This window comes from Oreochromis aureus, linkage group 7, assembly GCF_013358895.1.
Source record: "Oreochromis aureus strain Israel breed Guangdong linkage group 7, ZZ_aureus, whole genome shotgun sequence".
Taxonomy (NCBI): Eukaryota; Metazoa; Chordata; class Actinopteri; order Cichliformes; family Cichlidae; genus Oreochromis; species Oreochromis aureus.
In genome coordinates, this window is record NC_052948.1 from 51999318 (window position 1) to 52286783 (window position 287466).

The 287466-nt window shown below is 38.9% G+C and overlaps 6 protein-coding genes across 11 annotated transcripts; 4 read left to right on the plus strand and 2 right to left on the minus strand.

The window, feature by feature from the left end:
• Nucleotides 1-34031: 34031 nt before the first annotated feature.
• On the plus strand, nucleotides 34032-205557 carry LOC116310464 (netrin receptor UNC5D-like). 2 transcript variants are annotated; one of them, XM_039614396.1, is made up of 19 exons: nucleotides 34032-34332; nucleotides 77440-77526; nucleotides 135939-136145; nucleotides 156847-156990; nucleotides 157204-157307; nucleotides 170434-170614; nucleotides 171852-172019; nucleotides 173700-173864; nucleotides 174174-174206; nucleotides 177232-177417; nucleotides 182653-182802; nucleotides 183706-183924; nucleotides 184722-184806; nucleotides 190228-190399; nucleotides 193205-193435; nucleotides 197600-197749; nucleotides 198993-199157; nucleotides 199389-199567; nucleotides 203554-205557. In XM_039614396.1, exons 1-19 carry the CDS (start codon nucleotides 34248-34250, stop codon nucleotides 203750-203752), a joined length of 2910 nt encoding a protein of 969 aa, XP_039470330.1. In that variant the 5' UTR covers nucleotides 34032-34247; the 3' UTR covers nucleotides 203753-205557. The 2 variants fall into 2 exon arrangements, with proteins under 2 accessions (XP_039470330.1, XP_039470331.1); XM_039614397.1 differs by lacking the exon at nucleotides 77440-77526.
• A 15102-nt stretch (nucleotides 205558-220659) lies between these two features.
• Nucleotides 220660-242185, plus strand: tnfrsfa (tumor necrosis factor receptor superfamily, member a). The gene is made up of 10 exons (XM_031727277.2): nucleotides 220660-220963; nucleotides 231432-231615; nucleotides 233128-233259; nucleotides 237258-237369; nucleotides 237491-237621; nucleotides 237721-237819; nucleotides 237908-237954; nucleotides 238847-239122; nucleotides 239217-239253; nucleotides 239827-242185. The coding sequence occupies exons 1-10, from the start codon at nucleotides 220931-220933 to the stop codon at nucleotides 240126-240128; spliced, it is 1353 nt and encodes a 450-aa protein (XP_031583137.1). The 5' UTR covers nucleotides 220660-220930; the 3' UTR covers nucleotides 240129-242185.
• Nucleotides 242186-242620: 435 nt separating this feature from the next.
• LOC120441144 lies at nucleotides 242621-247488 on the minus strand. The gene is made up of 2 exons (XM_039615037.1): nucleotides 246380-247488; nucleotides 242621-245101 (listed from the first exon to the last, which is right to left on the minus strand). Exons 1-2 carry the CDS (start codon nucleotides 247451-247453, stop codon nucleotides 244745-244747), a joined length of 1431 nt encoding a protein of 476 aa, XP_039470971.1. The 5' UTR covers nucleotides 247454-247488; the 3' UTR covers nucleotides 242621-244744.
• Nucleotides 247489-258102: 10614 nt separating this feature from the next.
• On the plus strand, nucleotides 258103-268301 carry trappc13 (trafficking protein particle complex 13). Its single transcript, XM_031727275.2, has 13 exons — nucleotides 258103-258231; nucleotides 259913-259981; nucleotides 263717-263816; nucleotides 263910-263994; nucleotides 264076-264203; nucleotides 264302-264374; nucleotides 264698-264742; nucleotides 265066-265083; nucleotides 266952-267085; nucleotides 267165-267363; nucleotides 267465-267565; nucleotides 267684-267831; nucleotides 267918-268301. Exons 1-13 carry the CDS (start codon nucleotides 258186-258188, stop codon nucleotides 268023-268025), a joined length of 1254 nt encoding a protein of 417 aa, XP_031583135.1. The 5' UTR covers nucleotides 258103-258185; the 3' UTR covers nucleotides 268026-268301.
• Nucleotides 268302-270993: 2692 nt separating this feature from the next.
• sgtb (small glutamine-rich tetratricopeptide repeat (TPR)-containing, beta) lies at nucleotides 270994-279899 on the minus strand. 3 transcript variants are annotated; one of them, XM_031727242.2, is made up of 12 exons: nucleotides 279834-279899; nucleotides 277736-277848; nucleotides 277320-277423; nucleotides 277106-277181; nucleotides 275340-275439; nucleotides 275005-275109; nucleotides 274766-274904; nucleotides 274589-274651; nucleotides 274151-274188; nucleotides 273973-274056; nucleotides 271980-272100; nucleotides 270994-271814 (listed from the first exon to the last, which is right to left on the minus strand). In XM_031727242.2, exons 2-11 carry the CDS (start codon nucleotides 277833-277835, stop codon nucleotides 271989-271991), a joined length of 921 nt encoding a protein of 306 aa, XP_031583102.1. In that variant the 5' UTR covers nucleotides 277836-277848; nucleotides 279834-279899; the 3' UTR covers nucleotides 270994-271814; nucleotides 271980-271988. The 3 variants fall into 3 exon arrangements, with proteins under 3 accessions (XP_031583102.1, XP_031583103.1, XP_039470089.1); XM_031727243.2 differs by having other exon boundaries at nucleotides 270994-271840; XM_039614155.1 differs by lacking the exon at nucleotides 275005-275109.
• On the plus strand, nucleotides 279880-286326 carry nln (neurolysin (metallopeptidase M3 family)). Of its 3 annotated transcripts, XM_039614154.1 has the most exons (14): nucleotides 279911-280130; nucleotides 280368-280497; nucleotides 280629-280879; nucleotides 281639-281787; nucleotides 282183-282287; nucleotides 282505-282607; nucleotides 282698-282858; nucleotides 283531-283666; nucleotides 284529-284895; nucleotides 285033-285234; nucleotides 285323-285509; nucleotides 285593-285721; nucleotides 285933-286069; nucleotides 286160-286326. In XM_039614154.1, exons 3-14 carry the CDS (start codon nucleotides 280651-280653, stop codon nucleotides 286307-286309), a joined length of 2055 nt encoding a protein of 684 aa, XP_039470088.1. In that variant the 5' UTR covers nucleotides 279911-280130; nucleotides 280368-280497; nucleotides 280629-280650; the 3' UTR covers nucleotides 286310-286326. The 3 variants fall into 3 exon arrangements, with proteins under 3 accessions (XP_031583101.1, XP_039470088.1, XP_039470087.1); XM_031727241.2 differs by lacking the exon at nucleotides 280368-280497 and having other exon boundaries at nucleotides 279880-280007; XM_039614153.1 differs by lacking the exon at nucleotides 280368-280497.
• The last annotated feature ends 1140 nt before the right edge of the window (nucleotides 286327-287466 follow it).

The window sequence follows — 287466 nt, forward strand, 5'->3', positions numbered from 1 at the left end:
ACCAGTCTGGCTGGCCAGATTAACAATGACACCTGTTGGCTAACAGGTGTCATTGTTAATCTGGCCATTATTAATCTGTTCCCCCAATGATCCACAATGGAAACTGTGCTACTGCTGGCCTAAGACAAGGGAAGCGAAGAAGTGAAAGGAATGTTTGGGAGCAGTGCAAGAGAACAAAAGCCAGAGGGGAGAGTAGGGACTTTAAATGTAGTCACTAATATGGTGATAGATGTCGCTCATATGATCGCGAGATGGAAAGAAGATATATTGTGCGTGCAAGAGGTCAAGTTGAAAAGAAGCAAGGCCAGTAGGTGGATTCAAGACAGTTTGACCATAGTGTAGAGAAGAAGCAAAATGGAATAGTGGTAAACTTGAAGAAACAGCCTGTCATTTGTGTAGTAGAGGTGAAAAGGGAGTGTCAGATAGAATCATGAGTTTGATGCTGGAAAAACGGGGGTGTGATGTTGAATGCTGGCATTGCATATGCCTCAAAAGTTAGATGACAGAATTCTAGAGCAATTTTGATTAAGTAGTAGAAAGTATTCCTAAGGGGTAAAGAGTGGTACTTGGAAAGGTCTTCAAGGATAATATAGGTAAAGGGAACAGAGGATAAGGAGGTGATAGTGGATCTTGCAGGAAGAATGGAAATGGCTTTAGTGAATACATACTTCAAAAACTGAGGAACATAGGATCACAGGCTGAAAGAGATAGGAGACTGCAAGGCAGTGGTGGGGGAAAATACAGCTAGGAAGCATCAGATAGTAGTGTGTCAGATGACTTTGGAAATAAAAAAGGATTAAATGATGGAAGCTGAAGATGGAAGAACATTGTGCAGTATTCCATGAGGAGTTGAGACTGACTCTAGGTGGTAGGGAGTGGTTACCAGATGATTGTGAAAGTACAGCTGAAGTGGTGAAAGAGAGAAGGTATCTGATGTATCCTCTGGACACAGGAAAGAAGACAAGGAGATCTGAGGGTGCAAAGAGGAGTCACACTAAAGTATTCAAAGGAAGAGGTTAGCAAAGAAAAAGTGAGATAGCTAGGGGAGATTAAGAAAGTAGACAGGAGTATTGGGAAGCTTGGTGTATAGTAAAGAAAGAGGTGGACAAATCAAAGGAGAAGGTTTACAGTGATTTGTATGTGAGGTCAGGCAATAAAGAAGTAGAAATGAACTTCTATACTATCAATGGGTTAGACAGAGAGATCAAGATAGAAAGGATGTGCAGCAGATTAAGGAGAGTCTGTTTAGAAGATGAATGGGTTGTTCAACACTTGCACAGGACTGGTAATCCATGAAGAACAACTGAAACTCTGTATTTACAAAATGTACTATATTTCCTGCCCATTATTACATACTCACAGTACTCAGTGTGCCTTAGATGAGATCAAAGCCACAAGAGGCAAGACTTTGTCGTTATTTCACTGTTGACCAACATGGCAGACGTGAAAGGTCAAGGGAGAACTAAAGTTACAATAAGCTTATCTAGTCTTGCCTGAAGTCGTTTGAGTATAGTAAAAATTATTCATATATTACTGACTGAAAGGTGTTCACAATATCCTTCCCCTCAAGAGTCATCCTGTTAATATAATCTATTAAATTAAAAAGGAAGAAAAAATGGGTCAGTGGCAAGACTAATAACAGACCCTATACGATTCACAGGGTATCAACAGTTTTCATAAGAAAACGAAAAGAACATATGTGGTCTTGATGAAAATTACACATCAAGGACAGGGAGTAGATTAATTAGCGCTCACATCAAAGGCTGGATTCTTGCAGGAAAGCTTCACATGATCACATGGGTGACTCATGGTGGTTCTTAGCACATATCATATATCAACTGTATCCTTTTTTTTCTTCTACTGACACCCTTTTCACCACCGCTCACGAAAGCCTTAATGTTTATCACAGCAGAAAACCAGTACGTCCTATTGCACTCGCTACTGCCCGGATTTGATGGAATTCCAAAAATGCCAGCAGCAGCTTTGTGTTTACATTACAGGGTGACATATACGGGACAGTATACAGCTTTGATGAACAGAAGTGATTTCTGCATCAAAGATCAATCAGATGAAATTCAATTTTCCTTATATTGCTTTGGTTGCCGCAAAATGTTATGTAAGCTAGCAAAAATATAACCGTGTGTGGCCTCACTAGGTGTCAGCTCAGCAGCAATTTGCTTTTTTTTCTTTCTTTACTTCAGAATGCGGAGGGATAAAACTGAAGTGATGAAGGAGAAGCATGCAAGACTACACAGCTTTAAGTCAAGCTCTGGTTTCAATAAAGTATGCATATATATGTTCCTCCCTGCTGTTTTGAAATAATATATGCACTCCCCTGTGCTGAGGGCGGTCATTTATTATACTGTAGCTTCCACAGTGCTTATGAACAATTTCATTAATGTATCCAATATTCAGCTAGCAGTCATCAATATAAAAAGGCTGAATTAATCTTACTGTGTCTCTCACATTGACTGATTGCCTTGTCTTCTATACACTAAGTGAATTAATTATGTAGTCTCATGTCAGCTTATGAGCACCTGAGATGAGAAAAGGAATTAGGAAAACCGATGAAAAGATGTGTAGTACAGTTCATTAGAGACAAATCATCCAATGATTCAGACTTTATGATTAATATGCATGCTGATGAACATAGCAATATTAAAGAATGTAAAATTCAATTTCAGGACCTCTGGTGTGTGCTGCTTGAATACCAACTAATGACGATCAAACATTTAGTTGGCAGGATCAGGCTAGTGCAGGTTTTCAGCATATGTGTACACGTATCCCTGCGCTCGTTGAAATTCATGACGGTGTTAAAGCCCCTGGATTTAATTAAACCAATTCAGGCGCAGTGGCAAACTGCATTGGTTAATGCAGTGCTGTGGAACAAGCAAAGGCAAACTGGGAGGTCACAACAGCAGGGACTGCATTGCTACGAAAACAATAATAAAAACATAGTTGGAGCAGTGGCCAAGTGACAAGATGATAGGAGATGAAATTTAAGGCCAGCAAATCACTGAGGAGCAATCTCTGCATGAAAAGTAACTCACTTAGTCATTTTCTATAAATATACATCACTGCTTGTGGTGCAATTCACAGTAAAAAAAATCAATGTGCATATGTCTGTCTCTCCCAGTGAAACATTCAAATGTCTGTCACACTAACCGTACACAGGGTTGATAAGGCGACTAATTACTAAAGCTAGCGCCAAGCAGGAATGTAACTAATTTTTTAAAAATTTATTTATTTATTTTTTTCCCGCCTGTCCCGTTTGGTTCTTTTGCCATCAGAATTATTGTCTAAAGGCAAAGAAAGATGCCCAACGGATTTACTTTACCAAATGGACCATCCCGGCCTTGCTGTATTGGTCTATTTGATTCACCTTTGTTTTTATTGTTTATTTTATATTATTTTCACTTGCTACACACGGGACAGACTTGACTGGGGAAAAGAAAAGGGAGAAAGAAAGAAAGAGGGAAAGAAAAACAGCTGGGAAGAGGAACGCTGATAAAGGGCAAAAACCAAAAACCAACAAAACAAACAGACAAAAAATACATATATCAGTCACTTGGATCACCTGTTGAGAAAGAAAAAAGAGAAAACAACCAAAAAAAAGAGCAATATAATAAACAACATCATTGCGATGATCTATGTGAATATAACAGTAAATACTAAATATTGAATATTATTGTGCAGCACCTAAGATCGACAGCGCACAGTGTGGTTTGAGGTAGGAGCCAAAAAGGGTGTAGTTTGTGTGTGTGAGCACCCGTGTGTACACCTGTGAGCATGAGCGCGCTTGTATTTAAAAGGTTCCTTCGTGTAATGATCTGCTAGAGGGTGTGGGGAGCCATAACCCCGTCCTCCAGGGCATGAAGCAGGTATGGAGGAGATCCAGGCTCCAGACATCCAGAGGCCCTCAGAGCACAAGAGACCAAGGAAGACCAACGGAGGGGCAACCGTGCCACTATCCCGGAAAGAGCTGAGGAGAGCCCCAGATGAGGGGTCACTCAGCAGCTGCGGAGCAGAAGCCAGGGGGGGTTGCAGTGACGTGCCCGTGAGCTCCGCCGGCAGCCAGCTGTGCCAGAGTGACCGAGCCCCAGGCCGAGAGGCCGAGGGCACCCCACCCCCCCAAAGGGGCCCGAGCGAGCCCCAGGCTCCAGGCCCCAACAAACAGCCACCAGGAGTGAGCCGGTGCGTACCCGGGTGCCCATCCCAGGACACCAAGAACCACCAACGCACCGATGTCTGAGGGCATCTGCCACTGGCAGGGGGAGTGGTGGGGGGAGATAGGCCTCCATACCTTGGAGGGCCTGAGATGTCCCTAGAGAGGTGGCGTCTGATACCCGACCTAACATATAGACACAGACAAACAGGCTCGCACAGATACAAACACCCATTCCCACCCTCATGCTCTCATATGCAAATACTCAGCACTCACCCAACGTGGAGACAGACATAAATAGACACTGTACACACAATCACACTCCCCAAGCGTACTCTATACCCCAGGTCTAGGTACCCTTGCCGCTAGAGGGGGAAACTGCACCCAGACCCAAGTAGTGTTACCCTCTCCCCTGGGGTGGAGAGAAGCAGACTGCCCTGACTCTGCAGCAGCAGGGAGGCCCCACATTCCAGACCCCAATCGGACGGCCAACTCCTCCTCCCAGCCCCCCCGCCCCAACAGGCAACAGAGAACGGAGGTGTGTGAAGACTCCAAACCTCCCTCCCCCCGCTCATATGTAGTGTTGATGCATGTGTGTTCTAAGGTGCATTTAAAACCCAGGAGGGCATGGAGCTACCTGCCAGAGAGCAGCAGGTAAGCGCATAGCCCCTCCTGATAGCCCTCAATGTATATGTGTATTTAAAATTGAGAGGTGGGCAACGGCGCCAGGGGTGAGGTTGTACACCCTGATGGTCTTCTGGATGCCGTGTAGCGTGCCCACCCCCAAGATCCTATATGTATGTGTTATGAGAGTGTGAGTAATGTGAATGTCTAAGTTGTGGGATAAAACTGAGGCACAGGCAGCCAGAAGGGGACAGAGGGGGGGATGCCTCCCCTGCACCCTGGTGACACACCTTTACCCCAAGGCCCTGGATGTGTGGGTGATTGTGGTGGAGCGGGAAGAGGGAGGCAGCTGGAGATGGGGAGGGAAGGAAGGGAAGGGCAAGGGAATGTAACTATTTTGATAACGCAGTCAACAAATTAAGCAACTTACTGGATTACTGTTAGACTATCTTACAAAAAATCTTTAAAACTGAAAAGAAGTAAGGCAGAAGAATCGTCTACAGGCAGTAGTTTCTCAGGTTTGACTTCAAGCACGATTTCTTAAAAATTGGAAGCATTTTCACCCCTGGTGAACAAGCTTCATGCTGCACCGGATCAGGCTGCTTAGAGCTATGTGCAGTGGTATGACTGGTAGATGAGTAGCGGTGCAAATTCGCATAAGGGAACCAATCCAACAACCTTCACACCAGCACTACGGTATTATTAGTTGCAGAGAGACAATTTTCTTCTTTCTTTTTTTACTTTTATTTTTTAGATTTATTTTTGGGACATTGCACTGCACAACACAGGGGAGAATCAAACCCAGGCCCCTGTGGAAGCCTTTTGGCACATGGGTCACCTGCTCAACCTGGTGAGCTATAACAGTTGGCCTCTTTTATAAAGCGAATAAATCAGTGCAAGATGTCAGGAGATTGGACGGGTCCTGCTGATGATTTCATCCTTTGGAAGATTAGTTGTTGGTGTCCTTTTTTTGATTCCTTAAATTTTCCCACACAGATTTGTCTCATTTTCACTCTTCATTCATTCTTCAAGTTTTGTACGGTGGCCCTGAGAGGTCAAACACAAAAATTGCTGCAAAAGCAACCAAAACACAACAGAAGTTAAATAAAATAGTTCAACATACAAAATCACAAAATCAAAAAATAACACTAATGTGACTGGAGAACTGCGTAAGTGACAGGAACTGAAACATGCAAAGGATTGCGCTTAAGAGAAGTGGAGGATTTGTTTGTGTTGTGTTTGAGAACCGATGCAAGGTAATGTGTGCTGTAATCACATAACTCATATAATACTGTAGATACATGTTTGATGTTCAGTCATGCTATTGTCTCCCCTAAATCACATTCACTGTGTTTCGTGAGCTTTTTATATCCAACCTTTGTTGGATTTTGCACCGTTTTTCTATTTGCTGCTTTTTTCTGACATTGCAGTTCGTTTGATCTCTCAGAGCCACCGTAGTTTAGGGCCTAAAGATCACTGGTTTGGGTTTAGGAAAAGACTGTGCTGTCAATAGCACAAGCTGACTAGAAATCCACCAACACTTATTATTGGGATTGCAGTTATATTTTTAGAAAGCTAACTGCTACCCAGAGGCCAGCTGCACTGCTGTGAGAAACTAAAGCCAGGTAATGGTCTCAGTTAATCCAGAAACATGTCTCCTCCATGAAATTCTATGGCATTAACCATCAGCAGCCAATCATGCCATTACTTGCTGTTCACGTTCATCGGGGCCTCGAAGCACTGTAGCAGTCAAGTGCTGTAGCTTATATCAGCCACTGCACAGTAGCGTACTGATGCAATTTGCTATAATTGCCAATGACATAATCTGACACAAAGTATAGCTCCAAACCATCTCAACAGATGTTTCACTAGTGCACCTTTTGGTCCTTTGAGCAAAGCATTCCTCACTTACCACTGAAACCTGCCAAGTTTATCTGATGACAGAAGGTAATGGCAGGGCGAACAGGGAGTCATTAGAGAAGGTAAAGGCAGTGCACTGTGGAGTGTTTTGGGGTTAAATAATAATGTCTAAAACTTGTAACAATCCCCAAAGGCTTTAAGCCTAACGTGCACTTGCTGCATGAAAGTCTGAGTAAAGTACAGTTTTTTACCCTCAGGTTGCCCCTTGACTTTTAAAAAGTTGTCCTCATTTAGGAACACGTAGGAAAAAAGATTCTCTTTCACTCGCTCCCACTATCTTGAGTGGAAAACTTTAACTCACCCACATATCTTACCTTGGGAAGCAGGCAATCTTCCATGTATCTACAATTATCTTTCAAGCCTGTGGCATTCCTGTCTGCATACCATTATGATTCAATTATGACTAGACTGTAGCTTGTTTACTGTTCTCATTATGTACTTATTTAGGCTATAGCTTATGTGAGTTTGAAGTATTTTACTTCTTTATTCATTTAAACTCTGTCTAATGTCTACAAGATTACACATATATTATAATAAGTCTAGAGTTTTATGTACATCTGAGATCACTGAGTTGCAGTTGGGTATTTTTTACACCCATAATTTTACTCTTATTGAGAAATGGAATCCACTGTCCTGCTTTTAAAAAAAATAATCTGCCACAGAGAAGGCCTTCGTTTTTCATTTTAAACATCCAAGCTTTTCATGTGCAGTTTTTGTGACCTATAATGCTATTGGGTCAATTAAAAGCATGACATACAAAAATAAAAGCTGTAAGATTATGTTTTTATTAGATGCCAAATCCTTCAAATACATTAAAATAACTGCTTCAAAATCATTTTGATGGTACACTGACTCTTCCATTCCCATTCCAGCTTCTGCTCTGGCAGTATATAAGCTGGGTGAGTGGGTACAATCTCCCGGGAAAGGTGCATTGCCAAGGACGCTGAGAATGGAGCTTGGCAAGATACAAGGCCAAGCAGCAGGGGACTGGCTGAATGACCTCTGAATGCAGAGTCAAGAGGGAGCAATATGCAAGGAAGCAGGAAAGAACAAGCCCGCATACTATTACAGTGACATGCAAACGATTGTACACTTACACTACATTTTACACTACACGTAAAATTTCTGGGAATAGCTGAGAGAGTAAAAGATGGAGTAATCTTAAAGGGGACATATTTCTTTTGAAATGTATTTTAAGCAATATTACTTGGGCATTTGCACATTATACAGCCTCATAATAACAGAACAGCAGTGGTTTGGGCATCCTACACCCCCTTTTTCAAGTACAATTTGTAAATGCTCTTTAAACAACTGAGAAAATTCAGTTGTCTTTTAGGGGATTTTCACCCATTCTCTCTGCAAAAAGCGTTTTAGCTCCTGTGAGATTCTCAGGCTGTCATGCATGCACTGTTCTTTTGAAGAGCACCCACAGATTTTCAGTTTAGGTCAGGGGACTGTAACGGCCAACTCAAAAAAATTCCCCCCCCCCAAATTTTTTGCTTTCAGAATTTGCCGTAATTTAATTGACTCTATTCTTCCCTCTAACACTGAAATACTCTGTATGCCACTGAAATACAAACGCAAAGTATACAGCTTGACAGTTGGAGAGGGTCTTACATTTCATCCCTCTAAACATGGCTTTGCACATTGCGAGTAAAGTTTCACTACATAAGGGCCAGACCTCTGCAACATCTCCCTCCAGCTTTTTCGATGTACCATTCTAGTAATCCCAGTGTTGTCTTTAAAAGTTTTCACAAGCTTAAATTAACCTCCACCGTTTCTGTCAAGTGCCACTGATGGACTCTTTCATGGACATCAGGTGATTTCATTTTCAGAGTGATGGGTATCTTCTTAAAATATCCCATGGCTGTTCGTTGTTAGGACAAGCTTTGAGAAATCAGTTGATTTATAAAGATTGAAATCTGCACTGTGTACTTTTATACTAACACAAATGTTTACTTTTAACACAAGTGTTGAGTAAAATTTGCAGTAATGTAAAAGTACTTCTACTTCAGTTACATGAAGTTTGGGATCTCTGTTTTTGCCAAAAGGTTTGTTGTGATAGGTTGCTACATTCTTCAAAACTATGCCATTGTTTATGACATGCCTGAATGACTTAGTGTGCATGGCTTGAACTCACGAAACCGGTTTGACGCTGTGCGGTTGACCGGTTTAGCCACCCAATAATATAGATTGGCTGACGGCACAAGTACTGGATGCTATTTCATGCATTAATTTATGCACTTACTGTAGGTATTACAATTTTGCTGCAATATTATTTTTAAAATATATACATGTAGTAATGTGGCCCTCACTGGACCTGGTAGCAGCACTGGTTTCCAGTGTCATGTATTGATTTAAAGTGAGCACCAATTCAATTTTTCCATTACAGCTGGTGCCCAACAAAGACTGATGAAAGTTAGATCTGCTGAGGCAACAGGGAGCGGTCTCTGTGCTGACTGATCATTATCTCTTGTCCTTAGCCTGAGCTTCAGCTCTGTGGGTCACTTCTCCTACTAGCAGCTGGCTTATCATCCATCTTGGACTCAGCTACTTTTCTAATAGCATTACAAGCAAACAGCGATAAAGTCATATGTTGCTGCAGCACTGCAAGTGATGATGAAATGGTGTTGTTAGCTGAATTGATAAATTGATATATTTTGGATTTAAATGATAGAAAAAGTGGAAGTTTTAATTTGAGATTGAGTGCTTACAGTAGCTGGTAAAGCAGATGTTCCACTGCTCACAGGACAGCTGGTTCCTTTCCCAGCTCCTCCATAAAGTACATCAGGAGAGGAAGTTTATCACTTAACCCCATCAGTTAAGTGTTAAGTAACATGGAGACCAATGCAGCATTTGATGCAGCCAACTTTATAGAGCCCACGGGACATGTGGAAGAACCTTAGCAGAACATTTGCTATCTTAATTTGTTTAATATAATACTAAAGTGTAAGTATTTCTTAATTAGCCTGAGGAGGCACCACACACCACTGATACTACTGAGCCATTTAAGCCTTTTGATCTGCAGTGTATAGTGCTGGACAGAGAAAGGCTTTTTTGAAGAAATTTATTATGTTTTATTTGATTTGATTTCATTTTATTTTTGGTTAGCAATAGAATTTCTAAGCTGATCACATTTATGTTCCAGTAGGCAGATTAAGCATACAGTAATAGACTAACCTTTTATGCCAAATTATGCCATCACCACAGCCAGGTGGCATGTTTCCATTTTTTGACATTAAAATGCTAAAAAATACACTATTTACATTTTGCACTGCTTTTTCATAGATTCCAATTCTCATATAAATGACATGTATGTATTTTCCCGATGTGCTGAACTATAGCCCAACTTTCCTGAATTAGCAGAAGCGCTAAAAATGCCACCGATCATTAGAGAGCACTTGGTTTCTAGGTTATCCTCCCTTCTGTGTCATCAGTCTTCATGTTAGTTACTTGTCTTCTGATTACTTCCTGTTTTACTCCCTAGTTAGTTTTCTAAAACTTCCTGCTTTCTCTCCTTTGTGATTGTCTGCCTTGCCTACTTGTTTTCACGTCGATCTTATTTCCACCTGTACCTAATCCCCAATCACCCCTATGTGTTTTGAAATATCCCTGGGTTTCCCCTAGTTATCAGTTTATTCTCCCGTTATTCTTTGTGCATATATTTTTACTTCATATTCTGTTTTACTTTCCCTATTTACATATTGTGTACCTTTGATTCGTTTTGCTTGCATGGTCATTGATGGCTCACCTTTTGATCATTAAATATGCCTCTCAGTCCTGCCTTTGGGTCCTCTCTCCAATATTCGTGTAATTTAGAAATTACTCAGATTTTGCTAAATCTAGCTCTGCTTAGTCTGTTTGGTGATGGAAAAGTGCCGCAGTCTAAACTCTAATTTCATTTCATTTCAATTAATGCAGTCTCAATTCAGTTGTCATACAATGGTTCATGCTTGCTAAGCAAACAGATTTTTTTAAAAGATATTTGTTAAAAAGTGAAAAAACTGAAGCATAATATTAATTCAGATCCTTTAGTTGGTCCTTGGTTGAAGCACCTTGGCAGCAATCCCAGATTTGCCTGTCCTTGCCTTGACAGGATGAGGTTTGCACACATGAACAACTACATATCTTCTGTTAAATTAGATGAGGACAATTATTGAAAAGCCATTTCAGGGTCTCTCCAGAGATGTTTGCTTCCTGTAAGGGCCCTGGATGTGCCACTCATGGACACTCTCAGAGTTGTTTCTTCGCCATTGTCTAGGCTATTTTCTTAGAAAATTATTGTTTCTCAAAGTATAAGTCTCCTCTAGGTCTGTTTAGTTTTCCCAGCCAATTGCAAACCTGTTTTCATGGGTTATATGAGTTTCATGGGAGGAGATTCCATACTGTATGAGTGTCGAGTTCTGCAGTGATGTTCTAGTGAAAGTGTCTTGTGTCTTCACATAGGATCTTCGGTTCTTAGTTACATCTTTTAACAAGATCCCTGATGATCAGATTAAGTAGGCAGGTAGCTGTTAGGAGTCCGGATTTGTTTTGTATTTTTAAACTCCTTCTTCTGTCTTAGTGTTCTTGGGATCCTTTAGTGCAGCAGAAGATTTCTATGTAATTTTCCAGGTTAGTCACTGAGGAGCATCTTGTGGAAAAACCCTAAACTTGCTTTATTTCTCATGGCTGCAGGGGGGAAATGTTCAGTTGAAAAAAGTAAGTCCGGCTTTATAATTCAATTCAATTTTATTTTATTTATATAGCGCCAAATCACAACAACAGTTGCCTCAAGGCGCTTTATATTGTAAGGTAGACCCTACAATAATACAAGTCTTTATAAAAGCCTGTGTGAAAATGATCCAACTTCTAACTTCAGTAATGGCTTCAGTATATGGAGTGTGTGGTCTCTAATGCTAAACTCACCCAAATCCAATGCTAAATGTGAGGCTTCAAAATACTAATACCAAATGTTGTTGTGGCTATGCAAGCCTTTTTGTACAGTCTGCACTTCAACTTCACTGCTGTGTTTAGTCTTATATACACTCTCAGGTGTCAGATTTCATATAGACAAATAACAGCCTTACCAAATGTTCCTGGGCTTTATTCTTAAAGTGGTCATTGCATACACAAATCAGTGTTCAAAAGAGATATCTGACTTCCAATGCAGAGGTTGGGACCTATAAAAACCAAACTTGATGCAAAAACATGTGGACCTAAATTGAAACCCTAAGAAATGTGCATGAACCTTTTGGAGACAAATGAAATGGGAAAAGAAAATGGTGAGGTAGTGAACTGGATCAAGACTCGTTGAGGAATCTACATAAAACAGTCCCTCAACTCATCCATTAAATTTCACTTTATATTATTTTGTATTATTTAAAGATTCTTTTTATAAAGATTTCAACCAGCAGTGGTATTTGGGCATCTTCTAGTACCCACAAACTACTCTTAAAGTGTCTTTCAATTGTAAAACATCGCAAATCTCAAATCAAATTCTGCATTTCATCCCTGCTGTCTCATCATCCCATTTCACACTCTCAGCGGGCTACAGTGGTAGCTTCTATTCAGCTTTTGTGAGTAAAATAGCAGCAGTGAATACTAGTGTGCTGTCAGGCAAAAAAAAATTACATTTTGGTTTTGCTTTGTCATTAGGTGGGATTCAGTGCTGATTGACATGGAGAAAACACATTTAAACCATTTCCAATATAAGGCTTTAATGTCACAAAGTGTGGGCAAAAAAGCCTACGACTGCATGGCAAGTAGATGGCAAGTACACCCTGTACAGACTCAGGATACTAGAGTTACATGTCAGTCCAAGTTAAATCTTTGGTACTTCTTCTGATACTTCACTACGGTGCATAGATTAAAGTCAGTGACAGGTGATAGCTGCTGATTATTTTCTCATGCAGGGCAACAGACATGAAATACAATGATGGATCTTCAGGGCTGGTGTGTAGTAAGCAATCAAAACACTCCTATACTGCAGCTATAAAGGGAAAGCGTTCATGCTTAAAGTGTAAACCCAGTGCATTTGCTGACACACAAACACACTCCCTCTGTCAAGCTTAAATCAAGTCTTCAAGGAGGTTGCAGACCTGAAATAAATAGAATTCACCAGAAGCGCTTTGCTCCAATTCTCATACAAGTCCCTTTTGGTACTCTACCTTTTTAAATCTTAGCTACCCCGTGTAGAGGGCATTGACTTCCATGACAGTAAGTTGTTACTGTGGCTCATGAGGGCAGTACCAACATTAATATTGAGGCTTCTGTTGGATCTGTTTATCAGCTTTGTGAATAGATCTAATAATCTGGCATCACCTTTGAATGGAGGAAAACAATAAAACAATCAATTAAGAGTTAGAATCAGCAAAATCCATGGGAAATCTAGACAAGTTAATAGTTCAATAAGTTTCATAAAATACCCTAGACTGTTGATTTGGAACTAATAATTAAGTAACTGCAATCAAAGGTACATCTCAGTAGTCAGTGATGTTGAAGGATTTGAAAGTTCTGGATAGCACAGGTTGGCAGGATTCACACCTAAGCAACAATAATTACACCATGATATATATATGATAATTTATTTACAAAAGTAATGAGGAAAAATTTAATTCAATTCAATTTTATTTATATAGCGCCAAATCACAACAACAGTCCCCTCAAGGCGCTTCATATTGTAAGGTAGACCCTACAATAATACATACAGAGAAAAACCCAACAATCATATGAGCCCCAGTGATCAAGCACTTTGGCGACAGTGGGAAGGAAAAACTCCATTTCAACAGGAAGAAACCTCCAGCAGAGCCAGGCTTAGGGAGAGGCGGCCATCTGCTGCTTCAGACATCCTGTTGAAGGGAGCCAGAGATTAATAACAGGTATGATTAAATGCAGAGAGGTCTATTAACACATAGTGAGTGAGAAAGGTGACTGAAGAAGAAATACTCAATGCATCATGGGAATCCCCCAGCAGCCAACACCTATTGCAGCATAACTAAGGGAGGATTCAGGGTCACCTGATACAGCCATAACTATATGCTTTATCAAAAAGGAAAGTTTTAAGCCTAATCATAAAAGTAGAGATAGAGATGGATAGAGATAGAGAAGAGGGGCCTGAAAACTGAAGGCTCTCCCTCCCATTCTACTTTTAGATACTCTAGGAACAAGTAAGCCTGCAGTGCGAGAGCGAAGTGCTCTAATGGGGTGATATGGTACTATAAGGTCATTAAGATAAGATGGGGCCTGATTATTTAAGAACTTGTATGCGAGGAGCAGGATTTTGAATTCAATTCTGGATTTAACAGGGAGCCAATGAAGGGAAGCCAAAACAGGAGAAATATCCTCTCTCTTTCTAGTCCCTGTCAGTACCCTTGCTCCAGCATTTTGGATTAACTGAAAGCTTTTCAGGGAGCTTTAAGACATCCGGACATAAGACAATAATGAATTACAGTAGTCCGGCCAAAAAGTAATAAATGCATGAACTATAAAAAACACAAAGATCCAATTAAGACTATTTAACTAACAAAGAGAAGACTATATGTGTGAAGGAGATGGAGATTGTCTGCCGTAGGAATGTGTGTGCCCCTTTGTTCTTCCACATGTAGTTGGCTGGAAACAAAGAGCTTTCAATTTCCTCACCTTGTCCGGTGTTGTTTAAGTAAAGTAAAAGTAAGTAAAAGGTACATATGGTGCCAAGCTAACAACACTTCAAGTCGGTTTTCCAGTTGTTGATCAGAGTAGAATGGTTTAGTCCAAACAGGGAAGTGTGGTGGTCCAATTCATTTGCTGTCTTTTGACTTCCACACAAAGGGAAAAGTGTGGTTTCCTCAGTCCTATGTTAACCAAGTTAGCATTTGGTGCTAAACATCTCACAACAACACCAGCTAACATGATGACGTTAGCTGCTGTTGCTAACGTAATCTTTTAACTTGGTTCAAGTCACGGGAACATAGGATGGCTGTGGCTCAGGTGGTAGAGGTGTCTACCAATTGGAAGGTAAGTGGTTCAGTCGTCTGACTCCTTTCCATGTTAGATTAGATCAATGTTAGGTTAATGTTAGAAGTGCTTAGCTTCTGTATAAAAGCACTATCAATGTGTGATTCGGTGAATGAAGCTTAGTAGAACATAGAAAACATTTTGGGTGATCAAATGGAGTAGGAATGCATCATAAACATACCAGTCCCTTTTTTTGGTTAGTGGTGTCTACCAGCTAACCAGGAAATCTTTCACAGAATGTCACATCACTATAGTTAGAAGGTTTCTTTTGTGTGTATCTGCTTGCAGAGCACACAGAGGTGAGCCTGGAGGTCAGAACAGTGAAGAGCAGCCTTCTCACCTCTTAGGTGAAAGTGGAAGGAGAAAAGAATGGAGAAATGGACGGAGAATGGAGAAAAGAATCAAACAGGGTAATGGTACGTGTAGTAATAGTAAGTGTCCCATTACAAATCTAAATACAAAGTGAACTTTTACTTCTTAGTTTGGAGGCTGGGTTTACAGCACACTGTCACCTCGAAAGTCAGAGCATTCCCACTGACTGAACAATCCAACATGTAAACACAATGAGAACTTTAATCTGCACTGTCAGTACTATGTATTTGTAATTCACTAGATAAGCCATATGCAGCACACTGACCAAGCTCTGTCTATGAATGTGCGGCAGCAGCAGTAGTTTTGAGCTAAAAATAACCCCAAAACAAAACAAGCCTTGTGCTGTAGTGCTCTGCTTTTGTTGTACTTTACTTAGGTGCAAAAATAATTATATATACACACCGTCTTAAGCCAATGAGGTGGGGCATCTGGAATGTTGCTGGTCCTTGTGTGTTGAAAGAGATGGAAAGGTTTTGGCACTGATCAGAATACCTCCTCTGTGCATTCTTTTGACGTTTACTGAACACAACCAGCTGGGAGAACACCTTGGGGCAGATCCAGAAACAGCTATACATCTGGAAGCTTCTCAGGATCCTCCAGAGAAAAACACACTATCGCGACTAAATGGAAAAGGATGGATGAATAGATGGATGAATACACTTAGCTGTTGAATAACCGTGACACATACCAAAAAAAACCCCCTAATTTGTCAAAACATGTCATGAATACTACAGTATATTACAGAAGCTGGTAAATATCCATACACTGAAATGTCTGAATGAGTAAATTCAGCTTGTAAATAGAGTTGTTCACAAACAGTACTGCAAATGACGTGCACTTAATCCAACCTGCCAAAAGTTTCTCACTTCAAGGAAATACTAACAGGATCTGGCAAAAAGTCGTGTAGTCTCTGTCAACAAGTCAAAGAAACATAATGATAAGGAGTGATTAGGGATTTGCTTCCACTGCTGTATGAACAGTATGTCAGCATTGTTTTGATCATACCTTTTCTTGCTCTGACTAAGTAGAAAAGTAACTGATAGAGGCAAACACTTTGAAAACTACACATGCCGCTTCCTCTCCTTTCTCCATCTGTCTCTCACACACACACAGTACAATGTTCACTCCGGAGTATATGCAAGCCACAGGAGCAAGCCCCATTTTTAAGGTGGAATGCCAGTCGATGTGAGCAGATCCATCAGTGTTCGTCTCCCACTGAGATACGGAGATGATGGATGGATCTAATGGATTGATTTAAGACTCAGCTCCCCGTACTGGCTCACTGTATAACTGAGTGAATGCGAGAGCAAATAACTTCAGCTGGTGGGGAATGCATTTATACCGTGCACTTCCTCAACAGCTCATCCAGCTCAGTTCATCCATCACTCCGGCTGATTGTCATGTTAGGCTTTCTCAAGGTTATTCTGTATGCATTATTATTTCTTAATAAGGAGGTGGTTTGACACCAGCATTACTAGATCACTTTGTTTATGTTTACTTTAATACCAAAAAGATTATTTTTTACCCTGGGCCTTCTTGGAGTGACTGATTAGGAAGCTATACATTATGTCAGTTGGGATTATATTACAGATTGGATTCTGACATACTGTAATTACCTGTTACCTGACAATAAAATTACATTCAAATTAAGGAGCATATTAAATTTTTTTGATTTATTTTTAGGTAAAACAAATAACTATTTGTCATTAGTTTCATAAATCATACAGCAGATAATCCCATACAGTTTACTGTAGTAAAAAGTAGCAGTGCTTTGTCATTCACCAAACTAAAGAATCTATAATATATTCATTTTTGCTAGCATTTTAATACAATTTTGTTTATTCATGTATGAGCACTTCTTCACACTTTGCAGAGAGCGAGTTTAATAATGAATATTTCTGTAGCTGACGTTTCATTTATATGTGTGTTCAGAGTTTCATGCTGTGAATTATTCCATTTAAGATTTTCTGTGAACGTCTACCTTTGCCTGCCTGGTTTTTGTTTCTTTCTATTAAAGGGAAAATGACACATAGAAATCAAAAACAATGTGTCACCTGCATCATTCAGCTGCTAATTTGTGGATCTGGTGGTTTAGACTCTGATAAAGCTTTTATAAATCCAGACAGCCTTGCTTTTGTTCTGCATATTTCCAGTCTGCTGAGAAAATGTGGCATCATTGTCTGTGTATAACCAACTCCAGTCGAAAAAATAAAAGACTTTTGAGACATCTAGAAGACTCAATGAATTAAACATACAGGTGCTCAGCTGGAAGCATGTGGATCAAGCCAAGTGTGTTTATGAACAGAAATTTATGTTAATTACTCCTTAGACATGTGACAATTTGGTGAGAAAATTAAAGGAGCTTCATTATCACAGTAGAGTATGTCAAGTAAAAGATAATAGACATCTTAGTTTTATTCTCTTTACTCCTTAATTCCTTTTTTCCCCCTGTTTTTCAACAAGCACACACAGAAGACTACTGTGCTGCACATCATTACAGAAAGGAAGTGAATCATTATGATTCAGTGTTATTTGCACACAGAGCCACATGTCCCATGGCCATCGGGAGTCAAAGAGATTAACACTGGTTGGGAAAATCTGGAAATGTGCAAACAAACAACTGTGAGCCCTAGATCCACAAGATATGTTGCATCTGGGCCCACTCCCAATGTCCACACGCGTAGCTTCAAGGACTTTGATGAGCATTCCTGCTGAGACACTGTGATGGCTTAGTCTTGTCCTTTTGTCAAACTGTGAAGTGCACAGCTTGCTGACAGACTTTTTGAGGCACGCTTTACATGTGCATTTCTGTAGACTTTGCCTGAGGAAATTACCCACATTGGAGAGCAGTGTCAAACAAAGGGTTACATGCATGCAACCAAAAGCATTTACAACTATTTTTTGTTGTTTTAAACCTACCCAAATAAGCATGGAGGGAGCAACCAGCCCTGAGGTAACAGAAAAAAAGATATTTGCAAGAAATAGAAAAAGCTTTATTAAACACAGCTTCTCCTTGAACATATAGACTGAGAGACTTAACTAGCACAAAGCCTGTTTTGGAGCCATCAACTTGCTTTCCCATTCATAGTCATACCACTTCAGGCCATAGCACAGTAAATGCCCCTTTTAGGTGACGTCTGTTAAGCCTGTGGAGGTTTAGTCATTAGGGCTAAAGGTGCCTACAGAGTGACTCATTATAAAAGCAGGAGGACACATCATAAAAACAAGGCCTCTGCTTACACAACTCAGCTAGATATTTCCTTTTTGATGGAATCTCAAACACATTGTTTGGCATGTTTTTACCTCCACCTTTCTTTTGCCCTTATTCACAGAAGCATAATTGTTGCTTAGGTAAGTAAACATTTCACTCTGCATTCAGTTTGTAGATGTAGAGTCTGTCAGTAGTCACACCACACTTGGAGATGGCTTTAAATTTGACACCATCAGAAATTTTTCCCTGCATGCTGCAGTTGCTAGCGCTGACCTCTCTGGGACATAGGACCATGATCAAAGGTATCCCCACTATCAGAGTCACAACCCGCCATGATAACGCTGGTCTATTGCCCGCTGCTATACAGTGTATCTGCCTCTAGGGTGGGTACTGGTTGGGGGCCCTCATACTAGTCTAGATATTTTCCTCAATTCTCATTTGCTTTCAAGCAGACCACAGGACTGCATGTGATTCTAATTTGCTGAAAACTAAACTTTTGTTTCATAAACCTATCAGGGAATTGCTGCTCATCATCTGAAGAGTAATTTATACCTTCAACCAAGAAGATATGTTTCATAACCATCCAGGTAGTCGCTATGTTGCAATTACAGCTGTGCAAACCTTATAAAATCACATGCATACAGTTGGAGAATACACATGCTTAAAGTAATTAAAGTAGCAAACCTGTTTCAGCTTATGAAGTGTCATTTTGAAATGTAATTCATTTAAGAGTGCTAATGCCTAGCTTTTATACTGCAGTTTTTTTTTGGCCTTTCATTACCCAGCTATGAATGTTGATAATTTGCATTACTGTATTGTTGAAAGACATACAAATACGATATGAAGGATCTCTTAGCAGGCAAGGGTAAGAAAGTCTCTACTGCGGTCTAATATATAAGTGACTCTAAAGGACATGAGCGATTAGATTAAATAGAAAAAATAATAATTTGCAGGCTGTAAAATCAAGACAAAAAGACTAAAAGGCAAAACAAAAAACTTGTGCCTTTAAATTTGCACATGTTGTTGGTGAATTTTATTATATAGGTCAAAAAATAACTAGGTTTTGTGTAATAACCACCAGTCTGAGAAACAACAGTTTTATTACCATTGGCTTTATATTCATATTAATGGTAAAGGCAGCTGCATCACTGTGGCTGTGACATGAGGCTTTGAAAGAGTACAGACCAGACTTGAACATCACTGCTGTGCTGATATATTCTTGTTCAGTCTTAAATTGCCACCTTCATCTCTGCATTACTGAATACTTCTTTGTAAAACCTATCACCCACTGTCATTGTTGGCCAACATAACCATTACTTCAAATCTCAACATGTGCTCAAAACAAATGGCCTTACATTTATCTCTCCAGGGATAGTGCGTCTAACAAGGGCAGAGGCTTTTTGTTACTCTCTGGTATTTTCACACAGATCCGCTTCTCTTGTCATACAGTGACACCTGTGTTATACCGCAGCATGTTTTCAAGCAGCATTTTGCCCTTCTTTTAAGTGAGAAAGGCTGACTGATTGGGTAGGACAGATGACTATTCAAGTTTAGGCTAGAGCCAATCCCAATCCTTCCTCTGGTTTTCCACTCAAGGTCGATGGTGGAACAAGGGTAAAGGGTGTCATTCGGCCTCCCAGAGGTACAATTCACAGTGGCAGACAAGCAAAACACCTGAGCTGTCAAGCACCAATTTAAGACCTTGCAATGTACTTGCCTTACTTTTTCACAACTTTTTACAACTCAGGAATGATTGTTACAAACTGCTGGTTGGAAAGCCATTTTTTAAATTATGACTCTTTGACATCAACAAAAAAAGGGCAAAGACAAGAAGTATGCATACTTCAGTGATTCACCCTGTGATTTTGAAGAGTCAGAGGCTCTTTGTGAATAGCACGTTCTTTGTTGTAAGTACTGATGGTAGAAATGATAAGTCAACAAGCTATACAGTCACATGTTCATCTGACTTTAAGGGAGTGAAGCATACCATGATGAATATTTTGTTCTTTGATAATTTACTGCCACCATTTATAGATTTTCCATTTCAAAAACAGAATCTTACATGCTGACACACATATTAAATCATAACTGCACACAATTTATTGTGCTTGTTTTGAAATGAGAGGAAATTGAAAGCTTTGTGGTTAAGAAGGAAAAACAGATAATTGGTCTCAGAGGATGTGATACATAATCTGAACTTTGTTCTGAGTATCATTATGCTGTTTCAACATGTACACTGCCAGTAGCACAGTTGGCAGTTTTCCCAGATTTTTTAAACTACTTTAATAGCACTTCAGCTAACAAAGTTAAACTTAAAACTACCCAAATCTAACAATGTGCATCAAAGTACATCAATGTTCAAAGTACAAAAAATATTAAAATATAGCAGTTTTCTTTAATATAGATGCAAGTTTTGCCATATACATGCACAGGTGTACTTCCATTATTACATTATTATCTTAAACAAACTAAAGTAGTTTAAAATAGCCTTTCATTACTGAGATGTATTTGAACTCAGTGAGCACAGGTATATAGAAGAGGTATATAAGGTATATAGATTTAATTAAAGTCCTAACTTTAATACCACTTGAAAGAAAACCCATGTATTGCACAATATTAAATATAAATATATAAAGTACTATGTTTCACTTACTGCATTATAGCCTTACATTAACCTGTATTATCACCATCCAGCCACAGGGGGGACACAATTCAGTTTACTCCTAGCACTGGTCTGAAGTCCAGATAAATTGGAAGGGTTTCGCCAGGAAAGACATTCTTCAAAAGGTCTGTGGCAAATCAGATATGAGGATCATCAAGAATGAGATTTCCATATCAGTTCAGTGGAGCCCCTGGGTTAACAATGACTGGGCCAGTGCTGTTAACCAGCAGGGTGCTGGTGGAAACTATGCTGATGTTGGGTAGAGACAAATGAGTTAACATTCTTGGATGTAGCGAAGGACGACATGCAGTGTGTGGCAAAAGAGGATTGGAACAGTATGAGATGGAGGCAGATGATTCACTGTAGCGACTCCTCAAAGAAATGGTCAAACAGAAGAACAAAGACGAGACCTGCATTAATAACCACACATTTTAAATATTTGTACTTATATGGATAGACTATATTGATATATTTCGTAAGACTGCTCCTAAGGACAGAAAATCATTGATTATAAGATTTGGACATGATTCACGTTCTGGTTTAAACCTCTTCTATTTACTCTTCTCTTGCTTCCTGTGAACCTTGACAGACACTTGACAGAGAAAAAAAAATCTGGCTCTGGAGCCTACCTATATTGCAAGCATGCTGATTGGCTGTAGCTCTAAACCCTGGGGCAATATTGCACCAATCACCAAAGACAGTTTGTCTTCACCTTTGCATGAATGTCAGAAGCTTCAGGGCAAGATTACTGGAGGGGCTTTGCGGGAATTCAGTTAGTCAATTTGATTTCCATAAAACATAAGAAGCAACATATCTCTGCAGTCTGACTTGAGCAGATTTTTTTTTCCCAATCACATCCTGGTGTGAGAAGCATTACTCTGTTGAGAGAACGTGGTTTTTCTCTCACAGTGGGCTTGACATACTGTGCACTTTGAATTTTCTGAATGCAGACTTTTAAGGCAAATAGAAATTAAGCTATATTCGTCTCATTTAGAGGTGATCTTACAGTGAAACAAACTAAGAGATTTTGTACATTTTTCAGGCATCGTAGCTTTTGGAGTGAGAATTTCAACATGTTTGTGGCTGAATTGCTTATTCATGACTAATTTCAATCTTTATTAATTCAGTATTTTTTATAGGAGATCTGCATCAAAATGATAGGGTGCTTTGATCGATAAGGTAATTTGCACGATTAATGAAAAAAAGACTTAGCTGTTTTTCATTACTAGTATTTGAATCATTTCTTCAAAAATCACATCTAATTCAATGATATATTAATAATAATACAATAAGATATAAGATCAACATGTAAGATTAAATATCCCCAGTTTATTCTGACAAATTCGTCTACAAAACGGACAAATTACACTTCAGCAGTACTAAATGTGTCAAAATCAGGGTTTGGTTCATGTAAACCAACACTACCAGGGCCATTACTTTGTTATAAAATTATATGGGAGTGTGGTGGTCTACATATTGATAAATATTACATATGATATCCAGCTTGTACTTGATTACCCTCGTTGCATTTCTCTCTTTTCTTTCTATTAGACCTACATTCATAAAATGTAAAGCCTCATTCCAGAAGCAGTTTATGGCTAAAACTGCAATATATTAGCATATATACTCTATAATGATGTACTGCTTCACTCGGCACTCAAATATAGTTGAAAAGCAAGGAAGAGAAAGACCTTGAAATTGACTATATCACTGTGCCCTTGTGTGTCAAGAATCTCTAAGTATCAACAGTAGAAATTGTTGCTTGAGAGCACAGTGCAATCCCGATCTCCACCCTAAGGTCTAATCACTGAACCCTCACAGACTTAATGGAAGTCACAGCTGTGTGTGACTTCACAAAGGCTCAAAATTGTATAACAAAGGGAGGAATGGGACACAATATTGTCATATCACAATACACATTACTTGGAAACGGTGAATTACCGTTAGGGAAAAAAAGAAAGAAAAGAATGTCTCAGGAGCCGGAGTCTTTTTGTACAGTTGTGCAATTTCTGAGGACAAACACTGCATAATGAAAATTTCTAGAAAATTGTTCTTGTTTTTTTAAGAGATATCTTTCCTGGACATAGCAGGCACTTACAGTTCTGTAAGTTCTGTAAGTATTTGGACAGTGACATAGTTTTCTAATTTTGCACTTGTACATTACAACAGTGTATCCTAAATTAAGTATTCAAGAAGTGATCGGAGAGGAGCTTTTCAACTTTACTTCAAGGTTTAACAAAAGGAGTGCATTAACTGTTTTAGTATTATGGCTATTTTTATACATAGTCCCCCATTTTCAATTGACAGAAAATCAGTTTCATGGTTGAGTGAGACCTGTTTCCTCATTATTCTGTGAAAAATTAAGCAGATAAAAGATCTGGAATTGATTCCAAGTGGCGAATTTGCATTTGGCAGCTTTTCACTACAATATCTTTAAAAAGAGGGTTAAAGAGATGTTAATGTAACTAAAGGAGGTCACCAAAGCCTGAAACACTGAAATAAATCATCACTTTATATGATTCTTGGAAAGACGGAATGCAATGCCCAGATCAGCAACACAAGAAAGCCCAGAAAACCACGGAAGACAATCGAAGTAGATAATTGCTCTGAGCATATCATTGTTAAAATCTACAATCAAATCGATGCCTTTGTGTTTACAGCAAGAAGCAAATCTGTGTTTAGAAGACTAGGATAATCTTTTCCAGAAATTATCTAAAAGAGTCTGCACAATTTTGGAAAACGTATCTTGAAACTAAGGTCAACTTGTACCAGAATTAAGAGACGACAGCTCATAATATGAACATATCATTGGTCAGGTACGGTGGAGATAATGTTATGGCATAGGCATGTCTGTAGCAGTAAGTATACAGGGCTAAATGCTCTGCTCAGATTCAACCAAATGCTGCTTTACTGTATCACACTGCAAATGGATAGTCATTAAAAGCAAACTGCAAAAGCCACTCAGTAGTTTCTCAAGGCAAAGAAATGGGATATTCTCCAATCTTTAAGTCAGTCACCTGATCTCAAACCAACAGAGCATGTTTTTTATTTACTGAAGACAAAACCAGCAGAGAGACCCAGAATCACTGAAGGAGACTGCACTAAAGGCCTAGCAGACCATCTTAAGGGAGGAAACATAGTACTTGGTGATGTCCATGGGTTCTAGACTTCAGGCAGCCACTGGCTGCAAAGGATTTTCATCCCGTTATTAGCCATGTACAAAAAAGCTGTGAATTCCTCCAATACTTATAACCCCATTATGTCATCATTCAAAAAACATAGGTGCCTAACTGTGTCTGGATTTCATACAGTTGCATGGTGCATTTCATAACACACGGAATTCACAGAAGCTACTGGCAATAAAAATCCAGTTTTTAGTCAGATTCTCACATATACCAATTAATTAATTCAGTCCTGTCCTGGACCTAAGATCCAGCCAAAGGCGGATGATTAGCAGGGGGAGGAAGAGACCTTCAGTCTTATCCCTCTTTGTCCTTTTGCACAGAGAATCTCCAAGTATCAACAAGAAAAAATTGTTGCCTGAGAGCTTGTCCCAGGGGTCTGATTAACTCCATGGACCCCTGGTACTGCTACTGGAATGGCTCTCTAAAGTTTGAGCCACAGCTTGAGGGCAGTGACTCTTTGTTGTCTCTGGTGTGTCCTGCTTCCTTTACCACACACAGCCACAAACACAGACACTCATGCACACAGAAGACACGAGTCTGCTCCTTGTGCACATGAATCCTGCCTTTTAGTAAGTGGCATGTAGCTACTTGTTTATGCTTAAAAGGAGAACAAAGGTTTGTACCCTTTAAACTCAGTGGAAGAACACAATCTTTATTTTTATTTAACTCATTTTCTAAACAAGACCTGAATGACCACATAGATTGTTTATCCCATAATACCTACAGGACTGATTCCTAAACTACCATCCTACCATTCACAGGAAATAGGTTCAGGGAGACATTAGCATCAAAAAGAGTGTGAAAGTGAAATAAACATTGTCATAAACTCATAAGCCAAATGCGTTTTTGTTTTTCCTTCTGATTACTGCACGTCCTCTTGATGTTAAACGCATTGAAGTTTTTTGTCTTGCCAAAAAAACCAAAAAAAAAAAACAGGCAGCTGAACTGGTCCACTGTGGAGAGTTTATTTTACGTACATATATTTCCACATTTGCATATAATATTGTGTATGAGAAGGAAGAGCTACACAGTGATGAGGAATACCGTGCAGATATCCATCTTCAGGAAGCAGATTAAGCCCTTGTCAAAGTGTGCTGTTTGCAGTTGAGGAAGAAAAATCCTTGACATCTTAATGACCTTTGTGATGTTACACTACATCCAATTAAGTATGACACATGCATACTGTATGAAATCCCAATACATCTAAACAGACCACCAGAAGTCTTCATGATTTAAATTAGAGTTTAAAAAGAAATGTGTGCAGCTGTAACTGCAGCAATTGTTACTTCACTTCCTCTATTGCCATGGTGATAATTGCTATAGCCATGAAAGGACCACTGCAACAATTAACATTAAACAGTCTGGCACATGGCCTGCACAGTGACCTAAATAATAAACATAAAATAGAGTTATCCTCTTTATCACACCAAGGGCCTTATAGCAAATGGGTTTATAAATATATATACACTTTTGAAAAAGTAACTTTTGTTATGTATTTTCATAATACTGTTGGTATTTTACAAAGTGCAGACCGGCTGCTTCATATATTTATTTATAGTATGCCAGCCTCTTAAGTTAACAGTAGCTATCTGTTTGGCCTTGATAGCTTGCCACATAGCTGGTAGATGATGTTGCATCTTATTGTGAAGGGTTTTGACTAGATGTTCTAGCAGTTTAGCATCAACCAGCACTTAGGTCACATTTAGCTATGGGCAGGGGCAAAAAAAACTTTGGGAGTTTTTGTTCTTCCAATGAACAATGTTTGATTTTTGTCTTTGTCTCAACTGTGACGTAGGGGTAGGCAACACACACACACACACACACACACACACACACACACACACTCGTTTTCACATGTTAGTGAAGACATTAAATTGACACAATACTTTTCCTAGCCCCTTACCCTGACTTTAACCATTACCCTAAACCTAACCATAATCTAATTGTAACCCTAACCTGAAAACCACATTTTGAGCCTCAAAAATGACTTCAGATTTGTGAGGCATGGCATTTGGTCCCCACAAGTATAGTGGCATCCCAATTATTTGGTCCTCACAAAGATGTTTAAACAACACACACACACACACACACGCACACACACACACACACACACACACACACACACACACACACGGTCCCAAGCGTGCATCCTCACCTGATGCCCAAATGATTCTATATATTGTTTTTGTTATTGTCATTCTCTAAATCCCTGTATAGCTCTGGTTCACCTGTACCTTGTGCTCTCACTTGGTTAACCTAAAAATAGATCAGTGCTAATTGCATGAGTTGTTTTTGAAAAAAAAAAAAAAAGGTTGTTACCTGTGTTAATTCCATTGATTCCATATGGTTGTGAGTTACACATTCTGCTAACATGCAAAAGATCCCTTTTTCAGTTCTGGGTGGAGGCTCAAAACCCTTGGGGGTTGCATCAGGAAGGGCATCCATGGTAAAATCTGCCAAATCAAACATGTGGAGCTACCTGCTGTGAATAAGGTGGCAGCTGAAAGTAGCTTTCTTAACTGTGTTAAATCCATCCTGCCTCCTCCTTGCCATTAATTTCAAAGCTTTGCTTTTTGGTTGCCAGGGTGATGAGTTTCAAGTGCTGCTGAAACAAAAGTTCCTATTGAAATATATTATCTGCAAACTGGTCATAAAATAATGTGAATTCTTCTCCCAGTAGATGTGAACAAACATATTGCTTTTATCACAGCATTTCACATTTTTCTGCAGGCTGTCCTACATGTGCTGCATATGGACTGGGACAAATTTGTTTTCGGTGTTTGTTTGTTTTACTTTTGTCGAGTTGTTCATTATGCTTTGTTTTGGATAATATATTAAAAAGCCACCTTAGAGAGAAGTGATGCCAGTATCTTGACAGGGATTTGATTCAGCAACCAGCAGCTTACCAGCTTCCCCTCACTCAAGTTGTTCAACTAATATTTCTTGCTGCCCACACTAATATAAGAGGTTAAAACCAGCCTCACCAAGCAATTTTTATTCCATCCAAGCTTTAAATTAGTCTTAAGAATATTGCAAAGAGAAAGATAACCACTTTTAATCATCATGTTTCTGTCATTTACATTTATATAGCATGGGTGTAAAGAGCCTGCCTATGTAACCCAAAATGGCAATAGTTTCCTCAAACTTGGAGACCCTTTTTTTAAAGAAAAATAACGATTTACATAGCGATGTAAATATTTGTCACTAATAAAATAACCCAGACATTTTTGTTTATCCTAAAGGGTGAGTATAGGGATAGAAATTTGTTTTGATGAGACAGCAAACGACAATGCGCAGCAGGTTACTGTGACTGCCGTGTCCTTCGAAACACAAAGAGATTATGAAGAAGACACGGTAGAAACATTTAACCAATACGTCCTTGCTTCTTTTTGCAGCACTGGCCTTCAGGCAAAAAAACTTGAAAAATAAAACAAACTACACAAAGCCGCTGAGTGGGAGGATTAACTTTAAGAAAGTTTTGTTCTCATTTTTGTTGCAAATAAGCTGTAGGTGCAAAGGGTGTCAGCTATGCAACACTAATGCAGACTTTAAAAGTTATATTTTTCAAAACTTAATGTGGACAGAACAGAACAGAACTGTTTACCGGACTGATAAAAATAATATAAGTAATAATAGTTTTTATTGTTCTCTGCGTTCATATATGTGGACACTCACTGAGCACTTTTATTAGCAACATCTGTGAAATATAATGTAATGAACGAAGCTTGTGTTTTTTTTATTAACATACAAATAAAATAATACTGTGATTGCTGTGAAGGGCTACACTTTGGGCCAAACACTTTATGTTGACCAATAAATTTTTATATCTGCCTTTTTGAGACATGTGAGATACTTTCATATTTCTTCATTATGTTAAGAAAAAAACAAGCATCAGCTAGTTTATTTTAATTGCAATATACTACTTGTTGTTTTTTTATTTTTTGTGTTTTTTTTTAAATAAATAAACATGCTGGCCATATTAGATCTTCTACATTTTACACACAGTGGCACATAAGACAGAAAAAGAAGGCTCATTTTAGCCTTCCTGTGCCACAGGAGCTGAAACGGACTGAGTTCTGCAGGAAATTTACGTCATATCTTATGAAGTAACTAAAAACCTTCCACATAACTGGACATGAACCTCACGAGAAAATTACATGTCAGGTCAATGCAATGAAAGATAAAGTGTAGGGTCAAGAGGGGTTACAGTTACACCGTAAGTTAGGACATACAAGTCTAGATCAAGCTTTAGCAATGATATCTTAGGTGTTAGAAACTTTATTAAGACTAATCTTTCTCTAGTTTCAAGAAGACTAATTATGACGCCGTAATCCTCTAATGCAAATGGCATCTACACACTTTTGCTGTATGGCTGTGTTGTCAACTCATCAGTCAAGTCAGGAAAAATCAACATGGTATAATAATAAAGATGAATGATAACACTGAATTTCTCTTAGCCTAGCTTTCTGAAAAGGCTTCATAGTTTTTAAACTGGCTTCTTAAGCAATAATGATAATCGACACAAACATTAGTCTACAGATCTGCCACTAGGCTGTAATCTGTGAGTCTATGAACTGATCCATAGCTTAAAAAGTGGAAAATCCTTAAAGTGCAAATTTGTCATAACAAACATAACGTATCAGTTATTTTGTGAATGCAAAAATAACACAAATGATACTTCTAGAGCATGAAATTCACACATCACTGCCACATATCAAGGGTACTTTGATTATGCAAAAATGTCTTCTTGATTCCTTCACTTGCATCTCTTCCAATCAATGACATCATGTAGACGTTCAAACTAACAGACCTTTTTTTCTATACGCTTACACGCTTATTGTTGTGATTTTCACCATCAATTAATATTTCTTGTGAATCTTCTAATTTATATAAGGATTAGTGTTATCTGTCATGATTTTCTGGGTACATAGTAAACCATCACATAGTTCTGTAAAAATTGTGGACTAACACTGACTTGACTTAATAAGCTCCTGCAGAAGGCTCCTCTCTTCTTGCTCCGCGTCTCCTCAAAGTGTAATTAAGGAACTGGAAAATCCTTCATAGCACAGAGGGAACAATTTCCGGGTCGCAGGAGGAGAGAAGACGAGAGGAAGCATCAGTTAGACTAATGAAAAGCACCCAGAGTCTTTTAGTTAGTCGAGTGATTAAAGTGGTAGGTTCAATTTTAAACGCCCTAAAAAATGTCAATGCAGCCTCATGTTTGCCCACTGCCCAAACGGGGCTTTATGAGCATGCACTTGTGCCTGGGACTGTATCTGGATATAAGGGGATCTGGTACCTGTCTAATTTTCTGATATTGTACATAAATGCTTCTCTCTCACTAATGAGGGGAAACCATAAGAAAATCCCTTAAAAAAAACTCAGTTGTTTTGGCTTTACATTAGATTGCATTGTTTAGCATCTATATTTGCAATATGCTGTTGATATATATTGTTCAGTATATGGATAAGTAATTCACCTTAAGATGCAACTTGCTTTTCCACTCAAATGAAATATTCAATAATTCTGTCTTTGATTGAGCAAAATGCCCTACAAACATTTAGCACTAAACAAAAAAGGACAAAATGTATTTAGTGTAACCGTTCACCATATGAGTGATTTGTTCAATAAATAATGCTATGCTTTTATCTCGGCTTTTTCATTATAGACCGTAGTGACTGATTTATGAATACTAAGCGCTGTTTTGTTGAATTGGATAGAAAAACAGACCAAATACTTTGGTTTTCTCCCTTGGCTTTTGTAACATAATTGAACCTTTTAGCCATCCACGTCCTTATAGCCTCTAAACAACAAAAGGCAGTGGTGAATTGAAAAGTCAAGGCTATTATTTCAGTATTGGCTCACACATTGTACAGCGTGGTTCAAGCAGAGCTGTTGAGCCTCAGGAATGTCGGACATGTAGGGTTATGACTGAAGGTTGAAAGCATTTCTCTACAGACACTCCTGCTCAAAGACTGAACAAAGCACCTTCAACCATTTCTTACAGTGGTATACCTCTGCAGAAGTGAGGAAGAAATGCCCCACCAAGAAAACAATGTGCTTCCAAGATACAGGTCTTCCATGAAACAAATATTCCACTCAGCGAGACAATGTGCTTAAAGGCTATAAATGCTCTGACCAGAACACCCAGGCAAAACACAGTGAGGGCTTTCTTAATACAAACTGAATTTAATATGCAGAAGACCTAGTTATGACCTTATGGATATTTATCTCTTATTGTATTTGCAGAATGGTGCAACACTAAACATTATCTTATTATTTGTAGGTACTTTAAGACTATGGAGTTTACTAATGAAAGCGTCCACTTTTGCATTTTCTTATATAATTTAAGAAGACTTAGAGAGCACAACTCTAAAGGGCTACTCTAAAACTTTGATGTTTCATGGTGTCAGCATTGGTAATATGGAAATCTAGTGTAGTATAATAACCTTTTTGTGTCTTCGTGAAGTCAAATAATTTTTTACTCAAACAAAGAAACTGTGTATCTCCCCCATGACTAATATATTGCTTTAAAGTTTGGAATTGATCCAATGGAAACAAAAGCTTTTTCCTCATTCTTATAACCCTGACCTTTGACCTATGACCTTTAAGCATTGCATACTAAAATGCTGCATTTTATTGTCTTTACCCAAATGACTGGAGCAGAAATCTCAGAAATCTTTGGCTTCTACAAGCTGTAAAAACTTGAGATTTTAAGATATATTCATGCAGTGTGTGATTTTGCAAAACTGTATGGTACCACTGTGATGTCATCGGGTGTTGCATTGGAAAAAAGGAAAGAGTATGTTCTACAGCTCTCTCCATACGCTTTCATTTGTCATATTACTCAATATGGTTTCTAAAAAATCTTTTTCATGGTCAAATTTGACCTTGGACCCCCAAGGCCTGGTTCAGTATATTGTTGTGTAGTTTGAACCAATCCATTACAAAATGTGGCCAGTATAAAGTTTTTACTGATTTTCACATTTGCCGTGGACTTTGACCCTCACCCAATTTTCACCTAAATTAAATCAGCTCGAGCTGTTATTGGTATCAGACAAAATTTTAAAATTATATCTTGAAAACTGTGGATGCTGTGTAACAAACAGACAGACAAGCAAACTGGACAGATTACATACTGCCGATCCTCAGGGGGAGAATAATATTTACTTGATTTATAGTAAGCTCTTGTAATTCTGTAATAATTACTAATTGTAGCAATAATGTTGCATAATTGGGTCATTTTCACAAGAACAGAAGTATTTTGTATGACTTTACAAGTTAACAATATAAGTAAAACATATGTCTTATTTTCCTTTTTCTGTTAGAACAAAACTGGAATGTTTTGGTAAAAAATTATGAGTTTTATGAGTTTTACAAATGAATTTTAAGAAGTACTTTATTTTATTTTTGTAACACACTTTGAAGCAGGGTAACAGATGCCTTAATTGCAAAGTGCAAATCAAACAGCGCCAAATTGTAACTAACCCGAGGACAACTGTTTGAATCTGCCCGATTTGTACACTGAAATTTTCTTTTTTTTAAAAAAGAAAGTTAAAACAGCATCTTTTCATCATGGAAGACAGTTTGATTATTTATTGAGTTTTTTTAGTCACTTTGTTATGAGCTATTAATTGTTTTTGATAGTGGGACACGTATCTGTACTACACAGAAACTGTCCATATCTATAGCTTTTGGATATCTCTTGGTTCGCAATAGACAAAAGCTGTTGTTTTAGTAGTCACAAAATGCCACCCAAAATAATATTACCCACAAAGAGCATTGAGCTTTCTTTATTTCCTATGAACACTTTAGGGACAATATAGCACAGTTCAAAGCCTTATAGAGCTGTCAAGGGACATCTAGTTATGTTATTATTTTATTGTCAATCACCAACAAGCTTCTTAGGACATGTAGACACATCAGTTATGAGTGTAGTAAAAAGATCTTAGCACTTCTGTCATCTCTCAGTGAGTAATTACAACAACATATTATATGGAAGCGTTACAGTGCAGCAAGTCAGTGTGTCATTTTACAACAGCTGTTTTCAAAACTGTAAACCAGACATATCCATTCAGTGAGAGCATTTCTATTGTCTGTGTTTTCTTTTTTCTCTTTCTTTTTTTTCTTGGGCTTTCTGGTGACTCAGTACTCTTAAAGCCACATCAAATATTTAATGCACAGTTTATAGCTCTTTATATTATCAAGTAGTTAACCTTGCATGAATGTCTGACCTCTGGCTATGACTTGGGGAAATCAGCCACTACATTTTGGTTCAATAGGGTAACAGCCGAGGTCGACCTGTGGTGATTTAAATAAAAAACAGATGCACAGTTTGAATGAGAGATCCCAGCATTTGCTACAAATTGAAAATGATATTGCGAAACAGAATATTTTAGACTTTTTTTAAGTGATTAGAAGGCTGCCATCATCTCATGACATTTCAAATGCAGTTGACAATAGACAGGCTCATCACCATATCCTCACAGTATTCTCAGTAAACGCCAGCAGTAGTTTACGAATGTGGGTTTTTATATAATCCTGTATTTAGACACAAATTTAAGGCAACTTAATAAATGAATATTAACTTTTGATTACTTTATACTTCTACTTCAGTACTTTTCTTATGGATTTATTGCACTTTAGTACTCTTACGCCATTAAATTAATCTTACATACAACTTCAAGACATACTTCTCAGTTAAATATTCTTTGAAGATGTATCAAATCATTATGGACTGATATCAGTTAAACTACCCAACTGCATATAATGTAGAGTGATGAAAAGTAGCTATGCATACTGCCCGAGAATTGTAATTGAGAAGTTCTGAGGCACTTTACTGTTTTAATTTCATGCTACTTTATACTTCTGCAGAACCATTTCAATGAGAAATGGCCTACATTGTTCTCCACTACATTTATCTGACAGCTATAATGACTTACTTTACAAATTCAAATTTCAAAAACCTTTAATGAGAATATCTATCCAATAGCAAGAATTATCTTCACCTCGGCCAACTATACCATTAAAATCCTATTTAAATGCTAATGTTTCTGTAATTGTATAAAGCAAAAACAATACAACTCTGACAAAAGCCAATTAGTCGGTACTTCTATATTTATTGTAGAATTTGCTGATGATATGCACTTTCACTTAAGTAGTGTTTAATTCGAGATCCATAGTTGGAGTATTTTCTTAGAGAACAGCACTACTTTTGCTTACAAATGGATCAGAGTATTTCCATTACAACCATATCCCAGCTGAATGGCTACTTACAGTACGGATGAAGGCTTCAGTAATAGTGCAATATCAAAAGCAATGCTTTGCAAATATTCTCTGAAAATTAGAGCGGGTATATTATTTACATTACTTAAATATTTCGCGCTCCATTCCACATGTAATTTTGAAAAGTGAGAACTATCACTCCAATAGAACTTGGGTGGAATGAGAGTAAAGTGAGAAAACGCCCACTTAATTGACAATAGAACACCAATTAGAAGCCATATGGTCATATGTAAACGGCAGTAATTAGAAAAATCGTAATTTTCCAGACAATGCCATTGGCAAGAGCTGCAATACACCGGTGTCGATTTTAATGACCACACTGTCGTCCGGAACTACAGGTTTGAATGCCTCTGGAAACGTCAGAAACAGGACAGAGGTAATTGGTCATTACATCTGGTCAATACAGGCGCGAGCACAAACAACTGTCTGTGCGCACGTGCACACACGCACACATTTTGTCAAGCCCTAACAGGTCCACCGGGGTTTCAACAAGAACTCGCACTCACTTTTTATCTCTCTCTCCCTCTCTCTCTCTCTCTCTCTCCCTCTCTCGCGCTCTGAAACAGCGAAAGCTGTTGGCTCGCGCGCGCTCAGTCTAATTATTCCACTCTCGCGCAGCTGAGTGGCGAGTGCTGAAAGCTCCGCACCGCTTTCCATCTCTTCCTTCCGCACTGCGATTCCGTTAGGAGACGGTCCTCTTTGGCGGACACGTACTAGCCCACCTGGACAGAGGTTTTCATCAGGACACGGAAACGTGTTAAAAGGAGTCTCGTGCAAACGACAAATGCACGAGACCCGAGGCCGGTGCCCCCAGACCCGACGGGGAGGGAGACAAGCAGAGCAGTGATGGGACAGTTTTCGGGAGGATGCTACCTGAGTTTTTTCATCTTTGTGCTTCTTGGTTCGCAGGTGCCGACCACATTAGCGAGAGGTAAGCTCATCACCAAGACACTTTTTGAAGAGCTCAGTGCTTTTGAGGGCGTCTCAGTCCTCCCGAATAAACTCAATAAAAAGGTGTGTGCCCCGACAGACTGTGTTTCCGACGCTGACTCTACTTGTATAGGATTTTTTTAAGTAATCTTTTTTCATGTCCAGGTAGTGTTAGCAATTTATGTTTGCTTGACAAACAAACAAAAAATAAAGCTGCAGACACCTTTATAAATATCATCAATTCAAATTAAATTACAACAAGTTTTTTCTTCTTTTTTGTCGTGCGCAACAGACTGGCTAAGATTTGTTTATAAATGCTGCTTTAATAGGTTTAACGTCAGTTTCTTCTAGTGCAACAAAATGCTTATTACTAATCTAAATCTGCTTCTTTAAGGATATTCTCTCTGGAGTATACAGATAAAATGACTGGGTTCTGGTTGACTTTGATTTCGGCGTGTTTTTTGTTTATTTTATTTATATTTTTAATGTTAAGCCCATCTCATTTACACAAAGTCAGTATTGTGATGGACCAGTTATAAGTGGTTTAATAACAATTAATAACAATGACTTAATTCAATGGCAGTGACTTTTACCTCAAGAACACCGACTCATATCCTTTAGAACGGCACAGTCCTGTCCTGTCACTCATTTTCTTACTGCTTACTTTTCTTCTTCTGAGGCTTCTCAAAAAAGCTTACCATTCATTCATTCTTTCTGTTGCTCATGATGACACTCACTGTGAATGAAAGCAGACTGTAATAAAACTGCTCACACTTTAAATACTGATTATATCGTCTATAATATACAAACGTGCTGTTTAGTGACTAAATTATGCACAAGGTATGGTATAAATGACACATTATTCACATTTCAAGTGGGCTTTCTAGCAATTATATGCTTTTGAATATATTAACATTGGTGCCCATGTGCACCATTGTTGGTTGCTGGGTGATTATATGGTAATGGAGCAAACTAGTGAAACATGCTTTGATTGTAGTTTTCCACTCCTTCTATGCTTTGCCGTACTGAAACAGAGAGCCAGGACAATGTTTAACATTATTTGTAAATGCCCGCAGCAGTCGAGAAATTCTACTGCTGGTAAGGGGCAATGCCACTTGCAGAACTTCAGTGTATCATAAAAAAGAACAGCTAGCAATATGAAGAATTATGGCATTTTGTTTAATTATGATTGCTGGTGAGATGAGAGAGATGTGGGGGTGGGGGGGTTATGTTTCGCAATGTGCAAATTGTGATGTCATGTTGATAGCATACTGGTAAAACTGGAGAAGCTGATAGCATGGTGGTCTTCCTCATTTTTCTTGCTTTACTTTAAACAATGAAATACCTCCCCCCCTTCACCAAACTTGCTAATAGACTGAGATGATTGTTTGATGGCTGTGCACGCACATGCATATCTTCTGACAGTAGCTGCTTTTTGTTCGAATGTTGACAGGCATACAAAAAAAAAAGTGTAAAAGGCTCATTATTTGTGCGCATACAAGGTAACTGGGAAAAAATACTGTACTTCAAAAACCCAATTTGGGGCTAGCTCTAGCCATTTTTATGTCCACTCTTCTGCAACTGGATGACCAGAGGGTTGGGTTTTTTTTTTAACCTTATGAGGTTGCAAGTAGACTCCTGCAAAAAGCTGTAAAGAACAGACACAGCTTCAGCTCCTTTGAACATTTTGTCAATCTAGATTACATGTGTTTTTGGTGTTTCCCCTACATAAGACAGGCCTGTCTTTTATGACATTATATCACATGAAAGTAAACATCTGAATTTATCAGTTATTTGTCACTACCAGATTCAGAATGTCTGATCATCAGTAAGCTGGTTACTCATGATGTGACGTGTTCTATTTAGCCAGCAGACTTGAATGTTCATTGACTTAATGATAATACAGAAAACTGTTTTACTTAACTGACAACACCGATGAAACCTGTGGTTATGCACATGTTATATACTGTCTTTGGTCAGAGAATAGATAATCAGAAAATCTTTTTTGCTTCCGCCAAATCCATCCTGACCTATTGACATCCATTTAGTTCATATGGTAGCGTAACAAAGGATGCATTTGCAATTCAATTAGTTAACTAGCCCCAAGGTTTTTATTTTTGCATCCCAAGTTTTGAAATCAGCTTCAACTTGGAAATTTACATAGCATAAATATTATATTAAGCCAAAGTATCTTAAGGGCAACTTTGCATGTAAGGATCAGGGGGTTTTGCCGTTCTTTTAAAGTAAAGTAGGTTTAAACTAAGGCGGAAATGTGTTTGAGATAACCTTTCAAGACTGACCGTAAATTGTATTTATACGACCAGCTACCATGGCTACATTTCCATGTGAAGCGCTACATGATTTTTCAAAGGCTTGACCTAATATGCTTGGATAGAAAAACAATAATAATGTTAGTGCATGAAAGGAAAATGTGCTTGTGTCTGCCCTACACATTTTTTATAGGCTGCATGGACGTATTTTGTAATACATCTTTCGGATTTGAAATGGCTTTCACTTGGGCTTTAAAAATATTTATATCATACAATAATATTGATGTCTGCAGTCAAATACTTTATGCAGACATGAAATTAAGTGCTATGGAAAGGTAATCTCCATACACACACACACACACACACACACACACAACTGGCTAAATAATGTAAAAGCAAGATTACTTTGCACAAGATAAAATATAAATGACACGTTACTCACACGTGTTGACACAAAATTTCACTTCCATTGCCACATACATGTAGAGAGTCCCCTATAAATAGATATTATTTATCAGTTAGATGCCAAGTTAAAACACGGTCATCCAAATGCATTCAACGATGGGATAAATCGCTTGTATTCAACAAGCAATTTTATTCTTAATGTACTGAGAACACCAAGTGACAACAAAAAAGACCTTAACCCAAAAAGGGAACCTTGCAGTCAGTGCCTACAGGGGGATTCAGCGAGGAAATGCTGCTGATAAAATGTTGAGCAGCACCAGTGAACATTACAGACGTGTTCAGTGTTTCTCCTAGGTTGACTGCTTTGGGGGACAGGTGGGCCGTGGGTATGATAACCCCCACAAAGCTTCTTTAACCTTATCAAGTCTAATTGAGGAAAACACTTCTGACAGCTAGTAAGGAAGACAAAGGGTGAGCTGAGCAGGGTCGCACAAAGATACTATCAAAAACAATTCTAGCAGTGCCAAACAACACCACTTCAACAAGAGGTTCAGTGGTCAAGTGCCAAGGAAGGCTGGTTCTGTGGCTTGATATCCACCTCCACTGATGATCAGATGGATTTCAGGTGTGGGTGATTCAGGCGCTCAGAGAGGGGCGTAGCAGACAGGCGTGAAATATAATAAGCGAGAGATCTCTTTTAAAAAGAGGCCAGAAGAAAGTCAGTGGCCATAACAAGCTTATTCCCCTGTGAATAAGAGCTCTATTGTTGTCTAAGAAGAATTAATATCATATCTGTGCCACATGGCTGCAGTGGGTTGGAGTGGGTTCTTCATTATGATGAACATGGACACTCTACATATATATTTCTATACTCTAGATGCATCGGATATATTTGCGGCTGAAAATTGCTCCCCAACAAAAACAGCATCAATTTGTTAAAGAAAAATCACGTAAATATGACAGATTTACAGAGTGGATTGATTCATTAACTGCTGTGCCTGGCAGCCTGATGATTTAAAAACATAAAAGAACATACAATAGGATATATAAACACATACAAATAGTATAACAATGACACATACTATGGCATATAAAAGCATTAAAGAAAGGATAGAAAACCACCTAAACACAGCCAATTAGCAAACCATTGGCATAGCAATTACTTTAGGCTATAGCATAATGCATTTTATGCTATAGCTATTAATAATGAAGTAGCCTAGTTTTAAATGACGGGTTCACGATTGTCAAATCTTTATGCATAACATCTGAATTTATGCATAAAGATTTTTTTTTTTACTGTCACACCAGTGGGCGAGTCAAAATTTTAAGGTGTATTTATTGCACCTGATGTTTCATCAGTTCCTCCATAATAATCCATAATCATGACTTTTAAGTCATAGCATTTATTTTTTGTCTCTGTTGCTTTTTCTAACTTCATTGCTGTTTTAGTTATAGTTTTATTTGCCATAATTTTCTTATGCATAGAATAACATCAGTAGGCTAATAAAATATTAAGTTGCACTAGCTAGGTTAATGATTGTGGCTTTTGTATTTAAAACCTGGCTTACAGTACACTGGTGAAAAAGGCCAGTGCTACTTCTGCTTTAGCTTTCTGCCCACTATATTAGCAGTGGTCAACTTCTCCTGACAGGTGATTTACTCAGGTGCAACTGAAGTCATAAGACAGGTAGCTTTAGCAGTACTGTCTACTGACAGCCTTTCCCCTCCTTTTTTCTGTGGTCAGTCATGTGGTGTGATGGGTATGTATGGTTTGCTATACAAATGAAACTGATCCATTTCCCCCTTGTTAACCTCTTTGCTGTCAATCAATTTGCTTTAATCTGTAATGCTCTGATAATCCTACCACCTGTACAAATACACTGGTTTTCTCTGTGACAGAAGTGCTTTTAAATTATTATTTTAGGGCACACATACATACAGTAAAACAGTCTATTCATAGCTTTTTGTGTAGGTGTATAGTTTACAGTTTATTGCAATAAAAACTTATCCCTGTCTGGACTTGCCTCACAGCCCATCAGTGGGCACACCATTTGGCAACAACTCATTTCAGTTTTTCAGAAGAAAAGTTTCTGTTAGTCTCAATTTTGAGTCAAAATTCCCATGTTACTGTAAACGTATTATTTAGGCTAACATTCAAATATTAAATCCCCTCTATTACTAATAATTGGTAATGGCACCTCTACTTTTTTACTAATACTGCTAGTATTGTGATTTTGCCTTCACAAAATTAAATGAACATGATTGAAAGATTTTGAAAACGCATTCTCTGCCAGTAGAACACAAAGCAATCAAGTGCTCCCTAAAATCACTGCCTAATAACCATGTCTACATGTGCCAATCACAGCTGTTCCCTGCACCACTCAGCGAGAACTTTCCTGAGTGCCCTTGACCGCACTGATATACTACAGACCATCAAAACAAAAATCAGCTGTCTGTCACAGGGGAAGGCAAAGAGCTTGTCTCTAGAAGCAGGTCATCATCAGTTCTTTAGAAAGACTTCAAATTTAGGGAAGTGATGTTCACCAAGAACAACTCATATGCAAAGAATGCTGTAGCGCTGTGTGCACCGTAAACCATCACAACAAACTTATTCAGCTATCTGAAAACACATAACAACTTGCAATATGATGACTGCATGAAAGCAAAGAAAAACATTACAGTGGTTGCTAACATAAATTGTATAACTCAGAATGAGCCTGTAAAGCAGATCAGTGTATTCATCCAGCTCACAAAGACACACTGAAATCACCACAGGAATCACATTCAATTTGGCTAAATATATTTGTTCAAATAACATACTGGACAAAAGATATGCTATGCCCTCACGCATAATTTTTTCCACTGTGGCAAAACCTGTGCTTTATGCAAAAAGCAGGGAAAATAGAGAGGGATCTCACAGCTGTTGAGGACTGGTCTTCATTTCATTCACATCCATCATTCAAAACATAAAGACTTTCATTCTATGTTTTGCTTCTAGGAAGCGCATTTAGGTCAGGTTCATAAGCACTTTTTTCTGCAAAGATTAATTAACAGGAATGTAGCACAATGTAAAAGTGAAAGCAGAGTCTTGTTGATTTCATTTTGTGTTTTGGTACCTTTTTTATATGAGACTTTTCTTCTGAAAGATGCACTGAATTTAGGTGAATAGTGAGGACCAGTTTTATTTTGATGCAAACATTTGTGCATTTGGAGAAATGTAGAACAGCATGAATGTGAAAGCAGAGTTATGTTTATGGGACTCTGCAATAAAATGTTGATGTCACCAAAATCAATTATGTATCAGTGACAAATGATCGTGATCTCAATATTCATCTGAATAATTGTGATAGTCCTTTTGGGCATATTCATGCACCCCTGTGTATTATTTTTAAAATTCAGTCAGTATTTTTATTCCAGGAATATTATTTAGTTTGTCATTTAACATCTGTTTTCAGTGAACTATTAATTTTATATATTCAGATTGCCGCCAAAAACAGCAACAGTAAATAGCAATTACTCCATCTCTGAAAAATAAATGTCATTTTATGTAACTTCTACCTAATGTATTTCTTAAAAAAAGACTACAATAAGTATTGTTGATAACACTGATGATGATAAGTATTGTATCAAAGCTGTAAAATGCCACTATCTTGATGCCACTTTTAGTTCAGTCAGTTTGTATTTGCATTTAAAGTCTTTCAATTCTCTTAGTCTCTTAACAAAGCAGAAGAACAGAGAGCGATACCAGCCTAGCTGAGCTTGTGAATTCATATCACTGCATACAGTGAGAGAAGACCATCATTTGCATGGCAGTACTGTCCATAGATTTTTGCTGAAGGGCTGTGAAAAGTGGCTACATCTAGTAACAGAGTCGTTTAGTTGGCAACAGTGATGGGATCTGAAGCGTGATGATGGATTCTGTGGGGGAGAGGGATGTTAGGTGTACAAGCTGGCACAGTCTGCATTGAAAAAAAAGACTGAATTCCAAAAGTGAAAAATGAATATCTACCTGACAAATGAAAACTGGAATAGTCGACAATTGTGTTACAAGCCTATTTTGTTTAGGCTAACATGTAGCTCAGACAAAATTTAAGTAATCAAAGAACCTGATAATTCCAGAGGGTTCACAAACCTTTGCTTGTAACTGTATGACAAGATAAGCCATTAAAACTAAAACAAACAGCAGACAGGCAGGTTTCTGTGAAAGGCATGACCTAAGGATGTGAATGAATTGGACAAGATTCAGCAGCTTCTTTTAAAACATCTCTCAACATCTCAGGTCCAAATGGGCTATATTAGGTAGGGTCGTAAATGTGCATTGCACCGTAACTTGTCAAGCCAAAGCAAGACTAATCAGGTTGGTTGGATAACTACAGTACTGTTGTAACCGTGAGTGAGGTTTGGTACAGTTGACCATGCAACTTGTGCTACTAAAAATGCATCTGGGCTTGAGCATGGAGTAAGTGAAAAACTTAAGAGAGAAACAGAGATACAGAGAGGGAGGGGAATTGGAATGGGGAGGTGGATAAAGGGCAATGGAGTCATCTCTGCCATGTTTAATTTATTGCAAAAATGACTGCCAGAATCTTGCTCAAGCTCTGGCTTTAACGTAACTGACATTACACATGATATGAATTCACGAGCCCAGCTGGGCTAGCATCCACTGTTGTTTTTATTCTGCTGGAGATCGCATGGTGGTCATATTCCCAGTTTCACTACTGCATTATTTAAGGGGAACCCATTTCTCTCCCCAACCTATCAACCCCGTCTTCTGTCATTTATTCTCCACATTCCGAAAGAGCTGAGCTCATGCAGTCAAAGAGCCAAAAGAAATATTCTCTACAGGGAATATAGAAAGCTGCAAAATCAAATATGTGGAAATATTGACCGTGTTCTGGCTGCTTGGACAAAGCCCTAACTGTAAGATAGCTATTCTTTTTTTATGGGATACTGGGATTTTGAACACTTTTAGATATTATATTCCCTGCAGATCTTTGATTGGAACAGAGTCCTTTTTGTTGGCTAAAAAAGCAAACAAAACAAAACAAAACAAAAAAACAATAAAAAGCATTATATTATAAACTTGCTGTTGTAACATTATGTATCTATTCAATTCAACCTTGGTTGTGTAGAGCTCTTCCCTCTGCGTTAGTACTGTAGAGTACGATTTTTAAGACCATTAATTGTCTCAGCAAAGATTTCAATTTATAGTTTGGGATTTTTTTTTCTTTTAAACACACAAAAAATGAACAGATTTCCCTGATATTTGTTATGTGTAGTTGTTTATTTACTCATTTAGTTTATGCTCTGCCCTACACACTGAAAAAAAGGGATTGGCCAGCTCTTGGATTTATGTAAGCAACTTGCGTGTATTTAACACAATTGCCTCATACTTTAAAGTTAAGTGTAACTATATAGTGTAGAAACTACATGATATGCAGAGAGGCTAGATTAAATTGTTCATATCATGTTCGACTGAAGTAAGTCAATAACTTTCAGTCTCGTACACTTTGGATCGTGGTTTCAGGAAGGCATCCATCTCAGTCAAATCGAGTAAATTGGGTGGTTGTTACATTAAAAAAGTCTAACTTGTAATTTAAACACAATAATATCATGTTTCTATAAACGTAATTAAATCATGAAGGATCTGTATGAAATCCAACAACTTGTTCTTGTTGAGATGATACAATCTAGTAAGAGTGGTTAGTTGCTGAACTCATGAAATTCACAAGATCGCACGAGATGTCAAACTGCAGGAAAATCACTGGAGTTATAAGAGGCAGACAACTACACACACACCACGTGTATGCTGTCGCTATTTATTGTGGTTTAACCTGTCAAGGACAAAAACGTACAAAAAAATTCTGCATCAAGCCTTGAAATCATAGCTTTCCTACTTTTGTTAAGTCTGGATTGTTGGCATGGTGGTTAGTGCTGTTGCTTCACAGTAAGAAGGTCCTGGGTTCAAATCCACAGTCTGGCTAGTTTGCACTGGTTTCTCTCTGGGTATTCTGGTTTCTTCCCACAGTTAAAAGTCATGCAGTTGTTAGAGTTAGGTTAATTGGTGATTCTAAATTACCTGTCAATGTAAGTGCAAATGGTTGTTTGTGATAGACTTATGAGTTGTCCAGGGTGTACCCAGCCTTGTAACCTATCACTTCAGGGTTATTTCCCTGCTCCCCTGCAACCAGGAGGATGGTAGTTGTTTAGATCCATTCAATTTTTATGGTAACCAGACTCTAGACTTTGTTGAACATTATATAATATGAAGAGAACATGTAGTATTTAAGTGACCAAGTAGTATTGGGGTAAAAGTTATTGAATAGTGTTGAAATAAAATGACAAAATTGTGAAGGATTAAATATTCCAAGAGCTCAACTTACTTCATCTAAACATGTTTCAATCGCGTTTTATGAACACAAAATGCACATGTTTATTGAATATGAAAAAGTTGTGTTGATTGAACTCAATTGTTTAAGTTTCTGCCAAAGCAAAACATTTGTGTGCAACCGATGTCCACTATTGAATCAAGTAAATCCAACATGGCCTTTTTTTCAGTGTACTTCGATCAGCTGCTAGTTGTGTTTATGGTTCACCAAATGTGTGTTTCCAACAGGAAAGTTGCAGAATGCTCTCTGCTGGACAGACGGGACAGACAGACTGGACAGATTACAAATGTCGCTACAGAGCAATTGCTTTACAGTTAATGTCAGATGATAATATTTGCTTGGCTATATATTGGTTGAGGTCTACTTAAGTGTCTGGCCGGCTTTTTGTGAGCTTATATATTTTTATAATCGTTATTTATTAAACAGTATTGTTACATATGTTATTCAGTGACCAGAGAGGTTTAGGAATAAAGAACTATGGACAAAAACAAAAACAGGAACCAATAGCCACAGAGATCCCGAGAAGAACAAATGAATCCCTATTAATTTTAATCTAGAGTGACACCCCAAATTTTTCTGGAATATTTGCCATATTTTTTCTTTATACTGTTTTAACATATTATGGTTTATAAATTTGACAGCATGAAAAGCATTTTTGTATATTTTTATTTACATTTTGTACAGCTTCTCAGTATTGTTGGTGTAATAGTAAAAAGAGAGGACAGATTATAGACTAAAAAATAGATTTGTAAAAGTCAGCCAAATCACTATTTAGCCATTAAACCAGATAAACCCAGTACTGACAGGTACTGACAGGTGTTGAATCATCAAGCATAGCTTATACAGCTTGTGTTTTTCCATAAACCCACTGCATTATGCCCATATGCATGTTCTATGTGCTCACATGTGGGAAGAAAAACATGGTGCCAAATATTGCTATTTCACTTCCCTCCTGCAGGTTTGCCCTCAGCCTTGTATCCACAACCTTTACACTTACTCTTCGATAAAAGCGCGGATTGCTTCCTTGTGTTTTGAAATAATACTGAAAAGGAGGCCTTGGAGATAACTGCCCATCCACAATGCACCATTGAATGTCTCACTGTTTAACTCAAGGGCACTGGCACAAATGTTAGATTCATACCATACACCATTCACTTCAATGCCAAACACTCTCTCTTAACCTCTCTTTCTCTTTCTCTCTCTTGTAGCTCACAGTTTATACCTATGGGTAGCACTGTTGTTTCCTCTAAAGTGCTTGTGTTTTTGTAAATACCCAGACCCTTCATCGTTTTCTTGTTGTCCACTCCTCCCTTGCAATTCCTTTCGGTGTAATTTAGTTTCAGTTGTTTATAGCTGTGACAAATGTTTTGGTTCTGCTATCATTTCTCAACTCACCTGACTGAAGGAGGAAGGAGCCAGGACTGCAGAGGTAACATAAGAGAGCAGAGCATGTAAGATGAAAAAAGCAGAGGGAGAGAGAAACACAGACAGGAGGTTTACAGTGCAGAATATCTGAGTATCTCATGTTATCAGTAACTGCCACATCAGTTTGTCAGTAACACCGAGCGCCTATCTCTGCTCTCCATGATAAATTAATTTCAAGCATAATCAGAAGCAAATACATATTTAATGACTTGGTAGTAAAGTACTGGTATAGTGTGTGTTTACAGAATGTCTGTTTGGTATGTGTACATGTTTTTTTACATGCAGAAGTCATCATGATTTTAACCATCACATCAGCAGTTTTTGAAAGGCACCCCAGTCTAAAAAGGACCCTCACCATAGACCATCATATTATGAATGACATTACTGACTGATGTGAAACATACTGGAAACGTATCCAAAAAAAAGGAAATTGTAGGAATAGAGATAAAGCTGCGGATCAGAACCAATTAAGGTTCCTTTGTTCCTCACAAAAGATATCTTGCCTGCCATTATATTAAATGGTTGTTCTTTAGACCAGTATGTTTGTCTTTTTTTGTTGGTGGTGGGGTGTGGGGGAGGTTGCGTAATGCACAACTGAACCACAGTTATGCACTTGCGTAGACAAAAATCAAAGTTTGCGAGACGAAAGACAGTTCATCTCAAATGCCATGCTTTTTCCAAACTGATGGCATTTAAGATGAACTTTGTTTAAATGTTCTGGATCTTGTTTTTGTTTTGTCTTTGTCCCTTCTCTTTTATGAACACAGTACTTTTTGAAAAGTTGGTTGACTGTTGCGAGACAGACTGGTTCATCCACATTTCTTATGTCTAGTATTCCCTTTTTGAATTCATATGCATCCTCAAGGGCCATTTGGTGCTTTTGTGAGTGTCACAGAAACAGGATGGAGTTTAAGAGTCCCTCTGAGCATATGAAGCTGACATAATACCTCTCTGAAGTCATGTGTGACTGTATGTTTTAAAACCAACAAAGCTCTGTCATTGATAAAATGAAACGCAAAGCCGGATGACAACTGCCTTTGTGCCTTTATGTTTTTCCTTTCTGGAGACAAAAGAGAAGATTATGAAACACTCTTTGACAATTGCTAATCTAAAACATATAAAATATAAAGTTAAACCGAAAATTATAGTGAACTGTGCAAACAGACTGTCTCATCAGTCAAAAAAACAAACAATGAAAAGCAACTACAACTCAAAATCACAGCTTATTGCTATGATAACCTATAATTGGTAACTTCTGTTCCCAAAATAGTAAGAGACAATTATTTCTCAAGCAAAGTAAGTTTTTGAACAACTCTAACTCTGTTTCCCAGAGCAATAATAACAATATTAGTGTAGTAGCGAGATTTAGGAAACACATGTATGCATGTGTCAAATAAATAAACACAAAACAAAATAAATGAAGCTTCTGATTAATGTGATGGCTCTTGATCCTCAAATGTGTTTTTGATGGAGCTCCTGGAGAACATCTCTCTATGGAAAAAAGCCCTTTTTTGGTTCAAACTTGCCCCTAACATTAGTCACTTGAGACTGTTTCTATACATTTGTCTTTTTCTTTCTTTTTTTTTCTTTTTTGAACATATTGTGTTCCATCCATCCATATATTCAAGACAGATCCACCACTGCTATCATGTATTGAATATTTCATTTCAATGTGCTGAAGTGCAGTTGGGGTGCAGTTCATCTTTGGACATGCGTTGGGTCAGAAGATGTTATTGGTTCAGACAGGAGGCACACAAACTGCTATTCAATTCAATTCAGTTTTATTTATATAGTGCCAAATCACAACAGCAGTTGCCTCAAGCCAATTTGGATTGTAAGGTAAAGACCCTACAATAATACAGAGAAACCCTAAGCAGAGGATGTAGAGGAGATATTTAAAACAACACTGTGCCTCATTGCATCTGCTTTTTATTTAACTGTTTATCTTGGCTTACTGTTTTGTTTTTATTTATTTATAGCAATAAAAAGCAGGTTTATCCACAGCTTCGGTGATTATAAGTTCAGAGTTCACTAAACTGTCTGTGACGTTCATGTCTCTCTATCCTCTTAGACTCTTACAGCTGTGCTGGCTGTGGGATAGTCAAGATAATTGACGTTGGCAGTCATCTAGGACAGAACATTTTGGTTGTATGCGTTTGGATAATATTACAGTAACAGCATTACTGTTTAAAAAAATAACAAAAAATAAATAAATAAAGACACAAAACCCCTTTCATTCACAAGCTTGATTTGAAGCATGTAACCAATACATGCGTTGAGGTAATTAGTCAAAAAAAGTAATGAATTACATATTACTTGCTGTTTTTCTTAAAAGTAACACTCTACGTTACTTAATTACTCACTGGAAAATGTAATTTGTTACACAACTGGTTGCATTCCTCTTGCATCACTCTGTAACTCTGTAAAATGACCTGAAATGTAATGCCACATAATTACTTTTTAACAATATAAACTTGAGGCAACAGGCCCACACGCTGACATTTCCCTATCCTAAAAAGGACATAAGATCTTTTTTAGGACACATATAAACGCAAAACCAACAACACAAAGCAGTTGAAAATGTGTCCATGGAGACTTCAAAGCAATGTAAGAAGAAATAAATACAGATAAAGCTGTAGATAAAAGATATAATATCTGATTGTCAGGCTTAGAATACACTTAACTATAACATCACTCTTCTTTGCTAGCTTTGTGTTAGCGTTCTGTGCAGATGTCTACATAAAGCCAAAACTATTGTTTCTGTTCTGGATGCAATTTTGCACTTTACCATGGCAATCCTGTCTTGTCTTGCAATACAAATAAAGGTAATGTCCATCTCCAGTTCGCACCACCATTTTCCTCTTCCATGCAGACATACTGAAATCAGCATATTGTAGCAAAAAGCTCAAGAAGAAAAATGCATTGTTTATCTTTTTTTTATTCTATCTGCCTGACGTGCAGATAGCATGTTATTATCTGCACTTCAGGCAGATAATCTGATGTTATTACTTGTGCAATCTTTGTAACACAAGTAATAACATATTTTAACTGTAATATGATTACTGAGTTTAGTACAGTAATGTGTTGCATTACAATACTTCAATACAGAAAAATGTAATGCGAATACAGTAAAGTTCTTCGAATGGATTATACCCAACAGTGAGCATACACATCATCAGCACTACTCAAACAAACTTCAGACCAAGTAAGGGGACTCCTCATAGCCCTTTTCTTATGAAAAAAAAGAACTAGCTTTCTTTGCAGTCATTGCAAGATTCATGCTCTGTGTGTTTAAGTTACCACAATGTAGTGTTGTGTTGAGTGTGACTCTTTATTAAATGTGTCTTAAAACGGTTACCTTCAAGATCCATTTGACTATCACCAACCAGTGCTTGTGGAAATTCATTGTTTATTCATTACTGAATAACTAAACATAGAAACAGGATAAGTAAAGACATGCATAACTGCATTTGCTCTTGTGTTTCATAGATATAAAGCAGGAGGCATGCAAACATGAGCTGCTAGATAAAAATGTAAATCTATATAAACCGGTGAGGAACCCAGTCAAAGGAAAAATTGAAGTATAGTTTAATCAGAATAGTCACACATGTAAAACTAATAAGGGGAAGCATCAGCCAAAGGATATATAACTGTATACGGGATCTTGAAATTAGTCCTAGTCTTACCATGGGCTCTAAAATCATTTACGCTAGCACTGTCTTAGAAGAATAGAATAGAATAGGCTTTTATTGTCATTGTACATGTACAACGAAATTATGGACCATAAACCTCATCTGTCGTGGGGTAAAATGGCACTCTTTATGCTCTTTATCCACTCCTCTTTCAACCATCAGCGTTCAAAGTAGCACTTGTGTTGGTGTTGTTCTGTGAACAAGAGTCTTGCTCTTATTTTCTTGATAATTATTGTTTTCACAACATACCGTGGACAAATAGCATTACAGTAACATAGTCTTTGTAGTGAATTCATAGCAACATGACCTGCTGCGGTCATATTGAATATGTTATGTTTAGAATTAATTTAAACGAGAAATTTTGTGCTTGTGCTGTTTGATTATTATTTAAATGGAAAGTCATTAAGAATTTTTAAACAAAATGTGAATTCTTTACATTGGTGAATGACTTGAACTACTTAAATGTTCATTCATACATAAAGGGTGTGTGTTTTCCTCTGCGCCGTGAATGTGGTTGCAAGGTTATGCATGTGTAACTTTGATGAGGTTCCCCTTCAGCCAAGGACTCCCCTTTGTCATTAAGACAGATAACGTCTATTCTGTGCATCGATGTGGTTACATCCGTTTAAAAGCTACTTTTGTTTCAGCTCACAGACAGCAGAATCAATAAATGGCGTTACCAGTTTCTGCTTCATTTCACCTTAGCTGGTTTAGACCAACTTAACCCCAACGCTGAAGACAAAACAGAATCTATAGTATGAAGCCACAGTGCCTTTATATAGCATTTAGTATAAAGCATCTCTGATTAAATAATTATTATTAATTTAAGACCAAGTCACAGCATTTCCCTGAAGACACCAAGAACATCTTATTGTATGCCTTCACCTATAAATACCCACAGTCCTCCCCAAAGTATGAAAAAAATAACCTTATTATCCTACAATTCCTTAGAATAATGGATGCTGTTGTTTCCTGATATCCTCCACAGTATAGCTTGGTGATGGACACACATCATCCCACGGCACTCACTTCCATATTTAAACTGTTTTGCATCATCTGAGAGGAATAAAGGCCTTGTCAGTCACAGTTTGTCCAACAGAGGTTTGCTTAAATAAAGATTTTTCAATAACCTATTGGAAAACTTAAAAAATATATGTCATCACATTTATTGTGTTGTCCACATTAAATGTGGTGATTCAGGTGTTTTGTAAAGTTGATGTATATTCAATAACGCCTCTTTGTGTTTGCATATATTACTTTTATTACACAGCAACTTTGTTGTCAAAAGTCACACTAGAAATAGATGTGAAAGCCTCCGTCTTAGGAGGTGAGATATCTACAGTGTTTCTGCTGAATGACTCTTGGAATTGTCAGCCTGTCATGGTCTTCAGCCTGTGCATACACATGTACTGACAACAGCCATATTCAAAGCACTGAATTGTAGAAGCATTCGAAATTGAAATGTCAGGTTGAAACCGACATGCCGCGAATTAGAATGGGGGAAATGGAAAAGACGAGCTATTGTGCAGTAGCATCTTGTCTTGATATTTTTTCTGTGCATTGTGTTTACTGACTGTAGCCAATACTTAGAGACTACAGTGGATAAAAACTGCATTTTTCAACAGAAAACAGTCGAGCTTGTCTTCTGTGGAGTGCTATAATGAGAGTCCAGCAATGACCACATTCTCCCACTTGTTATCTTGAGATTTGCTAATGTCTAGGTATACTTCTCTTTTCCTGTGTATGTGTGTGTTGCATAGCTGTAATCCAAAACAAGGCCTGATAAAATGAGGGAATAAAACCCAATTACCAAGTAGGCAGTCCTGAGTCATCTCCCATTTGTTCCAACTATTGTCTTCTCTACTACTCTTTATCTCGATTTGTATGGTTTACTCAAAGACCAGACCAGCTGATTGTAATCTTAGGTGAAAAGAAACGAGATAAAAAAGAAATTCTGAAGAAACTGAAGTGCGAATGAGCTAATCGATGCCAAGCAGCTTGCACACAGGGAATCTCTTTTTCTTTAGTGTAATCTTCCAGCGTGATTGTGAAGTTTGTGTGCGCCAAGCTTCTGAGGGGACCAATTAAGGAACGACGGGGCAGGAGTCTGAACTGCTGGCTCTCCTAATAGCCTACAGGCTGGAGTGGTCCTGATCCATAGTCAGTCGATAACACAAGCCTCCCTAGTCTCAACCAATGAATGCCAACAATCAGATTCAATACAGCAAAGAAAAATAAAAGCCAGAATGTGAATGTGACAAAACTTTCCTTTTCTTCCCTTTTGGCACCACAAGATGTAAGATGTTTTGCACAGTAAACCCAGGTCATGGTTGAAAAAAAACTGAGCCGAAAAGATATTTGAACCCCCAAGCAAGTGTGAGACAGACCACAGAATGATTTTGACCTTTAGAAAAGATCCTACAATCTAAGATCTTTTTAAGCTTTAAGCTCATCATCTGAGTGCAAGTGTATGTGTATGTGTATTCTTTTAGGTTGGATTTGGTCTGTTTCTTCGCTGCCAGCTGAGTACTGTGTTTGTTGTATCCCGCACATAGTGGAGTAATATGCTCCTGACATTCAGCTCTCTCTGCTGACCTACAAGGTATATGATAACCTACAGGAACAGTGGGTTTGTTTTCAAGGCTAATGGAGAACACTCCCAAGACGGAACAGAAGCGGGTGATGTTATAGCCCATCTCAAAGGGATTTTGTTCACTCTTTGCAATTTCACCTAGATGGTATACAGCCCATAATCTAATGTGACTGCTTTAATCTAATCGATAACCATAGCTATCCTTTACCACATTATAGTAACAAAGTAGACTTTGAATTACTGCACTAAGTGGGTTCCTTTGTGTTGAGCTGGATGATATGTGCAGACTTGGGTAACCCAATTGCACTGTGATAAATATAATGCATTTAATAATACATTTAAACTCCTTGGAAGATCGGGGCAAGCATTTTGCCTGTATACTGGTATAGAGATATCTGAAAAGTTCTCACTACAAATGAAATCATAACCAATATACTGGTACGTCTGGTATATGGCCCAGCAGTCAATATAATGTAATATAGTATATTATAGACACACACAGAGATATTACCTGGTTGGGCTGCCCAGGTACAGCCACCCATATATACAGCAACTCATCTGTGGAACCATCTGTGATTGATTTGTTAGTGGACAATCGCTTTGCTTTTTTGTTTTTCTTGGAAAGTTGACTTATTGCTAACCAGCTAGCGCCAACCATCTTGGTCTTATGTATTCCCTGTTGGCCGACTCAGTAACTCCGGCCTCTGTTGTGGTTTAATTCAGTTGCTTCTCCAAAAAGGATCTTGTTCCAAGGTTGGGCATACTCCAAATCAGCTCTTGGACTGCACAATATAATATAATATAATATAATATAATATAATATAATATAATATGATATAATATAATATAATATAATATAATATAATATAATATAATATAATATAATATAATATAATATAATATACACTTAGAAGTGTAACTTTCATTATGCTTGTGAAAAACCCTGCTTTGACATCCTGTCATATCATATTATTTCCACTGTTCTCTTTTCAACCTGACAGATAAAGGCATTTTTTGCTTGTCCATTGTTCTTTCTATTGTGTTGTTTCATTAACGCCGCCCATTAGCTGCTTCTGGGATGGACAGAAATGCATATTTTACAAGACAACCTTGTTGTTGGTGTTAAGGCTGTGCAGTACTGTAATGCCCAGGAATCCTTCTCTTTGTGCTTTATATGCTTTATTCTAATTCTTCATTGAAGCAAGATAAATTGCATTGCTAAATGCTGTAACTGAATATATTTTGTACTCATTCTCACATTGTATTTCCTATAACCTAATACTACATGTCCATTGACATATTAAATTAACATTAATATAAAATGAATATATTTACATAGGATTAAAGTATTGATTATATTTTATGGTTCATCTAGTAAACTGTAGGAAGCCGAGAGACGGGTGGAGGTTGCTGGCCTAATGTGGCTATAGGTGTCATGGATTTCAAAAGCATTTGCACCTCATTCCTCCAATTCAAAGGTGGAGTCAGTTTTGCTTGAGAAGCTAACTAGGAAAAAAAAGAGTGAATTGATATTACTGATATTAAGAGTTGTCTAATTTCTATAGAAAATAGTAAGGAAAAGTGTTTCACTGCTTTATTAACTCTTTAAGCATAAACGTACACTGGACCATCCTTTATGGAAGAAAAGGAGATATTTCTGCCCCGCAGTTTATAGTGACACACTATCATACTGTTCATGAAAGTAAATGATAACAAATGAACATAACTGGTGGTGCAGATAATGTAAATACTAATATTAAGTTTTGAGTTTCATGCCATAACTTGATAATATGCACTCCACCTTCAATAATAACCAAGTTAAACCCACAGGTGAACAATGAACATTACAGTGCTTATCATGGAGTTGTTGCCTTTGGTGAAGAACATAAAAAAACAGTCTAAATCAGCTTTATGAGCTATATTAAAATATTAAAACTCAGTTTGCATAATTATGTCCGTTGGTGTATTGCAAGGCTTTAGGATTTTCATTGAAAAAATTGACTTTAGTCACAGAAACCTTAACAAAGGCAGGACTTACAGTGGCTCAGCTCTTTGGCAGGAAGCAAATATAAGAGTGAACAGTGGGAGCAAGTAGTCTCAGTGTGGCAAAGATTTCATTTCACAAACTAATATATTAATTTTGTCTTTAAAAAAACTAGCTGTGGTTAAAAATGTGTTATTTTCACTATTTTCACAGTTTAGAGAACATTGTAGTTTCACCACAGCAGAAACAAGTCAACAACATCCCCTGTCACATTATTAGTTGTATCTAGATCTGTGGCACTTAGATTCTGTGAGCACTGCAGTTCACTTTTCTTTATGAGCACTCACCTCATGACATTTTCCATCGAGGTCAAGGACCACTGAAGAGGAAAAGAAGTAGAGGCCATTCTTTGGACTGCAAAGTTTTGTAATACTTTTTATTCACATGTTTGCTCCTAGATACGCTTCTACTGCAGGTCTACTTTTAGTCTCGAATGTGTGGAAATGTTAATGTTTAAATGGTGAATGGTGAATGGTGAATGGTAAATGGCAAAAAGAAGAAAGGAGTGATGATGTTAATATTTAAGCTGTTAGGATTTAGCAACTGCCAAATACTAACTATATTAAAATGGGACATCTAAGTGAGTTCCTATTGAGAGACTCATTCTTTTTGTATTATTCTTTTTTTGTAGTCTCTCCTGTCGGGCAGCTTTTGCAATCAGAATTATGATCTGAATGCACTGTTGTGCCAAACACATTTTGCTTTTCCAAGGTCAGCTCTATAAATTCTCTATAGGCTCCTCTTGTTCAGGGGTTATCAGTTTATTTCTTCATTTCTGTTTGTGTTATTTAAAGTTATTACACTATATGTGTTATACAGCATTACAATGCCTAAGGCAGGACAGGCGGGAAAGAGAAAAAGGGGGGGGCATGTAATAAAAGGACAGAGTACAAATAGAAATGCATAATGTATCGCCAACTACTCCACAGGTAAGAAAAACATACAAAACCTGGAACACAAAAATTTGAATCTAGCACCGCACACATCACAATCTTCTTGTGGTGTGTTTGTGCGTGTCTGTGTCTGTGTGCGCGTGAGTATGAGTGTGAGAAACAGACAGAGCGAGAGTGTCAAGTGTAAGTGTGTCTTTGTCACGAAATGTACTTAAAAATGAGGGTGGGAAGCTGCATAATGCCCCCTAGGAGCCAGAGGCAGACAGAGATGGACCCAGGAGAACCGGGCCATTCACAGCTCCCCAAGAGTACTGGAGACCTAAGGCCACACATCTCTACACAAATCATCCCAACAGGAGAAGGAAAGAGGCCTTAGATGGGGTGCCTACAGCCAAGAGGTGGGAGTCCCAGAGGACCAGCGCCAACAGGCAGCCAACCCCACTAGAGGTCATCCTCCCTGGTGCGAGCCAAGATCAGGGTACGAGGGCTGCCGACACCCTGTATGAAGGGGGTGGTAGGGACCGCAGGGGCCAAGGCTCAGGAAGCCCCAGACCCAGGCCCAGCTATGCATACACACACACACACACACACATTCACCATTCGCTCACTCAATCACACAAACCTAGCCAACCAGTAATGACACACAGAGACACGTAAGTTAGAAAGACCCTTTCTAAGTCGCTATTACAGTGGTCACTTGGCACTTTCAGGCATAAATTATGAACCAGTTCCATCCAAATTCTCTACATGGGTGTTCACCAAAATGTGCCCCTTAGAGTTTTCTGACCCACTGCTCCTGTCATACAAGAATGACTAAATTGAAGCAAATAAACATTGTGTTACATATACTTTTTCTACTGGGAGAGCACTGTCATTTTTTAAAAAAGGCCTGTCATATAGAAATAATAGTATTCGAACAAATCACCGGTGCTTCCATTTTTCTAGTTACCACAGTCTTCTTGGAATAATAACGTTGCAGACACAAATTGTCACCCAAGACCCAAGACAAGACATCTTTGTGTTCGGTCCTTTTACAGTCCTTTATTTTCAGTGCTTTTTCTTTCTACTTAACATCCTATTGCAGATAACTGAATTTAAGTTTTTTGCCTTTTTGTTGTTAGAGAGAACCGTTTAAAATGCATTTCTGCTAAAAAATTAACATTACTTTAAAGCAGATTAATAAGCCACCAGCAGTGCTGGGTAGTGTATGTTAGCATAAACAAAATGAACTGAAACAATCATCATTATGTTTTTCAGAAAAAAATACCCTTCTTCATCATCATTATCATCATCATCATCATCATTTTTTCCCTAGATGATAAACTGGCGCTTGCAAATTGAAACTTTTACATATGAAGTCAACATGCCTGGAACTGCCGTGTTTTCCCTGTCTGCCTTCATATCTCTGCAGTTCAAACAGATATTGCATAACACGTGGTGTTCAACATCAAATTTGTCATTTTTTTCACACATAGCTAAAGCTGCTGTATTGGTGGGGTTATCCTCCAGCTTTGAACTACAGTACAGTGTAGCTGGTGATTATCAACCCAGATGGGAAATCAGTCAGTTTCTGAACTAACTGACTCTTTCCTCATTGTTCTTCCTCAATTGAGGACAGGCTTTACTGTTGAATTATGAGAGAAGCATTGGTATTAAGCAACAAAGAACAGAGCCAAGGCAGTCATTAGACATTCTTCTTCATCACTGGCCACACATGGCATTGTTTGTGCCTTGACAGTTTTATTACCTATAAAACTTGATGTACTTTTTCAAAGATAATGAACAAATTTTGCCAGACTTCAGTATTTTAGTGCCCATATCCACTGAGTGTACTAAGGATTAGTCATTAAATATATTTGGAAAACCTTTGACATTGGCTTAATATCATGGCACTGGAGATGTAAATGTTGCTCAAGCAACCTCTGGATGACCAGTTTCAATCATAAGGTGATTACATAAGTTGACTGGTGGTATTCAGCCTGTCTCCAAGTAATTGTGGCCCAACTCAGACTGACAGGAAGCACTCACAGGACAGTAGGCGAATGTTTGGTGTTGAATTTCTTTGAGGTTCTGGCCAAAAGAAATTTAGAAATTCCTACAATATTCCTAATTTTAAAATAACTATTTAAATTTATTAGTTAATTCAAATGGCTTTTTAATGTGAATTTATGTATTATGTAGGTTAAATCTAACCCTCATTCACCAGGTTTAGTTGCAAAACAAGTTGTCTGCCAATTGAAAGGATGGTGGGTGGATCCCCAACTTCTCTATTCTGCTTTTTGAAGTGTTGAGTAAAATACTGAGCCCTAAGTTGCCGCTGATGTATCCTTCAGTGTGTGAATGTTAAGCATAGAAAAGCATTTGTATGAATGTGTGAATGGTTGAATGAGGTTTCTGGTAAGAAAACGCCTTGAGTGCTCAAATAGAGTAGAAAAGTGCTATATCAGTACCAGTCCATTTAGCAAAGACACTCAGCTTGAGGTTTCACGGTGAAACTAGTAACCAGTGGGTTAAATCATTGTAGCTATTTTCTCTTTTATTTACAGTCTGTGGTGGCAAGCTGAAAGAAGGGCTCATACTGACACAGAAATGTTTTAATGGTAATTTAAAAGGAAACAACGAACTGTTAAAGGTCTGCAGTCAGTGGTCCTGGCAGCCAGCATCCAAAAGCTAATAGAAACCTGTTACGGATAAGAGGAACAGGTGTGAAGCAGGTGGCTGAATTTGATTTGACTGTCATGGTGGGAAAACAGAATAGGGGCAGTGAGAGGGCAGGTGACAAATGTGAGTTGTGTGTGCATCAGTGTGATACATTTTTGAATAGGACACACTCCTGTGCACACCTATCTCCCAGAATGCAGTTTATCAATAGGAATTTGTCTGCAAATCAAGAGACCGTTAACTCTAATAAGCCAAATTGACTCTGCTTCCGCTTGTGTTTGCAGATCTACTATAAGCAAATCTAAAACTGGAGGACCTTAAGCCTCATACAATTCCATATATGTATCTTAAAGCCAATAATAAAGCTGCTAAATAGTGTTTGGTTAAATTTTCACACTAGAATTCACTCCACTAATTCATCAGATATGACTTATTAAACACCTTCAAAAAACAGAAAAAGAAGAAATACGAGTGTGAAGGTGCAACACTGCGACATTTTTGTAGATGATCACTAGGCAGTGCTCCTCCCATTGTTACCTCTTTTGTGCTTCATCTCCCAGACCCAGTCCTGGGTCTGGGAGATGAAGACATACATTATATGATTTTTAGAGTCACATAAATGCATGCTCAAAAGCTTTGATCTCCCTGCTTTGTTTTCTTCTCCCTCCCCCTCCTCTACAGGTAGTGGAGCATTAACCTTTAGCCAATGCTTCTAAAATGAGGGCTGGGGCAAAGGGAGTCTGGTACCCTAACAGTACGCTCCCAATCTCCAAAATCTCTGCTTTTTACCCCTGTGACTTTTCCTTATTCATGCAAAATTGAGGGCTCAGCAAAGGTAGTAAGCTTTGATCAAGTTAGCCTCTCTCATATAGCTTACACAAGTGCAAAAAAACTGTGTGAGCACATCAGAGAATGTGTAACCTGAAAGCCAAGTTAGAGAAACGTGATCAGGGGCATCTAATGAAGTCCAGCTGTTTGACTTTATACAGTGTTTTCTGAATGTTTGACTTCTCAAAGTTTAATTTCTTTTAAAATTATGAATTGCTAAGTAAAATAAATGCTTACAGTCTTGTGATAAGTTTTTTCCCTTTGCATTCCAGATGGTTTAATTAAGCAAGACAAACTGTGTTTTCTGAACAGTTTTTTTCTGAATCTGAGCTGTAGACTTCTAACTACTGTAGCTTGGGATAGGGAAAGTGTCGTGCCTTTGTGATTTTAACCCTGAGGCATCCTTTGTCGTTGTTGAAACTGATATATGTAATAGGCTGTTTTATCTAGCTATGCTTTACAGTTCCATCTCCTTCTATGATTTTATGCCTAAAGGATGCACTGATCCAGCATTTTTTTCTCTGGACACCAATTCCAACTAATCTCAATAAAAACTTGGGAGGCTTTAAATAGAAACATAACTTATAGTATTAACTATAAGTGGGGTTTTCTACACATTTTAATGTCATTGGAAACCGTGAGGTTCTGAAAGCAGTCAAATGCACTTCAGTTGCTAAAACCATTTTTTTCTGATTTGAAGTCATCTGCACTTTATCTTTTTGTTCTGTTGGAGATGTGGAACTGGTGCTATAGAAAAAGGAAAAGCAATTTTGTGTAAATGTATGTTTTTGTTGTGGAATTGTTTAATCTGTGTATCATTAACATTATAAATGGGGAAAATAAATGAAAACTTGTACTTCTAGAGATGCATTGATTTTAATATTCTTGGCTGCTTCTAATTTCAGATTTTTTTCCTGCCTGTTTGTCTCTCTACAGAGAGATAGAATCTCCAAACTATCAGGTTGTACTATGCCACTGTACTGTGATACTGGAGTTCAGTTGTATTGTATTCTACTTGCCAGAAGAGGCCATATGCTATTTAATGACAAGTAGCTCTGTTCAGTTTTAGGACTGGTGTCCCATTGCGAGGTAATTGTTTCTGTAACCCAGATGAACCACCGCAGTATTAAATGTAGCAAAAGTCTGGTTTGGAATAGAAGTGAAATAAGGGGGATTGCAACTATATCATGGGCAGATGATGATCAGTCAATATTTTTTCTGACATACAAAGAGTGTAATGAAATTAAGCTCATGACCCATCTGTATTTTCTGATACATTTTCTTTCTTTGTGTGCCTATTTATGACACAAATTGAAAACTGATGGCCAGTGAGTATGACAGCTCAGTCTAACCTTTGGAGAAAGGCTAAGAATAAACACTTCAATAAACTGTTTTTGATGGCTGGTAGCTGTTGTTACCTGGACATTCAGACACTGTACTGTTGTGGAAAGGTCACCTGTCCCAAACATATGGATAATTGGGCCTAAAATACCACCTGGCATGTTTTCTTCTCACAAGGTGTCCTGTATTCTTTCAACCTTTACAGACATCCTATTATACCTTGTACCATATGGAAAGGCATTCATGTTCTGTCAATCCACACAAGACATAGTTCAATTCATGTATGTCAAGTTTAGCGGATCATTTCCCAGAAATTCTCAGGGTAAAGTATTTGATGATAGATTAAGGCCGTTTCCGTCATGTCTTTTTATGGACTATAATTGTTGGTGATGAGCAAGATGTGGTGCTGATCCAAGTTTCAGTTAATGACGTGCTTCTTCAGAAGCCAGCAACACTTCATGCCTCCAGCCCACATTTTTTTTTTTATCAGTGATTAACATAAAAAAATATCAGAGTTTAATTTAAGTGAAATAAAGGTCTTTTTATATATATATTCTCTATGAAAATCATATTAATTCACATTCATTTCACTCTCAACCCACAGTAACTCTATGCCCCATGACTTGAATGTATTGAATGTATGTAGGTTTGAATGTTTTATTACAATATAAAGTGTGTCTAGGCGAGTGTTGTTGTGATTTGGCAGTATATAAATAAAATTGAATTGAATTGAATTAAATTGCTGCACTATAATTTTACAAAGGCTGAGTTACATGGTTAAGTTACTTTTTTGGGTTATGCTGTTACACTTTTACTTAAAAGTTAAAGAAAAAACTACTGAGACTACATTTGTTCTTACATCTAAGTTGTTATGCCATGTCACTGTGATTGCACTGTAATGCTGCTCCTGCTGGCAGCCTGTGGAAATAGATTCACACTTTGAATTAGGTAGTCTGTCATAAATGACAGTAGCTCAGTGGAAAACAAGGATTAAAAATGGCCTTCATTTTGTTTGAATTGCTTTCTGCAAGCTGTAGTCATCAATAAAACATTCAGTATTGTCTTTTCTATCATGATCTCAAATTTTCTTGAAATATCAAGATTAAATTTTGAGGCAATATTTTCAACACCTACTTTGGATTGCTGCTTAGTTTCAGACAGTTTAACAAAAAATCTTAGCCCTGTATGATGACTGTGAGAGCAGATATATCTATTATGTAATCACATTGCTTTAGTTGTGAGCACAACCCCATCCACCCCATCGAATATTAGGTGTAATTTAATTTTAATGCAGACTATAGAGGTGGCTTGGAAACTCTAAGATTAATAAATTGGTCCACTGCAAATTTTTGTGAAAAAAATAATTTTTCAAAACTCACAAGGGTTTAATTTCAGATGACACAGGATACAAAAGAATGTCATCAAGTAGAGAAGAAATGTAAGTTGTAATAGAATAATTATACAATGACTGAATGTGTCTGAGAGATGGCATCACATGCTGTGTTTTTTGTACTTATTAGAGTCAGTTCTGAGAAAACTTCCTTTTACTTCAAAGTCAGGACATTAGTGGGGGGTTCTTCTGTTTGTAAAGTGAATGATTTCCTTTTGGCCATCATATTTGAGTCATAGTGGTCTCCAAACATAGCAACAGATGTGGCCTTGGAAGCAGAGCTTGAACAGAAGGTTATATACTTCTTCCCTACGTTCAGTGTGTGTGTGTGTGTGTGTGTGTGTGTGTGTGTGTGTGTGTGTGTGTGTGTGTGTGTGTTTGATCAATACTTGATTACAAACTTATGATGTCCTTTGATATTTTGGACCAAGCCACAATACAGGACTGTTTGTTACTTGCTCAAAAACACATTTTTGTAGCCCAGAGGTAGCCAATTACAGTTGCCTTGTTCAACCACAAGCACACAACTGTACACTGCAGTGACAGTATTGTCCAACTGACATGGGCAAATACATGTGTGTGACATGATAGCGTCGTGAAGTTAGAAATTAGGAAAATATGTGATGTGTGTTTGTCTCATTTTCTCTCAGCAGGCAAATTCACAAATTGCAGTTCATCTATTTCTTTGTTGTTCTTTTTTTTACTTTTTGTAATTATTATTATTGTCTGCTCATCCTCATTTACAACAAAGCTTTTGAGTTCCACCACTTTTGATGTTATTCACTTGTGTGGAGGTGGGAAATTGCTATTCACTCAGAAATGCCATCACCAAGGGGAGTTGTCAAGCTCTGATCTGCAGCAAGGGCATACATCGATCTGACCTGTGCATGATGGTCCCCCTGGACTAACCACATGCAACCCCGCTTCCCACTGCTAGCTGATGGGTGTGGGAGACCACGAGGTGCCCTCTTCCGCTCATCTTGCCGTTCTTCGGTTTTCCAACTCGTGTGCTTTTTGTCTTAGTGTTGCAAGGATGAGTAAGGGCTCTGTCCTGGAGGCATTTTACGCCCAGCCCTCTGTGCTTCTCTGCTTGTTCTTTCTGCCTGCTTCTCTGGAGCTGTTCTTTTTTTAAAAACTCAAGTGTCAAAGTTCTCATCTTTCCTCTCTAGGCAGGTTTGCACTTTGTCTTAATTTGGGCAGTGTTGTTTTCATCCTACCATTTTAGGAAGTGCAGAAAGCAAAGAGCAGCTTTGTAGATTTCTGTGCCCCACACCTACACTACAGAACTACTAATTCTTGTTGTTTGAAGTCTGGTCTGTTGGTTATAGCTGTTAGATGATCTTGTGGATAAAGACAGAGGATGAAGTTTGTATGTAGTTTTCTATCAGCAGACTGGAATTAAAGCGATTAAAGTAGTTGGTCACTGTTCTTAGATAGTAGATGCTCACATTTCATTAATATCCTGGCACTGTCAGTGGTTCCGTGGCATTTAAAACATGCTGATTGAGAGTTTAATTATGTTCTCATCATAAAGTTGGCATAGGAAAAGGCCTGTAAAACAAAGTCTCTGTGAACTTAAGCAGTAGAGGACTTTAGTGAGAGAAATCATGGTGAGTAACTGCACTATAGCATCTTGGAATATAGGGAAATAAAAGTCATGCGGTGTAAGAGTCAGAAAATGCTTTGTGGTTTTGCTGCAGCACTGGGTTGCTTTCTGTTCAAGGAGATGTTTTTACAGGTGATTGCTGTTTTGTGTGTGCTATGTGTATGATATCTGTATTCGTGTGCAGAGGATGTAGGGCTGTCAAGGACTGGTAATGAATAGTTGATAAGTACCGCACAGCTGGCTGAAACTGTCAAAATCCCTACTGTGCTGTTGTCCACACTAAAAGTTGAGTCCTGTCATCCTGTTGGTCCCTTCTGACTACAAATATGAAGGGGTTTACCCATATCAGGAATTTCACTCACAATTTAACAATTTAACTTAAATTCTTTTCTAAATCCACTTCTAACATTTTATCTAACAGTCTAACTTAAATGTCTCTAAGTATATGTTTTAATTATAAGTTTTCTGTCAGTATAAAACAAAGCCACAATTTTTCCTCCTACTTTTGAAGACCTTTACTACTGTTACCTAACCTTTTACAAAGACGATCTTATAATAAACACATCTGTTCTGAGTTTTCTATTTAACCTGTGTGTGAGACCCAAGTTACACAAGCCTAGAGACCAGCTGGTGACCTCTTGGCAATTACCAGTCGCTAGAGAAAAATTAGCTGGTTGTGAAAGGCAACTGATTGCTAAACCCCAGTCAAACACTCACTAACTAACCAGTGAGCTGCAGTGAAACTTGGCAAAGTGGGATGCAAAACCTAACGACAAGAGGAATCACAAGGAGGTTTTTGGTTCGGCACCTTTTTTGCAACTGACTTCACCCAGCAACAGCCAGCAGCCTCCGGCAGTTTTTTTGCCTAATGACCAGAGGTTGACTCTGGTTTGCGAATTCGTCTCTCGGCCTGTTTACTGAAACCATAAATATTGCTTCATATTAACATAAAAAACCCACCACAAACAATTTTAAGCATCTGCCAAATTTCCGTATTTATAGTTTACCTTTAAATAGAGAATTGGGAGGAGTCAAATCAAAGACATTCATTTAATGAGTACAATAGAAATCAAATATCATTAATTATTAATTATGATAATTAAGGGGTTAATCGATACCAAAGCTGTGGTACATTTAGGCTTAAATGGTATAATTCTGATCCTTATCTCTTAGTGTTGCCACTGTTCTTTGTTGCTTTTACGGTAGATGAATGAGAATATCTTGTAATTACAGTTAATCAGAATAGGGGAAATGCCAAGTCTTAAAATGGAATGAAAATTCAATAACCCCGTTGTTTAACCATTAGTTCTGCTCCAGAAAATCTCTAAGAGTTCATTTAAGTGATTAATTACGACAACAAGAAAATGTTCAGCCTTGGAAAACACTGGCTTGCAGTAATTATTTTGCACAAGCTCAAGAAAAACTCATTCGGTCACAAACTCATTTGGTTAAATCTGCTTATCTTTACTACTTACACAGTTGATGATTGGTTAAAACCTTTTCTTACGTGGCTTCTTATTAAGCCTACATAGAACTTCTTTCATGTTTAAACTCTCACAAAATGCTGATTACAGCAGACACACTTTATGAGCAGGAAATGTTGCTTTCGTTTCATTTTTCACTAATCTTGTTCATGAGTCTTGAGTGCTTCCAATAAAATCCATGCCATGGTGACAGAATTTCTCCAGAAATGCTTTGCAAAATGCAAGCAAGAGCATGCCAAGTCCTCTGATCTTCAGCTCATTGAATTTAATATCATTTAAACATGTCACAGTATTTTAGGGTATCCTCTATGTTTTCTTATTGGAATGTGCTTGTATTAAACAGTTTTTTTTACGCTTTTAATTACTTTATTCTCAGATGTGTTCCTCTGTGTGTTTATTCTCTCAACAGTATTTACAACCACAACTGTCAGAACCAGGAAAACTTAACAGGTTATATTTTAACAGTGCTGCAAGTATTAAAATTTGGCCTTCACTATCACATCACATCATATCACATTAACCTTCCTTGGCCTTTACCCTTGTTGTTCAACCACCCCTTAAACAGCGAAAACATCATAAACTAGATGGGTTTTTGTGTTATGTTAATGCTTTTTTGTTCTTCCTGTGCCCAAGGGGGTGTCGTGGCCTTTCATCTGCATCACCACAAACTCCACCATCTATGAGTTGGACTCTCATATCTGTCAACTTGAAATGCATATTTTTTAATAAATCCATTCGCCCACATTGGTCATACCTTTGAACTAGTGGAGATATTATGCTGATACCAGCTGCACTTATGCATGCTGGAAAGTTTTAGAAATTGATTTTTTATTTTCTTTAACTTTAAGTCAAAGTGAGGTTAAGTCAAAGAATACTGAAACCTGCAATGCTTAGTAACTTTCTTGGATCTGGAGCTAGGCATGCTAGCAGCTGGTAGAGGGTTTAATTAGGCTTTTAAGTAACTAATGCATAAGGATGAAAACTGTGATGAAATGTCTTGACACAATCGTTAACGAATAAAAACAAAATTAAATATTCTGGAGATGAGCTCCATTCAGAATACCAACTAAATTGTGTAAAAAAGGCGGGACCAAATGAAGTGATCCAATCAGAAGTCTTCTTGTGGCATAAGGTTGATCTGCCCCCGACAAACAGGATGAGAAAGGGGAGCTCCCATGTTCCCTGCTCTCATGAAAACCTGTCAGCGCTTTGGAGGAAGAGAAGAATAGACAAATGGACACATTTCACATTTGATATCAAGGAAAGTAAGAGGCTTTGTAAACCCTGTGGAGCAAACAAAAAAACTTTTACACTGAATCAGATTCAGATTTAGTCTAAAGTATTTAGCCTGAAATCTAAAAATTAGATCCTAACTCATATTAATCTTAAACAGACTCTCTCAAATGCTTCGTTTTTACATTCATTAAATATTATCCTTAAAAAGTCTGTAAACAAAAAGCAAAGAAATCACTGCAATTAAACAGCAATAAATATTATCATATCTTAAATTTCGTAAAAAAAAACAAAAAACAAACAAACCTCAAAAAGCTTGAAGGCACCAGATCTATGGCAATGAGAGTAATAGCTTTAAATTGGTGTTTGGGGTACTGTAAATTCTAATCTCATAAGTTTAAAATGTGATATTAAGCAATTCTTAGCAATGAGAACCTTGTTGTTGTGTTAGTAAAGATGAAACACAGTTCATAATTAACTCATATAGAACTAACAGGCTCAATAAGCAGACCATTCAACCAGAACCCGACAAGCCATGAATTGCCCACAATTGCTCAGCACGTTTAAAGAAAAAAAAAGTTTAAATCTTTGCTATAAAAATAGATACAGTGTTTCCACAGTTTTTAGAGAAAGATAAATATTTCTGCAGACAACAAACATGTCTTTAGTACTTTGTGAGTGGATATTTCTTTTTGGCTTCATATCTAGTGCTAAAGTGCAGTAGATGTGCCACTTTTGTGAAGCTAAAGTGGAATGAAGTTATTGCATTAATGGAGTTTCAGTTATATTTTAAGTTGAAGAAAGATGTTAGATATCAAAGTGTTTGGAGGTAAAATCAGTTCCGTAAGAGAGGAATAAGTGCTCAGGTGTTTGAGGTTTTATACACACTTCCTTGATAATTGGCGTGTCAGTACAGAAAGAAAAAAACATGAAACACACATTTGAGTCTGTTTCTCTACCATCCATCAGTGAGAAGAGGGAGGCAAAGCTTCAAAAGGTAATTACATTTTGATATCAAAGAACAGGAAGCACTTAAAGCTTAAAGCCCAAAAACATCTAGTCCGACCTATTCCTCCTTTTTTTTTCAGAGGACGGGGGTGTAATGGTTCTTTTTCATTTCTTGTGCGTGCTTGTCTCTCTGTACGTATTCATGTGTTCACTGCGGGTCAGGAAACAGCACTGTTTATTTGTGTTTGCATATTGTTTGTTGACTTGTCTTTGACAGGAGTCTTTACGCTTCACAGAACAAAGGCAATGTTTTCAATTATAGCGAATTTCATTTGGATGATGCATTGTCATGGCTACCGACTTAGACAGGTGCTGTTAGTTATAAAACGTATGCGTCTCTTTTCGGGTCTGAGATTGCAGCAGTAGGGAGGAAGCGGGGCTTCTTAGAGGGTTTCAATGGCCTCGGGGACAACTGTAGCACTCGGTGTATTTTATTCATTACACATTAGAAAAACCATCAGTAGTGTGTCCTCCAGGGAGTGTTTTGTTCAGGGCTGCTATGGCCTTCACTGTATGTCTAGCACTTCCATCTGAATAGTAAAGTAGTGAGAGTAAATAATCATGTTAGAGTAATTGTGATTCACCAATTCACAGAAGAAAAAATAATCTAAAATGGAAACTAACATTCAGGGCTTGAGATAATGCTAATGATGGTGGGAATGTAGACTGTGCAGTATTGATGATTGACTGTAATGATAATGATTAAAGGCATTGATGACACCAATGCTAATGGTGATGTTCCACAGGCTATGATGGGGCTGATGGGACAGGTGCTTGAGGTCGGAGGGGCTCATTCACATTTCCAGCCTGACCATATATGTATATAATTATTTATATGTCCATCATTTCAGAGGTAAGACAAAGACTTCAAAATTAGATCATAATTGTGTCCTATATTTGACCACAGGGCCCCAGTACCCTTCGCTGGTAGGAGCGCAGTTTGAGTGGTGTCAGGGGTAATCAAGCATTCTATTTTCCCACTCTCATCACTTACTGAAAGTGGGCCGCCATCTCCCTAACTGGACCTAGCAGACACACTGCAGCCTGTACAATTATCGAGCCATTGCACGAGGTCACTTACGCGATCAGCGGCAGTTGAAGACAGTTCTTATGTAAGGGTCTACATGCAGAATTTAGCAACTGACAAGAGGTTAACGTGAAGCTGTTGTTGCAGCCTGGCATGTTAATGTGCGTGTCGTGTGCTTAACTAATTATTAATTTTTCAGCATGTTATCGAATCAATAAAGCATGAGAGACAATTTCAATGGTTGCTTTAACTTCTGAACAAAATCAGTAGCTTTGTTTGGAATATGAAATGACACATACAGGGTAAAATGGGGTTTCATTCAGTGTTGCGTGTTTAATACCTTACAGACACAGTGTCTGGGTTTGGATAAGGACTCAGAGCTGAATAAGACGGTGAAATCGGTTTATCACAGCACCAGAAGAGCAGAGTCAAGAATTCTCCAGACGTGTCATTTTAGCTTCAGCTGCCCTCTCTCTTTCATCGGGTTCTGTTCTCTTGCTTTCTTTTATTGTCCTCAACAAACCTTAAAACTGCTCCATAAATTCCTCGAGGTTCTGCATGCCTTTCTTGTTAAAGGGAACATGTTCAATAATTAAATAAATAAAGCAGGCTTAATGTTTTATGAATGTAGACGTGCATACGCTTTCTTGCTGTAAGGCCTTGTTAAAATGTGAGCATGCTTGCTTACTTATCAGGTGAGCTGATTAGTGTAGCTATATAATATGCAGTTGTGTGTTTTCTTTGCTACATCTTGTGTTGTCCGTGAGCTTGTGCTGTGTGTCAGTCCAAGTTTCCAGGCTTTGTGCTGCATGTTTTCTTGTCATGACACTGTTTTTTTTCCCCCTGTGTTCCCTGCCTTGTGATATTATGTTTTCATCCAGCTGCTATTCCCTTACAGTATATTGAGTCATCCATGATTCTCCAGAAGTGCAGAAGTGTGTTGTGTGCCAACTGTGCATCGTGACCTTGCTAAGGTGCAAAGAATCTCAACTCAATCAATGCTATTAATTAATCACACATCCTTGTAGTCTGCAATTCTGGAGAAAGGTAGTGGGTAAATACTTATAAGCACCCTTATATACTACTGTACCTGATGGGTAGGCAATAGGCTGAGGTTTTAAGGTGGAAATATATTAACATATTCTTTGGCCCCTCAACCAACCTAGTGCTTAATGTCTGTCGCTGCGCTTTAATCCCATTTCTGTTGGTCTGCCATTTTTTTCTGATGAGGAAATATTGAGTGGAGAACCACAAACCCCAGGGTTGTGTCTCAGCAGCCTGCCGATGTGCTTGAACTGTGAAAAGGAGAGAGGGGGAGGAAGGAGAACAGAAGCAGGGGGTGGTGATGGTGTTGTGGTAAAGGTGGGAGAGGGGGCATAGAGTTCTCTTGCAGGTGGAATTGTTTTCTATCTGCTGAACTGGAAAACATTTCAGAGAAAATATGTGGGAGGTTTTGTAGAGGAGTGCCAAACTGCTGTGGTGAATAGCAAAGCTTGAAAATACAGCTCTTAAATGAAACATACTTTACCTTTTTACTTTTACCTTTTATTGTGATCGCAATGAGCAAAGTGAACATACAGTAGTGACGCTGTTTTCATGACATATTCACATAGTACAGATTTTTTTTCTCTACTTGCAAAAACATTTGAATGAAAAGTAAAAAAGGGTGATTTTGTTGATCCAAGTCTCAAGAAAACCTGTTACTATGTTGCCATGTTTAACTGTGATCATCTAAACGTCTTCCCTTAGGGAAAAACCCTGCGAACTTCATACCTCCTAGGAATTTTTCTTTTCTTTCCATTTGCATTGCCAATGTTAGTATTTCTTAACATCAGCTCCAACACTGGCAATCTCTCCAACAGAGATTGCCTTGATTTGATCATGACAAAGAGGTGGAAAGGCAGGGTAACAGACAGAAAACCTTATTAAGCCATACATAAATGAACGTGGAAAAGGGATTTGCTATGTTTTGTTTAGTGCTGTCCACTGAGTGTAACACTGTCATACTATTTTACTGTTACACCAGATATGACATAGACAACTTTTCACATATGGTCATGTGATTCTGTATCACATTGTGTTTTCTCCATTACATAAACACAGCTAATGTTCACACAGATATTTTTTAACATGCTGGATGGCCAGACTGCAGTAATATATTCCTGTATTTAGATCCATCTCTGTATACGCAGAAGACTGAAATCTTTTTCTTGTGTCATTGAGTACTTACCTTTGAGCTAAAGAAAAAGGAGGTTTCTGAAACTTCAAGAGTCTCTAATTTCTGTAGTGCAAATATAAAAGAAGGAAGTTCTGCCTCTGAGAATCTGAGAAGAACTTTGGTTCCTGCAATTCCAAAATCCAGAATTTTTTCCACAGTCCATCAGTGTAGAACATGATAGCTAAATAACTGGAATTGTGATAGCATCAGTAGATATTCCGATTAGTCAGATGGTTTCAAGAGAGAGAAAAAAATAGAGTGATTAAAATAATGTAAACTCCAAAAAAAAAAAACAACATTTGCTACCACAAAGATGAAAACTGAACACTGAAGTGCCAAGTAGCTGTTTGGCACTTCAGTGTTCTCAGGTGAGCTATATAGCACTTCTATTCAAAACCCCACAGTCGCTGTTACACTGAAGAGCAGCTTTGATAATGCAGATAAAATAAAGCTTATAGTAACTTGCAAGTGTGTAAAGTCTTTGGTGTGTTTACTTGTCCTTTTTCTTTTTGTTCTGTCACCATCGCTTTCACCTCACAGTTTTAAATGCTGTCTCTCATCACCCCGCCCTTCTCTGTTTGTTTTATGTTTTTTTCTCATGTTGGAAGTATTTCTCTTTTATGCTCTGTTTGTCTCTTCAAATGTTTTAATGCGACATATCTGTGGTAATTATAGCACTTTTTAAAAGCAAGAAATAAGGTGCCTTTATTCAAGGAAAGGATGAGATGAAGTTGTGACATTGGCCTGCTGAAACTGTAGATTCTCTTAGCACATTACGGAGTATTTTTTGCTTTGTTTCTGATGTTTTGTAATGAATATAAGTGATATGTTAAAGATTGAAATGTTGACATTCCAGACGTAATTTATGGAGGACCAGAAGAGCCACGCGCATCGAAATAAAAATTTCTGTTCTTTAATAATGAATTGTAGAATAAATTCTGCAATTGTAAATTCATTTTTGAATTCCAATTTAATAAACTGCATTTCAAAATCCTTTTTCCAATTGCATTTCAAAATCCTTTTTCCAATTGCACTTTAATAAACTGCATTTTAAAATCCTTTTTTCAGTTGCACTTTAATAAACTGCAGTTCAAAATCCTTTTTCCACTTGCAATTTAATAAATTGCAGTTCAAAATCCTTTTTCCACTTGCAATTTAATAAACTGCAGTTCAAAATCCTTTTTCCACCTGCAATTTAATAAACTGCAGTTCAAAATCCCTTTTCCACTTGCAATTTAATAAACTGCAGTTCAAAATCCTTTTTCCACTTGCAATTTAATAAACTGCAGTTCATAATCCTTTTTCCACTTGCAATTTAATAAACTGCAGTTCAAAATCCTTTTTTCCACTTGCAATTTAATAAACTGCAGTTCAAAATCCCTTTTCCACCTGCAATTTAATAAACTGCAGTTCAAAATCCATTTCCCTTTCCTGTTCGCTCCTGGATTAGCTGCTGGATTAGCTCCTGGATTAGCTGCTGGATTAGCTCTTCGATTAACAACTTGCTGGAGGCTATTCAAATTAGCCACACCGTGGGATGTAAGGAGCTCTCTGATTGGTTGGTCAGACACAGGCTGTCTGCCAGCCTGGATTTTTCTAGCTCATAGCTTCTCCCTGCTACGAAGCGTGTGTGCTTGTACAAAGGCCGTTCAGCGTCGGGATTTACACTCGGCTCGACACGGATATGTGAAGAATGAAGGGAGCCTGCAGCGAAACGGAGAGCCAACCTCTGACTGAGTGCCCGTTTACTCAGTCTGACCACCTGTTGAAGGTAAGGTGCTAACGTGGCTAACGCTAGCATCACCGCACGTAGCCCCGTTATTTTAAGATCATCTTAGCTAATGAAAGTTTTACGTCGCAGCTGTACGAGCTCGCTACGTGTTTTGTAAGCTGCTGTGCTCTTCACAAATAAAGCTGGAAGCAGCTCAGACTGTTAGAACCAGCACTGAGGCCTGTTACATTTATACAGTGTTAGAGCAATGGCTGTAACCTACAGCCTTTAAACTAGCGATTACAATGCTGACAGTAAACTCGTCAGTCCAGATGTTACCACATTACTCTATGGTACTTAGAGTTAAAACAAACGAGACAGGCTGATTAAAATAACAGCTGTCAGTTCTCTCATTCCTTATATCAAGACTGGAGATGACACTACTGTGATCAGTTCATTTAATATGTGAGTGCACAGATTCATTCTCAACTGGACATAAATGATGATCAAAGGTTGTGTATATATGATGAATTCATCAAATCCCAGCCTCTAACACAGTGCGCTGAATCTCAGCTTTGAATGTCCAGTATATTCTAATCAGTGCAATGTAAGCATTCACTGAACCTACAGTATCTACACCTGTGTGGCAAATGTGTGGTAAAGATACAGATAATGAAATTGAATTATTAATACAATATACATCATGAAAAATGAAAGCTGAAATTGATTCAGTTTAGTACTTTTCTCTGTATGCTCTGTGATTATAAAGGCCTTAAATTCTGTGATATATACTGTAAATGATTTTCACAGAGGTCTTAAAGTACTTAAATCACTGCTGATAGTCTGGTTGTTTATATTTTCACATGTTTTTGTGTCTGTAAGGCTGTTTGATGACGATTTGGACTCCTCTGGGAGATGAGGACACACCCACATCTGTTCCATACTGCAGCCATTGATGGTGTTACAGCTCTGAGTCAGCTTTGGGCCATCAGACGCACACACTGGAAAACCAGCACCTGGACTTCATGCAGGAGAGACGGCCTCAGTGATGATGGACTCTGCATCCTCTACTTTACCTCTAATCTCTTTCTTCTTTAACACACAATTAAAATCACTCCAAAAGAGTGTAAACTTACTGAGGAAGTCTCTAACTTGTACACATTTGTACTTTTACTTGTTTTATGAGTTATTTTTAAGAAGAGTAAAGTTATTCACATAAAGTTGTTATTCTTCTGTATTTATTCTTTTGTATCATGTACTACAGTCATACTGAACTTTACAGACCTGGTGAATTGGAGAAAACAAAGATCACACACACACACACACACACATTTTTTATATATATATCTATCTATCTATAGATAGATATCTATCTATCTATCTATCTATCTCATTCAGCTTCAGCAGTATTTCTATTCATCTTATGAATTCCAGTCTAATGTCAATTCACTGAGTTCAGTTTTGGTCTTAAACTCCAGAGAATACCACCTGGTTCAACAATCTTTTTATCTGATTATTGGCAAAATGTTTTCTTCTGAAAGAAGAAAACATTTTGGGTTCAATTTCAGCCTCAGGCAAAATTGAGCCCAAAGAAACAAAGTTTAGTTCCTCTTGATTTTCCATGGAAAATTGTTTTATCACTCATCCAGATGACTTCTCCAGTGTCACGGATGAGTGATGAATGTATCTCCCACTGGAAACCATTGTGTCCAGTTAAAGTCAGTCGACTTTCTTTTAAGGAGAGTTGTTAGATGCTGTGCTCATGAGGACAATGGGTTTTAACTTGCAGCACAACACAAAGCTGCCATATTGGATCAATGAAGAAAACACTTAATTGAGCAGAATTAAGTCAAAATGTAATATCCTCATATGATGACACATCACACATGACCCAGCATTGTTCTAAGAATGCAAACTTCCTTATTGGACGTTTCCACAGCTGCCAGAAAGGGACAGATTTCTGGCTGGTCTTAATGAGTGGTCGTTGCTCTCTCGTTTTCTCTGGAATTGCTGCACAGAGGATGTAACACCCATGATAAGCGCTGAGGTTTGTGTCCTTGTCAGAAATCAGCAATACTCAGCTTCCAGGTAAGGAAAAGTGGAACCAGAAGATATTCAAATGCATCTCTCCGCAGCTGCTGATGAATTCTACGAAAAACAAAGTTAGTTAAAAACATTTGCAGGTGAATCACCACTGATTCATCAGTGACATCCATTTACTCAAAAATTACTGACAAGTGGATAACTAGGATATATATATATATATAGATATATATAGATATATATATATATATATATATATATATATATATGTATGTATGTATATGTACACACACACACACACATACACATAATTTCAAAAATGTCCTGTACAAAATGGAACTGTATATGACAAATGTGGTGTGGTGCTTGTGGAATTTTCAACAAGGACCCTACAAAACTTTACAGTACTCATGCTGCCAAACATTTGACAGCTAGGTGTGCAGTAGGGCTGGGTATCGTCACTGATTTCTAGAATCGATTCATTTCCGATTCACAAGGTCCCAATTCAATTCGATTTGAATCTGGGAAATTTTGACAGTCAGAAATATTATAATTCAGATCAGTACATTGACATATTTTTGTATCTATAAAAAGGAAGCTGACACACGCAAGACTATCAAAGGTGTGAGCGTCACAGCAGATTCCTTTGTGTCAAAGTAGCTGAAGATAAAACAGAAAAACATGAAGGTGGATTTCCTGGCCTGAGATTTTATAAAAATATGCATCTGCAGTACATCAAAAACGAAAGAAAACCATTAATCAAAATATGAACGTTACCTCTGACGTTACAGCGGTTTTATTAGAGACACGGCTAAGCGTTTTGCATTTCGCATAATTTTAAAAAGTTTAAATTTGTTCAGTATTGAACGGCAGAAATTAGGTTTTCTTTTCGGAAGTATGTAAAACGAAAAAAAAAAAAAAAAAAAACAGCGGCCGACAGCGCTGTAAACAACAGTAGAGTTGCGCATAACAAGCAAGCAAATAATGCAGAAAACAGTACAGAGAGAGAGAGAGAGCTGTGCATGAAGTGTGATTTTATCGTGGGTGAAGCAAAACAGTAAAAGTCAGAGGAAATTCATGACGATGTTTACGTGAAGCGTAGTTTGGATCTTCTTTTGCTGCTGGTTCGGTCAATATTGTTTGGAGAGAGATAAAACTAACAGCTTTAGAATCAGCGCAAAAATGACGTGAACACAAAGTGCTACCCACCGAAATATCAGAATCAGCGAGCTGTCGGCTTTCGGCACCGACCGTGTCCGTGCAGTTGTTGTGCCAGAAAGTGATTGCCGTCGCGCGCAGACGCTTAAAGCTGCAGCGCCCGTCGGGTGAGAAAGGCGACATCTCACTTTTTCTGATCCGCGGGTCGCGCTGTGTGTTTACGTCCTTGTGCAGAATCCGTGTACCTGCTCTCATTTACTGTCTTAGCTTTTTGGTGGTTGTTGAAATTTTGTGAGGTTTCACCTGAGATTCTGGCGTTTCGGGCAAAATAAATTTATATTAAAAAATCGATTCAGGATTTTAATGAATCGATTTCACGTTATCCAAGCCAGAATCGATTTTAATCGATGAATCGATTATTAAAACCCACCCCTAGTGTGCAGTTCCTGCTTTAAATGCATTCAAAATCTAAGTGATAAGAGGCCAGAAATGTTTGAACTCGCTTATGAACCTACATCACCGAGGCCGTCTCTCCTGCATGAAGTACAGGCACTGGTTTTCCAGTGTGTGCGTCTGATGGCCCAAAGCTGACTCAGAGCTGTAACACCATCAATGGCTGCAGTATGGAACAGATGTGGGTGTGTCCTCATCTCCCAGAGGAGTCCAAATCGTCATCAAACAGCCTTACAGACACAAAAACATGTGAAAATATAAACAACCAGACTATCAGCAGTGATTTAAGTACTTTAAGACCTCTGTGAAAATCATTTACAGTATATATCACAGAATTTAAGGCCTTTATAATCACAGAGCATACAGAGAAAAGTACTAAACTGAATCAATTTCAGCTTTCATTTTTCATGATGTATATTGTATTAATAATTCAATTTCATTATCTGTATCTTTACCACACATTTGCCACACAGGTGTAGATACTGTAGGTTCAGTGAATGCTTACATTGCACTGATTAGAATATACTGGACATTCAAAGCTGAGATTCAGCGCACTGTGTTAGAGGCTGGGATTTGATGAATTCATCATATATACACAACCTTTGATCATCATTTATGTCCAGTTGAGAATGAATCTGTGCACTCACATATTAAATGAACTGATCACAGTAGTGTCATCTCCAGTCTTGATATAAGGAATGAGAGAACTGACAGCTGTTATTTTAATCAGCCTGTCTCGTTTGTTTTAACTCTAAGTACCATAGAGTAATGTGGTAACATCTGGACTGACGAGTTTACTGTCAGCATTGTAATCGCTAGTTTAAAGGCTGTAGGTTACAGCCATTGCTCTAACACTGTATAAATGTAACAGGCCTCAGTGCTGGTTCTAACAGTCTGAGCTGCTTCCAGCTTTATTTGTGAAGAGCACAGCAGCTTACAAAACACGTAGCGAGCTCGTACAGCTGCGACGTAAAACTTTCATTAGCTAAGATGATCTTAAAATAACGGGCTACGTGCGGTGATGCTAGCGTTAGCCACGTTAGCACCTTACCTTCAACAGGTGGTCAGACTGAGTAAACGGGCACTCAGTCAGAGGTTGGCTCTCCGTTTCGCTGCAGGGTCCCTTCATTCTTCACATATCCGTGTCGAGCCGAGTGTAAATCCCGACGCTGAACGGCCTTTTGTACAAGCACACACGCCCGTAGCAGGGAGAAGCTATGAGCTAGAAAATCCAGGCTGGCAGACAGCCTGTGTCTGACCAACCAATCAGAGAGCTCCTTACATCCCACGGTGTGGCTAATTTGAATAGCCTCCAGCAAGTTGTTAATCGAAGAGCTAATCCAGCAGCTAATCCAGGAGCTAATCCAGCAGCTAATCCAGGAGCGAACAGGAAAGGGAAATGGATTTTGAACTGCAGTTTATTAAATTGCAGGTGGAAAAGGGATTTTGAACTGCAGTTTATTAAATTGCAAGTGGAAAAAGGATTTTGAACTGCAGTTTATTAAATTGCAAGTGGAAAAAGGATTATGAACTGCAGTTTATTAAATTGCAAGTGGAAAAAGGATTTTGAACTGCAGTTTATTAAATTGCAAGTGGAAAAGGGATTTTGAACTGCAGTTTATTAAATTGCAGGTGGAAAAAGGATTTTGAACTGCAGTTTATTAAACTGCAAGTGGAAAAAGGATTTTGAACTGCAATTTATTAAATTGCAAGTGGAAAAAGGATTTTGAACTGCAGTTTATTAAAGTGCAACTGAAAAAAGGATTTTAAAATGCAGTTTATTAAAGTGCAATTGGAAAAAGGATTTTGAAATGCAATTGGAAAAAGGATTTTGAAATGCAGTTTATTAAATTGGAATTCAAAAATGAATTTACAATTGCAGAATTTATTCTACAATTCATTATTAAAGCACAGAAATTTTTATTTCGATGCGCGTGGCTCTTCTGGTCCTCCATAGTAATTAGCCTCCATCACTGTTACGTGTGACATAATGCAAAGAGAGTATCAAAGAGTAAAGGTCAATAAGTGTTTAACTGACTTGTAATTTTCTCAGTCGCCCTGTACTCCCCTAATAAATTGTTTAGGTGGCACATTAAAAGTCCTGTAATTCTGCCAGGTTTATGTGTAAACAATTACTGCATTCAATTATTGAGTCGGTGTATGTAATAACCTCTGTCATCAGTCCGCTTACACCAGCTTGTAATTCTTCAAGCTTTATGTGGTTAATAGAAGAGTATCCACAATACCGAATGTAAACGGCCTACCACAAGACTGCCACGGTAAACTCGTGTTGCTGCCCTTGGACAGAGTCACCTCCAGCAATGCGACTGGTGTGCTGTGCTTCCCTACGTTATTTGTATAAACAGCTATTGATCCTATAGGAGGGACTGGCACAAGTCAGCAACTTTATCAGGAGCTAAAAAGAAATGAAATTACACTTTTGATGGATGCTCCTGTCATAGAGAAAGAAAAACAAATGCCTGCAGCATCATAGGTCCTGCTATCTTTTCCAAGCAAGGACTGTGCAGGTAAACCAAACTATACTGTAAGTTAATGTAAAAGCCCTTAGATCTGTCACAGTTATTATTATTCATATACATGAATAATAATAACTGTCTCTGACACTCGTAGAGGTTGCTAATTTGTTTCTTTTTGGTGGTTGCACCTTCGCATTCCTTTAATGTTGCCTTGTTAACTCTCGACTCGGTGATCGAAATGTAATTCCCCAGAGCAGCACTGGCTTGAGCAGTAGCCCTTAGAATGAGAGTGCTAATGAGAGCCCAGCAAGCTCTTTCATAATGAAACATCTTTGAGGCCAATTGTCCATCACTAATAATCATATGGTAATAACCACTGCAATAACCTGCACTGGGGAACAGAGTTACAGTCGTTTACTCTTTAAAGTGCACTCTCCTCTTCAGTAAGAAAAAAAAGAGGGAGAAAGGCAGTGATAAAAGTTAAAACGGCAGAAAAAGACAGTAATGAAGAGTGCAGGAGTTTTATAAGAAGGAAAATATGTAGGTGGAATGCAATTAGGCAAGAGCTGGGAAGGAAAGTGCAAGAGAGAAAAAAGCAACAGAGCAAGAGGTGACTGTTTCTAACATATGATTAATAAAGACGTACATGTGACGATGTTAGCATGAATAACTGATCAGTTGCCATCTTACGGACAGCGTTTAGGTGTTAACAAATGCGCCGTTCATCACAATTTTCTTCCTCATTTACATCTGATGCAGGTTATGAGGACTGCATTAGCGCCACCACCGGGACTGGCAAACTGGAGAACATAATGGAATCTAAATTTAATCCATCCAAAATCACAAGTAAGGAAGCAGTAATGTGAGAAAGAGGCACAGAGCCATTTTGAATGCCACTTTAGGTTTGTTCATGCTTTGTTCAAGTTTCTTTCTCTTTTTTTGTCTTTTTAAGTGTCACAGATTTGTAGTGCAGGTATATTAGTATGTTTTCTTGCCTGTCTTTAAACCCTTAAGAGCAAATTATGTCTTCAAATACTGATCAAAGTCATAGAGACATTGCATCACTAGAGCCACTCTAAAAGAATGAATATGCAGCCACGGAGTGAATATCATTAATTTTTGGAAAATTAAAAATATCAAGGGCAAGGACATCCGAGGCGTTTTATAACTCCATCTCCATGGTTACAAGGACAAGCTGTGTGACTGGTTTTGAACAGAATACACATCACTCTGATATCTGCTATGACATTATATTTTCCCATTACTTTTTCAGCAGGGTGAAATTACACAGGGGAATAAATGGGGAAATTATATAAGGTTTTTTTTTTCACAGTAACTTTTCTGCTGGTCAAAACACAATACAGCTGAAACAGTATAAATGAATACCTTAGAGAAATGTGGTGGAAGTTGGCACATTAATGGTATAATTGCAGCTCAGTGGAGAAGCCTAATGCTGTGGGTTTCCAGAAAAGCTATTATCTGTGTGATGCCATGGAGTGAGGGAAGGTCTGCAGTGATGGGTCAATAAGAGAAAGAAGAGATGAGCCAAGATAAACAATAATGCCACAGCTCTGTCTGCGCCGGCATCGGTCACACCGGCCTTACATGTGCAGCCCAACACAAATATACACACATACTTGCAGACAAATAAACATACGAATGCTGACCCAGTGGACCGTGACAGACTGCTGCTGAGGCTAAGCACAGTAAATAGAAATGGCTCAACGCCCAGTGAACCCAAGCCTTACAATGAAACGCAAAATGTTATACAACAGGGACATGCAGGGGTTTTTTCTAAGAAAGGTTTTTCATTTTATTTAGGTTCTGTTAATCTATGATTAATTACCAATTCTGTTTGGGTTCCCATGTTCCCTGTTTCTCATGAAAAGATGAGAAAATGTCTTGAGAGAAAGAGACTAGACATATTGACACATTTCACATTTGATGTCAAGGAATATAAGACACTTTGTAAACAGTGTGGAGTAACTCTCATCGGGAAAAACACAGCAACTTTTACTATAATCTTATGATATTTAGTAACATACTAACTAACAACAAACTAACATAATTTAACATGGATGTTGAACAACTGACAACTGACGTTTTAGTCAAAAGACTGACTAAATGCTTTATGATGCATTTAGAAGTACTACAGGTAAAAAACACATATTTACAGTAGGGCAGAATGAAAAAGGGACCTTTAATGACACAGTATGATATTACAGTAATCCATGGAGAAACAATTATCTCTAGGAGATATTTTAAACCTACTGCAGACCAGCCCTCAATTAGCAGCTTGTCAAATTAAATCAAATTATGATGAACCAAAAGAGTGCTATTTAACTTTTAACCTTGAGTTAAAAATAATGAACACATTACGTAGGTCCAAACTGAGAAAGATAGTGGAAGTGATTTGTACTTCTGCAGGTTACATTACTGTAATTTACATTTATCAGTGATTCACAAATTCTAAATGTTCCTGCCTCTCAGGAGTTACTTCCTAATGTAAATGTTCTTGACCAGAATTATCTAGAAACGATGCTAAAAAGCTACTTTTTACCTGTATTTGTTGTGCCAGCTGTTCTGACCATAGCTGCACTGATCTGCTAAGTGTGTGTATAAAGCTCCATTTCCGACCATATTCTTTTTTGCTTGTTTTTTATGCCAAACAGAGCTAAAGTCAGATTCTTTTTCTTCCACCATATATTGAGCCCAGACATATTTTTCCTGGATTGATGGATTCAGTTCTGAAAAAAGTGAACAATAAGACTTTCGATTGTAGGAAATTTTGCTTTGGCCACAAATAACAGGGGAAGCGGTTATAAGAACAAAATACAAAAGCGAAAATAAATGTATTGAAGTGAATGAATTGGTTTGATAGAGTGTATTAAGAAAATTGAGGACTATGTCAACACATAATTGGATCCCCTTTTTGTGTGTACACACATTCCCTGAATGCAGACAGAAATGTGGGGTGCATAAATAATGGTGGCAAGGTGTATAGCTTGAGTCATTAGCATTCTCATATATCAAAGCAGGATTTTAATAAAATCCTTAATGGAAAACTAAGTGAATCATTTGTTCAGATGTGTTTGTGGCTTTGCTTTTATTTCTAAAGCTGTAACGCTACATCCTCTATTAAAACTGAATTTTGAATAACTGGTAGCAGCCACTACCAAATCACATTTTGAAAATGGTCCCACAAACTAATAGTGAATCTTGACCAGCAAAACATTACCCACTGGGTTAGTGAAACTCTTAAACTAGCCATTAAACGAGGAGTAAACATCATGTAGCACCTGGAAACAACGCTGCCTGACCTTGAAATATGAGTGTTTTCAGCTCATCATCTCTGGGCAAAGGCATCCACCACATCATTAAAATCCAGTGCTTAGACAAAATCTGATTCAATAGTCACCACTGGTGAGGAGCGAGGAGCCCTGAGGGTCATTTTCCTCATTTCGCTCTTACTTTCTCACCTGTTGTCCCGAGTATGTGACCCTTTTAACACATACACACTGGATAAGCTGTTCAGTTTTCCAATAAATTTCATTCACAGTACGTCTGAAAATGATGTAAATTCAAATGGTTTGTTATGTGAAAGATGCCGGCGTAGTGCCAAATTGGTAGAGAAAAAACACCTCATGCTACGCAGCTTTTTGTCTTTGCTCATTGTTCTGGATTTACAGCTGGCACATTTACTACAGATCACTCATTCTCATCAGCTCAGACGTTTTTAGAGGAAAGCCCGCTCCATGCCTGACACAAACGATGGATAAGGAAGTTAAAAATGCTTGCTTTTTTCCAAGAATTGTTGGACAGACAGATAAACAAAAACAACAAAGATTCCACCAGCTAAAAGCGTGAGTGTTGAACAGAAATTCCAATCTCAGTTTATTCTAATGTACATTGGTTTGTGTTAAAAATCTAAGGAAATCATTTATTTTGTCAGCATCAGGCAGTTTCACCTTGAAACATGATAATATTTGTTGTAGTCAGTTTGTTTGCTGGCAGCTTTTAGTCTTGAGTTGATGGGATTTTAAAAAGGAAAATTTGTCCGTCCTTGGGGAGTTTGCCTATGTGTGCTTGTTGGCTCGATTTCAGCGCATCTGTGCCGATGAGCTTAAGCCATGGCAAGGCGTCTTTCCTCCATCTATATGTCCGTCCACAGTTCACAAGAATCCCTACTGGTCAGATTTTATTGAAACGTGCGCGCAATGATCACCTAATAGGTCTTTACCCAGGCGGTGCTCAAGGTCAGGGTCACATTTGTTGTTTTACTGGCAATAACCTGTGAATTGTGATGGATTGTGAGCAAGATGAGCTACTACATCACGGGTGTCATTTTTTTATGATTGTAAAGGTAAATGCATTTTCAGTTTTACTAAAAAGGTGTGAGGAAAAAGAAAAGTAAACAGTCTTGTCTCTTTTTATAATCAGACCACATTCTTTTAGGCGAAACAACAGAAAAGTCTGGTGATGTAGTTAGCATGATTGTTGTACCAGTGCAGTATCATTTGTAACCTCTGACATATATATTGTAAACACAGTTAAGGATAATATTTTGGACAACACAAACAAGAATATTGGCAGCCACATATTTGGGATTTAACCACTTCATTCATTCGTTTATCTATAAGTTAGAAACTTATTCACTTATTCACATGTTACCAGCTTTTTCATTGACTTCAATGACTTTGAAGGTTGGAATTTGCTTATCTGTATTTTGTTTAACATTCCATAATTTGCATAGATCCCTATCACACTTGTGCATCTCATTGAGGGATGTTTATATTGTCCCTTGAATATCATTAAAGTTCTCTGTGCAGTTCTCCAAGACCAGTAAGTCATTTCCATATTAAAGAACATGATGCAGTAAGTATATTTCAAGGTAAAAAATAGACAAGGTTAAAAACGCAAGGCAACAAAATGGCCAAATTAACTCCAAGTACATGTACATGAATATTGATGATTTTCCTCGATACATTAAATTATATTGATTAACTAATGTTTGTTTGGCTAGATTAACAGAATACAAGATGATAACACAACAAAGAACGATTTGTACTCCTTAAAAATGGTTTAGGGTGAAGCTTACTGTACTGCATCTAACACCGCAGGCAGAACAGCCAATAATAAACATTAGTAGTAAATAAATCTGCTTTTAACTGTTATTCATGGTAAGGCCATCTTAATTACAAACACTAGCTAAATTGGTGAATTAGAGGAATTAGATCCCCTGGGATCTGCAGTGTAGTGGCAAATAGCATCAGTTTATCAATGCAGGGTTATTTAAAGGCCCTCTGGCATGCTTTTATCACAAATGTCTTTGTTGCAGCAAATGTCTTTGCTGCAACCGTCTCTGGAAACGTACACTCCCACTTCTGCTATATTACGTATTTCTGCATGCAAATAAACACACTTCACACTGCAGCAGAGTTTATTACTTCACTCCTATCTGCAGCCTGGTTTTGTATAACTGAGTTTCTATGTGTGAAAAACCGCACATGCAGCACACACAAACACACATATACACATGCTTAGTACAAAGGGGTCCTAGCCACGTTGGCTGCGCACCCTAAATGAATGTAACAAGCATCTTTAGTTGACCAGCTCATTATGGTGTGATAATTGGCTCGGGACCATCAGACTGTGAGATGATGGGCTCCAATCTTGTTAGTTTGGTGCATGTGTGCAAGTGTAATATAGAGTGAATTGTAGTGTGCTTCTGTTTACAACAATGCCTCTGCCTGTTCCCCTGGGTAAACTAACCAACTTCACAGAACATAACAATAATGATTCAATTATGTCTCGTAAGTCGTGGTAATATATTTAATGGACATCAAAGGCTTCCCACAGACTTTCAAATCTTGGTTTCACATGATGATGTCCATCTGATTTCAACTTTGAAAGAAGTCCTTGTTTTTCTAACTTACAGGATGTTATTGTACTCGACCGGAAAATTGCATGCATATTCAACTGGTCTTGCATACCAGCTGTATACTTTAATCATGTGACTAAATAATAGATAACGTTACGCTGGTAGGAGCTTGGCCAAATCACTATAGCTTCTCTATCCTACTAGATTTCTAGAGCACTTTACCAGTAGTTATTGATGCCTTCCTCTCAACAATTATGAGCTAATATCAGCCTTGATGAGGAAAACCAGTCTGAGCAAAATGCTTGAGACATATTAAAATATTGATGACACCAATATGGATGTGATAAAGTTTGTTTGATTATCGCATTAATTTTGAGTGGTGCGTCCTTAACCTGAACTGATTACTCACAAGTGTGCATCAGTCTTTCCTGTAATTATCCCTCTCAGCAATAAATGATGCATTAAATTAATCTTTTTTTTGAAGTGTCAGTTATCAAAACTTTGTGCAAAATTTTAAAAATAATTTCTTCATTAACAATCAATTAAAGTGCGAATAAACACTTCCATTCACAATGATTTTAGAATAACAAACTACATCTGAGTGTAATTATCAGCAGAACATGCCATCTTTTTTAAGCCTGCCCCCCATAGCTACTTACACATTTATTTAATTCTGTCTAGCAAAATATCTGAATGAAAAGCATCTTTATGGTCTTCCAGCTGGTGTCTTTTTCTTATTAAACTCTCTTTGTTGAGTTGGACTATATCTTACTGATGGAATGATATTAGTAATTTTACGGGACAAAGGAGAAAAAGATGAACTAAGAATTAAAGTCAGAACAAGATTGAAAAGGAGAGGCACGAGGTTAAAGAGTAAGGGGAAGGAGGTAGTTTCAAAGAAATGAATCAGGGGTCTTGACGGTGACAGGGGCCCTAAGGCTGCGTGACACCTGGCATCTTTCATCTCCAGCCATGTCACGTCTCCCTGCCACAGTCCTCAAGCTAAGGATGCTGCAGCTATGCAATGGTATAGAAATGACAATGTGCAGCAAAGAAAGAAATTAAACAAAACCAGAGGCCTCAACATGGGCTGCATGTGGGGAGAAACTGGAAAGCAGACGTTTTGCCTCAGATCTATCCATATCACTGATGCAAAGACGACCCCCAAATCCATTACAAGCCAATTATATGTGCTGGGCCAGGGCTGGGGCTGGGCACTCACTCGTGAACTGCAGTGCTTAATCCACAAAGAGGAACTAATAGGAAATTTGAAAATAGAATCCACACTTGAGTAACTTTGGAGGGATTTGGTTGGATTAATGAACTGTCAGACTCACTGTCAACATGCTGGGGAGTGCAATCCTTTACCAGCCTTTGCTAGTCCGTTTCTAGTCTCAGTCTTTCTAGTTTCTCTCTGCTCTCTCTAACACAGCAAGTGTTTAAACTGACATGTTCTCTTCCTCATGAGCAGGATGCCAGAAGAAATAAAAATGGCTCTTGTACCACCTGTGCTTAATCTGTCTGTGCTAATGTCTCTGTGCTTTTAACTGTAGATCTCATCTGTTATATCCACACACACACACAAATAGGGCAGAATACTGTTCCCTCATGAGTGAAGAGCCTAAATGAGTTTCCCCTCCTGGAGCAAAGGCAGCATCTGCTTTAGTCCGAGGGGACACATACTACAATCACCAGAGCTACCAGTCACCACTTAAAGATAGCACAAGAGGAGAGGAAAAGAGGGCTGAAACCAAGAGGAAGAGAGGTTAAAGCGACAAAGAGTGGCTCACAAACAGAAGGGAAAAACACTTAGAAGGAGTGAAGGAGAGCTATACAATTGAGCCAGTATGAGATCAATGGTAAGGATCCTCAGCGAAAAGCCTGAAACAGGGATACATATTCAAAGAAATCCAATCCATGTTGTGGCTGTCCCATTGTTTTCAAGAGACTTGACAGGAAAGATAGATGACTACACCATTCGTGGCATCTAGCAGTTCATGTCATTGTAGAAAATTAAAGGATAGATCCATCAGTGCATGATCTGGCCACAAACACAAGCACAATAACAAAGAAAATTGCTTTTTGATGAGCCTGTTTATAACAGATCAAACAGGAAGCACAGCAGCACAGTGAGTCATTTGGTTACCCCGAGGCATGAATGTCTGAACATGTTGTAGACCTTTGCCTGTGGGACTATTTGTTGAAGCAGACATTTTTAGATACACAAAAAAAGAATCGTGCCACTAAACTGGATACATAGACCAAAATGGTGAGCGGGAATGTCCAGAACATGTCATGTTCAAAGGCACTAATGAAATCCTTGTCTATTTTAATTCTGCTTGATTCAGCTACTGCTTTTGACACCACTAACCATGTCATCCCCCTGATAATTGAAGTCGGTTGATGTTTTTCACATTGTTACTAGATGGTTTTTGTCATACTGTAAAGGACCTCTAAAGGGTCCATAGTTGGAATTTTTGAGCAGCAATTGAAATCTATTTGTAGCTGATTATTTTCATATTTTTAATTTGAGTGAATATAAGTGTCAGAAATCATACTAATGTTACATTTATGTGAGAGCTGGGCTTGTCTGGCAGGTGAACTATATGGTTCCTTGTATTGAGATTGGTTTCAGCACAGAAAGCTGGGACAATAAGTAGCATAGCTGCAAGTGGTTGCAACAAAACAACAGCAGTAGATGAATGTTGCATGGTTTGTTTTAGTATTGGAGCTGTCCAGCTGACTGAGAAGAACAGAGTGGAACTCGTAGAGAAAACACCTCTTAAAGAAACAGAAAATACATTAGCTGTGATGGTAGTCCTTGCCCTTGGGAGCAAACCACGGTAATGCTGCAAACAAAAGCCCATTCACTTTATAGCTTTCTTGCCAACATCATTCACTGTGATACGTCACATACACCAGATAAAATGAAAGGAACAGCCAATGACAACCACAACAAGCGCAGCAGCACTTTACTGCTTGGCATGGTAGTGCTGTTTTGTAATACATTTTTGATATTAGCAAAAAAAAATATTTTTCAGTCAAGCTATCATTACCACTACCATAAATACATTTCAGGGGTTTTTTTTCACTTCATGGCTATTTTTGCTTTAGTCTTAAATGAGCTTTGGAGTCGGGTCAGGAAGGGCACCAGAGTAAAACTCTGCCAAATCAAACATGCAGAGCGAACTGCTGTGGTGACCCCTTGTGGCAAGAGAACAGCTAAAAAGTTTCTTTTTCTTCTTCTCCTTCTTCTTCTTCTCCTGGCATCTGTCACTCTTCTCATTTACAGTTTCTCTCTTCTCCAACATTGAAACTCCCACTCAGACTCCGTAGTAACTTTTCCATCCTACTCCTGTTCTTCATCTTCTACCACTTCTGTTTTTCTTCAGGTCAGTTTGGTGCGTGAGTGGGTGTGGAGATAGCACTTTTGCTCTCTACTCAGTGTTGTACTTGATTACCTTGCATCATCTGTCTGTACTATAGGGAATAGAGTATGGCTTCTATCCAGTTTGACTGACAGTTTATCTGTAAGTAGAGAAAAGGGCCACGGCAGAAGCAATGAGTTTTGGTGTGTGTGTGTTTTGTGTATTTTACACATGTTGGATCATTGCTCTATTAAAGCAATAAGATATTTGTAGTGATAATCTGCCAAGAGAGACAAGACACAAAGCCCACTACTTCCACACTTGGTCCTACATCCTTGTCTTTAATATTGATTTTTTCTTAGACGTGATACATGTTTTTCCATTTACTTGTCAAATTTTATGTTCACAGACCCAATACTGATCTAATAAAAGACAGTCTAAGATCCATTCTTGCTATTCGCCACCAGCTAACAGAAATGTATTGGCCTATTCCTGTTGGAACTATAGAGCAGTGCAGCAGTCTAAAACACAGCAGCCTTGGGCATTTTGTTTGCATTTGTATGTGCGGGTGGGAGAGATGTTATGGCACTGGAGGTGATGTGTGTATTTTGTGTGGGTGAGAGCTTGTGACAGCATTGAGTGACTCCTTTTTCACCTGTTAACAAAGACAAGTTGCTAAAGTTTTACATCAAAACAAAGTTAAATATGAAAGAGCACCACCTCTCAAATGCAGCAGACAAATGAAACTGCACTTAAGTCAATAACATAGCCTTTAAAAGCCTGCCTCTTTGCCCCGGGGAGCTTTGTATGTGTTGGCACTTACAGCCTGAATGTATATACTCTGCCGGGATCACATGAGGAGGAAATGAGGCCGGTATCGACAATGAGTTGACATTGGAAAAGCTAACAAGCCATTTGTTGTTGGTATTAGTCCAATACACAATAAAGTCATGGACTGCAAATAAAAGATGGACATGGCTGTCCACTGTGACGTGAATCATTGATTGCAAGAGAATTCCAACCAAATATGTCAGAGCAGTCGTTCTTTTTGCATATAAAACTGGAGAAGTTAGACATGTCCCAGAATGCTTTTTCCTTCCACTAACAGGTTTACAATAATCAAGTAAAAGCAACACTCAAGAAAAAACATAATCCAGACACCCAGCGCTTACAAGTAGAGATGGCACGATACCACTTTTTTATGTCCGATACCGATACCGATATCATAAATTTGGATATCTGCCGATACCGATATGAATCCGATATTGTGTGTTTTTTAATCAATAAAACTGTTTTTTTTAATATCTTGCTGCATTTTGTATAAGTTCATACTCAAGTTTAAATAAACAACAACACTAAAGCTATTCTGTTATACCTGTGTGTAAAAAAAAAATACACTGCACCCAAAATATTTCATAGTTCACCAACACTGATCAATCTAATAAACCTTACCTAACTTAAAACCTAACTTAAACCTACTCCATCCTCCCTATTCTGGTATTTTAAAGAGTACTTAGCAGAAATATTAAGCAACCTAACTAATAGGGTTGCAAACTCCCAGCAAAAAAAAAAAAAAAAAATAGGAACCACCCCCACCCCTCCACCTCATGATGCTTAATTGATGTAATCAACTTTAATTTGATGCAGGGTGAAAAAAAATACACAGAAACAAATTATTTTTCAAGAATAATTAAATAGATTCAACATCTTTCTTCAACAGAATTGCAGAATTCACAGATGGTATCTTCCCAAAGGAAAAAGTACTATAGCTTACTAGGGTATATTAGACTTAACAGTTACTATATACAGTAATGGACTTCTATACATTTTACATCAGATTAAAACTTTGGGTGTAAGATTCAGATAATTATTTATTAAAAGCTAGACATTTTAAATGAGAATAAGAAAGAAAAGTATGTCTTTGTGCCCCTTTTCCCTGTTCATGCCCCTATCGGCCCCCTGGCTAAACTTTGCTAGATCCGCCCCTGCACAGTTACCAGCCGTCAGCTACATAGAAAAGGATCCTGGTGTAGAAAGTAATATTAAATAAATTCTAACAACAGCTTATCAAGCTTAAACGTGCTGCTGTTGTTCAGCCGCTGGTTTCCTCTTTCTGGCGCGAAGTGGGCCAAAAACAAAGAAGAGAGAGGGACTCGCAACAGAAAAGCCGATCAGCTGATCATTAAGCAGTTTCACGATTGAAGTAGCGGCAGGAAGGTGAGGGAGAGAGAGAGAGAGAGTCGCTCCATATATCGGTTGTTAAGCTTAACACGGGAACGCTTTACAAACATTCAGAGATGAACTTACACACTTGCTTTACTTCTCTCTGGGATAACTTCCTCGGAGATGAAATGCTGGTTTGGTAGCGAGGCTACAAATACACACAGCCGCTCTATCACATGAGGCATACTGCTGCAACGTGCTACGGTTATGAGCCGAGTTACGCCGTGTTGCAAGTTTTGTGAGGTGCTTTTTTGATATTTAATGGATCGGATTATATTTTTTATTTTTCGCCGATATCCGATCCAGTAATTTAGGTCAGTATCGGACCGATACCGATACGTAATATCGGATCGGTCCATCTCTACTTACAAGTCAAGAGTATTTGTCATCACATTCTCAGCATGAACTTCACATGCAGGCCTGTAAACAGTTCTTGGTAGATTTAGAACTTTGACTGCATTATTGGAACTTTTTTGGGAAGTTTATTTTGATGCACATGTTGTCTTTTTGCAAAAAGGATTGCATATAGTTATGACGTCTATATCTAGAAAAATATGTGTAAAAATGTAGATTTTATCACACTTTATAGCAGTTTATTTCATTACTGTGGACTTACTGCATATATATTATTAAATATTAAATATTAAAATGTAGTATATATAATGGTTTTTAAAAAACATGGCAGTACAGCATGAAAAAATGTGTTAAGTTGGATTTTTAAACACGACAGTCTTTGAGTTTGACCTGCTTGTGCACCCAGCCTTAAGTGGCCTCTCAAGGAACTGCATTTTTGACGTTAATGTTTATATTTCAGCCCGGGAGATTGCCTCTTGGATGAAACATGATTGATAAAGTCGTTTCTGTTCTCGTGCAGAAGCCAGCCGTTTGAATATATTTAATCTTAATATATAAATACAGTTTAAGAAGAAAAAGAAAAGATGGAGTAGTAGCTGTCACAAGTGGAATTCGTTCAATGTGATTGAATTTTTAACAAAACATTCATTTTCTGTCTGTAAATATGAAAAAATAATAAAATTCAGAATAACAATAACTTAAATGAGTAACTAAGAAGCAGTTTGAGAAGTATCCGTCACTTGGATTCAGTCGTATTCAAAGGAGGATGCAGTGTCCCACTCACACTGAAGATTCCTGACGTTGCTCCAAAAAGAGATAAATATGAAATATGAGAGCTTTCAGTACTGCTTAGGCCTGCAAAATAAGTCAATTAGTCACGGCAGGCAGCAGTCAAATGGAGATTCTGCATGATGGTCTTAACGAGGGCCGCATAGGACAAGCGTCCGACAGCTCGTTAAATTAATCCTTTGGGTCTGCTGCAAGTGGAATGAGGCATGTGTCTGTGTGACCTGCTTATGTCCTCCACATTACATTACACAAAAACGTACACACACAGACACACACTCACACAACAGAGTCTGAGCTCCAAATGGACTGGAGAAAATATTTCTGATCAAAGTTTCTTTCTGGCCCCATGGTTGCTCAGATTACATGAAAAACCCTGCCAGCGGGGAACTCGGGAGTCTCTCTCTCGCTCTCTTACTCACTCTGTCGCTTTTCCTCAGTCAGTTTTTTTCTTTCTGTGTTGTTCTATTTTTCCTTTTCTCTGACTCATTACATCCTATAAACATAGCCCCCTGCAACACAAGCGCTCTCAGTATGTGGGATCTAATGACTATGTTATGTGACAGCTTGATTCAGGAAGTCTGTGTTTTCCTGTGTGGTTTACGTATGATTCACAAACTAGACTAGCAAAGTTTGAGTTTTTGCACCGTGTTTAAGTAAATATGTATGCGTGTGCACTATACATGTATGTGACAGAAACAGATAAACTTGGAGTATTTCCCTTTGTTTATTCCCTCCCTTGCCTCTTTATTCCCAGCGTTCTCTGGTCAACAAAACATTTTCCAGCTCCACAACACACCTCCGTCATCTCACGCGATTCCCTTCCCATTCCACTTCATGAATAGCAAATCCACTGATACACTCTGTATTGCAGAATGGACATTCAGTTAACCTGGTCAGCAAATGGCTTTGTCCTATCCATCTCAATCTATTCAGCATTGCAGCCTTTGGTCACCCAACTGAAACATAACCAAAACAGACTCTGGCTTATGTTTGTCATTCTGTGTATGAGCAGAATGTGAGACTCTTTCTTATCCTTGGGTGCATCAGCTAGCAATTTACTCCCCACTTCTTATTTCCCAACCTCAACAGAGTCCAATAAATTGCCCTAGGGAACTATTCTTGACCCCTTGTGTTTTCTGCTTTTCAAGGTACATCTGCCTAAATCACTGTTTCACCCTCTCTGACACCTGTGTCTATGTGGCACAATTCAGATATGCCTCATAAAGTTATCACAAAACAGCTTTGATAACCTCCATACAAGCCCACACACACGGACACATTGTATACTTCACCCTGCAGATGATAACGGTATAGACATTACTGAAGTGATTTAAAGTCAGGAATTGCATTAAAAGATGTTATTAGAGAATGTTATTGGCAAATTGTGAAAGGACGCTATAATGCAGAGTAGAGTGAGAGTGAGAATAGCTTCACAGTAAATGTAGAGGATGAAGATGTGAGACAGGCTATTGAGGCTAGCTCGCAACCATCATTTGTTTTACCCCGGGTCCAAAGATTATCTGGTTGAGTGATAGAGGTGGCCTTGATCAGCTCTCTCCCCACGCACGGCCGTATATCAGATGTCACACTGCTGCAAAACCATCAACCCTTCACTGGCCTGGGATGCACATATTTACCATGGTAAATGGCACGCCTTCTCAGTAAACACTCCTCTTTTTCACCAACCATCAGCATGCAGGAATTGATGGTGCATCGCTCACTGTACATTCTCTGTAATTGCTCACTTCCACATATGCAGGGCAAAAAATGATCTGGACTAGTTTCTTGAGTGAAACTTTCTAAAGGCAAAGATGGTTTTGAAGGCTCTTGGTGCTTTTTCCCCCCTTTTCTTTGTGCTTTTGATTATAGCACACACTCATTAGGCTGACAGCATTTGAATTGTACGAATCTATCAAGTCGATCAGAATTAGCTGCAGGTCCTTTTTTGTAAAAAGAAGTACAGGCTTGTCATGATAGAGAGGATGAATGAGTTCACTGAGCAGAGAATGGACCTAGAAAGCTGATTGCAAGGACTGAACGGAGAGGGGGAAATATGTTCACCCATTAATTAATCTAATAGTTTTCATGGGACAAAGACAGCATATCTCTGCTGACTGCATAACGAGAGCCTGGAACAAAGTCATTCACTGCATCTCATTTAAAATTATGTGAGTGTGGGCTAAAGACCAGGAGACGAGGCAGCTCATAAAAAAGAAAGCCTTTACCATACATATTTCTCTTGCTGTTTATTTAATAGAATATTCATTAAATCCTTTACTGCTAAATCCAAAAGAATATATATACACACACATGTATATGCTCTTTTGGCTGTAGAAATGAAAGATGTTCTTTTCTCTGAGAAAGATTTTATTCTGCAGGGTTCAAAACATTAATCAGTTATGAGCGTGTCACATTGGAAATCAACAAATTAATTTTTAGCTGTTTTGATTGGTTGATGTAGCAGTGTGAAAGTGGTACCGGGATTTGATTGGAGAATTGAGGTGATATCACAGCTCACTGGTGCAAAACGTTCTGGGAAACAGCCTAGATTTTATTGAATTTTAATTCAATGGATCTATGGTCCGTATGATACAAGGGGAATGGGAGCAGGAGGCCTTCTGGGCATCGTAATTTACCTTACCCATTTTCCAGAGATTTCATATGATATCAATTTAATCTTCAGCATTTTATTTCACACATAGCGTACAGAGCCACAGGCACACATAGGTGAGAAGATTTTATTTCAGGTGTTGTTTTGCTTGTCTATAGACCATTTCTATAACCATTGTATGAAGTTGAATCGTATGCATTTAACACTAAAATGGAAAGGACGGCACTTCAAATAATGCTCGACAGGCTAAAGGTCTTGAGGGATATTTGATCATTATAACTTATTCAGCTTTTCTGCACATTCACACATGCTAGCTTTAGGTAGGCTGTTGGACCAAGGTAATTATCTCACCCACAGATCATGTGGTATTTTATAAGTGGGCAGAATATTTATTTAACATCGCTGGTGGTGAGAAGTATTTAATTAATTAGGCTATTAAATATGTTGACTTTTGGCATCAGAAGTCAGCCTTTGTGTTTCAGAATGTATGGTGAAGGCCATTAGTGGTACTGCACTGTATAAGGCATGTGAATCGGTTAAAAAAGAAGTTCATTACGAGTACTAACAAGAAGGTCACTCTGAGAGTGCAGTCCTCCACCAAGGCTAATGCGCTATCTCGTAGTTTATTTAATGGAATGAGATCCAGATCTGCACTAAATTTATTGGGAACAGCAAACCAGCAAGTGGTGCTGAAAACATACCTCTGTCTAGTATAATTTATGAATCTAAAAAAGGGGAAGGCACGCTAAAATGGGAACAGATTAAAATATGACATGACATAAATAAGAGAGAAAATTTAACAAACAAAACAAAAGAACACATGACAGCTTTCTGACCTGAATATGGGACCTAGGAGAGAAAACTTGCTCTCTCTCAGTCATTATATTCCCTGAGCTACTGCATCGCTTTCATGAACCAGCACACACCTTATCATCCCCTCAGAAGACATGAAAGATGTCGTTTAGGGATTAGAGGTGGAGTCATTTTGTTTACTAATAAAATCAGAATCTAGAGTCATTACTGTAGATTTCTTAGCATTTGACTATAAGAAATAATAATCATTTTGAAGTTTTTTTTTTAAAGTAAGAAAGTCAGCATTCTGTCATTTACATCAACCACAAGAAATGATTATTAGCTAAATACAATACATTATATTTACATGACAGTGACCGATGTCAGAACTGAAAATACTCCACAGGAGCAGTACACAAGTGGAAAAGTAAAGCCTATAATAAGATTCTTTCACTACAATAATGGACAAACCCATGAGAGAAAATAAAGCCGCTAACAGGTAAATTATTACTTATGCAAAAAGCAATTATAAATATAAGTAGTTGTGTTAAACATGTTAGCCGAATGCAGCTATTGACACTTTGAAATTTAGGAAGTGGGTAAAAGAATACACACAAAAAAGGAAAAGACTCCATGACTGTAGCTAAAAGAAATTCATTCAACAATAATGTTGTAAAAGTAAAAGTCGTTATCAGTGTTTGTCTTGGCAAATATTTGCAAATAATCACTAACTTATAAATGTAGACAGGTTGCCAGAATGTAGCAATCAACCAAAGTCTGCAATGCTGGTTGCCAATTGGTTTTATTCTGATTATATTCATGGTTTGTTCATAAACATTCATCCTGTATTTGAATGTCATGGTAATTTGGGCCTTTTTATTTTTTTATTTGAACTGCTATTTTGGGTGGCATGATTCCACAACATATATCTTCAATGACTAAAACAAGAATTTGAATTTATATTTCTTATATTTCAAGTATACATACAGACTCACATATATCTTATAATCTTATAAAGTGCTGAAGATTCTACAATATCTTTTAACTTGATGAGGCTGAAGGTTGTTAATTTTTTATTAGTAACCATTATCAACTACAACTGTTAAAATTTTCCAGCACAAAAAGGATTTTTTTGACAGCACTAATTACTAAATACTCAGAACAATGTTGCCCTCGGATGAGAGGAAATAAGTTAGGAAGTTCAGGAACAATCCAGGAACTGCCAAGGCTTAAGCAAGCTGAGACCTGTAAACTGCAGGAACTCCACTGTCACTGTTCACAGTGAAGCAGTAAACCAACCAACTTCAACTCTACCAATTCTGCCAAGAGGAGTGGTCAAATATCCAGCCAGAATTATGCTAAAAGCTTGTTGATGGGTACCAAAAGCCCTTGGATGAGGTGCAACTTGCTAAGGGACTTATTGGAGGGGTTCTGTTTGAGTATTGGATAAAATAGTAAATATATAGTGTTTTTTTTACTCCACTTGAGCACTCAAGTGCTCTATAGAACATCACCCATTCATGTCCATTCACAGAAGGCACTTTTTTCTACACCCAAGTGATTTCTATCTAACATTCACACACATTCATGCTATATTAAACACATTGGAGAGCAGCTTAGGATACTGCTTTCCAATGCATTAGGATACTTAGGGATGCAGACTGGAGCATCCAGGATTTGACCCACAACATTTCGACTTTTGGACCCAGTTCTTGTTTTGGAAAGTCATTAAAGATGTGTGATATGCAATTATTCCACAATGTGAAAAGAAAACTTCAAAGAAATCATTAAAAGTCCAAAATTCTGTCCTATATTAAGGAGGCCCTGAAAAATTTTTCCTTGGATGAGGGTGTCTAGTGATAATGGCTGAAACACCCGATGAATCCAAGCTCCACCACTGACGATGTGTCCCAAATTTTAATATGATAATTTCGATCACATCTCTAATCCCTAAACCTAACCAAGGAAAAATGGCAGATTAGCTTGGGTAAAAGAACGAAAGTTGAGGCACACAACGATGTGTGCCGCCGGTAAAGTTTCTGGGCTGCTTTTCCTCATAACAGCCATCCCCTAAGATTTTCTCAATTTAAAGCAATGCATTGTCAGGGATTGTAACATCTGGTCCTTTTACTGAATAAGTCTGTAACTATTTATGGAAGAATTTCTGAATTCCTGTGAGGTTCTGGCTGGATTGTGAATGGAAATAGTAAATGGGAATTTCTGTGTATGTAGATGGAAGCAGATTTGCAATAAACAGCAACATTTTCATAGATTTATTACAGTTAATCACAATAATATCACAAACTGAACAATTGCCAACTTGACTCCATTCAGTTGCAAACTAATAGCAGACTGACTCCATTTCATTGCTGTTTTATATTGACATATCAATGTCACTTTGAAGATGGCAACTGGCTGTGAGTGGTTGCAGACCCTGTTCCTGTCTTTGAAGCAACCATTTTAACAGCTAGTTTACTGCACATGGTAGAAATAATTTAGGTTGTACTGCAGTCTCCAGCCAATGTTTTCCCTTGTGTAACTGACTGTAACATGAAAGTTTTGTGTTTTGGTGCAGTTAGGTTTATGGCTTTGAGATTTGCCCCCTTTTCTTTTTATCAAGTAAAAAAAGATTTTCCAGTCCTCAGAGAAAATCTGAAAATGCCCTCAGTTATGTTTCTGCTTACAGGTTGTCTCTTGACCAGATTAGCTGAATTACACTAAGTATTCTAAGAAATGCACTTAAAACTTGAAAGTATATTGAAAAGATTAATAATAGCAATATTGTTAAAAAATTGTTAAATTATGTTCCATTTAATTTCTGCGGATGCTTTAATCTAGATTTTCTAAGAAAGTGCCGACAGGGGCAGGTGGCAAACTCTCATTAGTGGTGTGGTTTAAACTTTTGAATTGCATTAAATTCCTTTTAATGTGCTTGGTTTTTAAAGTCTGTGCTTGTAAATATTTTTGCCAAGACATGGCATTCTGACTGAAAATGTAATCACGCTGAAACAGATTTGCAGCTTTATAACTCTGATGAGCTTGGTTTCCCACAAGTTTGAGAAACGATCGCATTGTACTCTATAGTATGTGCTCAAGAGCAACCAGTCTTTAACGAAAAAGAGAAAACAGCGTGACTTGAAATAATCAGCGAGTGAGTTGCTGGAACTATGGAGGCCCATTACTCGCAGTGTTTATATTATTTTATTTTTATTTAATTATTAAGAAATAAGTTAGAAACTTCATTGAAATTAGATAAAAAGAGAGGCAACAGAACACACTGCAGGGCATTTCATAAAACATGAACATATTTCCATAGTACACAAAATGCTACCTTTTCCCAAACAAATTATTATATCAAATGAACTTATTGCGTTATTTTAGCTTGTGATTGTTGAAAAGCTGCTTCAGCCAACCAAACTGTTCTTTCCCACCAAGAAGCCATAAGGAAATCCTGTAGTCCAGTTGAAAACGGTGAAACTAGACAGTTACATTTATCTCGACTCCGACTGTGCCTCTGTCTGTTTAGTGGTAGCTTTATATGGACACCTGATACAGGAGCTCTTACTGCTCTGGACAGTGCTCAAAGGGACTTGGGCCCCAAAGCTTTTCCGAAGAGGAATGACAAACCTAAGGTGGCGAGTTGAAAGTCAATCCATCAGCCTGAATGAATCTCCAGTAGCACGGCTGTGGACAGGGAAGATAAAATAGAAAAAAACATTATTGTAACATTGGATTGAGGGCAGTTCAGGGAGAGCTCCACTTCCAAGCATTTAACTTCAACTAGGCAGGGTTCCTTGGCAACAGGGATTAGTCACAATGCTCTGTTTAGGTGAAGATATGATATGATGTTTTATGGATAAATTGTACTCTATCATTTGCAAAGGAGAAGATTACAAAACCTTTAACATAAGAAGAAAAAAATATTCTGTGAAATCCATTAATACCAGTGAAATTACTGTTTTTAGTGAGTTACTTTGTAGGTTGTGGAATCAGTTTGTGAGAAGTTAACTCTGGTGGACAGACCCATGGATTCACACTGGTGACAAGTTGTCTTGACAGCAATGACCTTTGAGGAAATGTATTACAAAAGCTGATACCTTGTGGACAAGGTTGATTATTAGTCTTTATGAATTTTTAATCCATGAAGATTTCATAATTGTAAAATGTTCCTGAACCCTTAAAGAGTGATAAACCCTCCACTATAGCATGTCTGGCTAAAAAAAACCCCAAAAATCTGAGACTGTGCTTCTCATGTTGCCTCTGCAATATTTACCTTTCTTTGTATTCGTTGTTGCAGTCTTTCATCAACTGTTGAGTGGTGTGCTCTGCCACATAAGCTGATAAATGCTCCACTTTGTTCACGAGCTAGTAGCTAACTGTCCCCATTGCTGATCAGATAGTGAGCTTTTAGAGCTTTTTTCCCCAACTTCAACTACAGCTAAAAGCAACACACTGGAGAGGGAGACACAGAGAGACAACACTGAGCTAAAACGATACACTACAAAGCTTTATAAAGACGGATGTGGGGGGCTGCATAATTTAACTGATAATTCTTTTTTAAGTTCATCAACATAAGCACAGTGTAATATTCTTTTATAACGTAATTTTATGCATCATTGGTATAAAATATTTATTATTGATGGCTTTAATTTCAGAAGCAAGTAAAAGCCATGAAATTAAGAGGAGCTGTGTTATTGTCTGTGCACTTTTCTCCTATGACCTTGCCATGACTCTTGTGAAAAAAGAAACAAACTAAAGGCCCCAACAGTTCAACATTTTGTGTGTGTGTGTGTGTGTGTGTGTGTGTGTGTGTGTGTGTGTGTGTGTGTGTGTGTCTTGAGGAATATCTTAGCTGTGAGGTGAGACTTACTGTTTAGGCTGTATTTTGTTTGCTCATCCATCGACTTTCTATTCATACTTATCCTTTTAAGGCTTGTGCGGAGTTTGGGTTGGAAACTAAAACCGCATCCACCAGTCAATAGTCAGGAAATACCCTGAACCCTGAGAACATAGCTGCACTCTGTTCCTTAGAGAAAAGTAAAGTCTTTCGTTCACCTATCATCTGAATCAGTGATCACTAAGAAATGTTTCCCTTATCTTCAAAAAGGAATTGTAATGAAATGTCTTCAAATCTGAACCTGTTTGAGGTAATATTAATAGTATATGTAATTACATTTTGTTCTCCATCTGTGTATTCTCAGTTATTTATTTTTGCCTTTGCAGCATCGCATTGAGACCCCTCTGAATATTCTAACACAGCAAGCACTTGATAATCTAGACAGGTGTGGGCTGATCCTTTAGTAAACCAGGAGGTAATTACACTATTTGCCGTATCGACAGACTAACCAACAGTGATTTTACTCACACAGTCTTGGAAAAAGAAACAGAGAAAGCCACATTATATCCCAGTCTAACCATGGGAGTCTCCAAGGAGGGGGGTGGATTTCAGCAGAGAAGGAAAGAGTGAACACAGTATAAAGGGAGCTGCTGAAAAGACCAAGAAAGGAAGTTGGAGTGTTGCATAGTGAGCCAGTGGAAAATGGAAGCGTGTGGGAGAAAGAGAGGGAGTGAGTGAGAGGTAATGAATAGCAAATCAGCTCCTTTATAAAACTCCTGCTTTCACTGTTCAATCAGAGTACCCCGGATTGGCAATTTTCCTCCGGCACAATAGAGCAGGCCCAAGAGGGCCCTGGCCCCAGTTCAGAGAGGGAGAGAGAGAGAGGGAGAGACAGAAGTAAGACCTTGCCAGTAACCGGCCCTACCAGCCAGTCTTCTGTCAAGTTTAGCAAAAACAGCACAGACAACAGGAGGTATTCAGTAGCGACTTGCCCTTTGACTCGTCTTTTCTCATACACATTTCTTCTGTTCATTGATGTATGAGGGTCGTGAAAGTGAACCTGTGAAGGTGCGGCAGCTCCTCTTCCTCGCTACAGTTCATTTGCATAGAGGAACTCCCCGTTTCCTCCTGTGATGCAAAATAGCCTCGGGGGTAGAGAGAAAAGGGAGAAAGATGCAAAGTGACTGACAGTAGTTCACATTGTGCACACTGCTGGGTCAATGCTCCTTTTGCATTTTTTCCACTGCTTGGAGCTTTCTGTGTATGTGCACACACTTTTCCCGTCCTTAATCATTCTGCTTGGATGAGACGTGCTTTAGTTCAGGGGCAGCAGCTCACCTTTGATATGAAAATTCTGAAATCAGGATTATAAGTTAGGATGTGTTTCATTTGTTTTTCACACCCAAGCAGTAATTCAGTTAAAAGACAGTTTGTCCCCAAACTAGAGTTAGGCATCTTTTTTCTCTGGCCTGCAGTGCTATTCATCCATCTAGATTGTTTGGGGTGAATTGTCTGGTTTTGCAGATATTGGCTCTTGTCTCTTAAATAAAGTGGAACCAGATGGCAATCATTTTATATTGCTCAAATTGCTACAAAAATTACATTTGGAAAAGTAATCATTAGTGTCTGTTACCAGAAATTATGGCCCAGTTATTGGGCAGTTTCATTTTACTATTTGCCTTCCCCAGCCAAAAGAAGTGGGCAGCTAGCTAACATTACAGCTGAGCTAATGGGGGGGATGCTATTAGTGTTTACATCCAGTAACAATGTTACTAGTGTGACTGTTGTGATGGATGGAGATGGGTATGAGTACATGCATGGTTCTGCAGAATGATATGGTTGGAAGGTGTAGTTTGGCAGAAAGAAAATAGTTCCTTCCTGAAATTGCTCACAACAAGTTTGGTGGATTTTTTTTTTTTTATTTTTTTTTTTGAGTAACTTGGTTACAATTTCTGGAAGCAGACATTTCTACTGAAATATCTTTTTTGGGGGGCGATTAGACTGCAACAAGGCAGTAGCCATTTAGTTCCATTATATTCAAGAGAAGGCAGACGTCTCTACAGTGGTTATCCAAAAAAACACCAAAATAATTGAGACAGATAAATAGCGCTGAAGGCCAGAGGACATTTTCTGAAGTTCTGATGATCCTGTGACATTGGTAGTATATTTCTACACTGAGCAATTTACGGAGTGAAGCAGCTGTCTTAGTTTAAGACAACTGTTATTGTATGACATGCCAACTGAAATTAGAAAAGAACTGCTCATTAAAAGTGAACTGAGCTTGAAAGAAAAAAGCCACACACAACTAATTTAGTCCAGCATAATAAGACACTTGATCATACCGTTTGAGCATTTACTCCGTTAATTTAGTCGGGCATAGCTTTGACTCCTTTAAACTGTGGCGGTTACATAAAAGAGCGGAAAACAAAAACATCCTAATTGCCTCTATAAAGTAAGATGAAGTGCTCCACAGCAGGCCAAGCAGTTGAATGGTTTTGTTAAGTCAGCACAAACTGAAATCAACAACAAACGCATACATTCATACGCACACAAGCGCTGACTAGCTGACATTATGTACATCCTCTCACCTGCATAAAAATATGGTTGCGCACATTTCAGGGCTTACAGCATGCTTTGTATGACAAGCTGGGTGGAAGGCGTTAGTTGCTACTCGCAGGAGGAACAATTACTCGGGACAGTGGTAGGAGTGAATCCAGATTTACTTGGCAGAGGCATGTGGAAATCTGCTGCCAGTGTACACAACTCATACCTGCCCTGTGTCACTCTAGGCCACCCGGCCCCTGAAACAGCAACATCTCCTCCCCCTGCATTAAGTCCCTTACAGCTGGCAAGCAATGTAGAGACAAGGCTTAGCACAGAAATCTAATACTGGCATAGGCACAGCATTGGAAAGGCAGAATTACTAGAAGAGCAAGTTGGAATAAAGAAAGGAGTTCAATATTCTTAAGTTTGCAGACAAGACTGTCATTGACAGTCTCTTCTAAGCATCCTCTTCATCGCCTTGTAGTAGAGCACCACAAAGTGCAAAACAGAGTGGTGTAAGTTATTCTTCTTGGACACTAAATCTAGTAGTGGTTCTGGATTTTAAGAAGAGTCCCATGACTGTCTCTGCTGTGGTGAAAAATGATGAGGATGATGCGTTTATGCATCAGTATAAATACCTTGGCACTGTAACTGATTATAAGCTGACCTATGAGCTTCAGGTAGATGCTGTCTGAAGAAAAATTCACTGGTGCATGTACTTTAACCACAGGCCTCGCAGTTTTTCAACACCAAGAATGTTTTATGTCTGTTTTGTTGAATCTATTCTTACATTATCTTTTGTCGGCTGGTATGGGTCACTGAACCAAAAAAAAAAAAAAAAAAATACAAGTATAGTCACAGTGTGCAGCAAAATGATAGGTGTTACACTGAATGACCTTTCTCACATGTTTAAGGTCAGGACTAAAAATCTCCGACTGTTCTGGCTGATCCTCGCCACCCTTTGTCAAAGGATTTTAAGTTGCTTCTGTCTGGATGCAGATACTGTATGCACGAGAAATAGACTCAAAAACTCATTTGTTCCAGATGTCATTGGTCTTTTGAATAACTTACTATATTTTTAATGTTGCTTTTTTTTTTTTTATTGGCTATTTATCAAATTTTCCTTAATGGGTGTGTGATTTTTGCTGACTATACAACAGATTGCCTCTTGGGGATAATAAAGATATGCTTGATCTTCAATCCTTGATCAGCGGGGGTAACAAAACATAGTAGATGCTGTTGTGGTGTAACTGTGAGGTCAATATTTATCAGTTTCTTCATTTTTTATGGCTCAGCACCGACGTAACCGGAAAAGTTGTATTTCATGTTTATTAAATATAGCCAGGTGATTCAAGAATTTTCTCTGCTTTAACTTGTTTCAAGGTTTTCTCTTACAAAAAATTGGCCTGGCTCTGCATGTCTTATTTTATGTTGTACCCCATCTAAGGCAAGGCTTTTATTCTATTACTGAACACTCAGAGAAGGAGTGCTTCTGACATCTGTTTTTCCTTGTTGGTTATTTAGCTATGGTTATTTTTTCGGCTCTGAGGTACTGACCTAGAGCCTGGGGAAGCGCTTGTTTTCTAATACAGCTGATACAGACAGGAAAAGATTATTAAAGACATGTTAGAGAAATTGTTTGCCATCATCAGTGCATTAGTTTCATTTCCCTGAAGTGTTCACATTTTTTTTATTGACTCGAGCATCATGATTTCTGCAGTTGTTTGTCACATATTGTATGGGTTAAACAGGACCAAAGGGGAATTTCAGAAAGCAAGTGAGGCAGCTGTGTTTTTATGTCTACCTGTTGTTCCTGACTTTTATATTCTAAATATACTTACCTGTATGTAATGTAGGATTTTGTTGGGCTCTTATTTGTAGCAAGTAACAAAAATCCTATATTAATTCCTTAACTAAATGACTGGTACAAAATCCAGTTGAAATTTTTTTTAAAATATTTTAAAAACATAATAAAGGTTAAAAAAAAGAAAGAAAAAAAAGCTTCTTTTCTCTGGAGTACCTACTTGGACAAACTCACGATGGTTCAACAACGTTCAAAAACAAATGTGACATTGTAAGACTGCATGCCATTGATTGGCTGGTTAGTGGCATTGTGCGATGAGTCATGAGAGCATCTCGTTCACAAAAATCAAAACTACCATTTTTGAAACCTGGCAACAACAGAAATGACTACAAACAACAACGCAGTGGTCTCTGAGTCTGACAAAAAGCTACAGACGGAGCAGCAGGTATATTCTTGCCTTGACATCCACCTTTGTTGTAGCATTCATGTCGCATACTAGTTATGTCATGGGATGCTCAGTCGTGTTGCTATGGCAACGGCCATGTACATTAGATGGTGGTCAATTGTAATGAAAAAACAGTCGATCTGACTCGAGTTGTGGTGAGCCATGGCGAGTGCGAGTAGATACTACTGAAAAGGGCTATACAGTTAAGGCAACAGGCACCATCCATTATTATGATGTTTCATTTTTGTTAAGTCACTTCCTGCGTGGTGTAGTGGTTAACACATTTGCTTGGAAAGCAAAGGTTACTGTTTCAGTTCTAGCCAGAGGTACAAATCCACTTTCAGGGTTGCATCAGGCAGGGCATCAAGTTGCTTTGTTCTTGTCATGTTTTTAAATCACTCTCTTTGGTTTTATTGTTTCCCATGTCCTGATATTTAAGCCAGTATATATTTGGATATATTTGGATTCTGCCTTTGGTTCCCTCACTGCCTCCTTTTACATTTATAACCGCCGAATGATTTTGGATTAAATATTTGGATTATTGAACTTTCATTCTGTTCTGCATGTCTCCTGTGTTTGGGTCCTCCACCTGTGGAACCCTCACAACAATTATATGATTGCAAAATTAATTGCAAATAGTAATAATGATATTAAAATGTGGAACTAGGCTTGCACCTTGAGGCGACTTGTTATAATTTGGCACTATGTAAATAAAATTAAATTGAGTTTTATTGAAATGAATTGATGCTGCTTACAGGGAAAACAGTAGTTGGATCCAGTGGTGATCTCAAGCCACTTGTCAGGAATGATAAAAGCCCACCAGAGTCAGCCAACTGATAACTGCTGTTCAGTTTAATCATTATAGGGATCCCAAATAAATGGTGCATATGATGGGAATTATGCTCCCATGAGAGGATGCTGATGGGGAATTTTCAGAGGGGCTATTGTTTATATGTAAACATAACAATTACAGTTCATCAGTTTTTGTGACTGGTATTCTGGATATTGTGCATGTATACTGTCTTAAAACCCCTTATTTAGGTAGGCGTGTGGACCAAAGAACAAAAGGTAAGACAAGAAGTTGTAGATTTCTATTGAGGTGAGATGTTTGGAGTAAATCTTTGTATCTGAGGTGACGCTGAGAGGTCAAACACAACTTCCATTGTGTTTTGTGTGCTTTTGCAGCATTTTTCTATTTGCTAGTGTTTTCTTAAATTGTGTTTGACCTCTCAGGGGCACCATATATATCCTTAATAGAAATACATTGTCAGGCTTTATATAATAATTTTTAAGTCAATGTTAGGGATCTGCATTTTAAACTGCCTAAAGCGCAAATTAATTATATGAGTTGTTTTGTTTTGTTTTTTAAATATTGATTAATCATTAGGTTTGATGTCTGTGTTTTCTTGTAATACCAACAGTTAAAAATGCACAGAGTATTTTTGTTACGCCAAGAACAAGTTCAACACTTGAGAATGTAAATTTGCATGATAATCACCTTAAATGATAAGCTATATGTTTTTTTTATTTCACTCATCTGACAAATCTTCAGCAATAGTTTATATTTGTTTATATATTATTATATTCATTGTCACTTTTTTATGTTTGTAACAATTATACCCTTTCTAAACATCCTGTAGCTTTATTATGTCCTATGTCTCGTCTTCATCTGCTCATGTTGCTTACTTCTTAATTCGAAGTGGTGGGACTTTATTCATTGGTTTCTTTTATGTGCAGAGCATCCTCATTGATTTATTGACCACATGTTTGGCCACATGTAGTTGTCCTCTTTCTGCTATCAGCGGGCCCCATATGGATCCCTTCAGGATGGACACACAGATGGACACAGTGGGGCTCCAGAGCCAGCCTGGCTGACACACCAGCCTCCTGTTTCCTAATGCCCCTCACAGAATGGCAACACATCACAGAGTCACATCAGGAAGACTTTTGATTTATCCATTAGCAATGAAATTATTAAAATGCAAATGTTCCTTAGCCTCATATTTGCTCTGGTTGTGTATTTTTCAGATTAATTAATGCCCAGTGCTAGTTTATTCAGCTAGCAGTCATCCATAGAAAGTAGTGCTTTCTATATGATGATGTTACACAACAACCATTTGAAAAGATATACATTAGAGTTCAGTATGATTATCATTCACATACATGCACAGCTGTATAAGACACAACACTATAGGAAAAGATCCTCGTAGTTTCTATTATTTAACATACATGTATTCAATAAAATAAGTCCACAACAAGATTTTGTGCCCTCCAGTGAGGGTGGTAAAGGGAATTATCAAGCCCTCGTGATTTTGTATTGCACGGTGGCGCTGAAAAATTAAAAAGATACAAGATTAGAAAAGTAGAAAATATATTAAACTTTCAGCTCTTGTGTGGTGATAATAACCAAGGGGATCCAATTCCATCTCAAACAGACTGTTTGAAGATCAAAGCCTTGACTTTATCTCCCAAATAGTTGAAAGCGACCAGAAAAAGGGCAGGGAAGGCCATTGCTCTCCCTATATTCTTTTCCAGGCCTTATGTACCACATACAGTAGCTTATGCTGTTATGCTGGACAGTAATTATATGACTGATTCAGATGTGAATGTATAGAATATCATTCTCCAGTACAAATTTTAGATTTTGAAAAAAAAAGAAACTCTTAAAGAAACAATTTAGCTCAGCTTGGATCTTCTTTACCTACATTAATGATCTACAGTAGATAATATTCTTTCATTAGTTTAAGAGAAATGTAGCTTTCAACTAGCTCTGGCTTATATTACAATTTAAGTCAATTTTACATGTAATCACAAATCATGTTGTAAGTCATGTCTTCAGGACATGCTCAGAGGCAGCAGTAAATTATAAAACATCCCAAACCTATGAAGTTCTGAATATTAAATTAATTTCTACCTAATCTCCAGAACTCAGAAAATGGTACTTTGGGCTGCTCTATAGTCATCGTTTTAATTCTGGGCTGGTATGATTGAAAGCGTGAGTATGTTATATGTAGATAGAGTATGTAGATATTAATAAACACTACAATAGCTCAGAATAACAGCTTTAATTACAGTGGCAATATTTGCAGTGAAAACAACTATACACCTTTCTATTTTTAAAGTGTAATGTATTATCAAAATTTTATGTCAGTGCCATATTGAATATAGTAGACTGGTTTGAGTGTATGTGTGTTCACATTTGTTCATTATGCAGCATACCTTTCCTGTGTTTCAGTAAGAGTCAAATTTATTGTTTGTTTGAGGTGCAAAAGCACTGGAGATTAATTTTGCGAAGGGTCGTGCAACCTTAATCATTTATTTATTTTCATTGCCTGAGGCTCATAATATTCATCAGCATTTTGATGTATAGGTGTATTCATTTACTTCCATTTTAATTGTGGGGAGGCCAGACATTTATGAATATTTTGTGTGCAATTAACATGCCTTACAGTGTTGATGAAACGTTTCACTAAATTACAGGGGTGAGATCATATTTTAATTATCTCCCAGTGTATTCGAACAATGCTGTGAAAAAGTGTGTTCAGAGTTATGGCCATATTCAGTTCATTATTCAAAAAATAAAAGTAAACGAGCCCAGAATATTGTATTTGTCCTCTTCTCACTCTGTAAACATCTGGGCTCTGAGGACGACTATCAAATTCACTTTCCAAATCAACAGCTCCCTTGATCGCCGGTCTTACTGGTGCGAAGAAGCAATAGCTCGATCTAAAAAATTATGACCTCTAGTTAGAGACATTGTCCCTGGTGAATACTATAACAAGGCCAACATTTGGCACTGGAACCGAGCATTTCCCCAGTGGGAAGGCGAGAGGGATCAGACCTCTGGATGTCAGGATAATTGGCAGAGGCACCTGGATCATACAGCAGGAATAACAGACTGACATTCATTACCTTTAATAGTATTTCCTCCTTCACTCTGTCACATCTCCTTTTCTCCTTTTCTCACCATCACACACATTCACTCTTTTTTTCCATTTTGTTTGTGTCTTTGCCCTCATCAGCCCTCCCACCGTCATCCCGTGGGTCACCATGCAATGCCTCTTTGCCATTGTTATCCTTGGCACCTGAGAGATAAAGTCACTCCTGATGACTGATGACCACAGGTCCATGCAGAGATGAGCAGCAGTTTGTAATGATACAGATACCCTCAAGGCTGTATCTGTACAGCCATGTCAGGTCACAGGCTGGATCAGCAGCAGCGTTATGAAGTACATCGTAAAAGTCCTTGTAAATAAAGCAAGTGTTCTTTCAAGCAACACTCACAGAGCAGAAGTTGAAAGAGACAAGTTCTTAATATGAATAAATGGGAGTTTCATCAACCTTTAACCTGAACACAGCAGAGGACTACCTAACCGATATTTGAGGGGCTTTTTTTAATGATTCTGCAGTGACTGGAGCAGATAATGACCAGCTGTGGGCATCACTCTCTCAGCTACTAAGGGACCTCATTGGCACACTAAACAACCTCATTATGACACTTTACAGATGCCATCTTGGCCACTTGTGAGGCTTTTCTGTTGGCCTCTCACAATCCCCTGGTCCTGACAGTGCGGCCACGGTCCGGCTTTAGTTGGGGACCTCTGGGCTTCTGGGCCGGGGAGACATGAGGTCGACAGCCAAGCTTAGACAGTAAGCGAGCTGCAGCTCATTGTGCATTAATTATTCTGCATCTCTCTTTTAACTTTCCACTCCCTCAGGTTGTTTACAGAGTAAAGTGAGATGTGAAATCCTGCCATAAATTGACTTGAAAATAACAGATTATCCAAAGAATTATGTATATAAAAGTACACCCTCACACTTGTAAAAGAATTACAAAAGCAGTTCCCCTGTCTTGTGAACAAGATGCAGTGTAAACAGTGGTTCTTAGCCAAAGGCACTGCTGTGATCATTTGTACAGCAAGATGTTTAAACCATTGGTGTACAGTAGGATATTGATTTGACCATTCAAACCATCTTTCTGCAGGGTTTAAGATGTACTGTGTCTAGAGGTTAGTCAAGTGTAAGTGCAGCTACATATGTCAAACCACACAGCTCAACTTCTAACACCACTCAGAGGAAGGAAAATCATCCAAAGGGCAAGTTATACAGTACAACACATTTCATAACAAGTGAACTCATCTCTGCTTTGCATGGAATTATATAGATGTAGAGGAAGTGTCTAAGGAATTAAAACTAGAATATAACAAAAGACTGGGAAAAACACATTCCTGAATGCTGAAGCAAATCAAAAATGAACAGTACTAACAAATATATTTTAAAAGAAAGATATATACTGGACTTTCAGGAATGACCGAAAAACTAAATTTTAGGGAGTAAAACAATTCTATTATTGACTTATTAGCCTGTATTCTGTACATAAGTATATACATATATAAAATTCTGACATTGTACTGAAAAGGAAAGTGATGGGGCCATTGTTTATTAATATTGCAGTAATGTTTTTCATAAACTACTTTGCATGAAAGCACTGGCAGACGCTCTAATGCAGTTTTGCCAGATGCTGCCTGCATTGTACCATTACTCACAAGGTATCCTTTGGCGGTGGTCCTTGACACACTGGCCACAGCATTGTTGGCCACTGAGAGATAATAGTCCCATTAGAGACCTGCAAACTCTGCGTTAGGAGGTTGTGGTGATTTGTGCAGGTTCATTCTCTGATCTATTTCACTTTAACTCGCTTTTTACCTTGCAAAATAATTAGTAGTTAGGATTAGGGACTAAAACTACTTTAATAGGTTTGGGAAAAGATCATGGAACCCTGCAAATTGAAGACATTACATGCTGGGAGTAACAGACCCTTGTTTGTCACAAACCACCATCAAGGGACATTTTTGTGCATTAGTATGGCACCCAACTTTGACAAAACAGCATTATCTGACACCCTGGAGTTGTACCTGCACTGATGGACAAACTATGCTAGGACACCATATTGTAATAACCTCCAGCATCTTTATAATCCCTAAAAGTACCGGTGCATATTGGATAGCACTAATATTGACTACTTTATTTGAAGGTACGGATTTCGCTATCAGGTTTTCTTCAATTTTAAGTCTAATTAGGTGGAGATAAAAGAAAAATTCTTAAGGGAACCTATAGCATCTGCTGTGAAGAGCTATACTAGACATGTAAAGATCTAATCTTTTAATGCTCTTATATTATAAGCTGAACATATCATCAAAAAGGTAATTTAAGGTATGAGTCGACCTTTGTTACATGATAGACAGATAGAAAGTTAATGAATGTTAAAGAAACCTGGCATGTTTATGCAGGACTGGATTGTAATAATAATTATTATTAGCTGAACATAAACTGATTTCAGTTGAATTTTCACACTGGTGATTGCCAAGTGGAGATGACATTGCTTCTGTAGCTCCAGTATTACCACTTAACTGAATCAGCATTCATTGCTTATATGCATTTATTCCTTGCCAGATTCTTAGTTAGATCCTATGTGTTTCAAATTGCTAAAGATAACATATACATGCCCTCCTCCTAATTTGTAGTATTCACAGGGAACACCCTAAAATATTTCCATGGAGATTGGCTTATAGCACACAGCCTGAGTTTTAGTTCACAGAAATTCCTTTTTCTGTAGATTAGCAAATGATGTTTCTGCTGCTAGTCTTTTTTCTTCCAGTAACAGCCTTAGAGTTTTTGCAAATGATAGCTTGTTGACGAAAAAGTTTTTAAGGCACAAGCAGCAAAATATTCAATATTCAAAACATAAACACCAGCATTAAGCGAGGTCAAAGCAACACTATAATTACTGCCACTTGACAAATAACTAGAACGCACTGCTTCTGTTCTGTGTGTGATTGCTTCTTCTTTACTTTGGGCTATTCAGTTTCAACCTTGGTATTAACGTGATATTGGAAAGCTCCTCTACAATGTAAAGTGTTTTCCTGCAACTTCATTAGTCACAGCAGACAGATGCATTAATCCTGGCAGTTAATGAACTGCCTCGTTCTGTTACTCAGACTTGATTACATGTAAAAAATGTGCTAGGTTTCATCGTCACTGTAGTAATAGCGGGGATGCTTGCAGATGTTAGTCATTTCAGATTTGTTAATTGGTCAGAACACAAAATTCTGATTCAATTTAAAGAGTATAATTTTTCTTTATAATGTTTCCAATAATAAGATCCTTGCTATGTCTGCATTATGTACTGTACCACTAAGATCAGATCAGCATCACACTGCAAAGTAATTATGCAATCACAATGAAAATACTTGAAGGTTCAGGTTGTAACCTTGCAATCTGCAGAGATATTTTTAGGAGCTGGGACACACACAAAACAATTTTCTCTGACATTTTCAAGCAATCAAACTGTTACTCATCTTCTTGACAAACCATATCGACACATCAGGAATTCACTTTGGTGATACAATTAGAAATTATGCATACATTTGCATAAATGTTTCCATAAAATCCTTTTGTTTTGTGCTTTCCCTCCAGTGAATGATGGCCTATATTCCTCTACTGATTGCAATCTAAACCTACTGCAACAGCAAGAATATTAATGGATAAGCTGTAATTCAGTTAGGTCTTGATTTGTAAGCACTCGATGTGGTTGAACTCTAATACCGGCGTTAACTGACAAAGTTATTGACAGCATTATTCAAATGTCAATATGTTTTGAAAACTGTATCAGTGTGGCCATTAACCACCTTTCTGTTTCTTCCTAATGCTGTCTGACAGTGTTAGGAAGAGAAATCTTTCTGCTATTATCCTTCTAGAATTCACAGTTTTTGTGTGTTAATCTGAGTTTTATGCATTAGTAGTTTCATCTCAGTAGGTATGCAGTGATGTTGATGCTGTACCATGCTGTTTGTCTGCAACATGCAACCTGTGATGATCAAAAGCTTCATCAAAACAGCTCTCTGTTGCAGATCAGCTGCATCACAGTCAGAATGTGCATTACAGAGTGTACATTGTGAAACTCTAAACCGTTCAGATAATTGGATTCCTCACAGTCTATTTCTAAATACACTATACTGTTCAAAGAAACACTCTTCAGGCAGAACCATTAAACTAAAATTACAGCAATTCTTATGGAGTCAGAAACATACAAGTGGAGCATGACAGCTGTCTTTGATTAGCTTAGACTCTACTGTTACTCGGTGGCCATCCTTATCTACTGTGAAACATATTTGCAACTCTCAAAATCTTCGTCTTTGGGCTGCTGCGATATCTGTCTCCATCTCAGCCTATTCTAGCATCCTCTTCTGTCACACCAATCCTCTGGATGTCCTCCTCCATCACCTGTCCCTGTGGTCTTACACTTTTCGTCCTGTCTGGCAGCGCCATATTTGTCATCCGTTGTCCAGTATCTCCACTATCCCTCCTCTGCACATGTTCAAACCATCACAGCCTTGGCTTTCTCTCTAAGACACTCGTGAGCTGTCCCTCTGATGTACTCATTTCTAATTCTGTCTGTGCTGGTCACTACTTCTCATGCACACATGTATTCTGTCTTACTTCTAATGACTTTCACTCCTCTTCTCTCCAGTGCATACCTCTATCTCTCTAGGTTGTCTTCTACCTGCTCCTTACTCACACCACAGATCGCAGTGTCTTTTGCAAACATCATACCACATGCATACTCCTACACGACGTCATCTCTCAACCTGTCCATCAAAAGTACAAACAAGAAGGGGATCAGAGCTGGCCCCTGATTTAATCACACCCCCACCTTAAATCCTTCTGTCACTCTACACCTCACCGCTGTCTTGCTGTCTTCATACACGCCCTGCGCCACCCTCACATATTTCTCTGCCACTACTTCGTCATGCAGTACCGCAGTCCCGCTCTTGGCATCCTATCCCATGCTTTTTTTGAAACTCTCAGAATACTTGAATACATTTTTAGACAGCTTTGATGGCACAATGCAATCAAGCTGTGCCACAAACTGCAGTTTTGAAATATCCGCTTGGTCCAATAAAATCCTCACAGGGCCCCGTGTTAAACTGGCAAACTATACAGCAGAATTAAGGTTTGTGACTCTATAGCTAATTTCCAACTGCATAAAAATTGCACGGTGTGGGGGTGGGGGTTTAATAACTTAACCACTTAATTTTTACTGAGGCTTAAAGTTATGCAAGATTAAGGATTTGGCTGCTTTGAATGAAAACTGGCTACAGACACAGGCAGTTACAGCTGCTAGCTAACTGCTAGACATCACGTCCATTAATTCCAGTCACTGAACTGTAGCAGACAACTCTGCTCGTGCTATTGTTGGTACTTTTTGAATGTTTCTTATTATTATTATTTTTATTGTTGTCATCTGGCAAATACTATGCTTTGCTCTGTGTATAATTTCACTAACATATCATCCAGAAAGTCTGTGCTCTAGTTTTGTTGTGTGAATTGTTATGTGAATAACAACTATCATTAATATACAATCTGCGGTTACAAAAGTTGTTATTCTTTCAACGTTAATGTAACTCTCTATGGTTTTTTATTATGTTTGGAAATTTCTGAAATGTGAATTATATGACACCAAGAGTCACACTTAAACACCAAGGCTGCCTTGCAGTTTTCCATTCAAACATATGGATTTAGGTAAATATTGTTAGCTTTGTCCATAAAGAGAGATTGCACAATAACAGCAGGGAAGGTGCAAAAGGAAATGGAGCATGCTTTTTGCTGAATGAATTGTAACATTAACTTTCATATGGAAAATTGTCAACATTAAAGACACAGCTAGAAATTTTAGCATCTGTTGGCATCAGCTTGACAAAAGCCACACTGCTAGTTTAATATGTACTGCAGCAAGTCTGGCTCTTAGTGTCACTTACCTGCATGCCAGATACAATTTGTAAGGTTTTTAATTGGATATGTGGAAAACGAGTACATTTATAATGTAATAATACTTGAGATTTGTGCAAGTTTTATTGCACATATTGCTACCTGTAAGTTCAAGATGTTCTTACAGTGTAATAACATGCGTGACCTATATAAGATTAAGCGCTGCTTACTGATCACGTCAGCCTAGTTAATAGTCAGGAATAGGAGGAGGGGGTGGAGCTTTTGTGACAACATTGTCTCAATTAAGCCAGCCAGCCAGCTAAAACATGCTTTGTATATTAAAGACGTGGCTTTATGAATACATTTTAATGGACAAGGCACTGGCAGCGTCATTAGAGAAGTCCAGTGACACACGTGACCTCGGGTGTGGAAAAACAACGAGGCTCCCAGAGGAGAACATCAGGCCAGGGAAACAGTGTCAGAGGAGAATTATGATGAAGGGATACTGATGCACTTGAAGTGTTTTTGTTCTAGAGGCTTGTAATTACAGCCAAGAGAGCCAGGGAATAATTATGTAAGCTCTATCAGTGAATGAGGGGTAGGTGGAGAAAATGAAAATCAGAGATATCATCAACCTCTCAAAGAGGAGGGACGAAAGAAAAGTGGAACATTACTACATTTTCTTCCTGTGTTCAAAATAAAAAAGAAAGAGAGCAAAGACAATTCTTTCTTCTCTCTCTCTCTCTTTGAGCTGTTCTGATACTTTCCTCTCCTTTTGTCTCCTTCTCTGACATTTTTTTTCCTCCTCGACTCTTTGACTTTTCTATCATTTGCACTCTCCACACTGGTCTGTCCGCCTTTCCCTCCCTCCTTCCTCTCTGAGAGTGTTCCAGACTACTCAGGGCAATTACAATTTAAAATGACAAAATGGAGATCATCATCATGTCACAAGATCAAGTGAAATGAAATGGCCCATGGAAAAAGCTGACGTATGCTAGTGTGCAGCCCTGTGTGTGTGTGCGCGCACTCAAATGTGTGTATGATGCAGTGTACTGTGCTTGTTTGCTCTGCTGTACTTCTAACAGTGTATGACATCTGCCTAGTACAGTGCATTTGTATCAGAGTTTCTGAGTGAATCGCCCTCAGATGCAGTCAGAGCTAATGTAGTGTAACAGAAGGAGGGTCGTCCTGGTCTGCTCATTTTCCCATCACCATTACTCCCAACTATTCACTTGCACTCTTGATCGGAGCTGCATTCCTCTCGCGGTGAAGTCAGCATTTTTTGTAAGCCAGTAAAATACATATAAATCCTGCATGCACTGCTCCTTGATAGTCGTGATCCCTAAGCGGGATTTTATTCTGCGTCTCACCACACTTTGACTCTCTTCACAGGCTTTTGAGGAGGGAAGAGAATTGGAGCTAGTCATAAAAACATACACTCCAGTGGCTTCTGTGTGTTCTGTGAGCTGCTGAATTAGTTTTTCCTTTCTCTGCTTCCTGTAACAGATGGTCTTATAAACTTTAACACGACTTATGGAGAGAAAAAGATACACTAGAAGGACTTTAAATTCAGTTCTGCTGTTATTCAAAAACACACTTTTACATCCTAATGCTCTTCCAATATTGTGTGTGTGTTTTAAAATATGTTTCCCCCGCTTGGTACTAAATGTGGCATTAAAACCTGAGGCTTGTGCATTGAGCACTCAAACCTCCAGGTTGACCATACTGAGCTATAGCTCTCCAAGCGGAGTAACCTGTATTCAGTGCTACATATCTTTTTCCTCAGCTTTAATTACACTATAGTCAGACAAGTCATAGCGGCAGCCTCCCCCTCCAGTTGCTGTGCTGATCAATAAGTGGACTGACTCCAAAGCCATTGCTTCGTGTAAGGTATACTACCAGGAAAGTGGTAAAGAAAAGCAGAAATATGAGAAAATTATCTCATTGCTTTGCTGCTGTGCACACATGCAACGTATTCAACTGATCATCTCTTTATCAGTGAATTTATTTTATCATTTCAAAAGCTAATTTGATTCTTTACGCTCATTTTAAACTTCTGGTTAAAGAGGTACTTTTCTTTGCTTTTTGTTTGCAACAAATTAGCACAAAAGAGTGTTTTTCCCTTGTTTTCCTCTTGAGCATTCGCAGGGTGTATTGTTTGGTAAATGTACATGCTGTTTGTCTAAATGCAAAGCTCAGGCAGACAGGATGAATACAGCCTTGCTCATCTTTAAAAGTGCCTCTTTTTTCCTTTTTCTTTTTTTTTTTTTGTATAGCTTTTCAAAAAAAATGTATTTCTGATATTCAGATATAAACAGAGCCACTCTGGGGATGATGCTGAAATGAACACAGTGGCAGAGTGCACCATTACTGTACCAAGTGCTAAGACAGAAAAAGAGGGAGAGAAGCAGGGGGTAAAGTGGGAGAGGGAGGGATATGAAGCGAGGGACACAGTGCTTGGATGGGTAGAGTGGAAGATTTGTGTAGACAGAGAGCAATATGGAAGAAGATGATTGAGAAAGATGGACAGGGAAGATGAGAGAGAGAAAAAGAGGGTGGATGATTTAGAGACAGCAGGAGAGAGCAAGAAAGAAATAGGGCCAAAAAGCAGTGAAAGGAATGGAGAAAAGCTAAGGACCGGTGACAGGAATAGTATAGCGGAGGTGTCATCGTCAAGGGTGTCTAAGTAAGATGCCATAAAACACTCCCTTATTCTGCGTACTGTCACAGCATACCGGCTGAAACCCACAAATAGAGGTGTGAGACACGCACACCAAGACTCAGACACTAAAGGCGCACTAATGCATTAACATCTCGCTTGGGTTTATTTGCCAACATTTTTTCTTTGGGTTTGCCGCGTATTACAGGGATACTGGTTCCCCTTCATATTTTCTTTTGGAGCAGGAGTGGCAGAAACAAAATAACCATTGAAGAAATTTATGTAAACAGGAGTTTTCTTTCGTGGCTAATTTTTCAGCCAATAAGAAGTGAGCATATGAAAAAATGTATCTGACTGAAAAGTGTATTCCCCATCAGTTGCAACTTGTTGCTGGCAGTCACTGTGAAATCAGTTGAAGTCCCTTTTTTGCTAGCTTAGCAAATCTCTGTGATTTCCTAGTAAATACTGGTTGCTGGGGGGAAATGTGCATTCCACAACTGGTTGGCAACTGTTTGCTTGCAGATGCTAGCATTAAATTTTTCACACAGTCAAACTTCTCCCTGTGATTGCTCTGGTCACTAGCAAACATTTGCAAACTACTCAGAAAGTGGTAGTAAAACTGTGAGAAGTGTGATGTGAAACAGAGAACGTTAGCATTTGGCATTAAAGTTGTGCCTTTTGAAATATTTGTTGCAGAAGCAAAGCTGCTTTTACTCTTTGCATTTGGTGTCGCACTTTCTCAAGTTTCACTGCAGCCTGAGAGTTAATGGTAAGTCTTTGCAAACAAATCAGCATCTTCCATGCAAACTATGGCCAAACGTGGCAAATTGCTAGCGATCAAAGTTGGTGGACTGCCCTCTTTGCGAACAGTTTCGGCTGGCAACTGCCAGTAACTAAATCCCAAGCGGTCGGGGAATTCACATTTTTGCCCAGACCTGACGGTTTGTGTGCAATTTTATGCACAGTGCAAGTGATACACAGCAACAACAAAAACAGTACACAGTTATTAAAGAATGTTATTAAAGGTTTTAAACAAACCTAAACATACTTAAAACACTTTAAACCTGCATGTTATCGTCCACAGGTCTGACTGTTGTCTGAGTGCTTTCTTAGTTTTAGACTAGGTAGTTAGTCTCCTGTTTAATCAAACAGGAATATCCCTATTAAATAGTCTCTAGGTACATCTTAGCTTTTCTTTGCTGCTACCTACATAATATAGTAGTCATTTATGCTAAGTGAAGTCATTAATTTGCTGCTTGTGCTCTGTTGCTTTTCCAATATTTTCTCATAAATTAGGGCCACTAATTGGATAATTATGCTGTATTTTCTTTACCGACAATCAAGACTAATATTTTTCGCTATCATCTTTTTCACTGTGAACTCGTCTTTGAAACCACAGAAGATAATAAGTAAACACAAAAGAATGAGTGAAGTACCCTCAAACACTTTAATGTAATATGCATAATACATACAGAATGGCAGATGCCTGTACTTTCTTATTAGTGAGTCAGTTTCATACTTACTCCTGCCTTTTGGCCAGAAGTTATAATCAAATATACATAACTTCTTTCTTTGTTCAGACTTTTTTTCCCTACATAACTAAGGAATGTCTGATCCCTGGAAGACTTAGTGCCCAACTCTTGTCTTTCTGGCCACTGAAAGATAGGACGGCAGATACACTGTGGTTCAGGAGCTGTTACAATTAAAGCTAAACAGTGTTGACTAGATCATGCCTATGTGTCTACAAAACCAGAAATGCTTTAGACAAATCATGCCATGCAAATCGACCTTTTGCAAAAGGCAGATTAATTATATCTAAACTGCCACTGCATGTAACAGATGACACCATCTGCACATCAGTACAGTGCAGGCTCAGACACACCTACCATCATTGGTAAGGTTATACTAATGAAGATATTGCAGAGGAGTATGAGCAGGTGGTGAACAGGAGCCAAAGAAGGGTCAGTAAGGCAGCTGAAGTGACACTCAGCTCAGGGTTTCTAATTGCTGTGTTTGAGCTGAGAGGAAACATGGGGATATGACATGTTCCCACTTTGTTTGTTGCAGTAAAGGGACCCTATTAATGAAAGCCCCTGTGTGTGGGGGGGTGGGTGGGTGTGTTGTGCTGCTGTCATTGCCAGATGTTGTTATTTGTTAATGAGAACTGTAGAAAATCTGTTTTGCAGGTAGCATTCGCTGAATGTGCTGATGGATATTTCTTATTATTGTACAGTGACCCACACATAACACACTTGTGATAAATGACACCTTAGTGCCTCAGTATAAACTGAGATTGGCTGTCATTATAGTGTAATTGGTTGTGAGGGTAATGTCCACACAAGGGGTGAGAGAAATATTTATGTTGATGCTGTCGTACTTGGCATGCAGGTGGCAGCACACACGGCACCCAATTTTTGTGTGTATTCTGTGCATGCATCTAAATATTAGTTCCTGTGGCACTGCAATGTGACATCAGACAGATGTTGAACTAGGGACACTCAGGAGTTAAAGCCCAGATAATGTCCTATTTTGTTCTCACATGCTTCTCTAAAGGGTAAATTGTAAAAGTTCAGGGCTGTTGTGCATCTGTGAAAACACAAATAGTTTCCTGAAGTGTCTCCAACATGTGTTTACCGATACTACTGTGAATTTGAAAAGCTGCTATAGGTCCCTAAGACTTTTTCAAATCATTTCAGTACTCTTTTAAACAGTCAGCATTCCTCACTTGCTGATATCAGGATTTCAAGAACAACCCATTAAGCAGCTGTTCAATTGATTCCCATTAGAAAGAAATGGCCAACAGCAAAAGCAAGAGCAATTTTCACCAACATTGAAACCTCAGCTTTGGCAATTACTCTGCTACTGCAACAGGGGTGCTGTGTTCACTGACAAGGAAGGTACATGACTCTTAGATCTTTTCAAAGAAGTTGCGATTCATCTTTTGGACATTAATAAACTGAGAATCCTTGTTAGGAGGATGAAACTTGCTGACACTTGTAGGCTTTCAACAGCAGACAGACCAGAGAGAATATAAAAGTACATGTAGGTGAGCTAAGAAACCAATCAGTCATCGAGATTTCTCTTTTAAACAGTGTGGTTAATATTCCCCCAGAAGTGCATGCATCTTTCTCTGCTACATGCTAAAATTTCATGCAAAGTACAAGAGGATAGGGGTGGGGGGTGAGGCATGGGGGGGATTGGGTCATTCATACACCACACAACTTCAGGATAGCTGCTTAATTTTAAAAGACACACACACCATGCATGAAAACTCTCTCTTATTGCAACAGAAGCCTCATTCAGTAGCTAAACTAAAATAATGTTCTCAGCCATGAAACACATCCAACTTTCACAACAATGTGAACAAAAGTTTAAGTGACCGCACCCTGTGGTCAAACTTTGTTCCAATTTTTGCCCGTTGATGGCCCGTAATTTTTTCAGCATCATAAACCAACACAAAGAAAACAGCTTTTAATCACAATGCACCACCTCAGGGACATTTTGCATGCTATGTTAGTACATTTTAAGTTGTTTTGTTTTTGTTAATCTCGTTTCTTGTCACGCTTTTTACATTGAAAAAATCAAGGTAAATCAGTTACAGTTACACTGTGTCTGCATACACACATGCACACACTAGTGTGACACTTGCGACATGACCCCTGCTCTCTCCCTAACAAGGTTTCGATCAAACTACTTTAGGAGATATTAAAATATTCACCAAAAAAAGAGCAAAACCAGTTTCGTGTAGTGAAACTAATTTGGATCATCTCACCCCATCTCGTTGGGGTCTTCCTTTCACTGCTGCACATTTTGAACTTCTGAAGATCTGCCATGTGTCCTCTCTCTTTTGACTCCAGAACAATTTAGTCACTAAACTGGCAGTCCAGCAAGCAGAAGGTGGAGTTGGTAAGTGGATTGCTGGAGCCCTAAAGCTGATTTTGCTGATAGATGTTCGGACCTGACCGGAAGGCCTGACCTCTGGGGCAAACTGTAAATTAGATTTTTTTTTTTTTTTCATCCAGCACAGACTGTGGTGCTGTGTCGCCTGTTTGTCATCTCTCCACCACCATCAGCAAAGGAATCACTCGATATACAGATATTATGAACTCTATGACAGTGAGTGTGCCGCATCTCCTGGGACCAGTTGAAGTTGTGGATGGCATGACAGCATTAAGGCAGAGAGGCGGAGAGGAGAATGGAGACAAAAGAGGAGGCCTGTTTGGGATGTGAGTGATAGATGGCACGGTCAGGGAAATGGTCTGGAAGAGAATGCTGCGTCAAGCAGTCAACTGGCCAGGCATCGATTTAATCTTGTGCACTCTCCTGATTTGACCGCGTTACAGCGAGATTGAAAAGCCTAAGTGGATGTGGGGCTCTGTTCACTCACCTGAGCACACAACACTGATAAGAGCACAATGAAGCTAGAAGCAGGCTGAAACACTGGCCGAAAAACAATGGGGGTAGAACATCACAAGACACAGGGTAAGACAGTTGTTTCAGGCCTGCTAACAAGCAGCTAAATCCACTAGAGGGGCCGCTCTATCGATTTATACCAGGGTTGGAGAAGTCACAAAGCTTATGCAATTGGATCTTGCGTATCCAATGGATTTTGACTCAGATATCTACAGAGATCCCTCTGGCTCAAAGACTATTGATTGGGCTAAAAAGATTTTATCTAATGAATATTCTAAATGGTGTGCTAACCGTGAAGCATGTGTGTTTTGAATAGGTTTGATGGATTCTAATAAAGCATGAGGACTATCCTGTGGTCTAATGTTTATGTATAGCAGAGGGAAATTGATATTGATCCCACAACCATCCATGGTTTCTGTGCTACATGGTGCTGCTTCTTTGATCTTTGCTGACCCTCTGCAGCCTGCAGTATAGGCGTTCAAATGTCACAAATCTTTAATTTAAAAAGAAGTTGTTCGCGAATAGCATTAAATGTAAATGATCACATTTTGACATTTAGTCTACTCACATTGCATTGTGGGATCAGTCGATGTTCAGGATTAGTTGTAATCTTGGGTATTTGGTGAACACATTCATTAATGGAGAAATGTGTCAACTGTGGACACTTTCGCTGACTTATGTAGTTTTGGAAAATACATGAACATGCGCACATGCGTTCTGCCCCAGTCACTCCGCTCAATAAACCAGGCAACGGTTCTTCTTCACCTCTCCTCTCTGCCTGCACATTATGCACTGGTGCACATGCAAGTAGGCATGCAGATACACACTTGACAAGCTGCATAAGCAGGAACCTCACAGGTCGACACACTGTGGACCTCTCGCATGTTTTTAAGATTAAGTGGCAGCCTCACCTTGACCCCTCGTGACCTCACTGTTGTTATGGATGCCATTGCTGCACCCTGGGATCCCATTAAATGAATTGTCTGGGACAATCAAAACAATATTAATTTTAGTGCTGTGGTCATAACAGGCTTGTATTTTCATGTAGATAATGACTGCCACATTTAATCATGATTGCTTATTGATCTGCTCAGTATCCTCAGAGCATTTCACATCAATCCTATAAGCAAACAAAACCATTCCTCAGTAATCACATGGTGTAAAGTTATATAACTGCGACATTAGATGCATGACCAAAACCAGCATTTCCTGGCATCTATAAGAAATCCCTGTTTGCAAGTTATTTGTTTCTCAATGCTAAATTGGGTGTTGCTTGCGATCAGCAAAGATTTGCATGCTTATATGGCATTATTTAAGCATTGCTTACACATGATTTATAAGGGGAACGGTACACAGTTGCACCTTCAGCAAAACTGCTTGTATTCATATAGCTACAAACACATGAGGGAGCTGACCAGTAGATTCAACCCCATTTTTTTTCCTGCTGTCCACTGACCAGAATACCAGAGCAACTGGGAGCCTTTTGCCTTTTGTTTTGCCCAAAGGCAACACAGCTGACAGCACAGTATCAAGCCAAAGTGTGTAACACACAGGTCCATAGAGGAAATATATAGGTGGCATGTCTTAACTCACCAAGGTGTGAAGAACCAAGTTTCCTCCAAGAAATCAAAGAGAAATCCAAAGTGGTTTTTCTTGGAGTGGTTTTTCTGACACTGGCTTTGAGTCAGGCGAAAAATGGTTAAGAGGCAACAGAAAACTGCTTTCTCACCAGTTTTAGGCAAACCATGACCAAAACTCCAAACTTTAGCCTGTAGCTGCAGCCACAATGAGCTGTTCTGAGTTGCCAGTAGTTCATACAGGGTGCTCAGAGCTCCGTAGACATTTTACTGTCATCATTACTGTCAACATTGCAATTAATGAAAGAAGACATTTTACAATGTCAACAATTAACAGCATTTATTTTTTTAATTCAGTGGGAACGAGCTATTCAACTGTGTAGTGTATATATCAGCAGTGCACTTATAGTAGAAAAACAGGAGCTCTATAGCTGATACATGTGAAAATATATGAGCTAGCAAACCTGTTAGCTAGCTAGCAAAAATGTTAAAAAAGCAAAAGCTAAATTGCTGCCTCAAGGATCACGTGGAGGTCAAATTCATCCTTGTGAGGACAACGAGATAAAAATAGAATCGAGGCCTCTTTTTTCGTTTTGTTTATTGTGTGGATACCTCGCCAATGTTCGTGAATAGAGAGAGTACCCTTTAAAAGTAATAAGGTAATTAGCATTCAATCGTTATTTCGCTACTGCATGCTTTGGCATGATATTAGGTTGTAACAGATTCATTAATGAGGCCTTTCTGTATGTGTGTGTGATAAAGAAACCAAGATGTGGTGATTTTGACTGAAGGCTAAAAGCTCCTGGTTATCAGTGTATCAGAACTGAATCCTTACTGCCTCTGACGGCTGGTTGTTGCAGTGGGTTTATAGTTGCTATAACCTGTTAATTAAAGTCTAAATAAGAGATAGCCTTCTGCCCAAGGTAGTGGTAGATGTTATTTCCACAATATTCATCTGGACAGCTGATGGCGCAGCAACCTCCTTATGGCCGCTTTAGAATTTCAGCTGGCTTTACTCAGCATTCCCTTTTGTGAATCTCACACATTGTTATGCTGAGATAGCAAGCCCAGTGTATAGTTTGTGCTCAGCGAGGTAGCCTGCAATACCTGAGACACTGAGCAATGAATGTGCCTTCTTATTTTTTGTTTGTCATGTGTATTTGTATGGTGTGCACAGATAATCAGGTTACATAAGGTGGAATCTGGGACACTATGTGCAGAGGATATGCCACAAGGTGCTGAGCGTGCCCTGCTCCCTTGCTCACTTGCTCATTTGCTTGGTTATTCGAAGTGAAGCATCATTTGTGTGAAAACAGCAAAGAGATTATGTTGACATACTTTTGCCATGTCCAGCTAAGCTTGACAAATTTGGGTATTCAGCCTTAAAAGATTTCAGTTCTTGTTGGGGTTTTTTCAACTTTTTCTCTGTTTCTTTAAAAATTCATTAGGAGTCTTTGGCACATTACACTGAGGTCCTTAAGTTACTTGGAAGCAAAGCAGGAAATAGTTCATTTGGCATGTGTTACACAATGAAGCAGGCCTTTTCAGCTGCTTTGGCTTTCAAAAAACAAATAAATCCTGTCACTGGATAAGCTTGTTATGGTATTTTTTGTGCATCTGAATGTGACTTATAATATTAAAAAATCAGTAGATCACATGCCCGGCAGCTGTCTGTATACTGTATGATTTGAATACATCCCTTGTTGAATTTCCCTTGTTTATTATTCATGTTACCTTGATCACATGAATGCCATTTACTGAAGAGCTTTTTGGCTGAATCACATATTTGCCATCCACACAGACTGCATTACTGGGGCAGTTAAAAGTAATGTTTGAAGGCCTCCACTGGGACATAAAATGCAGGCCAGAATGGACTCCAATGCAGTGCTTTGAACCACTGGTCCTGGCTCACAAAAGAAAATCAGAGACAAGGTGAGAGAACAACGCTTGGTAAGAGAAGGGTTGCAGGATAACATTACTTCCTTTCCTGAATTTTTAAGGGGCCATCAGAGATCTTTCCTTTTGATATATGCAAGGACTCTGGCTGACATGGAAAAGCACTGTACAGATGTTTGATTGTTATAAATTTTAAATATGAAGAAATCAGTGACTACTTTGGGTTTCTTGGGTCTCTCTCTCTGCTGTTGTCATAGATTCTTTTGCCTTTTATTTTTCAATTTTGCCGTACGTTTGGGATTAACACCAAAAGTAAGCAGTTATGGACTGTGGGTATGTCTTCTCAATTCTCCAGCAGGAAAAGTAAAGAGAAGCAAATTTCACTGAATGATTCAGGCTGATAATCAATATGACAGGAAGACTGTTTTTCCTGAGATACATGAACATTACAGTAACATATCACAGTACTAAAGGATCCAGTTTTGGCATTGTTTTGACTTAAAAAAAAATGTCTTTTAGTTGCAAACCAGGCACCAGTACCAGTATTTCACTGTAGCTTAAAATGATAAAATCAAACAATAAAATGAAAACAATACTATCACCAATCCAATAGAAATGTTTTAATTTATGATACTGATTCTGTGTAATGAAGTCCTGTCAGATAGTGGCGAGCAATATGGTGCAGTTTGGTGCAGATTTTCATGTTTCTGTCAGGATGAACTGTAATGATTTATTACTTAATTAATGCTAAATGAACTCAGAATTTTATGCCCTAAATCTTTAAAACTAATTTAGAGTCCAAAACATTAATTTGTGTTAAGTAGCAACTGACAAATGTAAGCATGCCGACAAAGTAAATAAATGTTAGGTTATAATCGTCATTACTTTAATACAATGACATTTGAAATGAGCCTATTTAGAACCACACAGAAAGAAGAAAAAAAGCTTTAAAAAAGCTGCGGTCCATTAACCACCTTGTACTTTATGACAGGCTAATCAATGATAATAAGAAATAAGTGCAGCAAATAACTTAAAAAAAATCTGAGTGTAATTTTTCCAGTCTCAAAAATTTAAAATGGAAGAAAAAAATTGTAAGCCTTGGCTCACATGTGGCCACATGGCAATAATTTATTGATAAATTTGTTCAATATTGAAGTACCACCACTCTCATTTGTGGTCAGCATTAAAGCTCTCAGGAAGACATGAACAAAAAAATGTGTGAAAAAGAGCACGAGCGGGTCAGTAGCTGGGGTTTGACTTATTTATCGTGCCCTCTTACGAAGTACACTCACATTAGAGTGAGCTGTCAGGTTGCCGGTATGAATGCAGCCGAGATTGTATATGCCACACGGTGCCACACAATGCCTTTAATTATGTCCCCGTCTCTTCCCTGTCAGAAAAGACAAAATGGATCAGAGGCCATATGGGAAAAAGTAAGTAAGCAATTATCTTCTTTTGTCTGCTATTGCTGTCAGTCAGTGGAGGCTTGGATTCTAAACGACACCAATGCAAAAGCGGAACATGAGCACTGATAGATGATGTAATAATAGTGCTGCACACAACATTTTAATAAAGACACTCCATATCTCCATTTGTCATTTCTCAAAAGTGACTTGATTTGTCTTGTGATAAGAGCAAACTAAGACATTCAAGTCATCTAGTAATCTGGAGGCTTTCATATATTCCTCCAGAGGTGCAGTTAATTAAATCAGGTGTGCGGCTGTAGAAGAATAGGCATTACAAAAGCTCATGCCATGAGCAAAGGCTTGCTGATCTCGCAGCAAGCAAGTAATTTTCCACACAACAGAGAACAGTTGGTCATCTTGGCTTTGCAGCTTGTTGATTGCAACTTCTCATGTAACACCTCACTTTAGTTTCACCTGATTGTTTCAGTACTCCATCTCTCCCTTCCTCCTACTGTAGGTAGAAAATGGGAATACTGCATGAGAATTTATTTGCTGAATAAAAATGTATTAGTAGTTTGCTACTGCTGAGCAAGAATTGTATCAAAACAATTACTCGTTCATTGCAACTCTTACTTCAAATAATCTATTCCATACAAGGGAAATAAATGGGATGTATAATTTACCTCTTGTGCTCATTTCCATGTGTATGATTCATAATTTTAAAAAAATTAAATAAAATAAAGATCCATTTTTCAGCCCATCAGTTCATCCTCTATCCAGAAAAGGAAAAAAAAAAGTTCCTGTATCTTGAAGGACCCCATTGTTAAAAGACTTCTGATTGGCTGCCTCTCATCTGGTTCCCAAGAGAACAGTGTCCATATGTGTGCCTGATATTAGTTGGACATGATGCCAGTGATTATGTCACAGTTTCTAGGACAGAGGCTTGTTTGTTGTTTGGTGAGCAAATTTAAAGTGAAATACTTGAGGCCAACAAAATATTAAATTAAAATGGTCACATATCAAGACACCATAATGAGTAAATTGGAACTGTCCATCACTGAGGCCCAGTCATTAGAAGTTTTAAAAAGTCAAGTCACAACTCTGACTCGATTTTCTAGGATTATCCCTGCACTCTGTGCAGATACAAGTCTGGAGCTTATTTGTTATATTTTTAGTTTACACTTCTCATTTCTTTGGTGGAATAAAAAGCCTTCTAGTGGGATCCTTGATATACAGAATATGAAAGGCATATGAGAATGTGTGTGGCATTTATTTGGATAGGTTTGTTCCCCCTTCCTATATTAATCTGTATATAAGCAAAATTTTATAGAGAAATTGTTGATGGGATGAAGATTGGAGACTTTTTTTTTTGTCAGTTTGACATCCAGGTAACCCACTTTTGCTTCAGCCTGTTTACTCTTTGATTATCGGGAGAGCTGAGGGAAGCACTATCTCCCGCCTGCCAAAATCAGCCTGGCAAGCTGTCACAACAGCAATGAAGACACATATACCACCTGGGTGTTTGTAGGTGACACACATTCATGCAAAACTGCAACTGTACGCACACATGCACTGCTTTGTTATGTTGAAGTGCACATAGTTTTGTTTTGACAACAAACTATTCCTGTGGTGCTTTAAGAAAAACATTATATGTCTGAAGGTATTAAGAAATCATAACAGCAAAAAGCAGGCCACAGTTTCTATACAAACGTTCCAAATTTCCTGAAACTGCTTTGAAATGCCTCCCATCTAGATATTAATATCCTGGAAAACTTTATTAACTTTCATAATTTTAAAAAACAATAATTGTGTGCACAGGTGTGAATTTATTTTAGATTTTCTCTAATCCAAACAGAGTCAAAAGTGTCATGGGTTTGCAGGAGGAGGACTCAAATGCAGACTCTTTATGCAGGAGAATAAACTGGAAAGGCACCTTTATTTATACTGGTAGAAAAGTCCAAACTCCAAGTAACAAGGTCCTTGCAGGGATCTTATAGTTCAGGCAAGGAAGACACAAGCAGCAAATACAGGATGCTGTGAGAACGACTGGGGGGAATACACAACTATATATACACAAGAGGGGAATTAGGGGAAGTGAACACAGCTACAGGACATGAACAGAATCTAGGTAATGAGTCAAGCAGGAAATAAAACTAAATACAAAGCACAAGAGGCAAAGGCTTACCACAATAAAGTGAGAACATAGACGGGGGACAAAGACTTAACAAGACAGGAAAGGACACTTGAGAGGCTCCACTAAGCTGACACACAAGGAAGCAAATACAAACCAGTAGTCATGATATAAACAGAACCCAGAATACAAAAGTATCTGGTTAATCTCTGTTATTAATCTCTGTCTCTCTTCCACAGCATGTCTTTCATCCTGTTTTCCTTCTTTCACCCCAACCGGTCGCAGCAGATGGCCGCCCCTCCCTGAGCCTGGTTCTGCCGGAGGTTTCTTCCTGTTAAAGGAGTTTTCCTTCCCACTGTCGCCAAAGTGCTTGCTCATAGGGGGTCATATGATTGTTGGGTTTTTCTCTGTATTTATTATTGTGCTATCTACTGTACAATATAAAGCGCCTTGAGGCGACTTTTGTTGTGATTTGGCGCTATATAAATAAAATTGAATTGAATTGAATTGAAAAAGTGACCGTTCCTGATGTTTAATGTTAGCCTGCTTTATCCTGTCCAAAACCAAGTTTGAAGTGTGTTTGGGATCATCGTCCTGTGGGAACAGTCCAATTTTCAACCATCTAGCTGTTGATTTGAGGTGAATACAAAGAATTTGGAAGTAGTCCTCCATCTTCATAATTCAGTCCACTTTTTGCAGTGTACTAGGACCACTGGCAGCAAAACAGGTCCAGAGCATGATGCCACCAACACCATGCTTGACACCTTGTACAGTGTTCTGTGTTCGTTACTACTCCTAACATACCTCTTATCCTGGTTACAATTAGCCTAGTTTTTGTCTCGTCTGACCATAAAACTTTTCTCTAGAAAGCATTTAGCTTTTCGATGTGGGCAGCTGCAAATTTCAGTCAACTTTGAAGGTGTTGATTTTGGAGCTTCTTTATTGCCCAATAAGATTTGACTTGTCAAGTTAAAAGACACTGTAGCACCTTCAGCACTATCATATTTGAGTCTGTCAGGATAGAAAGTAAATTCTAACTTGTGAGCTTGTTGTTTAAAGTCATTAAACTCAAGTGCACCACTACAAACACCTGACCAGTCACTCACTAACATATGTGGGAAAAATCTTCATTGGGATGAGTAGTGCTTTCCCCCTCCTTTATGTTTCACCATCCAGGCGTCCAACCCCCTACTGCTACAGTTGGGCTGTTGTCCAAAAGATAAGAGTTTGGTCATACTGAGCAGCTCCCATGTGAGAGTGTGAAGCAGGGTATTGCTGATAAAGAGGAACACACATTTTCTCTTGCTTTGTTCATGTAAACGTGAATTGAATGAGCTCAGAAATACTAGCACCTAAAAGAAGTAAAAAGAAGTGGTCTTCAGAGGCTAAAGTAGTCAATAACAGTAAAGAGTCAACATTTGTCTGTTGTTGTTTTGATTGGACAACATCTGACATGCGTGTCTTTGTCAGTGCTTCAGTTGCACAGAGCACATTATCTGAGTGTGTGTATGTGTGAGAGCGTTGTGTCCTAAGATGACAGATGAGAGGTTTGCATCAATATTTGAACAAAGCGCTCTGGCATCTCTTTCGGCTGAGGCCATGCTGTTTTTAAGACTCTGAGAGGCAGAGCAGAAACGTATTGCTTGTGTGACTCACAGTGCAAAGAAATTACAAGTTGGAGAGTAGATTTAGAGCTCCGAGCATTACTGCAGTCTGACTGAAGTCACTGTGAGACTTGCCTGGGGATAGAGAGGAGAAGAACTCTAGGGAGGAAACAGAAGTGTGACTTAAAATAATGGTATAAAATCCATCTATTATCTGTGGACCAGCGTTGTTAATCAAACTTTAGTTTGGCAAGTTATTGCCCAAGCTATCGATGGGTTGTGCATAGTGGAGTCTGTTTTGGGGCATAGCATTTGTGTGCATCCTGCTGGCGTGCATAACACATTGGGTTTAACAGTTCATTACCTGTCATCTTGTCAGCGGGACACCTCTTGCTAGAGGCTGATGGGTTTTGATGTGGTTGAATCACAGGTACTAAACATAATCAAAATTTCACATGTTCCCACCTTTTGCGCCTCATTTGCCATTGTACCAGGAGATCAAGAAATAGAGAGATATCGTTCCATATCTATCTTTCTCCTGTGGCATACTTGTCATTCAAAAATCTCTGCAGACAGAGATTTTTGAGTGGGAGTGGGGGGGTGTTTATTGCAAAGGTTGCAATTATGCAGTCAGCTGTAGTTGGCTGAGGAACATAAAACTGCATTTTAGTTCAGACTCATGGTTTATGTGCATTTCCTGAAAATGCTAAACGTATTTTTTTTTTGTCTTCCTCCTGTACACTCGGTTGATCTCAGCAGATGCTCCCCCAGTGCTTCTCACTATCTTCAACACCCACCTATCATCTGCTTCGCCAATCTCCTTCCACCCCCATCTCCTCTGCTAGCTTCACCTCTGATCCTCAAACTAGACCATCCATCTGCTGCACTGATTTGCGTCAATAGTGCCTATGAAGACACCTCACACTGGGCATATATAATTAATGCAGTGTTGACCATTGCCAAGCTGTATTTATTCATGTATTTACACAGACACATTAGCCTGAAAGTCAGTGTTTACACAAAGGCACATAGCAGCAAATCCACAAATTTGTCTCTGGTTCACCAAGAAACTTTGCACCTTATTTTTTCAAACTGTGACTGAAATGTCAGCACGGTGAAATAATTAACAAATAATTATGCCACTGACCCTTAATTAACAAATTTAGAATTAATTAGTATGTTTTTTTGTTAACCCGTGTACATGCAGCTGCTTCTACTTATTTCATACTGAAACCTCTCGTGTGAGTTAATGCCATTTCCTGTGTTTCTCTCCAGTTTGTTGTGTCATTTATTTGGTTTCCCAGGCTAATTAAAAGAGAACTGGAGATGCAAGATATGTTTTAGTTGTAATTATGTTACCAATGATCCATCTACAGAACATTAAATGAGGTCCAGTTACTCATATGTAAGAATAATACAAAACGTGAGACGTGCTGTAAAATATTTTAGGCTTCGAATATTGGACAACACATTAAGGGAATGTTGCGTTTTATTAAAGCCATACATTCTCCTCCTTTCTTTGTTTTTCTCCCTTTGTTTCCTGCAAACGCCCACACAGTCAAACACATTTTTCTCGTCTTCGCTCTGTTGTCGTGCTTATAATCTCTGTACTGAATGGTATACGCTGGAGAATTGTTTTTGGTGCCTTACACCTGTTGGAAGTTTGAAATCAGAGGTCACACATGTGCCTCTGTGACAGAAAGCAATCTAATTCAATTCGCTTCAGTGAACATTATGCATGAAACAAGAGACCCAGGAGCCACAAAAGGGACACAAGTGAGTAAATGTGCATTTAAAAAAAAGCTTCAAAGTGTAGAGAGTGGTGATGTGGTGACAGTAACTGCAAATGCAAGTTCTTTTTCATCCATTATGACTCTTTCAAACTGAAGTAAGCATGCTTTGTGTGAATGAAGGAACACAAATTATCAAACCGATCTGTGTGACTCTTCATGCCTTGCTGTATATTCAGTTCCTCTCACTACAGCAGGAGTAAAAAGTACTTGTTGCAGCAAGCAACTTTTCAGGGTGACCAAAATTAAGGCAACCAGCTTTAACATAATTATAACCTTGTTAGACCAGAAAAATAATAGAGCCAGAGTTGATGTATTCACTGTCCAATAATAGGGGCTATATTAGCTATTGGTATCAGTATTTACAACAGCGAATAAATAAAAAGTAAAGTAAAGAAGAGGCAGGAAAAACTCCTCTCAACCATGTTATGAGTGCTGATGTTGCACTTTGCAATTTCCCTGTTGGCAACATGCATGTTTGTTACGCCACAGACTTAACAACCAGGTGATCCAAGCAGACATGGGCAGAGCGTAAACAAGTAACTAAACAAGTAGACATGAATGTTTTGTGTGTCTGAAAAACAAAACAATAATTAAATGACCAACATATAAGAATGTCGGATTTTTTAAATCATCACAATTGTTGATATCAGTCTTTAAATTTTTATATCAGTGGTGCCCAAAACCGTACTGCAAAGACAGCAATGATCAGTTAACCCAGAAGAAAATATTTACTGCTGTAAAATTTCAAGTACATTTTTCAGTTGGGGAATTAATCATTTGGTCCTCTGCTAAATTTGTATGTTTGATCGTTTACAAAGAAATTAAGAATATCTAACTTTTATTGTAGTTTTATTTTAATGCAGAGAGGAAAAAAGAAAAAACACATTACATTATTAATTATATTATGTACAGTGTCAAGACAGGTTTCTGCACTTTTTTGATTTAATGGAATTGATAACTCATGCTCTGATTTTCCCCTAAGTCACAATTTTAGATAAGCACCATCTGATTTAACTAACAACATGCAAACTTTCTCTTCTTTATTGAAAACACTTTGTTGAAAGCAATCACTCACAGCGCATGCTGGATAACAGTATATTGTAAAGCCACCTATACAGCAACAAGCTTCAGCTCAATAATGAGGAGAAATATTGTGCCATTCCTCCTAATTGTGTCATAGACTTGCATTAAGATCAAGACTCCTAATTTTTTGTGTTGGGTTTGTATGTTCATAAAGTGTTACAACCACTTCCTGTTAAGAGCGGGGCTTTAGGTTCTGAAGGCAAGTGGCTCCTTAACAAAGAGGATCCTTCTGCAATCAGTTCTGCCAGGAAATGGAATATACTTGCCATTTGTGAGCCATTCACAGGCTTTGTGTGGAATGTGGGTTGTGTCATTTTGTGTGACATTGCCTTTTTAGATATTTTCCCCTATGTGGATCATGGCAAGCCTTTTTGCACTAGCTGCTGGGTGAGAAGAAGTCTTGTTATTAACTTTTCGTTTCCATATTAATAGCTCGCTATGAAGGCTGTGACCAAAAAGAGTATCGTTTCCCCTCTTTCGTGATATTTTGATATAGAGACATGGGTTATTGCATCAGTGAATCCCCGGGAGCCAAAACTGAAGAGTAAGTAAGTAAAGGTCAAAAAGGCTCTGCTTAAATCGCCCAATGTCAGTAGCATGCAGGTAGAAGCAGACAACACAGACAAAGACCAGACAAACAAATATCAGATTCAGGCAAAGGTCACAATAAAGTGGGCACAAACTAGCCTAGCTCAGTGGGATGCTATAAGCCTACTGAAGACAATCTGGAAAATGAATACAGTACTGCAAAAAAACTGATATCTTTAAACTGATGATAAAGGAATGAGCACCAGATGTGAAGGGAGGCTGGAAGGTCAAGTGATGCAGATGGTGGGGATATCAAGGTAACTGTAGGGTGAGGAGAAGTTTAAAGGTTTGGCATAGAGACACAAGAGGCTACTGGCAGGCAAAACAGCAGAAGAAGTGCACACGTAACATCTGGGTCATGATCTGTAGTCTGAACTCTAAGGTCGGGGTGGAAGTCAATGTAATGTCTGAGTTTGATCAATTTCCATCCATCCATTTTCATCAGTTTATCGAAGTCAGGTCACCGTGGCAGCAGGCTATGGAAGGTATTTCAGATGTCCTTTTTCCCAGCAACATGTTGGGCATTGACAGGCCAGACAAGATACAAAAGCTCTCCAGTGAGCTCTGGGGTCTTTCCCAGTTTGGCTCACCCAGAAAACCTTTCAAAGGGAGCTGTCCTAGAGGCATCTTGATCAGGTGCCAAGAATTTGATAGGCATAAAACAAGAAACAGCAGGAAGAGGACATGTTGTTGGAGCCCTGTGTTTGTGCTGGCACAGTCAGAGTACCTACATGATCTTCAGCAGTTTGTGTGTCAAGATGTCAGTTTTCCATAGCTTCAGCTGGTGTTTGACATGGATACAGGAGAGGGATGGGACATTTGAGTGTGCTGAATGTAGAGGAGAATTTGGCAAACATCAGCTTGTCTTTCTGAATCACAGCTGTCATCTTTCTCTTTGGGAAACAGTCTACCACCCAAAAGATTTACCGAATTAGTCCAGTCAGCGAGCGGTTTCTCCCCCTCATTTCCTTTAGACAGCAAAAGCGAGGAATATATTGAACTGACAAAAGAGACCACACATTGCTTGTAATTTTGCATATGAGGAGATGGCATGTTAAATTGAAACATTAACAGGTGTCCTTTAAAGATGCCTTAGAGCTAATGTCATATTAGCAGACTGTTATGGTACAAAAGTTTGTTTGCTTGTGATGCTGATAGAGAGGCAGGGAGAGGAAAAGAAAAAGAGGGTGTTTAATAGAGCCATCACTCAGCCCTTTGGCAGTGATATCTTGTTTTCCTCTCAGAGTGGGCTAGATGTATCGGTGCCCCTTATGTGTTATTGCCAGGCGAAGGCATTGGTTGTAGATCACCGTGAAAACTGAGAAAGCACAAGGTGCAACGGTTCCCTGAATGACAGCGACGAGAAAAATTGATGGGAGAAGATTCAGCCTGTCCTGTGAACATGCAGATGAACCAGTATAAAATCTGGCCACAAACTGAAAGAGTGCATGTTGTTAGAATGTTAAAAAGTATAACGTAATTTGAGCCAAATTGCAGAATACTTACAGGAAGTAATGTGTACATACCTCAAGCCAAGCCTGATTTTATGTATGTGTGTATGTATGGACTGGACTAAAAGTTACTTCACCTTGCTTTGATTTTACAACCACTACCAGTTCAGTACTGATCGATGTAAGGTGTGTAGTAGGGTTGTATTGCTCAGACCTATCAAAAATATATTTAGGGCCAGCTCCATGTAAAGAAATGCTATAAAACTTTAAATCCTATAGCTTACTGGCAGTGAGTGTAAAGATTTAGGAGCTGGGGTGATGTAGGTTTTTCTAAAACTTAGTTTTCAAGTTTCTTTGGCTGTGTTTATAAGATGAAACAATGCTGATTTTGTTATTACTTTTGCACGACAGTAAGGTTTAAGGTGAGATAAGACACCCAGGATTTTAAAAATCTTTAGAAATTTTATGAGATTTATTGTTAATGTGGTCAATGCATTTGGATAACACATTACAAACAGAAGGGAACCGAGGACTTCTCCTTGAGGAACACCTCAGGTTGCGGGCGTACATTTTAGAGACTGTACCATGATCTACAAGCACTTAAACTAATGTCTTCCCTAAAACAACGTTAACAAGCAAAGAAGCATCCTACAGCATAGGCTTTGCTTGATGTTTGTGATATATGATCAGTAGTTTCAAGAGCAAGTAACATAATCTTGTTGCCTAAACACTTAAGTCCTTATGTTTCTAATTATACACCGAAATTACCCAGCATTTTAAATCAGACCAGTTTCTTTTCCTGTATCTGTCTTATTATGTCTGCTGAAATATGTTCCAAACAGCTGAATAAAACCTGAAAATCTGAACAGACTACTTAGTGAAATAAACCCTGTAATGCTTTGCTAAAACTTTACTAATGCAGATGTTGATGGTACAGGTAATAATAGCAGAGGCATTAAACTGCCATGTTGGTAAGCATTAGTATAATACCTGATCTATTACCAGAAGAGTCATTACTCTGAGTGCTGTTGCTTTATTTGACAGCGATTTGTTTGTGTATTCTTGCTCCCATCTATCATTTTCTGGATGCGCTCTCACGTCTATGTTTTGCATCTATCCAAACACAAACATGCCATGTCAATGTGCCGTTCGCAAAACAAATTGGAGCACTCTGTACAAGAAAAGCTTGCCTGCGGCTAGTCATTTTGAAATTAAAAGCATGTCTCTTTGTTCAGCTTCAATTCCAGGAATGAGGGAGAGAATGTGAATGCGAATGTGTCGCACGGTGGGGAGAACACCAGGCAAGTACTGTGATTTTCACAGCCAAGGAATCACACAGACACTTTTTATCTATTTCCCTCGATCAGGAGACATCCGGCAGGAAAGGTAGGAGGATTAGATTAGCTAGAGAGAGGAAGGGAAAAGGGGAGAGTGGGTTCTCTAATCCTGATGGGATTTTTCAGAGGTACACCCATCACTATGGAGTGCAGTGTGCAGTGGGGAGTTGGTATCAGGAGGGGAGGTGTGCGGGACGGTTTGCCTCACTAAACCCTTCACACTTGCATGAAAGAGGTTCCAGCAAACTAGGGGATTAGTCAGAGTGTAATTACACTTGTGGGCCTCAGAAGTAGCAAAACGTGTGCCGACTGGAACACATCTCAGACGGGCAAAGGAAGAAGGGAGTTATGCCTGTTAATGTGTTGCCAGTGTCTGTTCAGTGAATTCTTAAACTGAATTAGCTGTCTTTAGTGAACACCAACAAGTGACTACAAAGCTGCTTTTATAGGGCTATCATTGATCTTCCTTATCAACATTAGGATGTCTGTATTTTGATCAATTTCAGTGAGATATTTATTGGAGTAATTACACTTAAACTTTTTTATAATAGCTATTTTTACTTTGTGGGAGTGCTGTCCATAAATTCAGTTTGCTCATTGAAAATAGTGTCTCATCACTCAAATTCTAACTGGTTGTGAAGTAGTGTTTACATTTCATGTTTAGCACTCTAGCAGGTTTACCTCATATCTCAGTTATCCCGAGAAATTCCCGAAAAATTGTCATTCTTCACTTTCTAGCGAAGCTGTTTCGCTGCTGCTGTTTTTTGTTACCATATTTTTAAAAAACTAAAAGAAAATAATATATATGTTGAGTCAACTATTGATGCTAGCTGAAGCTCATTTACTAGGTGTTGACACTCTCTTGTTGTTTTTGCACAACTGTGCACCGACTTAATGTGACTGAGGTAGTAAAGACCATAAGTTGGGCTGGTTGCAGAAGTCCAGAGGAAGAGGATGAAATGAGGGGAATGCAGAGAGACAGCTAAGTTGGCTTTATATGATAAATGGATTTATATAGCACCTTTCTATTCAATTTTGAGCACTCAGAGCACTTTGTACTACATTCACCCAAACACAATCACTTTTTCTACACCCAAGCACTATTATCTAAAATTCACATTGTAGATACTTGGGGTTCAGTGTCTGGCCCAACGATGCTTCAAACACTGACTATGCAAACTGGGAATCAAGACCCTGACCTTATGATTATTATTACTATTATCATTATTATATGACGCACTCTACCACCTGAGTAATAGCCAATATTATGGAAATACTGCATACTCTAATTAATAATGATATATTATTGTTTAGTAGGTGATGTGGCCAAACAAGTAGCCAAGGTAGAGTTTTCCCTGGACATTTTAAGGAAAAGTAACATAACTGATTAGCATTTTACTTTAACAATAACTCAAGTAAATTAGTTCAGACTACAAGTAAACCTTGTGTCTGCACAACATTTCTGCATAGTTAACAGAAAAACGTTTTCTACCTGGGATGTTGCATTTAGGGTCAAGTCATTTGTTTACATTTGGGTCGCACGTCACCAGCTGCTAGTATCTCCAGGTTTGCAGACAGGTTGTGGTCGACGATGTGTCTTTGCCTGAAGTGGTGAAGCAAGTTTGTTTTGACCTTTAGTGGGAAAGGTTTTATTGTATTTTTTGCACAGCACTGTGCTTTGTTAAAATTATTGAAGTAGCTCTTTTTATATGTACTACAATGTCACTGGATGCTCCCACTTGTGTGTCAGCTCTTGCTGCAAAATATGCCTGAATTAGTCTTGTTATACGTGCACTAGGGAGCGCAGGCGCTCGGGGTTGCTATGACAATGATAAGGTATGATCGCACATGATCTTGCATTATTGTTTCATCAGTCTGAATTTCGTTCTGATTTAATTCTTTAGGTCAACGAGGTGAAGCCCTCCAGCATGGACAATCTGGGACCCTGCCTCACTTCCTGGAGGAGCCTGTTGATGCCTACATTGTCAAAAGTAATCCCATCAAGCTCCGGTGTCAAGCTCGGCCTGCGCTCCAGATCTTCTTCAAGTGCAATGGTGATTGGGTCCACCAGAGCCAGCACACGTCTCAAGAGCACACTGATCTCACAACAGGTACGGAAACTTTTTTTTTTTAACATATGTAACTTCCTTGATACAGTCATGCAGTTGAATGTGTAGGATATGTGTATAGCGAACATTGATTAATTAAAAGAGTTGTATACACACATGATGTGCAAATGTACACATAAAACTCAATTCCGTCCTCCCTGTCAAACCGTATCTGGCATTTTACATTATGTGAATATCACTCATATCGCAGGCAGCAAGCACTGAAAGTCTCAAGCAGGAACTTTGCTAATGGGGCTTTGTGACAATGCCTACGGCTACATCCAACCCTGTAAATGTATTTGCCTCACTTTTACAGACTACACTCTGTGTCACATTTGATCTGAGCAGAAATGACAACTGTTAGAGCATGAAACGCATCAACTTGTTCAATTTTGGGATTAGACTTTGAACACTGAATGGTGTCTTTTACTGATGCAACTTACTGAAATCCAGTTGTTGTTTTAACTTCAAAATAAATCCATTCAGACCACAGAGGCATTTTTCCCTCTTTTCTAATACTCTTGTCAGTTTTTGTTGCATCATCTCACGATGGGTATAAATATCTCATGATTGCACTTGTGTTTGTACAGCGAATTTAGCAGTAAAACAAAAACTAAATTATACTTCCTTTTTTCCTCATAATGTGCTTGTGTTGTAATTAACTTTTTACAAGCGTATCTTGCGAGCAGCTCCTGTTTTTATTTCAATAACCGTTAGTTTTATTTGTGGTCTTGTATCCATTTGTTCAGAAGACACATAATCACCTGTACTCAAAAATTAAAACTGTGAAAAAAAAAATGTATTAGTGCATTGCGTGATGGTTGATGCTTCACTTAACACACAATAGCATGCAGTAACTCCTCTCACAGCTAACAACGGACCTCTAAACTTTTACTGCCTCTATTCTGGATTCATAGCTCTGCTCCCATCTGGCTTCTTATCACCACTCATATCCGTCTCCAGTGGGACGGTCATAAGGAAAGGGATGTACAGAAGGCAAAGGGTTTCCAGAGACAGAATAGTATCTCCTCAAGTAAAATAGTTTTTCCTGACCTGGACTGTGTCAGGATGTTCTAAACGCTGCCTGCTGGAAGATGTATTGTAATAGTTTATTTGGAACTTTTGAGCAACTTTTGCAAAACAGAGGCACAACACAGAAAAACTCAAGTTTTCCATGTACATCTGCATTTAGATGAATTGTTAAACTCACTAAGTTTTTTTATGCTATTCTGAGGACTGTTTTCTGCCCTCCAACTGTTGTTATAGCACCAAAGATGTGGTGACAGTAAAGATAAGAAGCTCTTGTAAAGTAATTTAATAAAATATTTAATCAAACATATACACATATGTATCTATATATAGAGAAACTGGTAGAAACCACCCCCATAAAGTGACAGCTTGATCCTCCTACAAGTAGGATTTATATTTTGTTTATTACACTCTGCTGTTTTTCTCAGCTCTGAGGAGGTTTATTTGATTGTTATTATACTACACACAGCGTGATCAAGAAACTGACCTGACAGCCCATTGTTCATCAGCGGTGCTAGTTTCAGTCATTGCGCAAAAGTACTGTTTATAAGGCTGGGGAAATCTGCAGTGAGCTGAGACTGAAGAAGTCACTTGGATGAGTGACGAAAACGTTTCTCCCACTGAAAACTGTCGTAAACTTTTGAGCTTAAGTCTCTGTCTCCGCGTTTGTGTCTACACTTGGGTCCTCCGTTCCTGCCTGCCTACACACAGCCGGACCATGCATCAAGACATACTACACACTGGCTTTTGAGTCTGGTCTTATTGTTACACTACAACTCCACACTTCTATTTTGAAGCCAAGTTCTGTTTGTTTGTTTTTGTTTTGCTTTTTTCCTAAAAACCAAATTATATTTCCCTTTTTCCTCATAAAGTGCTTAAACTATGTTGCAACAGGAGTTTCGAAATGGGTTAAATATACTTGAGAAACATAGAAGGTGGAAAATATGGATCTAGCCACGGTGATGTCAACAGCTGCTTTGGGAAGTCTGTTTTATTTTCTTTGTCACCACCTTGGTAGTATAACTTTATAAATATCTGAGAACTGGGAGAGAAGACAGCATTGCAGCTAGGACTGTTTCCTGTGACGGTCGCGAGAGAGCATTTACGCAGTTTCTCTGTCAGTTTAGGCACCTTGCTGCGTATTGGTTCATTTCAGCTAAGAAAACCATTTTTAGAGATGTCATGCTCGGGAGCTACAAGGGGTCCATCATCATCCTCATTTCAGGGTCTGCTTACACGTGAGGACACAGGAGATTGACAGATGGATTGGTGCAGTGTTTGCAGTAATGTAACAGGTGTTGTGGTCTGTTAGGATGAAGAGAGAACTGAACGTGAAAGTGAAGTCAACATTCTCACCCGCACTTACGGCCACTAGCTGTGGGTAGTGTCCAAAAAAATGAAACTGTGGATTCACGCAGCACAAATGATCTCCGTCTGAAGAGTGGGAGGGTGAGGTGCTCAGTATTTGGTGAGGGGCTCATGTCAAATGGACCCAGTTTTTGTGGCTCAGGCATCAACCATAGGCAGAAAATGGATAGATGGCATAAATAGCCGTAATGTTTCAGTTGGATATTTCCATATTTTATACTGTCTGTGTTTGGAAGCCAGATTCAAGTGGGCATTTCAGGAAGTGCTGTTTTTAGTAATTCTGTGACATTTTTTTAGACCCAGAGCTTGCTGGTTGATCTGAACACTGAAGGACATAAGGGCAAAGTCAGTGACAAGCTGATGAATGTAGAGGAGTTTATAGTGACTAGAGGGCCTCAGAGTCACTAAACACACACATGTGGCACATATTCAGGAAGACAAAACAGTTCCTAAAAAAATATTTGCTCGCTTCTTGACGTTAAGAAAAGCACAGTGAGTGATATTCCCTCCTCTTATCTGTGTAAACAAACACATGCGTGTAAACAAACACACATGTTCTTCTTTGAAGAACATGTTACAGATCCTGACTGATAGCTAGACATCTGTCCTCTGCTGCATATTTCAACATCTAACCCATGCCACAGTTATTTCATTACTGATGGATTGTATATGACCCTATGCCTGTTCAGAAACAATAAATACTAGCCTATTAAGTTCATTCAGGCATGTTAGTCCATACTGAACTAGTATTAAACTCTGAGGTAGATACACAAGTGAAAACAGTGAAAAGTAATTAGAGAGCAGAAATGATCTGAGGTTAATTTTATTCATTATAAGTGTCTGTTATTGATACTTTCTTTGGTCAATGCACTCTAATGGTAAATTGTTCATTTTCATGATTATAAAGTAATCTGCTTACCTTACTGTAGTGATTGTAGTGTATATATGTCTGTATGTATTATATCTCAGCGACACTTTGCACAAACATTATCACATATACAGCGATTATTAATACTATATGGTTTGAAAAACACTTATTATAAATTCTTTTGATTGAGAAAATGCAATGTTACATTCTACATTTGCATGTTTCACGTGTCACATTCAACATATGTCATTTGTGCCCAACTTATTATATATTCATAACATAGTGCAGAGTGTTTTATCATGGACAATTACAGTGGTTCATGTAAAATGTATGGTAATTTAAAAAGTTGGCATAAGGGTAAATGGATTGTTTCATGTAAGTAATCTTAAAGTTTTTTAAAAAGTTTATATTTTCTATAAAGAAGTTCTTGCTTTTTGAAACAAGGGATCAGCATTTCTGTGTTGAAAAATAGCTCACTGTAAAATGATCTGCCATAGCTACCAGATTGATTGAGTTTAAAATAATTCAGCTCTGTACTTCATGTTTAAATCCAATTATTCAATGTGTGGCCCTTAATTTATCTTAGCCAGTGTGTCCCTCTAGGAGAAAAAAAAAGAAAAGTTTCCCGCTCGCACACTAGCAACTGAATACTGGATTTACTGGATGGGCAGAAACATAACACTAAATACATCCTACTTGTCAGAATGTCTCAAAAGGATTTTGTATTCGTTAAGAGGAAATTTGTCTCATTGACCATCTCAGTGCACAACCATGTTACCAGACACTGCAGAGAGAAACTGAAAATAAATGGAGCAGTTTGTTGTGGAGCCGGGGAGAACAAGCATGAAGCTGTGACCCTCTGGCATTACGTTAAGTGTCTACAAACTCATAAAGCTACTTGATTGGATGATGGCTGAAATAGTACAGAACAAAATGTTTCAACATTAATGCCAGTATCATTAGATTTTAAAAAACACTGGACCTGGACATTTCTGACAGCCCACACTTGGATGTGACTGCATACTCTGACACTCTCTCTTTGAAAGCAGTAAATCGCTTCAAATCTTGAAATTATCATTTCTTAACATATCATTTGTGCACTGTGGAGATGTTCTTTCAAGCGCAGCATAATTTTTTCCCCTATACCATTTTTTTCAGACATCACCCCATTCCATATTTATTTGTTTTGTTCAGTTAAATTGTAACGAGCTTTTGCAACTAAAATGGAAAAAATAATAGCCAGCAGCATTATTACCCATCACTTTGTGGCTCTCTAATACCCTACAGTACTTTTAAGTGAATTTCTTTTTTTTGCATTGAGGAAAAATAATATGCCTTTTCCACTTGCATTCTTTGATCTTTTTTATATAAAAGCACAATTTGCAAGCAAAATAGAAAAACTATTCATTATTGCTACGGGGTGAGAGAAAATAAGACTGCATCTTAATCATTTAGTTTAGCAACTTAGTACCAGGTTTACTTTTCAGAAGTAACCTTTTCTTTCTATGACAAAGAAAGGATAAAAAGAAACATTACATTTTTTGTCTGAGTTTAAGTCAAAAAGGTATTTTATTCATGTATTATGATTTTCTGGCATTCTGATGAGGATGATTATGTACGTATTATTTATGACTCTACGTATTAGCCTATTTCCTAAGCTCAATCAAAGAATGATTCACAATAAACGCTTAAAAAATTAACTGTGCTCAAAATGCTGATTTAAATCATTTGGGTACATGTAAATTCTATGTAGGTACCATGTGAAATTTACTGTTAGTACCAAGCACATTTTTCATTAATGATTAACTATTTGGATTAATAAACCTTTAAGTTTAAATACCTCAGCTGAATTTTACTCAGAATCATGTTTACTGACGATGAAAAGCATGTTTTTGAATCCAGAAATGCCCAACTTTTTTTATACATTACATACTTGGTTCAGGCTCCTTTGTCACAAATTACTGCCTGAGAGTGGACTGGCATGGAGATGATCAGCTTGCGGCACTGCTGAGGTGTTATTGAAGCCCAGCTTGCTTTGATGGAGGACTTTGGCTCTTCTCTATTTTTGGGTCGGGTGTTTCTCATTTTTCTTCCTATATATTGAACATTACCTGTCAATTACTGAGCCGTCCTCTTTGTTTATATGAGAATCTACCTTAAAGCTATTGCTCACAGAGCCCTTAGCATGGCTAAGACACTCAGACTGTACATCACACTGACTCTCAGGGGGGTGAAATGACAGCTTCTCTTTCACAGACACTTTTTCACTCACATATGCTGCATGCTTGGAAAGTAATGTGTGTTTTCTTCTTCTCGGGTCTCAGCAGATGGTCACTCTTACTGAGCCTGGTTCTGTCTGAGGTTTCTTCCTCTTTAAAATTGTGTTTTCCTTCCCACTGCGAAACAGTTAAGTACTATAAGGTCTTGGCCTTACTATGTATGTCATCATTGCTGTGTAAATACAATAGACTTGATCTGATTTATATTTAAGCTTTTTCCCCTTCTCTCACGTTAATTTATTTTGATGACTTCTGCTCTTTTTCTCACTTTTCTGTCTTACTTGGTTACTAAACACATCTAAGCTCTAATGCATGCATGTAATAAGACAGTATGACCTGCTGAAACCCCAAGCTGTTTGGTTACCATAGTGATATGTGGCTTTGCTTCTTGGTCGTGCTTTAGTACTGAGACTTCATAAACACAGAGGATTTCTTTCAACCCGACCAGAGATTTAGTGGGCCTTTTCGAACAGCATCCATTACCAGCCATATCTATGTTACACACAGACAGAGCTGAGCCAACGAACCCCATGTTGAGAAAATGAGCATCTTGCCTTAGACACTGGCTCTCCATCCAGCTTCATCTGTAGGAGGCAGGTGAACAGCTATATCTCTGGACAAGCTATTATAGTCTGACTCAGGTGGTAGAATGGCCACTGGGTTCAGCAGAGAGCAGGGTGCTGTAGCTATTAAAGCAGTAAGCTGTGAATTAAATGGAGACAGACTCAGCAACACATGCCATAACACTGTCTGTCCAGGGGGTTTAAGGCACAGGATGGAGACTGCATCTTTCCAGAGGCAGGTAACTCAGCAAGGCAGATATACATTTACCAATGTGTTGTTCTGTTTTTCTCAGATTTAGCCTTATATATGTCCCTCCCAGGAGGCAACGCTGTAAAAAGGAAAAGAAATGTAGATGTGTAAAGTGGTGGCTTTGGCTCAGGAACTAGAGGAGGTTGAGTGGAGATAAGATACTGAACCTCGAATTGTGGTATGTGAGTGAGTGATAGATAAAACCACCGTATGCCTATGGGTGTGTAAATTTGACTTACAGTGTGAAAGTACTTTGAATGGACAGTAAGATTAGAAGAGCGCTGTACAAATGTGAGTCCATCAACAGCTTAAGTGCCATAAGCAGAGCATTGATGAATCATGATTTTCACAACTTTCAAGATGTGTAGCACGGTAAAATATTTTGAACAGCATGTAATGGCTAAATATGTGTTTTATACCTCTAATTCATATCCTCTGGGAGCTAATCGGGACTCAGCTTAAACTTTAACACCAAAACTACTGAAGTTTTTGTATTTATTCCAGGATGCCGCTGTGTATGTAACTGAACTCATACCACTTCTCTGAGACAGCACTGAGCAGCAGGGTCACTGTCTTGCTTAACTTGAGGTTATGTATTTTCTTCTTGACAAAGTGTGTCTACAGAAAGATAGAAGTGCCTTTTTATTGGCATTTACTACATGGTACACACCCAAAGTGTTGAAAGAGTTAAAGGTATAATTTCTTGTTTTCTGAAGAATCAAACCAGACAGTGTTGTCATGTCACTGAGATATATAGTGTAGGTTGTAGAACCTCTAATGAATGTCCATTTGTTATCATTATCCATGAATAATAACGTTGTTGTGCTATTCAAACCATTAAGTGGGCAATGGTGCGCTGTCACCCTGAAATATATTTCCTCTATCAATACAGAAATGTTTGCTGAGATAAATGATGACACTGAATGCTGAGTATCCAAGCACTGTGGAAACCATTTGAGGTTTCTGTTGCAGTTTTATAGGTTTTCTTGCATTTGAGTGAGGTGTTTTTTGATTGTATAGGTTAAACTTTGGGAATGAGTGCTTTGCAACTGACTATGTTTTATTCACTTTACTGTGCAAACGTCTCGAGCCACCAGTAGTCTATTTCTGAAAGTTTTTCTTTGGACATTCTTTGCTTTTTCACTCAGACTTTGTATATTACTTGCTTCAAATTAACTTTTACTTATTTGGTAAGCTCCTTAACATTGACCTAGGAATCATTCAAGCACACTGAATCCTTAAAAATTTGAAAAAAATGGACAACTCGAGGACAAAAGATAAAGGGTTCAGGCCTGAAAAACTATCTACAGCAGATCAAAAGTATCTGAAATAATGCTCTTAAGAAAATAATCCAGCAAAGACCTAGCACAGGACCTTCAGTTTATCTATCTACTGTTCACCGAAGTTTCAAGAGAAATGGTGGCTGCCATTCTTAACAAAAAGAAAATAGGGTGAAAAGGCTGAAGTCTGCCAATTACACAGGAACTGAATTGAAGTGTCAACATGTTTAATGGAGTGATGAATCCAAATCTGAAATTTCTGGTTCAAATATGTGTCAATATGTAGAGAGGAGGTCAGGAGAGAGGTATAAACAGTGAGTGCCAACAGCTACCTTTAAAACATGGTGAAGGCTTTATCATGGTTGCATTTCAGACACTGGTGTTGAGGATTCTTCAAAAGTACCATCGTTATTTTGACCAACTATGTAATACCATCTGGAAAGCACCTAACTGGAAATTGCTTCATTTTTTTTAGCATAGAAAGAATTCCAAACCCGCTGCCAATGTAGTAGAAGCCTGGATAGAAAAATACACACAATGAAGACTATCGGTCATGAATTGGCCTTCCTAGAGCCTGACCTCAACATTATTGAAGCAGTGTGGGATCACCTTGACAGAGAACAGAGCAAAATGCAGCCAACATCCAAACATGTCCTTTAAAAAAGCCTGGAGAACTATTCCTGAGAACTGCTGAAAGACATGAAAGAAAAGCTTGCCTAAGAGAGTTCAGGCTGTGCTGAGGTGGTCATAGTAAACATTAACTTTTGACCTTGGTGTTCAAGCTTGTTTTACCTAATATGCTGTATTTCCATTTAAATCTACACATGCTACAAATTGCTGCACCTAAGGCGTGGCTCGAGATTTTTGCACAGCACTGTACAAAATGCAACAGAATCTAAGATATTTGCAAATATAAAACAAAATGAGGCAGCTGTATATATGGAGGGGAGGGGGGGAACGCTGAAGCTATCTTGCTGCTGTGCACCTGCAGTTTAGAGGTGCTGGAAGATGGCCTTTTGTTACAGAGTCAGGCTAGCTGTTCATGAGCAGCATCAGTCTTATTTTTTTGCTCTCAACACAAATGTGAATTACTCCTAACCCCCAAATTTCAAGCTCTCCCATTTAGATACAGTTTTTTGAGCTGTTACAAAAATCAAAGTTTCTTGCGTGACGCCAGGCACTGTTGGATGAAGGGAAGATGCTTTGGATGGGCTAACCAAAATCATGAATCAGTGAGGGAAGAGCTAAAGCAGACAACAAGATGGAGGGCTGTGGGGACAAACATTAAACTTCTCCGACAGTCTCATTACTGCTCTCATACCTTTTGAATAGATCTGGCAATCAGAGTGGCGTTTTGAAAACAACTCACTAAAAAAAGAGTTTCTCCAAGCAGGAAAATAATGTTGTCTGAATAATGCAGAGTTTGACGTGAATGTAATAAGGCAAAACAATCCACAGCTGAAAACAGATGGTGTGGCATTCAATAACAAATAGTGGAGATGTGTGATATAGCCCAGTTAGATTTTCTAGTGATCTGCTGTACTTAAACTAATGTTTGGGCTGTACATTAACTATAGAAATCAAAAAACACAATAGGAATAATTTATTTATGCCATTACTACATTTGGCTGAAGGAAAAACTTTTTTTTTTGCATTTTTATCACATAAAAGCTAAAATGCTTTTCAAAAATTGAAAGTGAAACACGACTTTTGCCAGACAAAAAAGGAGGCCATGACACATGGGAATATTGCCTGCTGGTAATCTGGTGTTTTCAGATAGGGGGGGGGGGCAAGAAGAGAATTAATGGTCATGAGAGCAGTGTGAACTTTTAATCATGTCTGATTTTTTTTTTTTCTTTTTTAACCCTAAACTGCTTGTGTCCGTTGCAGCCACAGGACATCACATACACTGGCACAACAACAAAGATCTAATTGAGCAGTCTGATGTGCGCAGAAGTCTGTGTGGTTATTCTGCAGCAGCCTACTTCTGTTTGCACATGATTTAATCAATGTAAACACAGTGAATCATTGCACACAATGGCTCTGCCCAGTGCTCTACTTTTCAAATTAGAGGCTGCAGATTTATCACCAAGCTGTCCTGCTTCCTTTAGACAGGCATGTTTAATTAAAGTAACTAAAGGAAAAGGTTGTCGTATTTCTTTTAGTATAAAGCACCTGTAGATGCTTAGTATCACCTATTAATTTCCAACTCCCTGTTGAATTTTCTTTTCTGAACTTTCGTCTCCTCATTTGTAAATGCTAACTCAAATGTATTATTTTAATTTTAGCGTTATTCCTGGAGTCGTGGCTCATTGGGAACTGACAGAACCTGGTTCTTTTCTGCATGTGTTCCCAGCATGCCTATGATCCAGCTTTCACCAAAATACCAACACTTTGCTTTTGTGCAACCTCATTTGAATGAAACTACAACTACTCTCTGTGCCTCTCCTCACACATTTGTGCCAAACACACTATGCAGGAAATGAAAATACCAAAGAGAAAAACACCAACATTTAAAAGTGCTACTTGTGGCCTGTAATAAAAAGTAAGCTGTTGGTGAGGTATCCAAAGGGAGGATGCTTTACTTTATAACAAACACAAAGCAGAAAATGACCACTCGGTTGACTCATAATTGGCAGGACAGTAAAAATAATGTGTCACTTACTTGGCATCTGCATCCAGTCAAAGGCATGAGAGTGAAATATGTAATTGCAGTCACAGAGTCCAAGTCAGCAGCCCACAAGGAATAAGAGACAACCAAAATCTCCTTCTTTGAGGCTAAACTGCAGTATTATTTTTTTCTCTCCCTATCAGAGAAAAGAATTTTCTTGATTTTTATTTGCCTTCTAGGCAGGTTCTTGTTCAGTTATTGTAAAAATCTCAAACAATTACATTAATGATATCACAAGTGGTTAAAAAGGCGCATAATTTTTACTTGACTGACTTACCCCTAGAGGGCAAAACGTTCCAACATACTGAACAGGCCGTAGAACTACAGCCCAGACGTGTCCATTTTCTGTCTGTCTTCAGCCACAAATATTTAGATCGCCACTCAGAAGTGGCAAGTGTTGGGCAACGCATACAATCCATTCTGCTGCTGCTGTTTCTGTATTTTAATAAGTAAAAAGAGTCCCTGACATTCATATATATTTCATCTGGATGAGCCAGAAATTCTGTCTGGGAACAAGATACTCTGAATATTCAAAATATTCTGTTGTCAAATAAAAGGTTGTAGCTAATTAATTAATGCTAATAAGCTACCTAAGATCAATTATGAGTCAGTAGTTTAATCTTTTAGGCATTTTTGAGGGCTTAAGAAGCAAAACACTTTGTTCAGAGGTACAAAAGTAATTGGACAAAGTAACACCATTCATGTAAATCGTTTGCAGGCAATGACTCCCTGAAGTCAGGAACCCATGGACATCACCAGATGCTTTTTGCTGCCTTGAGATGAGAATTTACTGCTGACACTTTCAGTTGCTGCTTGTTTGTGGGTCTCTCTGCCTTTATTTTTGTCTTCTGTTCCTGAAAAGCAGGTTCTTTATAGGTGAGATCAGGTGACTTACTTTGCAGTATGGTGTGAATCTTTATCCATTTGGGATCCTGTCAGTTTTGCAGCATTTGGTTAAATATGAGCAGAGTACAGCCTGTTTGTTTTTGATTCACAGGACAAATTCATACTCCTACTTCTGTCAGCAGTTTTATTAATAAACATTTGTGTCCCAGTTCCATTGGTAACCATACATCCACCATGTTTTACATGTATTGAAGGCATGGTTGTAGATCTAGGCAATGATTTGCCTTGTCAAAAGTGTTTTTGACTTGTCTGCATTTTGTGAAGTTGCTTTTCTAAACCATGAAAATAGTTCATTCATGCGCTTCAATTGTTTTCTGTGGTCTTTCAGGCCTTTTGGTTTTGCCGAGTTGGTCCAGATCAGTGACTCAACAACTCCTGAAGTTTTTACTGTCTTTCCTATAGGTTCATTTTGGTTATTCATCTAAAAGACAACCTCCATCATTTGCACTAAAATGTCTTTTTAGCCCTCACATTTAAAATGATATTATTAGAAAGTTAGAAATCACAGATGTAACACTTTGAATCAACTTCAGATATTAAGTCTACTTCATTTGTCCTGAAATAAGCAGGGAATGGACCTCACCTGTCCATGTAACTTCTTGTCAGTCAGTAATCCAGTTAATTTTGAGCCTTTGAGAATGGGGGACCCTCTATTCTTTCTTTTTCTTTCTTTCTTTTTTTTTTTTTTTTTTTTTTTTTTTTTTTTGCAAAAGCCCTTGAATTAAAGCTGAAAGTATCCACTTCAAACATTGGCTGTTTGATTTAAACTCAACACTATGGTGGTGTAGAGAGGCAAACCTTCAAACACTGTGCCTTTGTCCAACAAATTATGGACCTAACAGTATCTGGCAGACTGCAGAGGGAAACCTTGTTTCAGCATCCAGGTTGGAGAGCTATGAATGGGCAAATTAATATCAAAACTTGTACTATAAGAGATCATGACCCTGCCAGATTAACACTTGTGATCGTTTCATTTATTTAAAATCCTAGAAAATACATTGAGGGAGAACCCTCATTTTCAATAGCGCTGGAGTGAATAATAATACATAAATGTAGCAATGAAAGCGCTCTTTATAATGTGTGCACTCTGTGCTTTAGATCTTCACATTCAGCCAATTTTTATGTGCAACAAAGGGTCTGTGATCAAACCATATTTTATTCTGGGGTCAATATGGTGTCCCTGTATTTTAGGGAAAGGCAAAATTTGACTTTTTTAGAAAACAAAATGTAAGCAGTTATTGCTGTGTGTCAGTTATAATGATTATTCTCCCTCCTGATTGCAAAGAGCTGGGAGAATAATTTAATAAAAACAAAAATTAGACATCAGAGGGTTAAGGCTACACAGGACTGTAATCACCAAGTTTGCATGTCTTGTCTCCTTATAATAAGTAAGACTTAAAGTGTAGAAGTTTTTATCCTCACAATCAACAAAACACATTAAAAACGAGCAAATGTTTAAAAAACAGACAGGGGTACTGGCAGGCTGTTTATTAACAATTAAAGATGAAATTTTCAAATGAATTGTTAATTATTTGTAATTATTTTCACTTTAACCATTAAATTGCAGTAAAAACAACTATTTAATAAATTAATGAATAAAAAACAATTTTGAAAAACCAACACACACACACAGATTTACATACTTTGTTTCAACAAATGCATCATCAGTACATCCAAGCATTCAAATGCTACTCTTTAGTGCAGGGGTCCCCAATCCCAGTCCACGAGGGCCGGTGTCCCTGCAGATTTTAGATGTTTCCTTGATCCATCACAGCTGATTTAAATGGATAAATTACCTTCTCAACATGTATTGAAGTTCTCCAGAGGCCTGGTAAGGAATTAATAATGTGATTCAGGTGTGTTGACCCCGGGTGAGATCAAAAAACCTGCAGGGACACCGGCCCTCGTGGACTGGGATTGGGGACCCCTGCTTTAGTGTCTTGATAGAGACTGGAAACAATGAGTTTTTGTAAGGGTTTAGTTTATATTTTCACTTGATGTTGGAGGAGAAAGTGAGCTAGATCACTTGATATATTTTTGCTCTCTAAGCACATGTAGTTTTTGTTTAAAAACTACATTGAATGCTATCCCTTTCTTCCAATAACCCTAACACAGCCTGTCCAACATGACAGAGCAGCAAAGAATTTCCACAGCTGCTTATCTGACTATGGTAACACGTTTGCATATAGTTTGTGTTGTATCACACCATGGTATAGATGATGTCACACATGATTCTTTTTTTTTGACACATTTAATATGAGATGATAAACATAACACCCTTAGATGAATGTGTTTTGACAAGACTGCATATGACTAAAGTTCAGTTCATTCACCACCCAGTAAAAGGGTTTATCATTAGAGTTATTAGAGTTATCAATGAGATAGTTCACTTTTAGTGTAGTACAGGTTTTCAGTAGTTTGATCAGCACACTGTTATTTAATGCAGAAAAACAATAACAGAAGTCAAATAGCAAGAGCAGAAGGAACCATAATGTCAGTCTCGATGAGGAATAGGTGGCGTAACCTGACTGAATTTACAGCATCTTACCAAAATCTAAATGCATGTTGTATTTATATATTTATATATATGCAATAAGTCAATTTCCCTGTGGGTATCAATGACTGTTTGAGAAGTGTAACTGCATACTATGTTTGACGCATCAAAAATGGGTGGTTGGTATTAACCAAATAGACTGACTTTGCTAAATGGGCCATTAATGTATGCATGCCTTAGCTTTAGCACTAAAGGCAACTTTGAAACATGAGACTGATCGGCACTGACAGTAATGGGAGTCTGACATAAACACAAACAGAGAGCTTTCTGTAGGGAACATATTCATATCCATATTCATACATTGTTATGCAGTTCCAGAAACTCTGAGGGGTTGTCTTGTCTAATGGATGAAACATTAGACAAGATACGGAGAAAGAGAAATTTACTGTGGGAGAAAAGAAAAGAAGAGACAAGCTAAATTATGGCATAGAAAGTTTAGCACCCCGAAGGCTTAAATGATTTTTAAATTGCTGCAAATTTGATCGGAAGGCATCTTCATATTCACTCTGAGGACAAACCTATAGTTTGGATTTTGTCAAGAAAAACAAAGGTACCACTGACCGGCATATAGGACAGCACAATAATTGCTGAACAGTACAACAATGTAATCTATTTTCTTATCCCTTTGTGATTGCTCGTTTTTTCTAAACCTGAGGCAGACAGAGCTCAGCTGGAACCCACATTCTAGCCTCCCTTCAGGAAAACAACACACATGGATAAACTACTCAGAATTTAGGGAGCAGCATCAAATCTGTGTGCGCGTTAAATCTATCAGTTTCTGCTTTTCGGTTGGAAATGGGCTTGGCTTAAGATTCTAAAGACAAGACAGTGTACCACATGCTCTGACCCGAGTACGATGACTTTATTTCTGTCTCTACTGAAGTGCTGTAAGAGAGCTTGAGAGATGGAAATGAGTGATAGAACTCAAAAGATAATTGAAGGACAGAGTGAAAGAAGAGGAGATAGGAAGGTGGAACAGAGGGGATATCTGTGCCAATAGACTTCAGCTGAAAGCATGATACTCTGATTGAGAGATAAGAGAAAGAGGGGATAATAGGAGAAAGAGGACATTGGAAATAGAGAGGATGATTGTGGCGCAAAAGAGAGGCTGAAAATGGATACTATATTGGTTGTCTCGAGAAGGAGAGGATAGCAGCTCATGCAGATCTAGTGATGAACTGATTAAAGGAGAGTGTGTGAGTGCCCACTGCACACAGGAAGTATGGATATCCATTCCTGTTGATGTCCTGTCAGCAGACTGACCCCTCTGCTGTGCATTGTGATCCTAGAAGTCGGCGTGATACCATCAGCCATGCACAAATTCACAATAAAGAAAGGAAGGTGCGGACTGGTGAGAGGAAAGCGAGGTGCCTTCGAGTCTCTAAGTGTCGCAAACTATTAGTTAAAGAAATGTAAGTGAAACAAATGAAGTGGCCCACAGAGTGAAAACTACTTATGTATGCAGAAGTGGTTCCTAATAAGCAGCCATGCGGTTTTTGGATAAACATAAACAAGGCAACTGGGGGAATGACACAAATAAGGACTTGCAGCATTTTAATGGCTGAATTATCATGATTTTTTTATGCATGAAGTAATGCGTCCCTTTGGTTCCAGGATTAAGTATGACACACACAGCTGGGACCAGACTGAAGATGTTGCTGGGAGCATGTTCCGCTTGTCTAGCAGGGTTCGTCTGTGTCTGGCCTTCAGCCAACCCTCATAGCCCCCACATGCTGAGATGCATGCCGCAATGTCACATCACACAAACATTTCCCCAAAGCTGGGTTCACATCAGACAGACGCTTTCCTAAAGCTATATCCATCCACCTCAACCCTCAGCCCACGCCGTGTCACCCACTAACTATGTACACAGCTGCCTCAGAAGGATCCCTCCGACAAACAGAATGCTGAAAATCCCCTTTTGCTGTGGCGTTAAGTACGACAGAGACATCCTGTGGACTGAGCTGAGCCGGACTAGTCAGGCCCTGTCGGATGAAGCCACTTGTAGTTGGCGCTGCCTGGCTCTCTTAGGGCCTCTTCATCAACTCAGCCAAGGCGAAACAATAGACTAAAGCTAGTAGGAAGACACCACAGGCCTCGTGCCAAATGCACTAAAAGAGAAACAGTGAAAGAAAGAGAGAATGAGAGCAACCCAGAACGGTGCGTGAGCATCAGGATTGGTATGTCTCTTGTGAAGGCTAGATTAGAGATATATTAGTGTACATGATTAAAGAGGCAAGAGAAGCTTACTCTTCATTGAGGTCTGTTGTCAGGGCTTTGTGGTGCACTGTCAAAGGCTATTGGCTTGAGCCTGAAGAGAAAGCAGAATGAGCACAGGAGGGAAAAAGTGGTAAAACAGAAATAAACGGGCACCTAGGGACAGGCGCGTGCAAGGAAGTGAATGGATGTTAGTATTCCTGAATGCACCATCAGGACCAGCATGACTGAGCAGTTATTGGATAATTTCTCTAACATGGTGTCACTTAGTGGCATTTCAGGACACTTGAAAAAAGGGAATAGACCCTTTGATCTCTGCCTAATGTGGTGGAACCTTGTACTCAGAATAACTTTCAAAAGAACAGCCAGAGAGACAATACCCACCCTTCCAATTTGGGCTTTTATTACCAGTTTCTCAAGGATTTGTACGCATTTGTGAGGGAAAGACATATAAGCATACTGAGATTATTTTTTGTAAGTTTGCTTTTGCATAATTATAAACAGCCTGACAGGGAAGACATCACTTTTATTTTCTCCCTTTTAATTTTTGTTTAATGGTGACTGTGTGCCAGAGAAAGGTGTTTTTGCACTAAGTCTGCAGAGCTGTAGCTCCCTTCACCTCCGAATAAATTTCGCTTGCTTTCAGCTTAAAATTTTGCATCAGGGACAGCAAACTGTTGGGTTTTTTGTTGGGTTTTTTCTGCTTCCCTCATCATTAATAATGATGAGAAGCTCTGCATTTGCAGCTCGCATCCTCCACCGAGACAAGTGACCTATTACAATCCCGATCTGCCCCAAAATTTAATGAGTTCTTTCTTTCCCCATGTTCCACCTTCCCACCAAGTTTCATTAAATTCACCATTGTGGTTTGGTTATCAGACAGATAAAGAAACTGATCATCATCATGTTGCCTCAATAAAGAGGCAATATGACCACCCCATTAACTAGTCTCCTTACCTTTGAATTATTTTCATACTCATAAGCCCAGTGGATCAACTGGACCAGTTTTCTATTGGTCATGCACTGTAGTGTACTTAAAAAAAGCTAATCTTTCTGAATTCATACTCAAACAAAATAGTTAAATAATGTTACAGCATTTGGCTGTAATGAAAGAGAAAAACACCACACTACTACTATTTTAGCAGCTCGTATTTTCTCTGTATTGCCAATTGCATAGCTTACTCTTTCAGCTGTGCAAGCTATGCAATTGTTCAGGGTATACAGTCATTTGGCGAGACGTATGTTTTATGTCACCGCAGCCCTGGCAACCAGCCTGATAAAAAAAAAGTCCATGTAAACATCAGCTGTGTAAACAACATTTAGCTCTAAAAATAGAAGAAAATGCTGAGAAGTGGACTGCTTGTGAAGTCCAGGCTTTATTAATGCTGTATGCGAATGAGAAAATACTGACTTGCCTGACTCTTAACCTGCTACTCGGACATTTACACAGAAACGTAATGCTGAGAGAAAAGGATGAAACTGGATTATAAAGAAGTAAAAAACCACACTGACTGCATGTGTGACGAGCTCTGCGGTGCCATCTGTGCCACATGCAGCATATTAGTGTTTTTGTGCTACAGTGTTATAGCACTACATATTAAATTGAACCCACCCACCCACCCCTTTCAGGCTGGTTGCAGCCGCTGGGATCAACAACTTTTTCTGGCTGTCTTTTCAACTTTGTTGTAGTCATGAACCCACAAAACACAGAGCTGAGATGACATCCTTCATCTTGTTTTTGGAGTTGTTGCTGCTCTGCCAACTGCCAACATCACATTAGTGTTACATCTGGCTGCTGTAAATGCTAATAGAGAATAAAACCCTTAAAGGTATGTGGTGAGCAGTCCTTCTCAGAGATTCCCCAGAACGAATGCATTTAATAATTAGTTTTTATTCATCTCTGGCTCTCTTCCACAGTGTGCCTTTTGCCCTGCCTCCCTCAACCTAACCCCAACCCATCAAAGCAGATGGTTGCTGGAGCTTTTTCCCTGTTAAAATTGAGTTTTTCCTTCCTACTGTCGCCAAGTGCTTCCTTTTTGAAGGTTTTCTGATTGTTGGGGCTTTTTCTGTATTATTGAAGGATCTTTACCTCACAGTATAAAGCGCCTTCAGGCAGTTGTTGTGATTTTGCGCTATATAAATAAAAGTTAAAAATTTAATAGAACTGTGTGGTGTGAAGGTGTCTGCTGTAAAGGCAGTGTAAAAGTAATAGTAGTAGTGTATGAATGGTGTATGTGTGTTTCCTGAGTTCTGAGTGTCAAAAGAAAATGAGAGGGTCAAAGGGAAACAAATCCACCTGTCCATATTAAAATAGCTGAATTTCAGTGACACACCAACCCTGCAAATTTCTCATGATTTGATTTGACACATTTGTCCCTCTCAAGGGTGCAATCATGTGTTTTTTATTTTCCTGCAGTTAAATGTTCCTCACTCTCACTTAATCAGGACTCTTGATTACGTCTCTAATTTGTAACAGTGGAAGGGAGGAGTGCACTGAGTGTGGGGGCTTATTGTACATAATATCAGCCAGTCATTGCAGAGGATTACAGTGTCTTCAGAGAACATTTCTGTTTAACATTACTTCATTAGGCTCCCTTTGATAACCTTTCATTTCCCATTATTAGTTTTCATTTAATCCCAGCCCATGTCTAAGCTGCCGTCTATGTACGGAATGATGGCAAAAGCCTGTGGAGAGACGACTCCTCTACAAGTGTAGGTCTGTGTAATTAAGCAATAAGCCACATGAGGCCAAGCTTTATAGTGATTTTTGAACAGCTGTTATGAGATATGCTGTTAAGTAAGATTTGTTAGCTGTCCCATAAATCAAAGACGATCTGACTTTTTTAAGAAGTTATACTTTTATGGAAATCAAACTATTATTGATTGAGTGTATACATCAGTAATTACTTTTCTATAAAGAAAATATTCTTGCATGTGGCGAAGTCACCCATCCCCATGCTGGATTCTGATTGCATGCCTACAGATAAGTAATTGAAAACAATGCATCCATACATCCCAGTGTTATTGCTGTCAGTGTAATGTCATTGATAACAGCCTCACAGTTTGCAATTATCTCTCCGAGAGTCATATCAGAGTTGTATTAAAATACTACTAAATGGAGACCCAATTATTTTTCTAGCAAAACACCAGCAGCCAGAGGAAACAGAGTATTAATGCGGCACTGAGCATCCAACTTTTGGCAATTTTTACAGCTGTCTTTTGCAGTTTTTATCATTCCAAGACATAATAGACCAAGAAGAACCAGCTCCAGATGGAGGTTTGTCAGCGAAAAAACTGCCTATGGTGGAAAAAGTCCAATTAGTCCATTGTTAGTTTGTTGGCTTCATAGGATAACAGAATTCACTCCTTTGGTGTACTTCTAATATCAGCGCCCCGATAGGTGGCTGCAGCCTATCCAAGCAGCCACTGGGCAAGAGACAGTGCAGTTGTGTCAGGTTGCCGTTCATCACAAGGCTACCACAGAGAGACAGACAACCGGCCATGCTGGCATTCATACTACCAGATGTAGAGCACCCAGAAAAAAACAAACAGAAAGGTCTCAGCTGACCAGAAAATTTTAAGCCAGTGCTCCAGCACATTGTTCATTTTAACAGTACTATTAGAAAAAGTCAAACTCAAGAAGTGATGACATGAGATGCACCCGCTATAGTTACTGCACTGCTATTGTAGGTCATTGCTGCTCCAGAATCTACCGTTAGGCTCTAATACTAGTTTCTTTCCAGGGGTGGGTCTTTGTTATTATCTTATTCCACACTGTTCAGGCTTAATTGCATGCTGCTGGGAATGACAACTTTGGTCACTAGAAACTGAACATTAGCTGCCCATTACTCTGTGTACACATATTAATAAGTCTGTTCAAGCTGGATGGCTGAAATTGAGCTTTCTGCAAGGCTAGACAGACATCACACGTGTTGGGTGAAAGCTACAATTTCCTTGATACCCGATGAAGCTACCCTATTATACATTAATGGTCCAAGCTTGTCATCTTGCGTGCATGGTCTGGCATACTTGATATACAGCACTTTTATATTCTCATCTGTAGTCTCAGAAACTTATCTCATTATGGGTGCATCACAGACAATACACATCCACTAAAGAATGACCAGAAATGGACCTCTAAATGTTTTTAAAGAAAAAAAAACATTACCATGCTGTTCTTCAGAACAATAAGAAGCTCATGTGTTCCCCCCCTCAGTTAATGCTTCCGCTGGAAAGCATTTAGTGTCACTTCATTATAAATGGATTATGGTTTACAGGCTGTGTGAGAGAGGATATGAAGGCTCAAAACCAAATATATCTACCACAACAAGAACTTTGCACTGCTGCCCATCTGTTTGCAGGGCTAAAACTTGAACAAGGCTTTGTTAAAGTGCTGCTAGTGGCATATATATATTTATGTCAATAATGAAATGGTCTGCTCTGTGACTTAACCAGACGAAAGCATAACATCCGGCTACACTTTCATCCGGACAACATTTTAAATTGTTGTCTAAACAAAAATCCCTGAAATTGATTTGATTTGACAAGCAGACTGTCCTCCATCTCCTCCTGGCAAATGGCAGATCTGTTTACTGCTGATAATCTTATCAGATTCAAATTTCACTCATCATCTTGTCCCTGCAAATCTTCATCTCTTTGATTGATCATCCCTGCAATATAATGAAAGCTAATCTAAACAATCATGCGTTTCGCCTGCAGGGTTGAAGATCCGTGAAGTGATGATCAACGTGTCGCGTCAGCAGGTGGAGGACTTTCATGGCCCAGAGGACTACTGGTGTTTGTGTGTCGCCTGGAGTCACCTGGGAACTTCCAAGAGCCGCAAGGCAACAGTCCGGATTGCCTGTAAGCGAAACCATGTCACTTTGATACCAGCCTGACCTTACTGTGTCTGCGAAGGTTATTTGACTTTAATAAACCAGTGAGGGGATTATGTAGAAAGCATTCATTGTACATACATAAGTAGAGAAGGTCACACATGAAACAATTGTGCATATATGTTTGTTTGCTCCTTTGTGCTATTCTTCTATAAAGCAGGCTGTTTATTCTCTTGCCTAGACCTGCGGAAGAACTTTGAGCAGGACCCCCAAGGCACTGAGGTGCCTCTGAATGGCATGATTGTGTTGCATTGTCGTCCCCCAGAGGGAGTGCCTGTGGCTGAGGTGAGGGCTTTCTCGCACTTCAAACAAGTAACGTTTTCTCCTGTGTTGCTTGGAGAGAAGCCGTCATCCGTCTGCTTTACTCACAGTATAGCTCTGTTTACGTGACACGTTGTTTTGTTTCTCTCCAGCCACTGCAAATCCAGGACACATTTGTAATTTTTTCTCTTCATTTCAGTGTAAACAAGACTAATAGTTGATGAGCTGACACAATTACCTCATTGTCTCAGAATTATTCTGATTAATTTGATCGTGCAATATGGAGGGAGTATTATGTGTATGTATCACTAGCTTCTGTCTTTGCTGTGTTCTAGGTAAAATGGTGATTAACTATGATTTATTAAAAATGAAATGGTCATGTATTCCTTTCATTTTTGCTATCTTTGTCTGTTTTCTGAGGGTGAGTATTTGTGTACAAGCATGTCTGAAAGAGAGTACCCGTCACTGCTATTTTAATTTTTACTATGAATATAAAATGAGGCTCTCATGGACAGTCCTGCTGAGTGGTGCTTCTGTGCTGTGATGCTGCGCGCCTTCGTGTGGAAACTCAGTAGGGTGATGTGTCGATATCAAAGCCTGCGTAACGAAGCATCTGAAGCTTTGCATTTACTTAAAGGGGCAGTCTGTGATCTATGTAAACAAGATGACAGCTCTGGCAGCAAATTTCAAAGCACAGGACTCGAACCCTACCATTACTCCCAAACTGATTGACATGCCTTTGCATACAGCGACTGATACGTTTTCTGATGCTAATGGATAAAGCTTTGTGGAGGTCAGTAATGTTTGCAAACACACTGACTTGTTTTTTAATCATAACTTCAGTTACATCTCTTCCAGCTCTTTGGATTTGATATGAAACAACAGAACAGTTAAGAGTTGATTTTATTTACAGTATGCATGTATACTGGCAGGGTCACTGACATGTATACTCCCAGTATTATATTGTATATATAACCATTTGTTTATTTTTTGTCTTTTCTGAGCCACAAAAATTTTACATTATGTGTGATTTTGGACACAAAATTCCTCATCCCTGCAAAAAAAAACAGAAAACAGAGCAAATACAATTTCTGTCAAAATATCCAGACTTGGCTGTTTGAACAGAGCTGTTCTTAATCTGTTTGTCTTTCTCACTCATTGTTAGTCTTGTTAAACTTAGGAGTTATCTGTCTCCATTACATGGAGCAGCACCTTTCAGAAACAGAGCCACTTAATATTAATTATTCACTAAATTATTCACTCATTCCTGTTTACAGGATTTAACTTGAGAAAATATGCTACATAGCAGGATAACATTAACTTTAATATCAGAGTATTTGTTTGATTCATAGTTATATATGTTCTCATTAAGTAATATTTAATTGTAGAGCTTATTCATTACTTCTGGTAGCTATGTAAAATATATAACATTAACATTACAACCAAATCACCTGTTATATTTCCACTCATAGTAATGAGTCATTAATTAATTGCTTAGAAGAACTGGTAAAAGTTCACATCAATGACAGGCCCATAACATCTACAGTTACCACAGACCATGGGATGTCAATTAAATGTGGAAAGGCAAAGTGAGCCCCTCTCCAATGTATTTTTTTTCCACTTTGAGGGACCCAATTAAAATGAATATCAATGGAAGTGAGGGACACTGCTGATAGGGGTTAATAAATACCAGTAGGGTCCAACCATCAGCTACAGTACTATTTAATAAGGAAAGGGTCTCACTGGGATTAGAAAAATCATTTTTTACAAGTGTCCTAAGTCCAAAAAAGTAATAAGTAAAGATGATATAAGTAAAGATGATACCATGTTTTCTGATGTCTGCAGGCTTGAGGCAGTGTTTTGGTTTATAGTAAAGCAAAATGTCATCACTGATGTTTTATCAGTGATTTCTTGAATGTCAAAGCAGCAAAATAGTATACAAGTATGAGTATAAGATAAGACTGATGTAATGGGGGTATTTTCAATTTTTATATTTTAAATCTTTCAAAGTTATTATTTATTAATATATTTTGTATTTATTTCTTAATCAACAGACTTTTTATTCTTATTAGTTTTGTTTCGTCAGTGAATGTTTTATCAACGCTACTGAGCACATGTATGAATTAATAAAGTTCAGTGAAATGAAATGAAAAGAACAGGGGTTAAGCACTGTCTGCCGTACTGAATATTGTTTACGGATATTTGAGAATTTGTATTGCTCAAACATTTTCTTTTGTGTGCTTCATTGTTATGTCTGTCATGTTGTGATCTGTCATATTAACAAACTGTTCTAAAGCCATTTGTTTTTTCAGAATCCAAATCGATGCTTTAGAATTCCTGAAAGGTGAAAATGGACTCCATTTCAAATTGTGTGTGTGTGCCCATGTGTGTGTGTGCGTGCCTGTGTGTGTATGTGCCCGTGTGTGTGTGTGATGAATGATTCAGCTCACACAAATGGAGCATCGGTGTACCACGAGTCTCCCCGATGCATTGTGGTCATCAAACTCCTCATGCATTCATTAATGTGACTCCGGCTAACAAAGAGAATGGTTATAGTAAATAATGCAGTGACAAATCCAGCTCCCTCTAGTATGACTTGCACTGAGGGAAGAAAAAAAAACTACTGACATCCAGAGTTGGAGATGTGGCAGTAGTTTTTTTTTTCTTTTTATGACTTTAGACATTGCTGAGAGCCTTTTTTGTATCCAGCACTGTGAAGGAGAGAAGCTCAAGCTCAGCTAAAGTTTGAGTTTTAAGGAATTGAGGTCATGCAGCATGATCTGTTAAACCCTGTTTGTATTCTGAGGGATATTTATTTTGGCCATGACATTTATCTGAACGTCCATACTCCCACATTCAGCTGGAAATTAATACTTGTGATGTTGAAGAAATGTGAACAGTTAATTTCTTGGAGCTGATATTAAACGCACAGTTGACGAAATGCGGATTTAATACGCTCCAACTTTCCAGGCTGTTTTAATGCATTAATGCTTTACATCTGACTGTAAAGCTTGAAATCCCTTTATGTCACTGCTCTGTGCATGATCTCGGAGGCAATGCCATCAGTGAGGGAGAGGGAACTTTATCTGCATCTTGCTGTAACTAAGCCACCCGGGAGTTTACTGGGCTGCTGTGTAGGATGTTAATGAAAACCAGAGAATGCCATATTATCTGTCCCAGCAGTGACAGAGGCAATAATCTGTGCACAATGCAAGTCAGACCACAGAGAATGGATCATAGTAAAACAGCTTAAGTCTGCTTCAGTTTATTGGTGACAAGAGTTTTAACTGGCTCTGCTTTTTAGAGACAGAACAGTTACCAGCACATATTATACTCAACTGTGTTATGTTCAAGTTGTTACATTTTGCCATTGTCAGAAGAAGAAAAAAAATTATGTCCTTACATAACATTTTTGTAATTAAAAGTCACTTTTTCTCAATAAAACCAATCTTTTTTTGAATAAGTATTTATTTAAATAAACTATTAATAGCACTTTACAGCTCGGTGATAACATCGTAAATGTGGGGTAATCTCAGGGAAAAAGTCAACATTTAACAAAGCAATAGTTTATTTTGTTTTTGATAGCAATATCGTAACCTGCTTACAAGACAGCTGGTATTTTTCAGTGTAATATTTGGATTTAAGAAATTATCTGTCAGAGGCATTTTGAGTTTTTTGAGTTTTTTTCATTTTGAGTCTTTTATTGTCCTTTCTGTTGTCTAGCTTGTGTTACAATTTCTACGTCTGGCCTTGTTTCCTGTTTTATTTTGAAAGTCTTGTGTTGCTGTGTTCAATGCGTTTAGTTTTGCTCTTCCCCTGTGACGTCCGGATGTTGATTTGTGTCAGCTGTTTCCCCATGTGTTTCCACTTCCCCAATCACCTCCAGTGTGTATTTAGTCTGTGTGTTTTCTTTCAGTCTTTGTCAGGTCGTCTGTGTCACAGTCATAGAGTGAGATGGAGGAGCTAATTGCAGACAGGGAAGGAGACAGGACTAAGGTTAAACAAAAAGCAAGCCGTTTATTATGGCTGGTAAACATGAATACAAAAATCAAGCAAAGGCGAACAGGAGTGGCACTAAACTGAAACCTAAACTGGGAAAACTAAACTATGAACTGTGACTAAACTGTGGTAACTATGAAAACAGACATGAACACTGTTCTGCCAAGGAACATGTGAGAAACTGTGATGAGGAAAAACAAGAACAAGAAACATAAACACGACCTGAGCAGAATCATGGAATACATGGGACTTGACACAGACGACCTGCCAAAGACTGAAAGAAAACGCACAGAATAAATACACATTGGAGGTGATCAGGGGAAGTGGAAACACGTAGGGAAACAGCTGACACAAATCAACATAACGACGTCACAGGAAGAGCAAAACTTAACACATTGAACATAGCAAAACAAGACTTTCAAAATAAAACAGGAAACAAGGAGAGATGTAGAAATGACAACTAATAATAGCAACACAAGAACTTAACATATCTCCAAATACAATATAAGAAATCAAAAATACAAAAATAAACTCAAAATGCTGGTTCACAGACATTATCCTAAAGGAATAAAAACTGGATTCTTTCACTTTACAGGCTGAAAACCTTCAATATCACATTAAAATTCTCTAGTAAGGTTATACTATATAACAATTATAAAAATATTGTCACTTCTCAGATATACTTGTCCTTTTCATCTCTGTTTAAAACTATGAACCTAACCATGTCTTTAAAATATAAACCTCCTTTTTCTGTTTCATTTCATCATAACATTGCCTAAAATTGGAAATACAAAACTAAATAGTCACTTTCAGTGTAATATTCATGAGTTAAGCATGAATACTGTGGCAGTTTTAAAGTACAGTGACACCACTGGGATCTGGGATTTTAATAAAATTAAGGATGCCACATATTAAAGTAAACATCTAATACATATAATCTAATATATATGTGTTTTCCTGAAGGTTGTTTACATTTATTGATGAGTAAATATATGATGCCGTTGCTGCTGGGAACACACTGCGAACACAACTGAAGAGCTTTGCAGGGGAACAAAAATTAAAGACTGACATCTTTAAACAACCTGACCACATGGCAAAATAACCACTTGTTCAGCAAAGCATTAACTTGCTTAATTTGTGCACTGTTCACATTATAAACTTTAGATACTGAAAAACACATGGACTAAACTGCCTTTATAACTTAGCCATCTGTTCAGCTTTACAGAAGTCGGCTAGATCTAAAACATGTTGTCATTTAAAATACAGCAAATCTATAAAAAGTGTCATGTAAATCCCAACCAGCGTTGTTCCCATGTAAGTTAGATTCTCAATTGTCTCATTTTTCTGCATTTCTACTTTTTTTCACAATGTTGTCAATCCCTGAAGGTTCAACTCAGTGTTTTACAGAGGGATTTTTCATAGATCACTCATACACAACACAAAAGTACAGTGACAACAAAGATTTCCAAAATCTTCTCTGTGAAATCTTTAAACTCTTAAAATGTCAAGAAAATTAAACAAGAATTTTCAACATTGCTATACCCAGTGTTCAGATTTATAGATTTATAAAAGAGTTTCAAATTTCAGAAAAAAAGGACAAGTGAGTAATTATGTAATCAGTGCCTGTATTGTACATGTTTGACATGCAGAGAATGAACAGCAAAAATCATGCTGGAGAGATTAAAAGGTTAGCATCTAACTAAAGGAATAAATCCTTTTCCTTTAACCCACCCAAGTATTCCCAAGCATTCCAATCATCAAGCCACTCATCCCGAGACATTTAGATTGCATGAAATATAATTATTAAGTGATAAGCATAACGTTTCTAGAGATGGTGAACAGATAATCCAAGAACGCCCTGAAATTTTAGCCACTCCTGCCTGCAGAACAGGCATCCGTCAGATTTGGAGGACTCATTTGTTTAATGTGATTTCGTGAAAGCCATTGTTGCATTGAGAAAAGGCCAAACATGACTGAGGGGAGGCTGAGAGGGTGCAGGCATGAGTGAAGGGAAGGAGGGGAGGGGGGTTAATGAAGCTCAACCTTAATTGAATCAGATGGTACAAAACTTACTGCAATGCTTTGTAATTGTCTTCATGTCGCTTTCACTTCCCATTTAAATGATTGTAAATGTAGGTCATTACATCTCCTTTCAGAATAATCAAGTGTTTAGGCCAGATGCTGAGGGGAATTGAAATGACTTCTCTGTTAAGTTTAAGATGATACCTTTCTGCAAATAAACACGGCTCTCCAGACTTGCCGGCTCCCTCACCTCAACATCTTTACACAGCTTGAATTTATCAGAAAATGAAGCTCTGCTGCATGCTTCGTAGACACCCTGCTGATGATGTGATGCTGCTTTCCTGACTTTATTTTATTTGCTTTCTCAACCAAGAGTAAAAAAGAGCAAAATATGCTGGTACATCTGAGTGACATGTAGAGGTCAGTACGGTGACCTTGACACCATGCCAGTAGACTGCTGGCGCTGCTAGGTCAGGTGTTCTGTAGTGCAACACTAGTTGCTGCTATCTAAGTGGGACACATTTGCCAATTAAGCAAATATGTTTCCTGTCGTCCCCGGGCGCTGGCTTATCAGGCTCATTTGAGCGTTCCTGCCATCTCATCAGCATGTGCATCTCTCTATAGTTTCTGACTCTAGGACCAACAGAGAGTGTCTCACACTCCAGGATTATACTCTTCCCTGAAAGTGAGGGAGGGTCAGAATGACACAGATTAATCAAAGCAAAATCACAAGAGGAAAAGCCAAACAGAGAACAAAGAGATTATTTTAATTTACTTCACTGTAAGAATTTCCTGAGATAAAGGCACCAAAAAATGAAAGGTCACCACCAAAGAGGATTCTTCTCTGATCACAGAGAGGATAAAGAGATAATTATTGGTCAGTTTTATTGAATAGTACAACAGCTGCTGTTTAATGGTTTAATTAAGTTTCGTCTTTCTCTTCTTATTAAGTACTTTCACAAATCCTTTTTTTTCAATCTCAGATGCCCTTTACCACAGTGTGAATGGGAGTCAAACACCATCACAGTTTAGAAATTAGGATAATGTTAGCATGAAAAAAAATTCATTACATTAATTTCTCAGTCTGCTTCTTTTCTGTTTGGGTTGCCTGTTAAATTCAAAAACACAAACACCCACACTGCTTCTAAAAGTGTACATGTGCATCTTTTTTTTTAATCACATATAACTTTAAAAATCTTAAGTGTAAGAAACTAACATATATATAATACAACTGGCACACACTGATTCAAAATGAAAGCACATGCCTTACAGCGAAACAGTATGAAACTTGGAATAATTTTCTGAGACAAACAGCGACCTAACAAATTCAACGGCATTGCAGAAAGGATGAGAGAGATCTATACACCAGTAATCCATACTTTACCACTCAAACATGGCTTATTTTCTATCAATACCACCTAAAAAGAGTTGATTAGAAAGGTTTTGTAAGAGTGGTTGTAAGAATGAGCTAGGAAACCTAGATGTCCACGTCACAGCCATCCTCCTTCATCTCGGTTTTATAAATAATATGTTGATCTGTGAAATGGCAGTCAGTAAATCTTTCTTGTTTTATTTCTTAGCATTTTTTATTTTATATTAATTATGTTGAATAATAATTTTATAATGCACTTGTGAACACTGGATATTTGTGTACATTGACCAGCAACCTTCATAAGTAATAAGATAAGAGAAGGGAACTAATGAAGAAATAAAATTAGAACATACCTATACATAAGACCAAAAATTTAAAAGAGTGTGTATCTTTACAATACTGCAGTGTTTACTGTAAAATTAATTTAATAAAAGTCTTAGTTCTGTGAACATAAAATGAGCCGTCTAATGAATCTCCACATACTCAACAACTTCTGTCTTCAGGAGTCAGTGCTTATTGTTTGTATAATACATTCAGGAGTGTACAACTGAAATGTTTAATCTCTAGTTACTGTGGAGTGGCACAATGGGTTTGCAATGTGTGCCAGTTCCTCTGAAGTTTGCTGTCTTAGTTAGCAAGCAGTGCCTTCTCAGTTTCAACTGGTGATGTAAATTTAACAGTTTTAAAATTGTCCTTCTTTGTAGGCTTATGTGTGAGAGCAGTAAAGCTAGGACAGAAAAGCATCAAATGCAATATTTTTCACATGTACTGGTACCATTGCATGACTAATGCGTAATAAATAGTAAATAAATAGTTTCTTTGCCAATGTCATTATGAGAATACATTTTGGCTTCTGCATTTTTTCAGCTACTGAATATTTGGTTCCTCTGCATTTCCTGGTTTTGAATGGATCTCTAAAGGACTGATTAGCAGATTTGTCTTAGGGCAGGATATTTTCACGAGCAATTTCAACACACCAAGTTTGGGAAAGCCTAAATGCTAACCTCATAGCTTTATAGCAGATGAATTGTTAATGTGACAATTGTCACAGTGACTTTTACATACAGTCTATGTCACAGAATCCCTCAACCAGCTAACTAGCCATCTATATCTACAAATACATACCTACAGTGTGTCCTGGATAGCCTTAATGTAATTAAGTTTTCATTGTCAAGCTGAACAAATTAGGTTAAATGAAACACTGCTGAGTAAAAAGCCCCAAGAGTGGATTTGAAATGTTCTCCAGGACGACTCTGGCATCAAAGTGCTTCTTTACTGCCAAGGGGCTAATCCCATCGGACCTACATTTTCAATAAATCCCGATTTCCCAGTGGTTAGAGTAGACGAAATAAAAAGTCATGAATGTTTAATAGCTCACTCTACTTAGGAAAGATAGCATCATTTCAATTACCCTGATCTCAAACAGCAAATCTTCTGGCATTTCATGGATATCTTTCATAGATTTTTTATTGTTTGTTTTAACTGTAATATATCATTTATCATCTGCATAGGTAGAGAGCTGTAATAAACACAGGGAAAGGTGGGGAAGGTTGACATAAAGTATCATATAAAGTATAAAGTAAGTATAAAGTATCATTCCCGTGCCAAAAAATGCAAATTTTGGAGCTTTTAATGTTGAGTTGCATTTTTATTTCAGATTTTGGACCTTACATTTGAGTTGAACACAAGAGAAATGTGGTTCTGATTTAAATGTATCATGTTGTCATATAGTCCTGTTATTTGGTCCAGTTATAGCACCGCAGTGATTTACCTTTGTATTGTTTTTTTTTTCACTTTGACACTTAAATGTGGTGTAAATGGGAAAAATGCTTTCCTCCATTGTTTTGATATCTAATTTATGAAACATTTCTACCTGCATGTGGAAGAAATTAGGTTTGTCATTGAAATAATGTGTTATGTAAAAGATGCAGATGTGAGTTCTTATTTTGAACAATGCAATTTGTTTTGCTCGGTGTTTCCTTTGGTGACATATTATCCACTTAATATTGAAATATATTTAATTTACACAGTGTAATAGTTACATCTTGGTACCTGTCAAACTCGGTTTCAACACTTTGCTCTAAAAATACATCCCATCTGAACATGAGAACAAAGCACCGGAGGTTAAGCTTCAATATAGTCGTATATTCCACACTATATGACGATAATATACATTAAGTGAGTAATATAATGTAGGCAAGTGTTGGACAGCTTTTAGTTCAGCTATTTTCTGAAATAAGGGGTGAAATAACCTAATGTCTCATGGTGACATACAGTATGTGCCTTTGAGATGGGATCTCAGTACAGTTTAACAAGCAACAAGTCATTTAGTTAGTTAGGCATCAACACCACAAGCATGGTCGAGTCTTCTAGTTCAGTTTGAATTAGCTGATGTGAAGCTTAGCAGCTATCTAAGTACCTGTCTTTCATTTACTGTAGGCTTGCAGACTAAATGAAAGATAGGTGCAAGCCAGTGTCAAGTGACCATTTGAAGAACTGCAGTTTTTGCACCTCCACGGTGGCTTTGTTTGTTAACCCCAGCAAAAACAACACAGCTCACCAAACAATCACTTTAACTTATTTATCACCATTTGACAAATAAGGGTCAGTATTTGCTGTCAATCCTTGCATAAAGCAGACTACAAGAAAATAATGTGATTACATCAGTGGTTCCCAAACTTTTTTTGCCAGGCCCCCCTTTTTTACAAGAAAAATGTTCGCGCCCCCCCCCCACACACACACAAACGCATCCTCCAAACACACACACCCATATTTTGTTTACAAACTCCATTGCGGTTTATTTCACACCTCAAACATTTAGTAAACAATTAAGCAAATACAAGTAAACCGCAATAAATTACAGGTAGTAATAAAATATACTACTAACTCTTTTACGCTACGTCCACACCTACACGGGTATTTTCAAAAACTCAGCTGTTTCTATGCGTTTGGGCTTTTCGTCAACACGTAAACGGCGTTGCGATTCACCAAAAACGGAGATTATTTAAAACTCCTTTTTTGCGTTTATGTGTGGACGAGGAATACAGAGTTCGTCACGCAACGACAAAGGTATGTGCCTCTTTTCACGTCACGCTGTGCGCCACGTTATTGTTTACATGAGATGAATTGCAGAATGGCAGATAGAGACAAAATACTGTTTCTGTTAATCTATCTTCAGGTTTTACACGCTTACATATACACACGCAGTTACTGTCCCTCCGTTTAGAAAGGCAGAGGCCTAACGGTGTGATTATTTTATGTGTAGTTGTTTTTTTTCCTGTATAATAATATTCAACATTGCTATCAATACATTTTTCAAAAAATGCCTCTCTGTGCAAAATGGGTTCAAAAACAAAAACAGCTGTGGGATACTGTTTGTCCGTGATTTAAACCGGGGGAAAAAATTACGGCAGCCTGATATTATTTGTATCCCACTGTAACTTTACTGCATAAAGAGCTAACATGTCCAAAATGTCAGGAGTAGTTAGTTATTACAAGAAGTGTTTGTGAACTAAAAATCAAGAATGTGGGATCCTGTTTGTCCGTGATTTGGAGAGCCCAGCGCTGCTCCCGACGCAGGGAAACTAATTTTGCAGGTGAAGCCAAAGGGAAGATATGCTTCACCATATTTTCCTGTCTTTGGCTTGGAAGGAAGTTGGTTTGGAAACGTATTTGGCGATGCTTCATCTCCTGCTTTGCGTTTGTGTGGGAGCCCCGTCAAAAATCTGTCCACAGTGTCCAAGCGCTCTTTTTTTTTTTTTCTTTTCATACCGCGCCCCCCCCCCTGCAATGGCTCCGCGCCCCCCCCTAGGGGGCGGGCCCCACACTTTGGGAACCTCTGGATTACATGAATAAGCTTGTAAAATGGGCTCATTTTGTATGAAATTATTCTATTATATTTGCTCCATTTTGTAGAAGGTCAAAACTGACTGCGTTCATAGCTGACAAGACTGACCAGCCATGACAAACACAGGGTTGATTAGACACTGGCTGTGAAAGAGTGAATTATATAGAAAGAACTGATGAAGGCGCAGTGTTGCACACTAGTATGAGCACTTGGTACTGTATGCCTTGAAAGCAGCTGAGCCAATTCGTGAAAAAAAAAAAAAGCTACATGATGAAAGACTTCTTGGGTCATCAAAAGGAGCAAAAAACGCTTGTGACAACATGACTCCAGATTTATTGATTTCCTAGCTCATTTTGTTTTTTTCATCTAGAGTGCTTTGAAAGAGCAAAGCAATCTCTGAGTTTGTTGGCTGTTGTTACATTCCCTTGGCAAATGGACACTATCCACAAACACACATGCTACTCACACACACCCCATGCACAAACACATGGCTCTCCCAGTGGGGCGGAGTTTTTAATCCTCAAATACACTGCCATAAATCAAAGCGCAATCCTCGTGCCCTAGCTCGTCTCTCTGAATGAAAAGCTCAAGCTACTGGCACATTAATAGCAATTTACAGGGCCAGTCATGCGAGGAGAGGAGCATCAACTGAGCGTCCTTTATTTTGTAATTCCTTATTGCTTTCACTCACTACATGGCCACTGAATTGGTAACACTGGAGGATGTGACCTACCTACTACATCACTTTGCTCTGAGCTGTTGTCAGATGTGTTGTACTTCCCAACCCCCTAATCTTGCAATCAAAATGTGTCCCCTTACATACCTTCATAAATGTAGTGAGGGACGTGTTTCGAGTTTTGTCCTCTCCTTTTTTGTCAAGAAGAGAGAACAGAGACTTCTTTATATGATGAAATGCAAAATGCACACCTCAATCAGCACGACTGTGAAGCATTTGTTAGCAAATACTGAACTGTATGCAATCGTCATAAAGGAACAATTGTAGCAAAACTTTTCTACTGTTATACTACAGTGACCTGCAAATAACTCACTGGATTTTGAACCAGTTACCAGGCATGTTGAAATTGTGAGTGTGGGGAAATATATTCAGTTTTAATTAAATTACTAAAAGTGAATAATATAACTTTTAGAGGTAATGAATTGTTGTCTTAAATTTTCTCCCTCAAATATTGGGGACTCTTAAAAGTGTTCTTGTAATGTTTAATTAAACAGGTAGACGCTTCATGTATCACATCATTTACTATTGATGGTGCCTTCAAAAGCTCTCTTACTAATGCCATGTGCTCTCCCCATATCACAAATACTGGCTTTTTATAGTACAGTCGTTAACAAACCAGATGATCTCTCTTTTGCCCACAGGACACAGTGTCCATGATTTCTAAAGACTAATTTTCATTGGTGAGACCACAAGACCGTTTCCTACTTCATGGCTGAAGCATGTACTGTTTTGTTTTGGGGGTTGGGGGGTTATATGGTCAAGATTTTACTCACATTTGTAGATTTAATGACGAATTGTGTTGCCTGACAGCACTTAGCAATACAATTGTTTACTACTTTTTACCCTGCCTTTTTACCCTTTTTACCCTGCCTCTCCTGCACTGAATACAGTCTCTTTAACACTTTGTGTACCATAGATGATGAAAGAGAGCCTTTGCAGTTATATTCAGTTCAAATTGTTGAACTGTTTTCTCATGTAACCTTGGGTGAAGTTCACTTTACCTCTTGCCTTTTGTGATACTCTATCAAACTACTGACCCTTTTTAAATTAGTCTGATACGTTTTGAAACATTCCACCAGATGTTTTTACATGTATGGGCTTTTTTATCACTCACATCTGTCCGGTTGTCAGATGTTTGTCTGCCTGAATGAATTTGACATACTTTTGTTTTCAGGTGGAGTGGCTGAAAAATGAGGAGCCCCTGAGCTTTGATGATGGTAATGTCATGGAGAAAAAAGGTGACCACAACCTCATCATCTCAGAGGCCCGGCTGTCTGACTCTGGAAACTACACCTGTGTTGCTAGCAACATTGTGGCCAAGCGACGCAGTGCCACTGCTACTGTTATTGTCTATGGTAAGATTACAGTTCTTTTAATTTTGCAATTTTATCTCTGACAAAAAATCATGAGAGTAGATTTGCTTGGTAACTTATCACAGTAGTGTTGAAGAATAGTCTTGCCTACATCAGAATATCAGTTTTCACTAGTATGGCATTGAGTTAGCAGCTGACTAAGCTTTACTCCCACTGAGGTTGATTATCTTGTTAATAGTGTTAGATCCTCAGTGCATAAGACCCTGGATACTGTGGCTCGTTAGATAGTAAAATCTGCCTTAAAGCAGATAACATGCAAGTTGGAAAGGAAATAGTACTGCACTCATCAGGAAGATATTCTTTGGGGCTGGAAAAATGGTTTGTTACTTCATTTTTTAAGTCCTCCTTAAAGCTAGGACACTTCACTGTTTGTCACTGATCGAGGAAAATGGGAACAACCACACGCTTCTTTTCAGCGCTATAGCCAAGCCAATAAACCCAATAAACCTTGTTGAGTTAATGTTGCAATAATTTATCCATCTAAACCATCAATGTGCCTTTTAGACCCTATTCCTTCAAAACTGCTCAAAAAAGTCCAAGTATAGTTTAATTAGGTGTCTTCCTGTTAAAAGGGAGTTTTTCCTCCCTACTGTCACCAAGTGCTTGCTCATAGGAGGTCATGTGATTGTTGTTGTTTCTTAGTAGGGTTGTAGAGTCCTTACTTTACAATATAAACTGCCTTGAGGTGACTTTTGTTGTGAATTGCACTAAATATTAGGGCTGTAGAGAGTGAAATAGTGTCATACTAGTAAAAATTCCTTTTACACTGAAGGGCAGCCTTAAATGAAGTGTCTCATTGTTCATTTTGCTGACCTTTCATCCTGTTATTTTTATTCTTTTAAAGAAGGCATTTAACTGCTGCAGGAATACATCTCATTCTTTCTGACATCCCATTGCTCCAGTCCATCAATCATTAATTTCCATAATGCTAATGAACTACCTGACAAGCTTACTATTCCCGATAGCCTCCAACAGATGTACAATAATGGAACAGTAGTATTTCTTCCTTTCCTATGACAGCAAATGAGCTCATTAGTCAATCATCCTACATTACTTTAGGACACATATCCGAGGAATAAGTGTACATTGACAGAAGGGGAGACACTATTGATCTTTTTTTTCTGATGTTCATTACCGCCTTTGAGTGAATCCTCTGACTGAGGCCAGAATTCCTTTAGTGTTTCTTCATACCTTTTCCCTCATCTTTTGACACGTGCAGTGAATGGCGGCTGGTCATCCTGGACAGACTGGTCTCCCTGTAACGTGCGCTGCGGTCGAGGTGTGCAAAAACGCTCTCGCACTTGCACAAATCCGGCGCCTCTCAATGGTGGAGCCTTCTGTGAGGGCATGTCAGTACAGAAGAGTACTTGCAACACAGTGTGTCCAGGTAAGAGCAATAGCATGTTCTTTTCACTCTTAGTGATAAAGAGCATGTTTTAGTGTTACTAATTTTGAGCTTTTGAAGCTTCCCTCGCACCTTACAGCTATCAGTTAAATAAAAGATTTACAGTTGCCAGATAAGATGTGCAAATTTTAGATTTATGACTGCTGAAAGTATGTATTGTCGAAATAGTTGATTTTGCATACAGAAATCACTTGATATTGTGAAATGCACTTATTTGCATTCATGAAAATATTTGCATAAGATCAATATAATACAGCACCTGTGTCTTTGCAACAAAATCTAGACTTTGACAGATGGTTAGCTATACTTTATGTTGCACAAAGAATGGAAACTGGAATAATTGCTGGACTGGCAGCTAACAAAACAAGAAGCTAACAAAACTCTTCCCCTGTCATTGTACAAAATGTATTTATATTTACGTACTATTTGTATACAATCCTTGTGAATATAATATACCTAAGTAATATGTAAATATCATTAGCACAAATACACAAGATTTCATATAATAGCATAAATACTTTAGTAATATTGTGTTTATTTAACTTCTTTTTCATTATTTGGTCTAAATTTAAAAAATAGTTGGCTTACTTTTTCAGTCTCTGTTTGGAGAGAACTGAAACCTTTGTAATAAACAAATAAAAATTATAACCAAAAACTCGTAAACATTGTTTAATTGGTCCAAAAAGCTCAGTCTAAATACTATTATTTGTGTTTTTGCAGGAGTATTTTTTGTGCAGCACAAGACCCTCTATTTAACCACAAATTGTTGCTCCTATCCTTCAATCTTTTTACAGAAATTAGATATAACATATGCCATGACACTTGTCTTAAAAGCTTTAGGTAGGTTTTATAGTTAGCACTAGTCTTCTTTCAGCCTCAGAGATTTTACTGTGAAAGCATCTGCAGTGCACTGGTGACAGTGGGTTGTTATCTGAAATCAAATGCAGTGCACCCGTGAAACAACTAATGAAGGGAAAATGTCTGACAAGAGGAGAAAGATGCACAAATGGAGAGGGGTGGAGATAACGTGAGAGAGAAGCTAAGAGTAGAATCTCAGGTTGTAAGAGGAAGAGCACAACAGCAGTAGGAGTTATCAAAATTGCGCCTGTGTTTTTTTTTTTTTCTTTCTTTTATAGACAAGAACAAATTTATGATTTCAACCACAGTGGAGTATAAAGAAAAACGCTCATCAGGTTTAAGTTTTAAAAAAAAATTATCAGTTGAGTACAGTGCACTCCTCCAAACATTATCTCCTCTTTGCCAAATGTCTCCTTCCAACGGATTCTTTCTCTGCGTCTGGGTTTGAACATAAACAGGATGCCTTTGCTTTTAGATTAGCAGGAAGAGGGGATCTTTGAGAGCATATGGAGGGGGAAAGGCGAATTGATGGAGTCTCTTTATGCTCCAGATCAGAAACACCAGCTTTGTACATGTTTTTGACACTTTAAGTGGGAAATTATTTTTAGTCGTGCAACTGTTACCTTGAAAGTGTTTTCCTGTAAAGTTCCACAGAGCTATTAAAAAAATCCACTTAAATCTGAAGTATGAGAAGAATGCATTTTCTAGTTCCTGTTGTGTTTCACTTGCATTTCTTTATGCAGTAACATATGTGCATGTATTCACATTCAATGGCTCTATCTGTGTTTGTGTTTGCCCCTGCAGTGGATGGCGGCTGGGGAGAGTGGAGTGAGTGGTCAGCGTGTAGTTCGGACTGCGAGAGGCAGCGCAGCAGAGAGTGTACGGCTCCGGAGCCCAAGCATGGGGGGCGACTGTGTGACGGGGTGGCAGTGGCTACAGAAAACTGCACAGGCGGCCTCTGTACACAGAGTGGGTAACATCAGCTCCACACTTCACTGGTTAACAAGGAGAAAAAGATATAGTGGTTTAGCATCATTACTGTCAGTCCCATTGTGTTCATTGACTGTGTCATTATAGACTTACTGTTCATAATTTTTGGCAGTGTGGGCTAGATCATGATCCTCATGATAATCATGCTCATTAGCAACGCCCTCATCCATCTTCATTATTCAAACACTTTGTTTCACATACATCACAAACAGTGTGCACCAGCGTGGATGCGCACGCAGGCAGCGATTGAATCAGCTAACGCTTAAATGATGTTGTGTGTTTCCGCAGATCGGAAGTTGCTGCATGATGCCAAGCCACAAGGTGAGCTTCTGTTCAGTTTCATTTATTGTTGATGTTTTATTTAAAAGATATCACTCTCTCCAGTCGTGACCTGGAAGACTGCATGATTGGGATAAGAAAAAGGTGTGACCAAAAGTTTTTTTCACACATTTTGCAACTCTGAACTTTTGTAAACAAAACCAAACAGAGCAGTATATAACAACTCAAACTAGGCATTTTTAAACACCCTATAACCTGAACCTCCCTGACACAAAGTCCCCCTTGTGGGACTAATAAAGGTATCTTATACCACAATAACAAGAATTGCTGAATTTACATTAGCAAGTCCAACATCCTAATTATCTGTCTGCTCTACCCAGACAGCATCCTCACTTTAACCAACACACAACCTCAGTTCCAAAAAGTTTTGAAGCCGTGTAAAATGTAAATGACCACAGAATACAATAGTTTTCAAATTTTATATGCACATATCAAATGTTTAAATTGGAACATTTTACTGTTTCAGAAAGTATTAGCTCACTTTGATGGCAGCAACACAAAAGCCTGAAAAAGTGAGCCGTACCATGAAGAGACAACTTTTTAACTAATTAGGTTAATTGGGAAACTGTAAATATGATTGGGTGTTACAGAGGAAAACTGAAAGCAAGAGCTTGAAGGATAGATGGGTAGAGCTTCACACGGAAACAGAAAATCTACACTTCCAATTATTTTGTTTTAAGTAAAAGTGGAAGTTTAGAAAAAATGAAAAATGGAAAGATTTATTTAAAAAAGAAAAATAGCCACATCTTTATTTTACACCAACACATATATGATTACCAGTAAGCAAAGTGATCGTTTGTTTATTGGTTAAGAGTTTGTTTATAAAAACATTTTCAGACTATAATATGCAGTGTACCTTTAAATATCATTTGCATGTCTATTATAAGGTTAAAACTGATGTTTCACCCAGTTTTCAGTTTTGTTTTAACTGTTTGTTTAGGTTAAAGCACCAATACTAATGTGTTAGGTAGAAGGCAAATTATGGTTTAGATTACAATACAGTGAGTTATGAGTAAGACCTGCCACATTATTGCTGCCATTCATGCAGGAAACATTGTGAGTATCTCTGAGACACCAATTTTTCATACTCAAACCAATAGCATCAATGAATATCAATTATAACACTGCTGATTATGTAACATTATTAATATCATTTCCATTGTGTTGCTATTACAGTAAGTATTCAATATGTTTACTCAGTTTTACATGTAATTTTAATGTGCTGATGTACTGATTACATGTACTGATGGGTATTATGAAGCCTAATATGTTTTCTAAAACTAAAGTATAATTTAGGCTTTTTGTTATTAAATGCAGGTATAATAAGTTATTTTCAGAGGGTAGTTCCATTCACGCCTAATGGAGTTTTGTCTTGTAAACACCCTCTGAGCTGATAGCAGCAAACTGGTGCGATGTCGTTAATGGCATTAATAGGAAGAGACTGGCTCTGGCTGCATAATCCCACTGTTGGAGTGACAGAAATTCCTTAGCTGACAAGGATAGTTACAAGAAAACAGCACGCTCATCAGCAGCCATTTGGTTCTGGCAGTGGTTAAGCTTAACAAATTACTAATGTTACCCTCAGAGAGGGAATTGCCCTGAAATAGGAACAATCAGCTGCCAAGTGGTAAATCACAGGTGTGGTCATAGAGAATAACGCTGTATGACTCACTGTGAATTAGTGTATTTAAATACGTACGTTTTGACGAACAGACAGACAGCACATCAAATGACACGCGAATGAATAATGATGATTAATATTAACAAACAGGAAATTAAATTCATTTCTAAAGGTTGTTTGGCTTAGCTGTTTGTTTCCCCAACCTAACGTTTGTCATTGATGCTTCTTATCTCATTTCCAAAATATTTAAAGAAAGTGCATTGTGACTTTTGCTGTTTTCTTTACACTCTGCATGTTTACATGCTGTATGTTGTTTGATTTGGATTGTTACCAAGTCTCCGTAAAAATAACACAAGCTGTATCAAACGTCCCAGCTTTTATTGCCATTATTATCTCAGTTTCACTCCTACATTAATAATGCTGTACACTTCTACTTATTTTTGATTATATCGGGCATTGTGTTTCAGTTCGAGCTCTTTGCGGTTAACCACTGTAAATCCACTGCTTTATGCATTATTGCTGTGTAGGGAAATGCTACTGCGTAGCTTGCACGGAGAAAAATCAATTTGCCCATGTTTTCCTGACTTGTCCTTTCACATAGTTATGTCTTCTTGTTTGTCAGGAATGGGAAAAAGAATGCGACCAGGCTGCCAAAAACTTCCCAAGCCCTCAATTAACCTGCTACTGTAGCTGTTAATACCGCTTTGCATATTTTGTCAATTTCTCCTCATTTGAGCTTCAGGCTACTTAGAGGATTTCTCAGCATGTCCTGTTTTAGTGCAGATCTCATTATCTTTCAAGAACAAGCTAGCAGCTCCTTTATTTCCCCACTCATTCGTTTGCTTTGTGGAGTTGGACGCTGCAATACTGGTGGGACCAGATAGAGCATAATCGCTGCCGATGAGCTAATTTAATGAATTGGTTTTGTCACATTATCCCAGTGGAACACAGAGCGCCTCCAATACCAGAGCCAAGCAGTGTTTGAAATGACAGTCAGGTGCTGGGTTGATTATAATCGCCTTCCTTCCAAGGTTCCTCATTAGTAACTTTAACACTGAGGAATGGAACAATGAAGCTGTGCATCAGGAGGTAAAACATAGAAAGAAATGAAAATAAAAAATTCACTAAAGTAGCATGAAACCAAGTTAGACTTCCCTGGTTTAAGAGACTTCCACAAAAGCGCTCCTAAGCAACACAGATTTCCAGTTTATTTTGGGAGAGAATGTCTCCTAGCGTCCTAATTAACCACAGAGACTCCGAAAGCAAATATAAGAAGTCTTGATGCATGCTCAATCATCCAGATAAGGAAATCCCAAAAAGTTGATTGTGTTCATCTGGACATTCAAAATCATGTTTTTTTTTTCTCAATCATTCTGACATTTCAAGGTGTGGAGAACAGCAGTGATGTTGCCCTGTATTCAGGCCTGGCTGCAGGGGTGGTGACAGTTGTATTGCTCATCGTCGCTGTCACTCTTTACCGAAGAAGCCAGAGTGAGTACGGTGTGGATGTCATTGACTCCTCCGCCCTCACCGGAGGCTTTCAGTCCTTCAGCTTCAAGACCTCTCGTCAAGGTGAGTCATTAACTGTGGCTCTCAAATATCAGAGAAATTTGCCCTCGAAATTGTGTCATAAAACACTGAATCCAAATGGGAACTTTGTACAAAAATCTAAACGTGAAATTTTCAAAAGCAGCAAAGAATGGATGGATTTGGGGGTTTTCTTCCAGAAGGCAACTGAATTCAATTTTACATCCAAATATGCATCCTTTATAAAGCTCCTTGTAAAAAATTGAGGATTCATGTTGTGTTGGAAATCTTTTTTGGCGTTTTGACATTTTACTGTATGCATGCACAATATGTGAACTAGCTTATCAATGTACAGAAGTTGAGTGGTTAATTTGTTGAAGTCTATTGCAGCTTTGGATTATTTAAAGAAGAATTTAAAGAATTACACGAGATATGCACAGTGCTTAACTTGTCATTTAAAAGCACAGACGAAATGTACACAATGTAATTGGAAACTCAAGAGAAACTCAGAGAAACTCCAATATGTAAAAAATGTTTATGGGGTCTCGAAGAGCCTCATCTCCATGTAAAGATATTTTTTAAAAGGGTTTGTTGGACTTGACTTCGCATTAAGATCTTAAAAAGGCAGTTTATAACAACTGTGACACCTCTACACCCACCCTGCCACAGATGGAGCTAACATGCACAACAGTTAAATATGATGTGCAATTAAAAGTGCATCATATTATAAATCAGAGCATCAAAATAGCCTGTTTTTATGTTTTTATTTTGCATATGCTTTTATTGCCTTTTTTTATTTTAGTTTGGCTGTTTAAAAGACCACAAAGAAAGCCCTAAAAATTAAAGCTGCAATTTTGCCTGCTAGTGCAGAGAGCTGGCATTGTATTTGGCATTAATAGCCTTTCTAACACACACATAAAAGCAAAACACAGAAAAAGAATACGACATAGACATACAGTCATGTAAAAAGGAAAGTACATCCTCTTTCATTTCTAACGTTTTACATATTAGGACATAATTCCGAGTCCTCTGTTCCTCACCAGGTTATAAATTTGTGTTGATAAAGCCTCTGATGAACAACACATGACATGTTACACCATGTCATTATTTTTAGTTGTTGGAGGTACTTGTATATACGCAGCTTTCTTAAGGTCCTGTTGCAGCATTTCAATTGGTTTGAGGTCTGGACCTTGACTGGGCCAGCCAGAATACTTTAGTTTGCAGAGGACTTCACAGTTGACTCAAAAACTGCAAACTTCCATGTGGCTGCAAAACAAGCCCAAATCATCCACCCTCCACCATCGTGCTTGACAGTTGGTGTGAGGTATTTGTGCTGATTTTAGGGTGTTTGGTTTTGTCAAATATAGTACTGTATATTCTGGTCAAATATCTCCAGTTAGATTTCTCCTCGTGACATTTCTAAACAAGCCAACTGCAATGTCACGTATTTTAACATTTGATATGCTAACTGTCTTAGACATAGCTCTCGGGTTTTGTGTAGCTTCTATGAGCATTGCATGCTCTGGTCGTTGGTGGTCTGTTTTCCACTTTTCTCACTATTAATCTTTCTCCCAGATTGATGGGCAGCAACAATTTATTATCCTAAATGAAGCATTTAAGTGTATTAACACCTAAAAGCTGTAGAGCAGAAAACTTCCAAAACTGCTGCTTCTATGGAGATCACACTTCCTGATTATCAGTCAATTAAGTGCTTTTCATTAGTAGCACTGGATGGTTCCTTACCTTCTTAACTCCTATAGAAGCAGTAAAGGTGTTTAATTTTTGTTAATAATGGTAAATGGCCTGTATTTGTATAGCGCTTTACTTAGTCCCTAAGGACTCCAAAGCGCTTTACACTACATTCAGTCATTCACCCATTCACACATTCACACACTGGTGAAGACAAGCTACATTGTAGCCACAGCTGCCCTGGGGCGCACTGACAAAGGCGAGGCTGCCGGACACTGGCGCCGCCGGGCCCTCTGACCACCACCAGTAGGCAACAGGTGAAGTGTCTTGCCCAAGGACACAACGACAGAGACTGTTGGAGCCGGCCTCGAACCGGCAATCTTCCGATTACAAGACGAACTGCCAACTCTTGAGCCACGATCACCCCAATAATGGCAAATAATGACACCGTGTAATATGCCATGAGTTGTTGCTCATCTCAAGTTGTATTTACCTCATCTTTAGAGCTGCTTAGGACACAACTATTGATGATGACCCTTGATTTCCTTTTTTTACCCTGCTGCTAACGTTTTAGCTGGTTATTATAACTGAACACACACCCCCAAAAGCTCAAATGTGATGAACTGGAATAGGAATTAGTTTATTATTAATTTTCATTCAAATAAAAATAATGTAAAATGTTGTTTCTAGTACACCTTGTAAGAGAAATACTGCAAAGTGATTTATGACAAAATTAAAACAACAGAAAGGCAAAAAATTACTGCAAAGCAAGTAGAATAATTACATAATGGGGTAATTCTATGTAAATAACACCAAAGATCTATGCACGCCATACAGTTTTCTATGTATATGTATTTATTCATCTTTATGAAATCTGAATACATTTATTTGTACGATATATGTACATTAATTATTAACAGGCTTTAGGGGCCAGAACTGAGTTTATCTGTTTGTTTGCTTTAGCCATCTCAAGCTTTTTTTCTGTCTGTGCTGTAGTGCAATAAATGTCCAATAACTTACAGCTTAACCTATAAAACATGCATTGCATTTTTTACTTTATTGCAAACATCGGTATTCAGCAAGCAATAAACCTATGGTAACAAGCAGATTGTGCACTCTAAACAAATGTATAATTTCACTCTTATCTATTATTACTCAGGCCTCCTCTTAAGAACCACAACTTCACTCCACACCAAGTTGAAAAGTTATCAGATAATGTCTCAGTTTTTGGTATTGTATTTTATTACAAAACCTCAATAAATAATTCACGTCTGCAAAATTAAAAATTTAATTTATTATCGCTATCTCTTTTTTTCGCTGAGCACCACAATGGAGCGTTTGCGGTCCCGTGCTACTAAACGAAGAAACATCAGAGCACCGTGGCGTGCTGTGTTTTACTCTGCAGATTGAGGCATATTTTTGCAAGGCTGGCATTATGGGTCGCCACAGCGGCAGCCCTCAGCAGGGCATAATAAAGTTCATTTTGATAACACAGCAGGAGGCAGGGAAAGCTTTAATCTTGGTCCCTGTTCACTGTGTTAGAGGCGCTAAAACAGCCAAGCCTCCATAACATTCTGCATGTCCTCCCCTCCTTGCACATTGTGCCCCGCTGTATGCTGCTGCAGTTATCTTTTCATCATGATCATTTCATTTCTTTTTCGTAGTCACGTTTTTCATTATGAGTAACTGTAATAACAGCTCACCCATTAAGAATTATTGGGCAATTTACAGTACTTTGCTCATCAGGAGATACGCACACTGTGTACTCAGTGTCTTCAGGTCTTATTTAATGCTTGCTTGAAGCAGCTGTCAATGGGTGCTGTTCATTATGGCATTGTCTCTGCACGCCTTTCTTTACTTTCATCTCTTCTCCTCTTAGTTCCTCCCAGCGAGGATGTGAGAGAGAGAGAGAGATGCGAAGAGAAGATGTGAGAATGAAGGAGCCATAGCTGTCATATGAGAAATCCGTACTTCCGTAGTGTCAGTTTTAAGCAGCGTTAGTTACATCAGCAACATGCTGCACAGCTGGATCACTTGTCACGTTGACTGATTCAACTGTCCACAGGAATTCTTCTCACACGGGCATTTATTTAAACTCATTAACACAGCCGATACATTGTATTATTGTTGTTGCTCATGTATTGATCACAAATGCTGCTTTGTGTGATGCTGCAGTTATTGCTATTAAAGTATCTTATTATTCTAATGTCTTACATAGACATTAGAATAATAAGACATACTTCCTCTATCCCAAATATTGGGGCATACAGGTATATTACACAGAACCATATAACTCTGATCTGTGTTAATCAGTCGGTTTATATACAGCACTGAAAAGTAACCAGTGTGACAACAATCTCTGTTATTTATTCTTTTTTTCAGTTAGCTTGTAGAGTCAGATCAGGGTTTTCTGTTTAGTTTTAGTTTAGATTGCATCGGTTTCAGTGTCAGTTTTAGTCTAACTATTAGAATATGGTGGGTGTTTTTTAGGGGCAGATTTAAGAATTTCTGAATAAGTTATTTACTTGCTGCTTGTTTGTGGTCACTCTGACTTCAGGTTTGTCTTCAGTAGCTTTAAAGCATGTGCATACAAGCCCATTTCATAACATTGCATCCAGCTCTTGCTTTCCTTTTCCAAACTTTACTAATCCCATCATTTTTGTACAAGTTAATTTTGGCTTTATTTACACAAAGGGTTTTTTTTAGTTTTTCCTCTTTTTCAGAACTGTGGAGGCTGTTTTTGAGTTTTTGGTAAATTCCAGTCTGGCCTTCCTGTTCTTGATTAAACCAGTGGTTTTAACTGGTTTACCTGGACAAAGATGCCTGGTTCCTCTATAATATTCTTGATTTGGTTCAATGTTGTGAGGGGTTTTTCTTAAATATAGAAAGCATTCTACAATCCACATTAAATGTTTTCTGTGTTTTTTGAGGCCTTTTGCTGTTTTTTATAATACTCCAGATTTGGGCACTCCAAAAAAATTGTTATATATGTTTTTTTCAACCTAATGACAGCCTTCACTTACATCAAAGTCTTTTAAGGGCAAAATCTGGAAAGTTCCAAACATAATTTCAGCATTTGAAATCAACTCCGGTTATTTTATCTGCATAATTTGTCTTGGAAAAACTGAGGGAACAGGTCTTACTTGGCCTGGTTTGTCAGTCAGTTATCTAATTACTTTGGTCTAATTACTTTTGCTTTTCAAAATGGAGTATATGTATAAAAAAAATCACTGTAATTACTTAACTAAAGAGTTGATGCTTCAATTAAAGCTCACAGTCTGCACTTCAGTCACATCTTAATTGTTTGATTCAAAATCCACTGAGGTGTTGTCCTCAAACCTATGGAGCTAGCTGTAAATTGGGTTATCAGTAGAAAATGAATAGAAAAAATCAATAACAGTGTCACTTCTAAGTGAGTCACACTAAGATATGTCTTTTTTTCATTATATTACAGCAACAGCCACGGACAGAGAAAACATATTTGTGATGACATTCTCTTCAGGTTGTTTTGTTTTTGTTTTTTTATTGATGATGTGGGCTCTCATGGGTAATTGCTGACATACATTTGCTTTTTCTCTGTGTGTGTTTCAGCAAATCCTCTGCTTATTAATTCATCCATGCAACCTGATCTGACAGTGTCACGTACCTACACCAGCCCCATGTGTTTTCAGGACTCCATTGACAAGGAGCTAATGGCTGAGCGCTCACTCCTTGACCCGTTGCCTGATCTTAAGGTTAAAGGTTAGAAAACAGAACTCTTATGAAAGTCCATGTCTGTGGTACTCAGTTACTTTTGAAAGGGCAAGTCTCACAGAGGAGCGAACGGCTCTGTGGATGCACTAGGACGGATAATCTTACTTTGGATCTGTTTTTTCCTAAGGCAGTCTCTAGGAAAGTTTAAAAAAATAAAGTCAACTTTCAGTGCATCACGAACTAGACATTCAACAGTTCATGTTGTTGTTTGTTATTGCTGCTTGCTGCCTTTTTTTCCTTTGGTGGCATGATTAGCATTCAAAATTAAGGTGATCTTTGAAACAACTGGTCCCTAACTTAGACAGAAGTGTATAAAAAGTAGATGCTTATTCAATACAGTCATATGTAGAAAAACAAGAGGATTTTTATTTCACTTAGTGTGATTTTATAAAGAAAAATATTCTTATTAAAGTCAGATCTCAATTTGGCTGCAAGCCTACCTACTATCGGAATTTGCTAATGATGATCAGAAGACTGTGCCAGCTTATATTACAGCAGATAGACACACAATTTAAACCCCATTGCTCTTGTCTTTATGGGTTTGTTCCGGATAAATGAAAGACTCCACCCTCCGAACTCTTTTAAGTGCAGAGTGTTGCAATTACTACAGCCCCAGGCATACACTTTTTACCTTGAGGCAAAAAGCTTGACAGTGACAGGCTTGTTGAGACTTGTTAGTTAGGTTTTCGCTAAGCAATGGCTGGACAGTTACTGTTTAGAGCAGGGGTTTAGTAAACAGTTTCAGAGTGATTGGTTTTGCAGTCAAGAGCAAGCTTTTAAAAAGCTTTAAAGGGCTGTTTTCCTACTGTTGGATGTTTGACTGTTGGACCTGCAAAAATGTGTTAAAGCTACTCTAATTCTAATGTCACAGAGCTTTCACTGTATCCTCAGGGGTGACGGAAAGGGCAGAGTACCACGTCATGTCCCACCCTCAGACATTTCCAAGGGGACTGGCTCCAGACTATAGAGGGGTTGCAGTGGGGACAACACTGGGCAGAAGAGGCAAAAACCTTTTCAGTCCACACGTCTCTCTGACTCCCCGCCTGCCTCTCCACAGAGCAACTGCAGTGTTTGGCCATGCTGGAGGCAGGCTTGTGGTACCCAACACAGGTGAGTGTACGATGAGGCAATTATCATTCAATAGCTTCCTCCTGAAGAGCATGTGTCGACTTCAGTTCCTGCAAATTCAGCTAGCATTCACAGAGGATAGAAACTGTAAAAACAAGTTGTTCTCATTTGCACTTTTTAAGTTGTTTGACCTTGTCAGAGTTGATCTGTAGCAAAAATGAGGGAAAAAGTCACATACTGAGTAGGCGACATGATTATGGAAATATTATTTACAAAAATGATGAAGTTAAACAGCACTAGCATTTTTAGCCAATCGGTCCCTGCCTGTAAAGTATGGAAAATGTTTTTGATCACAACAAATACTAAAAAATATTTTTTCCTCAAATAAGTTACATTTTTTTTAAAAGCATTTTAGGAACATTTTAAAGCACCTAATGCGTACCGAAAAAATATAAACAAGTGTATTTAATGTGCTGCTCAGTCTATTGCATTATGCAGGCAGCTCTTTCTTGTGGCCTACATTCATCATTGTGTCCCCTGAGGGGCTTTATGTACTGCTAGATTGGCAGTAATTGTTTATGATACAGTAGAATGTTATGCATATGTCTTTGTGTTTAAGAGGAAAGGATGTCTGTGATGCCTGCTTCTGTGCATGCTTGTGACTTAAGAGATCGCTGCCAGCGTCGAATCACAAGGGGACTTGCTTTGGCGACCTTTTTCTGGGGCCCGTCACCCCTCTGGCTGTCACCTTCACTAAACAGACCTGACAGCTGAGCAGGTGTGTGTCATAAGTGTGCATGTCTGCTTGTTTGTTGATCAGCATGCCTCCTTCTCTGCAGGTATTAGCCTGCTGGTGCCTCACGGGGGGATTGCAGAAGACACTACCTGGGAGATGTACATGAGCATCAACCAGGAGGACAGCAGGTGAGGGACTCTCACTGAGGTGGTGCTGTCTGCTTCCTAGTCTGCTCTCTTTTAATCCTTACACAACGCATTCCTCATCCCTCATCCTGCCACCTTGTCTCCTCCTCCTCCTCCCTTTGCCGAATGAGCGCCACAAACACAAAGACAAACACAAAACCTTTCTTATGAAGGCTACGCTGTGACATGTAGTGTACACATGCACATGCACATATTCCCACACAGCATGCGGTCCTTGCTCATCTCACAGACACTACAGGGGAGGACATGGTGTGTCACAAAATACATTGGCAGCTGTAGACAGATTGCATTACTGCCTTAAGCAACTGTCATAGCAGAAGAAGATACACTCCGTGAATCTAGTCGACCGTTTTGTGTTTGCAGACGTAACTGTGACAATATCTCTCTCCATTTTGACTGGTAAGAGTGATGAACTTAGTGAAGTCATGATGATGGGTTATATTGATTAGGCAGAGAGATAGGGCATGGGTATGTGTCAGAATTTGGGTGAATATTTCCTGCAAGCAGAAATCTATTTCTGTAACTTTCTTGTTTCTCGCAAAGCTATCACTTGAGGAAAAAATGGGCTTGATAGATAATAACTCTGTGCAAAAGGGCTGTAATACCTTTGGATTCCATGCAGCAGAGCTTTGAAAGCTATCTGACAACCAGATGTCAGTGTTTGGACATGCTCTTGATTCACAGCAGACAGTATCAACATGTCAGTATGACTGCGTGAAGCCCTGCTAGCTAGCTGTCACCCCAACCACACCGCTAACCACCAGTGCTTCTCGATGAAATTGGATTTCTACGTCCAAGGGGGAATCATAAGTGACATCTAAATATCAGCTGTCTTTTCACCTCACTTCCACCCACCCATTTAGTGCCTGGGGTCACGTGGGAGAGGAAGCATATCAAAGGTCACATATAGGTTGTGGCACAGAGCTCAGTTAGCAGACTGGTTGCACACTCCCCCGCCTTAAGTCTCCCCAATTCAGCCAGACTGTTGCCCTCCAAGCTCCTGCTTTGCTCTGATAAGCCCAATGCTGTTTACTTCTCTGGCTGCCGCTTAAGAAGCTGCAGGAGCCGTGCACCACTGAGCTGTCACTCAAAGCCTATCTTCTGACAGCCACAGAGTCCAGGGGAGAAATTGGATGCTTTCTCCCCATTCAAACCTTAGCCATCTACATAAGACGATGCTTTCCTCTGCAAAGAATAGGAATCGATCAGCTGGGGCTCAGTTTCATGTGTTCGCGAGAGCTGCCATCCATCCTCTGGGCTTCACGAGGTTGTTTTGTGTGTGATCTTCTTCAGCTCAGCAGGGGACAGCGAGTTGTCCAAGGACAAAATACACCGGATACTCTGCATCTTGCAAAAGTTTCAAGCATATTTACGAGGCAGGCAGTTATTGCTCTGTGGTGTCAGTTATATCAGACTACACAAACTTTAAAATTTGATTGGCACTTGTTTTTGGTTGAGTCGATCTACCAGTGCCTATCTAACCTGCCCGACCCACAAAACTCACCGTCAGGCCTCCCTAATGATTCTTCCCCCTTCCTTCTTTCCATCATGCATTAATATTTTTAATGCATGATGGAAATGTGGATTTTAGGATTTTAACCTTTTTATTTTTCACACTGACTCTGACAATGAGTAATTGTGGTAAAGCTGATGAAAACTATTCTAATGAGAGTGGGGGTTAGAAAAAAGCGTAATTTTTTAAGTTTTTACATTTTCTGGCATTAATATGAAACACTTACATTGCACAAAATATTAAAGGAGAATTCACATTACCTTAAATCTTGAAGTCTTTGTCATGGCTTCCATTGTTACCTTAATTTTACATCCTGATGAACTTGATGCCTTGGCAAGATGTCATCGTCCAAGTTTGGCTAACTTGCAAACCGTGGTCACCTACAGGGTTTTTATCGAAGGGCTAAGATTGTGTCGAGGTCTGAGTCATATTTGTCATTTTTTGGTGCAGTAACCTGTGAACTGGATGAGCTACTACACACTGCCATTCTGGTTGACTTTTCTCTGGTTTCTGAGTCTTTTCCTTTTTCCTTCCTTTCTCTGCTTCATCTTGTTTATTAGCCTAAATTACATCCTTGTATTTAATTTTCATTTAATTTTTCATCATTAGGTTTATTATTTTCACATCCTCCCTTAGATCTCTTTCCGCCCTCATTAGTGCCTAATTGAGTTCACCTGTGCTTTATTACCACTTTTCCCATGTTGTGCGTTTTGTCTGTGTTTTTGTCACATCACTGTGTTACTTACCTTTGTTCCTGCTTCTTCTAATCTTCAGTGTGGAGTTTCCTGCTTCCTTCCAGCAGTGCCTTTTGTTATATATTTTTCTATAAAACTTTAAGATCCTTTTCCTCACCCTGTGACTTGTCACTTGGCTTCCTACCTTAAACATCTGATGGTCTTATAGAGAGAAATATTACTGTAGATGTGGGAAAAAAACATAAAAATCATTTTGTAAAACTGCACTAACACTGCACACTAGGTATACATGCAGCCATTGCATAGCTTTAATTTTAGATTTTTACCACAAATACTTTTTCTGGCTATAACAAAAATAATCTGCATGATCTGATAACAACTTGCTTGTATTTTCCACAGAGTGCCCCCCTTTAGCTAAAATTCCAGCTAATGAGGACACTTCTGTTTCTGCAATTCCGTCAAACGCCATGCGGCTGTGACAGCTTGAAAGAAAGACTGTCAAACACTAACAAGGAATTGTGAAAATATGATTTGCAAGTGTGACCTGAGAAAAAAAAAAAGATGCATTACACTGGATGTTGTTTTGTTGAAACCCAAAAAAACGGGAAGAGAAGTGTGATGTGTTTTCTGCATATATGAGACAAGGCTCCACTGTTAAAATACACTTCAACCATCATCCTGGAATGATATTTCTTTGTTCGCATATAAACAATCAGAGTTGCTAAATAACCATCTTTAATCTTTGCTCGCAGGCAATCCAGATAATTACCATAGTCTCAGCAGTAGGCAACCTTGGTTTCCTCATAGCTAAGGGCTGATTAGCACGAAAGTGCAGCTGCAGGCCAAGGTGCTACTGCAATGTGTGATTTTATTTTTAGACCCCAGATCATAACCTCTTTTAATTTTTTAGTGTTGATTGGTAACAGCATAATGGAGAGGGTTGAAAAAAAGCTTCACACATCACTCTGCACCAGAAACTGTTAATATAACAGGAGGTGAACAGTCTCAACCACACATCATGCATCTACCCTGTCTGCATGCAGGGACATATACACACCATCTTACACCATGCCTCGCCTTCCCACTTCTGTTATAGTCATAAAAAGGTTGATCTTACAGGTAATTTGCTGAACGGGCTGGAAAACTAAAAAAGAAACAAAAAAACAATCCTCCTCCAACTCAGGTGCTGTTTTTTGAATTAAATTTGTCAAAACTAAATTTACTTGTTGTTTCTGTGGCTTAAATTATGCTCATTATAACTTTACTTGCTAACAGTGCATACGCTTAACACTTAAAAATGAGAAGTCAGCTTCAACTTTGCAATGCCGCTGACAGTTAAATGTTGCAAAAAGAAAAGTAATAGATGTTTTCTGAAGTGCCATGACATCATCATCTTGTGTGTCAGGCAATAGCTACAATCAAGAGCACCCTTTGAAAATTAAAAGTGCATTTTGTGTTGAGAAAATCTGGTTACTGGGGAAACAAGACTGACTGTATGATATCTAGTGAGGTTTTTGTTTTTTGGTGTGTTTTTTTTAACGCTGCACTGACATTTACTGTGAATGTGTCAGCAAAAGTATGAGCCGCATCCTAAAAATCAGAGACGCTGTGTGAGGGGGGCATGACGCTCAGAGAATCCTGAATTAATGTAGCAGATTTCTACGACAGCAGAGATAGTAGTGGAAGCATAACTTTCAGGGGGAACAAAAATTTATTAAACCTCAGATATGATTCATGATCATTTACATGCTGTCTGGGGGGACAACTTATATTAGTGTAGTCATTGACACATTTGCCTCACAAGCAAAAAGTCACAGGTTTGATCCCAAGAGGAGATCCGCTGGGGTTGAGTCAGGAAGGCATCTGGTGTAAAAAATCAAACATGTGAAGCAAACATGCGTGAAAGTAGATTTACACTTCAAATTTAGATAATAATAAATACCTCAAGAAGCCTGCCAAGTGCCAAGACCTGCTTCTAAAAAAGACTTTGTAAAAATATTTGCTCGCAATCAGAATATAATTTGGGCGTACCTTTCTGCTTAGTTATACACGAGTCGGAGGCTGCTAAGATCGAAAACTACATTACACACAAAACACAATAACAACAAAAAAATTGGCAAAATTCAACAACATTTCAAAAACGAAATCATTTTTTTACCCTTTGGCCAAAAAATTGTAGGTATTGTCGCTGGGCAGGCTGCATGGACACCCAAGTGTGTGAATATCTCAAGAACAAGGCGACAAAAGACTTTCAAATTCATCCCATAGATGCATCTACTAAAAATCCCAGATGACCTCAAGGTGAAGGTCAGAGGTTAGCTTTTCTGGGAATCACAAAGGATTTTCAGCTGTATACCATACATGCATCTACTAAAAGACTGAGGGGTATACACCGACAGGCACCCATATTTTGTCACATGTATCTTGTGTTTTCTGTTCCGTTGTTGTGTTTTGTTTTTTTGACGTAGTGTTTTGCACTCGAGGGCCGTTGTAGCTCATGTGTTTACATGAGAGGCGCCGTCCATAGAAATTGTACTTTCAGTGTGTGTTGGTGTTTTCCATATTTGTACAGATGTGTGGTGCCCCATTCACGCCTTACACATTAATGCATCTGTGTTGGCTTGTCATGGTCACTCCCCGCTGCAGCTGTATTAATGACCCTGAGAAATATCCATGCTGTGCCTGTGACAACAGCACCAATATCGTGTCCTGTGTATGTGAGGTGTCCACCCAGGGCAGCTGCATGACTGATGGTGGTCCCATTGATTACTCTCAGTCTTCGGGGCTTCCAGCCAAGATTGGGCTCCTGGCCAAGAGCAGCTTGGCCTGGCTCATCTGTCACCGGACTGGCCTGAGCAGGCTTCATAAGCTCCATCGACCCACAAAGCTTACACGCACTGTGCTAAAGCCTGTCCTCCCCAGCCTCACTGTCCATTAGTCTTGGTGCTTTAATCTCCCTCTATCTGTGTGTCTGTGTGTCAGCTAGTCAGCAATTGATTCATTATGAGTGTCCAAGGATTTGAGTTTACTTTGTTCATAGGAAAGGGTCACACTCTGAAAGCTTGTTGAAGCAGTGATTCATGTTTTTGTTAAAAAACTTGTAACGAACCCATCCAGCTTCATTAACACGACTACAGATCAAACATGAAGTTTACCATAAATGTTTTCTAATGATATGTTTCTCTACCTCTACAGTACTGTGTCTGAGGATGGGCCAGAGATCTTTTTGAGCCCTGCAGTGACTTACGGCCCACCAGGCCTTGACCTCTCCTATCCAATAGCCATGACCATAGCCCATTGTGCAGAAGTTGCTGCTGATAATTGGACCATCCGCCTAAAGAGACACATCCAAGACAACAAGTGGGAGGTGAGCAAATTCTGCTACCCTTCACCTGTAGTTAACATGTTTGAATTTCCTCCTGTGGCATAGGTGCAGAACGCTAACAAGTACAAGCACACATCTCTCACTAGTGCCCAGAATATCAATAGGATCAGATAAACTGCTTCGACCTACTTTGATGAAAATTTTCATCCTGAACTGTAGTCATGCCGGCAAGGAGCTGATTTCAGGGTTGCCAGCTTAGATTTGTCATTCTGCATAAAATTTAGCCTTTCAAGCTCTACCTCATGCGTCATTTGCATTTGGTCTGACATTTCTTTTGGATGTAAGACAGATACCTCAACGTGAGGTCAAAACCAGATAAAAACCAGCAAGGGTGCTTTTTAAAAGATTTAAGACGTTGCTGCTCTAAATGCGTTATTCCTGTGATTCCTACTTTTTGGATTTTTTTTCCATTTATTTGGGTCTTTCAGTGTAATAACCCCTCTGAAAAGCCCTTCCACTCCACCCTATAGAGCTACTTCACAGACCCACAGAAGAACACTCAGACATCCACCTCCACTCCAAACACCCTCTATTCATTTTCTTGTGTTTTCTTGGCAGAGTACACACATCGGAGATCTTTTCTAAGATCTTTTTAATGTTTAACTAACCTCATCAAAAACCTCTAAGAACCTCATTGAGGCGGAGCGACCCTGGAGCCACCAAGTTTGCTTGACCTTGGGGGTCTGTGGCTCTCTACCAGCCGGGTCCTTTCACTCTGCGTGACATTTACACAGATGTAATTTGTCAGCACACACATTTCTCAAAAGGAAGCTATCAAAAGACCTATCACTGGTGGGAGCTATATGTCAACAGAGAGGAGAGAAAAGAAGAGAAAGGACGGAACAGACAGAAAGGGGGAGGTAGGCTCTGGCAGAACGGCAGAGAGATTCTTTGAATGTAAAGCTGTGGACCATCTCTGTCACTGAGAAATAATGAGGCCTTTATCTCAGACAGGATGCTTACTCAAAACCTAATCTCTGGAATTAGTGATATAATGGGAGATGGAGGTTCCTCTTCCACTCTTTCTTTCTCTCTTTCCTTCTTCCACCTCTGCCTCTTTTTCACTGTGTCTGCCTCTCAGTGCCATTCCCATTAAAGTCTGCACTTTGGTACACTAGATTTTGACTCTATCATTTCTCCCTGGCTGCCTGGCGGGGATGAGCTATGTCATGGAGATCCTTCATGTCTGCTCCAGCGCTAATGGGGCAGGTTTAGGAAGCTATGGGACACTAAATTACCCTACATTGCTTTATATGCCTCAGCCAGGCCATATGCAGAGGGGACCTGTGGGTCACAGTTATGTTCCAAAGGTGATTTAGGGAGAATTGAGCACAAGATGAGTAGCAATTGGCCGTTGGATACAACTGCGCCCCGCTAATCCGTTTTGTCAGTGTTACTGTATCCCCATCTGTTTAGTGAGATGTGTCATTATTCATTTGGCCGTCTTTCAGCTTTGCACAGCTCCTGGTCCTGTTTAAGTCTATGTACGAGGGAGAGATTCCAAGTTACTGTCTGCGAAGTGTCTTAATAAAATGCCTAACAGCAATGCAAAAACGCTGATCAGTGGCTCCTGTGAATTGTTGGTTAACTGCATGACCATTCAAAGTCTTTATTTGTCTTTATTTTCTACAGGAAATGGTGGCCAATAAGATAATGTCCAAACAATCGGCTTACAACTATTGCCTTAATCATGCCAATACAGGCAGGATATGGTTAAGGTTTTAGTTTCATCGTAAACTTAAAGCAGGTTTTTAAAGCAGTTATGTGCATTACAGTCAGCACTACTAAAGAACATATAGCATGCATGATTGCAGCACAGCTGAGCACAGTGATGCAGAGTCAAGTGGTGTCTTCACATTAACAAGTGAAATGCATTACTGAAAAGCTGAGAGTAATTTAAGAGCATCAGACAGATACACTATGCCCTGGAGCCACTAAGACCTTTACTTGACCTTGGGGGTCTGTGACGCGCTACCAGCCGGGTCCTTTCAGGCCTCGTGACATTTATATAGATTTAATTTGTCAGCAGACACATTGTTCAAAATGAAGTTATCGAAAGATGCGTCGCTGAAGGCAGGTGCATGCCAACAGAGAGAAAAAATAAAAAGGAGACTGTACTGGACAGACACATTAGAATTTTTTTAACCTCCTGAAACCCCAGAAAAGTCCAGTATCACTCAGGATGCATCAAAAATCACGAGTATGACAGAATTCCAAAATTACAGTGTTCTTATGTTTAACTACTAAGCCACTGAAGTCGTTTTATTTAACACCTCCATAATTTTATCCTTGGACTCAACTAGAGTTTCTCTGCATGACTGACAGCTTAAAATAAACTTATTTAACTTATACTGTGCCTCGTTGCAGCCCCTCAGTTAATCCTCTGTCTGAAACAAGCTGTTTTAGCTCCCTCCACTTTTCCCTTAAGCGAGCTTTTTTCCGACTGACTGCCCCTTGCAAACAGAGGGTTTGAGCAGCAGGTGGGTGAAGCTTCTACTCACAGCCAGAGCTATCTGCTCTCATTGACATCATACGGAGCCAAGAGTCAAAAAAACCTGTCTGACTTGGAGTGTTCAAACATTCTGTAGCCAGAGCATTTGGCTCACGGGGCTTACTTGAAGATATGCAAATATCAATGTTTGAAAATCTGGCCGTGTTTAATATGAGTATTCACCAATGCAGCGGATCATGTGTACATATATGCATAATATAACCGAAATAAGGAAAAGCATATTACATTTAATCCTGGACCTAAATTAGTCTCCTTTTGTGTCCCTACCACCAAAGGAAGTGATGTCTGTAGACGAGGAGAGCACCTCCTGTTACTGTCTGCTGGAGGCCCAGAAGTGCCATGTGCTGTTGGAGCATCCAGGTCGCTACGCTCTGGTGGGGGAGCCGCTGAATCAGGAGGCAGGCAAGCGTCTGAGGCTGGCTGTGTTTGGTAGTCCGGATGCCAGCAACTCTCTGGGCTTCACCCTCAGGGTTTACTGTGTGGACGACACACCCCATGCATTTCAGGTAAGAGGGAAGAGAGAAATGATGAATATCAGGAATATACTTGGTCAATATGTGAATATAGGTGTTTCCTACATTAATTATTTTATCAATAAAGCTCAACTCATACTAGCATACTCACATACTTATATTTGCCACTTGATTACTCGGTTGATTTTATCAGTGGAGCACCACTAACTAGTGGCTGAGAGCGCCATTGGTTGCTCCACAAAGACACACAGTATGCTGCATTTTTGTCTTCATTGTCTATTTAAAGACTGTGAAAGCGACAGAAACAATCTAATAAGTCTGATGTAAATAGCCTGCTGCTGAGTTATTAAGCTCCTGTGCAGTGCAGGTGCAGACTAGTTTTGTTCTGAACTGAAAGTGACAGTTCCACCTAGTAAAGGGCTGAATGTGTTACTGATCTTAAGGCAGCCTAAACCACATCAAAAATGAACAGTGATGCCTTCACTTACTGCTAAAAAAAAGAAAAAAAAGAAAGCGAAAGTGCCTTTGAAGGTTGACTCATTTTCCCCCTGTTGTACGTACTGAAGTGGCTTTTACCTGTGACGTATTCACTTATTCATTTACATACTCATTGAACTGCATTCAAATGGTAATAAGACTGCTTAACTTCACAAAAACAAAATAGATTCATGATTTCCCCTTCATGCAACATCAAGAAAAGCACACAAAAAATGAAATCACAAAGAAAAGACAAACCCTGTTTTGTTTGAAATGGCCAAACTTGTCTCAGTGGTACACATGAAGTCATATAAAGGCTGCTGAACATCAATGCGGATGTACTTTGATGAAACTTAGCTTAAGGCTATTGTCATCATTCCAATATGGTAATATTTAGCTAAACAGAGCGTTGGAGAATCAAAAATTTTGAATAGATGATTAAAAGTGACCTGCAGAGTTATAACTAAAGTCAAAGTATTTCCCTTGTAAAGTTTATGGCAGTACTACAGGAAAAGTTCAAGAGTCAGGAGGATTCACCTCTGCACCTGCATGTATGTGATTATTTTACATCACTGGACCCAAACTGCAATCCACAGAGTTATGCTGCTAGCCTGGTGACCAATATTATTTCCTCAGAATTATGATGTATAATGAAGACTGAATAGATTATGTAAGATGTAAAATATGCTGCAAAGCTAAATGCAGTAGCTCGGGTTCCACTTTGACCTGTTAGCCCTCGGTGGCTCCCTGTCTCTTTATTGCTTCCTCTTCACTGTATTATGTAATAACGGAAAAAGCCCAAAAGATGAATTTTAAAAAACCTCTAACTCACTCCCTTTTAAACAGCAAATAAAATGCCTGTATTTTTATAGCATGATCACACATGACAGCATAGTACCCTTCATAAAAAGAGTTAACGACCCTAGCCTTCTGGTGTCCCACTAATAAAAATCTTCCCCTTTTGATGAAAGTCAAATCTTCTAATAGTGCAGGATCAGATCTGGAGATTAAATGTATTTTAATTGTAAGTTTAAAAAAAAAGATGCCTTGGGATTTTTTATATAAATACATTTTTAAAGTTGGAAAGTTGCTGGTGGTTTTGTCTAGAAGATTTGCTGTCTGGAAGAGTTTTTTTGTGCTCCACTGAAGATATGTTCTGTAACATAGCCGCTGGGAGATGCCTGATGACTAAGAGACAAAGAGGGACTTTTAATTACAAAGACAACAGATGCTTCAAGGTTGCGTCTCTGCCCTTTCTTTAAGTAATTTAATTTGCTCTCTGTTAATTAAATGTGTTTCAGTATTGCATTCCATGTGACGAGTCTTAGAATCAGACACAGTCTGAGATGGTGCACAAGTTCACTGGTGTGCTCTTGAGTGATGAAAAGTTTGCCTTTCTCCTCACAGCGAAAGCCAGACTCAAAAGTACAAATGTACCTCTTTGTTAAAAGATGCTGCAGTTTAAAACACGACTTTTTCAATGATTGTTTCTTTCCTGTTTTAATTAAATTATTCTGAAGTTGTGCTGAGAGCTGTCCCTTAGCCACTAGGCCTGCTTGAATTTTTTGGCTCCACCCTAGAGGCAGAATTCCAAGTGAACAAAGAGAAATTGGATGTAGGTGCCAAGAGCCAATTTACTCCACCTCTCCATCAGTCAGACATGGTTATTTGTTCATTTGTTCTTTTTTTTTGCCTTTGTTTGTGCTCCATACGACAAATAATTTCCCCTGTGAGCTTGAAGCAGGAATCGATCAGGTTCAAGGCAGCCTGTGTCGTTTGCATTGTGCTCCTTTTCCCACCCTTCCCTGCAAATCCAAGATACAGAAGATGTAAACACAAACATGCAAGTCGAGCACACGCCAGCACATGCACGCATACAGAGCCCTTCAACAATAGAGTGAAATTTGATGCTTTTGCTGCTTTAGGCGAATAAATTTCCAGAGACTGGCTCTGAAAGCTCCTGAATATTTTAGTAATTTTATACAATTAGCCATTCTAATGTCTCTCTGTTCATATCTGCAAAAGTCAGCTTACAGTTCACTGTCTAGTGTGAGTCGCTGCCCCGGATGTTTCCGACTACATGCGTCTTTCACACGTAAAAGGTGGTAGCAGCTGTGTACCCTTCATTTTACTCAGTCTTTTCATATGTTAAGAATGCTGGGAGGCATACATCAGCGTGAGCACCCAGAAAATGCTCCATGAATTAAAAAAATACACTGTAAAAAGAGAAAACAAAAAAAATTGTTGAGCAGTACAGCAGATGCAATAGATCAATTGTGGAAAGGTCTTAAGACAAAAAAGGAAAGGAAAGCTGTGGTGGACTTAATAAACAGGTTGCCCACAAAAACAGCGATTGCGGATGACAACCTCGACACAGTGGTCAGTGGCATCTCCATCAGCATCGAGAATACAGAAGCATCACAATCTGCTCAGAGGAGACTGTGAAAGCAGCATCAAGGAGACTCTTGCAAAAAAATAAATAAATCAATAATTAACTATTTCTAAAGTGATGGAAAGCCAAAGTTTGGAGAAAGACAAACTATTTCACCGCATCAATATAACACGGATCATGTCAGAGCATGGCTGCCTCTGGAAGCGGCTCATTTGCCTTTATCGATGATGCAGCAGATGACGGCAGCAGCAGGATGAAATCTGAAGATAAATTTTGTCTGGCTGCGTACAAAGGAGCTCTTCCAGTCTCGCAAGACTGTGGCCACCAAACACACTGGCTGTGAAACCAAAGCTTTTATCAGTGACAACTCAGACCTCACCAGATTGAAACCCTTTTGGGCATTTTACCTGGAGAAAGAAGATTGAAGAGAGAGCAGCTGTAACAAACATCAGCTAAAGGCAGTTGCTTTGAAAGCTTAGAAAAGCATTTGTTATGTCAGCGGCTGTCATTGCGTCTCAGGGCTATGCACTAGACATTCCCACTGTTATTTCCCTCGACATTCATTTGTTAACTTACCTACACCTAAATAAATGGGGAACCTACGCGGTCTCTCTCTCTTTTTTTTGTGGAGCACAGTAAGTTCCTGTCACTCTGCATATTAATATTGTTATTGTGAATTTTCCCTCTGCTTTGAGGGAGCTTTTAGTATTTTTAGTACCCACTCAGTCTGGGCACATTTTGAAAGCATAAAAATGATGTTTTTACATTCATGGTCACAGTTGCTCTAAAAGAGTGCAAGCCCGTCTGGCAGGGGGAAAAAACATCAGAGTTTTTCTTCCATTTTTTTTTTCCATTTGAAAAATAAATATAATATTTGGTCACATTTTTCAGACTTTTTTTTAGGGAATTAGCTTAAAAGTTCTGGTTCAAATCTGACTGTTAATGCTGGGGATTACTTTCATCAGACCATTGCTTTTTGGTCAATAATTGTCAGAAAATATTCACAGATTTCTTTAAATTGTTCATTTTCTCCAGCCAACAGTTCAAAATCCACAGCAACTTAATTCAGTGTTAAAGACAAAGACTAAGGTTGATGTAGTTGATGATTAATTTGAATTGTTTGAGCTGTTCTCAGTTTCTTTCATTCTTCCCGTTTTTAACTTGAACGTTGCTCTTTGCTCTGATTCATTGGTGCATGTTTTCAAATCTGTACTCTTTTGTCTTTGTGTCTTTTTCCTGACACACTGACACTTAACAACCTTTTTCCTGTACTTTGCTAACCCGTACCCCACCCCTGGAAAAAAATATGTCACACCTTTCCTTATCAGGAGGTGGCAGTGGGCGAGCGCAGCAGGGGCGGGCGGCTGCTGGAGGAGCCTAAAATGATGCTGTTTAAGGCGAACACGTTCAGCCTCCAGGTATCCATCCAGGATGTCCCACAGTTACTCTGGAGCATCAAGCCTTTCACCACCTGCCAGGTAGGCACTTCCTGTTTTTTATCATTTCGAGTCAAAAGCAGGACATGTGTTAACTGCGTGTGCATGTTCAGTGTTTGTCACGGTCATGCACAATGAAGGAAGCTGTGCACCTTCATCAGCTTCCCTGTGTTTTTTATTTGGTCACATCAAAGCCAGAGGACAGCAGCAAGGGCACAGCAGGGGATCACTACGGCTGGCTATCTCGCCCACACACACCCCCTTACAAACTTAATTATGACTTCCAGGCAAGGCATATACACACACACACACCCACTCTCATATCATGCTTATCTTCCTTGGGGTCTCCATGCTGCATGTTCTGCTCTCCCCCATGATGTTTATCCCACCAGTGACATCCTATTAGCAGAATTAGCCTGCCATAATGCCGCAAGTATACCAACTAGGATTTCTCAGGGAAGAGCCGCTGTGAGAGGGTGCTGCAGGGAAGACGACGACAGGCTTTCATTCAGACACTACTCTCGTCTAAAGGAGGCTTTTATAAGAGTCTGTCCCGCTGTCTGATGGATCTGAAGAGAGGATGATTCATCTGTAGAACAGTGTTTTTGACCTGTTCTTACTGCACCACTGTCTGGGTTACACAGTAGTTAGTAATTGAAGGTGAAATTGACCTTTTAGATTGCATAGCTCTGTTACTTTTAGTTTTTTCAGTTATTTGGAGGAAATGTAGTGCGAGCTGCCCTAATACCATCATCTCAGCACTGCTCCTGATCCAACAGGTTGCAGTTACATGTATGGGTTTTGTATTAGGAGTAGCAAAATGTGGAAAATTAAAAATAAGTTAATGAAGTGTTTGATGGCAGTCATGTCGTTATGTTGACCAACTATGGACTTTCAGGTAAGTTTGGTATTTAGTTGCTTTATTAAGAATGCTCGTGCGTCTGTAACTTAAGCATTTTTTTCTCAAGCAGTAATTAAGTATTTGCACTAATGATTGTAGCCCTTACACATGGTTAGCAGGATGTATTTACATCCTGAGGGCTCTAACACCCACCAGTGCTCCTTCTGATGGGTAGACTTCTTGATTAGGCAACATCATTGATTGGCTAAAGAGGCCGCTCGTTCAGTCTTAATTAATCATGTAAACAGCAAAGCGGGTGGCAAAGCAGGATTCAAATAACAAATGTCTTTAGCGGGGATTTAATGAGTGTGTTGTCTCCACCAGCCTAATCCTTTCATCATTATGTTCGTCCTGTCCGCCCTCCCGTCTCTCCTCGCTCCGCAGGAGTTCTCCTTTTCTCAGGTGTGGGCCAGTAACCAGCATCCCCTGCAGTGTGCCTTCACTTTGGAGCGATACAGCCACTCCTCGTCTCAGCTCTCCTGCAAGATCAGCATCCGACAGGTCACGGGCAAGGAGCAGATACTACAGGTCTACACGTCTGTAGTGGAGGTGAGTAGCACTCAGAGAAGGCGTGGTGCGTGGGCAGTCATGCGGCCTGTTAATAGGTTCTTTTACTGCGCTGAATAACTCTTGATTTGATTTAAGAGCTTGCTTAATGAGCCTCTCAGGGAGCTTTTCATCTATAGATTGCAAAGTCCTTGTCCTTGTCTTCATGTTGAGGAGGGGAAACTTTTTGCATCAAATCACCCTGACATCTCTTACTTTTTGTATTGCTACTAGAATGAAAAGGGAGTGGTTCCCTTTTTCACGCAGTCGGACTGTACCATCACCTCCCAGACAGGGTCAAGGGCCTTTAAAATCCCCCTGTCCATCCGTCAGCGGATCAGCGCCACCTTTGACACCGCAAATGCCAACGGGAAGGACTGGCAGCTCCTGGCTCAAAAGCTCCACATAGACAGGTCTGAGTTCTAACACTCTGGATGCTGCATTTCATTCTTGTGCCTCAGCTGCCATTTACATACTGCTGAGTCAAATAAAAGAGCAGGTATGTTTTCTTTAGGTCCGAGAAAGAAAATAGAAAATGTTCCATAATGTAAACACTGTTCCCACTGGGAAGACTTTTGTTTAAATCTGAAATTTAGACACCACGTCAGAAATTATCTTCTCCAGCCTTCAATAACATGCCACACCGCCGATTTCATTATAGATCTTAAAACACATGCAGAGAAAGAGAGAAATGTTAGGCACAGCCAGAATGCTGTAGAGAAGAGATGCAGTGTTTTGCAGAAATCTGAAGAAAGGTCTCTGACTGCTGACAGGCCAGCCTCTGGCAAGAAAATGTGTTCATGTTAGCACTTCTCATTAGCAGCATCTCTGCATGTGCTCCGTCCTCCAGCCCCTGATAAACTCTCGAGAGGTTGTGCCAGGTCAGTTATTTGCGTAGGCTGTGCAGGATTTCAGTTGTTTGGTGATGGGGTGATCTCTATTTGTGCTTCAAAGGAGAAGTCAATAATCAAGTGCTTATAGCCACGAAGACTTTAGATCTGTGCACCCAGCTCCATCAAGTACTTAAGGAAGAGAGTACTGACAGTGAGTACACTCTCCATCTTGCCAGTTGGAGAAACATGAGAGGGAAAAAGTTCACTAAGAAGCTATGATGGGAAACTGTGTGATTATGGAATTTCGCTTCAGCTGAGTCCGAAAACAAACATCTGTGACTGAGAAATGGGGAAAAGGATTTCTGAGCTTTTTCTACCCAGCCAAACACACCAGGAAGCATGTAATGGGAATGTCTCTACCTAGTTAAGCTGATTTTTGTAATTATTTCTCTGAGTGTGTGGGAACATCAGCATACAGAGGTGGGAAGTAGACTGGCAAAGACAGGGAGAAGGCCACAAATGAAATCCCATTGTAATGAAACAGTGCACTCTCTTGGAGAGGAGCTGTAACAACATCAGAGGAAGAAAATGGGTGAAGATTCAATTTAAAACCTGTTTTCTCATAAACCACACAACAAACTGTGGCTTAATTTTATTGTTCTACTGGTGTGTTACTTTATTATTTTATTATTTATTGCCATTTTTTAAAAATAAGAGTTATATGTATCCAAGGATGGTAAATATGGAGCTGCCAGGCAGGAGTTGAAGATGAAGATTCATGGAGAAACGCAGAGGGTTTGTGTGGCAAAAGAGGATGCTAGAGATAGGATGAGATGGAGGCAGATGATCTGCTGTAGCGACACCTAAAGGATCGTACAAACCCATGTGAAACAAAACAGAATGCAATGATTCTCTTAAGCCCGTGTTTTATTAAACGTGAAACATAGAAAATATATGAAATCTGCCATTTTAGGACAAATATTGGCTCATTTTGACTCACTTTGACAAAAAAGTGTGGACAGGGCCATGTTTACCACTTACCAGCATCCCCTCTTCTTTTAACAGTCTGTAAATATCTGTCTAAATATCTATTCTTGTCTGATACAGGATTTATAATATTTATAAAATCCAAATATTTTCAGTTGGTGAAAGGTCTGAACTGCAAGCAGGCTACAAAGCTGTGATGTATGCAGTATTGATTGATTGATTGAATCTTTATTTTGAACATGCTGAAAAAGTACAACAACATAGAATTAAAAGAGACAAATAAACAAAGCAAAACAAAAGGAAAACGAGCAACCACAACTACAAATAACTTTCATGTTCAAAAAGGAGCAGGAAGAAGCATAAGCTTATTTAATCCCACCCCTTTTCCACTATCTAGTAATCAATAGACTATTTATATATAATTTTTTATATATATACATATATATATATATATATACATATATATATATATAATATATATATATGTTTCTATCTAGCCATACATACGTATATACACATACACACATATACACACTTTCAATAACCCCAATAACACCTCAAAGGATACACAACCTACAGATATATATACCTATACCAACATACCCGTGCACCCACACACACATGAAAATATTGGACAAGAACACCCTATCAAATCTCTACCTCCTCCCTGTACCCTGTAAAAGCCATATCCTTAAACCGCTTTTTAAACTGCGCCATCCTCGGACATTGCTTCATATCTTTACTTAGTCTGTTCCACAGCTTCACTCCACACACAGAGATGCAAAAACTTTTTAATGTTGTACGGATACAAGGATGTTTTAAATTTAATTCCTCCCTCAAATTGTATCCCTGTTCCCTTTTAGAAAACAGTTTTAGAATATTGTCAGGAAGCAGGTTGTTTATTGCTTTATACATAATTTGTGCAGTGAGAAAATGAACCAGATCTGTGAATTTTAGAATTTTTGATTTTAAGAATAGTGGATTTGTATGATCTCTGTAACCAGTTTTATGGATTATCCTTATGGCCCTTTTTTGTAATATAAAGATTGATGATAGCGAACATTTGTAAGTATTGCCCCAAACCTCTGCACAGTAATGCAAATACGGTGCAATCAGGGAACAATAGAGAATGTGGAGTGATTTGTGGTCCAGAATGTGTTTTACTTTACACAAGATTGAAACACTTCTTGAAATTTTGTTATGTATATGGTTTATATGAGACTTCCAGTAATTTATCATCTATAATCACACCAAGAAACTTATGTTCAAGTACTCTTTCAATTTCCACACCATCTATATGAATCTGCACTTGTGCATTTCTAAGGGAATTCCCAAATAAGATTATTTTAGTTTTACTTAGATTTAGCGATAGTTTGTTCCTGTTAAACCATTTTTTAATTTTGCACATTTCTGAAGTAATTGTATCCAGCAGCTCCTTTAGATTCCCCCCAGAACAAAAAATATTTGTGTCATCTGCAAATAATACTAATTTTAATATATCAGATGCCTTACAAATATCATTTATATAAATAATAAATAATTTTGGACCCAGTACAGAGCCTTGTGGAACACCACAAGCAATGTCCAAGCATGATGAGGAATGGACACCCAGCTTCACAAATTGTTTCCTGTCACTTAAATAATTTTTCACCCAGTGCAGTACAACCCCCCTGATCCCTTACCGTTCCAGTTTATTAATTAATATGTCATGATTGATTGTGTCGAATGCTTTCTAGAGATCCAGAAATAGTCCAGCTGCATACTGTTTCTGATCTATAGCATTTGTAATCTCCTCAATTGATTTGATTAATGCCAGAGATGTTGATCTTTTTGATCTGAATCCATATTGACTGTAGGAGTAATTTATATTTATCTAAGAATTTGTCTAATCGTTTATTAAACAGGTTTTCTAGGATTTTGGAGAATTGTGGTAGTAAAGAAACAGGCCTGTAATTTGTGAAGTGGTGTCTATCCCCAGTTTTATACAGCGGCAGAACTTTAGCTATTTTCATTTTGTTTGGGACTTTTCCAGTCTGAAATGATAAGTTGGAAATATATGTTAGAGGTCCTATGCACGACCTTATCTGAAAAAGTTGTTACCTAGACGGGAGCATATTTTGCTCTAAAACCTGTACATACCTTTTAGCACTGATGGTGCCTTTTCAGATGTGCCAGCCCCTGAATTGGATGGATGGATGGATGGTAAAATGCCTCAGTTTGAACACTTGATATGTTTGATATGTTCGATTGTGAATAACACAAGCTTAAAGGAATTTGGTATTTCAAAGGCAGGAAGGGTCTAATAAAAGATTAGACTGAATATTCCCAAGTCCTTGTACCAATTTCAGGGACAAAACTCAGGATATCCCAGCTCCTGCAGCTTTGTCTCCTCTTTTTAGTCTTATTTTTTGTTCATTGTGCCTTTTTAAAAAAATATGTACTTAGAACAAGCAAAATTACCTCAGTGATTTGCATTGGCATCTTTGGCATAATAACTGCAAAGTGATCGCCTCATTACTACTTCACTTAGTTGTTATCCATCGCCAATATTATAATGTTCGATTTTTCCTGTTCTGCAGGAACTTGTGCTACTTTGCATGTCAGGAGAGCCCGTCATCAGTGATTCTGACTCTATGGGAAGCCCAGCACCAGGATTCTGGGGACCTGGACTCTCTGGCCAGTGCCCTGGAAGAAATCAGCAAGGTTCATTCTCCTAAGGCAGTCACTCTCAGCTGCAGTAAAGAGGAACGGGACTCTGAATTCACAAAACTGGCGTAGAGTGGCTGTACATCAGATGAAAATGAACCTTTACTGCATGAACACTTATGTTCAGGTGTAGTAACTAACCTACAGTGAGGTGGAGGAGATGCACGGAGGCCAGCAGGGCAACTTAATTATTGACTGTTACTAAAGGAACACCTCTGTTAAACCAAATGAACCATAGCGACAGAAGGAAATCAGGAAATGACCAAGAGATGTGTTAATAGGAGGCACCAACAAACTTTGGAAAGGCATCTCAAATTGACACACAAACACACACACATTCATTTTTCATTGAGAAATGTCAACTTCTGGTACTTCTGAAGACCAATTTGATACCCTGTGTTGAAGGATTACAGAAGCCTGTGAAAAGAAGACAAAGTGTGTTTTAAGCAAACTGCCAATCAGGTTGGTGCTGTGACCTCCCAGGATTGGATGTGCCGGTACTTGCCCTCAAACAGTCATCTGGGCTGTCAAAATGTTTAGTGTAATGGCATATTTTCTTTATGTCACTGACACCTCATGCTTTTTTTTTCTTTTCTGCACATATTTCGGCTGAAGCTTTTTAAAAACACACAAAGAAAAAATGAATATCAGCTCTTTATTTTGTCAGAACATCTTGTTCCACAGTGATTGGTATATAAAAGGACCTGGAGTCCACATGCTTAGGAGATGGAGATTTATGAGAAATTACTTATCAAATGCCTTTGAGAGTCATTTTACACACTTTTTCAGCTCTACAGACAGAGCCCACTGTCAAAGCACCGACAGCAGAGGAGGGTAACTCACCCACCACTGATCTGTGCCTCATATAGCAATGCAGCCGGAGGTCCATCCCTGAGTGTCTCTCTTCTTAATTTGGAGGAAAATTACGTTTTACTGTGAGAGACTTCATAGCAGGCAGACAGTAGAGACAGAAGTGTGTTCATGTACAATGCCCAGAGGCTTATTTTTTCTCTATTTTTAATTTTAAAATAATAAATTCTAAAACAAAACAAAAATATATATGATTTCTGGAGCATGGAGATGATCAAATACCAGGAAATGGTTATTCAGAGACACTTAGCCATCTTTTACTCCCTCTACTCCTGTCTTATCTTTCCAAGCAGAGGCAACATCCACTTGAAAAAAAAGAAGATAAAAAAAGATATGATCAGGAAGATCCCACATTCGGTTGCTCCAGCTGCCCCTCAACTTAATAAAGTGACTTTGTGTTGAACTCTGCGTTGGCACTCTCTTTTCATGTGCTTAATGAATTGAATTCTGAAAGGCCAGACAGCCCACATGCTGCACAGTGGTAGAAATCAGTCCATGTTCAAAAACTTCATTCAGATAAGAGATTAAGCAGAGTTTCAGAAAGGTGTAAAATATATACATATGCACTATTTGAGTTTGGACAGCAGATCATTGCCATGTTGGTGTTGCGTCATGCAGCTGTTTGAACTCCATCTAAAGAGAAATATCTGGCAGTCTCTTGGTTTTAACCCATCAAATTTGCCTAAATTAGTAACCCCCCTTGAAAGGCTCAAATATTTTTAAATGCCTAAAACTCTTGATGGATTTAAATTCTTAATGAAGACTTTCTGCAGTGTTCGTCTGCTCAGTAAGACCCTGTGCTCCACGGCACTCCACAAAGTTTGACATGGTTTAAACATTTTAAAAAGCGGCATGTTGAAAGAGCACTGCTTTCTTTCTTACTTTGATGCATACTTGAGCATTTTGAGAAATTCAGCCATCACACATAGTTTGCCAAGAATGTTGAAAATTTGTCACTATAGCCAGTAGTCACTTAGCTTAGCATTACAGCTGAAAATGGAAAGAAATAGCAGGGCTCGCTCAGGAGTAACAGCATGTGCCCAAAGGTACCTCTAAATCTCACTTACCTACCTGTAAAATTTGATTATAAAAACATCAGTTTACATGCAGGGCTATATGCCATCCCTTCAACCTGTGTCTTTAAGCTAAAGGCTAAGTTCACTCCTGTAAACATGCTGTAGCCAGCATCAACATTATGAACAGGTTCTGGGGGTCCAGGCTTACCTAGTAAAGTCGCTGTGTCCCCTCAGCTGAATTCTACAGATATACTTCAACTGCTCAACTAATTCATCCAATTTAGTAATGAAAAGCGCATTTGTGGTAACCAGGATGACTAAGGAGGACACTGAACCCACAGGCCTATGGAGGTCAGGTCAGGTCCTGAAACTAAATTGAGATCATTTCAGCTTGTGCAGCTAGTTTTAGCTAGCATGCGCATAGTCAAATATTGCAAAAACATATGAAAGCGTATTGAAAATACTGTACGCTCACAGTCAGCTTTCCTAGTGTGTGGTGGTTTTACTGATCCACTTCGGCACCAAGAGAAAATGCCTCTCCTGATATTTTCACACTTTTATAACTCTAACTACATTTTTCTCTGAGTGTACTATGCATATATCCTTCCAAATATGTATAGGGTGTTTGGGAAGTGACTTGAGGCAAAAGCCCCCTGCTGGGAGGGGGGCAAGGTTGGTTCCCCATCCAGTTGTCATGGTCTGCTATTGATCCACCCTGGCTGTATCCTTCCACAGACAAACTAGTGTGCAAACTAGTGAATTTCTCAACATGTGGAACACTTCTTCTATTTAGCCTCCCAACTTTGTGGTCAAGCTGGCAGAGAAAGACGCAGATTGAAGTGCTCATGCTGGCTTCACACTAAAAAATGTAGTTCTTATTGATTCGTGCCATCATGGAAATAGCACAAAGACATGCAGTTCATTCAATAACTGTTGGGAATCTGTTTTCAGTTACCCACGACTGCTCACTGAAAATAATGCAAACCTGTACACGGTTAGCAAACATATCCAAACCTTGTTTTTCTATCTGTGTGGATCAAAGAACAGCACAGAATAAGCTGGACTAAAAAGTTGCTGGCCAAAGTTTGGAATGCAGTCATGACTGCAGGAAATTTATTGACAGACCCCCTCTTAGTAGTCGCATGCTGAGTCAGACCTCTTAAGTTTAGTCAGGATCTAAACATAGCATTTAAAAACACAGCTCACAGTACAGTAAAGATATATATTTGTATATCTATATTTTACACTTGGATGTATCTTCTGAAGAGTGTAAAGTGTCCGTTCCTGTCTGTTCAATTTTCCCATTCAGATTCTCCCATTCAGATTCCCCCATTCCCAGTTTATAAAAAATGTGAAAAGTTATCACCATGCTGACTAAAGGCAGATCGTAATGTTATTTTCCATGTCTTTGTAATGCTGTTGACATCTATCACCTGCATATCTGCTGAATGAGGACTAACAGCAGTGGAGTCCTTGATTCATCAGCGACGGCTCAACAGCTGAACTCCATTCACTCCAAAACAGGTTTTCTCAATTGTGAGAAAACTACATGGAGCAGTTTTTTGTCAAACTTCAGATGGAGTATAAAGAGTTTCAAAATTAGAATCAGCTCCCAATACTAAACAAGTAAAGTAATAGAAACTGATGTATGAACGGGAAATGAAATTGCTCCATGCAGTGCTGTTTTTCTACGGCAGCTGCATTATTCCCATACTTGCTTCTTCTGTTTGCCATCAGGAGATACTTTCCATTCCCACACGAACGGGGCCAACTTTTAGCATGCTCACATATGGGAGTGCAGGAATCATCTGGAAGAACAATCTTACCTATTCAGAGTTTGGTGCAGGGGATCTCCAGCAGAGCTGCACCGTTGGCCTGCATTGCTAAACATTTTTCTGCAGTTGCTCACCAAAGTGGAAAAAAAGTAATCTAACACATACCCCACTGATACATCATCATTCCCTGAGCTGACTCCTTGAAAATGACTTCTGATGAAAGGCCGGATCTGCCCTGCATCCTCTGCAAGCCGCTGTATGGCAAATCATTTCTATTAGCTTTCGATTTTTATGATTTTTTTTTTTACTGTATTTACAGATGTATCTGAGCTCGGGTCTTTTTAGATCTCAAGAAATACACACCATTCCAGCCATCTCCAGCCTTCTATAGGGCAAGTACTGGAAGAAAAATATCACATTGAGAAGAATGCATAAAGGGAAGGAGGGCATGCAAAAATATGTGTGCTTGAATTGATGAGAAATGCAGCCAGAGATGAGCCTTTTTATAAAGAAAACAGTCAGTCGCTCTGGTACTGCTACTACACCCTACACATTATTATTATGGAAATATCAGAAAGTCTAGCAGTAATACAAACAGCCTGAAAAAGGCCATTTCTCCAAGCTGAGCATCTTCAGAATGCTGCAGTGGATGGGTGAAAGCTGATGGTCTACTGAGCAACCAAATTGTATTCAAAGAAAAGGACTGTGAGTCTTGATTGAAAGGTTGACCCACAAAGACGGGATATAGCCAGTATTTACTGGCAGCACAGAAAACCACCGAGCACCTGCCAATGGGCAGTATCCATTTTTCTGCATCAGAGTGGAAGATACTTTATTAAGTTATTTTGTCTCCATGTGGAATCAGCATTACTCTGCTTTCCCCAGTTTTCAGTGAGCTTTCTAGTCAGGGAAGGAACCACACGATGCTATGCAGGTCTCTAACAAACAGTGACAACTCTCTGATTTATACCACCTCGCAAAGATTTTGTGGACACTGCTTGAATTAAAAATGACTTTGGACATTTGTGGATGTTCTTTCTGGAAATTTACAGATTTTTTTTTTTTTTTTTTGGCAGAAGGAGAAAACTTGTCAGACTTTTTTTTGGCTCAAGCTTTGGACAAGAAGGTGTTGCTCTGCCAAATGTTTCTCTTTTCCCAGATTGTCCACTCAGTATCTCACATACCTTGAACTTTGGCGATTTTTCTTTAGTGAAAATGTTCAAATGCCAAATTTTTCCATCTTCTTTTACTACTTCAAGCCAGCTTCCCTCTCGCCCTACATATGCACATGTATACATACGCATACAGGAGTCACAAGGAAACTGAGAAGCTTTACAGTTACCCGTGTTGTGCATCACAAAAATGAGTTTTCTAACTAATTGTGCCTCTTTGTGTGGGTTTGGTGTCATAGGAAAAATCTGTCCAGAATGTTGTTGTTTTTATTATTATTATTATTATTATTATTATACATCATATCAAAGAAACTAATTTGTTAGTTGCAATTTGTTATATGCAAGCTGTATTGTTTGATGCCATGCACATCCATCTTATATACACTGCAGAGGTGTTTCCAGAGAATACTGAAGCATTTAAACCTGCTAGCTCTGATGCTAAGACGTGCAGTGGCGATCAGCTAGCTAGAGATTGAGGATGCGCGTTGTGTCCATCAGTGTCCTTTCCATAAACTCAATGACTCAGAGTGTACATGTGCGACAGTGTGAAAGAGAGTTGTGTGTATACTTTAAAAAGCTGTATAACACGTCCTTGAAGAATCCAGCCTACTGTTGTGCTACTATCTCAGCTTGTTCAGAGTGTGATGTAAAGTGTTTGGGCTTTTTTTTCACTGCCTACTATCTTAAGATCGACACTTTGGGAGAAAAACAACAGATAACTAGATGCTAACTTAAGTAAAATGATCTCAGTTCATGAAACGTGGTGACAGTTTCAATCAAAACTTTCTAATTTTACTGTTTTTCTTTCCGTTGTTCTTTTACTTCTGCTGCTGCCTTTAAAAATTCGAGTATCCTACAAATCTATATATTGTATCGAACAGCTGGGTATGTTCAGTATCTATTCAGAAGGTTCTGTATATAATTTATTGCATTTTCTGTATGTTTAGTTGGAAACATTTCAATGCATTTTCTGTGCTAAACATTTGAGTTAAGTGCTATATGAATGTTAATGTTGAGAACAGTCACTGGTGATGTTCCTATGGGCCAATTCTTTGTCCTTTTTCCCCTTTTTTTTCAAAGTTTTGCAAAAATTTTAAAACTGTACATACTGTATTGTGTTGAAATAAATATGCAGTGAAATGGTATTATTTGTTGTTGCTCTAGGTTACAATCAGTTTCCTTTCAGATTAGCTAAACTGCCCTAAATCTGGCCAGCTGGTCTTTCTATAACAGACACTTACTCGCCAGTTTATTAGGTACACCTGTTCCAGCGATTGTTAACACATGTACCTAATCAGCCAATCACATAGCAGCAACTCTACTTCTGCTACTACCCCTCTGAGTATTTCAGAAGACGCTGCTCTACTTCCACATAACCATCTCTACAGTTTACAGAATGCTTTGAAAAAGAGGAAATATGCAGCGAGCGGCAGTTCACTGGGTAAAACAATTTATGCAGAAGAGCATCTCTGAGTACATAGCACATCAAACCTTGAAGCAGAATGGCTACAGAAGCAGAAAACCACACCGGGCACCACCAGGAAGCTGAGGCTACAGTTCACACATGCTCACCAACATTGGACAACAGATGATTGGAGACCTTGCCTGGTCAGAATTTGGCATCTATAATATGAAAGCATGGATCCAGTCTGCCTTGTAACAGCAGTCTTTGGCTCTTTAGCACCAACTATGTATCACAGCCTAGCCGAGTATTTCTGTTGGCCAAGCCCATCCCTTTATGACCAGTATAACCATCTCCTGATGACTGCTTGCAGTACAATTATTTGTCATGTCACAGAACTCCAATCATGTCAGACTGGTTTCTGAGTTCACTGTACTCGAATAAGCAAAACTGAAACTCATCACTAGAATAATCACAAGTTAAAAACAGAAATGAAAGCTTCAAATATGTCACTGGAAATAAAGCTTGCAATCACCTGAAAAAAAGAAATCCAAAAAGGAACCAAGAAATCCAACAAAATCAAAACTTCCGGCATAAAAATAAAGCAATTCACAAAGAATTCAAAACCGCCAAAACAACAAAAAACCTGAGGATGATGACAGGAAGAGCTTACAGAGAAGGGGAAATTCTCTTTCTTTCACAATTAACAAACTTGTTTTGAAGGATTTTATAGTCAACATAGAAAAAAAGTATGAGGCATTTGTAAACAAGCTTATTGATAGACACAGCAATGCTGCATGCTACATCCTAACGTCTGGATCCTCACATGCACAACAACAGCAGCAAGAAAAAACTTTGCTGCAGTACTACTTAACAAATAACCGCTAACTTTGCTTAGCTTCATAGCTTGGTAGCATTTGCTAATCAGTATGAAATAAATGAACAGATGGATAAACCTTGACCGGATAATAGCACAAGATGAAAATTTAGGGCTAATTCCAGTAAATCATTTTCACTCAGTACTGCACTATGACAGTTACATAAATATAAAGTGTTGAAATTGAGAGCTTCAGCAGACAACCATGAGTAACACTTGAGTATACTGAGTTGAGACTACTGATGCTAGTTTATAGCTCTAATACTGAAAGTGGTAAATGAATGAGAACTCATGCTCCAATAACACTGAAATTAAAGTCCGAATTCATTTAAAACTTTTATACCTCTGCTCTATGTGAACATTAACATTAAAAATTGCTGTTTAATATAGAAGCCTAGTTATGTAAATGATTTACTTTTATGAAAAGCATCTTGGTGCTAATAATGATGTTCCCCTTACTCTAAAATGCAGGTTTGTTCTAATAACTACTTGGTTAAAATAATTGATGTTTGAAGATTGAATACTCCGTTATAAGCCCACTAATTTTCACTTCATAACAAACTACTTAGTGGCAAGTTAATTTGCACCAATGCACAGCTCACTGTGCTGCAGGAAGCTCTGATGCCTCCAGCACCGCCAAGCACCAGGTAAGGAACACAAGAAAGCTGAGAGCTGAGCTCAGTGTGATGCATTATTTTTAGTTCTGCATCTACATAATTGCAATAAACAATAGCATAAATAAAGGAATGCTGGACTACAACTAAAATGTGTCTACTGCCATTGATGAATGAACTCTCCTCCTTTCAGGAAGTCTTCTTCCTCCCCATTATTGCCAACAGCTGGATTATCAGATATTTGACTTTCCCATATATTCAGGTTCTTTATAATATAATATATCACTGTTAATTTTTTTTTTTTAAACTGATCCATCTATATGAATTAAATCAATGCCAACAATGGCAACAATCAAACCTCAGTCCAATCAGCAGATGGCACTGTATGCTGTCTTCCTATTAAAGGTTATCTTGTCTAGACATGCCTCGACATTCTCCGTGTGCGCATGTGCACACAGAGACAACTGTAGCTTGTTTCCATGACATGAGGCAGCCTCACTTGTATGTGCCCCTTCACAGTGTAGGTAAGGTCTGCTCAGGCCTGGCAGTCAGCAGGCAGCTACACCCTGTCTGCCAACGCCAGCAGTGGAACACTCACCCAAGAGGCTGCAGTAACTGCAAGACTTCTTTTCTAGTTCAGCTCTGCGAAGCACAACTGTCACTTTGTCCTTGCAAATCCTGCTTGATCTGCATTACTTTATACTTTCCCACAGCAGAGCTCAAATTCTAAGTTAATTTTTATCTATTCTAGTTGAGTATCGTCACTCAGCCATGCAAGCGATCCCCCAGCCGGATGTCATCTGTCCCAGGAAGGCAAACAGGCAGGCTGCAGGCCTTCCCAGCAGGCCTCTCTTCCCCTCCAGACACTACACACACACACACACGCACACAAATCCCTGGCACAGCCATAGCCCTCTCACCCCTTCTATACCATGCCCCACCCACTCTGTGTCTCTGGACAACTGCTCTGACTCAAAGTCATTAAAGATGACTCTCTTCTCGCACTTTCTTTTTTTTTTTTCAGCCCCTCTCTCCACTTCTCTTTTCTTTCCATGCTGGATGAAAGGCCTCCCAGACACCCACTCCATGCACATACCATTCAGGCCAGGACACACAGGAAGTCTATGTGCTGCGCTGAGAAGGGGCTAGGGAAGGGGAGGGGGGGGGGGGGGAGTGACAGAGGAAAGGGGATGGGAGGAGGGGGGTGAGCGCTCAGCACAGAGGGAGAAAGAAGGGAATGAAGAGAGGAGCGGAGGGGGGGGGGCTAAATGCAAGTCATGTGAAGCTCATGAGAACTAACCTACAAAAGTTGGAATCTTATTTTCCTTTTACCAACTCTTTTCACCCTCCGCAGGCTCTTAATCTCACATGTGTTTATTTGCTGCTAATATGCCAACTCCATCTATACTTTAAAGAAAAGCTTTTTGAACTTTGAGCTCCAACTTGGTACAAAATGTTTCTCTCATCTCAAACAGCCTCAAACAGAAGCTTCAGTTAAGTTGTTGCCAAAGTCTGATTTGGACATTGCTTGACCCTAAATGTAGTGGACAGTGATTATCACATATTAAGTTTATTGAACTGTCTTTGTCCTAAACTTTGGTTGCAAGGAAGCCAAGCACAACTGACACCAGTGAGCTGAATTCCTCGCAGTTATTTGGAAGATCTGGGTTTTTCTTTTCTTTCTTTTTTTTTGCAAAAGGCGCCATGCCTTTTAGTTATGAGATTAGCTTCAGCCAAAATTTGCTATGGAACTGTGAATAATTGCATCACGTGGAATGGAGCACTCAGTGCATTTGTTACTTTTACAGGGTGTACTGCTTCAGTGTGTGTGTGTGTGTGTGTGTGCATGAGTGGGTGGGTGACTGTAGCTCCAGCTAGCAGGGAACGGCGTCACGTCGCATGCTTTGAATTACTGTACATTTGCGGCTGGTAGACAGGCTGCTGCCAACTGTCTCTGAGTGGATCAGACAGCTAACATCAGCACTGTGGGCTCTGCCACGAGTCCCACTTTAATTCCCTCTCACTTTTTCCAGCGTGCTCTCCTTTTCTTTCTGCCGGAGTTCTCTCGGCGCTCTGTCTCATTTTTGCGTGCTCTTCTCCATGCCTCTATTTTTAATCAACTTCACACTCTCTGCCATTTTTTTTTTTCATTTTTCTCTCAAATCGCAAAGTATATACAACAGACACACAGACACTGACACCCACACACATTCCTATAGCGCGGCTCAGGCAAACACCCACATTTGTCGGAGGGTTTACACGGTTCGCCACTCAGCTAATCTTTGTGGCCTTGCACACTGAAGTCTGCCTTCTGTCGAAATGCGATTATAAAAATGTAAAAACAAAAGCAGAGTCAGGTGACTACTTAGGGCGCATTACAACAGCGTGATTGCTTTTGCTTTAAACTGGCCCCCTCCTGTGGATCCTGCCACAGGTGGTGCCAGGGAAAGTACTGATGACATCATGGGCAAAGGTTTCAACAAAGACGAGCATTCCTCACTCAGTCATAATCCGCCGCCTTCATATACGGCTCGTCTTTAACCAGACAGAACCGGTCAGGACGCTTTTCTCTCACACCTCCTTTTTGCTCTGTGACAGCTCCTTTATTTCGCCCCCTCCCTCTGCCTTATCAGCACCACTATTAACCCTTCTTTTCTCTAACTCAAGCAAAGTGTTAATTGGTTTGACACAAAGGCACTTGACACTGTATTTCCAGTGTATCTTGCCAGGAACTCCCACACGACGTGTCTTCTGTTTTTGTCAAATGACTTTAGGAATTTGGCATGAGTTGATTTTTTCTTTTTTCCGGCACTACTAAGAGGACATTGATTCACAAAGGCAATTTTCACAAGACCCGTGTCCTTACTTATCCTCACTATTGCAGTCTAATCTTGTATCATATATTACTAGCAATAAGATAAATTGTCCTTTTTATGTAAATCTACTTCATGGGACATACATTATATACAGGAAGTGGTCATACGTGGAAACTAATGCCATGAAGTTCCCAGCAAAGTTTCTTTGGTGATGTTAATGCCAAAGAAGGTTTGGAGCTCTTCAGTTACTGAGTCAGCAGACTGCCGGAGACATTTACGGACTGTGCACCTCAGTGCTTATAATACCACTTTACACCTGATCGTGGAATATCGGGGGGAAGAAAGTTCATGAATAGACTTGTTGCAATGATGGTTTCCTGTTACAGTGCCACACTCAAATTCACTTTGCACTTCAGAGTGATCCATTATTTCACAAATGCTTAGGTTAAGGCACTGGGCAGCATGCATCTGTGGCAATGAGACTGAAAACACCCAAATTCAAAAATTAGTGGTGGCCCAGTACTTTCATCCATATATTGTGGGTCTACGATGTGCTATATTCCCTGCAAAGTTCACATTGTCAGTGTGAGTATTAGAGTCAAGGCCTACACACATTTTGTCTGTAGTTTCTTAAGGTGAAACTTTTTCCCAACCCCTACTTTTTGCAACAACAACAACAAAAAAACCCTCACATTCAAGAATGCTTGTGCTGGACATTGAAATATGCCTAAATATCCATTGCCCAGCATTTATGGGTGGGGGAAAAAAACCTTGAATCTTTTTAAAGCACACTGCTTTCATCTAAATTAAATTTGCAACAACTGATTTTTTTGGATGACTTGGGAACAGCACTAATAAATCAGCTGATTTCTTGATACATAAACTGTTTATTTCTACCAGTTTTATCACCAGCCGAGCTTCTGCCTTAATCATGCAATCAGTCGGTTTTCTTTACCTGTTTTCCAGTCTGTAACTAGGATTAGGTGAAAACTACCAGGTCGATTGCCATTAAACTTGGCAAAGAGGTAGGCATTGGCTTTGATTTACCCTAATTTACGCCCCGATCTAGCTCGATTACTCCTGACTCGTCCAGTGTGACTCGAGCAATGCTGAAGTGGCAAATAGTTTAGCCGTCTTATCGCAAAATCATTGACTAATAGTAAGTCAAGTTGATTTGTTGAGTGTCTGAATTCACGAGGATGCCCAAACTAGATGTCCTGTTTTTTCTTTTCCAATTTTCAATGAGCTACCATCCAGAACTGCAGTCAGAGTGGTACTACGAAGCCACGCTGTTTAAAAAACGTGCATAATGTGTCCCTAAAATGCAATTAGACAGCACCATATGCTGCTTCAACACACTTTTGGTTGACTGTTCTTTCCCCACAACAACCCTTTTATATAAAAAGTAATCCTGGTAGGTTTTCTTATATTATAGCTGCTATACAGCAGGTTCGTTTCTTAAAGTGTTTTGAATACATAACACCATTGGTGTGAATGCATTTCTTCTCCACTGCTGTATCTGTAATGAGAAGGAGGACTGTAATAGATGAAGTTCATTTTCCAATCCTCCACACAGATGATGGGAACATAAACACAACATTCACAGTACAAACTTTCGGCTTTGATTGAACACAGTAACCACCCTCTGGCTGTTGCTGTTCATGCTGAAAGCTCTTAAAGAACACCACTGTATGTTTAGAGTGCAGTCCTTAATAATGCTAGCCTCTCTTACAAATATTAACGCTTTATTTGTCTTAATTCAATCTATATAGCAGGCGTCAGGGGTTAAAGTCCATCATTAAATGATTAAACCAAGTTTGATGTTCTAATATGCAGTATAACAAATAAGAATGTTGAAGTGATGCAAGGCCACGTGTCTCTGCTCTCCGAAGAATGTGGATCGAATTTTTAGACAGTTCTGTATCCAGAAGTCGCTGCTATGCATTTTTGTCTTTTAAGTTTATAACAAAATCAAATCAGAAACAATTACAGGACACGGCAACAGTCATGCTGCAGTGACATAACAGCTCTTCTGTTGCTTTACAAATAATCTGATCTCAGTCATCTTCACAAGGCTTACATCCTCTATTTCAGCTCCTTGTCACTTTTTTTTTTTTTTTTTGCTCATCCCTCATAAACAACAAGTGAAACAATGCACAGCCGGCGTCACACGATAAGTCACTGACGCTCAGGAAGGTTTCCCTTCCCTTTATTTATTTTTTTCGTTTTTTTCACCCGTAGGTCACTTCTCTTAAAAAGAAAAAAAACAAACCTCATCTGTTGCATACATACACCTATAGATATACAATACAGTGCACAGTGCATCCCTCACTTCTTTATATTTTGCTTCCAAAAAGTTAGATTTTCTGTAATTTCCTCATTTTTAAAGCGGTCCCTGGGTTTGAAGGTCTTACAAAGTTTTATTTTGGACACTGACTCACCGAGTCTTTGTACATGACCATTTTCAGAGTTGGTTTATTTTTTTTGTTTTTTTTTTTTTGTTAAGACACTTAACACTGACCTATGAGTCATTCAAGCATTTAAAAAGACACATAACTCAAGGGATGAATCAGTGTTGTATGTACACACAACAGACAACTTAGCAAAGAAACAACTGTAATTGTATTTTTAGGCACTTTGTTACAAAAGCACATCAGTTGCTTTCATTTCTTTGGCTGAATCTAAAAAAAAAAAATACCAAAGAATAAATAGTTTATTAGACATCAAATAAAATAGCATTTATGTGATTCTCAAAACGCTATTAGCCAAAAACTTGCCTTGGCATGATATGCAGTGTGTCCTCAAAAAATCTGAGGATGCACTTCACCTGATCCATCTACCAAAGCCTTATCAGAAAGGGTCTCAATGGAAAGGATGGCAGCCAAGAAGGTATTCTTAAGGAAGGGAAACAGGAAGAAAAATGTTGAAATTTTTGGTTGAAATCAATATCAATATGTACAGAGGAGATCAGGAGAGAGCAACAACAGTGGGTGTCTGCAGCCATCTGTTACACGGTGGAGGCTCTGTCATGGTTTGGACTGCATTTCAGGATTTTGTCAAAATTGATGCAATTATGAAAGCTGAAAATACAGTCAAATTTTAATCTACCATGTAATATCATCTGGAAAGCATCTGATTGATTGTTTCCAACACACCTATTTCTGAAGACCAATTAAAGGCTGTGTTGAAAAATAAAGGTGGTCATAGCAAATACTGACTTTTAAGCTCATTAGACTCGTACAAATGGGTTTTTTTCTTTATATCCTGTATGTCTATGTATGTTTGTAGATGTTTTACCTGCTCCACCCATTTCCAATTTTCCTATAGCAAAATATAAAGAAATGAAGGGTAGCTCAAGACTTTTATGCGGTACTGTAAAAACAGAAGTGTTATATCACACTACTCCCACACAGGCTATGCAAATGATCCCTCAACTGCACATCTTTTTATCCAGCAAAGATCCCTTTCTGAGGAGGTCAAAGATTCTCCCTTAAATTCAAGATGACAAATTGGAAAAGCTGTAAAGATTGTTGTTTTTCCACAAGTTGGCTATGTGAACTAATCAACCCAGCAGCCATTAATACAGACTCGCTCAGGATAAGCTTGCAAATAACTCAATCACACACTTCCTGTTTTTCAGCACGTAGCCTGTGACCTCAGAAGGAGGAGCACAGGATGTGCTCCAAGTGGAAGATACAGATAGAGATTTCCTAGACAGTTTTAATTGAAACACATGTTGAACTTTGGAGGAGCAGATAAGTTGCATCTGTTGGACAACTGGATGAGTGTTATGCTGTTTGTTCCTGTTACGGTGATTGAGTTTCAAGTCTGATCAACTTCTAGAGAAAACTACATGGTTTATTTGATAGTTCGTGTTTATTTAATGTTTCTGTCTATACACAGTGAAATATGCTTCCATTTGGAGCTTTAAGTCTCACCACTTTTCAGCAGCTTCCTGTGAATAAACAACACAGCTGGGAGAGGACTGTGAATTCGGTATTTTTTTCTCAGATGTTCTGCCAGGCATGAGAACTCATCTGTGACCAGATCACTCAGTTTTTAATCAGCAGTTAATTTACCCAAGCTTTTCTGCTCCCCACTTTCCTGTAAAATTCACTAGTGCGCCGTTGGTCACAAGACATTTAATTAGTCACTGTAATGTTTCAAAACACAGCAATCTGTCTGTCCGCTGGTGAATGAGAAGTGAGACACACGCCAGACAGCATTTACTTTAAATGTGTCTAGAACTTGCCCAATCTTTCTTTCGTCACACGCCTGTCTGAGTGAGTGGAGGGCATGTGATTTATTTTTACTAGTTGTTCGGCTCTGTTTCTTTATTTGTATGTGTTGCAAATTACCCCGGCAAGGTCTAATGTAGGTACGCCTCGATATCTTCTGCTTCCCCCCCTCCCGCTCCCTAGACATGAGGCTTTAGACCACAGCCCCATTCCAGATAAGATGTTGTCAGCAGGAACCACATTTGAGAGGATGTTTACTGTTGTGATGTAGTCTAAATGGTGGAAAAATGTTATGTTGTCATTAAATAGTAGCTGACTTTCTGCATAAACTGCAGAACTGTTTGGGTTTCTTTTCTCCTCATTGTATTAAATCCCTGTTTCCATAATATACTACTCCATATCCTCATATGGATTTGAGTTTCAGTTGAACACTTCAAAGTCACACATGTTGATGGTTCACATTTTCTTCCATCAAACTTTCTTTTAACAGCTCTCTGGGAGCATGTAGGAACTCAGGACCTATTGACATAGTTCTGAAAAAAAAAGTATTTTGTGTACTTCACTTATTCTATGATTGCTCGTGCTGCTGTTTTTGAGACCGCTACGATCATCTTTATTTTATTACGTGCCAAATGTTCTCAGGAGGGCAGCAGGGTTCTTTGAGTCCCATCCATCATGCTTTGGTATTGTCTAGCTGAAATGAGCAAGCCGTCTTTGAGAAAGATGATGGATAATAGCATATGCTGCTACAAAACCTTTATGTATCATTCCGTATTAATGTTTTCTTTACAAATGTAAACCTTATCTTTGCCTATATTTCCTTACTGCTTCACAGATGCTTGCTTTTAAACTGCAAGCTGATTAAAAAAAACCCTGATGGTCCAGAGGAAGCAGTGTCCAGGATATCTAAAAACTATTTCAAATTTTCACAGTCCACAGGACAGTTTTCCACTTCAAGCCTACTTAAAATACGATGCTTAGAGAAGGTTCCAGGTCTTCTTGAGCTAACTTAATGTATGTTATTTCTCTAATTTGCATTCTTGGACGCAGCATTTGTTCATTTCCACCACTGTTCCTGAGCCCATGCAGTGCTTTCTACTGCAGAGTCATCCAGAGCTATGCAGGTCTGCTTTTCAGCCTTTTCCGTCGCATACAAGGATTTCTTTTCATTCTCTAAATCTTATGGTTGACTTTACATGACATAAATTGCTACAAAACTATTTCAGCTCAATACAATTTTTGATTTTATTTACATAGCAGCCAAACAACAGTCACCTCAAAGTGCTTTATATTGTAAGGTATAAAGCAACAATCAGATGACCCCCGTAACCAAACAGTTGGCAACAGTGGGAAGGAAAAACTCCCTTTTAACAGGAAGAACCAGGCTGGTGGGGGGCTGCGTGTGCAGGATTAAAGACACACTATGAAAGACATCAAGAGTTTACTAACAATTAAATGCAAAGTGGTGTATGCACACATGGCAAAAAGAGGTGAGTAAGAATAAACTATTTGCTAGCAAAGTCTTTTGGTTAACCCCTCCCGAGCTTTACTTCTCAAAGATTCATCCTCTGTGGTATGCTCTTTTTATTCCCAGTCATTTTACTAATTAGTTGAAAAAAATTTCCACCAGATGTTTTCTTCAGCGGTCCATAACTTTTCCAAGCGTTGAGTCCCTATCCTATTATGATCTGCAAATAACTAATTACTAGTAAAATTTCCTTGTGACAATGCATCTGATCTTTTTGTAAACAACCGTTAAACTTTAGGTTTATTAGGTATCATCAGAAGTAAGAGCGAGTCCACTTCAGTGCTCTGCATGGAGGGTGTCACACTTTGGGATCACTCATTTGTTCACTTGAGTTCCAACTTGTTGCACATTAGCCGGTTGTTACTAGTAAGTTACACATTACATACTCAGGTTAATATAGCTGGAGTGTGTTACCACTACACGCTGATCAAAGTCTCGTGGCGTGATGATTTGCAGACTTCTAAGAAACCCCCTCTGCTTGCATGAAACAGTGTTACACACGTCACCCAGTCACAACACACGGTCTTCAGCGATTAATGCAGTGAAATGTGTTAAAATGTTGCTGTTTTACTTTGCTTTGCAAAGCTTCGCAATTTCCTCCTTCATTATTATTCTAGGGAACGGGTTGTGATTGGCTCGCAGCCTGACGTCACGCGAAGTGCTCGAAGCATGAAAAAAAGAAAAAGCTCCTCGCTGGTGCTCAGACCGTGTCTGTTTCTCCTCTCTCAGGAAAAATCCGTAAAGTTTGAACACTAAAAGAAAAAAAAAAAGAGTTAAACTCATGAAAGAAACCGGACGAAGGAGCGAGCGTAGGTCGAACTCGTGTCACTGTTTTGTTTTTCGCTGTATGTGTGGGGTTTTTTAAAGACTTTAGAGTAGTTTGGGTTTTGTAAAGCGACTTTCCAGCTCTCTGGGATTGTCTCTCAACGCGAAGTTCCCGAGATGAACTTCGATCCGGTGGTCGGAAAACTTCATGTAAGTAAACACGACACTTGCTTTCTAAATACGCTCTTTGTTGAATGTGTACCACTCTATTTGCGTGTGTCCCGTGGATTGTTGATTCATTAACGCTCCTAACTTGATAGCTTCTATAAAAATCATTTACCAAAGTAGCCTCTTAATTCAAGCTGCCGCTCGGATAATCTAAAGGTTTATAATCTAAAAGTATATATTTTAAAAAAAAAAGGCTTCTGTCTCATTAAGTTAAAGCGAAGAGCGGACAAAGATAAGAGTGTCGTGGAAGCTGAAATCACGTCCAGGCCTGTGAACTTGAAGATGAAACAAGTCCGTGCATTGTCCCAGACACAGGAAGCAACACTGTGTTTATTGTTGTTAATGATTAAAGTGTTTATTTCTGGAGAAAATGTAGAAATACTCTGGTTTTTGTGTCTTTGCTCTCTTCAGTGCATGTGCTGTATCATTCACTCACTCGCCCCCCTCTCTCTTCCAACACTACAGCCACCATCTGTGTTGGACATCATGCGGTCACACTCCTCAGACATTCAGCATATGACGGCTCTCGGTCTGTCACAGCGGATGTAGCTGGCCCTCTAGCCGCTATTAATGAGAACTGTGCGGCCGTGGGCCTCCTGCCTCAAACGAGCTTTAAATCAAATTGTGTAGAATGTGAGAAGCATGACTGAATGTGTAATCAGAAAGCTAAGAATTCACCTTGCCAGTTAGTCCATAACAACTCTCAGCTATTTCTCTCTTGAAGTTTATTCCACTCAGACCTTCACAGAGATGTCTTTTCATTCCTCCCCTGTTGTTTTTTCCAACTGTGCCGCGCATACTACAAGCACTGTGAGCAGACTGGAAGCCTTTGTCGTGCATTAAAAGTACTTTGATTAATGCAAAATACGCATTTGAATTAGAGGAGATCTATTTCCTTTCTCACACAGAGTTTACTGGATTACACCAGGATAACGCTACACGAGATAAGATGTGGAAAATGATATGAGTTCCTAATGACGGAACAAATCAAGCGTTGGCAGCTTGTTTGGCTGATGAGGGTAGTGGCGTTTGTCAGTGGCATTTCATCACACATGCCCACTGTGGCTCTGCTCACTGTAAATGGAGCTGTTTAAAAGTAAATGTAATATCTTCTGATGGGCCTGGAGCTCCAGTGTTTGTTTTCCCCGTTGTCTGATCTGCGTTTTAAGTCATGCAGTGTTCCATTACTGAAATCCGATTTACTTCTCCGGGTGGCAAAGTCAATGTTTATCTCTTTTGTAAACCACAGTACATTCTGGAGGCCTCGCCAGCAGGCCTTGTTGCTAAGGGACTATGAGGAAACTTCAGCCCCTCCCCATCTCCTCCTCCCCACCTCTCTAATCCCCCCCCTACACACACACACACACACATGCACCCCTCCAAATTGCCCGAGTGTACGTGCCTGGCCGTCCAGTAAACTTCCTGTCTCGAGTATACAGATTTGCTGATATTAGTGGCATCAATTTACTTCTTAGAATTGTCATGCCCATGCAAATGTACACTAGATTTTTATCTGTCATTGTTTACTGTGTGTCTGGGTGTTGGTTCACACAGGAAATAGTCCTCTCCGTCTCTGTGGACTACACAGACAAGGGCAGGACAGACATCTGGGACAAGCGGAGGCCAAACTATGACACTGGGGACAAGCAGTGGTCGGCAACGCTAGTGTTCCTAATACTGTAGCCACTGCTTATTGCCACTCTGCTCGGTGACCATGTGAACAGTTATAACCATGCCTGTGGCTTAGAGAAGCTGTAGAGAGGCCGAATGATGCAATGCAGCGTAACTCAGTGTCTGATACCAGGTGGTGTCTGTGCCTTTTTATGTGGGCTCTTCAGAGAGCCCAGGATGTTTTATTGTTAGTCAATTGATTATCCTGTGTGGACCTGTAGTTGCCAAGGTGAATCACCCTACTCTTATCAAAGGGCTCGCTGACTCATGGAGGGAGTGCCACCTGTTCAGGTGCTGCCTACCCACGTAATGCATACCAACACAGGCGAGTCACCGCTCACATCTGAATGGTCCCGAACTGAAATAAGTGGAGATAATTTACTCCATGTCAAACATCCCAACTATCAAGATAAACAGAATAACCTCATCTAGTTTCATTCTGATATGTTGGCTACTAACCCTGCGTCACGCTGTGAGTGCTAAAAGGTAATCTTTACTGGAAGTCACTCTTTTCCATGTCAGAAAGTGCTACGAAGGATTGTTGTGGACATAGAAGCCTGTTTCTAGACGTTACCTGATATAGGTGCCCATTAAAACAGTTAATTTTTATTTATATAGCAAGAAATCACGACCACAGATCCCTACAATAGACCCTAAGATAATACAGAGAAAAACCCAGCAATCAGACGACCCCCCTACGAGCACGCACTTGGTGACAGTGGGAAGGAAAAACTTTTTTTTTAACAGGACGAAACCTCCAGCAGAACTAGGCTCAGGGACAGGCTGCTATTTGCCACCATATCCAAGTGATGTTTAGTTATGCCTATTTGAGAATAGCACATGTAATGGTCCAATGAATGCACAGAGACAAAGTTTTATTATGGATAACTTGTGTCATCTACGAAGGCAGTCAAAACAAAACACAGTGTTTCATTAGTAAGGATAACCCTGGAAAAAGCTATGTCCTGCTGCATATTAGAAAAGGCAAGTGTGGGCAATGTCCTCATCCGATTCTAATAACTGTCTGGAGTTCAAGTGAGAACATGGCTTAAAATAGCTAAAAGAGTAGAGTGTGTTGTATGAGCACATGGCACATAAGTAACTGTTCATATATACAAGAACATCATGAAGTAAAAACAGCACTGTGATGTGTCTCTCTCCAAATGTTGCTAACACAAATTTGGAATTTTCATTATAGATAATTCAGTCATACAGTTACTCCTCCACTGTTTTATTGCTTGTTTCAGTCACTTTTTACACAAAGCTCCACATGGTCCCTGATCCTATCTTTTGTGGCGTGACGGACAGTTTGGTATTACTGATCAGTGATTCCTTTTGGTTTTGTACTGGTTTAACTAAAGCTCAAAAATTGCTTTTATTACTTTTATTTTGAATTTTCGGCTTCCACCGAGTATAAAGAATCATTGTGCGCGATTCTGTTTTTTAATAGTGCCACTGTTGGTCTCGTGTTAAAATATTTTACACTGTAATTATTTTTGCATTTCATAGAAATCCACGAGTAAAATTATTTATTTATTTTTAAAGAAAATCCCGACTGATCCAACTCATATTTTTATTTCTGTTTGTTTACTATGTTTCTGTTGCTATTGCTTTACTTCAAAATTTGCTGTGTATTTAATGTCGGTCATCTTTTCATTTCAACGCCTTTGAGCATTTAGCCAGGGCGAAGTGAAGTCACACAACAGATCAATGATGACATCGCTGATTTTGATCTTGTTTGCCGATATGCCAATATCAAGGTTGATATCGGCTGACAGCATTCCTTTTGATTATTGAATTATTCCATGATTTCCTTTCCTTAATAGTCGATAATAATCGATTAACTTAGTCAAAAGTACAGTCGTGGCCTAAAGGCACCTTCCAAACCTGACGTACTATGAAGCCAGATCAGAAAAAGGTTTTGCAGCGGTGCTATATCTTCTGATTTCCTGCTCTCCTGGAATGAATGAGCAGATTATAATAAAAGTGTTGAGTCTCGGAACAAGCTCAACCTTTGTCTAGAAAATGGAAGTCTGTTTACAAAGGCATAAATCTGGTGCAAATTCCAGCCATTGATGGTCACTTAAGTCCTTGTTGACCTGCTACACCAGTCACATATTCTACATTTTTTGCAGCGGTGTGTTTATAGAGAACTCTATAAACTGCCAGCACTTCAAACTGCCCCCCTCCCTTTTACACAAAGATGAGCTTTAGTGAAGCTAATGTGATTGTCTTTAAAGCGAGGTGATGGATTCCTGCTCATTCTTAAATCTGTTAGTCATCCTTTCTTTGCTCTTTTTTTTATTCCCTCCCTGCAGGAGTTGTCTTGTGATTCACCGCTTAGCTTCCCTGTGACAGGCCTAATCACAATCTGAAAAGGCCAAGTTAATAGCCCGGCAGCACACAAATATGATTTGTGGATTGACATTCAAATTGGATGTCCATAACGTTCTGTATGAATCACAATGACGTGGCGTACACGTACGAGCAGTCAACCTTTACAGCCAACCGAGACCACCTCGACCCTGTAACAAAAATTATTCGAACGAAAAACTACAAAAGCGTCACGCTGCACCTGCTTACAACTGTGTGGAACCTTTTGAACTTTCAGCAACCCACTTTGGCTGCATTGTTTTGATGAGTGAAACATTTTTTGCGGTAAACATCAACGTCAGGGTATCAGTAATTTCGACAACTTGTGGTCAAGAGTCTCTCAGGAAATTCAATACAGCTGTCGTCATCGCGGATCATCGTTCTTTCTCTTTTTCTTTTTTTTTCTTTTTTCCCCCTGGTAAATGTCACCAAACCTGCTTGTGACACACTGTCACCCTCATCTAATCAGTGGAGCGCACCTCCTGAGGAAACTCAAGAATTCGTGCTATGGAGCTGCAGCTTCCCTGAGTTATAAATATCCAGCCTAGCGGATATGCTGTGGGTCTAATCGGGTGCTGGGCCTGCTCTAAGGCAGGCTGCTGTGCAGGGAACAGTTTGGAGCTGAACCCTGCATGAAGCCTCTGTATTGTCTCGAGCTTCCTGTGCTCCCTGAGAGGAGGGGGCAGCCGCTTTTCACACGCTCCCCACACATGCACTGTATGTGTGCTTGTGTGCTATATTATGTGTGTGTGTGCGTGCATTGCGTATGCGGCCTAACAATGTGGTTTTGAAACTGTTAGCGCCTTCTTGTTCTTAACTGTACTGCACTGACACGGGAGCCATTCTCTTCATTTTCTATCATTCAGCTTTATAATGATGAATGTGTGCGAGCTTGGCTGAACTTTGAATTTATTTACAGCCATGCAGCGAGTGTCAGACTTATTTCTCCTGACAGAAGCTGGGCTGTACTTGTCTTCATAATCTAACCCAAAATGTCAGCGTAATTTATCACTCAAGGAAAGTTGTGCATGATCAACCCCCTTTCTCCAGGGAATGCCAGGATTTATCTGTAAAGCACAAAGCGTTTACTGTCATGTCAAGGTCAGTCCTGGGGGATTTGAACTGTACAGTACAAAACAGTTTCATTAAGACCCAGAACCCCTTATTGTAACATGTAAAACATATTAAATAACGTTTAATTTAGGACAGAGTATACATGAAGTTTGATCTTAAATTAGGAAATGAAATCACAATAAACATATTTTGAGTGATAATTATCAATTATATACTCATGACATTACAAAAGAAATCAGTATTTCAGTTCTTAAATGACTACGTGATGACAGAGTAACACCAAACATCATAAATTACACAATCTCACATCTTGATCTGGTAGATCACATGTTTTTGAGTTTATCGCCATTACTTAATAAAAGCACTTTTCAAGTTCTTCTGCATGAACTAAACAAAAGTGCAACTCGTCACACAGTAAGGACAGCGCTCTAGACGCAGTAGAGGTGCATCGCAGGGCAACTGATGGACAAAGAATAGGCAACAAGCTACATGCAGAGACCTCCACTTCCAGTCAGAATATTCAGACAGTAATCAGAGCCAAAAATAAGCTTGAAGCTAAAGCAGAAGTAGGTCTCTGGCACACATTTTACTCCTTCCAAAGTTAATTGAGCAGATGGAAAAAGCCTTAAGAGGTCAACACTCCAGCAACATTTGCACCATATAGAACAACAAGGCGAAACATGCCATGTTGTGCTCCAAGTCTAGCTGGAGCTTTGTCCTCTTAAGCCTTGAGCCAAAGTGACAAGCTTTTTAGTAAGGCAGCCCTATGCACAGCTAATCATGTGATCTCATGAGTTCAGCTAAATCTGTGGGGAGAATTGTGATTCTATCCCCCCAAAAATTGTCATATGATCTTTTGGCCGGTTTGGTCACCACTGTAATACATTATTCCTTCAGAAATATGTTTAAAACATACGAGACAGTGAAGCGGTTACCTTGAACTCTTAACCCCATTTTTTGTTTTCGGGGTTTTTTTTATTTGTTTGTTTTTTTTGTTTTGTAGTCATATTGAAACCAACCACAGAACTACTGAGCTAGGAAAATTAGTCACTTAATTTGAATAAATTGAAAAAAAAAATCAGAAGTAGTTGAATCATCATAAATCTGACTGCTCACTGAGATTCTTTGTGGTAAATGGAGTAAAGTTAAGTTTTTTAACTATGATACATGTTTTACTTTTTTTTTAAAAGGCATGTTTATTAATTGATTAAATGTCAAAATCGCACATGTAATTATGTAAGTAACGTGTATCTGAATGCTACAATAACACAATGAACAAGAGATCAGTTATTGTGGCTTGTTAAGTAGTGAAGATGGTAAAGGGCAGCAGAAGCCACATGTTGAAATTTGTAATTAAATTAATGTTTGAGTCATTTTTGATGTGCTGCAGAGCCTCGGCTGTCGCGTGCTGAAGTTCTCAAATGTTGTCAGGGTGAAATGGGTAAATTCCTGCATTCAACATGGAAATAAAGGAGTGATGGTTGATAATCAGTGTTGGTTTACTTAGTTGCTCAGAGCCTCCAGCTGCTGAGCGTCTATAATCCAATCAGATGATTAGGTTGCTGTCAGATAGAATAGAATAACCCTTTATTGTCATTGTACATGAACAACAAAATTGTGGGTGCTCCACACCAACTGGAAGGAATAAAGTAGAAATAGAAGAACAGTAGGAATAAATGACAAACGGGAAATATATACAAAATAAGAGAAAGGCACGCAATAGCGAACAGGTTGCAAAGTGCTTGGAAGAAGTGCAATGGACTCGGTCTGAGGGTTAGTCAGACCATGGCTCAGGTTGGTGGGGTGTGGGGGGGTAGTGTTTGTTAACAGTCCAAGTGGACTGGGAGAAGAAGCAGATCAACAAATCAGAGCAACAAATCAGTGCAAGTTACTGTAAAAAAAAAAAAAAAATATCGATTGAAGTGATATAAGGTGACAACTTTAACTGGTTTCCTTTAGACTACACCAAAGAAAAGTTTGGCGACTGAGTTAAAGGTGTGTGTATTATGAGTAACAACATAACTATGCTTTTTAATCTCAACTCTTTTCCTCGTCAGCCATATTTTGTGCACATGTAGTGTGACGACGGCTGTGCGGTGTCCAAGATGTCCCTTAATTGATGAAAGAAATTTATTTTCTAATAAGAAAAGCATGATATTGAAAATCAGGTCCTGCTCTGGATTCAGGACTATAATGAGGTGCATGATGTCTTTGCTTATCAGTTGGCTATGATTGAAATCATCTGTCCGATATGAAATGAAGACGCTATCTTAGTTTGTTTGTACGTATTGTGCATGCCTGCGAGGGAGCGAGAGAAACCCTCGCATTTTCTGTTTCTGCCCATCTTTATGTCTTTAATAAAGGGGCTTACTGTAATTTCCTCAGGAATACAGGGTGATCACAGCCCTCTAAATGGCCCATTGATAACCTGGGTCAAAACTGAAAGGATGTCCTGTCATTTAGTCACAAACGCATTCTCAGTGTACATGGCATGTGTAGAGTTTGTGCCAAGGCAATTTGGAGGAACCCCGGGTGTTTAGAGGAAGTGGAGTGATGCTCCTGTTGTCGATGCACAGAAAGTCCCTTATTATTGTATTGCAACTTATTAGTTTAACTTGCATCCACCCATGCAGAGTATTAACTTATCATACATGCAGACTGTATAACAATAGGACACTGTTTTAGCAAATTATCTGTAGCCAAGCTCTCTCATTTGGCAGGGGAGAGAGAAGGACTGGGCCACTTCTGCTGAAGTTGGAGTGTTTCCAGGAATTGGAGGGTTTGGAGGGCTTGCTACGCTGAGGTTACGGTCACTCCACTATTCCTCCTCACTTGGTTTGTGGAGGTTAAACCAAGCCACATTGTGGCTGCCCATAGTGTTTGTATATGCTCTACATTTGTGCCAGCGTAGTTCAGAAGCCTTAGGATATTAGTGTGGACGCGTGGCCTTGTTTCTTTTCCTTGTGTGCAAGCAAGGCTGTGTTCAAGAAATACCACAAGACTCATGGTGCTGCGTTTGTAGCCCTGTAGGTGCAGCGCTCTGTAGGCCCATGTTTGCATGTTGGAGCTTTCTCTTGTCACTTGGGTTGCTATGAAAGTTATGCGTTTGTGTTGTTGTCGGTCCTTTAGCTTGCAGCAGAGAAGATAGCAGTCATAATAGACAAAGAACACCTTTATAGTGTGGACTAAAAAGAGAGTGTTAAACACTAAAAACTGCAGCCATTGTTTGTGCTTTTATGCATTTCTTCCTCCTCATGGTGAACTCCGCTGTGGTTTCCTTTCCTGGTAAAGCTAACTTTTAAACCAGTCAATATTTGACTTATGTACTGCACCATCACTATTGGGACTGCGCATGTACTGTAAGTGCATGTTAGCAGCTTCTGAAACCCCACAATTGCAACAATCAGTGAATAAATGTATTTGTTAGCAAACTCTTACACTGAAATAGCTCTATTTTCTCAGTTTTATGCAACTGCAATCAGACCAGCAAGACAAAGAAGCAAGTTAAAGAAGCAAGACATTTGTTTGGACTCTTAAATAAAATGGCAGAGTCAACAGTTTAAAAAAAGAAATGTTGCATCTTTTCTTGTCGCAACCTTGCCGATCATAACAGGTTAGCTACTGAGAACGGCTGCACCTGGGAGTGTTTGGAATCGCAGGCCTTGAAACGAACAAAGCCTGGAAATGATGTAATATCAGCACTGTCCGTTCATGTTTACTGTCAGAGAGGCACCCTTTGATGGGCCGTGCTCTGTAAAGACACTCTATTAAAGATACTCCTGAATACCGAGCACAGCTTCACAGTCCGTGCCTCTGTTGTGGGGTATAAGATTACCTTTAGCGCAGCTCGTTCATTTCTTTAGTGTCCTGTTTTCTTTCCACTGTTTTTGTCTGTAGCATGCGCTTGTGCACAGATTTCTCTCTCTCGTCGTTTCACACGGCCTTACTCTTTCCCCAATTCCACGTCTCTCCACGTCCCCACCCACCCCACAGTCTTACACACAGTATATTCAAGTCTAAAGACTCACCCTGTGTCATGCAAGCTGTTAGTTTCCCCCCCTCTCACTTTCTCTCCCTCTCTCTTCTGCCTCCCCCGTTCCCCAGAATGTTTGGATAGATGTAAATGGTGTGATTGTGACTGCTCTGCCGGCCGTCTGCAACTCCACGTCTGCTTCTCAGGGTCTTTGGAAAGTCTGACGTGAGCAGAGGGAGAGGAAGAAGGGAAAAGGCAGAGGGAAAGAGAGAGAGGGAGGAAAGTTCCTTTGAACAACAAGGCATGGCGGCCCTCCAGAGAGTCAAGTCTAGCGTCAGGAGTCGGTCTCTTCCCCAGCCCGTTCCTCTTTCTCTACCTCTGCCTATCTGCTCGCAGCCTTTATTCCCCTCATTCTCCCACACTGTCCTTTTTAGAGTGCCTATTCCCTGTAGAACATCCCATCTTCAACCTGCTGTCTACAGTTTCTGCTCCCCCCCTTTCACTACTCAGCCCTTTCCACCCAACCTGTCCCATATTCTCTCTCCTGCTTTAACAGAGGTTGGGGTGGGGTGGTTGTGGGGGTGTGCACATGGGAGAAGACAAAACCTCCAAATCTAGGACTTTCATTTACCCACGAGGTGTCATGTTGCATTCGAGGCGCTTCATGTCGGTGTCGCATGTCCCGGCATTCAAAGAGTCTGGCTTTAAGAATGTGGGTCATTTGAAGTAGAGGCACTAAAGTGTGTTGTTTGCCAGTGAATGGGGCCTTCTCACGTTGACACGGTGAAAAGCGTGTGAATAAACACCAGCGCCCGGGGGCCGCACTAAAGTGTTTCGGCTGTATTCTTCTCGGTACCCCACCTATACAAGCCTGTTATTATCCAGCCCATGAATGGATTTCTGAACCCGCATTTGATATGGGCATCATGCTGCTGTTAGTTAAGATACCTTATCAAACTCTGTCTTTTACATCCACAGCAGTGGAAGCAGATTCTCTGCCTTTTTTCTCTCCCTTTATTTGAACTAGAGGAAAACCAGATCAAGGCCTAATTAAGTTTGGCTGCCTGTTGCGCCGCATGTAGTTAGCGTGTAGCTCTGCATCCTGCACACACGAGTTTGTGTTGCCTCTAGTTCTGACCGGCTGCACAGCTCCCTTAATTGCTTTCCCACGGCAGATGTTCAGATCAGATGGTTCAAATTACGATGTAGATTGCTCACACAAGGTTTCCTATGAAGATAGATTCTCCTCTTTGCTCTCCTTTATCTTATGAGTTTGATTGCGGGTGAGTCGGCCTACTGTGGATGCACAAAAATAAACCAAATCTTATCTTTTCTTCTTCCTCCCTGTTTGTCTCCCAGACCTTGACGATGCAGGTGAAGGTGGCAGCACTCTTCATCTGGGTTGTGTGTCGTGCAGCAGAACCTCCAGCAGCTCAGTGGTCCAATGAAGCACACGTAAACCGAACACTTCGACTACACAAATCCTGCGTGGAGAATGAACAGTACTTGCACCAGGGACTCTGCTGCCTCAATTGCAAAGCTGGTAAGGCGGATAAGAGGAGTTACACTCCCGTGTCACTATATCTACAAAAATGATACAAACATAAGACAAACTGACATGAGGGCAGTTTGTAGCCAACGTTTAGATTGGCATTTCTTTGTTTTTGTTTCTAGCTCAAGGTAAATGTCAAAGCCATAAGCTGAATTTTATCCCAAACTAGTTTTTAAAATATTCCCCCAGCCTGATCTGGAAAGAATGCGTGATGGCCAGGAGCAGAAAGCAAACCGCTCCGTCTCAGCAGATGAGAGTGAAGCAAAACGTGAAGTGAAATGTGCGGGGTGTGACGCAGAGGTTATTTTTAAAGCTGTAGTCCTTAAAAGCACTAATCATTTTAATTTATTATGAAAAAAATTCAATAAAGCTGTTTTTTTTTTGTTTTTTTTTATTTGTTTCTTTTTAAGTCTGAGCATTTAGCTGAGATACAAGCACTGCATGGTTCTGCTAACTGATTGAATTATTTTATTTGCCACAGTGGATTCTAAGAAATGCCTTTTTTTTTAATATTCGATCCACTCCAGTTTTTTTTCTTTTACATGAATTTAGAGACTCACAAATGATTACTTGTGAAAAAGCTGCAAATTTAATCATCACTGCCTGCCACTTTGAAGTAAGAGTTAACAGATGATCAGTTCATAGTTAATTGATATAGTAATGAGAGGTCCTCATTGTTTGATACTGTTTGGCTTGCTTCTGTTTGGTTCAATAATATGTGATGTTCCTCCCTCATACATTATTGTGTTTTCTCCTCTTTATTCCAGTTGCTCAGCTGTTACCACATGTTTTAAAGCCACAGTAACCATTTAATGGTGTGAAATGATAGCTTTCTGCTTCTTCTTGTCAGTATAAACTTTTATTTACGAGGCAAATGGCTTTTCTTTTTTTATATCTAAATCAAAAATTAGTTTTGGCTCCAGTTAAGCGTGGGTGAAACAAACTGCACAAAGCACAATACCACTGCTTTATTTACTGGATGCTTAGAAAGTCCAACCAGGGATGTTTTTTACTTCTTCTTTTTTTAATTGATTTTTTTTTTCTCCTGGTGTTCTTTTTTTCTTTTTTTTTACATTCGTGCATCAGACAAATCCTGAAGACACATGAGAATCAAGTGGTCATACTCACAGCGTGCGAGAATCGAGTCTAAAACTGCAAAGCGTGACAGTCGGCGAGTGAAGGAGGTCGACTTGATTCGCTGCAGTTCAGCAAATCCGTTCTCCTCCGAATTCCAGGAAAAAATGATGCGGAAATGTAAAATAGTGATAATCAGTCCCTGCAGCATAGGTCAAGCTTTTTTTTTTGTTTTTTTCTAAGACGATGCCTCTTTTGGTTTGCAGCTTTATGAACCTAATGCGTTGCGTTGCTCTGCTCTGACGTCGGCAGGAAACGCAGCGCGTCACTAAAAGTTGGCATTCACATATTAAATATGCTTTTTATATGGACGTGCGAAGCGTTTATGTTTTGGGCTAGTTATGTGATGGGTTTCTCCTTTATTTGCAGGAACATATGTGCATCAGCCCTGTGAAAGAGACCTAGAATTCGGGATCTGTCTTCCCTGTGAACATGGACAGACCCACACAGAGCACAACAACGGGATGTTCCGCTGCTTGCCGTGTACTCACTGCCGCTCAGGTAATGAGACTCTCCTCCCCTGATAAATCAATAGTGAGGTCATTACCTGTATATAGACTATACGTATACTTTGTTTATAGATTGGTTTTTAGGTCTCCACTGTTTTCCACACATAGATCTTTTATATAATATAAAAATTTTGTAATATTAATTGCAATATTATAATACTGAATGCTTAGACAATGTTATTGGTCGACTACAATATTGATCCTGGGCCAACATTATTATGATGGTATAGGAACAACACCAACACAGGCATATATATGTCCGTATGCACCTGTAAATATCACAAAATACTCAACTATTATTGACTGAGATATTTTGCTGGTCATATGCTTGACCATTTATCCGCTTATGTAAAAGACATGTTTATCAGCAGCTGCACATAGCCATGACGTCAGGTCGGGTACCAGGAAATGGAATAGTCAAATCTGAGTACTGACAATAAATCTGAGGTTATAAATAAATACAGAAGTTTTTGGGGGGTTTTTACCTTAAAACAAACATAAGAGTCGAGTGTTCTGTAATCCAGTTGGTCGGATATGTCATTTTAGGAAATTTAATACCTTTTTGTCTGCGCCCCCGCCTTTCAGAGCCACTCATGACAATGTGATCTTATGATGTTACACCAAGTGGTAGGGCGTGTCTTTGTTGTTTTTGTTTTCGTGGGCTGAATGTGAGCGTGTTCCACGTCTCAGGAGATTTGCCTGTGTGTCTGTCTTACCTGACTGAGCTGGGTGTGGCTGCATCTCATTGTCTCCCACACTGCTGTCTTTGTGTCCAATGAAAGCCAGGAGCTGCAGAAAAGAGACTTCTGTTACATAGGATGTGCTTTGTGCTCATTCATTGCGGTTTTAGGAGAGTTTTTTAATATGTGTGGGTGTGGGTGGGTTTGTTTTGCTCTAGTTTTAACTTATTTATGACCATGTAACAATTAAAAGGAACACGCCAAAGGAAATGTGAATGAAATTTTAAAAAGATGCCTATTGTTGGACTACTTGTACTTAAAATGAACTGCGGTGTTATCTGGAACGCTTTAGAACTTCCTGGTCGGAAAATATTTCATATTGACAAGGCTGCTGTTGGTTCAGTGAATCATTTATGGAGTAAGATGGAACTTAAGTTGCTTGGAGCGGAGGCCGCAGTTTGGTGTTTTGTCTGTAAAAGTTATCTCACAAGTAAAAGATGTTATGCAATCGTTTAAACTGGGATTGTCAAACTTTTTTATAGGGCCAAGCATCCTCTACAGGCAAAAAATAGCTTAAATGGTCACATTTTTGCACCGTTTTATACTTTATAGTAAATGACCGTGTGTCCCTGATCCTTCCCTTTGTAAGGTAAGCTGTTAATAGTCAGTTTGGACCCATGTCTCCATCTGAATTTGTGGCACAGGCTCACACAAAGCACCTGCCAGTTTAATGAATTAACCAAAATCAAGAAATCCCAGTGGGTTCCTCCATCACCAGCCTCTTGGTCTATTTTAGGCTTGGAATATCTCCTCATATCTCCTTTGTATGTGATGATCTGTCACTCTGCCGAGGTACTACAACACCATTTATGTTGTTTGTAAAAAATTAGCCACAGAAACAGTCAATGCTGTGCTGTCAGCCATATATACAGTGTCAAATCAGCCACACATAGAAAACGGAGCAGATTAAATCCCCGTCACCAACTTGTTTAAAGTGCAACAAAGTCAGTTTTGGTAAAGTGGCAATAGACGGGCTTTTTAATCCCTTGTTTTGGTTGCGCAGTTGGGCCTTCACAGCCAAGCTGAATGCTGATAGTCGTGTCATTCTTTGTGCAATTACGACACTTCCCTCCGACAAGAAACACAGATAAATTTTCGCCATTTTAAGCTGCTTTTGTATTTCAGTTCATTTTAAAACTTCTCTTCTTTAACAGGAAAAGGTTAAGACCGTAAAAATGTTTGATAGTTCTTTTTTTGCAACATAATTTCACAGTTAATCCCTTTTAAATATTTATGTGCTCTGCCAGAATCAAAGCTTCTAGTGTGCTGTGGGGTTTAGTGTTTAACAACCGTGCAGCGAATGATATCCTACCAGTGTCTTTTTCGTGCCCTGCCTTTAGAAAGGAATGAAACAGAACCCGTGTCGCTCTGTATTGGAAAATTTGTAATTTAATTTTGATTGTTACATGTCATTAATATAATAACAGTGAAGCCTGTTGTGCCACATACTTGGAATAAGTAGGAGTAGTTGTACTAAACTAAAATAGCAGCCTGTTTGTCTTCTGTTTGTGTTCAGACTCTAATCAGAGAAATGCTTAAAAAACAAAAAAGTTGTTTGTTGGTTTGGAAATCCAAACCTTGACTGGGAGCTTTACTTTTCCAACTTGTCTTGCGTAAAGAGGAAGAAATACGTGAAGCACACAGGCTACAATCCAAGTTGTTGCATTGAGCCATCGACTCATCGACGACAGCAACTTGGTGCATTTAGGCATGTAGATGCGGTCAATAAGACCTGCTGAAGGTCAAAGTGAGCATCAAAATGGGTAAAAAAGGAAATTTAAGGAACTTTAAACATGACATGGTTGTTACTGCCAGACAAGCTGGTTGGTTTCCGCTCAACCATCTCTAGTACGGGCCAAAAAAATAAAAAATCCCAATGCAAACCTGCATTGTCAGATTACATCGAGCTGATAGGAAACTAAGGGTAGCTCAAACAATGACTCATTACAATCATTAAACAGGGGTTTCTGCAGTAACTGTGTGATGTGGTCATGTCAACATGACCCAAATTTCTCTGAGAAATCTTTCCAGCACCTTCTTAAATCGATGCCATGAAGAATTAAGTCAGTTCTGAAAGCAAAAGAGGGTCCAAACTAGTACTACTAATTATTACTAATGAAATGGGCAGTGAGTGCAGTCTTGCATCAGGGTAAGGTAATTTTTTTTCTTCTTGCCTAACCACATTGAGATCATTATGATCTTTACACTGATCATCATTAACACTTATGACAGGACGCACATTCGCCTCTATGGGCAGTGTTGAAGCAAACAGAAAATAATTGTGCTATTTCAACTCCAGCTGAGATTAGTCAAGATTGTTTAATATTCTGTGATTTTAAATAACTGCAAATAAATACACCAGCAGAAACATCATCAGTGACCTGATGAAGGTGGCAGTTCTCACCTGTGGAAAAGTTGCCTTTATTTGGATCACATGAAAAAATGCAGTGAACATGAAAAAAATCTGCCTTAATTAGTTCTATAAAACTCTTTAAAATATTCATAGCTTGCTATAGAATGAGCTTAAATCGCCTGTATAAAATGATAGGAAGGTTAGTGTGAAAGACGGTGTGCACACATTTTGCAAACCGACCTAACAAAGCCATTTTTCTTTAATTGGCAAGCATGAACATGAGATTTTATATGAAAGGGCGTCCTGTGGAGTTGGACCGCTGGCTTGTTATTAATTTTGATCGTATCTTAAAGGCCAGGGCTACCGTCTATTTAGGTCTCATTTTAAGAAATGAACCGTGGCAGATTCTCCGTTCCTTATTATCCCGTTAAAGTGAAGCAAAATGTGTCTCAGAGGGAGATAAAATTGGAAACCTAATTATCTAACATATCTTTTTTTTTTTTTTTCTTTTTTTTCTTTTTTTTTTGCAAAAGATTGCCACATAATTGCCGGTGTCCAACAAATTAGTTGAAGGTCTTCTATTTGTTCCGTCATTTAATGCATGCTGATGGTCGTGGGAATAACTTTTTATAGAAGTTCACTTGTTAGAGTCTGTAGCTGTTTACACAGTTTGAGGCCACACTCAGAGTTGAGCTTTGCTTAATAAAAGCGGCCATCTGCTGTCGTGCCTGCTTTCGCACCTTCTCAGTAGACATGATGCCATCTCTTGAATTTCTTTTTTTAATTGTTTTTTTTAGCAGTTTATTTCCTATCGTGTCCTGTTAGGCACTTTTTGACTTTGTTCTGCAAGGTGCTACAGAAGCCTCTTTGTCTCACAACTTTCCTAACTGTCCACAGATCAGGAGGAAATTGCTTCCTGCACCACAACTGCAGACACCAAGTGCCAGTGCAAACCGAATACCTTCTGTGTTCCGGACCAGGCCTGCGAAGTCTGCAAGCGCTGTGCCAAGTGAGTGTCACTGACCTGTTTCCTGAAATTATTCTGGATTGTTTTTGCGTCTACCCTACAGTTAAAATTTGGGATTCTGTTTTACTGTTACTGAAAATGTTTCTGTGCTTCAAAATTGCAGGTGTAAACCTCATGAAGAGGAGGTAAAAAAGTGCACACCGTTTTCTAACACTGTGTGCCGAAAACGCCCTACGTCCCCCACACGAATCACTCCATCTCTTTCGCCCACGTTGGATCCTCCGGCGAGCATCAGTAAGTTTCAGTATCAGTTTCAGATTCTGCTGCTGAAAGTTTTTTAGCTATCGTTGCTTACATTTGACTTTTTGTGTTCGTGTCCTTTGTTTTTTTCAGTTGTACCTCTGTGCATTTTCATGGCCATTGTTATCATCATCGTTATCGCACTGGCTCTGTGGTGGTTCATTTTCAAGCAGCGTTCATGTGAAATACCATGTGAGTTGATATCATGTAATGTACGTCTGCAGTTAATGTTTTGCTCATCAGATCTGTTCCTAATGCTATTTTCGTGCTTTCGAAACAGGCTTGAAGCTCCACTGCGAGTCCAGTGAAATTGTCAAGATTCCCATTGTAAGTTGTTTGTTGTTATTTATATGTTTAATTCAAGCAATTTCAAATGGACGTTGAACAAAGTGCTGTGCTGCTGAAAGAAGGAAAAGCAGACGGTTCTGTTCCATGTACCTCAGTGATCTCGTGTGAATAGGCCAGGTTAAAAGATCAGGGAGTTAAAGCAGTGCCACTCCATTCAGTGACTTTGCAACATTTTATTGTCTGTTTTAATCAATTCTAAAACTGAATGGAAGCCATAAGGAAGTAAGGAAAAGCTAAGGTAGTTGATCTCTCTTGTAAGTGCCTGTTAAGAGTGAGAGGCGGTGTTTTGGACCATTTCCAGTCAAGAACGTAAAGACAGGCTGACACCTGAATAATAACAACAATAAAGTAATCAAATATACATAAAATAAAAGCATAAATTGTGTCATAAAGTCAGTGAAGAAAAAAAGAGACAAATGGTTAAACACTGTTTTGTATGTTTTCATAGAAAGTTTTTTTCAAGGTAGAACCTCAGTGTTTCACATTAGCAGATTTTCACTTCACAATACTTATCAAAGATTTGGGCTGTAATTCTGTCAGTGAAATTTGTCTACAGAACACGCACATGGAAAAGTAAAATGCGACATTATTATTAGTATTATGGCATGATAAAGCCTGGGCCAAGCATGGACCCCTGAGGCACTCCTCATGTAAGGAGATTTGATAATATGATAGTACACCCTGTGTCTGTCAGTGAAATGAGATTTAAAGCATTTATTAGAGTTCCTTAAATACCAGTGGAGCTTTTCATCAACTAATCAAATTTTGATGCGTCAATCTTCAACTCCTTCAGTCCATTTATTACACTGTTTGGACAAGATATGCCATTGTTGTGTTCACATTGTCTATGCACTTCTTTTTTTCTGCTCAGGATGAGAGTGGAGCCACAGCAGAGGAGCGACAGAATGATCAAAACGCGGGTCTGGAGGGCGAGGAGTCCCGCCCAGACTCAAGGCCGCTCCTGCAGGAGACCCAGGCTGGGATGACCAAGGCCTCCCCGCCCCTCGAAGATGAAGACCGAGGATTAGGGGACAGCTTGCCCAACACCACTAGTTCCTCTCAAACTAGCCTGTCAGCCCTTCCCACAGCGGTTTCCAACACCCCGCACCAGAGCCCCGCTACCTTCAGACAGCTGCCTGTAGATCTGGTGAGGAGTAGAGTCAGAATGATCTCAAATGGGTCACATTGTATTTTAAAATTTTCATCACGTGTTAAACTTTCTATTTTGTCTTGTGTTGCAGGATGATCCTCTGCGATGTCGACTGGTGCCAGTACAAGGTAAGATTCACACAGAAGTGTGTGTGTGGAGGGGGAAAGGGGGTATCCACTTTAAGAAATATTTTCGCAGAGCTCTTTACCCACTTGGTTTACCCTAAGAGCCAGACAGCTTTACACAAAAACAGTACAGTTTAGTGCTGTTCATGGCAATCCAAAGGGAAGTCACAAAATCTCCTCCAGATCTCATCTTTGCTGCTTGATAGATTAATAATCTCATGATAGTCAGGCCATATCTGAGCCTCTAGGGCTTCGGAACATGCGGCCTTTTTTACTGTTGTTTTGTTCTCATGGTGAATTAAAGAGGACACGGCTTAACTGATTTGTTTGATCCTCTGTTAATAGTATTATACATGCCGCCCCTGACAGAAAATGTATTGAAACTCGCTGCTTGTTCCTTTTGTCGGAACAATGCCTATACTGTTATGATTTGCACGCTAGTGTTCACAGTCTGTTAGGAACAGTCTGTAAAATAACAAGATGCACATGCATTTTACACATTGCGGCTTTCTGTTTTCACAGTCTAAATTCTTTTCTGTGTCTTCATCTGTGTGTTTTGTTTCTTTTCCCCAAAAGGGTCTGAAAAATCCCTGAGGAAGAGCTTCGATTTATTCGACGAGTACTTGGACGTGCGGATCCACAACAAGTTCTTCAGAATGATTGGAGTCAGTGACAACCACATTCGGCTTGCGGAGAGCGGCACCTCCAGCGATAAAGTGTATGAACTGCTGAAGAACTGGATGCAGAGGCAGGGACTCCGAGCCGACATCAATGACCTGCTAGACACTTTGCTGACTATGGACCAGCGACGTTCAGCCGAGAGCATCGCCTCCGAAGCCCTCCGAAGGGGCTACTACAAACACGCAGACACGCCCTGAAAAGCAGCGGGGACTTCAAATGAAGTAAACACAAAGTACTTAATACAAAAAGAAAGCACACAGACACTGCCGGTGGACGCTGTGTCTCATGAACAGGCTTACCTCTTTTGTGGCTGATCGGCCACGTATTCAAAAGCCAGTAGTTTTAAAAAAAACAAGAAAAAAAAGATAAAAGCAAAAAAGGGGAAAGTCAAGCTGTATTGATGAACGGTCCGAGGATGCTAACCTCTTGCCAAATGCTGAAGCGTAACCATGGAAACAAAAGCCTGGTGTAACAATTTTTTTTAATTTTTTTTTTAAAAAGAGCACAAGAACATGAAGTTGTCATCTTCCACAGGCGCTGCGGCTGCATGGTTTAAGCTGTAGAGAAGCGTAGCCAAGTACTGAAAGCTAAGACGTTTCTGGCTTTGTGTTGGTCATCTACCCGGATGCTAACACACTAGCGCGAGACAAGGATATATACACTGGTTTGTAGGAGTGGCATTAGCTATGTCACAAATACTGTGCCTCATAGATGCACTGACCTCAGGCACATGTAGGATTTAAAGCAAAAAAGTCACGCTCTGTCAGTTGTGCTGATTTCAACTTCTGTATATTAGTCCATGAACACTTTTCCGACTAATGATTGGAAGATAGCCTCCGTTTGTTATAACAAAGGTTAACTTGCATCCTTACTAATCACAAGCTTGACCTTTGCTGCGCTGTTTGAATATCTACATTTACTTAGGTGTCTTTTTGTATGCAATTTTGATATTGTTTTCTACGACCTGGTCACATCAGAAATAGCCTTCCTCGTTGTCATTCAGTCCTGTTCAGTGTTACTACTCACACATGACACTGAAGAAGGAATTTCACCAGCTCTTTCTGCTGGGACGACGATGAGTAGCTTAATAAATAAAAAAAAGTGTGTCCTTGTAACTTGGAGAATTTCAAAAGGTCATTTTATTTATTGATATATTTATTGTAATAAATAAGTAGTTATCTCTTATTGTTTAATGCCATTGCCAAAGTGACCCCTGGAATACACACGCAGTATTAGTGCTGTCGGGGTTTGTAGCACCAGGGCAAAATGACTGAAAACAAATGTTTCAAGTTGTAGTTTCAGCTCGTAGTGTTTTCTTAGAATCCGTTCGGCTGCGGGCGTGTCAGTGATTCGGTGCCATTTCTTCCACTGAGGCCGCGTTGGGCACACTGTCGAAGCTTCAGTGATACCCAACGCTGAATGCGTCTTTTCAAATTGGACTTTGAGTGAGCCGACTGACCAAATAGTCCCTTCATATCAGCAGTGACGCAGGGTGCAGGTACGGATTGTTTTGTCTCACTTAGATTCAGACAAGATGAAGGAAACCTTTTCTGGATTCAAAAAGAAGACGCCTCCCCCCCCCAATTTTCTCGCATGTATATGTGTAGAGAGCATAGAAGTCTCACAAACTATATATATGTATATATGCAACTATATTAACAGACTAAAATGAATATAGTGACGTATGAAGTTATTGAGGATTTTTTTTTTTTAAAAACTATTTTTAACTAGATTTTTTCGCCCATTTTTCTGCAGTTCCTCGTGTATAAAGAAAAGAGTTACAGAGTTATATATTGTTGCTAAAGAATGATGCTACAGTGCTGGCACTGCCATCTACTGAAAGACAATGAAAATACAGCCTGCATCAATTTCTAGGGACCCTGTACGCCCTTTTCATGCTCCGTTTGGATCCAGTTTTTTTCACCTGATAGCATTTTAGTTCTTTTTTTAATCCCCCTTAGCCTTTCCTGGTGTTGTATAGCAGTGAATAGGCTTCAGTGCATGTTTTGTTTACTCAGACAAATCATGTTTTTGTAATATTTCTGTGGTTTTACATATTTCATTGCAATTCCTAAGCTGTTCACATAACTTCCTTTTACTTGTATAAAAAAACCCTTCTGTTCATGATTTCCATTAAGCCATGTCTCCTTAGTTATTGTTTGCTCGTCGTGGATTTCAGATATGAATGATGCAAATACATAAAAGCTGTTTTTATGTCTATTTCAAATAAATGTTTTGTACAGACAGATTGAAATGATGTTTTCATTGTTTTTTTTACAGCAAAGCTTCAGTGTGGCTTTCGGGGATCTGCATGGGTTTTGTTGTTTTTATTATGAGTCATTCATTGATTGTGTAAATTCTCTGTCTTCATCATTGACGATACGTTACTTTAAAGGGCTCTAGTCTTACGGGTCATTCACACAGTTGTGCTGTTTCCTAAACACCCAGTGCAAGCCGTTTCATTAACAAGCTCAAGAAGTATGGCATGAATTTGTTGGCATTAAAGATTGGTGCAGTTGGCAGCAAACTGTGTGTAACAAACAGTAAATCTGTTTTTGCACTTGATTTAAACATTATCTTCCCGATACTGTGCCATACTTTGTGCCTTGACAAAGGAAATACGTATGCACCAGGGTCGGTGGCAAAAAGTTCCCACCTCTTACTGGACTCTCTTTGTAAATACCCTCAATGCTTTTTATTTAACCCAAAATTCACCTTACGCTGGTACAACATGTTGGTGAATCAGGCTCATAATGTCACAACTTGAGATTTTTATGTTACATTTTTCAAGTCATAATACATCATTTACATACAAATCCTGGCTTCAGACTACGGTCACCTAGAGCACTTTGGCAAACAGGTACCAGTATTTCAGCTTACAAGCATCGTGTGCGTCCCCCCTCATCATGCTTCCAGAGGACAGCCAATCAGAAGGAAGTGGGCTTTTAGCCCTCTGGAGTCTATACGTCTGTAATTTAGGATGACCTAGCAGCAAGACGCAGCAGCTCTGAGTGTCAAAAGTGTTGATTTCAAACTACGTACTGGATTTTAATTCTAACAATGTAGTTATGTGGATTTTATCAATAGTGTGATGCATGTAACTCCTAAACACTTTTATTTTAAAAATAAAGCACTAGACATGACAATAACCCTGGAGATAGCCCTCTTTAAATACCACATTGACTAAATATGATCACCCTAAATCTATGCATTATCATTAACTCATTAATCCAAAATAGAAATGTTTATAGTCATCATGGAGCAATGAGACAATATAATATTTATTTTGTATAGACAGTTTGACTAGGAGATACACAAAACCATTAAAGACGCCCTACCATTAAGGTGTTTCATTTTGCCATGTGCTAGAACCAGGTGAGAGTGAAATGGAAATACAGTACTTAAAAGACATTAAGTGGCTTTAAATTAACTTGTTTTTTGCATTTTGTAAACAGGAACTGGAAAACCTGTTTCACTGTGTGCAAACAGTTAGATCCAGAAGTTTTCAGGCAGTTACACAATTTTTGTCTCTGTACACCACCATTAAAATTAAACTATCAAAGAATTAAGATGTGACTAAAGTGCAGTTTTTCATGTAGATTTTGACAGATGAGGCCTTTTCTCTTGTTAGTCTGTGACAGAGTAAGCAAATAAAAGACGTGACACTGATTCCAGTTGAACTTGAATTTGCTTTCATTAAAACTCTCAATATGAGGCCCAAAGAAATGTTGATGACAGCAAAGGAGATCCCCAAAAGGCTGAAAAACTAAATTAAATGTGTCACAAAGATAGCAAAAACTTTGGGAGTGGCCAAATCAAAGGCCTGGCTGCAGTAAAGGCCTGGCAGAGCATCTTAAGGGAGGAAAGAGCAATTTGTTATGCCCATGGATTCTAGACTTCGGGTCGTCGTTGACTCCAAAAGCGTTTTCTTCCAAGAATTAAAAATAAATAAATAAACAAACTAAGCCCACTTCAAACACATTTTGAGTGTTTCAATAGAAATCCACTGTGGTGGTGTACAGAGGCAAAACTACAAATAAATAAATAAAAATAAAGTGACATTGTCTAAAAACTTATGGACCTAACTGTACATGTTTCACAAAGTCGCAATTCACAGAAACATCTCCAAATTCAGGCGACAAATAGTAGAAATATCCAGTCTAGACAATTTATACACAGTAACTGTTGTATTTTGTGTTTGTTTTCCCTTAACCAGTACATACAATCACTACAGGTAAAGTATCAAAGTAAATACCACAAGTCATGTACAAAGGCTGTGGTGGAAAATAAATGCTTTGTTTTGTTCTGCTAAACAGAAAGGCTGAATAATTATATTATATTAATTATAATTACTCTGTGAAGTCTATTATAATACAAAGTGCAAACTTCAGCCCCTGTTGGCTTCTGCACAATTAAGTGCATCAAGTCAAAATGTGAACACATTTAGACAAATCTCTCTATACGTTCTTATAAGTTATATTCAGAGGTAGAAAATACGTTTTTTAACAGTACAATTCAGGTTCACAGTATCTTCACTGTGAATTTCACTTTCTGTCCTGTTAGGTCCTCAGACTGTCAGTAATTAACTGGATATAAAGAGAAGTTAGATGTTTTGCATGATCCAGCTTACTGGACCCTTCAAACAGGACATTGCTTTCCACTTGCTGTCCTGTGGATAAAGCTCTTGTTAGTGGACACTTTTTCTTTCATTCTCCAGGGTTCAGGTCCTTTGGTCACCTTGTGGATTTCACTTATTTTCAGACACTACTGATCATGTCTCTAGAAATCATCTTCAGCACCTAATCTTTTGAAGTCACTGACCCCTATTCCTTAACGTAAGTCGCAGAATATAACTGAGAAGATTTTCATGAGTGTCTCTTTTTTGTCTCTCTGTGGGAACGCCACTGTGCGTCTCTCTCTTGTAGTGGGGGTAATAATTGTTTTGAACTCTTTTGAGGACTCCGTCAAAATAATAGAAGTGATCGTTTTCTTCATCATTACGTCGGCTGTTGTCATCATCTCTGATGGGGTCTGTCTGCAGCTCACCTGGAACCATAGGATGCCTTGAAGCAAACATCTTTGTTCCTCCGAGTCTCTCTTTGCAGTGTTTCCAGCCAGCTTTCGTGCGATGTATTAAACCTCCACAAAGCGGCACAGTGTCTCCTGAAACCTGTTGAGAAGATCTTTCATCAGCACTGTCATTGTTATTCATCATGTTATACTCAAAAGAAGTGAATGCCCCAAATGGTCATTTGAGTCCATGTAAATTTTCCATGCAATTTTATTACCTAAGTACAATGTAAAATGTTAAATGTAATTGAATCCAGTCAAATTAAATTCACTTGACTGGTATACATTCAGATTAATTATTTAAATAAATAAACCTTTGATTTTATATATTTCAGTTGCATTTTATTCAAAACTATTACTTATGAGGGCTAATAACCATTTTTGGCCAATTATTTTCCAACACCATTTTTTTCTTTCAAAGGTAAAACATTTACTTGGAAAATACTATATAATGCAATAAGCTATTCATTTGATGGACTTCCTGTCCTGAAGGACCACCTATCACTTCATTGCCCTGCAAACCTAAATAAATTCACAGGACTTAAAAAATTAATGTAACTGATTGCCTTATTTTTCTTAAGTTGTTGAACTTAAAAGTTTAAATACTATTGGATTAGCATGTTTCCTAAGTAATCGCAAGCATTTTTAGTTAATGTTACTTAGCATTCGTTGAACCTCTCAACTCTAACTTTCCATTTCTGCAAATATCTGTGAATAAAATTATCATCAACCCACTGCACCCCTAGTGTCACTGCTTGCTCTTCTGGCATGGAAGTAAATAAAACAAATTCTCAGCAACTCCCTATGAGATGTAGGGTGGACTACAAAAAAAGCCAGTATTAATAGTTAATGTTAAAAATAGTTAAAGTTAAAAATAGTTAACCCTTGAACTAAAATGGTTTATTGAGTTTTTGAGACCTCTACATTGTTTCCCCTGAAAAACCTGATGTTTACAATCAAACACATGCAGCACTACTGTGAGCAATAAATTGCACAAAAATACCAGATGTAGCAAAAACAATACAAATTAAAACGTATTTGCAATTTTAGAAATTTGTGTTTAATTATTTCATGGTTCAGCCATTACAGTGTTCATCAAAAGGGCAAATATCTCACAGGAACTCAAAATATTTAAATTGGTTGAAAAGAAAAGGAAATTTCAACCCAAAAATGTGGGTTTAAAATGATTTTTTTCAACATTTCTGTTTCACTTCTAATAGTTTTAATATCGCAGTATTTCATTGCTCATGAAATTTAACTAATTTAAATGATAATTATATGAATCTAACAGTCAAACGAGACATAAACTTCCCAAAAATGTTCAACTATTTATCTAATTGAATCTAAATTTTCACAGAAATCTTGAAGAAATACTTACTTTTGCATGCTTGTCTGGGGGCTCTGTGTGAATTAAATCCAAGTGTGTTGAAAATGTAAATGATCCCACTCGTGGATCATTTTGAGCTTCCTTTCTTTCAGTTTCTGTCCTGCTTTTTAAAGCTTCTTCTTCACTCTCTGCGCCTTTCAGAAACTTGGTTAGATTTTCTAGGACGTCTTCTCTCATCCTGAGGCCCGAAAATGGCTTCACAGTCGTTGCTTGCGTAGTTTCTGTTTCATTCTTCAAAAGTCCTGGCTCAGTGTGTGCCTCGGGCTCTGGACTCATTCCGGTCGTCGGTCTCTTCTCTGCGCTCGGCTGTCCATCATCTTCGTGTGCGCTGCTGTGAGTGATGACTTCCGTACTTATTGTTGTGTCTTTAATCTTTGTGTTTGCTGTAGTTGTGTCTGTTATGTGTTCTGTTGTTATCATTTTGAGCGGGGGAGGTGAGGGTACGACTGTCTCCTCCGGTTTCTGATTTCCTTCATGTTCAGTGTGGTTTATTCTTGTTGTTTCGTCGTATATATTAGTTGTTTTTGAGTTTGCTGGTTTTTCTGTGGTTTCCTTGACTTGTTCCTTTATAGTTTTTCCAGGTTCCACTGCTTTTCTAGCTAAGCTCTCTATTACAAAGATTTCTAATAAACATATTCTTCCTTTCAAACATTTACATTTTGAGTCGTTTTGTTTAATAGCGATGTCCTTTACAGCTTTAGTGATGGGTGGCAGGTCACCCAGCTCAGGAATATTCACTTTCCATCTAAAGTCTGTGTTGGGAATGGGCTTTCTTTCAGATCTTGGATCCGTTTGTGTCTCCATCACTGCTTCTGGCAGGAAAAACATGATTAAGGCTTCTTCTCCCACATCAGACAGCATTTGTTTTTCATTGAAATCATGAATATCTGTTTTATGTGTGGAGCGCGTTTGTAGGACGTATGCAAATCTCTTTTGGTTTCCATTTTCCATAGGATTCGTATTTTGTTCTGCTTTACTATCTCCTTCTGGGTGTCTGAGCTCTGGTTGTTTTGTGATCATTTTCCAGCTAAATAATTCATTATTATCATCCTGAGTGGGCCTCATCTTATTCAGTGGTCTATTTCTGGATCCTTTCTTCTCCTTAGATACCAAGAGGGGTTGCCTCGTAACATCAAATCCACCATCATCCACACCAGATGCTGCTTTTAAAGAAAGTTGTTTCTGAAAACGTCTTTGGCGAGTGGAGTCTTCATTCAAGTTCAAAAGTTGCTTTTGCTTCACAAGAATGTTTTCATGTCCCTGTGTCTTTAACTGTGACATATCTGACGTTTTCATTGAAGAGATGCCAGAGTGCAGAGTAGCTGCATGGAAAATGTCACGTTGACCCGCTGAAGCTCTCAGAGATCCTCTTTGATTGTGCTGCATGAGAATTTTAATGTCCATTGGTGCCTTTAGTTTTGTCTGTAGTGGTTCAGACTCTTCTTTTGAGGTCCTCCTGATGTTCATTTCTGCGATTTCACAAGGTTTTGGACAGCAGGAAACAATCATAATTGGAGTCACACAGAATCGCACTGTCAGCATTTTCTGCAACTGAGCAGTGATGGTGGCTGCCCAACCCTCGGGTTTCTCCAGTAAGAGAGCCTGAAGAATTTGTCCTGAGAAAATGGAGCAGTGAAGCACTAACAATGAAGGTCTAGAATCAGGGCTATCTTTAATTATATCCATGGCAATGTGACCGGTTTGACCAACAGTCTTAGTTTTTGGAGTATCGCTAATAGGAAGCAGGGCTGTGTTTGACTTCATCACGAAAGCTGGAACAAGTTTTTTTTCACCACAACAATGAAGAACAGCCTAAAGGGACAAGAGAGGAAGACTGAATTAGTTAAAAAAATGCTTCCAGATAAATCCGTGAGCCATAAAAACAACTTCCACCACCATGACTGCGGTCCAGATGGAAATATCCATCTTGGAGACTTGGACACTTTGGGCACTTGTTCTTCTGAATGAGACTTGACAGCGAGGGGCAACTCCGAGAGACAGCAAACACTGCACGCGCATGCAACAATTACCAAGTCGGATCAAATAAGACTTGAAAATGTAAGCTGCTCAAAAAATTAAAGTAACACTTTTTAATCAGAGTATAGCATTAAGACAGTACATAAGTAGCAGAGGGGGTTGTTGTTTCAGCTGCTTTTGGAGTTAATGAAACAGCTGCACTAAAGGGGCAACAATGAGACAATCCCCAAAACAGAAATGGTTTTACAGGCGGAAGCCACTGAAGTTTTTTTCCTTTTCATTTTTTCCAACAGTTTTTTCTCTAGTTTTGCATTTGGCTAGGGTCAGTGTCACTATGGGTAGCATGAGGCGATACCTGGACCCTACAGGGGTTGCACAGGTAGTCCTACTCCTCCAGGATGGCACATGAATATATGCCACTGCCAGAAAGTTTGCCGTCTTTTTTACTTTTTTACTTTGATTTCTGAGGTGTCTTTGAAGTCAACCCTCCCTAGTTTGATTATTTTCTTTCCCATCAAACTGTCATGGGCTTGTTGTGTGGCAGTCAGAGAGAGGACCAAAACTAAGGCTACGTTCACACTGCAGGTCTTAATGCTCATTTCCGATTTTTTGATCAAATCCGATTTTTTTGTCTGCTTGTTCACACTACACATAAAATGCAACATCAAACGCTCTCCAGTGTGAACGCTCAAAGCGGCCCGCATGCGCAAAAGAAGACGTCACACACAACTCGCTCTGTTCAGACCCAGAGCAAACAATATTGTTTGACTGATTGCCCTTAATATAAAGACTTCGGACTTTATGTTTCCAGATTTTTGCTTTAAGTTATTTTGTTATTTACATAATAATGTAGATGACCTAATAATGATCCTTTTTGCTGTTTTAGAGGAGCGGTGCTTCAAAGGATAGTTGCAGATTTCTGTCAGAATCTGCAGAAAATACAGTAAAAATAAAATGTTCACATTTCTCCAATGTTGTCTTCCCAACAGTTTCACCGGATGGTAGGAAATCGTTCGCGATGTCCTATCGGGCGCTTCTCCGGCGCTGATAATTGGCGTCTGTCTTGTGTCAGTGACGTAAAAGACGGATTTAATGCGACTTGACCGTTCACACAGCAGTCGCTTTCTAAAACATCGGATACGTATCGGATTCAGTACCACATACGAAAGTGACCCAGATCGGATTTGAAAATATCGGATTCGTGCCGTTCACACTGTCATACCAAGATCGGATACGGGTCGCATAGGGGCGAAAAAATCGGATTTGATGCGCTTTCGCCTGCAGTGTGAACGTAGCCTTAAGGACCTGGCAGACAGGCTTAACTTAAGGCACAGGCTTGGTTGCAGGCAAATGGCTGATTGAACAATATAAGAAGCAGAGCTGAACTGGAGTAAACTAACTGAAACCACAAACCCTGACTAACAGACATGACAAGGAACAGATGAAAACTAAGGACCTAATTACACAGGATCACGAGAGGATGGGCAACAGGTGGAAAACACAGCTGAAACAAAATCTGACTAACCAAACAGAGGAAGCAAAATTAAACGTAACGCACACAAGACTAGGGACTGTCAAAATAAAACAGGAAGTGACAAGCACACAGAGAGTCATGTGACATGTCAAGACATGTAAGCTTGACACTTGGAAACAGATGACAGACCAGGGAGAGAAAACAGACTGGAGCAGGTCCATAACAGCATAGAAATCTACCATGATTTTGTTTTTCCTCATTGAGATCTGCTTTCTTTATCATAAAGTGCATTTGTGTGTTTTGCAGCACTGCAAACACACAAATACCCTCCAAGCACACGCCCGACTGTGCAGCACATCAATTGTTAACTGAGCAAGTAGAAGGAGAACAACTGTTCTAACTGTTCTTCCATGAAATCTATTTTTAATATGCCTGTTTAACCCAGTTGGTCACAAACTGTGGGGCAGGCCCCACTGGTGGGTTAGATGGGGCACACATAAGGAGGCAAAAAATATTAAATAAAATTAATTCAATTTGAAGGGGAAATAAACCAACAAGGATTTATTTATGTAAACCTCAGTTTGGATCATTTTTATTATAAATGGTCGAGTAGCATTAGGAGTAAGATTTTGACATCTGGAGTGGGGCGTGCGTCTTCTTGTTTTAGTCTTCTATTTGATAAATGTCCAGATTTTCTGCAGTAAATATTAAAATCACATGCTAAGAGACTGTCATGGTGTCACGCTTAGTTAAAAGCATTACCCGAAAAGGCTTTTTCTCTATTAAATATTGTAATCTGGCACAAAAACACACTGCATGTCAGATATTCTTATTATCATCAGCATGAAATGGGTGTGAAAATAAAGCAGCTTTTGACTGAGTCATCAGCTTCGTGCTTTTTAGGTAGTGTAATGTGGGAGACTCTTGGCTGCTTTGCAAAATGTGACATTCCCACCTGGTATGCTGATAATTCATGCACAGAGGAGCTCGGGAGCAGCATAAGAGGGAACATGTATAAAGTAAAAACAAATACAGATGATGGTGGCAGTAGTTTTCCCAATGAAGAACAAGACATATTTTAACACAATTACTGAATAAAATAAGCATACCAATACAGGAATCTGATCCCTTTGCATTATTCTTCTCAAGTCTTTGAAAGACAGAGTGTGTCCATGGTCACTGTGGACTGTGAATGGCAAGCAGAAGGAGTAGCTCCTCTGTTTGTGTAGCAAAACAGCATACATGTAGTTTCTTTTGAAGCATGTACACTCAGTTTGGCTCAGAATTAACTTCAGTCCTTTGGGAGCCATCTGTCCACCGAGGATCAGTTTTCTGCACAAAGTCCAGCTGAAGTAATCCATAACCCAGTTCCCGTCTCCTGGGGGAGTCAGGTCAGAGACGAGCAGAGACAGCAGCAGCAGCAGCCAGGGCCTCATTGTGCCGAAAATAAGTGCTGGAAGGCAGCCTGAAGCCAGCAGTTATGCTTTTATCTTTACTGCATTTCTCTACTTTGTGTATGCAAAACGCAGAGCAAATAAAAGGTTCTGTTCTGTCTCTAACAATAGGCTGTAATTACACAAAGGCATGTTTTCATCATCTCACACTTGTAGAAGTCTCAGGTTATTAAACCTTAGTGGAAACTGTAAGCAGTTCTGTAGTTTCACAAATAAAGTGGCGCTTGCTATTTTTGCATGATATGCACTCAGATAGATGTAATACTCTTTGTTATATGTATTGTTATATCTACCACATTGCAGCAATAGAGGCCTGAGGATAAGTCTGTTATTCTAGATTTCTTCCAGTGTTCAAAGCCCACTGTGAAGTAAACCTACTGTTTATTTGTCTGCATCCAAAGACCCGATAGAACTAATTCCTGTACAGTCCCAGCCTACATTATTCTCCTACTTTCATTATTTCATCATTCTACTTTTGGACTAGACTGAAATGTTAAGTGGATCTTGTGATTGTTATTGCATTATTGTTGTTTAGTTTACATTTTTCACATAAAAAAGGCTGAAAAAGCTTTTTTTGTATGTGCCACTTTGGACTCGGATAGTGAAACCATCACACCTGGTGCTTCTAATCTTTAAAAGCATGCAGTACATTACCTCATGTTCATGTCTTTTCATCTTTTTGCATATTATCAGACTTTGTCTGTAAGACACGCACAGCTCAGGTGAGCAGCTACAGTAACAGCTCATTATTGTCACCTGTCCTTCACTGAATCAGCAGGTAAGAACTGGGTCTTTATTTGATTTGTTTAAGAAACTGCAGAGGATAGCTTATTTTGGTACCTAAATTGAAAGCACTTGAGCATTTTTAAATGTATAAAGTTAAAACAGTTAAAACATTCCTGGCTGTCATATCAGAGATAAAGAAATAGGCGTAAGTAAAGAGATATATCATAGAGACTCAGAGTGCAATAAAGAACTACAGTTAGAATAACTGTCAAACTTAATAAAACAAGAAGCAGTCAGCGCACAATCCTCCACCAAGGCATTCACTGGGCAGCTTTCACATTTAAGGGAATAGTACTGTGTTATGTGTATATTAAGGGGTTTTTTTTCTTTGTTCTTTTTAAATGTATTTTAAGAAGGTTTTGTTATTGTTTTATTGAAATTTAAGTAGTGTTAAGTAAGTTTTTTTCAAAGTTATGTTCAAACAGTTATTGTGAAAAGAAAAAAAATATTAAGTTAGACTTGGCTCCATCAATATAAGGTCACATAGATGTGCAAATTTTGTTCCACTTAGGGTTAGGTTTATTTTTTCTCTTGTAAGCTAGTAAGGGAGAACAGTCTTTATTTTGTTTATATTGATAAAATAAAAAGAAATTTGAATAATAGAATTAGTATTGAATAGTAGAGCATCAGTCATGATGTTAGTCACAATGAATAAAGATGCAAAAAGTCTAGATTAATCCACTCCATAATACCAACCATGCCCCCAAAACGTACAGTGTATCTACGATGTTTAACGAGGAAATGTTTCTTTGTTTTTCTGCAAAATTACCATCAAATTGCACACTACTAAAATGTCATTGCATAATGCTTCAGTTTACTTAGAGTATAATATTTTATTAGGTTCCTGTAAAAACTTGACCTATTTCTGGTGTGTCTATCTTTAACTATGTGTAGGCAAATATAATTACATTCTAATTTCAAATAAAATACATTGAAATTCTGTTTAATTACAGGGGAATTATGGCCTTGGTCATGGGACATATTGTGAAGTGTTAAAGTCTTACCAAGTTTTTGATTACAAGCTTAATTTGTTTAAAAAACATATTTAGGAACAAAAATGAAATATAAAGAATGAAATGTAAAGGATCAAAGTGTATACTCCCCACATATGTGGGATGTTAGATAATGAGATGCTCAGAATTTAAGCAATATGTCTGTCTCATTTCAAATTTCAGCCTCCACTCAGCCTCCTGACTAATCACACCTTTGGAAAAATGGGCAATATCACCACTGCGTGTCAATTGAGCAACTACAGCAAGAGGAACGTTCGAGTGTTCATCACAGAAAAGGCTGTGGAGATTGATGCCTTCATCGTTTCCCAGTCTGGTGAAGATGCCGATAAGGAGAAGACCCCCTCCGTGGTGAAGTTCACCTTCAAGAAAGACATCGACTGCATCCGTGTGCTGGCATCCGAGACCAAGGAGGTGCCCTGGAGCCCTCAGCACTTTCTGTCTGTCCTCGTGGAGGATGAAGATGATGAAAAGATTTGTTCTAAACAAATCATTCTAAGCAAGATGTTGAGCGCTCCGGTCGCCGTGCTGCTCTATGACGTGTAGAGCTCTATTCATTACCGTCTGCACGCATACAGATAATGGCTTAAATGCAGAATTGTCATGTTGTTGTCACAAGAAAGTCAAATTGAATAAAGAAAATATCAAATTCTGCTGTTAACACGTCTCTTGTGATGCCTTCAATAAAAATGCCGCTCAGCTTCATACTCTTCTGGCCTTTTGTCATTGCAAAGTAAGATGAGCTCATTTTGTGTCAGTCTGCTTGCATGACTGGTCCTCTGTGATCATCTGCTTCAGTCCAAGCCGCAGGATTGTTTCTACACTCCAAAGGCTTTATTCATTTTAGAAACCCATGCTAATTAAAATGGCATGTCGCACACTCTGTCACAGTCATATTGGGGGTTTTTTTTTAATCTTTTTTTGTTTCAGTCAACAAGTTCAAGTTCTAAAAGTGCACAAATATCGACATGTTTTAGATACTGGGTGTTATAAATAACATGTTTAAGTAGCTCGTGACTATTATGCTTGATGATGCATTCATAAATCATTCTCAACTTGGAGACTTTAATTATTGTGCTTTTGATTTGCTGCAAAGAGAAAACAAAAGTGAGTTTAAATTGTATTGCAACTGATTCGACATCAGTTAATTTGAGTAAAGTGTTCACTGAAAAAACTGAAATAAGTTCTCAGCTGTGCAGAAGTAATTCCCAAAATGTAGTTCCTTCCCTCCCTCTCGCTCTGCCCTTCTCTTTACCTGGCAGGTTGAAGGCGTGGTTACAGTATCTGCCTCCTAGTATCAGCTGCCACACCTGTTTTCATCATCTCATTGCTGCTTTGTACTGTCTCTTACCTCCATTTTCTCCTTAATTGCTGTTACTCCTATTATGGTCATCACTTTACCTGTGTGTAAAGTAGACTTTCCGTCTACTTTTTCTATTTTTTGTCCTTTTTTCCTAGTTTCTCTCTGGTGTGTGTGGCAGTCAGGGTGCCGTTGTCTATCCTGTGGAGGTCTGTGTGTCCCTCCATGGATATGCCTCTCCAGACAATCACTGATCCCAACACCAAACCGGTCATGCTGAATAATGTTATTGGCAGCATAACGTTCTCCACGGCTTCAACAGAGTCTTGCAAGTCTGTCACGTGTTCAGGTCGAACCTGCTCTCATCTGTGAAAAGCACAGGGCACCAGTGGTGGACCTGCCAATTCTGGTATTCTGTGGTAAATGCCGGTCAGACTTCACGGTGCCCGGCAGTGAGCACAGGGCCCAGAAGAGGAAGGGGGCTCTCAGACCACCCTCATGAAGTCTGGTTGTGATTGTTTTGTCAGAGAGATTCACACCACTGTCCTTCACATGAGATCATTTCGTAGCTCGCGCAGAGCTCATTCTGTTCCTTCTTGTGCAAAGGAGCAGATATCACTCCTGCTGATGGGTTAAGGACCTTCTATCCAGCAGTGTCCTAGAGTAACTGCCTGTCTCCTGGAATCTTCTCCATGCTTTTGAGACTGTTAGGAGACACATCAAAACTTCTGGCTATTCTGTACTGATCTGGCATCCTGAAGGAGTTGGACTACCTGTGCAGGTATCTCCTCAATCTACAAGTATTAACACTGATCCTAGCCAAAAATAAATAAATAAATAAAAATCAGAAAATATGAGGAGGGGAAAAATGTCAGTGACCTCCACCTGTAAACCCATTCCTGTTTTGGGGGGTGTCTCATTTCACTCTGATTAAAAAAAGTGTTCCCTTCATTTTTTCGATCACTATACTTTCCTGTTACAGGTCTCACTCACAGTGGGGTCTCCTTTACCAAAGAGTCCTCAGTCTGGCCCCTGTAAATAATCCTACTTTTGCTTACCAACTCCGAGTTCTTGTTGAAGTTCTCGTGTTCCTAATAAAGACTATTAAACTTGTGACTGTGTCCAGGTCTTGATGTTCTGGCCTTAATGACTATGGATAACTTGAAAAGTGGTGGTTCATCCAAAATCTTGTGTTTGCGTGCAAAAACTAAAGTTCTGTGTCAGTGAACAGTTTATTGAGCTCAAAATGACAACTTAATTTGAAATTATGTGAAGCAGATCAAATTGGTATGGTCTTTGGTCAGAATAACAGCTGATTTGAAGTGTGTCTTCATCTTTAATTTCCTTGCCTGACGTGATTTCACTGACACTGAACGGCCACTGCATCAAAGTCTGTTCTGTATCAACGTGAATACAACTCAGCTGCTTTTATGTCAATAGCACAAGGTCTTGCAAAACACTTGCTTTTGCATGAATTGTGATGGTGGAGAGCATTTTTGGTCACACAACTAGAGTAAAAGAAAAATTACTGCAGAGAAGAAAACGTGTAACACCAAATAGCGCATAGTGTGCAAAATGAGCCTAATAACAAAACAGTGCTGAGAATTGTTCGATATCCTTTCACTTCTGTGCCTTATTCTGTTTTCTGTTTCCACCACAAGTGTTGCCATGATCACAAACTGTTGTAGCTTTGTCACGCTAAGGCTCTTTAAATATGTTTTGCAATATTCATAACTAACAGCAGTACACTTGGCAAGTTTGATAACTATGGGGAGTATTACTGTGCATGTGAAGATTTACACAGTGAAAGGATGCTGGCATGTTTTGATCTATTCAATCATTCTGTGGATTGTGGTGAAAATGGAGGCAATATACAAGGAAAATGTATTCAAATTTGTCACCCTTGCGCTTAGTCATTCATGTTATCTTGTGTCCGTGGGAACTCCACATGACATAAACCCTATATATACACCGATCAAGGATAACATTATGACCAGAGGCCTAATATTGTGTTGGCCCACTGATATGCTGCCAAAACACACCCCACCCATCGAGACAAGGACTCCACTAGATCCCTGAAGGTGTGCTGTGGTATCTGGCACCAAGATTTTAGCAGCACATCCTTTAAGAGGTGGGGCTTCCAGGGATCAGACTTCTTTGCCCAGCACATCCAACAGATGCTCAATTGGACTGAGATCTGAGGAATTTGGAGGCCCAGTCAACACCTCAAACTCATTGTTGTGCTCCTCAAACCATTCATTTTTGCTTCGTGGCAAGGCACTGTATCCTGCTGACAGTGGGCACAGCCATCAGGGAATACTGTAATCCATGAAAGGGTGTACATGGTCTTCAGTAAGGCTTAGGTAGGTGGAACTTGTCAAAGTAACATCTACATGGATGGCAGCACCCAAGGTTTCCCAGCAGAACATTGTCTAAAGCATTCTTCTAACATAGGGGATCCTGGTGCCAGTATTCACCTTGTCAAATCCTTAGGTTTGCTCATTTTTCCTGCTTCTTAACTCATCAGCTGTGAGAACAAAATATCCACTTGTACCACAATATATCCCACAAACTAACAGGTGCCATGATCAAGAGATCATCAGTGTCATTCACTTCTGTCTGTGGTCACAATGTTATGCCTGATCGATGTATATATGCTACATAACCATTATCAGTGAGAAACTGCACAGTAAATGCTCATGCATTCACTTGATGACAGCACAGTGCCTTCTTTTTTTAGGAGGAAAACTGCCTAAATCTCATATCATCTTGTTTGACACTGGAATTGTTGCTCTATAAATCAGAATGCTGACAAATTTGTAGCTTTTCTGTAGCTCAGCTTCTCCATTAGCTGCATGCAGATGAAAACACTGGTGCTGCTTACAAGCCGTGGCTGTGGAAGCAAAACTAACAAATTTCCTGTGTGTGCACAATGGGCTGGTTGTGTTCAGAATCTCACCAAAAAGTGACTTGCAATACCCAGAAGCAGCAAAAGTTTCTTTATAATTCTAAAGGTCTTGTATTTTCTAGTTTTTATTGTAGCTCAATAATTCAGATTTAACTTTCTAATAATTGTCTTATTTTTTATTATTATTTTACAGACTTTTAATCAAACAAATATTTTTAATAAATTGCAGTTGCAATTTTATATCATTGTGACTGAAGCCACTGAGACAGATCCACAAAATGACAACTACCACATGTGTAGATTGAGAGAGACACATTTCTTCTCCTTCCTTGCAAAAAGAAAAGAAAAAGAAAACAAATTGAACAGAAGAAATTCATACAAAAAATAACCAACATAAGCAACAGAACATGAACAGATGCTGTTATCAGCTCTAAAATGTTAGGGACTAGGTATTGGATCACAAGTATCCGTGTTACAGTCCGTATAAGCCGTGTTAGAGTTATAGTGCAGAGCCTTTCGCTATTTCAACACTGCAGAGGTTATGGCCCAATGTAATGCCTCTTCTCACCGCTAGATGTCAGTGACGTTTACCATTTATATCAAGTTTTATCTATTTATTCGCGGTTTGGATAAGTTTTATTATTATTTAATATAAATTATAAATAATATAAATTAAACTGACTAAAGTACAACTTAATATCAACGGTGACGAAAAGAAAAGAAAAGATTCTCTGTTGTTGTAACGCCCATCTCGGACTATTGGAGGCAGTATAACATGTCAGGTGCGTCCATCCTGTCCCCAAATGACATGACGAAGAAGAAACTGCCTGTCACACAAGCAGCTAGCAGAGTGGCTATCACCCTGATTAGGCTGTTTTCACTGTCAAAATGGATGTAAATCAGGCGAAACAGGAGCACCTGCTTGCATTAAAAGGTATTTTACTGTTAACATATATGTTGTGACTACATAGGTTGTCTTCATGGTTAGATGTGTTAGTGTATCGCGCTGTTGTCATTTGCTGCTGCTTCAAGTTGCTAGTAGCGCTAGCTAATGCAATATCATGCATTTACTTTTGTGAAGGTGTAAACAAGGCTGATGGCCAGTGGTGCGACTTTAAAGACTTTTCTTTTCGTTTGGGGTGTTGTGGCAAAAAGTGATTGCCTGCCAAAAACTGATTTCCAATATTTCTGTGTATTTTTTATGTGTAATATCTTTACGTATGTTGGTAAATAGACTTTGGTGAACAGGGTTTACAAAGGGGTTATATATAGAATTAAAAAATTATCTGTTTTTCAAGTATCTTTATAACTCTGTGTTATTGTACTTACATTATAACCAATCCGATCCTTTATCCCCACTTAAAATATTTTTACAGAATTATTGTAATATTTGCTGCCATTTCTGCTGTCCTCTTGGCCAACTTACTCTTACAAAAGACATTTTTAATGTTAACGAGATTTTTTTTAACTGCATAAATAAAGGTTATATAAAAGTCACTGCCAAAAACTGATTGCAGCTTCTACCTTGGTACACGAATGTTGTTTGTGGCTCAAGATGACTTTATGTCATCCATGGGGGATGCATTTGACATATGTTTCACATATTATAGCCCAACAAGTTACTTATAGCAGTTTAAATACGAGCAATCAGTTTTTGGCAAATACCGAAAATCAGTTTTTGGCAGGCAATCACTTTTTGGCACAACAGGGGCGCTTAAAACATATATTAAAGACCCTGTTTAGCAAAGTGTAGCTTAAAGGAACTGTGTCATAATGTAAGCTAACTATCTCTTGTGCTCTTAGTTGTTGTAGCTCGTTTATTTATTGCATTAATTCGTTTTTTGTTTGTTTGCTTGGGTTGGCCTTTTTTTTCTCGAGGTAACATTTTTTTGCTTCTAGCTGCTCTAATCTGAATCTGACTCAAAGAAGCAACTCTGGGAAGTTAAAGTGTTCATTTCCCTGTTTCTTTTTGTTAACTTTCAGCTCACCACCCACAAAAAGAAATTCTGAGCATAAGTGATATCCTGCAAACTGCAGGATATCATTAATATCGTTAGTCAGAATACTAACGGTATTACTACAACTACAGGTTTTATGCAGTAGTGAAGGGAAGATTTTATTCACTGTTTTTAGAGCACTTCATGGACCCGCTCTTTGTGTGAGGACTGCAGAGTATTTTATCTGTTAGACAGTTACCATTTTTAACAGTGAACAGCATGTAAGAAATGCATCTTACAAGAGTTTTGAGACTATTAAGCAAACTTCTGGAACTTTGGGCTTACTGCATTTACCTAGAGAGGGAGTTGTAAAAGTTGCATTCAGATAAGGTACCATATATTTGTCCTTCACATGGTACATAGAAAACCTGTATAATTTGTGTGTTTTAATTTTTTTTATGCCATAACAATTAAAATGTCAGACTACAACTTTCCCACTCAGAACTACTCTTTGTCAGCAGATTCATTCTTTGTTAAAATAATCTTTAGATACACCCCTGCTCTGGGTGATTTCAGTAACTGGTAAGCATTCATTCTTGAATGCAGGCTCCTGAATCCATGTGAAAATATCAGCTTGGTCACTAATTGGCTGCTAACCAGTGTCACTTTACTTTACAGTGATGCGCTTAACGAAGCCCACTCTCTTCACAAACCTGCCGGCGACGTGTGAGGATCGAGATCTGCCAGGTGAGCCTGTTTAAACTTGCAGACAGAGTTCCACCCTCCGAGCCTGAATTGAATTTCACTCCGTATTCTTTAGCAGAGCTGTAGCAAACGAGAACAACAGGGGTCGGGTCTGTGAGACTGAGCATCATGATGTTATCAGGGAATCCAATTAGTTCAGTTGATGTTAACCAATCCAGTGCAGGACGTGGGATAGGAGAAAACCACAATGGCTGAGCCACTGTGAGGTCTTATACTCATGTTTATCAGGACGTAGAAGATCAAATAAGACATCAACAGTAAAACAACAGCCTTGTGTCCATGGTATAATCCCTTGCCTGTGAGGTGTTTTTTTTGTTTGTTTTGTTTTTGTAAATGTTAATTCAAGGAAGAAATCTGTTTGAAGGCTTAAAAAGCTTCCTGTTCATTAAATCTCCACCTTTTTACATGCATATACAACAATCTGAGAGATTTTTCCCAACTCCTGTAAATTCGTGATTGTGTTTGAGAAACTCACAGTCAAGAGTTGTGAAGTTGAATGCTGAATGATAAGTGGGTTTTTTTGTTTGTTTTTTTTAATGGTGTTGTTTTTCAGAGGTCCACGTCAGCATTGCACTCCACTACAGGAAATAACACAAGTATTGAGGCCAAACTTGGTCAGGCAGCTTCCTCAATTTTTTTTACACTTATTTAAACATCCTCTGTGGTTGCACCAGGAAATCCCACTCAAGTCCGCTTACAAACGAAAGCGAGATACTGTGTCTGCAATAGAATACTTGTTGGGCAAGAAAAAAATAGTTAATATTTTCATGGCATCAAACTTGTCCAAATGCTATAAAAGAGAGGTAGACGCATTAAAGTTTCTGTTGTTGTTTTATTATTCCCTATCAGCCACTGAGTTATGTTTTCTGAGTTTGCCCATACAGTGGATATAAAAAGTCTACACCGCTGTAAAAGTGCCAGGTTTTTGTGATGTTAAAAAATGAGACCACAGTCATCCAGTCCAGCTCTTTGCAGCGTCACTGTTATCCCATATTTTCTTCACTTTTTTGATGACACAGTCTTTACTGTGTTCTGTGTTATGATATATTCAGTGCCGTGGAAATTTTTTCTGTAAACGTTTGGCGACTGATAAGATCAGTGTGATGCTTTGCAAGCTCTCAGCGAAGCTGCCAACCTTTCCCTGTAGCAGGCAAATAAGTAAATGTCAGGCAAATCCTACTAGAACGCCTGAACTTTACGTGGGGGTTAATCAGTCTCTTTAATTGATGTCGAGTGTGTACCCAAGAAGACTGAACGCTGTGATCCAATAACATGAAGTAGTTTAAGGGAGTGCACACTGTTTTATTTTATTTTTTCTCCTCGAACAGATTTGTTTCCTTTTTTCAAATGATTGTGCAGGTTATAGGTCACATTAAAGGTGGGAACATTTTGAAATCATTTATTGTTGTCTAATTTTTTTTAACATCAAAACCTGGAATTTTAACAGGTGTGTGGGGTTTTTTTGTTCTGTTTTGTTTTGTTTTTTCTCCAGGGTATATCAGAAACACCTTTTGAGAATTTCACAGGCATAACACATTTTATGTAGTTAATAGGTAATTTGCTAATTATGTCAAAGTTTTGCAAAAACGTCTAAAAGGATAAAAGTGACAACCACAAGGTCAAAGGTTAGCTTTGCAGTGACATCAAAATATTCTGCTAAAATGCTTATTTAGCCAGATGTTATATTTGTCACAGTAATCTTCCTCCTTTAAAAATAAACTATGACTTCCCTACTACTTACAGAAATAGATGTCCAACCTAGACTCGTCAGCACATTTTTGATTTATATGGACTTCAGTTACCACTGCACTGCTCTGTGCTGCATTCAACCAGAAGGAACTAGAATTTTTGCTTAGCTGTTGTATGCCTCTGCCAGCGAGTCAGTAACTCATATAATAAATATAATGATGATTCTGAAGGGGTTTAATAAGAAGGTATAAACTATACTGATGTTTGGCCGATAAAGGTTTAACTAATGACAGCAGGCAGTCCTTCAAAAATGGATGTTGTTACAAAAATGCCACAAACGAATGCTTAGCACACACATCTTTAACCCAGCAGCAGAAAAGGTCTTAAAAAAATCTAGTTTAAAGAGATTTAAAGATGAATTGCATTAGTATAAAAACATTCCTTTTTCTTGAAAACTTGTTGAGTCAATTGAAAAATCAATCAGTACCTTCAGCTGACCCTTTTAGAATTAGCAGGGGACCATAACTTTAGTATATTAAGTAAAAATTTACCTCAATATTATAAACAAGTCTTTTTACAACTGCAGCTATCGCCATCTGGTGGCCTTCAGATAGAATACAGGGTTAAGGTACTTCTGCATTGGCTTCAGTGAAGTAGCGTATGTATGATGATGTCTAATGTTGACAGAAACAAATATTGGTACTCTGAATGTTTAATCTGTTTATTAAAAAACTTGAAAAAATGTTTTTGAGCATATTTTGAAGGGTCAGATACCCATGTGGAATAACGGTTGCTCAAAAAAAAAGTAATAGCATATGAAAGATCTCATCTGCTAGGCTATATTATAATAATATTGTATTATCTTACATTATACATATGGACCAACAGGCGACTGACTGTTGCCGCTATATAAATAAAATTGAATTGTAAATTTAATTGAATTATTTCTGTATCAAAATCACTTTCTAATCTAGTCATATTCTAATACACATAAATGTATTTTATAGCTGTGAAATGAAGAAACACACTCGTGTTTTGTGTAATAGTTTAGTTTAAATCTTTTTTTTTTTTCTTGTTTTTTTAATCCAATATGAACACGCACAATGCCGTGAATCACAGAGGGTCTCAGTATTACTGGTTGATCTGAGTATCAGCAAGGGACACCGAACTGAACACAAGGGCTGGATGTCCCCATTCAGAGTTGAGTCAAGTGAATATGCCAAAAAAAAACCATTGTCACAAACTGTGAGAACATCCACTGAAACCCCGAGACCCTCTGTGATCCAAGCGTGTATATACCATAATATTGATTCTCAAAAACAAGATTTCGTCTTTAGATTGTCACACTTGGAGTTGATGTGAAACTGATTTGGTTACAGTCTTAAAATGTGTTTTTCAGTCCTTTAGAAGTTATGACAGTTAAAAAAAAAGATAATAATTATGTTGTCAAGGCCCTGTACTCAGAAAATATTAATAATGTTCAGGTTAAAATCTTGCATGTCTTTATTAAATACATTAAAGTTAATGTAGAGAAAATTATTCTCAGGGCATCAGGTGGAAACCTATTATATTAAGATGTTAGAACCTGTCACAAAACTAACCACACTACATTTTATTCAGTGAATTGAACACAAGATGTTTGAGGCTGAGTTATTAGAAGGAAAGAAGGAGACGTTGAAACCTAATGGCTTTACCTTTCAGGTTCAGTCTGCTTTGAAACTTGATCTTCAAAGCGTCTTTCTTTAGCTTTGTCATTCTCCTTGCAGCAAACTGAACGCTCACTTTGTGCGGCGCTGCCTTACAGCATCAGAAGAGCATCTGCCTGTTAGATATCCACACATTATGTTTCTCCAAAGCTAATCCTGTTAGTGTGCTGGTAGAACGGTGTATATCTTATTGTTTTCATATCACTTATACTCTAGATAGTAAATCCTTAGTGAGGAATCAGATTTCATGTGCGGGAGCCAAATTCTGTACTGCGTTATACATATCCATGACACCCACCTACCCATGTTTTTGTCTCCACAGGAGACTTGTTTGGTCAGCTTATGAGGCAGGATCCCTCCACCATCAAAGGCGCAGAGACCTTAATGCTGGGAGAGATGCTCACATTACCACAGAACTTTGGGTAAAACACCAATCAGCTGTAACTCTTTAAAGTTAAAAACAGCAGCAAGTGCTTTTTTTTAAAAAAACTAGTTCTTGTCTTCACATCATACAGAAATATATTCCTCGGCGAGACCTTCTCCAGTTACATAAGCGTTCATAATGACAGCAGCCAAGTTGTTAAAGACATTCTGGTGAAGGTACTGTAAAGAAGAAATACCTGTTCAGTTCGGATTGTGCGCTTCCGTTCGCATGTAATCATTATGTGGTTCCCTATGTAGGCTGATCTACAGACGAGCTCGCAGAGGCTGAATCTCTCCGCATCAAACTCAGCAGTCGCAGAGCTCAAACCCGAATGCTGCATCGATGACGTCATTCACCACGAAGTCAAAGAAATTGGGACACACATGTGAGTGTTCCCACTCCTGAAATGTTTTCCCAACTCACCAGTAATAAAAAAATAATAATAATAATCCTGTTTGTTTGTTGCTGTTTTCACATTTCCAGCTTAGTTTGTGCAGTCAGTTACACCACCCAGCAAGGGGAGAAGCTCTATTTTAGGAAGTTCTTCAAGTTCCAGGTAAGTTATGGTTCAGTGTTCTAATTAGGAGATGGTTGTAAAGTCATGAGTAAGCTTAGAGATGAGTTGAGAAATGCCACAGAGCTACAACAGATTGGCTTCCTCTGTGTGGGTTTGGTGTCAGGCGATCTTCTGCCCTCGGTTCGAGAACCAGCTGTAGCCTCACTGCCGTTCTTTTAGATGAATTTCTCTCCCTCTGATTCCTACTTTCAGTAAAACTCCAGTTGGACTAAGCAGTACTGCATGGAAATATTATTTTCAGCTCAATGGCGGTATCTTATGAGAAAACTTCAGTGTTCAGCTTGCAATCTATTTTTAATCAGGTTTTGAAGCCGCTGGATGTGAAGACGAAGTTCTACAACGCAGAGGTAAATTAGCTGTTCTCAAGCAGCATTGCAAAGCTCTTATTTCATATCATATTTCATTTCATAGTCAGGAACATTTGCAAACGCTAATAGAGGCAGTTAGCATTAGTTAGGCCTCCATGAAAACCTGTGTGCCTCCAGGTGAATAAATGATCCTGGAGATAAGTGGTTTTCCTGGATAAAGGCATTAAGCTTTCCCCCCTTTTTTTATTCTCTCATTTTCATATCAGTAGCTTTGTGTATTGCAAATATTCATTGTCATCAACATTGGCATGTAACTCCATTTGTTTACTGTGTCTTGTCTTGTATTTTATTTTCTCCATTAGAGCGACCTCAGTTCTGTGGTAACTGTTTCTTCTGTTATCATCACTGAACATTAGCTTCTACTAATCATTTCTGGCGCTGGAGACTCTTTCTTTCTGAGCTCATACAAAGGTGCAAAGTAAAAGAATGGAAGAAAGTCTGAATATAGAAAAGATCTTCTGTCAAAAGTTTCATTACAAAAAAAAAAGTTGATTATTGTTTGTTACCCCTTGACATAAACTTCCATTCTTTTTCTTTTGCCCTCTCTTTGTTTCCTCTTCTTTCAAACTGATCCTGCACGGTGTTTGTGGTGTCACATTGTTTTGAGTGGGTACTGCATTGATTGAGGTTATCATCACAGAAGGTGCTATGATTAATCTCGTATCTATTCGTCTATATGTGAATGATTATGTGGTAACGCAAGTTCAGCGCTGCTCGTTTTTAAAGTGGACCTATTCCTCTTTACATTGTATATGTTGTTCCTATTAAACACCAGCAAAAAACCTCTGCAAAAGCACACACAACAGTAAACAGCTAATAGCAAGCGCATGTATCTACACTATGATATGAATCGTGTGATTAAAACGCACATTACTTTGCAGTGTTTTTCTGTTTGCTGGGGTTTCCTTAAGTTGCAGTCTATTTGACCTTTCAGGGCCACCATAAAGCCCGAAACGCTGCCCTAGTGCAGTCCGAGAATAAAATGTTGAGCTACAACAAGCAATTTAATAGGTCCACTTTAACTTTTGTATCACTACAATTATACTTACTAGTTAAACAACCAACAATGACAGAAGTCTTTGACTATAAGAACTGAAATGTGAGGTTTGGTTGGAGTGGCTTTACTCTGATTTCACACTAACTTCACTCAGAATGATCAAGTCACTTATGTTATGAATAACAGGCACAAACTAATCCACGCTTCCTTCTTTTTGTTTCTCACTTTACAGTCGTGGCTGCACAGACACGTTTACTGTTGTATAGACAACTGAGTGTTGCTCAACCAAAGCATCAAGTAGCTTCCTAATTAAAATAGGAAAGCAGAACATTCTCCACATTTAAGGCATCTAAAGCCAAACTGCTTGATGCTTGAGAAACTAATGTTTCACTGTGCAGCCCGTACTGTGCACTGCTGACCAACAATTGTACTAACATGTCCTCAAAGGTACACTGAGCAAACCTAATAGGATTCAGTTAAAGTTTTTCTTTTAATGCCAGTCTTCTCATTGATATTCAATATATAACTCCTATATGACCAAAGAAACGTAAAGGTTCACATTTAAATCTGTGTTAAGACACACCTCTCAGATGTCTGTAAGATTTTATTAACGACAGCATGTCTGTCGTGTCCATGCTGGCTGTGAGAAACTTCCATACGTTTGCTGGAAGAAGAAAGACAAATCTGATTGTTCTTTCTCATTTTCAGTGAGAAGAACATTAATTGGGATCTATTGTAGCATGCACTGCTTTCAAGAGCAGCACTCACAGCATCTGTGGTCTGTCTCTTCTTTTTACACAGCATCAGACGTTATATTTTTAGTATCCTTCCTCAAAGTCTCAGAGCACATTTGTGACGACTACAGGTCACAGATGTGCTCCCCGGTAAAGAAGGAGCGTGTGCTGTGAGAACCAATGAAGCAAGTGTGCTTGCTGGATCAGGAGGTTTTACCCACTTCCCGCGGGAAAAGAACCATGAGAAACTCTAACAGCCTCTGTGAGCATGTGAATATCGTTTTAAGACAAACTTTAAAATACGAGCTCATCCTTTTGAAGCTGGCACATTTGCAAAAGCCCTAACCCACCTGTTAATACCTGACATGTTGCTCAGTTCACCTTGGAGATTATGTAACTTGTTATAAAGGCTAACATCAAATAGCCTGTTAGTGTGACGCTGTGCTTCTGCGCTCAGACAGATGAAGTGTTCCTGGAAGCGCAGATCCAGAACATTACCACCTCGCCAATGTTCATGGAGAAAGTGTCTTTAGAGCCATCCATGATGTACAACGTTACAGAGCTCAACACGGTCACACAAGTAGACAAAGGGTAAAACAAACACACAAACGTGTCCTTATTTTTGATAACGTTTTAAACTCGATACTCAGCTGTAACTTTTCCTCTGCAGAGAGTCCACATTTGGGAAAATGTCCTATCTGCAGCCTATGGACACGCGGCAGTATTTGTACTGCCTGAAGCCAAAGCCGGAGTACGCAGAGAAGGCCGGCATCATCAAGGGAGTGACGGTCATAGGCAAGCTGGACATTGTATGGAAGACCAATCTTGGGGAAAGAGGGAGGCTACAGACCAGTCAGCTGCAAAGAATGGTATCTTGATCTGTTAGCTTACTGCCAAGAACAGAGGCGCTCATTTCGCTTATCCTCTTATGAATACATTTAATACAGTTTAATCCCCATGTGTCCTCCAGGCTCCAGGGTATGGAGATATTCGGCTGTCTTTAGACCTGATTCCTGACACTGTCAACCTTGAAGAACCTTTTGACATCATCTGTAAAATCACCAACTGCAGGTAGAAACCCCGAAAAACGAAATCGCCCTCATAATACAACCCTCAGTATTATTCAGTTCACTGAGGGTTTGAATTAGCCCATAATAACCAGCTTTTCTCTGCTTTTCTGATATTGCAGTGAAAGAACTATGGACCTGGTGTTAGAGATGTGTAATACTAGTTCTATCCATTGGTGTGGTATATCAGGGCGACAGCTGGGGAAACTTAGTCCTGGCGCCTTCCTCTCACTGCCCCTCACAGTCCTGTCTTCCGTCCAGGGTCTGCAGGTACGATCCAGACTTTGCAATTGACGGTGTGCTCAGATCAAAGTGCTCTTTACCGACTTACTCGTGTGTTTGCCTCTTTGTTTCAGAGCATTTCTGGTTTGAGGCTCACAGATACATTTCTGAAGAGGACGTACGAATACGACGACATTGCACAAGTGTGTGTGGTCTGCCCGTTTACGAGCAACGAGTGCTAGGAGTTTTCTTGACCTTTTTTTGCATTTTACATATGAATGGACCAACTGTGGCATTCTGCACATGACACTATCTTTTTTGCAACTTAATGGAAGAATATTGTATTTTACAATTAATTGTGAATAATATAAATCACTTTCTTTGAAAATAATGATGTAAATGTGCATAAATGTTAATAAATCCGTCATCTTTGATTTAATATTGCTTTTAAAAAAGGTGCTTCATGGCATCTGTGTTGGCTTTTGTTATTAAAACTCTTACAAAGGCACAGACATATATTTACCGACTTGATCAATGAGTTTTTTGGACATTTTTGTATTTAACTGAAAATTTCTAATTATATTTTTAATGTGTTGATTCATGTGGGAATAATCTCCAGCCTTCATCTACTTGGAGCTGCTCATTTCTTGCGCTACTAGTTATATATAAAAAAATAAATTAATTAATTAAATGTCAAGGCTAAGTTTAAAGATTTCAATATCTAAATTCATGTCACTGAATTCAATGAAAATATAAATATTCAGAATAAAAAATACACATTTTTAATGAAATGTGACATAAATTTATGTATAATTTGCTTCTCTTATATGTGTAAAGCAACAGGACACTTTCACATCTTTAAAAGTGAAAGGTCAGCCTCTCCATCTGTGTAGGAGGTTAATTGAAACACTGTCAGTGTCCAAAGAAAAACATGAGTCTTTAAGTAAGCTGATCGACAAAATTAAAAGAACTCGTTGAAAAGACATCAAATCTCAATGGGAAAAATGCTGAGTAATGTGTTAGGAATGAAAGGACGCCACATGGTATGATGGAAATAAAAAATATTAACCTATAGAGGACTTGATTTAAAGTTACCCCTCAGATGGAGCAAAACATAATGTTTGTAATAATGTCCTGGTCATGTAGGCCCAGTCAGTAGTATCAATTCCTTCATCCTCCAGGAACTGGCTGCATACCTCGCCATATGAGGACGGCACCAGAAGGAATCTAGGACCCACTGTGCTACCATAAGGTCTGTCACATGTGCCCTCATGTGTTAAAAGCACAGGGCACCAGTGGTGGACCTGCCATTTCTAGTATTCTGTGGTATATACCAATCGGGCTTCACGGTGCCAGGAAGTGAGCACAGGTAGTAGAGGATGTCAGACTCTCAGGCCACTCTCATGAAGTCTGTTTCTGATTGTTTGGTCAGACATTCACACCAATGTCCTGCTGGAGATGATTTGACTCTGTTCCTCCTAGCACAAAGGAGCAGATACCGATCCTGCTGATGAGTTCAGGACCTTCTCTGGCCCTGTCCAGCTCTCCTAGCAACAACCTGTTTCCTGGAATCTCCTCCGTGGTCTTGAGACTGTGCTGGGAGACACACAGCAAACTTTCTGGCAGTGGCACGTACTGATGTGGCATCCTGGAGAAGTTGGACTACCTGTAGGGTCCAGGTATCCCCTCACGCTACCAGTGATGACACTGTTCCTAGCAAAATGCAAAACTAGTAAAAAAAAAAAAAACAGTCAGAAAAGATGAGGAGGAAAAAAAACATTCCTGTTTTTGGGGGTATCTCATTTTTGCCCCTCTAGTTCCACTACTGTTACTTTACATTACACCAAAGTGGCTGAACCTTATTAACAACCCCCTCTCTTACTTAACTGACCACATCAGTATCCCACAAGTTCAACTGACTCGATGCTGTACTCTGATTAAAAAGTTCCCTTCATTTTTTCGATCACTATACTTTCCTGTTACAGGTCTCACTCACAGTGGGGTCTCCTTTACCAAAGAGTCCTCAGTCTGGCCCCTGTAAATAATCCTACTTTCGCTTACCAACTCCAAATTCTTGTTGAAGTTCTCGTGTTCCTAATAAAGACTATTAAACTGTGTCCAGGTCTTTATGTTCTGGTCTTTATGACTATGGATAACTTGAAAAGTGGTGGTTCATCCAAAATCTTGTGTTTGCGTGCAAAAACTAAAGTTCTGTGTCAGTGAACAGTTTATTGAGCTCAAAATGACAACTTAATTTGAAATTATGTGAAGCAGATCAAATTGGTATGGTCTTTGGTCAGAATAACAGCTGATCTGAAGTGTGTCCTTATCTTTAATTTCCTTGCCTGACGTGATTTCACTGACACTGAACGGCCACTGCATCAAAGTCTGTTCTGTATCAACGTGAATACGACTCAGCTGTTTATGTCAATAGCACAAGGTCTTGCAAAACACTTGCTTTTGCATGGATTGTGATTGGGGAGAACATTTTTGGTCACACAACTAAAGTAAGAGAAAACCCTCTGCAAAGAAGAAAACATGTAACACCAAAAAGCATAGTGTGGAAAATGAGCCCAAGGCTATAGCAGTACTCATCCTGTTCCTCCTAGCACAAAGGAGCAGATACCAATCCTGCTTAAGGGTTAAGGACCTTCTACAGCCCTGTACAGCTTTCCTAATAACTGCCTGTTCTTGCATGCAGCAATTTTTCTAGCAGTGGCACATACTGATGTGGCATCCTGGAGGAGTTGGACTACCTGTAGTCTCCAGGTATCCCCTTATGCTAGCAGTCATGACACTGACCCTAGCGAAATGCAAAACTGGTGAAAAAACTCCACCTGTAAAACCATTTCTGTTTTGGGGACTGTCTCACTGTTGCCCCTCTAGTGCACTTGTTGTTCATTTCATTCACACCAAAGCAGCTGAAACACATTAACAACCTCCTCTGCTAACTTAACTGACCCGATCAGTATCCCACAAGTTCAAAAGACTTGATCTTGAAGCATCCTTGGGCAAGACACAGAACCCTGAGTTACAAGTTGGGTGTGTGAATGTTTTGTGAAAAAAGTGCTCAGGCACTGAAAATTTGCACTTGTATAAATATGTGTGTGTGAATGGGTGAATTAGCCATGTAATAAAAAAGCGGTTCACTGACAGTAAACAATGATTTTTTCATATAATAATGACATAAAGGCACATGCGAGTAGCTTCGTTTCAAGACATTTATTATTTATATGGTTTCGACAAAACAATATGCTGCCTTAGCATACCTGTGTTTCCATAAAGCATCTGATCTCAAATATCAGATTCAACAGCATGCAAACTGAACAATATGAATATGCTGTAAGTAGTTAATCAGAAATGAAATAGGCTTAAAGTTAGGATGTTCATTTTAGCTAAAGTGCTGTAACAACATAATGCAGGCTGCAAACACTGGTATACAATTAGACTGTTGTCTTAATTAAGTTAAGTAGTAATCACTGAAAACCACTGATGTGAGTCTCAGGAACGAACGGTGTTTATCACCCAATAAATAAGTACAGTGCATTCTGTCTACAAAAATAATACTAAACAAATAATATAAACCCGATGTGTATTATTATGAGGGAAAGCTGAAGTGTTCCCCGCAAGGCTGTAAAAGTACATTCCTCTCAAACCCTCCATTTATCATGACTTGACAGAAGGAACCCCTAAAATCACAACATGAAGAGGGCAGTCATTTCAGCACACAGAAAACATGATCTCTGAAGGACGGAAAGAAGTTCTGAAGAAAATAGTTACTCATATTCTGTCGGTAGGCTGAATGCATTCGTGGCTCTTTTTTATGGTTAGTGTTTACATGTTTTGCCCTAAATGTGTGAGATGCTTCACTTCATGGTCCAATCTCTAGGCTCTCATATCTCCACTCCAGAGCCTTTAGTCACAGTAAAGTGCCTAAAACCCCATCCTTGTCTCTTTATTCCAGCTATGCCGGGGGCCTGACTTTAAGAAATGGGTGTAGAGATTGTGATCGCGCCATATGGATGCCGTTCCTTGGAAAAACAAAAAAATCATGAGGCTGAAATAAAAACATTAAATGTTAATAATACAAATATGATCCAAGTTTGTTTTTTTTAGTTAGCTACAGGTTTGATTTTGAAATATTAAATAAATACCTAAATAGAACATGAATAGAACATTTTTTTTAAAGAAAATACCTGACTAGATCATGAGTGCTCCTCGGCGCTGCCGCTAAAGGAACGGCTCCGGATGTGGTTCCTCAGCTGTTCAATGAGCTCTGGGTTCTGCTGCTGGATCTGCTGGGCAAACTGTTGTCCCCTGAGAGAAAGATAACTTTGCTGAATTTTTTTCAACGAGAACAGGAACAGCACGACGAATTGTTCTGTTCTTAACATACAAAAAAATAATGCCTGTTGCCCGGTCATGTCTCTTTACAATATGTACGATATTGTACCAATATGTGTATTGCACACTGTCTTTTTTCTAAGTAGTCTTTAGGAATTGGTCTCCAGGCTTCTTGAAGGACATCCAAGGCTTTTCTTTGAATTTTGGCTGCCTTTTGTTGCACTCTCTTTCAAGATAATACCAGACAGCTACAATAGTCTTAAGGTTCAGGCTCTGGTGAGAGCAATCCATTGTGTGTTTTTCTATGCAGGTACACTTTCACTGCACTGGCAATGAGTTTGGGATCAAACGGGTGCTTTCCAGATTGATAAGCATGGTGGATCAAAATTTGACCATACATTTCTGCAGTCATAATTCCATGAATTTGACAAGATCCTCAATGCCACAGGCTGAAATGCATCCCCATAGCATGACAGAGTCTCGCATGTTTTACAGATGGCTGTAAAGCACAGTGATGTCAACCAAAAATTTTAAATCTGTATTCTTCTCTTCATATGACCTGTTTCCACCGATGCTTTGCTTTCTCCCTTTTTCCCTTATATGTATATAGTATATACTATATATAGTATTATATATAGTATAAAATAGTATATATAATACTATCCATCCATCCATTTACTTCTGCTTATCCTTTTCAGGGTCGCGGGAGCCTATCCTAGCTGTCATAGGGCGAGAGGCGGGGTACACCTTGGACAGGTCGCCAGTCTGTCGTAGGGCTAACACATAGAGACACAGACAACCATTTGCTCTCACATTCACGCCTATGGGCAATTTAGATTAATCAGTTAACCTATCCCCACAAACTGCATGTCTTTGGACTGTGGGAGGAAGCCGGAGTACCCAGGGAGAACCCACGCAAACACGGGGAGAACATGCAAACTCCACACAGAAAGACTGATCGTGGAATTGAACTCAGGACCTTCTTGCTGTGCGGCACCAGTGCTAACCACCACCATGCTGCCTTATAACACTATATAGTAATAGTATTATACTATTGTACTATAGTATTATGTTGAGTGAAAAATGGGTGAAAACACAGCCAAAGACCTTCAGGAGAACTACTGCTCAAGACCAATTTAAAAATTACAAGAAAGTGTGGCTCGTTGGAAGCTAAATATAAAGAAATTAGGCATGGCTCGAGGCTTTTGCACAGTACTGCAGTGCAGCTTTTTGATGCTGAGTTTCCAGTTAATGAGTGATGTCTGTTTAGGATTCTGTAACATGAAAATATCACATCAGTTAGATTGTAGCAACTCTAACAGCTGTGCCTTCTGTCCCTGCTTTAAAATTCTTTCAATCATTCAGAATCTGCAAACAGGTACTTTAACACCCCAGAGTGGGTTTGCACCTCCAGACAAGGCAACAGGGATAAAATATTACAACCAATATTGTAAAAACTGCAACTATTGTTTCAGAAATGTTGAAATAAATCTTGGTACAATTTGGGGAATTTACTGCCCAGTTGTGCCTTGCCAAGAGTCAGATCAATATCAGTAGCTACAGTAGCTGGCACAAAAACCACTCAAAGGTAACAAGTTCTCCTTAAATCCTCTCTACAGCTGACAAATAAACACGTTTTATCTGGTTTGTTGAATGTGTCAAGTTGATATGGTTTATCTGGGGAACTGTACAGCGCATTACTCTACAGCGAGATGCAATATAAAGACTTTACAAAGAAACTGCCACATCTTTCAGCATAAATAGTACATATAAAAAGGTCATTTAGCTCAACTAAATAATGGTGTAATTAAGTAATGCTTTTAATTTTTCATTCAGTGTACTTACGCTTCAATCAAGCTGGAAATGTCTGAGAGCCCTCCTACTCCTGCTGCAGGGCCTCCCACTGCATTAGACATCATTCCTGACATGCTGAGCACAGTGACACAGTTAGTCAGTTCACGGTGGGACTCATATTTGGAAACAACAATTGAATGCTGAAGTAAATGCATAAAGTTCGACTTACAGCTGTTGTACCTGCTGGTTCTGCATCACGCTGGCAGCCTGCAAAGAGAAATCAACATGAATTCTTGATGTGTTTCTCACGTACGTAATAAAAGGGCAATTTATTTTTTGTCACACTGGCAATTTTGTCAGAAGAACAATCTACCATCTAGCGCTGTGGGGCCTGAATGCGCATACACAGCTATCGGATTTAGATGTGTCTTGTCCTTGATGCTGCAATAAAATCCTGGCGTGCTCGGAAAAAACATTCTCGGCCAAACGCACGCTCCCATGTGTCATAATTTAATGAGCTCGGGTTGTCAGGCTCTCATTTCTGCTAGACAATTACTGTGGTTGTTTAACAGGCTAACTATCACTCTTGGGACTAATCCAGTAAAAAATAAAAACAATCCTGAGGCTCCTGAATGGAAGCTGTGCCTGTTAGAACTCGTGCTCTTACCATGCTGATGAAGGCTGGGTTGTTGATTAAACTAGCCATGTCAAATCCCAGTCCGGCTGCTATCTGTGGCAGAGATGTGTAAACGACAGTCCAATAAGAAAATATGAACATTAACCACAATTACATTACGCTACACGTGTGGAGAGGATTAAAAGCAAGAGGCTTGTTTCTACTCACAGGGCTGGTTGCTTCTTTCTGCTTCTGCTCTGCGATTTTCAGGTTGGATTTGTACGTGTCATTCTCGGGGTCCAATACCAAAGCTTTCTTGAAGTACGTAATTGCCTCTGGATACTTGTTCATAGCTGTCAAAGCCAACCTGAAACCACAGAGGAAAGAGTGAGTAGTTATTTTTGGAAAATATTATGGCGAGAGCTACAGTTTATTTAAAATGACTTGTTAATAGTAAATGACCCAACCCCATCCTCCCATATGCTTTGCTGTAGGTCGGATCAATCCCAATGGCTCTCTCACAGTCACTAGTTGCTTCGGTATAATTCCCCAGCTTACTGTGAGCTGCAGCCCTGCAAGTAATAAATTCAGAGCGCTGTGTAATGTTTGTGTTCAGGTGGGTAATGAAAAAGGGAGGGAATCGGTCAGCAAGCACTTTCTCGAACAGTTCAAGCATTACATCACACTCGGCTCTGCTTTGTTTATCTACTGTCTGCCATTATATACAAATCTACAAATCACGATTAAAGGACAAAATTAAGTTCAGATCAGTAACAGCGTAAAATATCACTTCAGTAAATACCTGTTGCAGTAGTACACAGCATTTCTTAGGTCCAGATCAATTGCCTTTGTGTAGCACTCCACTGCACTCCTGTAGTTCTCCTCCTTCATGTGATTGTTTCCTAAAGAAACAAAGTGTGTAGTTATAACAACAAAGTTAACATAAAGCTCATGACCGATTCAGTCAATCTTATGGAAAAATAGGATGACAATTCAGCTTTAGGGTGATAAATTATAATATAAGGTGTCTTTTTTTTCTTTTCTTGGGCTTCAGAAAAGCATTGGCAGGTTTTTAAATCTTGTAGGTGAAAGCAAATTGACATGTTTTATGTGCCACCAGCTACAGGTTCAGAAATCTAAACACCCCCTCCACCTTTTTTTTTTAAAACTTGTGAACATGCATGCACAATCCTCTCCAACATCCAACCACCAGAATAAAACCCAGAAACTAAACACTCAAGCAAGGACAGAGAAACGAGCAGAAACAACAGAACACGCCTACTCCCATCAAGGCCACCCGAGTCTTTAAAGAGCAAACACCCATACACACCCACCTAGAAACCCCAAGTTGCTACAACCAACAGCAAAGACAAAGTGGCAGTGGACGCCAACATGTCGACACAGAAACATGCAGGAAGGCCTCCACCAGTGTCTGAAGCCCTCACTAAGACCCAACAGAGGCCAGACAGCACATTCCAGTCCCACCCAGGCAGCATGGACAGCCAGGAATAGGATCCCACTGCACTGAGGGAGCCGAAAGACAGCGAACAGACCCAAACCCCAGGAAGGACACGGAAAAGCACAACCAGGATGCCAGGACACACACACCCTAGCGGCAAAGGTCAACCAAGCACATGCTCCCCACATTTAGATCACAGGCTGAGGGTGTTTTAAAGTAACACTAACAATATGTAAGGATACTACTTTAACCAAGCTTCAGATGTTTCAGAGTTATAAGCTCTTCAACTGATCCACCAGCTTTTATATCTACACTATTATATGCAGGTGCAAATCATATATTAAAATTACAAATATTGGTCACCTCCTCTGTCTGAATTTATTTAAATAGCACAATAAATTTTGCATCACTTTCACAAAAGATTTTAATGAATAAAAGCAGGTTTCGTCTGGGTGGTTGCCACTAGTAACAAAAGAGTTCTGAAGTGAGTTACTTCTGTGAGCAGGACATATGAAGCCAAGAGCAGAAAAAAAACTGTCTGAAATAGAGTGTTCAGAATGAAGCCTGAGCTTTTGGCTCAATGAGGCCTTTTTAATATGAGCATCCATCACTTTAACAGTATATATATGATAGATAATGAGGAAAATACGACAAAATTAGATTCAAATGCACTTGAGAAACATCAACTGAACTTGCACTGCTACATAATCATTTACATCGTGACAAATAGAATTGAAACTAATCATGGTGCCTCCAGTGATGATAAATGTAATCAGTGTGTTCCCCACCCACAACAATTTGACAGCACAATTCAATAAAACATTCCAAACCCTGTGGGGGATGAATTTACAAGAAAGCAAGAACAGACACAGAAAGGTAGAAGTTTAGGGATTATTTCAAACTTTGTCCATGTTTAATATGATCAACAAAACAGCAATAATAGGAAATCATAAATTAAGTAATAATAATACAAAATAAGGTAATGCATACATGTCCACTATGAAGCGCATCAGAGCTGATGCAAAACATGCATAATAATAATAATGTAGAAGCTCACCATATTTATTTCTGAACCTAATGTAATTAGATGTGAAGTGTTTCAAGATTACCTTCATTCTTAAGCAGCTCTGCTCGTTCGATGTCTTCAGGAGATGGGGAGCTCTCTGGTATGGTTAGATTGTCATTCTGTGCAAATGTAAAATAAAAGAGTCAGTGAATAAACACACAGGACATTCTGACTGGACACAAAAAAAGCACTGGTGTAATTAAGTCGTCATAATTGTACTGTGTATTTTACAATACTGTAAAGCATGCACTACCCACCTTGAGCAGGGCATTGAGGAATATCTCTCTAAGTGACTGTGGCACTGAAAGATGACAGTCACTGGAGCTGATCTTGAAGGTGGTCTCCAAGCACTGTATAGCAACTGCATTGGAGAATCAGCCAACATATGACAGAGTAGTTTTGTGTTAACTGGATAATCATGTTGAGTCAGAACTTGGCTCTACGCTCAGAGCAAGTCATTTGAATAATTCTTTTCAACAGCACTGCTTATCAAACCCTGATTTTGGTCATGTTTTCTTACTACCGTGACAGTTCTTAGCTTACTATCAAGAAAAGGGACATGATGTATGTACAGTTTGTGCAGATTCAGAACTCTGAAATGGACGAGACAAGGCAGAGTGCCCAGTGTTTGCACAGACACTTTCTAAGGCATAAGTGCAGTGAGTCGACCTACCTTCGAGGCTTTCCTGCTCATCAGAATTCAAAGTACCACAATGTGTTTGATCTCGTAGGAACTGCACAATAGAGAATGCCAGGCGCTTTTCCACAGCCATTTTTACCTAGAAACTGGTAGGGACAAGAAGGGGTTTGGAATCAAATGGAAAGGAAACCACTCAATGGTGACTGAATTACTAATTCACGAGGTGCCATTTCATAATAAAAGTAACAAACACATGCTTAAATAATGCTTAACTGTAATGCTTAACTATAACTAAGTCAGTATAAAATACTGTAATTGTGCTTATTTAATCAAACTCGGACACAGACTCTATGCAGTCCTCTGAAGTACACACCTACTGCTTCCATAGGAATTATAAGGGTAAGCAGCAGGCAAATGCGGGTTATCAAATGCACTTGATTAACTTTTGCAGCTTGCTGGTTTGGAGCATTTAGGTGTGTGTTCACCTCAAGGTCAGACCACGCAATGCTTAGAAAAATGGCAAAATACCCAAGAGCTACATCTCACACTCTACAGGGCTCAGTAAGCATTTTAAATGTTTAATTTTATGACAGTACACTTAGAAAAAGACTAAAATGTTTTGGAAGGCTTGCCATGAGAAATCTTCTTCTCTCTAGTTTGCAAACTTGCATGTGAACAACCCACAAGACTTCTGGGACAATGTCCTTTGGACAGACAAGACCAGAGTGTCGAATTTAAAATGAGCACAAACACTTTTTACCAACTGTCTGGTGGTGGGCTGATGATTTCGGCTTGTTTTTTATTTGATTTGTTGAGCCAAAAATCCTCCATAGCAATGTGAGAGAGTGACAAAGTTATACACTAAGGTGGTTCTACAAGCATGTAGTTTTTCGCTAGAGTGCATACAGTCCAGTGAAAAGTTTTTCAAGACTGTATTTCCTGGCTGATATAGCAATCAGACAATTTTATTGAATTATGCTGTTCTGCCACAAGTATATAAAAAATGTAGAATATTTAATAAAGGTTAATAAAGAATGACCTGTTCCTTTTTCCAGTTTAATTTCTGATTTACAAGTTACATGTTTATATTATTGAATATTTTTTAACCCTAAAAATCAATACGGGCATTGTTATGCAAAAATTCAGTATCAGTGTGACTCTATTAAAAATGGGCACTACTTCAAAACAAAGAAGCTGGCTTAGGGAGCACATTTTTGGTGCTTTTAATATATGCATTTCATTTTTTATTCAGCAATACATTACGTTTTATATTCTCAGGTTTAGAAGAGGCTGAGATAGTAGTTATGACCTAATTATAAACCTGGGCTCGACTGTCCCAGGTTATTTTTTGGGTGCCAGTAGTTATCTTGCATTTGTTAAGGACTCTGTAGCAGTGAAGGAGAATATCAAATGACTGCATTGCATTTTGATAGTAAATCTCTACAGCTACAAAGTTGCACTACAACTGATACTGGCGATCTGCAGTTTCTTGTCATTTTATTGCCTATAACAAAAAAAAGCCTTGCCCCTCAGAAGGCTAGTTACTGCTTGATTTTTCTAAGTCGGACTGAGGCAAAAAGCGTGTGGGGAAACTGGGGCAAAAAAAAAACATGGCCACAGAATCACAGTGAGGGATGCTACAGACACAAACACTATTGCCTCATACGTCTGTCACGTGCTGAAACCAAGCGTTATGTTCATTTGAGTCTAGCTAGCACAGCTACTCCTCCCTTCGTGTGTGTTGACACACGTAAATGCAGTGATGCAGAAGCTGTGATGTAATAGCATAATGGGTGTTTTCATTCACTGCACTGACTTTATACGTTTATTTTAAATAAATGCATTGCTAAAATAAAATTATAATTTAGCCAGTGGCGCTGGCAGGTGTTTGTCTTTTAAGGAAATCTACACCCTGACGGTCCGGACAAACAAGGCTCGCGCGCTGCTTGTGTGATGCTGGCTAAAACAATCACAACCCTTTATCAAAAAAACAAAACAAGACAGGAAAACAGGAGGAGGAGAGGAAACAGAGGTCATCCTCGGAGCCCTACAAACAACACGAAGTCATTTTAAAAATAACACTCTATTAAAGGATGCTGTTCAGTGTGTGTCCCCCCTCCCGCCCACCTACCTGAGGTCTTATCCAGCTGTCTGCTGCTACCGCGTCATGAGGAGGGCTCAAGTCAGATCGATCGCGTCTTCCTCCTCTGCGCCTGCGCGTTAACAACGGAAATAAGAAGCGGTTCCCACGCGAGAAACGGGGAGAGATACCGGTCTTTGCTGCGACTACAGGGACTGAGCCATAGTAAGGCAGGAAGAAACGGGTTAATTTTATTTTTATGTAATTATTTTTTTTTTGCTGAAAGAAATCGCATGATACTGCTGGCATGTATCTGCTAACAGCTATAGTTTGCCGAGCACATTTCAGGTATGCTAAACATAGTCCACTATGGACTAGTCCACTAAATTGTGGTTGTTTATTACGTATGTGTGACAGATTGGTGAACTACCTTCAACAACTTTAAATTGCTAATTGCAGTGTGTTCTGCTTCCACGGACACCTGTCCGCAATTAAAAATAATTTAAAGTGACAAAGTGACAACTCCTGCTTATTGGCACTTTAAGGATAACTGAGCTGTTTTTGTACGTTTTGGCTGCTTGACAGTTATTCCACGCTTTTATGAACTTCGTTTGAAAGGCTTCCGCTCGCACTGCCATGGCATGAAACTCTACACTGATGGATGAACCACGAGGGAAAAACATCACCGGTTATAGCATGGAAAGAAGTGTATCGAGTGTGTCCATGAAGATAGTGCTTACATTAATACCACCTATTCGAGCTGATCGGTTTCTTGACTATGGAGCAATAGAAAATATTGTTCGTTTTGGGGGGCGGTGGGTATTAAAAGGTCCAATTTTCTTACAGGGTCTGTAAACCTCTCCTGAGAATGACCATCGCTAGTGGGTCAGTGCTGTCTGCCAGAGACTGCTCTCAGGCAGGACATGTGAGGAACACACTGAGGTGGAACCTGTCTCCAGATGAGATCAGGACTATGACAGACAGCTTAATTGCCAGAGTAAAGAAGGTCTATGACGACGTTGGATCCCTAAATATAGAAAATGTCTCTGTTGAAAACACCCTGATGACCTTGGCTAATGCTAAGATGGATTATGCATGTAAGTGTGCTGGTGTATTCTGGTTTACAATTCCATGAAACCAACAAACCCAACAATGTTTGAATCCCGCTAATGAGTATACACAAGCTAACTACATGTTAATAACATCAGTAAGCTATACTATCACAGAGAGTTATGCTGCACATGTGAAAATTCTTTAGTTCTTGCAGCAGTTTCTTTGCTTACATTACTCCTAGCACTGTCTGCAGCATAAGAGTAGCATCACACCTGAGCAGACTGTGGTGTGGAGTCAAGTGGTGTCTTCCTGTTACACTTCCTAACTAATTAGTGGCATTTCCTATCCAAGGGCTGATGAGTTTATAACATGGTGAGGCATCCATCCATCCATCCATAGCTCACATGAATGATTACTCCTCCAACAGTATTTATCGTAATTTAATCAAAGTTACATGCAATGATCAGCTAATAGAGCTTCACCCAATCTGTGCTCAAAGTCAAGGTCACATTTGTGGTTTTACAGGCAGTAATATGCAAACTGTGATTGATCATGACCCTGATGAGCTACTACGTCACTCTGGCGTGTATATGTGTTTACACATTTTAAAAAAAATTAATTGATATTGGAATAATTTACGCCCTTGTGTACCATCATCAGAAATCTAATGTAGCTATTCTCTTCTATTTTTTGTCTTCATTAGGAAGGAATACAAAGGCTTTTAGCTGTTGTTGTTGTTTTTTATTATTCTGTTATTTTTGTAACGTTCACCGTCGCTGTTTTTGTTTGCTTTGCTCCCTTAGCATCACGCCACGTTCTTGCCTTCCCTCAGTATGTTTGTCCTTCTAAGGAGCTTCGATCAGCGAGCACCGAAGCTGAAAAGAGACTGTCTGAGTTGGACGTGGAGATAAACATGCGGGAAGATGTGTTCAAACGAATCACTGCCTTGCAGGTACGACTCGAGCTACATTCACTTCAAGTAAAGTGAGGACTTTTGTAAAAACTGATACCTTTATGAGGCCACACAGATAATGACGTGTTAAAGCAGTCTTAATCATAAAAGGCTAATGTGTGAGGATTGGCTGCATTTATGAAAATCTTAAACTATTTTCACACTTCATGTCAGCCAGAGGCCAACAGATCATAGAGGCGCAAGGACTACTGGTTCTTATTAGACTGGAAACGAAATGTAATCTCATCTGATCAGTGGCAGCCAGTGCCATATGTTATTTCATGCTGTGCTGGCTCCCTGGCATGCAATATATAAATAGGTGAATAAATTTAGCAGAATGCCTGCTATTCTACCTGTATGAGAAGATGTTTAGTATTATGATTGTGTTTTGGTAGAATAAACAGAAAGACAACCTTTCAGCTGAGGAAAAAAGATTCCTGGACAGACTTGTTACACTGGGCCAGAGGAAAGGATTGCACCTGTCTAAAGATATACAAGAGGTAATGTAATGTGTGATCTGATTATTAATATGGAAGTCATTTGTTAAAGTTACAGGTTAAAGGAGTTTAGAGATTAATTCCAATGTTTCATAATTGAAAAGAAGAAGTAAGCAAATAGAATCACATTGAAAGTGCCTGTAAATCTTTGCTTATCTTATTAGATAGTAAAAAATTAAAATCTCTGTGATGTCTTTCGCTCTGTGTTCTCTCTCCTAAGGAAATAAAAAGAACTTCCAAGCTCATCAGCGAACTCTCCATCGAGTTTAACAAGAATCTGAACGAGGAGAGCAAATTTCTTATTTTCTCTGAGCACGAATTAGGTGAGCTTGCTACGTGAAACTCATGAAACGCTGCCTTGAGAGCCACGCTTTAACCGTATTCACTGATTCTCTTGTGCCATACTTGCTCAGGTGGGCTAGCTGCCACTTTTCTCAGTGGACTGGATAAGACGGCTGAAGGACGGTATAAAGTGACCCTGGAATATCCCCATTACTATCCACTGATGAAGAGGTGCCATAATCCTGAAACAAGGAGAAAGATGGAAATGGCTTTTAACAGCAGGTGTAAAGAGGTAAACCGCAGGCTGATGATTAATATTTATATCCCAAATTTTAACCCTGTAATGCCAAGCGGATCATATTTGATATATGAGTTTCTAAGACCTCTAACAATCTGATTCTTTGGCCACTTATAGGTTTTTGTTTGATTAGGATAAGCATACTATGACCAATAATGCTGGATATACCAAAAATGATACAAACTTATTATTATTATTTTTTTAGTTTCCTGAAGGTTCAATAAACACTCCAGTTTAAAAAAAATAAAAATAACTATAAGTCGCATTAATGTTGGACAGCTATGGATCCATACACATGTGCAGGTGAAATGAGAAAATGTGTGATATAAAAAGCTGCGGACAACAGGCCCTGGTGTTGTTGTGGTAGCTACTCAAGCCACATTGGGAAGCTTTTTCCTTTAATTTGTCGCCTGCTCGTATGTCTAAATGACATACAAGGATACAATCAGCGATTGCTGTCACTTTAGCACATTAATGAAACAAGCAATGTTGCATATCCCATGTCTTGAGAGGGCTGAAGTTGCAGCCCAGAGAACCTGCTTGGTGAAACCACATATTACTACTGGTTACCAAATGTGTCACAGAATCAACTCAGGCTGGAAACCTGTTTTAATAAGCCTAATTAAATGATTTAACTGAGCCGCGTCTCTCGTTTTTTTCCCCCAGGTAAACACGGCAATCTTAGAAGAGTTGATACAGCTGCGGGCGAAGGTTGCACACTTACTTGGTTACGGTAGCCATGCTGAGTATGTGCTGGAGATTAACATGGCTAAAAATGCAAGCAACGTGTCTGACTTTCTGGGTATGGTCTCTTTGACAGCTGACCTCGCTGCCACACACATACACATGCAAACATTCCCTGTCATTTAAGATGAGCTCTCCCACCTCCTGATAACTGCCTTAAAGTAGGAAAAGAAACTCAATAGGACAGATGAATGGGTGTGCAACTCCACACGCAGTCACATAACATGCAGGGTGAAATGTAATCAGTTACTAATGACAAATTACACAACATCAGCTTTTTATAATTAGTAGTGGCTGTAATCAGGTTGAACAACTAAAAGCATGTCTTTAATCTCAAAAAGTGAAACAAACCAGAGCTCACAAAAGGAGCACAAGAAGCACGGAAATTCAAGTCCAACAAAGGAAAAAGACAAGACTGTATACATGCACAGAGAGATGCTCAGTAAGAATAAATCATAGAATCAGAACAAAAGCAAAAGGTTAAAGTACAAGAGGCACAAAGAAAAGTTTTTCCCACAGTAAAAACAGGAAGTGTAAACTAGAAAGACAAGAGAACTAACAGAGAGACAAAGACAAGGAAGCAGTGGGATACTACAGAAAGAAGAAGAAAGGAAACATAAGAAATGACATAAATAGAATCAAAACAGGAACCAAAACTCAAAAAATATCACACAGGAACCCAGAACCGCACTAATAGTTTTCAATGCAAACAACAAATTTTGAATATTCAGCATTTGCAGATTTAGAACAGATTTCCTCTACAAAAACGTTCAACTTTCATATTCTTTTTTTGAGTGTGCAAAGGGAGTTAGTTTGATTTGGGCTTTAAAAAGAAGATAAGAAAGTAGACAGCAAAAGGTTCAAAAAAATTGCATGCTTCACATTCCGACTAAGGAGTTTTTCTTTTTCTGCCTTTACAGACAAGTTCCATGAAACGCTGAAGCCCGTGGGAATCAAAGAGAGGAAATACATTCTTGCGCTGAAGAAGAGGGAGTGCCTGATGAAGGGCTACCAGTTTGATGAGAAGATTAATGCCTGGGACTTACCCTACTACATGAATCAAGTGGAGCAGCGCAAGTTTGCTGTGGACAAGGACAAACTAATCGAGTATTTCCCTCTTGATGTGGTGACAGAAGGGCTGTTTGGTATCTACCAGGAGCTGCTGGGTCTCACATTCACAGAGGTGGAACAGGCTGACGTGTGGCATGAAAATGTCAAGCTGTACTCAGCCCGGGACACTGAAACAGGGGAGGAGATTGGTCAGTTCTACCTGGATCTGCATCCAAGGTAGATTATGTGTCATTTTTTTCAGAGACAAGATAAGATCCTGTGTTTGATGTCTTTATGAAGTGTGAGCTCACTAACATTGACTAGAGCTCTTGATCTGTGTGATAGACTTCAGCCTGACTGTGACATTTCACCAGGGAGGGAAAGTATGGCCACGCAGGTTGCTTTGGGCTCCAGCCTGGCTGCAGAGGCCCCGATGGAAAGCGCAGGCTGCCGGTTGCGGCCATGGTGGCCAATTTCACCAAGCCTAGGAAAGGTTGTCCTTCTCTCCTCCAACACCATGAAGTGGAGACCTATTTTCATGAGTTTGGTCATGTCATGCACGAAATCTGCTCTAAGGTCAGTCGCTATGTTCAGTCAGGAAGTTATTGATATTTGTATACTGTGTGCTTATGAATAAAAATTAGTTTTTCTGTGTATGCGTCAGACTGCTTTTTCAGAATTCAGTGGAACAATGGTGGAGACAGACTTTGTGGAGGTGCCGTCTCAAATGCTTGAGAACTGGGTTTGGGAAAAGGAGCCTCTGAGAAGAATGTCCTGTCACTACAAAGATGGTACCTCCATCCCAGACGAGCTGCTCGACAAACTGATTGCCTCCAGAGTTGCTAACACTGGTCAGACACCTAAACTTTGCACAAAAAAGTCTGTGTTACATTTATGTGTAAGTGAAGAGTCTCTGTTGATGTGTTCACTTCAGGGCTTATGAACCTACGTCAGGTAGTCCTTAGTAAGGTGGACCAGTCGCTTCACACCAGCCCACGTGCAGACACTGCTGAGGTGTTTGCAAAGCACTGCCAGGACATCCTGGGTATTCCTGCTACACCAGGTCAGCTTTAGCTTCAGCTATTTAGAATATATTTGAGAAATTATTGCATTAGAATTTCTATCAGTGATGCGGATTTACATTTTATAATAAACAGTCCACTGTGGGCATTAGTAGTTTGTATTCAGTGTTTTGTATGAAGCGCACAGACACTATCGTTTTTCTTTTTTGGAATTTGTATTAGCGATTTGTAACAAAGATCTGCTCTCTGCAGGAACCAACATGACAGCCAGTTTTAGCCACTTAGCTGGAGGATATGATGGTCAGTACTATAGCTATCTATGGAGCGAAGTCTACTCCATGGACATTTTCTTCAGTCGTTTTAAAAAGGAAGGCATTATGAATCCAAAGGTTGGTTTTCTGGTTGAACATTTCACTCTAATGATGTGTCTTATTTTTCTTGAAACTGTCTTTATATGTGCATTTATGCCCTGAACACAGGTTGGAAAAGAGTACAGAAGAGTGATACTGGAAACTGGAGGCTCTATGGATGGGATGGACATGGTGAAAACCTTCCTCGGACGTGCGCCGTATCAGGATGCCTTTTTCCAATGCAAAGGACTGGTTAACTCACAAGAAGCATCAATGTAATCTGATGTGATCTTTAACTGTTTTTGTCATTATTATATTATATCTGGATGCAGGTAAATGTCAGTTGAGAAATAAGGTATTATTACTATCTTCAGGATTTCACACCAGAGTTCTGTCTGCCTTTGTTTAAATGTCCAGTAGATCACGACAGGGCCTCGTCATGACATGTTCAGTGTGTTTTACAGCCTTTTTAATTCGTCATGGCAGAGGTGTTACTAAAACAGTAAACCAGGGATGTCAAACTCATTTTAAATCGAGGGCCACATACAACTTCATTTGATCTTAAGTGGGCCAGACCAGTGAAACTTTCTGTCAGGGTAAAGGAGCTTAACTACACATTAAATCCATCAGATATCTTCATATATGAACAAGAAGTGCAGTTTCTACAGTTTGTCTCATTTTTATTTCCACATGATGAAAAAATTGTGCCATACTAAATACAAGCACAATTTTTGGGGGTTTAAATTGTAAGAAATTTATAAAATTACAGAAAAGGTTCTGGTTGCTCATTGCCAGGACTGTCCTGTAATTATAAAGCAGAAAGCTTTTGTTAGTTCAGAGAAAATGATCTGTTTCTCTTTATTTTGTCTTACTATGAACCAATTGAAAAAAACATTTCTATAGTAGTTACTGAAAAAATGGGAACTACTTTTCTGTCATTTATTTGTTTATCTTTTACATAATTACTTTGGTGTTGTATGGATGACCATGGTGGAGTTATTTATAAGTATGAATTGCTGTAGAACTCATGTCCATAATTTAAGCCCTCCACATTTTCCAAAGCCATCCAGCAGGCCGAATTGGAGTACTTGCCGCCGTTTCTGGCCCCTGGGCCCTATGTTTGACACTCGTACAATAAAGAATGGATATTTCTTTATATTAAAAAATATGAATAATATGGTTTCCACAATAGTTCTTTTTCGAAACATACATTCTCGTCATTAATTTCATTACTTATGCCATCACTTCTGCTGTGACATGTCAGAATTTCCTTCCATGCAGTGATCAGATATTATGTCAAGGGTACAAAAATAGTAACAGCAGGCTTAAGTTACAGGTATCCAAGCATAGGCGCTAACATACCCTTACTAGATTTACAATATAGTCAAAAAACTGTTTTCAACTGCTTCTTTCTGCTGCCACATTATATTACATTT

Coding starts and splice junctions, on each gene's coding strand:
- LOC116310464 (XM_039614396.1), top strand. CDS start 34,248: ATGGGACAGTTTTCGGGAGGATGCTACCTGAGTTTTTTCATCTTTGTG. Junction 77,527..135,938: donor TAATCCATCCAAAATCACAA/GTAAGGAAGCAG, acceptor TTAATTCTTTAG/GTCAACGAGGTGAAGCCCTC. Junction 136,146..156,846: donor GCACACTGATCTCACAACAG/GTACGGAAACTT, acceptor TTTCGCCTGCAG/GGTTGAAGATCCGTGAAGTG.
- tnfrsfa (XM_031727277.2), top strand. CDS start 220,931: ATGAACTTCGATCCGGTGGTCGGAAAACTTCAT. Junction 237,820..237,907: donor GCGTTCATGTGAAATACCAT/GTGAGTTGATAT, acceptor CTTTCGAAACAG/GCTTGAAGCTCCACTGCGAG. Junction 239,254..239,826: donor TCGACTGGTGCCAGTACAAG/GTAAGATTCACA, acceptor TTTCCCCAAAAG/GGTCTGAAAAATCCCTGAGG.
- LOC120441144 (XM_039615037.1), bottom strand. CDS start 247,453: ATGAGGCCCACTCAGGATGATAATAATGAATTATTTAGCTGGAAAATG. Junction 245,102..246,379: donor CCCCAGACAAGCATGCAAAA/GTAAGTATTTCT, acceptor TCTTCTCAACAG/GTTTCAGGAGACACTGTGCC.
- trappc13 (XM_031727275.2), top strand. CDS start 258,186: ATGGATGTAAATCAGGCGAAACAGGAGCACCTGCTTGCATTAAAAG. Junction 259,982..263,716: donor TGAGGATCGAGATCTGCCAG/GTGAGCCTGTTT, acceptor TTGTCTCCACAG/GAGACTTGTTTGGTCAGCTT. Junction 264,375..264,697: donor GGAAGTTCTTCAAGTTCCAG/GTAAGTTATGGT, acceptor ATTTTTAATCAG/GTTTTGAAGCCGCTGGATGT.
- sgtb (XM_031727242.2), bottom strand. CDS start 277,835: ATGGCTGTGGAAAAGCGCCTGGCATTCTCTATTGTGCAGTTCCTACGA. Junction 274,189..274,588: donor ACCCAGCCTTCATCAGCATG/GTAAGAGCACGA, acceptor TTCTCTTTGCAG/GCTGCCAGCGTGATGCAGAA. Junction 274,057..274,150: donor AACCAGCAGGTACAACAGCT/GTAAGTCGAACT, acceptor CACTGTGCTCAG/CATGTCAGGAATGATGTCTA.
- nln (XM_039614153.1), top strand. CDS start 280,090: ATGTATCTGCTAACAGCTATAGTTTGCCGAGCACATTTCAG. Junction 280,131..280,628: donor GTTTGCCGAGCACATTTCAG/GTATGCTAAACA, acceptor ATTTTCTTACAG/GGTCTGTAAACCTCTCCTGA. Junction 283,667..284,528: donor CAACGTGTCTGACTTTCTGG/GTATGGTCTCTT, acceptor CTGCCTTTACAG/ACAAGTTCCATGAAACGCTG.